Source organism: Heterodontus francisci, chromosome 4 (assembly GCF_036365525.1).
Source record: "Heterodontus francisci isolate sHetFra1 chromosome 4, sHetFra1.hap1, whole genome shotgun sequence".
Lineage (NCBI taxonomy): Eukaryota > Metazoa > Chordata > Chondrichthyes > Heterodontiformes > Heterodontidae > Heterodontus > Heterodontus francisci.
Window position 1 is genome coordinate 122,859,894 of NC_090374.1, and position 288,358 is coordinate 123,148,251.

Consider the following 288,358-nt stretch of genomic DNA (forward strand, 5'->3'; position numbering starts at 1 on the left):
GTCTGCATGTGTGTTTATCGCATATGCATGCTAGCGTGGTCGCGTCGCATATTCACAGTCATTAACTGGATTAGTGTTTAAGATTAATAAACCTCTACCTTTCTTGTTTAAATCTAAGGAAACCTGTCTGATTTCTTTGCCTTACAATTGGAGCAGTGAACAAGGATTCACCGAAGGGGGAGCTAAAAACACAGTGTTTCTAAAATTAAACCCTGTTATGGTTAAACCAGGCAAAGGCTGAGAGGAAACCCCTAGACCCCTTCTCACCTGGTCGTAACAACACATTAAGCTACTGCAGAGGAAAGCTACATCCTATCTAAAATATCACTGTCAAAACCTGAGAAACCCAATGCTCAGTTGTTTCAAATGTGGAACAAAGAAGGAAGCACTTCATCCTTTAATTATGTAGGTCAGTTTCACAGTAATATGAATAGAGGTCTGGAAGCAGGCCTGACAATCCACCTCCTTGGTCAACAATGGTATAAGGCAGTGAGACCCAAGAATGGACAATTGGAGAAATAGGGAATCCAATGATGCAAAGATAAAAAATTAACCTAATCTTGGAGTTCATTTATGAAACAAATCAGGCTAATGCAATATCAGGGTAGGGCTTAGGGTAACATTCCATTTTATGAGCCAGAAGTTGAAATATTTGAGCCCTATTCCAAACAACCCTGGTGAGTGGATCCTAGAACATGGTATCTAGGTGTTGGGTTAACATCCAGAGGATACTCACAACAGGCAGAGTGACCACTGGCTTGGTGGTAGTATTCCCATCTCTGAGTCAGAAAGGTTGCGTTTGGAGCCACTAAAGATAGCCCCAGCATGCAGAGATCATAAGATTGTAAGAAATAGGGGCAGGAGTAGGTCATTCAGCCCCTCAAGCCCAATAAGGTCATGGTGTGATGAAATATAGGCATACTAGGCTTAATTAGGTAGAATTTAGATATAATTAATACATTATACCTTTTAGAATTAAAGATTGAATAAGTGGTCAGTTTTCAAGGCTCACTGAAATTCCCTTTAAGGGCAAAGTTAAAAATCCATGAGCAAGACTCTGCTTCCACCCCCTTTTGAGGAAGAGAGTTCCAAAGACTCATGACACTGTAAGAAATAAATTCTCCTCATCTCTCTTAAATGGACGACCCCTTATTTTAAAATAGTGATCCCTAGTTCTAGATTCTCCCAAAAGAGGAAACATCCTTTCCACATCCATCGTGTCAAGACCCATCAGGATCTTATATGTTTCAATCAAGTCGCCTCTTACTCTTCTAAAAGCCAGCGGATACAAGCCTAGCCTGTCCAACCTTTTCTCATAAGACAACCCACCCATTCCGGGTATTAGTCTAGTAAACCTTCTCTGAACTGCTTCCAACGCATATGCATCCTTCCTTTAAATAAGCCGACTAATAGTGTACATAATACGTAGACCACATGTGATCTGACAAAGCCCTGTATAATTGAAGCATAACCTCCCTATTTTCATATTCAATTCCCCTCGCAATAAATGAAAATATTCTATTAGCTTTCTTAATTACTTGTTGTACCTGCATACTAACCTTATGTGATTCATGCACTAGGTCACCCAGATCCCTCTACATCTCAGAGCTCTGCAATCTCTCACCATTTAGATAATATGCTTCTTTTTTATTCTTCCTGCCAAAATGGACAATTTCACATTTTCCCTCATTATACTCCATTTGCCAGATCTTTGTCCACTCACATAACCTATCTATATCCCTTTGTAGCCTCCTTATGTCGTCTTCACAACTTGCTTTCCCAACTATCTTTGTGTCATCAGTAAATTTAGCAACCATACCTTCGATCCCTTCATCCAAGTCATTCATATAAATTGTAAGAACTTGAGGCCCCAGCACTGATCCCTGTGGCACACCACTTGTTATATTTTGCCAACCAGAAAATGACCAATTTATGTCTACTCTGTTTCCTGTTAGCTTGCCAATCTTTGAACCATGACTATATGTTACCCCCTACACCATGAGCTTTTATTTTCTGCAATAACCTTTTATGTGGCACCTTATCAAATGCCTTCTGGAAATCTGAGTACAGTATTTCCACCTACAGTTCCTCTTTATCCACAGCACATGTTACTACTTCAAAGTACTGCAGCATTCTGCAGTTTTCTCCATTTAAATAATGTTCTGCATTTCTATTCTTCCTGCCAAAGTGGACAATCATCTCACATTTTCTCACATTATACACCATCTGCTAAATCTTTGCCCACTCACAACCTATCTATATCTTTTTAGACACTTTGTGTCCTCCTCACAACTTAGTTTCCTACCCATCTTTAACCTCTACACCATGAGCTCTTATCTTGTGTAGTAACTTTTTATGTGGCACCTTATTGAATGCCTTTTGGAAATCCAAATACACTACATTTACCTTTTATCCACCCTGCTTGTTACATCCTCAAAAAAGTCTAATAAATTTGTCAAACACAATTTCCCTTTCATAATACCATGTTGACTCTGCCTGATTGCATTATTAGTTTTTAAATATCCTGCTACTACTTCCTTAATAATGGATTCCAGCATTTTCCCACTGACGGCTGTTAGGCTAACTGGCCTATAGTTTTCTGCTTTCTATTTCCCTCCTTTATTGAATAGAGGTGTTAAATTTGTGGTTTTCCAATCCGCTGGGACCTTCCCAGAATCTAGGGAATTTTGGAAGATGACAACCAATGCATCTATTATCTCTGCGGCCACTTCTTTTAAGACCCTAGGATGCAGGCCATCAGGTCCAGGAGACTTGTCAGACTTGACACGCTCACGCAAGGAGAAGTTATGAATTATAAAATGAACTGATGAATTGAACTCAAAACGGACACCTTTTGCTGCAAAACAAGATGGAGTAAGAGGTCTGGTGACCTCTGCTGCACTGTGAATACATGTGGTAACCGCTGGAACTCTGAACAAATCGTCATGTCTGGTCTAGTGTTGAAGAAAGCATTAGAAATGTAAATGGCCCGTTCAACGTTAATGGCTACCCCTCTTCAAAGAGTTGGGCTAACAATGACTTTTCAGACATGGAGACTCCAGACTCAAACTCAGGATAATGTGGAAAAACACCACTTTATCAAGATGGCTTAGAGATGAGCAACATCCAAACCCATTGTCTAACAATGGCCAGAGAATCAAACACCATTTATGAAAACAGAGCGAGAGAGAAACTTGGTCACCTGATAGAAGCCAAGTCTCTGAAAAGGAGTTTCAATAAGAGACATTTTCGGTGCAGAAAGCCAGAAGCCATAAAGAAGAGAGACCCATCCCAGCAAGAAGGACCCTGCCAGAATACCACTTTTAAACTACTTAGAGGCAGGGACGAGAGGTGACCTCGAATCTCTCTACCTGAGCAATTGTAGCAGGATATCTGCCATTGAACTATGACTGAGATCTAACCAAAGATGTCTGCAGCAAAGCATCCGCCCACCTGAAACCTTCCAAAGCTTGATGTCAGTGAACCAGGAAAAAGGAAAAACAGGTCTGCACAGTTATTAAATCTTCCTCCCAGGGAAACAATCAAGGTTTCACAATGAACTCTTCATTAACACCATCAGACCTAAATACATATTATCTTTTAGTTTCTATCTTTTCATGTGTGTGTGTGTGAATGGGTGACATTGCGAATATTTCCTGTATTGTTTAATAAACATTTGTCTTTCTTTAAACTCACAAGAAAACCTGTCATCTGCTTGTGTATTGAACATTAAAATACTCAAGGGTTAAAACACAGTCTTCAGTCAGTTGAGAGGTGAAAAGTGGAAACCATCCCTATTATTTCCCACCTGTTCGTAACAGCCTTTCGTCCCATTAGTTTTTCCAGTCCTTTTTCTCTAGTGATAGTGATTGTTTTAAGTTCCTCCCTCCCTTTTGCCTGTTGACTTTCTACTATTCTTGGGATGCATTTGTGTCTTCTACTGTGAAGACAGAAACAAGATACTTGTTCAATGTCTGTGCCATTTCTTTGTTTCCCATTAATAATTCCCCAGTCTCATCCTCTAAGGGACTAATGCTTACTTTAGCTGCTCTTTTCTTTTTTATATATATGTAGAAGCTTTTACTGTCTATTTTTATATTTCTTGCTAGTTTACTCTCATACTCTAATTTGTCCCTCTTTTTTTTAGTTACCCTCTGCTGGTCTTTAACATTTTCCCAATCTTCTTGCCAACCACTAATCTTTGCCTCATTGTACGCCTTTTCTTCCTCTTTCAATTTTATACATCCTTAGTTAGCCAAGGATGGTGCATCCTTCATTCTTCTCATAGAATCTTTCTTTCTGAATGGAATATATCTTGGTTGAGAGTTATGAAATGTCTCCTGAAATGTCTGCCATTGCTTCTCTGTGGTGCAGTGGTTAGCACTGCAGCCTCACAGCTCCAGGGACCCGGGTTCGATTCTGGGCACTGCCTGTGTGGAGTTTGCAAGTTCTCCCTGTGTCTGCGTGGGTTTTCTCCGGGTGCTCCGGTTTCCTCCCACAAGCCAAAAGACTTGCAGGTTGATAGGTAAATTGGCCATTATAAATTGTCACTAGTATAGGTAGGTGGTAGGGAAATATAGGGACAGGTGGGGATGTTTGGTAGGAATATGGGATTAGTGTAGGATTAGTATAAATGGGTGGTTAATGGTCGGCACAGACTCGGTGGGCCGAAGGGCCTGTTTCAGTGCTGTATCTCTAATCTAATCTAATCTTACCTTTTAACTTATTTTCCCAGTCCACTTTAGCCAACTTTGTCTTCATACCCTTGTAATTGACTTTGTTTAATTTTAAGACAACAGTTTCAGACTCAAATTTCTCACCCTCAAACTGAATGTGAAATTCTATCATGTTATAGAATCATAGAATGGTTACAGCACAGAAAATGGCCATTCAGCCTGTGCCACCTCTCTGCAAGAGCAACTCACCTTGTCCCACTCCCCTGCCTTTTCTCCGTAGCCCTGCAAATTTTTTCTCTTCAGATAATTATCCAGTTCTCTTTTGAAGGCCTTGATTGAATCTGCCTCCACCACACTCTCAGGTAGTGCATTCCAAATCCTAACCATTTGCTGAGTAAAAATGGTTGCTTCTTTTGTCAATTACCTTAACTCAGTGTCCTCTGGTTCTGGATCCTCCTCCTAGACCCCTCATGATTTTGAACACCTCTAACAAATCTCCTCTTAAGCTCCTCTTCTCCAAGGGAAACACCCAGCTTCTCCAACCTATTCACATAACTGAAGTTCCTCATCCCTGGAACCATCCTCGTGAATCTTTTCTGCACCCTCTCTAATGCCTTAACATCCATCCTAAACTGTGGTGCCCAGAACTGGACACAATGCGCTGGATTTTACAAGCTCACCGGCAATCTCGACGGCAAGCTTCAAAAATGGCGGTCCGCCTGCGCGGATCGAATGTCATGGAGTTGCCGTGATATTTAGCATGTGGCTCATATAAATGGCCAGTGTGGTCCGCCCCCACCCCCCCCCACAATGATGTGGAGGGATGGGTGGTCCATTCCTGGCAAGAGCATCAGGCGCCACTGCATAGGCGTCGACGCTATTTCTAAAGGGTTTTGAGCCCGAAATTACAATTTAAAGTTTTAAATCAATAGTGAATTAAAAAATTAAATACATGTTTCTAGCCCCTCTCCCACCCCCCAACAACCATACACTCATTCCTTGCTGTTTCCCCCACCAAAATACTTACCTTTCCCCCACCGAAAGATTTACCTTTCCCCCACACCAAAGTTTAAAAACTATGCACTTTACCCCTTCCCATCATCCCCTAAACCAATCAGAGGAGTCTTATTCTGCTCCTCACTCCCACACAGAGAAACTTAACTGCTCCCCCCCCCCTCCCACCACCAGTGTTCCACCTCGGATTTCCAGACGGCTGTGCTGGCCACTGGCGCCAATATCTGAGGCAGACGGACAGCGGGAAGGGGTAGTTCATTTATTCAGTAATTAACATTTATTTAAATAGTTAGATTTGGTTTCCAAGCGGCGGGGGTGCCGCCAAGAGGCTTCGCCACCTCCGGCAATATAGAGCTGGGCTTTCCCAGCATTGAGGCCCGTGGCGGGCCTCTGCCGGAGTCATTTTCTGGACCGCCCCACCATGACCCCCGATGTTGGGGGGACTATAAAATTCAGCTCAATACTCCATTTGAGGCCGAACCAGTGTTTTATACAAGTTTATTGTAACTTCCTTATTTTTGTACTGTTGGCCCCTATTTATAAAGCCCAAGGTCCCATATGCTTTATTAACTGTTTTCTCACCAGCCTGCAACCTTCAATGATTTGTGCACATATATCCTCTGCTCCTGTACCCCCTTTAGAATTGTACCCTATAATTTATATTTTTTGTTCTTCCTACTAAAATGACTCAATTCATAATTCTCAGCATTAATTTCATCTGCCACTTGTCTGCTCATTTCACCAGTCTGTCTATATCCTCTTGATGTTTAGCACTATCCTCCTCACAGTTCACAATACTTCCAAGTATCATCTGCAAATTTTATGATCACTCTTGCCTAGAGGACCCTTTACTATGAGGTCATTAATTAATCCTGTCTCATTACATGTTACCACGTCTAAAATATCTACTCCCTGGTTGGTTCCATAACATATTGTTTTAAGAAACTGACCCTAATGCACTCAATGAACTCATCCTCCAGGCTATATTTGCCAATTTGATTAGTCCAATCTATATGAAGTTTAAAATTACTCACAATTATTGCAGTACCTTTCCTACAAGCCCCCTTTATTTCTTGATTTATACCCTGTCCTACAGTGTAGCTACTGTTGGGGGGCCTAGAAGCTACTCCCACCAGTGATTTCTTTCCCTTGCTATTTCTTATCTTCACCCAAACTGATTCTACATCTTGATCTTACAAGGGCAAGATCATTTCTCACTACTGTACTGATCTCCTCCTTTATTAACAGAACTATGCTACTTCCTTTCCCTTTCTTCCTATCCTTCCGAAATGTAAAATATCCTTGAATATTCAGTTCCCAGCTTTGCCACCACATCTCTGTAAAGACTATCATATACTCATTTATTTCTATTTGTGCTATCAATTCATCCATCTTGTTATGAATGCTGCTTGCATATTGATAAAGAGCCTTTAATTTTGGCTCTTTTTACCATTTTTCCCTATTCTGATCTTATTTGCTGGTACACTCTTATGTTTGTATGATCCAGGTCAAAATCCTGGAACTCCCTTCCGAACAGCACTATGGGTGTACCTACCCCATATGGACTGCAGTGGTTCAAGAAGGCAGCTCACCACCACCTTTTCAAGGGCAATTAGGGATGGGCAATAAATGCTGGCCTGGCCAGCAACGTTCACATCCCATGAATGAATAAAAAAAAAATCTGTTCCTTCCTGTCACACTCTGGTTAACATTACTCGTATCACTACTCTGCACAATTGCCTTGTCCTTTCGCGTTAACTTTCTAAATTTCCCCTCACCTGAATCCTCCCCCCACAACTTAGTTTAAAGCCTTCTCTACAGCTTTGGTTATTCAATTCACCAGGACACTGGTTCCAGCACGGTTCAGGTGAAGGCCGTCCCAATGGTACAGCTCCCTCTTTCCCCAGTACTATTGCCAGCATCCATTGAATCGAAATTCATTTCTCCCATACCAATCTTTGAGCCATGCATTCAACTCGCTGATCATATTTACCCTAAGCCAATTTGCTCATGGCTCAGGTCATAATCCAAAGATTATTACCATTGTGGTTCCACTTTTTAATTTAGCATCAGCTCTGAATACTGGACGACATCCAGTCAGTATACTTGCATCCTTCATAAAGGGTTAATGGGTTATTTAGCCTTGGTTGCTACCCATCGAGAGGAAAATACTCTAAAGGTAAAAACCACGAGGAAGGCATTAGAAAAGCACTTCAAATACTCTTTCCTATCGAATGACTAAAGAATTTTATGTGTGGCAAGAGTAATAACCTGCTCAAAGGCAGAACAGGACAAACACATGGAATGTGATGTCCATATGAAGAAAGGGCAACTAATCAGACAGGCAACTACAGAGACATTAGTCTTACTTCAATATCATGTAAAATAATAGACAAGTGACTAATGGTCCCTCCAACTTCTGTTTGCACTGTGCTGCTGACTTATTGCACTGCATGGTCATTTTAAGATTGACAGGCAGCCATGTACGCGCGCATCTTAAAAGGAATGCTGCTTGTGCATGTGCCTGTTTGTTCCCTGTGCAGCACATTCCCCATTGCTGCATGACCACGCACCCACACAACTTAGAGGGAACAGTGCAAGTGACCCCTTGTCAATGATAGTATTCCCTCAAAACTTGATGATATTGGGGCCAGAATTTCATTCTGTCCCCAGGCTCATCTATGGCTTAATGGCTCTCTGTATATGATGTTATCTGATACTCTTGTCTAAATTGCTGTGTTATAATTGACTAGGATGTACACAGTATATGTTGAAAACAACAGAAAATTCCAATCCTTTATATATTCAAACACCATGCACAAACAAGTTTTGAAGGAATAAAGTATATTTCCACTTTTTGTACAATTTGTTTTTGCTATATCACCACTATAACTTGGAGACTGCTGTAGTTATTTTTTTTGAGACGTTCACATATACTCGTGAAAACAGTCAACACAACTTTATAATGTCATGTCTGGCATGAAAAATGAAGGGAAGTTGTTAGGAAGCAAGTAATTATATCAGTAATTATAGAACAATGTTTAATTAAAAGTTCCTAAATAATGTTGATTATAATATAAAGCAGGGAGTCAATTGCCCTGTCGCCTGGTATCTCAGTACAAATAAATAATCTTGTACCTCCCTTTCATTGATCACATATTAATCATCTATCACATGTCCTAGTAATGTGCACTCAGTGATGTCACTCTACAGTGAACTAAGGCAGCTTTACCACTGGGTCTCCAGGAACTTTAATCCTGCACCAAAAATCAACAGTTATGCTGGGACTGCACTTGTCAATGTCCTCTAGTGCTGCCCCTGGTTGAGTTTATGGAGTCAGTGGGAGGGCATTTTATTTGCATGGGCTGGCCAATGCCCAGCTCATTACAGGCATCTTTCGAGTACATCCCTGCGGCTGCAAAGTTTTGTGCCCAGCCGCAACCGAGGAGATTCCTTTCTGTCCTCCATTCAGCTGCTACTATTTTTTTTAAGTTTCCATCTTACACTTCCCTGCCATGCACCTCAATTCATCATCTTGCTATTCATACTGCAAGATCATGATAACATGCATTTTTTAAGGGTGTTTACAATTCTCTGTCCTCCTTAACTGGTGGTGCTGATTCTTACTGCAATTACAGTTCTACGAGTGCCAAGACCCCTCTCTCAAATAGCCCTCTTCATGTTCTAAGCCTAGACAGTGGGTGTCAGTGATTTATTTGATCATGAAGGTCAGTACACCCAAAGTTGGTTCTGTCCCAAAAAACACATGCTTGTGCATGCATGCACGCGCACACACACAAACACACACACGCACACACACTTGATAGTTATTAGGGGCAGAAATGCTGTCTGATTTCTTCCCTCTAAGAACAGGGGTGCCAAGGCCAGCTGTAGTGTCCTGGCTGAGATTAAGTAATTCAATATATACATGGAATTAAACCTGTGACTTTCTAATCTGTGCAGTTTAGTATCATACCAAATGGTGAATTTTCACGCAAGTTTATCAAAGAGCTCTAAGTGCCTTGCTTCTAGAAGCTTCCACCTTGTGGCATGCCTATCCCTGTACAATGTTTTCTCAGTGAGATAGATAACATTTTGGGATTCAATACATGAGTAAATTGAGACATGACATGTGGTTAGTGTAGCTTGCTTGGGAAGAACAGGTGACTGGACCTATGGCTCTCAAAGCTCTCCACTGGGTTTTTCTTGTGTAGTGTCTGATCCTGTTGTAAACTAATTGATACAGAATGATTACTGTGATTAGTCAACAACTCCAACAACTTCGAAATGCTTTTAAGCTATTATAACTTTTTTAAAGTTTTGTCTTAATTTTAAAGAAATGCATTTTGCTTAACATTGTAGACTGGTTAAGCTTCAGGCATTTAACCATTGGTACGCAGGCTTTACAGTAGCCTTAAATGACCACTGGAGGCCATGGCAGAGGCCTATTAGTCAGTTTTTTAAAACATATTTTAATGTGGAGCCAGGGCAGCAGGAGTGATCCTGCACATTACTTTTGTAGTGGCTGCCTGTCTGCCCCCTCTATTTTGCCTTTCCTAGCTGGCCTAATATGTGGGCCTCGGCCAGCTTGCAAGCCAATTGAAATTCGAAGGGCCCAGAATGGGGTGCTGCATCAGGGCGCCTGCAGTTTGTCGCAATTATGATTATATTATCATCACATATTTGTCCATGGCCTTACCCCTTCTGATATCACACTCAATTTTGGACGGTAATGTATTTAGGCCCCTATGTCTTCTTTTGTAAAAACAACCTCTAAACACATTTCTCAAAGATAAAAATCAAACAAAATCCAAAACACTTCAGAACACTGGACTTCATGTCACAAAGAGACTGTGCTATGATATCTTGAGACTCTTGATATAAAAATGCTCTTTGCCTCAGAGAAAACATCTCAGCAGGTTGTGGCAACATTACATGTGCATCAACAACTTGGTTCTGTATCCTGATGTCAATACTAACAGACACCTGAGGGGGAATAGCTGACAAATTAATGAGCTATCATTAGGAGAGAGAATGGTATCATGGAGGAAGATTTTCTAGATATCCCACCACTTGTGTTTAGTCCTGGATCCAAGTGCCCACTGATCAGTGGGAGGAGAGACTAGATGATATGAGTTCAATCTGCAAACCTTAAGAAATATAACCATGAGGTTCTTGGGTGCCAGCTTCCATCATTCTCTCCAAATGGTGCCTCAAGGCCTCAAGCACGGACTGACTGACCAGGAGGCCTCTCTGTAAATGTTCATGTTGTCACTACTTGTCCCAGGTAGAGGCGCGTTGTATCAAATGCTTCTGGGGTATTGACACTGAACCCCATTGATACAATATCATAGATGTACAAAAAATGGTGATTGCGGATCAGGAAAGAAACCAAAAAGAAACAAGAAAAATTATTCAGATACAGGCTCAAATACTGCTAGAAATCTTACTACAGGATTTTTAAAATACACAGAATCACAGAATCGTTACAGTGCAGAAGGAGGCCATTCGACTGATCGTGTCTGCACCGGCTCTCCGAAAGAGCAATTTACTCAGTTCCATTCCTCCGACTTCTCCCCATAACCCTGCACATTCTACCATTTCATATAACTGTCTAATTCCCTTTTGAATGCTTTAATTGAACCTGCATCCACCACACTCTCAGGCAGCGCATTCCAGAACTTAACCACTCGCTGCGTGAAAAAATGTTTCCTCATGTCACTTTTGCATCTCTTACCAAATACTCTAAATCTGTGCCCTCTTGTTCTTGATCCTTTCACGAGTTTCCTTTCTCTATCTACTCTGTCCAGACCCCTCATGATTTTGAATGCCTCTATCAAATCACCTCTCAGCCTTCTCTTCTCCAAGGAAAACAACCCTAACTTCTCCAAACTATCTTCAAAACTGAAGTTTCTCATCCCTGGAACCATTCTTGTGAATCATTTCTGTGCTCTCTCCAATGCCCTCACATCCTTCCTAAAGTGTGGTGCCCAAAACTAGATGCAATACTCCAGCTGAGGTCGAACTAGTGTCTTATACAAATTCAGCATAATTTCCTTGCTCTTATACTCTATGCCCCTATTAATAAAGCCTTTTAATAAACAGCACATGCTAGTACCCCTGGCAACCTATTTTATATAGGTGAGTAGATGGCTTAGTCCAATATCAATGTTACCTTGCAGGAAATTACATGGACATCTAAATGATGTAATCAGAGTACAATTTTAATATAATTGACTGCAACCCGATGAGTGTTACTGGTGACAAAACCCAGTGGGAAAATTGGATGTTGCAATAAATCCTCAATGAATCTCCTCCCATCTTTCTGATTGGCCACACCCATTAATTGGGTATAACTAATTGGAACATTTATCCTTACTAGTTTGTATTTCTATATATTGTATTTATTAATATCACTGAACTGTGGATTTATTCTTTCTGTCTGTAATTCCTGCCTTCAAAGCTTTATTTATCTCATTTTTGTCACACATGGGCCAATTTTTTCCAATATATGTCTTTATGTCTACATTTATAATAAGAACTACTGATGTAAACTTGACGTGTTGACAATTCTCTGTCCAGTGGTAGTGCTGCACCATCTTAACGTTTGCATTTCTTAGCTCCTCAGTTTACTGTACGGGGAATTTACTATTCTTCAACAGACTCTATTTCCCTGCTTTCCAAACTGCTACAACATTTGCTAACTCACTATAAAGAATATAACAATGAAAATATGCATGACTTCAAAATGGGCATTGTATTATGTCGCCATATTTTGTGTAATTATTCCCACCTGCTAATCTTGCATATCATTAAGATTGGTCACTGCATGCAATTCCACAGGAGATCAAATGCATAAGAAATGTGTGAAAAAATACTCCACAATTCATTCTTTAATAGTCTCCTTTACATATCATGCTTCAGAAATAATCATCTCAGTGCATGTTTCTCTCAATTTTTTTTCTTTCCCCCTCTTCCTTTCTCTAACTTGCATACAATAATTGCCATAAATTTACAACAAAATTGACAAGAATGTATAAAAGCTAAACATTCCTTCCAAGGGTCATATTGTACAAACAATATTTAACCTGCATGGGGAGCTTTGCTCTTGGTTGCACTGTGTGATATGACCTCTGGCGCACGTCAACAATCTGTGCTGATGCAGAGAAACTAATGCTGGTTATAATTAAAGAGAAGAAGCCTGGTATATTTTTCAACGTTATAAACCATGCAAAATGTTGTAGACTTTAATATGTCATATTTGGCAGGGGTTGAATTAGTTTTGGCTCCTTCTACCCAATGACTCATGGGAGAATTCCTTTCTACTGGTAAAAACAGATGTATCATTTCCTGTTCTCTGGGTGATGATAGCACTGTCACATGCCTATAAAGTCAAAGAATTTGCCAGTTAATGTTATTTGTTTAATGTTTCCCATTCACAACTTGGGAGAGCAGTCAGTGTTGCAAAGCTGAACCAAGAAAATTTGACCAGACTGAGGTGCAGCTGAAACTTGCCATTAAAATCTTTGAGCCAAAAGTCTATGGTCCATCTGGCATGCTCCGCTATAACTTCAAGGGATTTTATGCCAAAAGGAACCTCACTTGGCATCCATGCATACTCTTGCAGTAATTTGATAAAAGAACCATCAATACAGGGGTGAACTGCCTCCAATTATTATCACAAAATAATGTTTCTATATATTATTATCTTAAGAAGTATTTTGTTTCTTGAAAAGCTCTGTTATATGAGATTTATTCAGTCTGCTGCACATTTTTCACAGTATAGGTATAGGAAGGTGGTACATGGTATTCATACATCAAGTGATTTAGATGACACCACAAACAAAAGGGTTGGCTGATCATTCCACTGTCTGAACTCTACAATATGTTAACGCCTTCGACCAGGCATTCCAAGATCTATAGTTGGCGTTCATAGATCAAATTTATTCACATTTTATTTTGCTGGCAATGGATGCCATATAGACTCTTATGGATTCAATGACATGACCTGAATGATGAAATATTGTACCACCTGATTTGAACTGTAATGATAATTTTCCTTTGCGTTGTGCAAGATATGTGACTATTGACAAGGTGCAATGCAGAGTAAAAAGGGTTGGAAACCCACTACACTATGTTTTCATTTTTTTGTGCTTCACGCACACAGTCACAGGTTAGATGAGGTCAAGAGTTGTCATTAGAATGTAAATTTCAATGCAATGACCTGGAAGTGATGTCACTGGCAGAATGCACATCCACTTCTTTTGCTGTGGTTGGCAGGCTACTCATGTAAACTGCGAGTTGTGGAAAATGTACTTTTTTGCTAGGGTTGCACAGTGGCCACTTTTCAGGAGAACAAGGGAGCTCTTTGTCCCCTTCATTTCACATAGTAAAATGGGTGTCCCATTTGTATGTCAATTATACGGCTGGGATTTTGTGTGGCTCCCTGAGGCGGGATCAGAAGTGGGGGTGCATGGAGTATCACGACAGGTGGCGGGGGTGATGGAGGGGCAGAGGGCCTGTCACCTCCCCAGGGGAGGGATATGCCCAATAATCTCCCTGGGGGAGGGATATGCCAACAACAGCCTTCCTGCCCAGAAGTCAATTGAGGCCCTTAAGTGGCTATTAATGGCCAATTAGGGGCCTCTTCCAGCCACCTCTGGGATCTTACCAGTGGCGGAGTGTGGGGGGGTGGTTGCCTTGGCCATGCGAGGAGGACGTCTTGTAAAATGAGTCACCTTCCCTGCGGGCTTGTGGGGGCGTCTCTCCTCCATGGGCAATTTGTGGCTCACAGAGGGCCTTCACTGGGAACAACATTAGCCCCCATGCCCCTCTCCCCCTGGACTGCAAGACTACTCCGTTACCCCCATTCGCAGGCCCTTCCGGACTGGACCCGGCGACCCTGCCTCACCTACCTCTGTTCCGGGGTTCCACTGCTGGGTCTGGGTCCAAGGCTTCTACAGTACCGGCATTGACTACCACTCCTGGTGGCACTGCTGATACTGTTGAGGTGCCGGCCCTTTGATTGGCCAGCAGCTCTTGGAGGCAGGATCCTGCCACCTAAAACTTTGATTCAAAAAGACTGGAGGATTGCTTGGGGGAGGTTGGGGGAGGGTGGGTGGGCATGAAAAGGCAGAGGTGGTGTTCTGCCTGCCCTTACGGCCTGGCAACAGGAGGCCTGCCTCCTGCACAAAATCCAGCTCCAATGTACGACTTGGAGGAATCAAAAGAGGGACACTTGAATAGCAAAGGTGAGGATTTAGTCCAAGAGGAGGGCACAAATGAATTATTCGGACCCATTCCTGTCACTGTGCAAGTATTGGAAGCCTGTTTCATGCAGATGTACACTATAATGAGAATATTTTCACTCAGAGTTGCATACTTGGAGGTGGAATGCTCTACCTGAAAGGTGGTCAAAGCTCATACCATAATTAATTTAAAAGGAAGTTGGACAGGTACTTGAAGATGAGGAACTTACAAGGTTATAGACAAAAAGCAGGGACATAGGACTAAGCACAACTGCTCTTTCAAAGAGCCAGCACATGCACAACAGGCCGAATGGCCTCCTTCTGTGCTGTAAGCTTCTATGATTCTATGAAAGTGAAGACCAAATCTAATTATTATCAATCTCTGCAGCTTTCTCATCCAACAAAACCTCTGAAACAGGGTTGCTTATGTGGGAGAGGCAGACTGCTAGACAAGAGGACCCTGATATTTACTTGGGACTGTGAGGAGGAAGATACCTGGACGGGAAACCCAGAAGAATGGGTTTACCAGATGTCCTGCAAAAATGAACCACAGGACAGCTTTTAAATTTTTTCAGCGGGTTTCCAGCCCAGATCGGGGGGAGGGGTGCAAGCACAGGTAGAGTGTGTAGAAGATTGTGGGGTTTGGGGATAGTCAGAGATCGGATTAGCTCTGGGGTGAGGGGGTTTCAGCTGATTACTGGTCTGTAAAGAGGATCAGTGCTTGGGCCCCAGCTATTCACAATATATATTAATGACTTGGGTGAGGGAATTAAATGTAACATTTCCAAGTTTGCAGACAACACAAAGCTGGGGGGGAATGTGAGCTGTGAGGAGGATGCAAAGAGGCTCCAATGTGATTTGGACAAGTTGAGTGAGTGGGCAAATGCATAGCAGATGCAGTATAACGTGGATAAATGTGAGGTTATCCACTTTGGTTGTAAAAACAGAAAGGCAGATTATTATCTGATTGGGAAAGGGGGAGGTGCAATGAGACCTGGGTGTCCTTGTGCAACATTTGCTGAAAGCAAGCATTCAGGTGCAGCAAGCAGTTAGGAAGGCAAATGTGGGCCTTCATTGCAAGAGGATTTGAGTACAGGAGCAAGGATGTCTTACTGCAGTTATACAGGGCCTTGGTGAGACCACATCCGTAGTTTTATGTGCAATTTTGATCCCCTTATCTGAGGAAGGATGTTCCTGCCATGGAGGGAGTGCACAGAAGATTTACTAGGCTGATCCCTGAGATGGCAGGATTGACATATGAGAAGAGATTGGGTCGACTAGGCCTATATTCACTAGAGTTTAGAAAAATGAGAGGGGATCTCATAGAAACCTATAAAAAATTTTATTTATTTATTTTTAATTTAGAGATACAGCACTGAAACAGGCCCTTCGGCCCACCGAGTCTGTGCCGACCATCAACCACCCATTTATACTAATCCTACACTAATTCCATATTCCTACCACATCCCCACCTATCCCTATATTTTCCCTACCATCTACCTAAACTAGGGGCAATTTATAATGGCCAATTTACCTATCAACCTGCAAGTCCTTGGCATGTGGGAGGAAACTGGAGCACCCGGAGGAAACCCACGCAGACACAGGGAGAACTTGCAAACTCCACACAGGCAGTACCCAGAATTGAACTCGGGTCGCTGGAGCTGTGAGGCTGCGGTGCTAACCACTGTGCCACTGTGCCGCCCTTTTATAACAGGACTAGACAGGCCAGATGCAGGGAGGATGTTCCCGATGGCTGGGGAGTCCAGAACCAGTGGTCACAGTCTCAGGATACGGGGTATGTCATTTAGAACCGAGATGACGAGAAATTTCTTCACTCAGAGGGTGGTGAACCTGTGGAATTTGCGACCGCAGAAGGCAGAGGAGTCCAAGTCACTAAATATATTCAAGAAGATATATATATTTCTTAATGCCAAAGGGATCAAGGGATATGGGGAAAAAGCAGGAACAGGGTACTGAATTAAACGATCAGCCATGATCTTTTTTGAATGTGGAGCAGGCCCGAAGGGCTGAATGGCCTACTGCTTCTCCTATTTTCTATGCTTCTATGTTAAATTTGTAGGGCCTGGAGTAAAATCTCTTCTTCCTCCTGGCCCTCAAGCAGTGATGTAAATGCACTTACCTTATAAAATTGGAAGCGGAAGAGTTGAAGTCGGTTTGAGATTTAAAAATTTTAACCCACTCATCCTTGAGGGCTAAAATTCCCTTCCACCAATGTATCTGAAAATCCAGATGTATCTTTGATGTGATATAATTCTTGATTTACATTCATTAACTGTTGTGGGCCGTGGCTTCATAAATGATACTTTAAAAGTAAATCTTATTAAAAAATTGATTCAGAGACGAAAATAAAGGTAAATAAGTGATTTAAATTGCAGAAATGTGCTGTCATGATCCTTATGCTTTTGTAAGAGTCTCTTTTGTAATTCCCTTTTTAAATTTTCATGCTTGTCAAATTAATACCTTACCTACTGAGGTATTTGCAAAACATCGTCCTTAATATACACTTCTGAAATAAGGTCAGGTATGACATGGTGCAGCAGTCCAGGGGTCTATTTTCCATGAAATCTGCTCAGTTTTGTGAACACAGCTATAGGTCACTTGCACTACTGCCTTTTTAAAATGTATACATTTCAGTCTTATTAAATTGCTACACTGAAACATTTCATTCACCACGGAGGTTTGATGTTGCTGTCACAGTAAAATTTAGCCCTGGAGATGTGGTTAGGCAAGACCATGCTTTTGTGGCAGCTGCAATAAGTCAAATCAAAGGAAGCGTGAAATGGTTGTTTTGTGCAGAGTTGTTCTTCTTGGTTAGATCCCAGTTGAGAGCTGAAACTTTGCTTTGGTTAAACATAAAGATTTAATTTTGTTTTAATATTGACACAAATACTTCAGCGTTGTGGCAGAGTTTCATTATTGGTTATTCTGAACAGGAACCCTTTTGTTACCATTTTACAAAAAGTACCTGAAATCAACTCTACACAAGATTCTGCTTTGATTCTTAGTTTAAAAAAAAAATTAGGTTCAAGGGAACATTAATACAATCCATGACATGCAAATATATTGCCACATAAATAAGTCATCACTCTATTGCTTTGAATAATATTCTGTGGAGTTATAGCAGATATCAATCCAACTCAGTTCTGATGAAAGGTCATCGACCTGAAATGTTAACTCTCTTTCTTTCACCACAGATGCTGCCAGACCTGCTGAGCATTTCCCCCACTCAATCCGAAAACATGACCTCGAGCTTCTGTCACTTGCCATTTCAACACACACCCCTGCTCTCATGCCCACATCTCTGTCCTGGGCTTGCTGCAGTGTTCCAGTGAACATCAATGCAAGCTCGAAGAACAGCACCTCATTTACCGATTAGGTACACTACAGCCAACCAGACTGAACATTGAGTTCAATCATTTCAGATCATAACTGGCCCACATTTTTATTTTTATTTTTACTTTTATTTTATTTTAGTTTGTTTCATCATTCAATTTTTTTTACCATGTGCCTGCCCACTTTTTTTTCATGTTTGTGCTTTTGGCTAGGGCTTTCATTATTCTGTCATTTAACACCCTCTCTGTATTAACGCTTTGTCTTTCACTACACCATTAACACAGTCTTTGCCTTTGCCTCATGACCTCCTTGTCAGTTATTCTCTGTGACCCTCTGTCCTATCAACACCTTCCCTTTTGTTCTCTTTTGCCCCACCCCCACTTTATTTGCTTAAAAGCTATTACATTTCTAACCTTTGCCAGTTCTGATGAAAGGTCATTGACCTGAAACATTAACTCCGCTTTTCTCTCCACAGATGCTGCCAGCCCTGCTGAGTATTTCCAGCACTTTCTGTTTTTATTTCAGATTTCCAGCATCCGCAGTATTTTGCTTTTATTTTATTTAATCCACTGTCACTTCTCTTCCAGCAATGCCGACCTTGAAGAAGTTCTGCTCTTCTCTCCGACGGGATTTTCGTTTGTCTCTTTTACCTTGTTCACCTTCATGGCTTTCTATTTCCCTCCTGGCGTTTGATAAAGTCTCTACCAAAACTCATTTTCACAGCCACATCTCCTTCCGTTGTGACTGTCTCCGGCTCCGATTTATTCCACGTGGATTCCAACTGAAGTTTCACCATTCATGTTTTGAATCCATCCAGATTACAGGTATTTCCGACAAATACAATGTTCCTCGGACTGCTGTTCTTGCCACTTCCTGAGATCCACACTCAGTGCCATGCGTCGGCACATGTACACACTGAACCTCTCTCTCCAGAAGCACTGCCTCACTTTATCTCAAAGCTGTTCTGCTACGCAGTTTCGTTTCATCCTTCGTTTTATCTGACACATTAACAGAAATTTTTTTTTCTTCCTTTCAGGTGTTAAGGAACACAAGCTCCAGCAGCTGATGGGGACTAATGCCCCTCCAGATCCTTCTTCCCCTTCACTTCCCTTTGACCACAGCCTTTCTGATCTGACCCCTTGACGTGTATTCACTATACCCTCTGAACTTCCCCTCTCTGATGCCAACGATCTGTACTCAGCAAAAGACTCAGTTTTATCCTCTTACGCCCCCACCTCAATGAATTTTGCGCTCGGCCTGATGTTGAGCTCTTCTTCTGTTGCCTTTGCCTCTGGGCTCACTTCTTTCACCACAAGTCCTTCTCCCGACCAGCAGACCCATTCACCTGCCTCCAGCGTTCTCCCTCCACCTGGACCCCTCCCTCTGGCCTCTTACCCGCTCTTTATCTTTTCATTGAAAACTGTCGGTGAGACATCGGTCATCTCAATTTCTCTGCTCCCCTCACTCACACTAACCTCTCTCCCTCTGAATTTGCTGCATTCCGTTCTCTCAGGTCTAACCCCGACACTGTGATCAAACATGCTGACAAGGGTGGTGCTCTAATTGTCTGGCGTACCGGCCTCTACCTTGCAGAGGCTGAGCGCCAACACTCAGACACTTCTTCCTGCCTCCCCTTGGATCATGACCCTGCCACCGAACATAAAGCCACTGTCTCCAGGATTGTCACTGACCTCATCTCCTCTGGAGATCTTCCCTCCTCTATAGCTTCCAACCTCATAGTCCCACAACCCCGGACAGCTCGCTTCTACCTCCTTCCCAAAATCCACAAACAGGACTGTCCTGGCAGGCCCACTGTTTCAGCCTGTTCCTGCCCCACTGAACTTATTTTTTCCTATCTTGACTCTATCTTTTCTCCCTTGGTCCAGTCTCTTCCCATCTACATCTGTGACTCTTCTGATGCCCTGCGTCATTTTGACAATTTCCAGTTTCCTGACCCTAACCGCCTCCTCTTCACTATGGACATCCAATCTCTCGACACCTCCATCCCCTACCAGGACAGTTTGAGGGCTCTCCGCTTCTTCCTTGAACAAAGGCCCAACCAATCCCCATCCACCACCACCCTCCTCCGCCTGGCTGAACTTGTTCTCACATTGAACAACTTCTCCTTCAACTCCATTCACTTCCTTCAAGTAAAATGTATTGCTATGGGTACCCGCATGGATCCTAGTCTGCCTGTCTTTTTGTGGTATATATCGAACATTCCTTCTTCCAGTCCTACTCAGGCCCCCTCCCCCAACTCTTTTTCCGGTGCATCGATGACTGTATCGGTGCCATTTCTGCTCCCGCCCCGAACTGCAAAACTTTATCAACATTGCTTCCAATTTTCACCTCTCTCTCACCTTTACATGTTCCATCTCCAACACTTCCCTTCCCTTCCTCGACTTCTCTGTCTCTATCTCTGGGGGATAGGCTGTCAATTAATATTCATTATAAGCCCACCGACTCCCACAGCTACCTCGACTACACTTCTTCACACCCTGCCCCCTATAAGGACTCCATTCCATTCTCCCAGTTTCTCTATCTCTGACACATCTGCAACCTTCCACAACAGCGCTTCTGATATGTCTTCCTTTTTCCTCAACCAAGGATTCCCCCACACTGTGGTGGACAGGGCCCACCACTGTGTCCGGCCTCTTTCCTGCACCTGTGCCCTCACCCCTTCCTCTCCCTCCCAGAACTGCAACAGGGTTCCCTTTGTCCTCACTTTCCACCCCACCAGCCTTCACATCCAAAGGATCATCCTCTGCCATTTCCGCCACTTCCAGTGTGATGCCACTACCAAACGCATCTTCCCCTCCCCTCTCCTTTCAGCATTCCGAAGGGATCGTTCCTTCTGCAACACCCTGGGCAACTCCTCCATTAACTCCGACACCTCATCCCCTTCCCATGGCACCTTCCCATGCAATTGTGGGAGGTGTAATACCTGCCCTTTTACCTCCTCTTTCCTCACTATCCAAGGCCCCAAACACTCCTTTCAGGTGAAGCAACGATTTACTTGTACTTCTTTCAATTTAGTATACTGTATTTGCTGCTCACAATGCGGTTTCCTCTATATGGGGAGACCAAACACAGATTGGGTGGCCGCTTTCCGGAATACCTCCGCTCAGTACGAAAACATGACCCCCAGCTTCCTGTCACTTGCCATTTCAACACACACCCCTGCTCTCATGCCCACATCTCTGTCCTGGGCTTGCTGAAGTGTTCCAGTGAACATCAACGCAAGCTCGAGGAACAGCATCTCATTTACCGATTAGGCACGCTACAGCCTACCAAACTACACATTGAGTTCAATCATTTCAGAGCATGACTGGCCCCCTTTTTTATTTTTATTTTTATTTTATTTTAGTTTGTTTCATCATTCAATTTTTTTTACTATGTGCCTGCCCACTTTTTTTTTCATGTTTGTGCTTTTGGCTAGGGCTTTCATTATTCTGTCATTTAACACCCTCTCTGCACCATTAACACACTCTTTGCCTTTGCCCCATGACTTCCTTGTCTGTGACCCTCTGTCCTATCAACACCTTCCCTTTTGTTCTCTTTTGCCCCCACCCTGCTTTATTTGCTTAAAAGCTATTACATTTCTAACCTTTGCTAGTTCTGATGAAAGGTCACTGACCTGAAACATTAACTTTGCTTCTCTCTCCACAGATGCTGCCAGACCTGCTCAGTATTTCCAGCACTTTCTGTTTTTATTCCAGGATTTTCTGTTTAGATTATATTAGTAGTGGCCAGGATTGTTTTACAAACTTGAAGAAAAATGTTAAAATATAAACTTCTTTTCTTTAAAGATTTCTGTTGATGGTACTTAGTCACTTTCATAGATAATTTAATTCCTAATTAATATAAATTAATAGAATCATTATCCAATTAAATATGTATTATTGCATAACAACAATTACTTATTAGTTAAGGTCTTTCTGATAAATGTTGTAAAAAGAATGCTTGTAATACAATACTGGTAAAGGTATTAGCTATATTTGCCTGATTACTGGTACGAATAACGAGTGGTCATCGTAACCTGACATGATAACTTGTTCCAGTGTGACCATACGGATCATATTTAGAACACTGATCAACTCATTTCTGTATATGGATAGTGAATGATGCATGATGGAGGCATGTCTGCCATCCACAGAAATTTGTACCAAGTTATACATAACTTCTCACTCGACTAGCTTTGGCAGCGTGATGCACTCTGTCCCTAGTGCAATTTGCTCTTTCTCTGTTGAACTGTTTATAAATCACTCCTTCTAAAAACAGAAGAAATTGTTGATGTTTATCCTTTCTAACTATAAGGACGTGGGAACTGACATAATTTGCTAAAGGAATGAAAGATATAAACTGAACCAGGGAATGAGATCAACAAAAGCCATATTGGAGACAGACTGAACAAATCTCTGCAGCTGACTGATGCTACTTTATACACAGTTATGTTATCTTGTATTAACCCTTGCAGGAGGACATCTGAGTTTACTTATTTTTTGTCTGAAATACTGCACTGTATTTTTAATAGTTGACCGGCCAGCCTGGCTCATTACTGGGGCTTGTCATTAAAGACCAGTGGGTAGAGTAATCTGGGTGCAAATTGCACTCCAAATAGTGCTAGTTTTAAGAAGTGTTTTCTTTCCCCTCAAGTTTCTGCTCAAAATCATTTTCATATAACTGAATGTAAAATCTGCCATGAATCAACACAATTTGACAGCACTTTAGAACTTGACTTTTTTTTAAAATTGCTTTACAATATATTCTTTGATATATTTAAAATTGGTAACTTTGTGCATTTTGATTAATACAGCTGAAAATGAGTTTATCACAAAAAAAAATAAGGATTTCTAATCAGTGTCTGGTCCACCACTTGTGAGTAACCCAATTTTAAATAACTGAAAATGACTTTAAAAAACAACCCACTATCATTTGCTAGTTATATTGGTGTGCAGTAGTCAGTTTCTGTAAATTTGAATAAAATTATATTCTAAAGCTTTCAACATGCCCCTTAGAGTCCTTGTGCCCAAAAGAACCACCTTAATTTCAAGATCCTCCTCGAAGGTCCGTAAAAAGGCACAATTAGCAAAACTCGCAATGGTGATTAATTCGATACAGGGTATGGCCAATTTTGTGGGTGGGGCCAGCTTCTAGCACAATGTTTTTTAAACTAACACAAAAGATTCCTTCACTGTCGCTGGGTCAAAATCCTGGAACTCCCTTCCTAACAGCACTGTGGGTATACCTAGCCAGCGACGCCCACATCCCATGAATGAATTAAAAAAAAGATTACGAAATCTCAATTTGCACTGGATGTAATTTTCGCTTGAAATTCCGCTATCTTTTGCACTGGTTTAGCCGATTTCAGAGGAATTGCACAGAAAAAAATGCAACTTAATGGAAAATATATGACTTCTCGCTCAGCTCGAATGAGCCTATAAACCAATGCTTTAGCATGTTGGAGTGATTTTGGTGTGATGTGTAGCAAGAAGTTTGCAGGTGTTTTCTACTAATAATTTTATTATTCATTCTTGGGATGTAGATGATGAAGGCAAGGGCATTTATTGTCTACTCATGGTTGCTCTGAGAAGGTGGTAGTAAGGCTTCTTCTTGAAGCAGTTGGATACAACTGCAAGGCTTACAACACACCGCAGGGCAGTCAAAAGTCAGCCATGCTGGCGTGGACTGGAGTTCTTTAAGTGAACCAGTTGTGTGACAGCCATTGCTCAGTGGGTATCCCTGATGTTCTGGCTAATACTTAGTCCTCAATCAGCATGATAAAAACAGATTATCTGGTCATTATCACATTGCTGTTTGTGGGAGCTTGCTTTGTGCAAATTAGCTGCCATGTTTCCTAGATTACAATAGTGACTACACTTCAACAGTACTTCATGTCCTGTGGGCATGAAAGGTGCTATATAAATGCAAGTTTTTCTATTTTGGGGTTTTTACAACAAATGTGGCTTCATGGTCACATTTACTGATATCAGTTTTTTTATTTTTAAATTAAATTGCTCAATCAGTCATGGCACAATTTAAGCTCATATTCTCCAGACTAATAGTCCAGTCTTCTGAATTACTAGCCCAGTTACATAACCACTAATAACTACTATGCTATCATACCCTGTGTAAGCTGTGTGGTTTTAGCTGGTTAAACTGCAGCAGTACCCCTACACACATTTGACACTCCTTCTGCTTTGGCTTTGCCAATTCTATATAGCTCTCTGGATTTAGGTATATGGATGTGTCCTTATAGGGTGAGATAGTGCACTTTGTGTTGAAGAAATAGAAACTTTTACCTATGTTGAGTTCTCAGTAGCCTTGTGTGTGCCAATCAACAGGCTGACCAAAAAATGTATACTGACAATGGTAGTCTCTAGGGTCAGCCAATAAGGATACTTATTCAGCAGAGTTGCTTCCTATATTGATGTATTTTTACACATCATAGATTAATCTGGTTAATCACATCACAGAATCACAGAATAATACAGTACAGAAGAGGCCCTTTGGTCCATCAAGTCTGCACTGATATCAGTGAGATGACCAAGTCAGTCTTAAGAATTAGGGATTTCAATTAGCTTTTTAGGCTCATGTTGAGGCAATTAAAACCAAATTGTTTGGCAGTTGTTTCTACTTTCAAAATAGGCACTGTAAGTAAAACTATTTTTTAATATTATTTTTGAAGTTAGAAAAGGGTTTAGAATAGAAAAATTGGGCTGAATTTTACCAGCCCTCCGACGTTGGGGGTTGTGGCTGGGGTGCCCGGAATATTCTTCCAGGAGAGGCCTGCCACATCCCCCAACGCCAGGTATGTCCCACCCCATTTTGCCAGCGGCGGTGGGATCTCGGTTCGGCCCCCCCTCTACTTGGCGGCTGCACCCAATTACCATATGTAAAGCATTACTTGCCTTGCCTGATTATGCACCCACTGACTCTTGCTCCACAGTTCCGCATTTTCCGTTCAACAGGCGGCCGTCATGTGCCGTCCCATTCACGAGTGAGAACAGCAGAAGTAGGAGAGATCGAACACGGTGCAGGTAAGTCTGGGTATACCGGGTTCTTAACTCTGGATACTTGTAGGGAGGTGGGAGGGTGGATGGGATTATCGGAGTTTCCACTCTGCATACTTGAAGGGAGGTGGGAGGGGGATGGTATTACAGGGGGCACAAGTCTGCAGACGTGTAGAGAGCTACTGCATTTCCGCCCTCCGTAAAGATTGTCCACTCTGTGCCATTGATTGCCTCTGTCAGTGTAGGAACAATAGCACTTCCGTCACCCTGTATGTGGGAGAGTGCCAGAAACAGTAGGCGTGTAAAGGTTATATGGCTGGTGGGCCAATCGATGCAGCTTTATGTGGTCATGCTGTACCACTCTTAGTGGGAGCTAAGATGGGCAATGCCATGCCACGCCACATAGTTAATGTAAGAAAGCACCTGATGTACCAATCAACATCAATCTCTGCCCTGTTAGGTGCCTTCGAAGAAGTGAAAGAACCGAGTTTAATTGCAATTTAGTGATGGAGATGATTCACCTTATATGTATTTTCCTGCTTCTCTTGAGGATCCATATGCGCTGCAGGCAAAACCAGCAGGCAGGTGCAGCGCACGTAGAGGCCTCCAGTCATGAGCAGCAGCAATCCCCAAAGAGAGCTCTCCACTACAGATTGCCGTGCATCTACAGGTCCCACATGACATATCTGCAGATGTCTGAGTGCCAGTGTCAGAGGTAACTGCAGATGTCTGCGAGGCGATGACTCATCTCTGTGTCCTGCTCAACAATGACCTGCAGCCCATGGGCTTCGGTGGACATCCTGCGCCTGTGGCCCTCAAAGTGACAGCAGATCTTAATTTTTTATGCCTTTGCATTATTTCAGGGGCACACCGGAGACCTTTTTGGGGTCACACTGTCAGCAGTGCACCGCTGCAACAGGGAGGGCACTAATGTCCTGGACCGGATGATCGGTGATTATGTCCGCTTCACGACGGACCCTGAGAACCAGACCCAGAGGAACATCAGTTTCGGCTACATTGCAGGATTCCCACAAGTGCAAGGGGTCATAGGTTGCACCCATGTTGCCATCAAGGCTCCCGCTGGGCAACCAGCTGCATACATAAGCAGTAAGGGCTTTCACTCAATCAACATACAGCTAGTATATACACCGGAAACACTTCATGCAAATCTGTGCCTGCCCTCCAGGCAGCTGTCATAATGCCTTCATCCTGCGCTAGACCCGGCTGCCAATGCTGTTCACTGAACTGACTCTGATGGAGGAGTAGCTTCTTGGAGACAAGGGCTACCCCTTACAGACATGGCTCCTGACACCAGTGAGACACCCCACCACTGCTGCAGAGGAGAGATACAATGCCAGCCAGGGAGCTACAAGAGCCAACATTGAGCAGGCAATTGGCATGCTGAAAATGTGCTTCCACTGCCTGCATAGATCAGGGAGTGCCCTGCAGTACGAGCCGGAAAGCTCTCGTATTGTTGCTGTTTGCTGTGCTCTGCACAACTACGCACTCAATAGGGCGGAGGCCTTGCAGGATGAGGACAGACATGAGCAGGACTCCTCTTTGGACGATGAGTATGATGAAGATTTACTGCAGGAAAGGCACATGGGAGAACAGAGAGCACCCAGGCACCGCACGCAGGGTGAGCAGTTAGCTGGGGATGCACGACAGCACCTTATTGATCAAAGGTTCTTCACGCCATAGTAACCACCATGTGCTCTGCAAGCCACATTGCACCCTCGTTCACCTGTTGTGCAGCAGTCCGCATTTGCAACATCTTTGCGTCCACCATTACTGGCAGCAGCAGACTGAGCCATTGTCCATGTTACTGCATCCATGGAGACGCACATGAGTAATACTGACATGGCAATGGTGTTATTCCATACATTGGCAGTCCTGAAAGGCCAATGATGTAATGGGAAGGGACACGATCGATACATGATGGCACACTTCATCCACACAGTAAAAGCAACACAGATGTTAGTGAAGAAGATTTTGATTTCAACCTTTTTACATTGTTGTGTCAGCCCTGCAGACCCATTTGTGTCATGATGTTTTTTGGAAACGCTTGCGGATGCTCCTTTGCGGTGCCACTTCTGCACTAGCAGCGTGAATGGAGGAAAGCTGCTGATGAGATTGCCCTTTGGCTGCGGATGACTTTGGCCTGGAGGGCCGCGGCTGGCTGGGGGAATCCTGTGTCACTGCACCACTCTCCTCAGACATTGTGGCTGCTGGGCTTGACTCACCAGCGGAGGGGCGGAGGGGCCGGTGGCCAGAATGGAGGCACCTTGAGTGTGGACCCCAGATATGGCGCCTCCTCCAGCTCAAGTCTCGTTTGAACCTCTCTGCTCGCCCAGGAATGACCAGGGCAGGGACAGTCTCCATGCCCCTGGTCCCTTTCTCGCCTTGCTACTGATTTGTGGATCTGATGGCCTCGATGAGGGATTGCAGGTCAGCATGGATTAATGGAATGTGGATCATCAGGGCCACTGCCCTCTCCATGTATGATGTCATGTTCTCAAATGCATGGGACATGGCAGCTGTCATGGCCTGCATGGACTCCCCCATCATCCGCTCAAGGCTGCGCATGGCCTGTGGCATCTCCAACAGATGTTGCCAATGACTGCTGCTGCAGCTCCAGCATGCCCTGTGCTGTCGACAACAGAGGATCAGCAGCAGCCTGGGGCTCAGCATGGGCCTGGCCACCTACAGCCCTCCGATTATCAGGGGCCTCAGCCTTCTCAGCCTTGGTCAGCTGCTTGGGCGCGTGTGCAATGCTCTCACCAGCTTGCGAACACGACTGTAAGCCCGACCGGATTCCCACTGAAGTGACTGCATCTGCTTTGTTGGAAGGTGTGGGTGTGTCATGGGATGCTGCATCCTCTGAGGATGTCTCTTCCTCTGATGTGCGGGAGGTGTACTGGGCCGCCATTGCTGACTCAGAGCGTTGACCTGCAAGATACAATGAGAAGAATACACTGTCAGTCTTTATTGTGAGCATGTAACGACTGTGACAGCATTGTGTCAAACAGCATGATTTTCACAATGATCATTGTGTATATCAATTGAATGCATGATCGCCCAGGAGCCTAAACTCAAAGGCACTAAATGCATAGTCCACATGTGTCGCAGTCAGTGTGAGGGCCTCCTCCTCAGCCTGTGTCAGCGTCCGCATATCTGGCACTCCTCCATCAGTCTGACTTGCCTCACAAGCATTGTGGGCCCTCTTTGCCTGGAGAAGCAAGGAGGCAGAGATTAAGGATGGCAAGGCAACAACCCGAAACATGTTACAAGCGGGGTGCTGGGCCCAAAGATGGGGAAGACTTGATGTCCACTATTGAGTGAGCCACTCATGTAGGTGCCTTATTCTGTGCTGCAGACAAGGGTGAGTTCTGTCATACTTTAATCCATTCATGTCACATCATTCATCCCTGCCCAATCTCCCTGTATTTGGCATGGCAGAGGTACACATGTGCCACTCTGTGTGGGGTCCATGATACAAAGTGCCACTTACTTTTGCAGTGCAAAGCAGATTCTTCATCCTCTTCTGGCAATGGACCCAATTATGCCGGATGGCCTCACGGCTACTTACCTCCTCTGCCACCTCCAGCCAGACTGCCTTGTTCAGGCGGGAGGGCGTCTTCTTACCATCACTGGGGAAAAGGACCTCCCTCTTTGCCTGCATAGACTGGAGGAGAGTGAGCAGGGAGGCATCGCTGAACCGTGAGGCCACCCTGGAGTGCCCCTCTGCCATCTTCGGTTTTTGGTCTGGTCCTTTAAATACAAAGGTGATTCCACAGTGTAACTGCTCTAACTTCTGGCTGCAAGTTTTGTTTTGCACATACTTGAAAACTAATGCATGGCTAGTGAGGAAATCTGTGCTGTTGTCCTGATTTTTCATCTATGACAGATCGACGCAGATATACATGTTCACGCACACTTTGCTTCTGCAGCAGTTGATCATAATTATTGATGCAATATTTCTGGTTTGCAATGCAGCTAGAATATAAATATATTTTCCTGGTTCGTTAAGAAGTACTTTTAATTCAGTTACATGGCTTTTCACATAACAGTTAGCAACAAAATGAAGACAGATGCCAAATGCATATTAGTCTGCGGCTTTTCACATTCAGGAAATTAAAAGCCCACAGTACGTAGATATCATTACATGATGGTTTTATTTCTGAGAGCGTATTTGCCTTTTATGATACAATTCAGTCTCACGTTCTGGTATGCGCAAAATTACGATTAATCAACTAGGTGCAGCAAGCCTACAAGAAGGAAGGTTACAATTGAGTGGAAGAAGAGGATCTCAACTGCACAGGACACTGGGACAAAGCAGCATAAGTATGCAGCAGCAAAGCAGAAAGTGCTGGCGAAACTCAGCAGGTCTGGCAGCATCTGTGGAGAGAGAAGCAGAGTTAACTTTCAGGTCTGTGACTTCTGCTTTGCTGCCAGGTTGCCAGCATCCCCAGTCTTCTATAGTGAGGTAAGTATTTAATTGGCAGCTCTCAGGAAGCAGGTACTAAGACGCTTTAAATAGGGCCCCAGCACCTGCTACACAGCTGAGCCAACGTCCATCATGGATCCGGATATCCTGCCTCCCACTATGTAATTTGGGGGGGCGGGGGTGGGGACGGCGCGTCGCTGTGATGCTAATGAGCCGCCATGCTAAATATAGCAGGGCCTCAGCGACGGGCGATCCGCGTGGGCAGACCGCCATCTTAAAAGCGCGCCACTGCAATTGCGGCAGCATATTCATAAAATTCAGCCCAGTAGGTGAGAAAGGACAGAAATAAAATTAAAATGAGAGAAATAAAAATGGGAAAAAAGTGAGCAAAAGTGAAAATGGAGGAAAAGGAAAACAGGGTGAACAAGATTAATGGGCCTGAAATAAAAAGAGAAAGTGCTGGAAATACTCAGCAGGTCTGACAGCATCTGTGAAGAGGGAAGCAGAGTTAATGTTTCAGGTCTATGACCTTTCCTTAGAACTGGCAAAGGTTAGAAATGTAATAGGTTTTAAGCAAGTAAAGCAGGGGTGGTGGAAAAGAGAACAAAAGGGAAGGTGTGTGATTGGACAGAGGACAGGAGAGATTAACTGAAAAGGAGGTCGTGGGGCAAAGGCAAAGAGAGTGTGCTAATGGTATGGGGAAAGACAAAGCATTAGAGCAGAGAGAGTGTTAATGACAGAATAATGAACAGCCCTAGCCAAATGCACAAACATGAAAAATCCAGTTTAAAGGAAGGCACTTGGTAAAAGAAAATGATAAAATAAAATAATAATAAAAAAGGGGCCAGTCATGCTCTGAAAAATTATGCCAGATTTCCAGCATCCATAGTATTGTGCTTTTATTAAGATTAGTGGGCTCCTCTTTTAACTCACTGAAAACCCATTCACTTACACAAAGTTAAAATAGGAGCCAATAATTTGTTTAAAACTGTTTATTTTTATTTAAAGTTGTGTTTTAGGTATTTCTTGTTGTAGTTCAATGCTAATACTGATTACTGATTTTTGAGTAACTATTATTGGCCATGTGAGCCGCATGGAAGATGACAGGATCCCCAAGGACACATTGTACAGCGAGCTCGTCACTGGTACCAGACCCACCGGCAGTCCATGGCTCCGCTTTAAAGACGTCTGCAAACGCGACATGACGTCCTGTGACATTGATCACAAGTCGTGGGAGTCAGTTGCCAGTGATCGCCAGAGCTGGCGGGCAACCATAAAGGCGGGGCTAAAGCGTGGGGAGTTGAAGAGACTTAGCAGTTGGCAGGAAAAAAGACAGAAGCGCAAGGAGAGAGCCAACTGTGTAACAGCCCCGACAACCAATTTTATCTGCAGCACCTGTGGAAGAATCTGTCACTCTAGAATTGGCCTTTATAGCCACTCCAGGCGCTGCTGCACAAACCACTGACCACCTCCAGGCGCTTAGCCATTGTCTCTCGAGACAAGGAGGCCAAAGAAGAAGAAATTGTTATATTATTAACACAAGGTAAAGATTTTCTTAAATATACATTTATGATTAGCTATACATGGAATACAAGAATTTTTCTTCCATACTGTGTAGTGTGGAACTTAATAAACAATCATTTTGTGAAGGTAGTCATTTCTTTGTGTTTAAAAGATACTGCCATCAATAATTGGTGAAAAGAAACAAGAAATTTGTTCATAAAATCCATCTGTGAATCTTATACAAGAGCTTGTGAAGGAAGGTTAGCTTTTTTAAAGGGAAATTGTCTTCATATTAACATAATTGGTAAACCATGTCTCATTTGGAGAGAGAGAACAATCAGAAAAGCCAAAGGTGTTTGTAACCTGTGCATGTGATGCATCTTGTGATGTATTTTCTGCAAGTCATTTATGACTGAAATGGCATGATAATTTGCAATGTAAAGGTTTATCTCATTTTGGCATGTGTTTTAAAAACACTATCAGAAAGACTACCTTCTTTTAATATACTTCAGTATCAGCACCATTGGGAAGTCTGAGGCAGATCCACTGCCACTATCTTCAATGCATCATTCCCACTGATAACAGAGAATGTTTTAAGTCATCAGTATAATCACTTATCTCTTAATTGTGCCCTCTACCAATTAAAAAGCAATAATTTCAATACAATTCATTGTGTAATACACAAGGAGTCAAAAGCATTGATTTACATCGTCCTGCTGATACTTTTTTTTACAAAAGACAATAATGTAAATCACATCACAAATGTAATGACTCATAATGTGATCTTTTGTCATATCTTTTTATTTTTCTTATCGTTTTTGGATACTAAGAGAATTAAGGGAAATGGGGATAATGCGGGAAGGTGGAGTTGAGGGAGAAGACTAGCCATGATTATATTGAATGGCAGAGTAGGTTTGAAGGCCCAAATGGCCTACTCCTGCTCCTATTTCTTGGGTTCTTATTTTCTTGTAAACGGAATATACATCCAGGACTGGTAACTTATGAAAAAATATACCATTTGTGATGCTTTGGTGTTTATGACCTGTGCAGTTGGTGCCGCTTGTGATGTATTTTCTGTAAGTCAACAGTCTATGACATTTTTCCTATATTTATTATAGTACGAGAGTGACTCCAAAGGGTATTATCCAGTATGTAAGGATGAGTGGGATGTGTTTCACGAATCAATGAAAAATGGACCGGCGATATGTGCCAAAACAAATTCCAAACAGGAACTTACCCAAATGTCAATAGGGGAACATTTAGAGGATAGGTTCTGTTTGGCTATTGAAAAGCTCAAGGAGCAATCCAGAGTAAAAATAATTGATTGAGGGAGGGCTAACTTCAATGGGTTGAGAACGGATCTGGCCCAGGTAAATTGGAATCAAAGATTGGCAGGCAAAACTGTGACGGAACAATGGGCTGCGGCACAGTGGCGCAGTGGTTAGCACCGCAGCCTCACAGCTCCAGGGACCCGGGTTCGATTCCGGGTACTGCCTGTGTGGAGTTTGCTAGTTCTCCCTGTGTCTGTGTGGGTTTTCTCCGGGTGCTCCGGTTTCCTCCCACAAGCCAAAAGACTTGCAGGTTGGTAGGTAAATTGGCCATTATAAATTGTCACTAGTATAGGTAGGTGGTAGGGAAATATAGGGACAGGTGGGGATGTTTGGTAGGAATATGGGATTAGTGTAGGATTAGTATAAATGGGTGGTTGATGTTCGGCACAGACTCGGTGGGCCGAAGGGCCTGTTTCAGTGCTGTATCTCTAATCTAATCTAATCTAATCTTTAAAGAGGAGATAGTTCGGGTACAGTCAAGGTACATTCCCACATGGGGGAAAGGTAGGATAAACAAATCCAGAGCTCCCTGGATGGCAAAAGAGATAGAGTGTAAACTGAAGCTGAAAAAGAGTGCATATGACAAATGTCAGGTAGATAATACAATTGAGAACTAGGCTGAAGGTTCAGAGGGGAAGTGAAAAAAAATAATGAAAAGCAAAGAGCGAGCATGAGAAGAGACTGGCAGCTAACATAAAAGGGAATCCAAAAGTCATCTATAGGCAAATAAATAGTAAAAGGGTGGTAAAAGAGGGAGGGATTAGAGACCTAAAAAGGGATTTACGCATGGAGACAGGGGCATGGCTGAGGTATTAAATGTGTACTTTGCATCTGTCTTCACCAAGAAACACGATGTCGCCCAAGACATAGTGCAAGAGGATGCAGCTGAGACTCTGGATGGGCTAAAAATTGATGAAGAGGGGGTATCAAATACGATGGCTGTATTCAAAGTTGCTGAGTCACCAGGACTGGATGAGATGCATCCAGGGATATTGAGGGAAGTAAGGCTGGAAATTGTGGAGACACTGACCATAATCTTCGAAATCTCCTTAGATACAGTGGTGAGGCCAGAGGACTGGAGAATTGCAAATGTTACACCCTTGTTCAAAGAAGGGTGTAAAGGACAAGCCTAGCAACTACAGGCCAGTCAATTTAACCTTGGTGGTGGGAAAACTTTTAGAAACGATAATTAGGGACAAAACTGATAGTTGCTTGGACAAATGTGGATTAATTAAGGAAAGCCATCACGGATTTGTTAAGGGCAAATCATGTTTAACTAATTTGGTTGAGTTCTTTTGATGAAGTAACAGAGAGCGTTGATGAAGATAATCCAGTTGATGTGGTGTACATGGACTTCCAAAAGGCATTTGATAAAGTGCCACACAACAGTCTTGTCAGCAAACCTGGACTCCATCGAATAAAAGGTACAGTAGCAGCATGGATACGAAATTGGCTGAGTGACAGGAAGCAGAGAGTAGTGGTGAACAATTGTTTTTCAGACTGGAGGAAGGTATATAGTGGGGTTCCCCAGGGTCGGTGTTAGGACCCCTGCTTTTCTTAATATATATTAATGACCTAGACTTGGGTGTACAGGGCACAATTTCAAAATTTGTGGATGACACAAAACTTAGAAGCGTTGTTAACCGTGAGGAGGATAGTGATAAACTTCAAGAGAACATAAACAGACTGGTGAAATGAGCAGACAAGTGGCAGATGAAATTTAATGCAGAGAAGTGTGAATTGAATCTTTTTAATAGAATGAGAAGAGACAACGTAAATTAAAGGGTACAATTCTAAAGGGAGTCTAGGAGTAGAGCCACCTGATGATGGTATATGTGCACAAATCATTGAAGGTAGCAGGGCAGGTTGACAAAGTGGTCAATAAAGCATACGGGATCCTGGGCTTTTATAAATAGGGGCATAGAGTACAAAAGCAAGGACGTTTAAACCCGTATAAAACACTGATCTGGCTTCAACTAGAGTATTTTGTCCAGGTCTGGGCACCACACTTTAGGAAGGATGTGTAGGCATTAGAGAGGTTGCAGGAAATATTCACAAGAATGGTTCCAGGGATGAGGAACTTCAGTTACCTGGATAGATTGGAGAAGCTGGGGCTATTATCCTTGGAGAAGAGAAGATTAAGAGGAGATTTATGAGGTTTTCCAAATCATGAGGGGTCTGGACAGAGTAGATAGGAAGGAACTGTTCCCATTGGTGGAAGGATCAAGAACAAGAGGACATCATTTTAAGGCGATTGGCAAAAGAAGCAACAGCAACATAAGGAAAATCTTTTTTACGCAGTGAGTGGTTAGGATCTGGAATGCACTGCCTGAGAGTGCAGTGGAGGCAGATTCAATCGAGGCCATTGAAAGGGAATTGGATAGTTATCTGAAGGGAAAAAACCTGCAGGGCTACGGGGAAAAAGTGGAGGAGTGGGACTAGGTGAGTTGCTCTTGCAGAGAGCTGCCATAGACACGACGGGCCAAATGGCCTCCTTCTGTGCTGTATCCATTCTATCACTAAGTTTCTAAGTTTAATCTGACTTAGACAAATACCTGAATTAGTTGAATTTGGACACTGGAGTCAGGATGGTTTATTCTTATGAGAATAGTGAAAAAATGTACTGCTGCAAACATATGAATTCTGCTATTTTTCCTATCCTGCTGGTTGCCTCACTGCTGTTATGGTCGATGATGAATGTATGGCTGCCATCTTGTTGGATTTTACAGTAGGACATTAAACAGGAGAAATAATAACTAGAACAAACAAAGTCAAATTAATTTCAGTTTAGTCATAGAACACAGCATTGATCTTGTAAATTCTTTTTAGAAAAATATATGGTCAGTAACAGACAGTAATAACCCAAGGAAGCAGAGAATGCATGTCCTTATTTGGATATCTTAGGATCTAGTCAAAGAATGCCTTAAGTTTTGGTTAATCTGATCACCTGCTATACCCTAGCTTGAATTTATTGCTTATTCCACGTGACCAAACTATCAGTCAGCCATTCTCAAACATTCAGCTCCTAATGCAGTGAAACTGGAGTTGTGTTGACACTTTACCAAGGTAAATGAGATTCACAGTAAATAGATTCTGCTGCAGTAGAAATCTCAGGTAAAGGACTTTTTTTTTCTATTGTAAACCTCTTACAGTGCACAGACGAAATATAATTATCATTTGAATATTGTGATAGTACTGCTAAATTCTATGCCTAAAAATAAAGTTCAGACTTTCTATTTTCTTTGGAATGTGTTCTAAGAGCATATACCATGCATTTTATACTTTCCTCTAATTGTGTTCAGTCTTGTGTTACAGCCTAATTAGCTGAAGAACCTTTAGTATTCGCCTCACATGGAAATGAATAGAACCCAATTTGATTCAAAGCCAGAAGGGATTTAGAGGAACAAAATGGCACAGCTCACAACAATTGGACAACTATTTCCAGTCCTGAAAAAATAGTAAACAGCAGCTAAATTGCTGATAACACAGACTCTTGTGTCACAGCTAGAGATGTTTTCCCTGCATAAAAAACCTCATACGTCATTAATTTGCCTACTACTTGCTGTGTTTTAAACTGGAAGTAGCAGTCTAACATCTAAGAAAACAGCACTCTTTAACCCCTTTCTGATGGTATTTTTCTCGACTTGAAGGGAACTCTAATGAGACTGGAAATGTATTCAAAATGCTTTGTTCCCATGCAAGTAATCTCTTGCCTCGCAGAGCAAATAGATTATGAAAAGGAATGTTGAACTCTACACACATTGCTGCCGAAATATCTATAAAACTTCAAAAGAAGTTTTGTTATTTTCTTACATTCTCATATCTTTTCTACGTTGAAATGTAATTGAGTGGAAAATTCCCGCCTTAATGTTTGTTGAGTTATGTGGTATATAAATGAAAACTTCAATACATTTTGAATTCAAAATATTTATCCCCATAGCTCTTGATGTTAATTTTATTGACCACTGAATTGTTGAAGCACAACACCAATGAATGGAAATGGTAATTCACTGCAGTGACTTATTAACAGAATCATTATTACAGTCAATAAGTAGAGATGAAAAGAAAAACTTGCTAATATAGGAAATTTGAACCCCACCCCCACCCCTGAGAAAACACTGGAAAATATACAGCACATTCTGCTCACCAAGACTTAATGGCAACATTTGAGCGCTGAAGACAGTTCAGAGAAGAGCCAGGAGACTGTATCCTAGCATCAGAGCATTGAGTTACAAGGAGAGACAGGAGGGACTTTATAAAGGTATATAAGATAGTAACTAGTACAAAAAAGGTGCAGCTGCAACATTACTTCAAATTAAACGGTGACAGTAGGACAAAGGAGCTTAGGTTCAAACTGGTGAAAGGCAAATTTAGGGCTGACATCAGGAAGCTACTTTTCATACAAAGAGGAATCAGCACATAAAATGGACCTCTGAGTATGCAAGTAGAGGGGGAGAAAACAGAATCATTAGAAATAGCTAGGTGCTATGATGGCAGTTGCGTAGGGTCTTTTTGGGTGGATGCAGTAGGATGGGCTAATTAGCTTCCCTCATTTACATCTATCTTTTGATCTAAAAAAAGTAAGTTCATATTTCAGGTAGATACTCTGTCATAATTATACTATATTTCTAGTATTTACTGTGGATTTTTTTATATGCAATCAATCTGATTGCTAAGGAAGTAGAGCTAACTCATGCTAAAATCTGTATTCTTAGTAACCCACCTAAGTTCTTCTAACTATCAATTCTGGTTCCAAATTTGGTGTCCCTATCCACTAACGGTTATACTAAGCACTCCAGCTCCTTTAGAAGTAGCTGTATCCCCATCCAGTGATTTTTCTGTTTCTTAACAGTTTTTTGCCATTCACTACTGAAACTATGCACACCTCCTTAAAGTTGTATCCACACTCCCATCTATAGGTGTCTGCAATTTTGGGTCACCCACTGGATATCTCCCTTTATCTGCAGGTTCTGGAGGTGGAAGAGGAGGATCAGTGCAGGCAAGCAAGCCATGTCAAAATTGAGCAACCAAATGCTGACATCTGTGTCTGCACCCAAGACATTCTTATCTGCACATGTCAAAATAGATGTCCATACAATGAGTATGATTTACCAGAAAGGCTGTGACAGAATATTCTGCAAGTGGATTCTGAAACTATTTTGAGGACAGGGATTGTTCTGTTATTGGCCATCAATTTTACCACTGGCCCAATTTTTATGTGGCATTGCATGTAACGGCTGCAAACATGTGGCAGATCTCCACAAGCATTGGGGTAGAAATTGCTACATGTTCTGCCCTTTTTCTGAGTGTAAAATGCATGCATGATCAGGAGCTCCAAGCTGAAAGGGAATGTCAGATAGCATACAAGCCCAGGCAACCATACCTAGGTACCTGCAGTTGCTGGGCCATTTTGTGACCAGCTCTATGTTTAGAGGCAGCCATTAAAATGCAGTGGTAAATTATCTCACTTCCTTCTCCAACTTGGAAACACTTTGGAGAAGCACACAGTTAAGAAACAGAAGCCACAAACAGTAAACTGTCAAAAAGGAAAGCACTAAGAAAAAAGCACAGAGAGCATACCGCCAACATACACTGTTAGTCTGAGCACAATTTCAGTTAATTTATACTGGAGCTTGCTGGTCCTTATTTACATATATTATAATTAGGTGTCCAGGCACTTCGCAGGCAGATGGTGGAAAGGATCAAATCTCATTAGAGATCAATTTCTGGGAGGAAAACTAGTTGAAAAATGCTTCCACTCCAATCTGCTGCCCAGAAAAGTACTTGCAATACAGTCTGTCACTGCTTTCACTTATCTATGACCATAAAAATAGCAACAGTCTCTAACTTGCATCCAATTGTTTTTTAAAAGGTCATATTGAAGCTAATTTTGACCTGTTCCAAGGGCATATACAGGGCAATAACGTAGTTAAAATGATGGCACAGTACTTACCACTCTGTACTTACCAAATCCTGACTTAAGTTAGGAATTGGGTGGTCCAGTCACCTATAAAAAAAAACAAAATACTGCATATACTGGAAATCTGAAATAAAAAAATAAAAGTTCTGATGAAAGGTCATTGACCAGAAATGTTGGGAGGAATCTTCTGGACTCAATCCCTGTCGGAATGGCAGGACATTTTTTGGGTTGGGAACACAATTTCCTAATGGGCGGGTTTTGCCAAGGCTCCTTCCCAGGGCAATAGCATGAGTATCCTGCCTCCAGGCCCCACAAACAATTAGGCAGGGTGGGCGGGATGATGTGTCCATTCAGTGAAAAGGAGGATTTCTAATGAAAGGGACCATGGCATGTGTCAGAGAAGCTCACCAGCACTTGGATTTTTGAGGGTGCAACAACCACAGGAATGGAGAGGAGACCTGGGAAAGCTGCTCCCCGGGTCTCTCACTCTTACCTGGAGGCCCTGCTGTTGGATCTGAGGGACTGCAGAAAGGTGAGCTGTCCCACAGATGGGAGGAAGGGGACCACCTCTTCAACCAAGCAGGTGTGGATGGAAGTGACTGAGGAATTCAGGAGCACTAATGTAGTCCCTCCAACCTGGAGAGATTGCATCAAGAGGATTCAGGACCTCAAGAGGGCAGGAAAGGTAGTTGCCATAACACTTTCAGGTGCCAAGATCTACACTCTGACTTTCCCGACTTATATTTTTATAATATATGTAAATAAGGGCCAGCAAGCTCCAGTATAAATTAACCAAAATCCTACACAGCACTCCTCAGGTCAATACACCTTGCAGCTTCACTCATTCCTTTCCCTACAGACAACTCACATTCCCATTTGAACAGCCAATACTCAAAATCACCCTTAGCCTATTGCCCTTTCGCACCCATGCCTCACAGTCACCCCACACAAATGGTGTCATAGAACATAGAACATAGAACATTACAGCGCAGTACAGGCCCTCCAACCCTCTGATTATCTTATATGTCTCTATTAAGTCACCTCTTCTCCTCCTTCTCTCTAACGAAAACAACCTCAAGTCCCTCAGCCTTTCCTCGTAAGACCTTCCCTCCATACCAGGCAACATCTTAGTAAATCTCCTCTGCACCTTTTCCAAAGCTTCCACATCCTTCCTGTAATGCGGTGACCAGAACTTCACGCAATACTCCAGGTGCGGCCGCACAAGAGTTCTGTACAGCTGCAGCATGACCTCGTGGCTCCTAAACTCGATCCCCCTACTAATAAAAGCTAACACACCATATGCCTTCTTAACAGCTCTATTAACCTGAGTGGCAACTTTCAGGGATTTATGTACCTGGACACCAAGATCTCTCTGCTCATCTACACTACCAAGAATCTTCCCATTAGCCCAGTATTCTGCAATCCTGTTACTCCTTCCGAAGTGAATCACCTCACACTTTTCCGCATTAAACTCCATTTGCCATCTCTCAGCCCAGCTCTGCAGCCTATCTATGTCCCTCTGTAACCTACAACATCCTTCGGCACTATCCACAACTCCACCGACGTTAGTGTCATCCGCAAATTTACTAACCCACCCTTCTACACCCTCATCCAGGTCATTTATAAAAATGACAAACAGCAGTGGCCCCAAAACAGATCCTTGCAGTACACCACTAGAAACTATACTCCAGGATGAACATTTACCATCAACCATGGGATGTCGTTCCCTCATCTCCACACAAGACATTACAAACACTCACTCCTCTCTGGTTTCTCTTCTTGCAGGAGAAGAGAGTGTACAATTTGGTGAGAGACAGAGATCCAGTGGGGTGGCCCTCCAGTGACAGGCACCTTGTCGGACCCAGGCAATGCATTTCTACCTGCTCCAGTGGGAAGGAAGTCTTGTTCTGGAAGGCTGCAAATATCAGCAACAACCTGCCATGAGAGCCTGAGCCTCTTGAGGCACTGGTACTCATGCTGAGACAGCTGATTCTTCAACTGTAGACCTACTGTTGGGTGTCTCACCTCCTTCCAGTTGGATCTCCGTGTCCATCCCATCTGTCCTGTGGAGGGGCATGTGGCTGAGGAGAAGGCTGGTGCTGCTGCTGGTGTTGCTCTTGCTGTTGCTTGAGGTGATGGCGGTGGTGTGGCCTCTGCTCTTGCCCCGCAGCAGAGATGGAAGGTAGAGCTGCATATGCTACTCCCATGCTGTGAAGGTCGGCAGCAGGGAAGTGCAACTGAAGGTGACTGAAGTGCTAGACAGGTGAAGTGCCTTCCAAGAAGATGGCAATCACCTGGCAAGTAGTGAAAGCACTGTCTGAGAGAAGAAGTGCTTTGAACAGCAGTCTCACAATGGGCATGGTTGGAGCTCTGCAGTTTAACTGATTAAGGGCTGGAATTTGTGCAGGAGGCAGGGCTCCCGGCACTGGGCCGAAAAGGCATGGGGGAACCCCGGCTCTGCATTTTATCAGCCCCCTGGATCAATCCTCCGGTCCTTTGGGGTGAAAGTTTAAGGAGGTGGGATCACCGTCCCTTTAAAGACTTAATAGGGAAGGGGATCCTGCTCCCAAGAGCTGCCAGCCAATCACAGGGCTGGCAGCTCAGCAGTATCGGCAGTGCCACTGGGGGCGGCGGCCACTGCAGGTATTACAGAGACTCGGACCCAGGCCCAGTAGTGGAACCCCGGAGAAGAGGTAGGTGAAGCGGGGCCACCGGGGCCAGTCCAGATGCCCTGGCGAGGGGACGGGGGGAGGGGTTGGGAGATGGGCGTTCAGTCCAGGAGGAGGGGATCCCAGGGGTGGGGGGGGGAGGTGAATTGGTTCCTGGTGGGGGTTCTCTGTGGGCCACAAATTACTCATGAAGCGGGGGACTCCCTGCCAAGCCCACAGGGTGTTTCCCTTGCTTTCCAAGGCATCCTCCCCGTGCGGTGGAGGCACACCCCCGCCACAGGTAAGATCCCAGCAGCAGCAGGAAGAAGCCCTTAAGTGGCCATTAATAGGCAATTTAAGGGCTTTAATTGGCCTCTGGGCAGGAAGGCCGTCGTCGGCCTATCCCGCCCCTGGGAGAATCGGAATCAGGATTCCTGGCGTAGGGTTCTGTGGTGGGCTATTCTGCCCCGATTCTCCGGCCACCCTGGCCAAGAAACCCACCGTCAGTATGAGAACAAGATCTGGCCCAAAGCATGGAACCTGTGTGCAGTTGGGAAAGAAGGAATCCATACAGTTAAAGAGGTCTTAATTGTCTGTTTAAATGGTTCAATTGCTTTTCCGTCAGACCCAAGTGGGTTCCCTGCTGGTCTCGGAACCCACTCCGGGGAAAGGTTGAAGAGGGCGGGATGACGCTGGGACCCCAAACCAACATCAGTTTCAGAGGATTTAACTTCCCGCACACACTGAAATCCACCTCCTCTTGCCTGGGAAAATTCTCCCCTGTTATCTCTGTTCCTTTCTGTACAGATGCTGCCAGACATGCTGAGTATTTGCAGCATTTTCTGTTTGTATTTTAAAAATAGCTTTAATCGTTCATGGGATGTGCATGTACTGGCTAGTCCAGCATTTATTGCCCATCTGCCTTCTTGAACCACTGTTCATAAATCTGGAATTAAAAGCTAGTCTAATGGTGAGCATGAAACCATTGTCGATTGTTGTAAAAACCTATCTGGTTCAATAATGTCCTTTAGTGAAGGAAATCTGCCGTCCTTACCTAGACTGGCCAACATGTGACTCCAGACTCACAGCAATGTGGTTGACTCTTAAAATGCCCTCTGAAATGGCCTAGCAAGCCACTCCATTCAAGGGCAATTAGGGATGGGCAATAAATGCTGGTATAGCCAGCAATGACCACATCCCACAAAAACGAATAATAAAAAGTCCCTGTAGGGTAGGTACATCCATAGTGCTATTAGGAAAGGAGTTCCAGGATTTTGACCCAGTGACAGTGAAGGAATGGCAATACAGTTCCAAGTCAGGATGGTGTGTGGCTTGAAGAGGAACTTGCAGGTGGTGCTGCCGTGCATCTGCTACCCTTGTCCTTCTAGGTGGTAGATGTCGCAGGTTTGGAAGGTGCTGCCGAAGGAGACTTGGTGAGTTGCTGCAGTGCATCTTGTAGATGGTACAAACTGCTACCACTGTGCACTGGTAGTGGAGGGAGTGAATGTTTGTAGATGGGGTGCCAATCGAGCGGACTGCTTTGTCCTGGATGATGTTGAGCTTCTTGAGTGTTGTTGCTGCTGCACCTATCCAGGCAAGTGGAGAGTATTCCATCACACTCTTGACTTGTGCCTTGTAGATGGTGGACAGACTTTGGGAAGTCAGGAGGTGAGTTACTTGCCACAAGGTTCTGAGCGGCTCTTGTAGCCACGGTATTTATATGGCTACTCCAGTACAGTTTCTGGTCAATGGTAACCCCTAGGATGTTGATAGTGGGGGATTCAGCGATCATAATGCCATTAAGGGGAGATGGTTAGGTTCTCTCTTGTTGAAGATGGTCATTGCCTGGCACTTGTGTGGCGTGAATGTTACTTGCCACTTATCAGCCCAAGCCTGGATAGTGTCCAGATCTTGCTACATTTCTACATGGAATGCTTCAGTATCAGGAGTCACGAATGGTGAACATTGTGCAATCATGAGCAAACATCCCCACTTCTGACCTTATGATTGAAGGAAGGTTATTGATGAAGTAGCTGGAGACGGTTGGGCCTAGGACACTACCCTGATGAACTCCTGCAGTGATGTCCTGGAGCTGAAGTAATTGACCTCCAACAACAACAACCATCTTCCTTTGCGCTAGGTATGACTCCAACCAGCAGAGATTTTTCCCCTTGATTCCCATTGACTCCAGTTTTGCTAGGGCTCCTTGATGCCATACTCGGTCAAATGCGGTCTTGATGTCAAGGGCAGTCACTCTCACCTCACCTCTTGAGTTCAGTTCTTTTGTCCATGTTTGAACCAAGGCTGTAATGGCGGAACCCAAACTGAGCATCACTGAGCAGGTTATTGCTAAGCAAGTGCCGCTTGATAGCACTGTCGATGACACCTTCCATCACTTTACTGATGATCGAGAGTAGAATGATGGGGCGGTAATTGGCCGGGTTGGATTTGTCCTGCTTTTTGTGTACAAGACATACCTGGGCAATTTTCCACATTGCTGGGTAGATGCCAGTGTTGTAGCTGTACTGGAACATCTTCGCTAGGGGCGCGGCAAGTTCTGGAGCACAGGTCTTCAGTAGCATTGCTGGAATATTGTCAGGGCCCGTAGCCTTTGCAGTATCCAGTGCCTTCAGTCGTTTCTTGATATCACATGGAGTGAATCGAATGGCTGAAGTCTGGTATCTGTGATGCTGGGGACTTCAGGAGGAGGCCGAAATGGATCATCAACTCGGCACTTCTGGCTGAAGATTGTTGCAAATGCACCAGCCTTATTTTATGCACTGATGTGCTGGGCTCCCCCATCATTGAGGATGGGGATATTTGTGGAGCCACCTCCTCCAGTTAGCTGTTTAATTGTCCACCACCATTCACGACTGGATGTGGCAGGACTGCAGAGCTTAGATCTGATCCATTGGTTATGTGATCGCTTAGCTCTGTCTATCGCATGCTGCTTAAGATGTTTAGCACGCAAATAGTCCTGTGTTGTAGCTTCACCAGGTTGACACCTCATTTTGAGGTAAACCTGGTGTTGCCCCTGGCATGCCCTCCTGCACTCTTCATTGAACTAGGGTTGATCCCCTGGCTTGATGGTAACGGTAGAGTGGAGGATATGCTGGTCCATGAGGTTACAGATTGTGGTTGAGTACAATTCTGCTGCTGATGGCCCACAGCATATCATGAAAGCCCAGTTTTGCATTGCTAGATCTGTTCGAAATTTATCCCACTTAGCACCATGGTAGTGCCACACAACACGATGGGAGAGTATCCTCAATGTGAAGACATGACTTTGTCTCCATAAGGACTGTGCGATACTCACTCCTACCAATACTGTCATGGACAGATGCATCTACGGCAAGCAGATTGGTGAGGACGAGGTCAAGTATGTTTTTCCCTTTTGTTGGTTCCCTCACCACCTGCCACAGACCCAGTCTACTAGCAGCTATGTCCTTTAGGACGTGGCCAGTAGTGGTGCTACCGAGCCACTCTTGGTGATGGGTATTGAAGTCCCCCACCCAGGGTACATTCTGTACCTTTGCCACCCTCAGTGCTTCCTCCAAATGGTGTTCAACGTGGAGGAGTACTGATTCATCTGCTGGCGGGGGGGTGGGGGGGGCGTGGTGGAACGGTATGTGATAATCAGCAGGAGGTTTCCTTGCCCATGTTTGACCTGATGCCATGAGACTTCATGGGGTCCAGAGTCGATGTTGAGGACTCCCAGGGCAACTCCCTCCCAGCTGCATACCACTGTGCCACCCCCTCTGCTGGGTCTGTCCTGCTGGTGGACAGGACATACCCAGGGATGGTGATGGCAGTGTCTGGGACATTGTAAGGTATGATTCGGTGAGTATGACTATGTCAGGCTGTTGCTTGACTAGTCTGTGGGACAGCTCTCCCAACTTTAGCACAAGCTTCCAGATGTTAGTAAGGAGGACTTTGCAGTGTCGACAGGGCTGTGTTTGCCGTTGTCATTTCCGGTGCCTAAGTCGATGTCGGGTGGTCCATCTGGTTTCATTCCTTATCGACCTTGCAGTGGTTAGATACAACTGAGTGGCTTGCTAGGCCATTTCAGAGGGAATTTTCGAGTTAACCACATTGCTGTGGGTCTGGAGTCACCTGTAGGCCAGACCAGGTAAGGAAAGCATATTTCCTTCCCTAATGGACCGTAGTGAACCAGATGTTTTTTTTTACAACAATAGACAATGGTTTCATGGCCATCATTAGACTAGTTTTTAATTCCAAATTTTTATTAATTGAATTCAGATTCCCCCTTCTGCTATGGTGGGATTCAAACCCATGTCCCCAGAGCAATACCTTGGGTCTCTGGGTTACTAGTCCAGTGACTAGTACTATGCCACCTTGGTCCAAGCACCTGCCTGAATCTGGTGCCTGCATTATTTAAATACTTAGGTAGGAGTCTACCATGCAGATGGGGCCTCTGCTGTGATATTGAAGATAAATAGTGGTAATGCTGCTGAGAGCAGGACCTGCCGAGTAAAGTAGGCCATTTGTAGTGTTCAATGAACCAGACAGGCCATTTGGAGCACTATTTAAAGGGGAACACACATAAAACTTGATTTAGCTAGAAGCAAGCTGAGCTTATTCCACAGCAATGTACTTTGCTAGTGGAAAGGTTTTTTTGGAATTTTGCAAGAATCATGCAGCTCCTACAACATATGAGTCTTCCTGAGAATGGGAGCTTTCTTAGCAACAACAATCTGGTTGGTGGAGGAAGAAGAACAGAAGTAGAAGCAAAGAGACAAAGAAGCTGCATGGGAGGGTAATGGAAGCCTGCCAAGGGGTGAAACAACACCACATAGGGCAGTAAGTACTTTGCAGTCATTTTAACTCTGTTACCACACAGTTTGTGCTCTTGGCACTAAAGCACTGCAATGCCTTGTTGGACAGCCTTATATGTGAGATAAAGGTCTGCAAAAGAAACCCGACCGAGCCTGAATGCCAGACCCAGAAGTGTGACCCGACCCGATCTGAAACCGACACATTTTGTTGGGTCCCGTCGGGGTCGGGTCGGGTAGCAGGCCTTTACCCATGTACTGATGTACAGACCTGCTACCCTACCCAACCCCGACGGGACCCGATGACATGTGTCGGGCTCGGGTCGGGTCAGGTTGCACTTCCGGTCCGGCTTTCGGACTCGGTCGGGTTTCCTTTGCAGACCTTTACTTGGAACTGGTCAAAGTGAGTTTCAATACGACAGCTCAAGGTAATTGGCAAAAGAGCCAAAGGTAAAATGGGAAATGTTTTACAGAATCACAGAATTGTTATAGCACAGAAGGAGGCCATTCATCCCATTATGTCAGCATGGCTGTCTGAAAGAGCAATTCATTTAGTGACATCCCCCCGCCTTCTCCCCGTAACCCTGCTCATTCTTCCTTTTCATATAACAGCATTCCCTTTTGAATGCTTCAATTGAACCTGCCTCCATCACACTTTCAGGCAGTGCATTCCAGACCTTTTCCTCATGTCCCTTTTGCTTACCAATTACTTTAAGCCTGTGCCCTCTTGTTCTCGATCCTTTCATGAGTGGGAACAGTTTCCCTCTATCTACTCTGTCCAAACCCCTCATGATTTTGAATACCTCTATCAAATCATCTCTCAGCCTTCTCTTCTCCAAGAAAATTAGTCCTAACTTCTCCAATCTATCTTCATAACTGAAATTCCTCATCCCTGGAACTATTCTCGTGAATCTTTTATGTACTCTCTCCAAAGCCCTCACATCTTTCCTAAAGTGCAGTGCTCAGAACTGAATGCAATACTTCAGCTGAGGCTGAACTAGTGTCTTATACAAGTTCAACATTACTTCCTTGCTCTTGTACTCTGTGCCCCTATTAATAAAGCCCAGGATACTATATGCTTTATTAACCGTACTCTCAACCTGTCTTGCCAACTTCAATGACTTATGCATTTATATACCCAGGTCCCTCTGTTCCTGCACCCCCTTTAGAATTATACTCTTTATTTTATATTGTCTCTCCATGTTCTTCCTACCAAAATGAATCACTTCATATTTCTCGGCATTGAACTTCATCTGCCACCTGTTCGCCCATTCCACCAACTTGTCTATGTCCTTTTGAAGTTCTACACTATCCTCCTCACAGTTCACAATGCTTCCAAGTTTCGTATCATCTGCAAACTTTGAAATTGTGCCCTGTACACCAAGATCTAAGTCATTAATATAAGGGTCCTAACACTGACATCTGGGGAATTCTACTACAAACCTTCCTCCAGCCCGAAAAACATCCATTAACCACTACTCTGTGTTTCCTGTCACTCAGCCATGTTGCTACCTTCTCTTTTATTCCATGAGCTATAAATTTGCTCACAAGACTGTTGTCTGGCACTGTATCAAACGCCTTTTGAAATTCCATGTACACCACATCAACTGCATTTCCCTCATCAACCCTCTCTGTTACCGTCTCAAAAAACTCCAGAAAGTTAAACACAATTTTCCCTTAAGAAATCCATGCTGGCTTAATTAACCCGCATTTGTCCATGTGACTATTAATTTTGTCCCAAATTATTCTTCCCAGAAGTTTCCCCACCATCTAAGTTAAACTGACTGGCTTGTAGTTGCTGGACATACCTTTACACCCTTTTTTCAACAAAGGTGTAACATTTGCAATTCTCCAGTCCTCTGGCACCACCCCGAGTCTAAGGAAAACTGAAAAATTATGGCCAGTGCCTCCTCAATTTCCACCCTCACTTCCCTCAGTATCCTTGGATGCATCTCTTCTGGTCCTGGTGTCTTATCCACTTTAAGTACAGACAGCCTATCTAATACATTCTCCTTATCAATTTTAAACCCTTCTAGTGTCCGAATTACCTCCTCCTTCACCATTGTCTGGGTTGCATCTTCTTCCTTGGTAAAGACAGATGCAAAGTATTCATTTAACACCTCAGCTATGCCCTCTGCCTCCACGCATAAATCCCTTTTATGGTTCCTAATCAACCCCACTCCTCCTTTTACCACCCTTTTAATATTTATATAGCTATAGAAAATGTTGGGATTCCCTTTAATGCTTGCTGCCAATCTCTTTTCATGCTCTCTTTTTGTTTCTCTTATTTGCTTTTTCACTTCCCCTCTGGACCTTCCATATTCCGTCTGGTTTTCAATAGTATTTTCGACCTGGCATCTGTCATAAGCACACTTTTTCTTCTTTATCTTAATCTCTACCTCTTTTGTCATCCAGGGAGCTCTGGATGGTTTTACCCTATCTTTCCCCTTCTAGGGAACATAACTTGACTGTTCCCAAACTATCTCTTCTTTGAAGGTAGCTCATTGCTCAGCTACCATTTTTCCTGCCAACCTTTGACTCCAATTTATTTGCCCCAGCTCCGTTTTTACCCCATTGAAGTTGGCTTTCCCCCAGTTAATTATTCTTACTCTGGATTGTTCTTTGTCCTTTTCCATAGTCAGCCTAAATCTTATGATACAATGATCACTGTCCCCTAAATGATCTCCTATTGTTACTTGATCTACTTGATCCACCTCATTCCCAAGAACCAGGTCTAGTAGTGCCTCCTTTCTCATTGGACTAGAAACATATTGTTGTGGAAAAATTTTTGGAACACACTCTAGGAACACTTGCCCCTCACTGCCCTTTACACTACTACTGTCTCAGTCTATATTTGGATAAGTAAAGCCCCCTTTATAACTACCCTATAATTTTTGCACCTCTCTGTAATTTCCTTGCAAATTTGTTCCTCAACGTCCTTCCCACTAATGGGTGGCCTATAGATAATACCGAGCAATTTAACTGTACCTTTTTGTTCCTTAGCTCTAGCCAAATTGATTCTGTCCTCGACCCCTCTGGGACATCCTTTTTCTCCAGCATTGCAATGCTTTCCTTAATCAATACTGCCACTCCTCCCTATTTTTTCCTTTTCCTATCTTTCCTGAACACCTTGTATCCAGGGATATTTAAAACCCAGTCCTGCCCTTCTTTGAGCCAGGTCTCTACTATAGCCACAACATCATATTTCCACATGGCAATCTGCGCCTGTACCTCACCAATCTTATTAACCACACTGTGCATTCACATACATGCACCTTAACTCTGATTTAGACTTTAATACTTTCTCTCTTACTCTAACCCCACGTAATAACTTATTATTCCCTACTCTAGTGCTATCTCTCTCTCTCACTATTCTGTGCACCTTGGTATTCCTCTCTGATATTTCCTCCTGGTTCCCATACCCCTGAAAGTTAGTTTAAACCCTCCCCAATAGCACTAACCAATCGCCCTGCAAGAAACGCAGTCCTGGCTCTATTTAGGTGCAACCCGTCCAGCCTGTACAGGTCCCGTCTCCCTCAGAGCCTGTCCCAATATCCCAAGAATCTAAAGCCCTCCCTCCTGCACCATCTTTCCCCCCACGTATTCACTTGCTTTATCCTCCTATTTCTATACTCACTTGCGCGTGGCACTGAGAATAATACGGAGGTTACTACTTTTGAGGGCCTGCTTGCTAATTTTCTACCTAGCTCCCTAAATTCTGACTACAAGACCACATCCTTCTTCCTACCTATACGCAGTAAGATATTATGATCTGGAATGCACTGCCTGAAAGTGTAGTGGAAGAAGATTCAATAATAACTTTCAAAAGGGAATTCCTGAAGAGGAGGAAATTGCAGGGTTATGGGGGAAGAACAGAGGAATGGAACTAATAGGATAGCTCTTTCACAGGTATAGTGGGCTGAATGGCCTCCTTTTGTTCTATAAGATTGTATGTTGGAAGTGGGCTCCTTCAAAATCTCAGTGATGATGCAGCATCAACATGGCAGTCTGTCCAATGCATCTACTATTGCTGGTGCAATTCCAATATCCTTCTTTTAAAGGTGGGGGGCTGATGTCTATATTTCTGCCTTCTTCACCAGTGCTTGGACCTGAGCTCCCTCCTCGGACAGTGTCCTCTGTTCTCCCTTCCACCGCTGCCAGCTGCTTTTCCCTGGTGATGCACACTTCACCATATGAAAACTCAGCTGCCCTCCAGATTGTGGTGGTTTATAAAAGAAGGAGGGGTTGATGGTGTAGGTTATCTTGTCTTGTCTTCATCTACAGCAGAGATCTGCAAATAAGAGAAAGGAGTACTAGGCAGATTGAGGAGTCTCAGAAATGCAAAGCAGCATCATTTTGGCCAGTGCACATTGAGGACATATTGAAGAAAAGGGAAAAAGGCAGAGACCCTGCCACTCCCATCCTCCTACCTCTCCATCCACAACCTTCTGAGGGAAGCCTCATATCTGCAGGGCCCGATGGAAGTGTTGACCTGAAGGGAGGCTGGCTCTCCTCCTGTTCTCATTTGTTTGCGGCTATTGTGTGACAACTTGTCTTGCAGAAAGAAGATGAACTTCTTAATGTATGAGGTATGTTGTGTGTATATGATGAATGTGGCAGCAAGCAGTGTGCAGCATGAGGAGGTATCATAGAACAGGAAAACAACAGGACAGTGACATTTGTATTTCAAATACAAGAAGAATGCAGCATTTTTCTTGTTAATCTGGTGACAGCAATATACTGCAGCATTTACTATGAGAGGATTAGCAGTTGCTGATTGTATAGCTGAAACTAAGAGGACAGTAGGCTAAGTATACATTACTAATTACAGTAGAAGCAAGTGGAGAGTGGGTTGGGAATGCACAGCATGGTGTTCGATTAAGTGGAAGGGATGTACTGTGGCCTAGTGTGATGCAGAGAAGCAGACATCACAAGCAAATCATACCTTGACCAAGCATGTCACATCATTAAACTTCTGGGGGTGGGGAGTGCAGTGGTGGTGAAGCTGACTGCTCAGATAGCTCACTCTAGGTCTGTCTTGAGATTTTAGTCCTACTGGAGGGGATGAGCATATACCAAACAAGCTCTAACAAAATCTCTGTGTGAAAATCTTGCCTTCCTTATCTGTGTCCAAGGAATCTTTCACTTTCTCCTCTCTCTGTAGACAAAAATAAGAATATCCTTGGGCTGGATTTTACCCATATGGCTGGGGTCCTGGCGACGAGCCGGAAGATTGGGAGGGGAGTGACCCCGTTTCGGCCCTGTTTCGGACCCCTGGCCAAATTCCACGGCAGGCAGTCAATTAACACATGGGGTGCCATGCATTTAAGAGACAAACTCCCACCTCCAGAACTGCTGGCCAATTGGAGTGCTGGCGGCTCAACAGTGCAAGCAGTGGGACCAGGAGTGGTGGCCACTGCTGGTACCGCAGGAGGCCTGCACTAGCGAACATGGAGGAGATCCCGGAATCTAGGTAAGTGGGGTGTTGCTGCAGGGGCAGCCACCGCCACTGGGGTGGGGGTCCTCTGTGTACCATGGATTGCCCCAGGAGGAGGAACCCCCCCTTCCCCACCCTCCAAGCCCACTAGGAGGCCTCCAGATCTCTGGTGGCGTCTCCAAGCAGCGGCAGTCCCAGCCAACGTTAGTAAAATGGGAGTGGAGGTGGGAAGCTGCCCTTAATTGGCAATTTAAGTGGTTCAATTGGTTTTGGGCAGGAGGGCCAAACTCCAACTTCCCCACCATGGACAAAATGGCGTGGGGGCAGGACAACGCAGGCACGCTGCCCGACGCCACCCCACACCATTTTGTGTGCTCCCTCGCCTCCACTCCTGTCTCCAAGGGCAGGATAAAATCCAGCTCCTTCTTTCAACAGGTTGTGTGTCACTTTAAGAGATGTAGCCACTCTTTATATAAACTCCAGAGCCCCTCATCATCACCACATAGTGCCAAATAATGATATCCCTTAAAGTACTTCACAGAGTTTCAATAACATAGGTTATATAGGAATCATTTTCACTTTGGGTCATAGCAGTAAACTAGTGGTTGTGGATTGGCCACCCATTTTACAACCTGCCCAATTTGTCTTTCCATTATAACAGGCAAACAATCCTCAACTGCTAGTTCTCCACCCACTCAAATGAATATTACCTTCAAATAATTCATCATGGAAATCTTTATTTCCAGAATGTCTGTCCCCCAACATTGGTTCTCATGATGTTGCTGCTCCATTCCCCTGATAACTGAATATGTCTCCCCTCTAAAATCTGATAGAATATTGTGATAATCTTATGTTCCAGATGCTATGCTTTCTACAGCAGGAACCATTGATTTGTGTCTTAGATTTTACTCCAATTATATAAAAATGTTAGTTATAGGCATTACTGGTGACTTAAAATACCATTGCATCCCCAATCATTTCAATGCATGATTTTTCATTTCCAAACCTGGTCTTCCAACACTCTTTAACAGATACAACCATACATAATACATAAACAAAACATGTAACTCAGGAGAAGATGACATATGTGGGTTATTTGTGTCAACATTTAGGGATGTCTTTTTAATCTACATTTTTCCAAATCTGTGTTCTCTATTTGACCATTGGGTGTATTATCTCCAGTGCTGAGGGAAACGGGTCCATGCCACTGGTTACACAATTATGCACGATACTGCACACGCATCTCAAACTATGCTAACATATGAAAAAATGTTAAAGACAGTTATGCTTGTCAATCAGTAAACTATGCAACCTCAGACATGAACATCCATCTCCTAGTACAGCTGTCTTCTGGAAGAGGCAAATACCACAGAGAAAAAAAAAATCTGTGGTCAATTCAGGAAAATCTCTCCAAAATTCATCTCCAACTCCCTAAGGCATCAAGCTCTGGGACACCACAGTTTTCGATGATACATCACAACCTAAACTAGCTAACCACTTACTCCCTATAGCTGGTAATTTCCTGACCTCTCAAATAAACAAATTAGATAATTCCTACTTCTCTATCAGCTTTTCCAAAGATGGCTAGAAAAGCTGGTAAAAGAGCAGGAATCCTCATAAAAGTTCGGCCTTGCTTGTCACCATTGACAACTTCAGTATTGTAGCAAACCCCATATGTGCACAAACCACAAAGAAAATTTAGAGTAGATTTTCCTCTGAAGTCCAGGACTGGAGCAGGACAAAATGGAATGTCAATAGGAAATTTCATAATGGAACTGACATACTGAAAATACAAATATAGTCAAATGACGCAGTAATAATAGACTGATGTCACACATCACATCTTTCATTACCACCAGCACTCAAACTAATAAAACTCCTATGCTACAGGCACCCACCATTGCTAAGGCCAGGCCACAACAATTTCCCTCACATGATGCCAAGCTTTTCAGGTAAGTGGAGGCTTAAGGCCTGTACGGCAGCAGTCTGAGGATTATGGGGGGATGCTGGAACTAGTATACTGACCTCTGTCGTAAAGGACTGCACTGTAGATGGTCTTGGAACTGCCTTCCATTGCAATGTTGGCAAAATGCTTTTGATGTGCTGTGTATGAGAACCTCACACATGCAGAATCCTCCACACTTGCCAAAATGCGTCAGAAGCTGTTCAGCACATCTCTCAATGACTCTAATGTGTTCCCAAAGCATTCATTTTTTAAAAGCTGGGAGGATCTTTAGTCTTAGCAGCTGTAATTAGAGGTGTCCTGACCTTCTGCCTGCGTGCTTCCTGCTCCTTTTGACCACTGCCACCTGCTCCTGCTCATTTTTCTCTGTGCTGCACCCAACAACCTGCCCTCAAACTGACTGTCTTAACACATCCTCCCCCACACCCTGGATTGGATGGAGCTGTGCTGTTATTTGCAAGGGTAAGATGGAGTGCTAAGGTGGTAGGTGAGGTGTTGGGTGATCCCTGGTTTAATAGAGGAAATATAGCACTTATATCTTCCTATCCTGAAACAAGTGGCAATTTGGAGAAGAATCCAGACACAGTGAAAATAGATCCAACATCAACATACATTTATATAGCACATTTAACATTATTATGATCAGGTGAGGATGGGTCACAAGGCTCCCCTCTTGTCTTTCTCCTTGTTTGACCGCAACAGGGTTAATTCCTTTTAAAGCAGTGGATGTGCTTACCATTTCGGTGAGTGTTTTACCTTTCACCTTTGTTGTGATCATAAAAGAACCAATCGGGCTGGTTTTCTTGAGTTTAAGCAAGAAAGAGGTGAGTTTATTGTACTTAAAAAAAAACTAAACCCGATCTAAATAAAATAATAAAACTATGCTACACTTTCACTCACACACGCACATGAGAATCACACACAGAGAGTACAGAGTGATAAGAAATAGTTTGGTTTAGATTAGAGTCCAGAACTAGTAAAAAATAGCATACAATCTGTGGGGTTAGGTAATTCTGTTGTCTTCTGGCTGAAGTTGTGATCTTGAAGTCTTTGTCTGGTAGAAGTGCACTTTGTGGTTGACCCACATGGTTTAGGTTTTTCTTGTAGACAGAGTTGGAGGTGGCTTTCCTCCCCAGGGTCTCTGTCTGTAGCAATGTTAGACTTGGGGATTCACAGTCGCAGACAGGTTTCAAACTTGCAATGTTTTCTGGAGAGAGAGCGACAGCCCCACTGGGGTCTGGTCTGGTTGGCACTCAAAGCTTGTCTGCTTCAAAGTTTCAGGAGCTTGTCCTTTTGCAAAAGATTTAGTTTTTCCACAGATGGGAGGGCGGTCACATGATTGCCCAGTGTCCTCATTTGCAAGTTAATTAGATTCGAGTCTAGGTATCTTCAATCACTCTCTCGAGTCTCATTGCTTCAATGTTCACTCCCTGGAGGTATGACTTCACTGTTAATGTTCTAAGATGGCTTTGAATATTTTGCCATTAGAAGCGAAGCTGTTAGCTGTTTCCAAATTCATGAGGCATTGTCCGGTTGCAACCTTGTTAGACATGCGTCTCCGATTCAATGTCCTGGAATGTGAGGTATTTCAATGCAAATTATGGTGGCCATCTTTGCTGCCAGCTTTTTAAAAGTTAACTGTAGGATCCCAGCTCCTTTTTAAAAGTTTAATGTGGGTTTCCAACCAATGACATAAAAATAATTATTTGGTATAGCATCTTTTCTTGATACCACCACACCATGCGGAATGAAATGTGACGACAGGAACATTTCATTATAAGGCCATAGGGAGAAAAAAAAAACACATTCATTCCCAAACACTCAATTCTCAAACTCACACTGCCCTAGCTTGGCTCTGGGTTAATTTTTTTTGGAGCTTTGCCATCATCCTCCCTACGGATAAGGTACCATTTAAAAATTTCACTTCTTTGAGTCACGTGTTGTCAAATTAGGTTAGAGATTCTCTAGCATCAACCTATAGTACTTGGGGAATATTCATCTCAATAAACATGTTGTTGTTGGTGAAGCTTGTAGTATGCAAATTTCCATTACTGCAGATGGCAAGGTTTCGTGTCTGTACACGCTTTAACCCTTGACCGCTGTTTCCACAACACATGGCATTAACCATTAGGGTTCCGGCACATTGATAATTCTTATCTCTAAACTGATAGTGGGTGATAAATTGTGTTTTAGCCCCTGTGAAGTGTTTGAGATTTTCTCCTGGCCCTTGTTCTTGCTGAGTTCTGAATCTATATTGTTGGGTTTGATTAGCTTTGGATTTGGGACCTGATCATTGGATTCTTCAATGGATTGATCCCCACTGACCTCACTTTTTGTTCTCTGGTGATATACACAAGTGCTATTTACTTTCAAGCATTTTTTCTTCCTTTGCCCCTTTACTTTGGGGAGGGTTTTTTTCCTAGTCTGCCCTATTTCCTCTGGGACATTACTGCTTGCAGGTGCCTGTTCCACCTTCACTGCACTCCCCTCTGGCACTTCAACTAGGTGAGGCATCTACCTCACTTTTGGCTTGCCCTTTTGGGAACTTTCCTTGTCCCTGTAGATTTCTGTAAATGCTGTGAGCAGGGAGGGCTCCTCTTTGCTCTGCCTTAAAGTAGGAGAGAGGGGTGTCTAATTTTTCTAACATTTTAGTGTTGGCTGACCAGACAGTAGGGAGTTCCATTGGGAATCCTCCCAGTCTTCCTCTAACATGGAATGCTCATCTCTGTCCCAAAAGCCTCTCCTTGATTAGTTTAAGAGGACCTCTCACCTCGTGTCCATAAACTAATTCAAAGGGACTAAAGCCAGTGGACTCATTGGCTGAATCTTTGGTGGCAAACAGGAGAAATCTCAGCCCTTTGTCCCAGTCATTGGGGTATTCGTAGCTGTATGCCCTGATCATTGTCTTTAGGGTCTGGTGGTACCGTTCCAAAACCCCTTGTGACTGTGGGTGGTAGACTGAGAACTTTAGCTGGATTATGCCCAGATTACCCATGACTTTTTGAAAGATCCCAGACATGAAATTCTTACCCTGATCCATCTGGATCTTGGCAGGCAGTCCATATCAGGTAAAGAGCTGGGTTAGCCCCTCCAGCACTATCTTGGCAGAGATAGTTCTTAAGGGTATGGCCTCTGGGAATCAAGTAGCCATATCCATAACGAGGAGAAGATACTGGTAGCCCCCTTTTGTTTTCAGCAGGGGTAACACAAAATCCACCAGCACTCTGCTGAAGGGTTCCCCAAAAGCCGGTATGGGAATTAAGGGTGCAGGTTTTACTGCAGGTTGGGGCTTCCCCATAACAGTGCACATATGGAAAGTTTTACAGAACTCCATCACATCTGTGTGGAATTTTGGCCAGTTAAAATGTTGTCTTATGCAGGCTTGGGTTTTTCGTACACTCACATGTCTAGCCATTAAGGTTCGTGGGATATTCTTAGTATTTCCTTTCGATATCTTGGCAGCACCACTATCTGCTAAACCATTGTCCACTCTTCGTCTGCAGGTCTGTGAGGAGATCTCCACTTCCTTATCAGCATCTCATTCTTTAAATAGTGGCACTCTGGGACTCCCTCTGTTTGGGCAGTCTGTGCTAACTTTTTTAATACTGGGTGGGCTTGCTGAGCCTCGACCAAGGAAGACCTGCTTAACGCTTCCTTTGGGTCCTCTAACTTCCCAAAGAAGGTTTCAGATAACCAGACAGTAGGGTCATCTATCTTGCAGTGCCAGTTCAGCCTCCTCTGATGGAGCTTGTTTGGCCTTGGGCCAGTTACCACACAGTCAGGGAAAATTCTAGGGACCTTCTCCTGCAACTGCTCTGTCTCCCTGACCACTTTCGGTCTCTCTAAAACCATTGAGGAAGCTACCACCATTGCCCCCGCCAGATCATTACCCAGGAGCAGGTCGGCCCCATCCACAGGTAAACAAGGGACAATCCCCATGGTTACTGGTCCTGAAACAAGGTCGCATTCCAGGTGCACCCGGTATAAAGGTATGGGCATATACCTCCCTCCGATACCATTCACTAGCACTTTAGCATTCAGTGCACTCTCTGGGGGAAAGGTCATGCCTTTTCCCAGCAGAAGGGATTGGGTGGCCCCTGTATCCTTAAATATGACTATGGGCTTGCTTGTCTCACTTGAGGAGTATTGGGTCACTTTTCCTTGGGGCACAAAATCCTGGTAACTTTCAGTGATTTTTTAAAGATTTCCCGCACTCACAGGTTTCCTGGGTCTTACTGCCACAGTTAAAGCTACAGCCTGCTCTGTTGTGCTTTCCATCAGGGCCCCTTTTTCTGTACTTTCAGCAGTCAGCTTGACGGTGACCTGCCTTGCTACAATGGAAACACACAGGTTTTCAGGTGTCGCTCCTGCTGTCAGCACCGTCCTTTTTGGCCTGAGGAGGGCCCCCTGTGTGTTCAGCTTTCCCTTCTCACCCATAGCTGTTCAGGTTCCTATCACCCTCCCACCTTTAATCCTTTTTGGGTTTTTGGGGGTGACTAGGAAAGGGTTTCCCTTGGGGCAAGGGCTTGTGGGAAAACATAAATTCATCAGCCAGGATTGCAGCCTGTCTGGCTCTTGGAACCATTTGTTCCTCTATGTGGGTTTTAATGGAAAGGAGGAGCGAGTTTTTGAACCTTTCTGAGGTTTTCATATGTGGGCTGTATCTTGAGTGCCTGTAACCACTGGTTAAATGCTTAATTCTTTCAAACTTGAGGTATGTTTGTTCAGGCTGCTTTTGGAGGATTCAGAATTTTTGGTGGTACGCCTCCGGTACTAGCTCATATGCGCCCAGGATAGCATTTTTAGTCATCTCATAGTCTGATGAACTTTCATCTGGCAACAGTGAATAAACCTCATGGGCTTTACCAGTTTGTTTGATTTGCAATAACAGTGTCCAGCTCTCTGCCAGCCACTTTAGCTGTTTTGCAAGCTTTTCAAAAGTGATGAAAAATGCTTTCACATCCCCCTCATTGAACTTTGGTATCAACTGGGAGATGTTTAAGAGATCAGCACTCAGTGCTGAGCCAGTGGTAGCTCCCTCACTAGCTGTGCCTTCACTGGGTGTATTGGGTCTTCCCCTAGTTAGTTCGAGCCATCTTAACTCCCTTTTCTCCTTCTCCTTCTGGAAAGCTCTTTCTTTTTCTCTTTCCTGGAACTCTCTCTGCTCTTTCTCGCTCTGGAATTCTATTTCTAGTCTCCTCTGTTCTAGTTGTATCTTGTTGAACATTACACTGTCTGTTTCTGACTCCAAACCTGTTTCTGAGTCTTCAGGTTCAAGTGAAAAATAGTTGGCCACATGTTTTAGGATTTCGGGTTTCCTAGTTTTTGGACGGAGCTACATTCCTCATTTCTTCAATAGAAAGGGCATTTAACCTGTCCCAAGTTACTTCACACTGGTGTAGGAAGATACTGGCCTCAAACGAGGACATGTTAGTACGCTAGCAGCGAAAACCACACAAAAACCTGTATTGAGGTTTTAAAAATAATTTTGATAGGGATCAATTTGGTTTCCCACTTCCAATTTCTCATTTGTCTCTGGGTAACGATCACAGACCTGAGCCCCCAAATTTATGTTGGTGAGGAAGGGTCACAAAGCTCCCCTCTTGTCCTTCTCTTTGTTAGATCACAACAGGATTTATTCTTTTTAAAAAAGTGGATGTGCTTACTACTCAGTGAGTATTTTACCTTTTACCTTTGCTCTGATTGTAAAAATCTGACAGGTTTTCTTGAGTTTAACAAGAAAGAGGTGAGTTTGTTGTACTTAAAAAAAACTAAATTCATCTAATGAAAATAATAAAACTACACTACTCTTTCACTCACATGCACACGAGACTCATACACACACAAATAGAGTACAGAGTGATAAGAAATAGTTTGGTTTGGATTAGAATCCAGAACAAATAAAAAAATATATACAGTCTGTGGGGTGGGTAATTCCGTTGTCTTCCAGCTGAAGTTGTGATCTTGACGTCTTTGGCTGGTAGAAGTGCACTTTGTGGCTGGCCCACCTGGTTTAGGTTTTTCTTGGAGAAAGAGTTGTAGGTGGCTTTCCTCCCCGGGGACTCTGTCTGTAGCAATGGTAGACTTGGGGATTCCATAGTCACAGACAGGTTTCAAACTTGCAATGTTTTCTGGAGAGAGAGAGAGAGAGAGAGAGAGATGGACAGCCCCACTGGGGTCTGGTCTGGTTGGCACTCAAAACTTGTCTGCTTCAAAGTCTCAGGAGCTTGTCCTTTTGCAAAAGACTTAGTTTTTCCACAGATGGGAGGGCGGTCACATGATTGTCCAGTGTCCTCATTTGCAAGTTAATTAGATTCGAGTCTAGGTATTTTCAATCGCTCTCTTGAGTCTCATCGTTTCAATGTTCATCCCCTGGAGGTATGACTCCACTGTTAATGTTCCAAGATGACATTGAATATTTTGCCATTAGAAGCGAAGCTGTTAGCTGTTTCCAAATTCATGAGGCATTGTCCTAGATGCAACATCATTAGACATGCGTCTCCGATTCAATGTCCTGGAATGTATTTCAATGCAAATTGTGATGGCCATCTTGGCTACCAGCTTTTTAAAAGTTAACTGTAGGATCCCAGCTCCTTTTTAAAAGTTTAATGTGGGTTTCCAATCTGTTACGACCAGGTGAGGAAGGAGTCTCAGGCTCCCCTCTCGCCCCTTCTCTGGTTTGGCCGAAACAAAGTTTATCTTTTAAACACAGTGATTTTAGCTTGCCACCTCAATGAGCCCTTGCTCACTGCACTCTAATAACAATTGTAAATTAACAATCAGACAGGTTTTCTTGGGTTTAAACAAGAAAGATGTAAGTTGATTAACCTTATCATTCTAAACCGATTAAAATTGCTAAAATACGCAACTCATCCACGCTCACATGTATATGAGAGGCACACACACACAGATAGATACAGAGGGGAAGAAAGAATTGGGAGGTTCAAGTACAATTGGTAATAAATGGAATACAGTTACTGTCCTTAATGTCCTTGATGTAATGTCCTTGATTGAAGTTAAAGTCTTGGAGTCCTCACTGGGGCCACATGCACAATTTCAGGCTTACTTCTCTGGTGCCACATGCTTTGTCTGTAGTCTTGAAATGTAGAAGCTGCCACCATGGTTTTCCTGGGACTTTGCTGGAGAGAGAGACAGAGAGAGATGTCTTCCTCTTGAAGTTCAGAATTGCAGTCTCCTTTCTTTCTCTGAGGCACAATTCTAAAACCTCAGTGTTACCAGCAGATAGGTCATGTGGCCATCTCTTTGTTTGAAACAGCAGTTCTTGGAGGGTTGTTGGATTTCAGTCTTTCAGACATACTCGGTGGATGGTGGAGTTTGGGTCTTACAAAGTCAAAGGGTGTTGATCACCACTATTGCCAAGACCAATTTTGCTAACTGAATCAGAAAGCAGCCCCATTATTCCAGCTAGACTGGTACTTTACTCCTGTCTGTCAGCTAGCCTTTGTCTTCTCAAAATGCAGAAGTGCTTGGCCATTTTTTAACTGTTCAGTTCTGCTTTTTAAAAAGTTATTTGCAATGTCCAGTAAAAGTTTTAAGCAGTGTTCCATATGATAAAATTAATATGTTTCCATTTGGAAGGTGTGATGTCCATCAAAAAGCTATGAATTAAAAATCCTCATTTGGTATAGCATGTTTTCTTAACAACGTAGTAAATTGTCCTCAGGCGCTTAACAACAACGATATCAATAAAAATGTTTTTGACATTTTTTGATGCTGAGACATAGAAGGAGAAATCAGGAAATTTATCCAATACTTAATCAAACAGGTATGGTTTTTAGGAGAATCTTAAATGAGGAAAGAGGGTTAGAGAGATGTAGGGAGGAATTCCAAGACTGAGGGCCGAGGCAGCTGTTAGAATAGCCGCCAGTGGTGAGCAATTAAAAGCGGGGATCCACAGGAGCTCAGAATTGGAGTTCGCAGAGATCTTGAAGGCTTGTAGGGCTTTAGGAGATTAGGGAGGGGCGAGGTCATAGACAAATTTTAAAGCAAGGATGAGGATTTTAAAATTGAGGCATTGTCATGCGGGGAGCCAATGAAGTTCAGCAGAACACAGGGTGATGGATGAATCAGATTTTGAGCAAGGTAAGATGCAGGCAACCGTGTTTTGGATGAGGGCAAGTTTATGTAGGGTGGGAAGATAGGAAGCTGGCCAGCAGAGCATTGGAATAGTGAAGTCTAGAGGTAACAAAGGCATAGATGAGGGTTTCAGCAGCAGATGAGTTGAGGGAGGGTTAGAGACAAACGTTATTATGGAGGTGTAAGTGGGAAGTCTTAGTGATGGTGTGGGCATGTGATCAGAAACTCAACCCGGGAACAAACACAGCATTGAGGTTGCAAATAGTCTTGCTCATCTTAAGATGGTTTCCACGGATGAAAATAGTGGACAGGTAATGGAGTTTGTGGTGAGACTGAAGACAATAGCTTCAGTCTTCCCAATATTTAGTTGAAACAATACAATTCTGATCATTCAACACTGGATGTCAGACAAGGGCGGGAATTAGTCTGGGCGACGAGGCCACGACCACCAGCAAAAATGCCGGCAAGAGCCCCGTATGGCCTCATCTGGGGAAGGCCCACCAGATCAACTGTCAATTAAGCACTTAAGTGAACAGTGGCGGGCCTTCCCCGGGATCGAGGACCCCAGCGATGGAAGTCCCACCTATTAAGAGCTGTCAGTCAGAGACCAGCAGCTCTTTAACTCAGCAGCGCCACCGCACAGGCAGTGGCTGCTGCTGGTACTTGACTCACCCAAGGCCCTGGACCCAGGTCACAGGTAGGTCACAGCAGAGGAATTTCGCCGGATGGGAGTCGCAGGGGAGGGGGGTTCAGCAGCAAGGGTGGGGCATGGTTCTCAGCATGCCACCGCCCCCCACTTCCCAATGCCGCATTCCTCGTTCAGGCACTAAGTAACTTTGAATGAGGGACCCCCACCCCACCCTCAGAGCCAGCAAGCAATCTGCAGAGGTTTGCTTGGCATGCTGTCCGCCGCTCAGCTAATTCTGGCAGCAGTGGGATGAGGCTGTTAATTAGGCATTAATTGCCCACTTAAGGGCCTCAACTGGCAGATGGGCAGGAAGGCCACGCACAGGCCTTCCCGCCCCAGACTTAATTTGAGTGAAGGCGGGAAGGTGGTGGGGTACCCTCCCCCGCCCACCACCATCCCACCCGATTATATGCTTTCTCCACCTCCAAACCTGATGAATGGGAGAGCATAAAATTTCTCCAAAGCAGTGTGACAAATCAGAGACAGTTGAGGAATCCAAGGAGGTGGTAGAAAGATACAGCTGTGTGTTGTTTGCATACATGTGGAACCTAAAGTGTTTTCAGATGATATAATAACATTTGAACATAAGAAATAGGAGCAGGAGTAGACCATACACCTACATATACCTGCACCACATGGACTGCAGTCATTCAAGAAGGTGGCTCATCACCACCTTCTCAAGGGCAATTAAGGATGGGCAATAAATGCTGGCTTAGCCAGCGATGCCCACATCCTGTGAAAGAATTTTTTTTAAAAACGGCCCGTCAAGCTTGCTCCACCATTCAATACAATCATGGCTGACCTTCGGCTTCAACTCCACTTTCCCGCCTGCTCCCCAGATCCCTTGATTCCCTGAGAGACAAAAACTCTGTCTAGCTCAGCCTTAAATATATTCAACGATGGAGCATTCATAACGCTCTGGGATAGAGAATTCCAAAGATTCACAACCCTCTGAGTAAAGAAATTTCTCCTCATCTCAGTCCTAAATGATCAACCCATTATCTTGAGACTGTGCCCCCATGTTCTAGATTCCCCAGCCTGCAGAAACAATCTCTCAGTGTCCACCCTATCAAGCCCCTTCAGAATCTTGTATGTTTCAATGAGCTCACCTCTCATTCTTCTAAACTCCAGAGAATATAGGCCCAATTTACTCAGCCTCTCATCATAGGACAACCTTCTCATTCTAGGACCAATCTAGTGAACCTTCACTGTACCACCTCCAAGGCAAGTATATTCTTCCTTAAAAATGGAGACCTAACACTGCACAGTATTCCAGGTATGGTCTTACCAAAGCCCTGTACAATTGTAGCAAGACTTCCTTATTCTTGTACTCCAATTTCCTTGCAATAAAGGCTGACATGCCATTTGCCTTCCTAATTGCTTGCTATACCTGCATACTTTCTGTGTTCCTTGTACGTAGACACCCAGTCATTCTGAACATCGACATTTACAAGTTTCATGCCTTTTAAAAAATATTTTGCTTTTTTATCCTGTTATGACCAGGTGAGAAAGAGGTCTAGGGGTTCCCTCTCAGCCTTTGCCTGATTTAACCGTAACAGGGTTTAATTTTAAAAACACTGTGTTTTTAACACCCCCTCAGTGAATCCTTGTTCACTGCTTTCCAATTGTAAGGCAAAGAAATCAATCAGACAGGTTTTCTTAGATTTAAACAAGGTAGAAGTTTAATAATCTTAAACTCTAATTCGGTTAACAACTTCGAATACGCGACACGACCATGCTAGCGTTCGTACGCGATAAACACACACAGATAGAAACAGAAAAAGTAGAAAGAATAAAGGGGAAAAGTTTGAGGCAATAGCTGGGTTTCTATTTTCGGTCCTTTGAGTTTGATGCACGAGTCTTTGGTTGCTGGTAAGTCTTGCTATTTCGTTGGAGCCCAGTGCACGCTTTAAAACCTGTTTCGATGTAGGAGTCTTTTCTCTCGAGGTTTAAATGACTTCAGTGGATCTGGAGATTAGTGAAAGAGAGCGAGCAAGACATGACAGAGGCTCTTGTTCCAAGTTCAGTTGCAATCTGCAGTCTGACCCAAGCTGTCCTGTGAGCAGTTCAAAACCAGACCTGGGCCAGCAGGTTAGTCATATGACTTGCTTTTTTAACAAATGCCTGCGACTGTGGATTCCAAAGCTCTCGGTGGGGGGGTTTAGTGCTGTCTCTTACACTGACAAGATGTGAATCACCATTACCCAGACCAATCTCTGTTAATTGGATCAGTGAGCAGTTCCCATTATTTTTTCCTGGGAGACTGTCTCTTAGAATGCAATTTTTTTGCCAGCCACTGCTGATTTCTTTAAACAAGTCATCTTTCCACTCCAGCAACAGTTTAAAATTAATGTTCATGTGACAAAATTAATATGCCTCATTCTTGGCAGGTGCGGGTCTTCATGACAATCCTTACTACCAAAGTGAATAACCTCACACTTCCCCACATTATAATTCATCTGCCACCTTGTTGCCCACTCATTTAACCTGTCTATATCTCTTTGCAGCCTCTTTGTGTCCACCTCACAGCTCACATTCCCACCTAGCTTTGTATCATAAGTAAACTTAGATATATTACTCTCTGTCTCTTTATCTAAGTCATTTATATAAATTGTAAATAGCTGAGGCCCCAGCATCGATTCTTGCAGCACTCCACTAGCCTGCTAACTTGAAAATGCCCTGTTTATTCCTACTCTTTGCTTTCTTTCCATTAACCAATCCTCTATCCATGGTAATATATTACCCCCAAATCCATGAGCTCTTATCCTGTATAATAATAGATTCCAGCACTTTCTGACAACTGAGGTCAGGCTAACTGGCCTGTAGTTTCTTGTTTTCTCTCTCCCTCCTTTCTTCAATAAAGGTGTTACATTTGCTAACTTCCCATCTGCTGGGGCCATTCTAGAATCTAGGGAATTTTGGAAAATCATAACCAGTGCATTCACTATCTCTGCAGCTACTTCTTTTCAAACTCTAGGATGTAGGTCATCAGGTCTTGGAGATTTGTCAAATTTTAGTCCCTTAAGTTTCTCCAGTGCTTTTTCTCTGCTAATATCAATTACCTTAATTTCCTCACTCTTATTAGCCCCTAGGTTACCCTCTATTTCTGTAATGTAACTTGTATCTTCTACTGTGAAGACAGACACAAAATATTTGTTCAGTGTCTCTGCTATTTCCTCATCATATAGCCAAGGAGTAGCAGGTACATGAGAATTAGAAGGGGGCCAAGAATAGATCTTGGAGAACTCCTGAGGTAACAGAACAAGAGTTGGAATTTCCATCTCTATCAGCACCCACCCATCCCAATAACACCCCCACTCCAAAGATAGTCAAGACCCATTACAGCCTCTTCTGCAATATCTACAGAAACAAAAAGAGGTAACGTGTTAGGCATATGTTCTCAGAACAATTTGTTGTAGAGCAATCTTCTCCAAATAACTAGTATGGAGCTGCTGATGTATGCAAGCTTGTTTTTCCTTGCTTGTGTGAATTAATAGAATGGAATGCAAAGGAAGGATCAATATTGCACAAACCCTGAGCTGGGGCCATGCCTCCTGAATTCTATCTCTTCCTCCAAATCCTGGCCCTAAACGTGCAAGGAACTGCATTTCAGATGCTGCCGATCCCTTTCCAAGTGCAGCATCTGCATCTTGGTGTGAGTTGCCTTCTTCTACAAAAACAGAAGCACATATTAATTATCTGGCCATTGTTACATGAAATCTCCCTAGCCTCATGAGTGAAGGTGATTTCCACAGGATCTGTGGACAGAATTGTGTAACATGTATGTCCTAGTCAAGGAAGGAGTTGGCTATGGATTGTCTTTGGAAAATATTGTATTAATATAGGAATGGCAGTAGGCCATTCAGTCCCTTGAGCCTGTTCCACCATTCAATAGGGTCCTGGCTGATCTAGAACTTAACTCCATTTACCCACCTTGGCTCCATTTCACTTAATATCCTTGGTTAGCAAAGATCTATCAAGATCAGATTTAAAATTTTAATTGCGCTAGCACCTACTGCTTTTTGTGGGATAGATTTCCACACTCCTACCACCTTTAGTGTGAGGAAGTGCTTCCTAACTTCTCTGCTGAATGAATTGGCTCTGATTTTAATGTTAGGACCCCATGTCCAAGCCACCCCCACCAGCAGAAAACATTTATTTCTATCTACCCTATCAATTCCTTTGAAAACCCTAAAAATCTCAATCAAGTCACTTTCTCCATTGGGCATCTTTGTATGGCAGAAGGTAGTGTGAGGCAAGTGATGTGCTGGAAGTGCACTGTGTAGCTGCAAAGCAAGTGGGAGAGAAAGTGAAGGAATGCATGGGTAAAATGGAAGAGATTATGCTGGTATTAGTTGGCACAGTGGCACATATGAGCTAATATGTGTGCCTTACACCTTTCAATGAAGTCATTGTTTTTTTTTCAGCCATGTCTTCTGTACAGTGCCACCAGCATTTTTCATTTCAGCAATATACTGCCACAGCCATTGCACCACTCTGTTCGGCACCCTGTGGCTGTGGCTATTCCTGGAACAAGATTTCTGTCCTTTTCTCATATAAGCAGGACACTCTGTTTCTCACACCAATATTGCCAGAGATCTAACCCAATTAAGAAAGTTTGCAGTGATTTGTATTTCAACAACAGCAAATTTCATTTATATAGCACCTTTAAGGTAGCTAAACATCCCAAGGTGCTTTCAGTGGCATGTTACCTCCCGAAGACAGTGCTGTGCCCAATTGTACCTGTTAGGCAAGCACAGCGGATGCCCAAGATTGCCTTAACACAGCAATAAGAGGGTTCAGGTCTGTTCAGGTGTGTCACAGGAAGAGGAAGGAAAATTGTCCACATTTTAGGTGTCTGGAGGCACCCCCCACCCCACCCCGCCCCACCCCCCACTGACTTACAGGTCAGCCTGTGGCTGCTGCAGTACCCAAACAGGCAGGGAAGGCCACTAGGCCTGCCTGGAGCGATAAACCCCCAGGTCTGCCACTGGGAGACTGCCTCCAGACACCTAAACCTATGAGAGCCTGGAGGCCAGCTGGAAAATCCCAGTCGGCTTCCCTTAATTGAACTTAAGTAGCCCTTAATGAGCCATTTCGGCTACCCGCTGCATGCAGGCGGGTAGCCCTGCAGCCCCCTCATTCCACCTCCACAATATTGGACCGGAGGACAGATGGAGCCGGGGAACTGGCACACCAGTCTGCGGGGCTCAAAATCCTGCCCACTAACTCTGTTTCTCTCTCCACAGATATTGCCTATCCTGCTGAATATTTCCATCATTTTCTGTCTACTCTTTCTAACATTGAAACTTGTCTGTCAGTCCTCTACACTGGAATTATACTGTGAAGATTGCCTAGTATTTAGGACAATCATGGGCAAGGAAACTTTCTGCTGATTATCACTTACCACCCTCCCTCAGCTGATAAATCAGTGCTCTGTCATGTTAAACAATACTCGGAAGAAGCACTGAGAGTAGCAAGGGCACCGAATGTACTCTGGTTGGGGATTTCAATATCCATCACCAAGAGTGGCTCGGTAGCATCACCACTGACCAAGCTGACGGTGTCCTGAAGGACATATCTGCCAGACTGAGCTTGCAGCAGGTGGTGAGAGAACCAAGACAGGGCAAAAACCTACTTGGTCTCATCCTCACCAATCTATCTGTTGCAGATGCACATATCCATGACAGTTTTGGTCGGAGTGACCACCGCACAGTACTTGTGGAGATGAGGTCCTGTCTTCACATTGAGGACACCCTCCATGTGTTGTGTGGCACTATCACCGTGCTAAATGGGATAGATTCAGAACAGATCTAGTAGTCCAGAACTGGACATCCATGGTACTGTGGGCCATCAGCAGTAGCAGAATTTAATTCCGCCACAGTCTGTAACCTCATGGTCTGGCATACCCCTCACTCTACCATTACCATGAAGCCAGGGGACCAACCTAGTTCGATGAGAGTGTAGGAGAACATGCCAGGAGCAGCATCAGGCACACCTAAAAATATGGTGCTAACTTGGTGAAGTTACAACACAGGACTACATGCATGTTAAACAGCAGAAGGAGCGCCCTACAGACAGTGCTAAGTAATCCCACAACCAATGGATCAGATCAAAGCTCCACAATCCTGCCCCATCCAGTCATGAATGGTGGTGGACAATTAGATAACTAATAGGAGGAGGAGGAGGCTGCACGAACATCCCCATCTCAATGACGGAAGAGCATAGCACATGACTGTGAAAGGCAAGGCTGAAGCATTTGCAATCATCTTCAGCCAGACGTGCCAAGTAAATGATCTATCTCAGCATCCTCCTGAGATCCCCAGCATCACAACTGCCAACCTTTAACTAATTCATTTCACTCTGCGTAATATCAAGAAACAGCTGAGCGCACTGTCCTTCACTATCACTGGGTTAAAATCCTGGAAATTTCTCCCTAACAGCACTATGGGTGTACCTACACATTGACAGCAGCAGTTCAAGAAGGCGGCTAATCACCACCTTCTCAAGGACAATTAGTGATAAGCAATATCTGTTGGCCTTGCCAGCAATGCCCACATCCCATAAACAAATTTTTTGAAAAATTGCAACTGAAAGTTTTTCTCCTGCCCAGAGGGAACCTAGCCACCTGACTGCCCTACCACGGTGGGGTGATGGTACATCCTGAGACATCATAGGAAATTCCATTGATAGCCATGTTGGAGAGAATAGGCCTGGTAGTAGCCATCTGTCCCTTTTATCTGCCCCCATACCTGCACCAGAAGATGCTGAAGAGGCTGCAACTCATAGACAGCCTTTTAAAAATCTTGTTTAGAAAATCCTCAGGATGCTTCTGTTCCCTTTAATTGTCCTTCCTCCTCTACCATATGGTAATGTAGCTTGACTAAGTTTTGCTGGCTGGCAGTGTGGGGCTCTATGTGGTGGAAAAACCCCCAGGGGCCCGCCCTGCATATTTACTGACACCAAACCCAGGAAAATGGGCTTGCACACTGAGGTTAGGCTGGTGGGAGAAAGCCCTGCCTTGACATACCCCTGGTGGCAAAATTCCTGGAAAGAAATCTAGATGAAAAAGTCCACATCAAAAACTATTGGTGAAACTTCATGTGCCACTTTTGTCTGTGGAATCCTTTTCCAGATGGCCCTATCGCTTGGAACTTCATCCGTTCTATGTAAATGTTTCAATCCAGTTAACCATCACTTACTGAACCAGGGTTATTGGAATATCTGTTGCCTGTGTGGCCAGACCCATTGTTTTGCTACCCTGTTACTTACATAAATAAAATGACAAAAAATTGCCGTGGGCATTAGTGTACGTGCTTAGGTAAGAAGCATGAAGGTAAAGTTTTAGAGAATGAAGAACATTATAAAACCATCAGTTAGATTTTTTTTTACCTGACCTGAGATATTATCAGGCACACTAATATATTTCTGTCAAAACCCACTCTTTTAACTTCTGCTGGTCACTGTGCATTAAATAAATGTAATCTGATTACATAAGTGAAAGATGGTGGATTTCCAACAGGTGCTTTTGATCAGTAAACGGAGTCAAGCTGTGTAAAGGGAAATAAGAGGACTTTATACATTCTGTCTTGAACAAATTAATCCTTTGCATTTTGTAAGGTCTGTCAGTGGAAATAAAAAAGAATTCTTAACATCTGTTATACATTTGTACAGTACTACTCTCAATAGCAATAGTAAACTGAGAAATAAACTTAGCTCTCATTGATAAATTACATTCTTATCTATAATTTCTGAAGCTAAAAATATAGTTTTGTTGCATCCATGTGTGGAGTCTTCATTACTGAGACCTTTGGAGACCTGAGGAAAGTGTACAGTGCCAACAAAACAGCTTCCTGCTATTAAACTGGCTATTTTGGATATCAATGTGATTTGGTAGGAAGACAAAAAAAAAGCACTGAAGATTTTCATTCTGTTTCTCTGCATATGTGTTGCTTTGGGTCAATTCTGAACAGAACAATTTTCCTCTTTTCATCTCATGACAACTCTCCTAGGTCAGCTAGAGCATGGATGTGATGCAGTTTAGAGCACCCTCTAGCCTGCTCCAGGAAATAAGGAGCAATATAGCTCACCGTGTCTTGGCCACAGCCTTAAGAGACATGTGCTAATGTGGCATTTCCATTTATCACACCAGTAATTTTTCTAGCCTTCTGTATGAAATTTCCAAATTATTAAGTGTTTTATGTCATGACGTCTCTTAAACTAATCGAATAGCCATCAGAGATACGGACGATTCATCCAAACACTTTGGATTCAAACTCATGTCCTGTGTGTGTGATTTTTCCCCTTCGTCTTCTGAAAGCATTGAGTCTTGATACAGCACAGTTCTATAGAGAAAGGTAGTTCTCTGATACCTCAATTAAGAGACCAGCTACCATAACTATCCGGATCTCGGACTATTTCACAGGCCTTCCAGTCCAAGGCTCATGCATTTTCAGGGCCATGGAGTCAAACAGTACTTCAAAGTGGTTGCAAGTAAAAGCAAAAATCTTTGAATTTGACCTGCTCTTATAAATTAAACAAGTAACTTCTTATTCAAATTCGCCAGTTCAAAGAAACATACAACTCAGAAGGAGGCCATTCTGTAGAATTCGGTTGACCCACAGAGGCTTCAATTTTCATTAATTATGGAAGAGATCTTTTTGTTTCCTATGTCAACAAGGTACAGGTTTTCATCAGTCTTTTTGGACACAAGACCACTGACAGCCCTTTCATGAAGCCACACATCTCCAAAAGCTCCTCCACTTTGGTAACATCACTGTGTTTGGTCCAGTTCTTGTTTTTGTTCTTGTTGAACCACCTGCACTGCTATCTAATTAGTTGCACTCCTGTGCTCTTTCCCTATAGCCCTGAAAATCTTTCCTTTTCAAGTGTATATCTAATTTCCTATAAAAGTTACCGTTGAATCTGTTTTCACCACCCTTTCAGGCAGTGCAAATCAGATTATAACAACTCAAGTAAAAAAAAAAATTCTCCTTACCTCCTGTCTGGTTCTTTTGCCAGATACCTTATATCTTTGTCCTCTAATTATGGAGCCTCCTCCCAGTGGAAACAGTTTCTCTTTATTTACTTTCATAGGGTTAGAATAAGAATAACAACCTATTACACACCTGGTTTGTAATCAGTGTCATGAAGACCCCACCTGCCACGAATGAGGCATATTCATTTCGTCATATGATCATTAATTTTAAACTGCTGCTGGAATGAAGAAATGACTTGTTTAAAGAGATCAGCAGTGGCTGAAAAACATTTGCATCCTAAGAGACAGTGCCTGGAGACAATAGAACGGCTCCCTGATCCAATGAACCCAAATGGATTTTGATCACCAGATATTGAATGTGTAAGAAAGCCAGCATTCCAGGGTGTCTGCTAAGATGGAGAATCTACAAATGCAGGAGTTTGGTTCAAACAGCTAGTCACATGACTAACATGCTGGCCCAGCAATTTGGGTCAGATTGCAACTGAACTTGGAAGCCTCTCTCCTGGCTAGTTCTCTCTCTCTCTCATGAATTTCCAGATCCACTGAAGACACTTAAATCTTAAGAGAGAAGGCTCCTACATCGAAACAAGTTTGAAAGCGTCCACTGGGCCCAAATGAAATGGCAAGATTTACCTGCAATCAAAGACTCTACATTGAACTCAAATAAATAAACAGTAAATAAACCCCAGCTATTGCTTCAAACTTTTCCCCTTTATTCTTTCTACTTTTCTGTCTCGATCTACATGTGTGTTTATCGCTTATGAATGCCAGCATGGTTGCGTCGCATATTCGTAGTCGGTTTAACCGAATTAAAGTTTTAAGGTTAATAAATTTCCACCTTTCTTGTTAAAATCTATGGAAACCTGTCTGATTGATTTTTTTTGCCTTACAATTGGAGAGCAGTGAACAAGGATTCACTGAGGGGGAGCTAAAAACAGTGTTTTTAAAAATTAAATCATTTTACTGTTAAACCAGACAAAGGCTAAAAGAGAACCTCTAGACCCCTTTCTCACCTGGTCATAACATCAGCAATAAACAAACATATAAAGAGGCTTCCATTCTTGCACAACATAAATCACAAAATAAAAAAAACCTCTCCTTTAAACATATTTTTTCACAATCTACCAATACATCATAAAACTAGAAAGTAGCATTCAGCATAGTGTAAAACCTCCAGCTGAATGTGACTTATACAGTGCAGTGTTGTAAAATTCTACATCTTTGGTGTAGAAATCCCTCTAGCTGGGTTTAGCTGTCTAGTGCAAGAATATGATGGCATTTCTCAAATAGTATATTTGGGAGGAGGCATTGACTTCTTGCTACAGCATGGTTTCGCAATTCCGCACATGCTCCCGTACCTTGCTCAAGTGGCCATTATTCACATATGAGCCATGCAGTGACATGCATCAGGCTATTCAGCTACAGGACATCAGACAGAATGATCCTGTCCTCACTCAATGTTTACACACAATCAGTGCCAGCAAAGGGTTACTGGATGTCAGTCAGCAGTAGGAGCCTTAGCAATTAATACTTTAACACAGTAAATGGAAGGCAATTGTAGTGCTTCTATTGTCAACCTGGTTGTGATGGACCATATCAACACAGACCATGGTTCAAACTGGGGGCTCTTCCATCCAATGATTCAGCTACTTACAGGATAAACTTGTGACATGATCACAGGAGCTCATAAAGTCTGTTTTTAACAGCAATGTGAGTGAGCATTAGTTATATTGTTTATTGACACCAATTTGAGATAGGTAAAAGCTCTCCACATGCATTGCGTAGAACTCTACTCATAGGTCTCCAACTGGTGGTAACATTCGAATGATGACAGGATGAGTTCAAGTGTACCACTCCCATTGTTGTTTCAACTAGTACAACACAGACCAGGGATCAAACCTGAGAACTTCCTGGTCTGTGTGGCTTAGTGCTCCAGCACTAATACATTTACCTTCTGAGACACAGAGAAGTCCATTTTGGAGCTTCTATAGTGAGAAACAAATCACTTGGACTCTTTGTACACTGTTTACTGGCTTTAATACACAACATTCACCTAGACTCAACCACTTCTAAAATATTAAACTACCTGCTCTTTTCAATTTACAGATCATGTAAAATGGAAAACTCTCTCCAAAATTCAGTAGCTTTGAGGCCAGTGGGCTACAATACAATCATATGTTGTACAATTCACTCTGCTTAGCATAGTATAAGTTCTCCTTTAGGAGCACTATGCAACTATAAAAACCAACAACTACAAGTTAATAAAACCTCTGCTTTGAATTATGATCTGCTGTTTGTTCCAGTGTATACAAATATTATTACTTTCCCCTTGCTTTGTTCTTTAAATCAATATGGTAACATATCAGTAAAGTAAAAATTTGTTCTTACTTGTCTGTTCTTCTTGAATGTTAAGAATAGGGGTCTGGATTTTCCTCTGAGTTACTGCCTGTTTTACTGTCATAAACGAAGGAAAATGAGTTCTAAGAGGCTACTGCCTCAAATCACTAAAAAGTGCTCTCAAAATATCCTCCCCCAAAAAAGTTTCTTTTAAAAGATAAAATAAAAGCAAAATACTGCAGATGCTGGATATCTAATAAAAACAAGAAATGCTGGAAATACTCAGCAGCTCTGGCAGCATCTATGGAGAAGCAGAGTTAACGTTATCTCTGCTTCTCTCACCACAGATGCTGTCAGACCTACTGAGTATGTCCAGCATTTCTTGTTTTTATTTCTTTTAAAAGATCTGCCTCAAGACTGCTACATTAGATTAAAATGGCTCTAGATAGGTGTGGCTAACCCTTCTGCCCCATTCACCTCTACATCCGTGTTGGTCAGACCATCTGCTAGGTATAAATATCTTCTTAGTACTTTAAGGGTTGAGTCCAGGTTCAAGACTATTGCTGCTACTTTTATTCAGCTCTGGTCAAAGTACTGCTTTGCATTTTAAGCATGGTGTCACATGGACAAGAAGTGTGACGATGCAAAATTATGGACAAAAACTGAAGTGTTATAAAAACTGACTTTGTCTTTTTAAAAATGGACCTTTCTTTTAAAAAGTAAACAATGTGCTCTTAAATCGCCACCAAAGGAAAAGGACTTGGCCTTTGTATATTCAAACTGTCTGACAGGGACAAAGGAAAATCTTCAAAGCTAAAAAGTGTCAATTGCACCCATCCTAAAATATTCCCGAATTGAATGGGTTCTTCTGAAACAAGTAAGGTGTGAAGTGGAAACATCAGGCTGAATTTTATAAGCCCACGAAAAAAATGGCGGCCCGCCCAATGAGACCACAAGCCAAAGAACCGCCATAATTCCAAGCATGACGGCTCATTTAAATAGCCATGGTGGGCCACCACCACCCCCCACCCCCCCAATCATGAAGAGGAGTGGGCTGTCTGACCTTGGCAATGGCATTAGCTGCCTATACGCAGGTGCTGACAACATTTTTAAAGGGCTGTCAGCTCTACTGCGAAATTTGAATATTTAAAGTGAAATAGAATTTTAAAAAGTAAATACATCTCATTTGCCCCTTCCCACTCCCCCAAAAACAATTACATTATTTTCCCTTTCTCCCCCAACACTTACCTTTACCATCTGACCTTCCCCCCCCCCACCCCCACCCCAATACTGCACAAACTTTCACCTCCAACCCTTCCCACCATCCCATATACCTATGACACTAATTTGACTCTGTTCCCTCCCACCCTGCACTAATAAAATTACCTCCCCCCCCCACAAGTGTTCCACCTCGTTTACCCCAACGGGGATCCGGAGGCGTGGCAGTGCTGGCCGCCGGCATGAAGATCGCGGCAGGACATCAGATGGCGACGTGATATTAATTAATTCAGGTATTTTAAAATTTTAAATATTTAAATTGTGGTCCCGTCGTCAAGCGGTGGGGTGGGGTGGGGGGGGGGGGTGGTGGGCCGACATGAGGCCATGCCGCCACTGGTAATATCGGGTCGGGTCCTATCGGCGTCAAGGTCTGTGGTGTGCCTCACCTGGGGCCATCTTCAGGCCCCCCCTGCCATGGATCCCAACATTGAGGGCTCCTTAAAATCCAGCTCATCCTATCCAGATTATTCTCATCCTGAACCCATCAAGCGACCCTTTCGAATTGAATGAGTTCTTCTGAAACAAAGAAGGTGTGAAGTAGCCATATCCTGAGCCATTGTGCAATCACCATGGGGAGAGACCAAAGTGTCTCCTACCAGGAGACAGAATGTAACACATCTTTCCCTTAAAAGGCAGCTAAGAGAGTGAGAGAGACACCCAGAAAGCAGCATCCAAGAAGCTTGTTTCCAGCAAATCAAAAGGGACGCACCCTGCTATAGAATTCCACATCTACATTTTATACAGCAGTGAACCAGAAGTGATCCACTGTCTTCATTGGAACTTTCAACCAAAAGAGAAATCTACAAACGCCTCAGGCCTGCAACCAACGAGAACTTGACTTCCAAGAGAATTCAACAGGTTTTCTGTGACAACCCCCCTGAAACGTACACCTCACTTATAATCGCTTACCCCTTTTTCCTCTCTATCTGTCTCTTGTGTGTGTGTGTGTGCGGCAAGCGAGTGCGTGAGTGGATGCGGTTGCAACAATTTTGGGAATGGGCATATTGATCAATAAATAATTGATTTTCTGTTTTAAACCTACAAGAAAACCTGCCACTGTCTGTTTATTTGACAACTAAAACACCTACCGGGAGCGGAGCGGAGAGGACCGGAGCGAACCTGTGTGAGAGCAGTTGAACCTCTTCCAGAGCGCCGGAGTTTTGAAAAAAAAAAGGCAAACAGTGATGTCAGAGGAGAGCTGCAAGGTGATTGGTTGGTGAGTAGCAGTTGTTAGAATATCTTTAAAAAAATAAGGGGTAAGTTTCTTTTTGTTGGAAAAAAAATCTCTGGTGATAAGGTGAGTACTACTAAAGTGTTTTTTTTAATGACTTTGGATTGAAGTGGGTAGAACAAGGCCCCTAGTGTAATTAGTATTTTTTAATTAAGGGAGTAACTAATTAATCTAAGAGTAAGTCCTGACAGGAGAGCTCAGCCCCGTGATCTGCTCCTCCTGCGTTATGTGGGAAATCAGGGACGCTTCCAGTGCCCCTGGTGACCATGTGTGCAGAAAGTGTATCTATCTGCAGCTACTAGCTACCCACATTATGGAGCTGGAGCTGTGGGTGGATTCACTGTGGAGCATCCGCGATGCTGAGGACGTCGTGGATAGCACGTTTAGTGAGGTGGTCACACCGCAGGTAATGGCTGCACAGGCAGAAAAGAGATGGGTGACCACCAGACGGAGTAGTAGGCACAGGCAGGTAGTGCAGGAGTCCCCTGTGGCCATCCCCCTCTCAAACAGATACTGTTGGGGGGGGGGGGGAATGACCTCCCAGGGAAAGCAGCAACGGCCAAGTTCGTGGCACCACGGAGGGCTCTGCTGCACAGCAGGGGAGGAAAAGGGTTGGAAGAGCTATAGTGACAGGGGATTCTATCGTAAGGAGTGCAGATAGGCATTTCTGTGGCCACAAACGAGACTCCAGGATGGTATGTTGCCTCCCTGGTGCTCGGGTCAAGGATGTCTCAGAGCGGCTGCAGGACATTCTGAAAGGGGAGGGTGAGCAGCCAGAGGTTGTGGTCCATATTGGTACTAATGACATAGGCAGGAAGAGAGATGAAGTCCTGCAAAGTGAATATAGGGAGTTAGGCAGAAGGTTAAAAAGCAGGACCTCCAGGGTTGTAATCTCAGGATTACTCCCTGTGCCACGTGCTAGTGAGGGTAAGAATTGGAGGATAAGGCACATGAATGCGTGGCTGAAAGCGGGAGGGCTTCAGCTACTTGGATCATTGGGATCTCTTCTGGTGCAGAGGTGATCTGTACAAGAAGGACAGGTTGCATCTAAACTGGAGGGAGACCAATATCCTTGCTGGGAGGTTTGCTAGTACTACTCGGGAGGGTTTAAACTAGTCTTGCAGGGGGGTGGGACCCAAAGTAGTAGTCTCTCCGATGTGATAGTTGAGGCAAATGTAGAGGTTAAAGCAAGCAAGTCCAGTAAGCAGGCCGGGTAGGGGCAGGACAGGGAGCGTGGAAGGTCTGGTAGGCTAAACTGCATTTACTTTAATGCAAGAAGCCTTATAGGTAAGACAGATGAACTCAGAGCATGGATCGGTACATGGGATTGTGATATTCTAGCTATTACGGAAACATGGTTGAGGGATGGGCAGGACTGACAGTTCAATGTTCCGGGGTACCGATCCTTCCGGCGTGACAGAGGTGGAGGTAAGAGAGGAGGGGGAGTTGCACTATTGATTAGGGAGGACATCACGGCAGTACTTAGAGAGGATATCCTGAGGGGAATGTCCAGCGAGGCCATATGGGTAGAACTTAGAAATAAGAAAGGGGTGATCACTTTGATGGGATTATACTATAGGCCCCCCAATAGTCAGAGGGAATTGTAGGAGCATATATGTAGGGAAATCACAGATAGGTGTAGGAATTATAGGGTTGTAATAGTAGGTGATTTTAACTTCCCTAATATTGACTGGGACTGCCTTACTGCTAAGGGATCAGATGGGGAAGAATTTGTTAAGTGTGTCCAGGATAGTTTTCTGAAGCAGTATGTGGATGGTCCTACTAGAGAAGAGTCTCCTCTTAGAAAATGAGGATGGGCAGGTGGTTGATGTGTCAGTGGGGGAGCACTTTGGTACCAGTGACCATAACTCTATTAGCTTCAAGATAGTTATGGAAAAGGATAGGACTGGTCCTCAGGTTGAAGTCCTAAATTGGGGGAAGGCTAATTTTGATGGCATCAGACAGGAACTCTCAAAAGTTGAATGGGAGAGGCTGTTTACAGGTAAAGGGACGTCTGGCAAGTGGGAGGCTTTTAAAAGTGAGATAGGAAGAGTTCAGGGCCGGCATGTTCCTGTTAGATGGAAGGGCAAGGCTGGCAAGTTTAGGGAACCTTGGTTGACGAGGGAAATTGAGGGTCTGGTCAGGACAAAGAAGGAGACATATGTCAGGTATAGGCAGCTGGGATCGAGCGAGTCCCTCGAGGAGTATGGGGGATGTAGGACTACACTTAAGAAGGAAATTAGGAGGGCGAAAAGGGGCTACGAGATTTCCCTGGCAGATAAGATAAAGGAGAATCCTAAAAGATTCGATAAGTATATTAAGAGTAAAAGGGTAGCTAGGGAGAGAGTAGATCCCCTTAAGGATCAGTGTGGCAATCTATGTGTGGAGCCATGGGAAATGGGCGAGATCTTAAATGAATATTTCTCGTCCATATTTACCATGGAGAAGGTCATGGAAGCTAATGAGTTCGAGGGAGGGAACAGCGATATCCTGGAGCATATCAACATAACAAATGAGGAGGTGTTGGAGGTTTTGAAGCGCATTAAAGTGGATAAATCCCCAGGGCCTGACCAGGTGTATCCTAGGATGCTATGGGAAGCAAGGGAGGAGATTGCTGGGGCCCTGGCAGTGATTTTTGTATCATCGTTAGCCAAGGGTGAGGTACCGGAAGACTGGAGGATAGCTAATGTTGTGCCTTTATTTAAGAAGGGCAGCAGGGATAAGCCAGGGAACTACAGGCCAGTGAGCCTTACATCAGTTGTGGGAAAGTTATTGGAAGGGATTCTGAGAGACAGAATTTATATGCATCTGGAAAGGCATGGTCTGATTAGGGATAGTCAGCATGGCTTTGTGCGTGGGAAATCATGTCTCATAAGTTTTTCGAGGAGGTGACCAAGAGGATTGACGAGGGCAGGGCAATGGACGTTGTCTACATGGAATTTAGCAAGGCCTTTGACAAGGTCCCGCATGGTAGGCTGGTCCAGAAGGTTTGAACAGATGGGATCCAGGGTGAGCTAGCAAATTGGATACAAAATTGGCTTGGTGACAGGAGGCAGAGGGTGGTAGTGGAGGGTTGTTTTTCAGATTGGAGGCCGGTGACCAGTGGTGTGCCGCAGGGATCGGTGCTGGGCCCTCTGTTGTTTGTCATATATATTAATAACTTGGATGTGAATGTAAAGGGCATGATTAGTAAGTTTGCAGATGACACCAAAACTGGTGGTATAGTGGACAATGAAGAAGGTTGTCTAAGGTTACAACAGAATATAGATCAACTGGGAAAGTGGGCAAGGGAGTAGCAAATGGAATTTAACACAGAGAAGTGTGAAGTGATGCATTTTGGGAGGTTAAACCAGGGCAGGACATATACAGTGAATGGCAGGGCCCTGGGGAGTGTTGTTGAGCAGGGAGACCTTGGGCAGCAAGTACATAGTTCCCTGAAAGTCGCAACACAGGTAGACAGGGTGGTGAAGAAGGTGTATGGCATGCCTGCCTTCATCGGCCGAGGCATTGAGTACAAGAGTTGGGACGTCATGTTACAGTTGTACATAACGTTGGTTAGGCCGCATTTGGAGTAGTGTGTGCAGTTCTGGTCGTCGCACTACAGGAAAGATGTGATTAAGCTAGAGAGGGTGCAGAAAAGATTCACAAGGATGTTGCCTGGTTTGGAGGGCTTGAATTATAAAGAGATATTGGATAGGCTGGGTCTGTTTTCCCTGGAGCGAAGGAGGCTGAGAGGGGACATGATAGAGGTATATAAAATTATGAGAGGCATAGATAGCGTAGATAGCCAGAGTCTGTTTCCCATGGTAGGGGTGACTAAAACTAGAGGGCATAGAGTTAAGGTGAGAGGGAGGAGGTTTAAAGGGGATCAAAGGGGTAAATTTTTCACACAAAGAATAGTGGGTATCTGGATTGAGCTGCCAGAGGAGGTGGTGGAGGCAGGAACAGTAGCAACATTTAAGAGGCATCTGGACAGGTACTTGAATAGCAAGGCATAGAGGGATATGGAATTAATGCAGGCAGGTGGGATTAGTATAGATAGGCATTATGGTCAGCATGGACGCGGTGGGCCGAAGGGCCTGTTTCTATGCTGTACGACTCTATGACTCTATTACACTAGATGTTAAATCCTAATAACAAAACACACTTGCTGCTGTTAGGTGGGAGTTAAACATTGGGGAACCACCCAAATCTCACCATGTAGCCATAACAATGGATTTCTCAATGGGAATATCTTTATTTTGATGTTATGAAGAGGAGGAGGATGAACATATAGGTTACAAGCTCTTAGGATGAACTTTTTATTGGGAGTGTCCAATATCTTGGGGGATAAACTTACTGCCCTGTTCTTGTTCCCAATCTAGTCAACACCAACCTGAAAGGCATCTACTGCTGGGCAGCCCGATCACTTGGCGCTTCAGGCAGTAGGCCACTTTAATATGAAAATTGGCATCCTATGATGCATTAAAATAAAAGCAAAATACTGCAGATGCTGGAAATCTGGAACACAAACAAGAAATGAGGGAAATGCTCAGCAGGTCTGGCAGCATCTGTGGAGAGAGAAGCGGAGTTAACGTTTCAGGTCAGTGACCCTTCATCAGAACTGGGGCACAGTCCCAGGATAAGGGACCGATCATTTAGGACTGAGATGAGGAGAAATTACTTCACTCAAAGGGTTGTGAATCTTTGGAATTCTCTACCCCAGAGGGTTGTGGATGTTCCATCGTTGAATACATTTAAGGCTGGGATAGACAGTTTTTTGGTCTATCAGAGATTCAAGGGATATGGCAAGGGGCGGGAAAGTGGAATTGAAGCCAAAAATCAGCCATGATCGTATTGAATGGCGGAGCAGGCTCGATGGGCCATATGGTCTGCTTCTGCTCCTAATTGTGCTCTTGAAAAGAGTCAGGAACTGCCCATGTTCCTCAACTGGGGCCTTACATTAGTTTGGTGCCCAGTTTGCCAAGTTAGCGGAGGCATACTGGCCTCCTCAATGGCATATATGTGGGTCCCGCTGATGCAATCCTGGCCAGGTGGCGGCCTGCACATCCATTGATTTAAATAATCTTTTTTTAAAAATCAAGCCTTATTGGCCTATTTGCTCAGGGGATCAATAGGATGGTTGGTGGACTACCTCTTGCAGGAAAATTACTATTGCTGGGCTGGTGGGTCACATAGCTTATGTTGATTAAACTACAGGAGTACACCTGCACACACTTAAGGATCAGTAACACTTGGCACTGCCAACGTGGACCTAAGTTCTGTACTTTATATAGATTTTCAAAGAACATCGTGATAAGGTCCTGCAAAAGAGACTTATGGGAAAAATAAAAGCACATGAAATTAAGGGGAATATGGCATTTGAAGAGAGATGGCTGGAAGGCAGAAAGCAAATTCTTGTTGAGGCCACCCTTAATTGTGGCATACAGTATACATAAATGATCTGGACTTAGGAATTGAAATTATATTATTGAAATTTGCTGATGGTATAAAACTGAAGGCCATGGCAAACTGTGAAGAAGATTATGAAAGACTGCAGGAAGCCATAGATGGGCCGCTATAAAAAGGAAAGTTTAATTTTTTTTTAATTTACGTGGAGCCAGGAGGAGCAGGACTGCTGTTCTCCCTTCTGGTGTCTTCGTCCCCCGCCAAACCCCAAACTTACCTGAGCACCAAAATTTGTTTTGTGATATGGGCAAGGCAGCGGTGGAGGCACAACAGACGCCAGCAATTCACCACTCATTGAAATGAAGCTTGCAGTTGGCACTCAGATTCTGCATTGTGCCCAGAATATTTTTTACCCACAGAATATAAAGTTAGAGGATTCAGTTTGAAACACCCCATTATTGGATATAAAAGCACTGGAATAGGTCCAGCATCGTTTCAATGGGATGTTACCAGGGATAGGAGTTGATTTATGAAGAGAGGCTTCAAAAATTAGAATGTTTTCACTACAGCAGAGGAAGTTACGTGGTAATCTAATAGAGATCTTCAAGATTATGAAGAATTCAGATAAGGTAAATAGTGATAAATTATTTCCACTGGTAAAGAAAAACAGCAACTAGAGGCCACTAACCTAGGACAGTTACAAAATAAACTTTACAGAGGATGGTTAGAATGTGGCATTCTCTGCCACAAACACCTGCTGAAGTAGAATCTATAAATCCTTTTAAAAAGGAATTAGCTGCTTGAAATAGAAGAATATTAGAGGGTACATGGAATAAGCAGGAAGGTAGGACCAGATAGCTTATCATAGAATCACAGAATCATAGAACGGTTCCAGCACAGAAGGAAGCTATTCGGCCCATCATGTCCATGTTGGCTCTCCGAAAGAGCAACTCAGCCATTCCCACTCCCCCACCCTTTCCCCATAGCCCTGCATTCTTTTTCTCTTCAGGTGCTTATCCAATTCCCTTTTGAAAGCCTCCACCACACTGTCAGGCAGCGCATACCAGATCCTAACCACTCACTGCGCAAAGAGGTTTCCCCTCATGTCGCCTTTGGTTCTTTTGCCAATCACCTCAAATCAGTGTTCTCTGGTTCTCGGCTTTTCATCAATGGGAACGGTTTGTCTCTATATACTCTGTCTAGACCCCTCATGAGTTTGAACACTTCTATCAAATCTCCTCTTAAACTTCTCTTACGTGGAGTAAAAGGCCACAAACTTTGGCTCTGTAGTGCCTGTATTTTTGACGTTATGAGTGCTGTTTCACATCTAAAACAGCATGCATTCCAAGTGCACACACTTCTGGTTAGGGCTGTCGAAGGCCATTTTGTTGATGTCAGTAGTGCCAGCGCTAGGAACATGCACTGGAAGTAGGCAGAGTTGGCAGATCGTGACGTCAGTCAGCGTAAAATACTGGTTTGACTTCAGTTCTGCCATTTTGGAGCCCAACGCTCCAGCTAACACCCTCTCTCAACCTCGGACAGCTGAACATACATTCAGCAGCAGGTAGAATCCTATACCAGCGTTACTTAAAAGGGTCATCGACCACTCTCAGGTTAGTTGCTTTTTGATTTCTACTGGCAGCTGCTTAGATCATAGAAGTGTTTCATGTTTTGTACTGTCATTTAACATTGGTGAAGTCTAAAGGGAGTGTGTTGCACATGGTGCCTTGGTTTTCACTTCAAGGGTTCTGCTCAGACCACTTGCTGGGTGCAGTAGTTTCCATCCCCTTTGTGCCTGGAGCATGACAGGGAGAAATAGCAGAGGAAACACTGAGGACGGCAAGCTGTTAAAGAGAGAGGAGAAGGAGGGAGAGAAGGGCTCAGAAGGTGGCCATATCCACCCAAGGTCTTCTATCTCAACAGTAGCAAAGAACAGTGCATTAGACTCCTCTGTTTCACTAAGGAGGTGCTCACTGAAATCTGCCACCTGTTGCAGGCTGATCTTCACCCTGAGCAGGGTGAGGACGGCACAGTCAGTGGCTGTGGAAGTGACTGTGGCCATGAACATCTTTAAGATAGACTCCTATAAGCTGGAACTGGGGCCATCTCCAATGCCTCACAGTTTGCCGTCTAGTGAACTGTTGTATAAGGGAGGCACTGTATTCAGAGAGAAACATGCGGAGTGTGCACCTGGTGTTGCCAGGATAGTGGACTTCCTCATGATGCAGGGTGCTATTGACTGCACACGTTGCTTTGTGGGTGCAGCACATAAATTCAGAGATGTACCTCAACCACAAAGGGTTCCATTCCCTCAATGTGCAGCTGGTGTGCAACCATACTCAGCACATCGTGCAGTACATTGCCAGTTATTCTAGTAGCAAAGATGTTGCCTTTATTTTATTTTAGTTTAGTTTAGAGATACAGCACTGAAACAGGCCCTTCGGCCCACCGAGTCTGTGCCGACCATCAACCACCCATTTATACTAATCCTACACTAATTCCATATTCCTACCTCATCCCCACCTGTCCCTATATTTCCCTACCACCAACCTATACTAGGGGCAATTGCTAATGGCCAATTTACCTATCAACCTGCAAGTCTTTGGCATGTGGGAGGAAACCGGAGCACCCGGAGGAAAGCCACGCAGACAGAGGGAGAACTTGCAAACTCCACACAGGCAGTACCCAGACTTGAACCCGGGTCGATGGAGCTGTGAGGCTGCGGTGCTAACCACTGCGCCACTATGCCGCCCCTGCGCCAGTCCATTGTACCATCAGCATTTAAGCCACCATGTCAAACCAGAGGGTGGCTACTGGGCAACAAGTGCTATCCACTGACCACCTGGCTCACGACTCTGATGAACAATCCAGACACACATACAACGAGATCCATGATGCTACAGAGAACGTCAATGAGCAGACCATTGGGGTGTTTAAGCATCGCTTCCGCTGTCTGGACCGCACAGAGGAGCCTATAGTATTCTCCAGAGTGGGTGTCGATATTCATCATGGTGTGATGCATCCTGCACAACATCGCCATCATGAGGCATGAGGGCACAGCCCTTGCTATCAGGAGGAGGAGTAAAAATGAGGAAAGGAGGAGGAAAAATGAGGAAAGGAGGAGGGAACCAACTCAATGCCTTTCTGACCAGGCTGTCTGTGATCACCTCATCGACTATAGTACCAGTGAATGGAACCCCAATTCCCATTCAACAACAGTCCCACACCTTACCTTCCCTCTCTTACGACCATTACAGTGACCTAAAAGCAACCACAAAAAACAACCCACACTAACTTTAGCAGACAAACCATTGAATATTCCACACAAACATCAATTAATCACCACCATGCATTGCTTTAGTCCCTGTCTTCTGTGTGCCTTTGCCTGTCCTAGTGCTCCTGCTCAATTCTACATAAGTGGCTGCAGCATGGCTGAGAGAAGGCTGCTGCCTTTCAATGGAGCAGACTGCAGATGGCCGAGCAAGACAATCTTGCACAGCTCTGGTCTGAGAAGGCTCAGCTTTGGACTGCACTATCTTGGCATTAGAGGCAGCAGTCTGGGTTGGCAACGGCACTGGCAGAGTGGGAGGACAATGCTGTTTTCCTGAGAGAGGAGCCACTGCCAATCCCCCAGGACAACACCTCAGCAATCCTAGTAATCACTGGATCACAAGTTACTGGACTGCTGTGAGAAACTGCAAGCCCCTTTGAGCACTAGTATCCGCAGCCATAATGGCAGCAGTGCGAGCATGCATGGAAGCAAGCTGAGCTTCCACTGCAGCACTCAGACACTGCACAGCATTTGCTTGTGCTGCAATTGAAACTGAGATACTGGCCATCAGACGCTGTCTCATGGTCAGGTCCGCAACTGTTCTCATGGATTTGGCCACTACATCCACTCAGGAAAGGATGGACTCCTAGCTCTGTGCAAAGCTCTAGAACCAGGTTGGTGCCAGAATCATCCATGCTTGATGGTGACTGCAGGCTGTCTGGCAGGTCTACTGATGCACCAAACATTTCTGTGTGAATGCTCATCAGCCTTTTTATCCGCCCCAGCGACATCCTTATCTGAGTTCTCTGCAGCAGAACTCTTGTGTGACCTGGCTTTTTGGAGAGCTGACATCTGTGCTACCCTTTCCCCCTGCTCTGGCTGCAGCCCACTCATACCTGATGTCTCACCACATGCAGATCCCACCTCTAAGCTATCCTCTAAGTTACAGTGCAGTATCAGTATCTAAGCTGGTGGCTGTGAGTGTCAGAGTGAGTGACAGTGTTTCTCCATAATCAGCCACTTGTCCCTCCGCCACTTTTTGCTTCTGCGCCACTGCCTGGGGAGGTTCCAGTTCTTGGTACCTGAAAAGAGAAAGGCACAAGGGTGGGGTTGTACTGAGGGGAGGGGTAAAGCAAGGGGTGCATCCTTAAACCATCTGCAGCTTGTAAATCAGAAGATATTGTGGGATAAGAGGGAATTGGGATGTAAGAAGGAAGATTAAGTATGTGCATACCATCATCTTCATTGTTTCAGTCCTGCCATTGACCACGGCCTCAGTCATGACTGCTCCAATGATGGTGAGCACCGTCTCTTCCATCAGAGTGAGGACATGCAGCTGCACCTATCCTCTGCCAGTTAGCTCATACTGCCTGGGGGTTGTGTGCTATCTTGTACTGCATGAAAGGGGGAAGTGTGTCAGTGAGTGTGGTGACTTTTTTTTGAGTGATGTTTAGTTTAGTTTAGTTTAGTTTAGTTTAGAGATACAGCACTGAAACAGGCCCTTTGGCCCACCGAGTCTGTGCCGACCACCAACCACCCATTTATACTCATCCTACACTAATCCCATATTCCTACCACATCCCCACCTGTCCCTATATTTTTCCCTACCAACTACCTATACTAGGGGCAATTGCTAATGGCCGATGTGGTTGGCATGGATGAATAGCTGGTAAGCTGTGAGATATGGATGCATGGGTGTCAGGCTTACAGCAATGATCAGTGTGTGAAGGTGTGGTGAAACTATGAATGTGAGCTATGAGTCATGATTGATAGAGATTGTTGGTAGGTGAGTGAGGGGGATGTGGTGAATTGACCAGTGTGTGAGACTAATGGTTCAGTTGTAAGGATATGGCATTTGGATATGAATTCAATTACTTTGACTATTCATGTGAGGTCATTACACTTCTTCTGGCATTCAAGTCCTTGGGGCTACATTGTTTGCATTGACACCAATGGCTATCTGCTCCCCCTGCCTTTCGAAAGTTTGGCTGGAGAGTCTCTTGCCCCCTGTGGATAGAAGACCTCTCTTTTCCTGTCCTCCTCCTGCATCAAGGCCTCCAGTACTATGTTGAAGTATCTTGGTACATGCTCTCTGCTCTGTAGAGCCATATTCACTCTTCTTCCTGCTCAGAATATGTTCCCCACCCCAGCCACTTCCAGCATCTGCTGCAGACAGAATGCATCTCACCCTAAGAGGTGCAGGCTGGCTCTAACGCGTGCAGGCAAGCTTTAAGTGATAGTCTTACACCAAATTGGGCCCCTGCTGAAGCATGCAGCCACTCAACAGCACGCTTAGCATGGGCTGCATTCTACTATCATTTAAATTAGCAGGCAGCACAAAGTTTGCGTGCTTTCCGCATCAGAAGCAATGGGCGCAGGTTAATTGCGCATGACGATCCTGTGCCGATTTTCAGGGGGCCCCCAAACACTAGTGCAGACTTGAAGCGTGAGTGGTCTGTTTCTGTACAATGACATACAATGATTTTATGACCCAGGGTAATATGGTGTGCCCCAGTGGAGTAGAATTGGAATTTCACTTCAGAAAAACAGAAACTCTTCCTCTGTAGATTTCTCGATAGTTCAGGTTTAGAGATCCTTAAACCAAGAGATGAGTGTCGATTGTGTCAAGACAGCGCCTGACCAAAATGAACATATAATCATGTCCAAAGAACAGAGAACACATCCTGACGTTAGATGCAAAAAGTACTTTTTGTTGTATTTTAACATTAGGAATCTGCTAATTGTTTTGAATGTAAAGTATTTTTCTAATGGTTTTTAAACTTTACAACTTCATTGTTTGTCAGCTTTGGTTCAGTTGGTTGCACTCTTACCTCTGAGTCAGATGGTTGTGGGTTCAAATTCCACTCCAGGACTTGAGTACAAAATCTAGGCCGACGCTCCATTGTAGTACTGAAGGAGTGCTGTCTTTCAGATAAGATGTTAAACTGAGGCCCTGGGTAGGATCTTCCCAGAAAGGCGGGGTGGGGGGGGCGGTGGAATCCTGATGGCGGGGAATTTTTAGGGTGGCCAGCACGCTCAGGTGGGAGGCCAGACTTTCCCCATGACTTTGTCAGGACAAGTCAATCAAGACCCAGCAGACAAGGAAGACAGCCAAATAAGGAAGGCGAGCGGGCCTTCCAGGCTGCCTACCCAATCAGAGGGCTGGCAGCTCTGCAGCCTTGGCAGCAGAGAGAGGTGGCAACTATTAGGCAGTGAGAGAAACACGTGGGCATCTTCAATTTGAGGCACCTGTTTTTTTTGCCGGGACGAAGCAGGAAAGCCCCAGTGATAGGAGGGGAAACCCCTCCAGCAGCAGCTTCAGGGGTGGCTTTTGCCGCTGGCCGCCCCCTTCTTGGACCATGGAGCCTCCGGTTCTGATGGAGCCCCCACCCCTGGGAAGCCACAGGGAGGACGCCTCCTTGCAGCTGATGGCCTCCCCACACAAACTGGGTGCTGCTCTTCCACAAAATGCCAACAGACCAGGAAAACAGCCCTTAATTCAGTCTTTAATTGTCTAAATTGGTCACCCACCTCCGGTCAGCAGGCAACTGATCGGCTTCTATTCCTACCACTAGAAAACATCCCCGGCAGTGGGACTGCATCAGGGAGCCGTCCCAACATGACTCTCCGGCATTTTATTGGCCATCCTGCCTCCCAGCCCATCGCCCCAGGGCCGGTAAAATCTCAGCCTCCTTTCAGGTGGATGTAACGATTCCTCTGGCACTATTTCAAAGAAAAGTAGGGGTGTTATCCCTGGCATCCTGGCCAATATTCATCGCTATCAACATCACAAAAACAGATTATCTGGTCATAATCACATTACTGTTTGTGGGAGCTTGCTATGCGCAAATTGGCTCCCGTGTTTCCTATGTTACAATAGTTGCTACACTTCAAAAGTACTTAAGCCACTATGTAAATTTGTTTCCTTTTTATAAGATCCTAATATAGAACTCGTGGCGGTCCTGTGTTTGCTGAGACTTGCCCAAGTGTGTTGGCCTTGCCTCCCCCTTTCAGCAGACACAACACACTCCTTGAAGTCAGCCGCACTGCTTTTGGTTGTAACTGAAATGTTGAAGAATGAAATGCAACAGTTAAACTGATGACCCCTCTGGAATGTCTTCCACTTTTCAACAACAACTTGCATTTATACAGCACCTTTAACGTAATAAAATGTCGCAAGGTGCTTTACAGGGGAAAATGGAACAAAATTTGACATCAAGCCACAAAAGGAGAAATTAGGTCAGATGACCAAAAGCTTGGTTAAAGAGGTAGATTTTAAGGAGTGTCATAAAGAAGGAAAGTGAGGTGGAGAGGTGTAGGGAGGGAATTCCAGAGCTTGGGACCTGGGCAACTGAAGGCATGGCCACCAATGGCGGAGTGATTAAAATCAGGGATGCACAAGAGGCTGGAATTAGAGTGCAGATATCGTCAAGGATTGTGGGGCTGGAGGAGATTACAGTGATAGGGAGGGGCGAGGCCATGATGGGATTTGAAAACAAGAATGAGAATTTTAAAATCAAGATGCTGCTTGACTGGAAGCCGATGTAGATCAGCAAGCACAGGGAACTGGACTTGGTGCAATTTAAGCCACAGGCAGCAGAGCTTTGGATGACCTCAAGTTTACGGAGAGTAGAATGTGGGAGACCAGCCAGGAGTATGTTGGAATGGTCAAGTCTAGAGGTAACAAAGGCAAGAATGAGGGTTTCAGCAGCAGATGAGCTGAGATGGGTGAAGTCGGGCGATGTTACAGAGGTGGAAATAGGCAGTCTTAGTGATGGTGTGAATATAAGGTTTGAAGCTCATCTCGGGGTTAAATGTGACACCAAGCTTGCGAACAGACTGGCTTAATCTCAGGCTGTTGCCAGGGAGAGGGACGGAATCAGTAGCTAGAGAATGGAGTTTACAGCAAGGACAGAAAACAATGGCTTCCGTCTTCTCAATATTTGATTGGAGGAATTTTCTGTCATCCAATACTGGATGTCAGATAAGCAGTCTGATAATTTAGCAACAGTGAAGGAGTTGAGAGAAGTGGTGGTGAGATAGCGCTGAGTGTCATTAGCATACATGTACTTTTGGATGATATCACTGAGGGGCAGCATGAAGATGAGAAATAGGTGAGGGCCAAGGTAGATCCTGGGGCTCACCAGATGTAACTGTATGAGAGCAGGAAGAGAGGCCATTGCAAGTGATTCTCTGGCTCCGATTAGGTAGATAAGAATGGAACCAGGTGAGAGCAGTCCCACCCATCTGGACGACATTGGAGAGGCATTGGAGGAGGATGGTGTGGTCAACTGTGTCAAAGGCTGCAAAGAGGTTGGGAAAGCGGGCAGCACAGTGGTGCATTGGTTAGCACCGCAGCCTCACAGCTCCAGGGACCCGGGTTCAATTCTGGGTACTGCCTGTGCGGAGTTTTCAAGTTCTCCCTGTGTCTGCGTGGGTTTTCGCCGGGTACTCCGGTTTCCTCCCACTGCCAAAGACTTGCAGGTGATAGGTAAATTGGCCATGGTAAATTGCCCCTAGTGTAGGTAGGGAATATGGGATTACTGAAGGGTTAGTATAAATGGGTGGTTCTTGGTCGGCACAGACTCGGTGGGCTGAAGGGTCTGTTTCAGTGCTGTATCTCTAAATAAATAAATAAAGCCGAGGAGGGAAAGTTTACCTTTGTTACAGTCACAGAGGATGTCAGTTTCAGTATTGTGGCAGGGGCAAAAACCTGATTAAAGGGATTCAACCACGGAGTTCCAGGAAAGATGGGAAAGAATTTGGAAGGCGACAACACATTCAAGGACTTTGGAGAGGAAAGGGAAGTTGGAGATGGGATGGTAGTTTGCAAGGGCAGTGGGATCAAGGGCTTTTTTTAAGAGGGGTGATGACGGCAGATTTAACGGAGAGAGGGATAATACCTGAATGAGAGAACCATTTACAATATCGACTAACATGGGAACCAGAAGGGAAGTTGGGTGATCAGCAGTTTAGTGGGAATAAGAGGGAACAGGACGTGGGTCTCATAGACAAGGTGAGCTCAGAGAGGGGATGAGCGGAGATAGGAGAGGAACAAGAGAAAGATGCGAGTTCAGGAGTGGAGCATTATAGGAAGTTTGGCCCAATGGGCTAGTGGAAGGGAGGGACGCTGCATAGGCAGCTGATCGGATGGTCTTGATCTTAGTGAGAAAGAAGTCCATGAGCTCCTCACATTTATTGTTGGAGGTGAGGGTGGAGGGGACATGGGAGGGGGGTTTAAGAAGACAGTTTTCAGTAGAGAAAAGAAGCTGGTGATTATCTTTGCAATCCAGGATGATTTTGGAATATTGAGCAAATTTAGCTGACAACAGCAGGACCCGATAGTGTTTTATGTGGTCCAGCCAGATCTGGCAGTGGATAGCTAAACCAGTTGTCCGCCATATCCTTTAAATTCTGTGTCCCTTGGACTTAAGGGACCTGACATGAGGAGCGTACAGCCAGGGTGAGAGACTGATCTTTTTATTGGGGACGAGGGCATCAAAGGTGGAGGTGAGGGTGTGGTTGAGTAGCTGCAGAAATGTTGTGGTAAATGGAGGGCCAAAGGCTAGATAGCTGAGATTTTGAAAGAGCTGCTGTAAGTGAATAGAGGGATAGATTTTTTTCCTAGGGACAGATACAGAGTGAGGTCTTCTTTGAAATAGTGTCATAGGATCTTTTACATCCACCCGTGCAGGCAGATGGGGCCTCAGTTTAATATCTCAACTGAAAGATTGCCCGCAGCACTGCACTGGAGTGCTCATGTAGATTTTTGTACTCAAGCCCTGGAGTAGGACTTGAACACAGAAACCTGGTAAATCAGGGGCAAGAGATTGATCAACTGAGCTGCAAGTAACTCAATAAGGTCAGCGAGCACAGGGGTGATAAATGAACAGGACTTGGTGTGGGAACACAAGCAGTAGAACCTTGGATGACCTCAAAGTTACAGAGGGTAGAGCCAAGAGTGTGTTGGAATAGTCAAGTCTAGAGGTAACAAAGGCATGAATGAGGGTTTCAGCAGCATGTCAGCTGAGGCAAGGGCAAAGGCGGGTGATGCTGCGGAGGTGAAAATAGGTGATCTTACTGATGATGCAGATATGTGTTTGGATGAATCTTGGGATCAAATATGACACCATGAACGCAAACAGTGCAGTTTTGATTTTTAAATTCTCATCCTAATTTTCAAAACCCTCCACAGCCTCACCCCTCCCTACCTCTGTAATCCCCTCCTGCCCTACAGCTGCCGAGGTATCTGCATTCATCTAAATTTTGGTCTCTTGACCATCCCCGATTTTAATCACTCCACTACTGGTGGAGCCTTCAGCTGTGTATGCCATACACAGTGGAATTGCCCCCCACCCATCCCTCCACCTGTCCTTCCGGATGCCCCTTAAAACCTATCTCTTAGACCAAACTTCTGGTCATCTGACCTATATCCCTTACATGGCTTATCATATTTTGTTTTATAATAGTTCTGTGAAGCACCTTGGGTGTCTTATTACATTAAAGGTGCTATTATAAATATAAGTTGTTGTTGGTTCAGTCTCAAACAGTTGCCAGGAGACGGAATAAGAACCAGGGGGCTAGGGAATGGAGTTTGTGCCAGGGACCAAAATCAATGACTTTGGTTTTCTCAATATTTAATCGGAAGAAATTTCTGCCTGTCCACTACTGGATGTTGAAACAACAGTCTGATAATTTCAAGACAGAGGGAGGGGGTCGAAGGAACTGGTGCTTTAATACAGCTGTGTTAGCTCAGCGTAAATAGGGAGGTAGCTTAAAACCGTTTAAAAGACAAGGAGTAAAGCCTGCCCACTCTGCTCTTCCATACACCGGCTGATGCCCAGACTACTTTCACCCTCACCATATTGCACCCTCTGAGTTACCACTCTGAGAACCAGCTCAGCACGCCTTGCTGTAAATCAAACATGCAGTCACATGATCCTAAGATAAAAATATTTCCGGGTCAAAGGCGGCGAATTGTGCGGGTAGAATCAGAACGGGTTTGAATCGTTGAGAAACGAGCGCGAGGATTGTGGGTGAGCCGCCGTTTGTGGGAATTGAAACCGGGGCTGTTGACAGGGCCCGAGTAATATTGGTTTTTGTCTAAAGGGGCGGTGTATAAACCCTGACTTACTCATTGGTAGTGATTTCCGGGTAGTTGAATCCTGCGATTGGGACCGCTATTTACCCAATGCTGGCTAAACAATTTAGTCATCATCTTGTTCCGAAGAAGGGTCACTGACCCGAAACGTTAACTCTGCTTCTCTTTACACAGATGCTGCCAGACCTGCTGAGTGGTTCCAGCATTTCTCGTTTTTATTTCATCATCTTATTCCATTGCCTCCAGGGAAGTTTCCCACTGTGTTGGGGGATTGCATTCTGTGATTGAGTCCACTTTTCCCACTGTGTTGGGGGATTGCATTCTGTGATTGAGTCCACTTTTCCTATTGTGTTGGGGGATTGCATTCTGTGATTGAGTCCACTTTTCCCACTGTGTTGGGGGATTGCATTCTGTGATTGAGTCCACTTTTCCTATTGTGTTGGGGGATTGCATTCTGTGATTGAGTCCACTTTTCCCACTGTGTTGGGGGATTGCATTCTGTGATTGAGTCCACTTTTCCCACTGTGTTGGGGGATTGCATTCTGTGATTGAGTCCACTTTTCCTATTGTGTTGGGGGATTGCATTCTGTGATTGAGTCCACTTTTCCTATTGTGTTGGGGGATTGCATTCTGTGATTGAGTCCACTTTTCCTATTGTGTTGGGGGATTGCATTCTGTGATTGAGTCCACTTTTCCCACTGTGTTGGGGGATTGCATTCTGTGATTGAGTCCACTTTTCCCACTGTGTTGGGGGATTGCATTCTGTGATCGAGTCCACTTTTCCCACTGTGTTGGGGGATTGCATTCTGTGATTGAGTCCAATTTTCCTATTGTGTTGGGGGATTGCATTCTGTGATTGAGTCCAGTTTTCCCACTGTGTTAGGGGATTGCACTCTGTGATCGAGTCCACTTTTCCCACTGTGTTGGGGGATTGCACTCTGATTGAGTCCACTTTTCCCACTGTGTTGGGGGATTGCACTCTGATTGAGTCCACTTTTCCCACTGTGTTGGGGGATTGCATTCTGTGATCGAGTCCACTTTTCCCACTGTGTTGGGGGATTGCATTCTGTGATTGAGTCCACTTTTCCCACTGTGTTGGGGGATTGCATTCTGTGATCGAGTCCACTTTTCCTATTGTGTTGGGGGATTGCATTCTGTGATCGAGTCCACTTTTCCTATTGTGTTGGGGGATTGCATTCTGTGATCGAGTCCACTTTTCCCATTGTGTTGGGGGATTGCATTCTGTGATCGAGTCCACTTTTCCCACTGTGTTGGGGGATTGCATTCTGTGATGTTCTCCACTTTTCCCACTGTGTTGGGGGTTGCATGCTGTGGGTTAGGTTTCATGGGCCCCCCTGAGGCTGGATCAAGGGTGGGGGGCGCAGAGAATCGTGATGGTGGCAGAGGGCCCATCGCCTCCCTGTTGTCAAGCATCTTACCGGGGCGGGATAGGCCGATGACGGCCTATTAATGGCCAATTAAGGGTTTCTTCCTACTGCTGCTGGGATCTTATCAGTCGTGGGCAGTGCCTCCGCCACATGGGGAAGGTGCCTTGTAACACTCCCTGGGGGGTGGGGGCTGGGGGCTGGTGGTTCCCTCCTCCGTGTGTAATCTGTGCCCCACGGAGGACCCCCGTCGTGAACCACTTTACCCACTGAGACCACCCTCTCCCTGGACTGCATATCCACCCTCACCGCTGCACCCCACCCCGCTAGGGTTTTCCGGAGTGGCCCTGACGACCCCACCTCACTTACCTGAGGTCTGGGGTTCCTGTGTTGGGCCTGGGCCCAAGGTCTATGTAGTACTGGCAGTGGCCACTGCTCCCAGTGGCACAGTCGATATTACTGAGCTGCCAGCCCTGATTGGCCGGCAGCTCTTTGAGGCGGATACCCGTCTTTAAAGGGACGGTGTGTCGGGTGGCACGAAAAGGCAGAGGCAGGCTTTTCCCTGCCTTTTTGGCCCAGTGCTGGGAGCCCTCCCACAAACACAAAATCCTGGCCTGTGATTCTGTCCACTTTTGTGAAAGTTAGTTTTGATTTGGAAATGAAGCTGAAATAACGATTATTTTGTATTGCTGAGTTGCTGTTTTACAAAATTAGGGAAGATGTGTGAAAGAAGAATAAAGTGGCTAAGAGGATGAGGAGATGCTGGGGTGAAATAATGAGAGAGAAGGCAGGAAGAGGAAGGCAGAGGAACGTAATGGGAGGGCGATTAGGAGGAGAAGAGGACAAGAAGAGGGGAGAGAAGAGAACAAAATAAAAGGAGAACATGAGAATGATCAGGAGGAGAAAGTGGGGCTGTGTTGCAAGTTAAGGGAGAGATTTAGTAAACAAGGTGCGGAAGGATGTGGGGGAATGAGAATGGTTTACTGGCCCTATAAGGACAGCAAGTACAAAACCTGTGGCAACGTTCTGATTCCATACTAGTGGTAAGTGTTTCATATCTAGTGCCCATTTGTCAATGTTTGCTGAGAGAAGTCAGCGTGTGATTTAAGTGGAGATGTGGGACTAAGCGAGACTGCTCTTTCAAAGAATGGCAAAATCATGACGGCCAGAATAGCCTCCTTCTGTGCTGTAAGGTTCTATGATTTTATTCTGAAAGGCTTTTAAAGTCAGCTCGCTCTGAATTATATCTTTTTGTTCTTACTATTGAGTATTTGTGAAATCGAGGATTCTGGTTGTTTGTCATTTTCTATCATTTCCATTGTATTCTATTCCAATTCATCTTTGAACAAAGAAGAATGTACTGAGAGAAAATATAATTTTCTGGGATCAGTGCTCTGGCTGTTGCTTTAATAATGTACATAAATGACTTAGAATGAGAACAAAACAAAATTACAGAAGGAGGCCATTCAGCCCATCTTGTCTATACCGGTTCTCCAAATGAGCAATTCACCTGATGCTATTCTCCTATCTTCTCCCCATAACTCTGCACATTCTTCCTTTTCAGATAACAGTCAAATTCGCTTTTGAACCTGCCTGCACCACACTCTCAAGCAGTGTGTTCCCAACCATAACCATTCGCTGCGTGAAAAGTTTTTCCTCATGTCGCTTTTGCTTCTTTTGCCAATTTCTTTGAATCTGTGCCCCCTCGTTCTTGATCCTTTCACGAGTGGAAACATTTTTTCTCTATCTACTCTGTCCAGTCCCCTCATGATTTTGAATACCTCTATCAAATCACCTCTTGGCCTTCTCTAAGGAAAACAGTCCCAGCTTCTCCAATCTGTCTTCATGACTGAAGTTCCTCATCCCTGGAACCATTCTCATAAATCTTTTCTGCACTCTCTCCATTGCTTTCACATCTTTCCTAAGGTGTGGTGCCCAGAATTGGATGTAATACTCCAACTGAGGCAGAAATAATGTCTTATACAGATTCAACATAACCTCCTTGCTCTTGTACTCAATGCAACTATAAAGCCTAGGATACTGTATGATTTGTTAACCACTGTCAACTGTCCTGCCACCTTCAATGACTTTTGCACATATACACCCTGGTCCCTCTGTTCCTGCATGCCCTTTAGCATTGTACTCTTTATATTGTCTCTTCATGTCCTTCCTACCAAAATTAATCACTTCACATTTCTCCATATTAAACTTCATCTGTCACTTGTCTGTGTCCTTTTGAAGTTCTACACTATCCTCCTCACAATTCACAATGCTTCCAAGTTTTGAATCATCCCCAAATTTTGAAATTGTGCCCTGTACACCAAGGTCTATGTCATTAATATATCAAGAAGAGCAAGGTCCCAACACTGACCCCTAAAGAATTCTACTATTGCCAACCCGAAAAACATTCATTAATCACTACTCTGTTTTCTGTCACACAGCCAATTTCGTATCCATGTTGCTACTGCCCCTTTTATTCCATGAGCTATAACTTTGCTCACAGGTCTGTTGTGCAGCACTGTATCAAATGTCTTCTGGAAGTCCATGTACACCACATCAACAGCATTGCCCTCATCAACCCTCTCTGTTACCTCTTCAAAAACTCCAGCAAGTTAGTCACACATGATTTTTCCTTAACTAATCTCCAAGTTTGCAGATGATACCTAAGTAGGCGGGGCTGCAAATAACAGAACAGACTGATCAAAATTATAAGAGCTTGGATAGACTGGGGAGTTGGGCTGATAATATCAGATGTTGTTCAATGTGGTCAAATGCAAAGTAATGAATTGAGGAAAAGCTAATCAACAGTGACAACCTGAGGAAAATTGTATTATTCAAGAGGACACAGCACAGTTGATGAATTTGTGGGCACTGGTGCATAGAACATTGAAACTATTGGCACTGTTTGTGGCAACAGTAATGACAGCAAATAGGATCTTAGTCTGTACAGTCAAAAAATGGTGATTAGTAAACTTTGACTTGTGCTTTATTTTTCCAAAGCTCTAGAAAACCATGCATTGAAAAGTTCTTCCACAAATGGAGCAAAATGCCTCAGCCTCTGAATCAAGCATCGATACCAGAGCAGGTATGCGTGGCAACTCTTGGATGATAGAAAAATAATTTTGTTTGCAATCTGCATTTTACTATTGCTCTGGCAGCTGCTTCCATATGGCTGACATTTTGATTTCATTTGCTTACTTTCTGGATTTCTTTGTTTTCAGAAAACTGGTTTGTTGGTGATCGGGTTTTTGCCCCCTTTTCTGGAGATGGTAAGCTGTACGAGGCCACAATAAAGTCCTTTTCTGCGGATGAAGATGGAAAAACTGTGGCAGTTGTAATGTTTTCCTACTTCAATGAAGAGACTGTGGCAGTGAGCACACTAAAAAGGAGCAGTGAACGTTGGAAAGGTTTCATATTTGATGATGAAGATCTGGAGAAGCCCTTCTTCCATGACAAAAAGATACTAGGCCCCAAAGTCTCTTTCAAATTGTCTGAGGGCAGTGTGTGTGTACCACATACTATTAACAGATACTTGCGAGACTACCAAAGAGATGGAGTTCAGTTCATTTGCAGACATTATTTTTGTGGCAGAGGATGTATCCTTGGTGATGACATGGGACTTGGAAAAACTGTACAGGTAATTAACTTTACTAAATGTGACTTGCCAGCTTAGTGGTGCTGGAGCATGGGCTCTAGTAGGAGCTATGAGATGCCGTCAGTCCATTCCAGTATGCCCCAAAATTGGGTTGTTTTCTTGGCTTGTTTGCCACTGGGTCATGGTCATCAGGGCTCTATTGCAGTATTTCTACATCAAAAGCGAACTGAAATTACCTTTTTTTTCGGAGGTTCAGTTTAGTGATCACTAAAATAAGACTTTCCTTAGTTATTTCTGTTCTTTGAAATCTGTTTTATGGCATGAAGAGTGGGGTAGAAGGAGGTTTGCACCACAATGAAAGAAGAAAAGTACATGGCATTTCAAATGTTGAGCTCGTTTTTTGATAATAAAGGAGTAAAACCAGCATAGAGAAATCAATAAATGGCAAACCTAATGAATTCTGGCGTAGGATATATACCTCGCAATTATGAAGCCTCCTCTGAGGCTGCTGCATAGAAATTAACCGCTGGGCCTCCAGGATGCCCTTCCCCATCTGATATTCCTGATCAGCATAATTTCAGCACAATGCCTTTGGAGCAAAAGATTTGATACTTCCTTGAGGATTCGACATTTGACAGTTCTTAGCTTCCCTGAAATGTATAGTATTTCTCACAATCCAATTGGATTTTTTCCTTGCCCTTCTCTCCTGAAAATGCTGTCTTTTGGAGAATGCAAGGCAGACAAGAAGGAATGGTGGACCATGATTGCAGCCACAAAGGATAGATATCATTGGTGACCTTTACAAGCGTAATTTTGGTGCTGTGGGCAGGGTGAAAGCAGGATTGAAGAGATTCACAGAGGGACTGATTGCAGAGGTGGATGCAGAGCTAGTTTGCAACAAGACATTCAAAGGCCTTACAGAGGAGAGGGAGATTAGCGATAGGACAGTACTTGGCGAGGATAAAGAGAGGGATTTTGAGGGGAGGAGTGAAGACCACCATTTTGAAAAGTGGAGAAACAGAGCCTGGAAATAGGAGGCATTGACAATGCCCAAGAGCATTTAGCCAGCAGAAGTAGTTCTGTCAATATTTGAGTTGGAGGGGATCCAAGGGCACAAAAACTGAGACATATCTGAGATCAGCTTGGTAAGGGTCTGACAGAAGCTATGAAGTGATCAGAGATGGGGGTAAAAGTTTATACTGGGGTAGGAGGCAGCTGAGGCAGTCAAATGGATGGTCATCATATTTGAGATGAAAATAATCCATGAGTTTTTTGCATTTGGTATTTGAGATGAAAATGGGAAGTGTAGAGTAAGGGGATCAGAGGGTGAAGTTATTCATTGGGAAGAGAAGCCAAGGGCTGTTCTTACCCCATAGGATAATTCTGGAGAAATAGAAAAATTTGGATGAGGAATGGGAGGCATGATTTTGCTTTAGATAATCAACACTCCAGTGTATGGTCCTCCTACTTTGAGTGCAGAAATGAGATTTGTACCATGGAACAGTGAGCAAGCAAGATAGTTGAGGAAAGTTGAGCAACAGGAGCTATTGAGTAAGTTGACTGTGACAGTTGGGTGGAAGGTCAGAGTTACATGGATGTTTTAGGTTGAAGAGGATTTTTGAAAGGGAACAGGGTGATAGTTTTCTCCAAAGGTACAGGGTGTGTGTAGAGGGTTTTGGAGAAGGCCGAGCAATGTTGTTATTGAGGGAAATGAGGATCAGAGATGAATTTATTGAAGTGGCAAGACATCTTGAAGACAAGGTCTGAGAAGTCTGGAACTGAAGTGAAGGGACAAAGGAGAGGTGAAATCAGCCAAAAGAAGACTACGGAATGTACTAAAGGTTGTAATCATTCAGAATAAGAAATCATTTGGTGTAGAGCCAGGGAGAGGAGCATTTCTGTTATTAAGTTGTCATGAGATTAGGGAGACTGATAGACAAAGGATTTTGATGAAGAAATGGAGATGCGGTAAGAGCATGTGGTCCTCAAAGGAAGTGAAGATTCCCGCGGAATAAAGGGACAGCTCAAGATTGGATGTGGCAATGAGAGCCATACGGCCATAACAGTTAGAGAGTTATGTGATGGAGTGAATAGCTGGGTGGCAAGGTCTTGATAAGAGGAAGGAGTCACCAGCTGTAACATCTAGAATATTGGTTGACTCATCTAAGATGAGATTGTGAATGGTAAGAACCTTGTTTATAATGAAACTGACATTTTGGAGGACATTTCTTTGTGGAAGGGCAGTAGGATCCTAGCAGAGGTGGTTGAAGGGGAGCCAGAGTAGAGGAGACTAGTCTCCAATGATTGAAATCAATGGGCTTTGCATTGAGAGATGATAAGTTCGCGTAGATTACTGTTCTGGGAAAGCCAGTATCTAGGCCATGATGCGTGCATGGGAGGATACCAATAGTGGAACAAATTGAAGCAACTATTCTACCCTGGAGATCTTCCATTTTGTGGCATCAGCAGGAGAATAGAAGCCAGTGAGTTAGGTCAAGCGGTGGTATGTGTGAAATTGAAAGTAATTGATAAACAAGGATCAAAAAGTAGGAGTAGGCCATTCAGCTTATCGAGCCTGCTCCGCCATTCAATACGATCATGGCTGATCATCCACTTCAATGCCTTTTTCCCACAATATCTTCATATCCCCTTGTGCCATTTGTTTTTAGAAATCTGTCAATCTCTGCTTTAAACATACTCAATGACTGAGCTTTCACAGCACTCTGGGGTAGAGAATTCCAAAGAGTAAAGAAATTTCTCTTTATCTCTGTCCTCGGTGGCTTCCCCTTTATTTTGAAATTTGTCGTGGAATAAAAAAGAAAGGGAATCTAAGCAGGTTGGGAAGGTAAAATTTAATAACCCTGTTCCTCACAAGGGTTAAATTACAAAATTTACAATGACGGTAATTAGTGGTTGATTCCAAATCCAGCTAGTCCACTTTTGTGCAGCCTGCCTGCAGGTCAGGTGCAGAGTCAATTATATCTGTCTTTGAACCATATACTCTAGGTCTGGCTGATTACATTAAAAACAAGTAGGATGGAGAGAGTTCCACTCCACTGGGAATGAACTCAACATTGAGATATTGCCAGATTTTGTTTTTAATGGAAGCACTGATATATCAACAATATTCATCTTTTGTAAAAGAGGAATTTAGTGGGAATAGCTGTATTATTCATTTAAAATATAATCTTGATCGACTTGATAAACTAACATTTTTTCCCATAGGTTATTTCCTTTCTAGCAGCTGTGCTTCATAAAACAGGGACCCGAGAGGATATTGAAAATAACATGCCCAAGTTTGTACTGAAGACAATGAAGAAGGAATCAAAAGCACACAGTGACAAAGTAATCCTTTATAGCTTGTATCTTGTTGCAACTGCAAAGAAAGTTCTTTATTAAATCTTAAAATGAGTGGCCATTAATGATGATATAAGTTGCATAATATTTTTGCAGAGTCTTTGATTAAACTCTACAAATCTTAAATGGTAAACCCAATAGAAAATTTACATTTGATCCAGCTCCTACCTTATCTGTAAGATCTCCCAGTTAAAGCAATATTCCAAAAGAGTTGCATCATTGTGGAGGTGGATATTCTGTACCTTATCTAGAAGATGAGGTATAGTATATGTAACAAAGGAATGAAACCGGACGGACCACCCGGCATCGACCTAGGCACCGGAAACGACAATGGCAAACCCAGCCCTGTCGACCCTGCAAAGTCCTCCTTACTAACATCTGGGGGCTTGTGCCAAAGTTGGGAGAGCTGTTCCACAGACTAGTTAAGCAACAGCCTGACATAGTCATACTCACGGAATCATACCTGACAAACAATGTCCCAGACACTGCCATCACCATTCCCGGGTATGTCCCGTCCCACCGGCAGGACAGACCCAGCAGAGGTGGCGGCACAGTGGTATACAGTAGGGAGGGAGTTGCCCTGGGAGTTCTCAACATCGACTCTGGACCCCATGAAGTCTCATGGCATCAGGTCAAACATGGACAAGGTAACTTCCTACTGATTACCACCTACTGCCCTCCCTCAGCTGATGAGTCAGTACTCCTCCATGTTGAACAGCACTTGGAGGAAGCACTGAAAGTGGCAAGGGCACAGAATGTACTCTGGGTGGGGGACTTTAATGTCCATCACCAAAAGTGGCTCGGTAGCATCACTACTGACTGAGCTGGCCAAGTCCTAAAGGACATATCTGCTAGACTGGGTATGCGGCAGGTGGTGAGGGAACCCTTCACATTGAGGATACCCTCCAACGTGTTGTGTGGCAGGCACTACCACCATTCTAAATGGAATAGATTTCGAACAGATCGAGCAATGCAAAACTGGGCATCCATGAGGCGCTGTGGGCCATCAGCATCAGCAGAATTATACTCAACCACAATCTGTAACCTCATGGCCCGGCATATCCCCCACTCTACCATTGCCATCACGCCAGGAGACCAACCCTGGTTCAATGAAGAGTGCAGGAGGGCATGCCAAGAGCAGCACCAGGCATATCTCAAAATGAGGTGTCAACCTGGTGAAGCTACAACACAGGAATATCTGCGTGCCAAACTGCGTAAGCAGCATGCGATAGACAGAGCTAAACGATCCCATAACCAACGGATCAGATCGAAGCTCTGCAGTCCTGCCACATCCAGCCATGAATGATGGTGGACAATTAAACAACGAACTGGAGGAGGTGGCTCCACAAATATCCCCATCCTCAAAGATGGGGGAGCCCAGCACATCAGTGCGAAAGACAAGGCTGAAGCATTTGCAACAATCTTCAGCCAGAAGTGCCGAGTTGATGATCCATCTCGGCCTCCTCCTGAAGTCCCCAGCATCACAGATGCCAAACTTCAGCCAATTCGATTCACTCCGCGTGATATCAAGAAACGACTGAAGGCACTGGATACTGCAAAGGCAATGGGCCCTGACAATATTCTGGCAATAGTGCTGAAGACCTGTGCTCCAGAGCTTGCCACGCCCCTAGCCAAGCTGTTCCAGTACAGCTACAACACTGGCATCTACCTGGCAATGTGGAAAATTGCCCAGTATGTCCTGTACACAAAAAGCAGGACAAATCCAACCCGGCCAATTACCACCCCATCAACCTACTCTCAATCATCAGTAAAGTGATGGAAGGTGTCATCAACAGTGCCATCAAGCAGCACTTGCTTAGCAATAACCTGCTCAGTGATGCTCAGTTTGGGTTGCGCTAGGGCCACTTAGCTCCTGACCTCATTACAGCCTTGGTTCAAATGTGGACAAAAGAGCTGAGCTCAAGAGGTGAGGTGAGAGTGACTGCCCTTGACATCAAGGCAGCATTTGACCGAGTATGGCATCAAGGAGCCCCAGCAAAACTAAGGTCAATGGGAATCAGGGGGAAAACCCTCCGCTGGTTGGAGTCATACCTAGCGCAAAGGAAGATGATTGTGGTTGTTGGAGGTCAATCATCTTGGCTCCAGGACATCACTGCAGGAGTTCCTCAGGGTAGTGTACTAGGCCCAACGATCTTCAGCTGCTTCATCAATGACCTTCCTTCAATCATAAAGTCAGAAGTGGGATGTTCGCTGATGATTGCACAATGTTCAGGACCATTCGTGACTCCTCAGATACTGAAGCAGTCCGTGTAGAAATGCAGTAAGACCTGGACAATATCCAGGCTTGGGCTGATAAGTGGCAAGTAACATTCACGCCACACAAGTGCCAGGCAATGACTATCTCCAACAAGAGAGAATCTAACGATCTCCCCTTGACATTCAATGGCATTACCATCGCTGAATCCCCCACTATCAACATCCTAGGGGCTACCATTGACCAGAAACTGAACTGGAGTAGCCATATAAATACCGTGGTTACAAGAGCAGTCAGAGGCTAGGAATCCTGCAGCGAGTAACTCACCTCCTGACTCCCCAAAGCCTGTCCACTATCTACAAGGCACAAGGCAGGAGTGTGAAGGAATACTCTCCACTTGCCTGGATGGGTGCAGCTCCAACAACACTCAAGAAGCTCGACACCATCCAGGACAAAGCAGCTCGCTTGATTGGCACCCCATCTACAAACATTTACTCCCTCCACCACCGATGCACAGTGGCAGCAGTGTGTACCATCTACAAGATGCACTGCAGCAACGCACCAAGGCCCCTTAGACCGCACCTTCCAAACCCGTGACCTCTACCAACTAGAAGGACAAGGGCAGCAAATGTATGGGAACACCACCACCTGCAAGTTCCCCTCCAAGTCACACACCATCCTGACTTGGAACTATATCACCGTTCCTTCACTGTCGCTGGGTCAAAATCCTGGAACTCCCTTCCTAACAGCACTGTGGGTATACCTACCCCAAATGGACTGCCGCAGTTCAAGAAGGCAGCTCACCACCACCTTCTCAAGGGCAATTAGGGATGGGCAATAAATGCTGGCCTGACCAGCGATGCCCACATCCCATGAATGAATAAAAAAAACTAGAAAATATTCCTTAAACATGCAACTAGGATTACAAATTCCAGCCGTTTACATGGGTAAACATACTGGGGTAGTGTGCAACTGCATTCTAATAGCACCTCGACTGAATAAGTTTCCCCTAGATTTTCTTTTAATTGGCTTAGCGTAAGATAACGGGGGGAGTTTTAACAGGAATTAGCACATGAGATTGGGATAAAATTCAGAGTGCATCAGGAACCCATCTGCAACTTCCCACTTCCATGTTTAATGGAGGTGAGACAAGGGGTAGGCAGCCAATCCATTCCCAGGAGGCAGGTTGTCAATTTACATATTTTAATGAGACTGGCAGCCTCTAATTTAACCTATTTTGCAGGTTTCACTTCATAGTGAGCGCTGGGTTTCCCAGGCCTTGGGAAGCCCAACAGCTGATGTGAGGCGAGGATTGCTTTGGGGATAAGATAAGTGCCTTCCAAGCACTACTTGTGGGCTAGGAGGAGCAGGCGTGCTTCCCCCCCCCCCCGGACCACCAAGCTTGCCCACAGTGAACCCCATTGGACCCCACCCCTGCCATACCTGACCCTACAGCCTGATCCAAAATGCTCCCTGACCAACTGGAAGCCAAGCTTGTCAAGCTAGCTTGATTCTCTGAGTGACCAAAAATCTGTCTATCTCAGCCTTAAATATATTTCGATCATGGAGCATCCACACCCTCTGGGGTAGAGCATTCCAAAGATTCACAACTGTGAGTGAAGAAATTCCTCTTCACCTCAGTCCTAGATGATCGGCCCCTTATCCTGAGACTGTACCCCCATGCTCTAGATTCCCTAGCCAGGGTAAACAACGTCTTGGTGTCAATCCCCTTCAGAATCTTCTGATGAAGGGTCACTGACCTAAAAAGTTAACTCTGCTTCTCTCTCCACAGATGCTGCCAGACCTGCTGTGTATTTCCAGCATTTCTTGTTTTTATTTCAGATTTCCAGCATCTGCAGCATTTTGCTTTTATTATCCCTTCAGAATCTTGCATATTTCAACTCCAAACCTGCATATGTTCTTCTTGTATTCCCAAATCTAGGTCTCTGTATATGGAGTGAGAAGCGAGGGTACAACCAGCACTGATTTCTGGGGATCACTGTCAAACTAAAAATGTCTTTTGTCCAATCTCTATCTCTGTCTCCCAATTAGTTTCCTATCCATGCCATAAAGTTGCCTCCAATTCCGCATGCCTTAATTTTAAATAGAAATCGCTTGTGCAGAACCTTATCACATACTTTCCATAAAATCTGTGTATGTTTCTCTGATTATCCTCTGTCCATGAAATTGGTGAGTCTGTCAAAGAACTCCATTAGGGTAGTTAGACAGAACCTCCTTTCCATGATACCATGACGATTCTCCCTAATCAGCCTTTAGTTTTCTAAGTGCTCACTTGCTTTACCCCAACCATGGATCTAAACTTGGTCACTTTCTTCTTTTGAAGGTTTTCCTAATAATTGCTCCTCTGTCTGTGCTATATAACTGGAAAGATGAACTGGACACCTGGGGTTATTTTAGAGTCTATATCTTGCATGGCAACCAAAAAGACCATACTCTCAGTTGCATTCGACGGAGGAAGTGTGAGATTGCCCTGACAACCTATGAAACAGTCCGCCTCTGTTTGGATGATATCAATAGGTAATTGGTTCATATTACAATTTATTTAATGGGTTGCATCGTAAGAAATTATAGGTCGTATTTTGTTGTTGGATTTGGTGCACATTAAATGTAAGCTGGTCTGGGAGACCCCATCTGTTTGGTGGAAGCATTATCTTGTTCGCAAATTAGCTGCCTGGTACACTGCTTCAAGATGATGATATACTGGCTGATCCACACAAGATCCAATTTGCCCATGTACAAGTCACTTTTCCCTTGGTTGTTAAGTGGGATTAAAACCCTGATAAAAGCAAGTTATTCTTCTGATATGCAAATGCTTTCTTTAATTCCAATGCAAAAGCTGTGATACAGAAACCGGCACCAGTTTTGCATTGTGAAAACATGTCCAACATAATTTCCATTCCACAAGTGATAGGTACCGCAATAGGCATGGGGTCGCACTCGCATCTGCCAAGTCTTTATGATGCATTCTGTTTATGGGATAAGTTAAAGTGAATAAAGAACAGAGTTGTAAAAGGTGGGATAAAAACAGAAAATGCTGGAAATACTCAGCAGGTCATGCAGCATCTGTGGAGAGAGAAACAGAGTTAACTTTTCAGGTCAAAAACCTTTGATCAGAACGAGGAAAAGTTAGAAATGTAATAGAATCATAGAAAATCTATGACAAAAGGAAGCCATTCAGCCCATCGTGTCCATGCCAGTTGATGAAGAGCTACTCAGCCTAATCCCACCTTCCTGCACTTGGTCCATAGCTCTGCAGGTCATGGCTCTTCAAGTAGACATTCAAGTACTTTTTTAAATGTGCTGAGATTTTCTGCCTCTACCACCCTTTCAGACAGTGAGTTCCAGGTTCCTACCACCCTCTGCATGAAAAAATGTTTCCTCATCTCCCCTCTAATCCTTCTACCAGTTACTTTAAACTTATGCCCTCCTGGTTTTTGACCCCCTTTGCTAACCACCACCTTTTCAAGGGCAATTAGGGATGGACAAGAAATTCTGGTCTTGCCAGCAATGCCCACGTCACAAATTCTATTTTTGTTTTTAAAAAGGTAAATAAGTCAGCCGCTGGCTAGGTTGCAAGCAAGTAAAAAGGGGAGGGTGGAAAAAGAACAAAACGGAAGGCCTATGATAGGGTGGAAGACAGGAGAGCTTAAATGCCAGAAAAGTTGGTGGTGCAGGGACAAAGGGAAGGGTAATGGGACAAGTAAAGAAACAAAAGATGTGTCTAGGGGAGGTGTGAATGACAGAATGATGAACAACTACCGTCTGAAAGAAAAAAATAACAGAAAAACAGAAGTAAAACCAAAACTGGAAAAAGGAAGCAAAATGGGGGCAGGGATTACGGTCTGAAATTGTTGAATTTGGGTGAGGCTGGAAGACAGTGAAGTGCCTAATTGAAAGATGAAGTGCTGTTCTTCGAGCTTACGTTGAGCTTTATTGGAACACTGCAGGAGGCCAAGGGCACAGAGGTCAGTGTGAGAACAAGGTGGGGCATTAAAATGGCAGGTGACTAGAAGCTTAGGGCCATGCCTGCAGACTGAACGGAAGCGTTCTAGTTGAGTACTGATGAACTTTGTACAATCGAGATAGCTGAGTTTGAGTGACAAGAAAATCCCCAGGACACTCAACTTTGGTTGGAAGTCAAACTTTTAACAGCAATGGGTTGACTGGGTGTTTTCAGTTAATGTTCAATGGATTCTTTTAAAATTCAATCTTTATCTTGGAAGTAAGAATGTGTATTAAAAAGTTAGTAATTTGCTGTGACAGCTGCAACATTTCTGAAGTTTATTGGCAATAGAACCAAAAAATCTTTGAGAAAGATTGTTGCCTGCCAAAGTGATATATTGAGTTAATTATCTGGAGTCATTATGATTTACAATTTTATGTAAATTGGACAGAGTTACAGAATGCAGTCTCCAAAACGGCAGTTGAAATCTGATAATCTCGTAATAATCATGGAATTTAATTTAGACAGTGACTGTAAATTAGTGATCTTAGTTGTACAAACTTGGTTTGAGTACATTAGGAGCTCAAAGAATGTAGCTGATTAAAGACGCTTGCATTTCCAGAAAGGGTTTTTTTTTATACCCCAAAACAAGTGGATTATTTTAGTTTCCTTCCTGCCTCCCAAAATGTTTTGCTTTTTTTCTCCCCCTTTTGTTGTTGCTCTCACCATATAACACTTTTGTGTTATGAGAGTGTAGGCAAATATCATGCCCCCAAACCTCTGCCACTTGGACCTGTACATGACTGATGCAGCTTGCACAGGATTCCCCTGTGATTTGGAACTTGCTTTATAAGTATTTTGCAAATTAAACTATGTGGTATTTTACAGTGCTCTTAGAGTGCCAGATATTTTTGTATGTTTTTAAACAATTTGCCTAAAATTTTTAGTTCATTTACTAGTGTTCTGGAATATTTTCATATACCTTGTATGCGATATACCAAAGGGCCTAATAATGTAATCCCAGTTTAGGTGATGCAAACATAAATCTTGGTGTTATTACACACTTTTAAGGAGTCAATGTAATTTTTTTTATAAAAGTAACCCATTGTAGTAGAGTAATAACAGTAGAACTGATTCAAAATCTCTAGATCACAGGTATAGAGAAAAACAATAGAGAATAATGAGAACAGGGCTCCACAGAGCAAGTTGTACTGTTACAGGCTAAAGCAGTTCTACTTGGATGCATTGGTGGTTATCTTTCAAAATTCTATAGAATCTGTAAAGGTTCCTGCAGACTGGAAAGTAGCAAATGTAACCCCACCATTTAAGGAAAGGAGGGAGAGAGAAAACAGACCTGTTAGTTTGAAGTTAGTAGTAGGGAAAATGTTAGAATCTGTTATAAAGGATGTGATAACTAGAAACTTAAAAAATAATGATATGATTGGGCAGAGCCAACATGGATTTTTGAGAGAGAAATCATGTTTGACAAACCTATTTGAGTTTTAATGAGGATGTTACTTGTAGCATAGAGAAAGGAGAACCAGTAGATGTGGTGCATTGGGGTTTACAGAAGGCTTTTGATAAGGTCCCACTCAGGAGGCTAATAAACAAAATTAGAGCACATAGGAGTGGGATAATATACTGATATATATTGAGAATTGGTTAACAGACGGAAAACAGAGAGTAAGAATAAATGGGCCATTCTCAGGATGGGGTACCACAAGGATCAGTGCTGGGGCCACAACTGTTCACAATCTAAATAAATGATTTGGATGTGGGGACCAAATGTAATATTTCCAAATTTGCTGATGACACAAAACTAGGTGGGAACGTAAGTTGTGAGGAGGATGCAAGGAGGCTTCAAGGGGATTTGGACAGGCTAAGTGATTGGGCAAGAACATGGCAGATGGAATATAATGTGAATAAGTGTGAAGTGATCCACTTTGGTAGAAAAAACAGAAAGGCAGAGTATTTTTTAAATGGAGAGAGGTTGGGAATTGTTGATGTCCAAAGGGACCTGGGCATCCTTGTTCATGAGTCACTAAAAGCTAGCATGCAGGTGCAGCAAGCAATTAGGAAGACAAATGGTATGTTGGCCTTCATCGCAAGGAGTTTTAAGTACAAGAGTAAAGAAGTCTTGCTGTAGTTGTATAGAGCCTTGGTGAGTCCACACCTGGAGTATTGTGTACAGTTTTGGTCTCCTCAACTAAGGAAGGATATACTTGCCATAGAGGGAATGCAATGGTGGTTCACCAGACTAATCCCTGGGATGGTGGGATTGTCTTATGAGCAGAAATTGAGGAACCTGCGCCTGTATTCTCAATAGTTTCAAAGAATGAGAGGCAATCTCATTGAAACGTACAAAATTCTTACAGGGCGTGTCAGGGTGGATGTAGATAGGATGTCTCCCTGGGCTGGTAAGTCTAGAACCAAGGGACAGAATAAGGGGTAGGCCATTTGAGGAGGAATTTCTTTACTCAGAGGGTGGTGAATTTTTGGAATTCTCCACCCCAGAGGGCTGTGGAAGCTCAATCATTGAGCATGTTCAAGACAGAAATCGATAGATACCTGGATACTGATGACATTAGTGAATATGGGGATAGCGCACGAAAGTGGCGTTGAGGTAATGATCAGCCATGATCTAATTGAATGGTGGGGCAGGCTCGACAGGCTGAATGGCCTACTCCTACTCCTATGTTCCTATCTAACTTATTTAGAGTGTAGAGTCATAGAGTTATACAGCACAGAAACAGGCCCTTTGGCCCATCGTGTCTGTGCTGGCCATCAAGCAGCTAACTATTCTAATCCCATTTTCCAGCACTTGGCCCGTAGCCTTGTATGCTGTGGTGTTTCAAGTGCTTATCTAACTACTTCTTAAATGTTGTGAGAGTTCCTGCCTCTACCAGCTCTTCAGGCAGTGCGTTCCAGATTCCCACCACCCTCTGGGTGAAAAGATTTTTTTCTCAAATCCCCTCTAAACCTCCTGCCCCTTACCTTAAATCTATGCCCCCTGGTTATTGACCCCTCTGCTAAGGGAAAAAAAATTTCTTCCTATCTAACCTATCAATGCCCTCATAATTTTGTATACCTCAATCATGTCCCTCCTCAGCCTTCTCTGGTCTAAGGAAAACAACCCTAGCCTTTTCAGTCTCTCTTCATAGCTGAAATGCTCCAGCCCAGGCAACATCCTGGTGAATCTCCTCTGCACCCTCTCCAGTGCAATCACATCATTTCTATAGTGTGGTGCCCAGAACTGTACACAGTACTCCAGCTGTTGCCTAACTAGCATTTTATACAGCTCCATGATAACCTCCCTGCTCTTATATTCTATGCCTCGGCTGATCAAGGCAAGTATCCCATATGCCTTTCTAACCACCTTATCTACCTGTGCTGCTGCCTTCAGTGATCTATGGACAAGTACATCAAGATCCCTCTGACCTTCTGTACTTCCTAGGGTCCTACCATCCATTGTATATTCCCATGCCTTGTTCGTCCTCCCAAAATGCATCACCTAAATCATCATGTAAAGTATGTTTGTGTATACCCTCCATTTGGAAAAAGTTGGTATCTTCCAATGATAGTATGTTCAGAGTACTGGTATTACCGCTAGAAGATAGGAAATTATTTAACAATTTATTAGTTTGGACTTCAGTTGTGATGGAGTTTTCTCCAGTAACAGCTGTCGAATTGTGTTGTTACTGTTCTGGGATATCTTTATCCACAATTTCCTGAATCTATTGTGCTGTCAGAGGTCAAGAAAACCTCAAGGATTACAGTATTTTCTTATATATGATTCATTTTCCATTTCTTGAACAGTATTGAGTGGTCTGCAGTGTTTGTAGATGAAGCCCATAAGATAAAGAATCCTAAAGCTCAGATCACACAGGCTTTGAAGGCCTTGACGTGCAAGGTTAGAATTGGACTAACTGGAACCATTTTGCAGAACAACATGGATGAGCTATGGTGTGTCATGGACTGGTAAGCTGTGTGATTATACTTATTTTAAGCGTGGCAAATATTTCAGGTTAAACTTATAAAATGTCTAAATGGAAAGTAGGTGTGAGAAACTTGCCAGTTAAGTCATTGACAGAGCAGATGACCAGTCTAGTTGCAGCAATTGGGAAGAAAATTAATACACTAAGTGTCAATGGGTCACAGCAAAAGGCAACTGTTAGGATAAATGACTCCAGAATTTGACCCTGTTGGTCACCAGGTGCACAAAAATGTGAGAAAATTGTACTGACATTTCCAGGATTAAAACTGAGCACCTGTATGCATTTCCAGTTGCCAACAGTTGTAAGTAAATTCCCATAGCCTAAAGAATACTGTAACAACCCTGGTTCAAGAAGTGATAGTCAAACCTCTGTGTACAAGAGACAGAGTTTCAGGTGTCTTATGAGTCACTTGTATTCTGTGCGTGCACTTTTGAACTGACATTGAATATTGAACTGCAGCTGCAGCAGCTCCAGATTAACTAGCGACTGATCTCATTACTGTTTGTGTAATGTTGCTGATGCAGAATGGTTGCTGTATGTATGTACATAAAGGTGATTGCTAATGAAGTGGTGTGTAGAACAACATGATAAGGCACCACATAAACCCCCCAATAATCCTGGTTAAAACATGAAGTTGCAGTTTACATGCTTACTGTGCCCCTCTGGACATTACTTAGCCACCATCTGTGGATAACTAGGGAAGTTAAGGGTGATATCAAATTGAAAGAAAAAACATATAGTGCTGCGAAGATTAGTGGTAGGCCAAAAGATTGGGAAAATTTTAGAAACCAGCAAAGGATGACTAAAAGTAATAGAGGGAGAAATTGGAGTTTAAGCGAAAATGAGCAAGAAATATAAAAATAGAGAGTAAAAGCTTCTACAAATAAAACGGAAAAGAGTAGCTATAGTGAGCATTGGTCCCTTAGTGGGTGAGACTGAGGAATTAATAATTGGGAAACAAGGAAACGGCAGAGGCTTTGAACAAGTATTTTATATCTGTCTTGACAGGAGAAGACACAAAAAGCATCCCAAGAACAGTAGAAAATCAGGAGGCAAAAGGGAGGGTGAAACTTGAAAAAGTAATGGGAATACCAATGGAAATATAGGCTGACAAGGCCCCGAGACCTGATGGCCTGCATCCGTGGGTCTTAAAGAAAGGGGCTGCAGAGATAGTGAATGCATTGGTTGTAATCTTCTAAAATTCCCTAGATTCTGGAAATGTCCCAGTGGATTGCTAAACCTCAAATGTAACACCTCTGCTCAAGAAAGGAGGGAGACGGAAAGCAGGAAACGATGGCCAGTTAGCCTGACATCTGTTGTTGGGAAAATGCTAGAATCTATTATTAAAGTGTTAGTAGCAGGACATCTAGAAAATCGCAATAAATCGGACCGAATCAACATGGTTTTGTGAAAGGGAAATCGTGTTTGACAAATTTATTAGAGTTCTTTGAGGATGTAACAAACAGAATGGATAAAGGGGAACCAGTAGATGTAGTGTATTTGGATTTCCAAAAGGCATTTGATAAGTTGCCACACAAAAGGTTACTACACAAGCTAAGAGCTTATGGTGTTGGGGGGGTGATAGTTAGCTAGTCCTCTATCCATGCTAACATAACAGGAAACAGAGAGTTGGGATATTTGGGTCATTTTCAGGTTGACAGACTAACTAGTGGAGTGCCACAGGGATCAGCGCTGGGGCCTCAACTATTTACAATCTATATTAATGACTTGGATGAAGGGACTGACTGTATTGTAGCCAAATTTGCTGACGATCTGAAGATCGGTAGGAAAGCCAGTTGTGAGGAGGATACAAAGAGTCTGCAAAGGAATATATATAGGATGCGAGTGGGCAAAAATTTCGCAGATGGAGTATAATGTGTGGAGTACAATGTGGGAAAATATGAGCATGAAGTATAGAAAAGCAGAATATTATTTAAATGGAGAAATGGCAGAATGCTGCGGTACAGAGGGACCTGGGTGTCCTTGTACATGAATCCCAAAAAGTCAGCACGCAGGTACAGCAAGTAATTAAAAAGACAAATGGAATGGTGGCATTTACTGCAAAGGGCGATGGAGTATAAAAGTAAGGAAGTTTTGCTACAACTGTACAGGGCATTGGGGAGACTGCATCTAGTGTACTGTGTACAGTTTTGGTCTCCTTATTTAAGGAGGGGCATAATAGCATTGGAAGTACTTCAGAGAAGGTTCACTAGGCTGATTCCTGGGATGAGAGGTTTGTCTTATGAGGAAAGGTTGAGCAGGTTGGGACTGTACTCATTGGAGTTTAGAAGATTGAGAGGTGATCTTATTGAAATGTATAAGATTCTGAGGGGGCCTGACCGGGTAGATGCTGAGAGGATATTTCCCCTTGTGGGGGAATCTAGAACTAGGGGGTACAGTTTCAAATTAAGGGGTCTCCCTTTTAAGATGGAGATGAGGAGGAATTTCTTCTCTGAGGGTCGTTAGTGTTTAGAATTCTCTTCCCCAGAGAGCAGTGGAGCCTGGGTCATTGTCTAGCTCAGCCTTGAATATATTCAGTTTTTTGATCTACAAGGGAGGCAAGAGTTATGGGGGGGGAGGGGGATGGAGCGGTGGCGGCAGGAAAGTGGAATTAAGGCCACAAACAGATCGGCCATGAACTTATTAAATGGCGGAGCAGGCTCAAGGGGCTGAATGGCCTACTCCTGTTCCTATTTCTTATTAGCCAATAAGAACATAAGAATCTAAAATGCAGTATATGCAGAAATGCATTTATAATAAATACTAATGAATCTCTTGTGGTTATTGCCCATGGTAGTCATCAACCTCTCCAAGTCATTCAGCCAACCTGTCACAGGCTGACTCTCTCTAAAGTAAAAATAAGTGGCATGAAATTGGGATCGATAATGCCCATTATTTGGTGCAGCGGGTGCTGTTTGGAGTCCAGAATGATATTCACAGCATGTGTGCACATGTTTGGGGTGAGGCACGCTGGATATTATATTGGTGAGGATGTTAGTGTGTGTGCAGCGAATGGCCACCGGAAGTATGATGGCAATCTGTGTGCAATACTGACGATGCCAGCGGTGTCATTTTGGAGCTCCAGCTAGCACCCCCTCTTAACCTTGCACAGCTGAACACGTGTTCCAGAGCAGGAAGGACCACTTACTAGTGCTATTTAAAGGGATCATCAACTACTTCCATGTTAATTGCTGGTGGATTTCTTCTGGCTGTTGCTTCAATTCTACATTTATTTGGTCCTTTCAAAAGTTGCTTAAAGTTGCAGAAGTCTACAAGGAGTAGTGCGGCAGGTGCTCAAAGAGTTTTTGCTGAGTTCAAGGCTTCTGCACAGATTAGTTGCTCCCAGACATGGGTACACTACTAGACATTCCCCTTGGAATACAGCATGACTTAGAGAATGAAGAGAGTTCACACAGTAGTACAGACTGCTGGAAAAGAAGAAGAAGAAGAGGAGGAGGAGGAGTTGGAGAAGGGCTCTCATCAAGAGACTGTGTCTGCCCAGGGTCTTCAGAGAGCAATTTTCCTACCTAAACTATGGGAACAGGAGTAGGCTATTTAGCCTCTAGAGCCTGTTCCACCATTCAATGAGATCGTGGCTGATCTGCGACCTGATTCCATAGTGGGTGACCTACATTGAAATCCATTTGTCACAGTTTTTCCCATTCACTTCACTTAATCTATTAATATCTCTTTGTAATTTTATGCTTCCATCTACACTGCTTACAATGCCACCTATCATTGTGCCGTCAGCAAATTTGGATATGTGGCTTTCTCTTGAGCTGTTGGGGTAGAGGAAGAATATTACCTCAAACTCTAGGATTCTCAGAGGCTGAGGCCTCCAAGTAAAAATTTTAATAAAGGTAGCAAAACATTTAACATTGTGTTTGTAAATTATTGCTTGGTGTGGTTATTATTTGACTGAAGGTGATACTGAAATGATTCTGAATTCTTTGTACTTGTAGGGCCATACCAGGTTGCCTGGGCAACAGAGCTCGTTTTAAGGAAGAGTTTTGCAATCCAATTGAATTTGGCCAGAGGCACACAGCAACCAAAAGAGAACTAGCTGTTGGGCGAAAGTCTATGAGACGTTTGGCAAAATGCATGTCCTTTTGGTTTCTGAGACGTACCAAGACTCTTATCAGCGATCAGCTACCAAAGAAAGATGACCGGGTAATTAAGTTCTGCTTGGTGGCGTTTATGTATCGCTGAATGAAAGCACAAGGCTAACTCTGCCTACTCAGAATTATAGAATATTAAGTCAGGTCAGCTGCACGAAACTTCATTGTGAACTAGACTTGGCTCAAGACCCCTTACTTAACTTTGTGATGGTTCACTGCTGACCTTCCACAGCGTCCTTCTGGCTATAGTATAGGGGTGTTCAAACAATAGCACAGTCGTCCTTTGAATTTGGCTATCATATTTCTATAAGAAGCTGGCCAATGATACATTTACACTGACATGGGGGCATAGTACAAACCTAATCAAATACACACTTTTCCTCAGAGACTTTAGTAGAAACTTATCAGAGTAATTGATCTTGGGTTTCCATATCTTTGTGGTTCAGTGGTGATTGTGTAGAAATAAAATGTGCTCTCCTCATATAATTTATTGACATGTAAGATTAGTTGCCGAAAATGGTTACTGGTCGCCTGACTGGGCGGCACAGTGGCGCAGTGGTTAGCACCGCAGCCTCACAGCTCCAGGGACCCGGGTTCAATTCTGGGTACTGCCTGTGCGGAGTTTGCAAGTTCTCCCTGTGTCTGCGTGGGTTTCCTCCGGGTGCTCCGGTTTCCTCCCACATGCCAAAGACTTGCAGGTTCGATAGGTTAATTGGCCATTATAAATTGCCCCTAGTATAGGTAGGTGGTAGGGAAATATATAGAGACAGGTGGGGATGTGCTAGGAATATGGGATTAGTGTAGGATTAGTATAAATGGGTGGTTGATGGTCGGCACAGACTCGGTGGGCCGAAGGGCCTGTTTCAGTGCTGTATCTCTAAACTAAACTAAACTAAACTAGATGGGGAACACAGCCCTGAATTCCCCATTTTGAAATCTGTTGTTGTTCTCAGGTGATATACTGCTCTTTGACAGAGTTCCAGAAGGCAGTATATAAGGCAGTGCTGGAGACAGAGGACATAAAGTTGGTGCTGTGTGGCTGGGATCCATGTGATTGCAACAGTGGCAGAAAAAGGAAAAACTGCTGTTATAAGGTCAGCTTTACGACAACACGTGTAGAGTTTCTTATTGGAGAATAGTTAAGAGTTAGATGCTGTGTTCAGTAAAATTGAGTTAGTTATGATAAATATTTTTTAAATCTAAATTTTCAAGTCATTTCTGTGTTAGCTTAATTTATATGTTCACATTCCGTTTGTTTTGAAAACTCGGAGCTTGATTTTAACCCAGAGTTCAAATTGAACCCTTAGTGTCTGAAATCAGCTCACGTGTAAGCACAAGGTTAATGCAAATACTCATGCCTGTTGTGTATTTAGATTGAGGGGTGACCTGGTTCTGCAATCGTAGCAGTAAACATTAAAAAAAATACATACAGCAGCACATATTCTATCAAGCTGCTGCACTGGATTTCGAACCATTCATTTATATCTTTTAGGAGATGAAAAATAGTGGATGTTCTTGAAGGTGATCCCTTCTTGGCAATTCCTCAATATTCTGCCTTTGCTCGGTTTTTTATAAGTAGATAAACACTGCTGGTTTTGAAATGTATATTTTTGCCCTAGTTTTTCTGCTTGTCAAGGCGAGGGCAGTCAGTACTATTGAATGGAACACTTTTTGACTTTTAGCAACCAGTGTCAGAATTAAATCTGGGTCAGGAATAACACAAATTTGTTTGAGTGAGTAAAGTTCCCTCTGTTCTACTTCAGTAATATGTTTTAACCCCCTACTAAAGCATTATGACATTTCCATTCCCTGCCCATTATTGTGACCTCTTCAGTGCAATTTGTAGTGGAGAATTGTGAGCATTTTGGTGATGTGGACCTCGTCCTGACAGGAACATGATTGAGACTGTCCAGACTCATTTCTTCATATGGGAGCCTTACAGCCGACAGGGAAGATACTACTTATCAGTTTGGGCTGTGTTCAGACTCCAGTACTACAGGTGAAAGGGCAGTTTAGTAACCTGCTACATTCTTCCTCATCTTCCATAAAGCTACTGTAGATCATCTTAGCTCAGTTGTTATTGCTGTCAGAGTTAGAAGCTTGTTGGTGCAAGCCCCACTCCAGGAACTGAGCACATAATCTAGGCACGTCAGTGCTGTACTGAGGGAATGCTGTTGGAAGTGGCATCCTTTGGATGAGATGATAACCACCAAGACAGACAGACAGCTTCAGGTGAGCAACTAACAATCCCATGGAATTATTTAAAGCTCAGAAGTTCTGGTGACCTGCTCAAAGTTCTTCCCTCAATCAATCCCATCAAAAACCAGATTTTCTGGTCCTTCGATTATGGGACCGTGTGATGCGGAAAACCACTGCTACATTAGTCTGCGTCACCTCACTTCAGAGTAGTTTCCTTTTTATGTGAAGTTTAGTTTAGTTTAGTTTAGAGATACAGCACTGAAACAGGCCCTTCGGCCCACCGAGTCTGTGCCGACCATCAACCACCCATTTATACTAATCCTACACTAATTCCATATTCCTACCACATCCCCACCTGTCCCTATATTTCCCTACCACCTACCTATACTAGGGGCAATTGCTACTGGCCAATTTACCTATCAACCTGCAAGTCTTTGGGAGGAAACCAGAGCACCCGGAGGAAACCCACGCAGACACAGGGAGAACTTGCAAGTGTCTTGCGATGTAACAGTCAAGTCTTTTTCTTATTTGTGGGGACATCTGTCAAACCTGAGCGATGTTGCATTACCTTATTTGGAGTAGCAAAGATGGTCAAACGTCAAAGCCAAGTGCAGATGTGGAATGAAAATTGCAGCTCTGTAGTGAGGCTGCCACACATGGGCAAAACCTTTTAGAAAAAAGTTTAAAATATATTTTTTCAGGAGTGGGAGTCTCCAGGACAAATTCTAATCATATATTTTCAGATTCTAAGTTGAGCTCCCAGATATTTTTAAATTGAGAACTGAAATCTATTTGCTTTCAAAAAATACTGATCATATTTTAATTTTTTTTTTAGAAAAATCAAGGTGGCTCTACAGTACGACAAATCTATTTTAGTTACTTGGCCATCCTCCGTAAGATATCCAATCATGTTGCACTCCTGCAGCCTGATGAGAACACTAGCAAGATGCAGGTAATTCTTTTTCTCTATTCAATAACTAGATTCATCGATTTTCTTTAATGCTAACTTGCTTCCTGAGTCAAGGTTGTGGGTTAAAGCCCCACACCAGACACTTGAGCACATAATCGAGGTTGACATTTCACGGCAGTACTAATGGAGTGCTGTACTGTCTGAGATGCCATCTTTCAGATGAGATGTTAAGCCGAGGTCATATCTTCACTCTTGAGTGGATGTAAAAGATCCACTGCACTATTAAAGGAGCAGCAGGGGAGTTCTGGTATCCTGGACAATTCATTCCTCAATCAATACCTTTTTTTATTTAAATGCTCTGGGCAAGTTAAAGAAATAGACAGAGGAATGGCAGGTGAATTTTGATGTGGATGAAAGGGAGACCATGTACATTGGAACACAATTGGTGAAACGTGTTATATTTTAATTAAGCTAGTAAATTGCAAGATGGGACAGAGATATATCAAGAAGAGCTTCCCCTTACAGAAGAGATACGCAAAGGTTTCTTTCAAATTGGTGCATCCTCATTAATTGGGGGGGAGGGGAATGCAATTAATGGGTTCTATTTTGAAATGGGCTAGTGATTTGGGGAAAGCCCATTTTCTTGTCGGGTAAGTGTTTTCAAGGGGTCAATTCCTACTTTGTGTAGGTCAGTACTAACTTTGAGCCAGGGGAGCCTGGCCATTCTTTTACAATCAGGTGCTTCCCACCACCACCACCTGTCCACCTCCCCAGCCTCCATAAAGGCTGATGCCACTTAGAAAATAAATCTTTCTTTTTTTTAAACAAAACAAGGTACCTCTTTGCATAAGTAGAAAAGGAATAGATTTTTTGTTATGAACCAATCAATAAGACTAGTTGAGTAGGAGTGTATAAGACAAATAAGTGAATTTGATGCAAGATATTTTGACTCTAACTTATTTAGAATGTTGTGTACAAATTTGAGAATCCTAGCTTTAGAAAAATGCTGGTGAGGGTTTAGGAAAGAGAAATTTTTGGACATAGTTATGAAAAGAGACCAACGCAATTGAAATCAATATTGGAAAAGAGAAGATTGTGAGATGACATGATCTAATTCTCCAGAAGATCATAGACGTAGAACATGTAAATGTAACCAATTATGTAACTTAGATTGTTGATATTTTTCCTTATGAGTAGTGAATATGTGGAATAGATTCATAAAGGAGTTACTATAACATCAGTTAATTAACTCCATTTTAAAAGCAAGAAGCTGGATAATTAACTGGTTAGGAACATGACTGAAGGTTATGAAGATAAGAATATGTACTGATGTTTTTTTTCTCTTCAGCGTGACAACTGCTGTATTGGGCTGTGAAAACATTGCCTAAAAATAATTGTTTTGAATATTGTTTGTTATAGCATTACACTAACTTCCAGGAGTTCTACTTGAATGTGTTCTGGAGTCTGGCATGAATTTCAGAGTATTTTATCTTGGAGACTTTTCTGTGATTAGTTGCCTTCCCAGGAGATTATATAGGAGTTGACTTCATGGGTCATCCCATACTTGTGTTAATGCTATGTGATGTATAATGAGGTTTTGATCACCAAGTTTAGTTGATGTTTACGATTTTTGTCTTTGTTGAAGGCATCCACTGTCAGAAGAGTCTGTGAATATGTATTTTGCAAGTTTCCAGAGTTTGTACAGCAGAGCAAAGAAGCTGCTTTTATGACCATTTCTGATCCTAAATACAGTGGGAAAATGAAGGTAAGAATAAGGGCAAATATTGCATAAATAGGCCCAATGATTCAATATTTGTTGTGAAAATGCAAATATTCCTAATTTTCAATCTTAATGACAAATTACCTTTTAATGTAAAGTGCTTCATAGAGAGGAAAATAATGAGAAACTAGGAAATGCAGCAAAAGGTTTTGGAGTGGTGATCAAAGAGGTAAGTCTTTAGGTGACTTTTGAAGGAGAGGAGAGAGATAGCAAGGCAGAGGGGTTTAAGGAGAATGAGTGTAAGGCTGAAAAACTTGAAGGCTGTGGAACTAAAAGTGGATTGAAGAAAAAGGGAATATAAAGTGAAAGAGAAGACAGTGCATACAGAAACATAGGGCTGAATGATCTTGCAGAAGTAAGAAACAGCAATGCCATGGAGGGAGTTGCAGATGATCACAAAGATCTTGAAATTGTGACATAGGCAGATAGAGAGGTAGTGATGTTGGTTGAATGTGAATATGTTTTAGATAAGTTGAAATTGTAAAGGGGAGAATCTGTGAGGCCAGCAAGGAGAGCATTGGAGTAATGAAGTCTGGAGAGGTACTTTTTCTTAATCCAGGATGTTAGCCCCAAATTTAACTTGCTATGTGAGTTTGGCATGAGGGCGGCAAGGCAAGGCAAGCTGGAGTGAAGCCTGAACCGTTGTAACTTCCTGGTCTCATTTTCATCTCCCAGAAATGTCTCCTGTCCAAACCCAGCAGAAATCAGTATCTGGCTGGCAGGCAGAGTGGGATTTGGGCAGCAGAACTGGCATACTGCCAGTTAAGTGGAAAAAAACCCCTAAAATCCCAGTGGCCATTGCGGAAAATGGCAGAAAGCAAGTTTAAATTGTCAGGGTATGATTACCTTCCATTTAAGTTACTGGATTGTGCTAAGGTGTCTCATTTGTTTAGTTTTAGTTTAGTTTAGAGATACAGCACTGAAACAGGCCCTTCGGCCCGCCGAGTCTGTGCCGACCATCACCCACCCATTTATACTAATCCTACACTATTCCCATATCCCTACCTGTCCCTATATTTCCCTACCTATACTAGGGGCAATTTATAATGGCCAATTAACCTATCAACCTGCAAGTCTTTGGCATGTGGGAGGAAACCGGAGCACCCGGAGTAAACCCACGCAGACAGAGGGACAACTTGCAAACTCCACACAGGCAGTACCCAGAATTGAACCCGGGTCGCTGGAGCTGTGAGGCTGCGGTGCTAACCACTGCGCCACTACACCACCAGGTAACTGGTTCTAACTGGTGTTTGGCTCTCCGAGAAAGAGTCTGTGTTGGATTAGATGTCTGCTGCCTTGAAATAAATCTGTGGAAATCGTCATTTCCTTCAGCCTTCATGGAACAAATGAGATATTCTGCTGTGATACAAAGAATAGAAGACTCAATGACAACTGGATTTCAAAGTAGTCCAGATACTGGATGCAGGCGTCAATACAGTGGAGGGATTAAAGACAGACATAATGAGGATGAAAGCACCTTTAGTAGATCTGGCTGTTAGAGCAGAAGACAAAGTTGAAATAACAATGGGTGAATGAATCCGAGGAATGCCCAAGGAACAGTTAATAAGTGCTTCAGGTATTGTTCCAAGTATCATGTGGTGAACTGTCCAAATGAAGAGGTGGGATCCTCAAAAGGACACGGATGAAGATAATGATGAATCCTAACAAATTATACTAGTTGCAAGGAGTTTTAGTCCTGTGATGAATGTATTAGTCGTAGACTCCTTTAAATATGCAGTATTAGATGGTGCTTGTACTTCATCAGTATGTGGGACAGATTGTTTAAAATGCTATCTTGTTGCACTAAGTATTGAGGATCAATGCAAGGTTAAGGTTTGGCAATGCCAACACATTGAGGTCAGTAAAGAGAGTTGTAAAGAAAGCAGATCAGAGCTGGGAATTCTACGGTGAGCAACCTACCTCCTGACTCTCTAAAGCCTGTCTACCATCTACAAAACACAGGTCAGGAGTGTGATGGAATACTCTCCACTTGCTTGGATGAGTGCAACTCCAACGACACTCTGGAAGCTCAACACCATCCAGGACAAAGCAAATCACTTGATCAGCACCCCATCCACCACCTTAAAAGTTCACTCCTTCTACCACTCACGCTCAGTAGCAGCACTGTGTACTATATACAAGATGCACTGCAGCAACTCACCACTCCTCCTTCGACAGCACCTTCCAAACCCACGAACGCTTCCATCTAGAAGGACAAGGACAGCAGAATCATGGGAGCACCACCACAACCTGAAAGTTCCCCTCCCAAGTCACACCTCATCCTGACTTGGAAGTATATGGCTGTTCCTTTCCTGTCACTGGATCAAAATTCTGGAACTCACTCTCTAACGGCACTGTGGATGTACCCACACTAGATGGACTGCAGTGGTTCAAGAAGGCAGCTCACCATCACCTTCTCAAGGGCAATTAGAAATGGGTAACAAATGCTGGTCTTGCCAGTGATGCCGTCACCACATGAAATGAGTAAAAAAAAAATTATGTAAAATAGCTTACTTCAGCTATTTTACATGTACTGATTTCTCTCTAGTGAGATACCTGTGCTGTTGAGTAAACCTTCTATGAAAAAGACACAAATAAAACTCGACATGAAGCATAAGGCATTTATTCTTGGAAAATGGGTCACCTGCAGTTTACCCAGTCAGGACTTTATTGTATCCCTTTAGCAAAACCTGATGTTTCTCATCAAAGTGTTAAGTGTAATGGCATCGGTGATGGAAATAATAGATGAAAATAAAAGTCTTAAAGTTACACAGGTAATTTGCTCACCCTAATTGTAAAAGGTTAAAAATCTGCTGAAAGATGCAGGTTTAGTTGAGGAGTATACAAGGCAATAGAAGAGATTAATGAGAATTGTGAAATATGTAAAAAGTATTGTAGGATGCCGCATGTCCTCTTGTAAGCCTTCCACTGGCACATTGCTTTAAATTAGTTAGTTGCCATGGATCTAAAGGTAATGGGGTAAAGACAAATATTTACATCCTATATTTTATTGACCTGGTTATGAGATTTTGTATTTCTTAGTAACACTTAACCCTCTTGTCCTTCCTAGATAGTATAGACAGAATTTTGAAGAAATGCATAGGGACTGGACTTGGGTTGCCAGCAAAGTTCTGACTGATAGCAGGAACGGTAGTATAGTGGTAATGTTTCTGGATTATTAATCCCAGAAGCCTGAACTAATGTTCCAGAGACATGGCGTAGGATTCTTAGGTCCAGCCAGGGATGGGAATGGAGATGGGCAGGTGATAAAAGTAGTGTTGCCAGCTGACATGCCAGTTTCCCATAGCCAGTGAGTTTAGTTAAGTTAAGCCCCGTCAACCCACCCAATTCTACAATGAGGCTGATTAAGGTCGTTTAGAGGTTCATTGACGACCAGTTTGGGGGCAGATGGGTTGCATGCTGGGTATGGGGAGACCAGGTGCATCAAGGCAACAGCACAGCAGGGGGCCAGTCATAGCCATCCCATGTTATTGGGTGGGCCCATAAAAGGGAGCACAGCTGAGAGGGGCACATAGGTGCCACGGGTGTATATAGCTTACAGGGAGAGTGTTCAGTGAGTGCTGAGGCATTGAATGGGGTTGTCACCCTCTGTGCATGACTTGGGCATAAGAGGAGCGGGTAAGGCTTCCAGACACAATTGGGAGTCTACCTGAGCGCAAGCAAGGCAGTAGCTGGTAATGGGAGCATGACTTTCAGATTTTAGGTCTAGTGGTGATGAGGAACAGCATCCTCCACAGGGGAGGCAGAGCCCCGGGCATCAGGAGGACAGTGAAGAGGGACGTTAATGGAAGCTCACACATCTGGTGTTACGTGTCAATATTTACATTGTGCACTTTTTCTTTTTCAACACATTAACAGGTGAGGCAAACCCTAGTGAACCACTCAGTGCTGTGCCAGACACGCTGCTCTCTGCCACTTCTGTGCAATGCTCCTCTTATGGCCTCAGATGAGGTGCAGGCAGCCTGCAAACTTGTTTCTGCTTGCAGCTGAGATGCTAGTGCTGTTTGTCCTTGTCGTGGAGGTTCCAGTGGGGGCACCACCAGAGGCTGCTGCACCTGTGCAAATGCAAAGGCAGCATCCGTCACTGGTCCCTGCTATACAGATGCCCACTGAGTCACAGGGGCCAAGGAGACCGATGCTGATGATGGTGGCCTGTGAGTGCTGTCACCCTCGTCCTCCTCGGTGACTGCCTCAGCTTTTGTCTGGTGTTTGGGATGGCTGGAGGGGAGCACCAACTAGGATGCCACTGCTATCCACTTCAGATATCTCAGCATTATCAGTGCCACAGACTGATCAATGCTGCAGAGCATTCTGTGCATGTCAGTGTGCTGTTCCTGCATCCACTCCGAGTGCTGCCTGTCACGCACTAATGGCAAGTGCTGTGATGGAAATACAAAAATAAAGGGGAGTTATAAAAAAAAAAAAAGAACAATTTAAAAAGCCTGGTACACTTGCCTTCAAGATGGAGGACAAAGTCACATGACACATGCACTCCTGCACTGAAAAACTCATTATCCCTGTCTGCAATGAAATTAAACAGCTCATCACACATGGATGTAAGCTATCTGCAAAGTGAGCTAAAAAAGTGAGCTAAAAAAAAAACTCTGTCTCCAGCTACAATCACTACAATAAAGTGTGACCATCCCTCATCTTATCAAAATGAAAGCTATTGTATAGCTCCTTAGGAACCGAAAGCCTAAAGTCACGTGAGCGAAATTAACACTTAATGAATTTACTTTTAAAGGTAACCTTTTTTCGAGAACAAAGGGAGTTATCAGTCTGAGATGTATAGTCACAGAGAGAACATCGAAAGCCATCTTGAATTTCAGCACAAGGCTGAGAGAGAGATCAATTCCAGCTAAGATAGCTGAACCCTGCTGAGAAGAGTTGGCAACCAACTGCAGCAGAGAAATGAGAGAGTGCCTTTTGACCAACTCCTCCACCTGTGAAAATTGAACTAAGAAACACCAGCAGTGTCTTCAAACTGAAGTGTTGACTGCCAGGAGACTTCAGCAACCCAGCAAGGGCAAGACGGCCAGTAAGCAGGCCTGCAACTTTAAAAACTTAGCTTCCAAGAGAATCCCACAGATTTTTTCCTGAAACAGCAGCCACTTACAGCTTGAACTCTTAACGCCTCTTACCCATTAACTTCTATCTGTCTTTTCTTGAGTGTGCATGTGAGAGTGAATGTGGTGTGAGTGGTGTTGCAAACCTTTTGGATGATTATTGTTCAATAAATATTTAATCTTCTGTTTTAAAGCTGTCACTGTCTGTTTATTGGCCAACAAAACATGAGCTGCAACAGTATAAACAAACACTATCTTTGGTCAGTTGTGAGGTGGCCAGTGGAAACCAGCCATGCCATTTTCCACGTGTCTATAACAAATTGTGGGTTGGGGGGAGGGGGGTGGGTGGTGGTGGAGGGGAGCCGAAGACGAGGTTCTGGACAATCAGATTTGGGAGATTTGGAAACTGGAGGAAAATTGACCTCAAAAACTGTGCGGAAAATTAAACAAACAGGTTTTCATGTATTTTTTTCTTCTCTATGGCGCTAGAAACAAAAGACATGACCGCATTTAATGCTAAGGAGTTTGTAGAGCAGGGAGACATATCCCATGATAAATTAAATCAATTAAGTATTGAAGATTTAAAAACCCTAGCTGAAATAGTGAAGAGTCCAGCTAACTTTTTTTTTTAGAATTAGAACATTACAGCGCAGTACAGGCCCTTCGGCCCTCGATGTTGCGCCGACCTGTGAAACCATCTGACCCACACTATTCCATTTTCATCCATATGTCTATCCAATGACCACTTAAATGCCCTTAAAGTTGGCGAGTCTACTACTGTTGCAGGCAGGGCGTTCCACGCCCCTACTACTCTCTGAGTAAAGAAACTACCTCTGACATCTGTCCTATATCTATCACCCCTCAACTTAAAGCTATGTCCCCTCGTGTTTGCCATCACCATCCGAGGAAAAAGACTCTCACTATCCACCCTATCTAACCCTCTGATTATCTTATATGTCTCTATTAAGTCACCTCTCCTCCTCCTTCTCTCCAACGAAAACAACCTCAAGTCCCTCAGCCTTTCCTCGTAAGACCTTCCCTCCATACCAGGCAACATCCTAGTAAATCTCCTCTGCACCCTTTCCATAGCTTCCAAATCCTTCCTATAATGCGGTGACCAGAACTGCACGCAATACTCCAGGTGCGGTCTCACCAGAGTTTTGTACAGCTGCAGCATGACATCGTGGCTCCGAAACTCGATCCCCCTACTAATAAAAGCTAACACACCATATGCCTTCTTAACAGCCCTATTAACCTGGGTAGCAACCTTCAGGGATTTATGTACCTGGACACCAAGATCTCTCTGTTCATCTACACTACCAAGAATCTTCCCATTAGCCCAGTACTCTGCATTCCTGTTACTCCTTCCAAAGTGAATCACCTCGCACTTTTCCGCATTAAACTCCATTTGCCATCTCTCAGCCCAGCTCTGCAGCCTATCTATGTCCCTCTGTACCCTACAACATCCTTCAGCACTATCCACAACTCCACCGACCTTAGTGTCATCCGCAAATTTACTAACCCACCCTTCTACACCCTCTTCCAGGTCATTTATAAAAATGACAAACAGCAGTGGCCCCAAAACAGATCCTTGCGGTACACCACTAGTAACTAAACTCCAGGATGAACATTTGCCATCAACCACCACCCTCTGTCTTCTTTCAGCTAGCCAATTTCTGATCCAAAGCTCTAAATCACCTTCAACCCCATACTTCTGTATTTTCTGCAATAGCCTACCATGGGGAACCTTATCAAACGCCTTACTGAAATCCATATACACCACATCCACGGCTTTACCCTCATCCACCTGTTTGGTCACCTTCTCGAAAAACTCAATAAGGTTTGTGAGGCACGACCTACCCGTCACAAAACCGTGCTGACTATCGCTAATGAACTTATTCTTTTCAAGATGATTATACATCCTGTCTCTTATAACCTTTTCCAACATTTTACCCACAACCGAAGTAAGGCTCACAGGTCTATAATTACCAGGGCTGTCTCTACTCCCCTTCTTGAACAAGGGGACAACATTTGCTATCCTCCAGTCTTCCGGCACTATTCCTGTCGACAATGACGACATAAAGATCAAGGACAAAGGCTCTGCAATCTCCTCCCTGGCTTCCCAGAGAATCCTAGGATAAATCCCATCTGGCCCAGAGGACTTATCTATTTTCACACTTTCCAAAATTGCTAACACCTCCTCCTTGTGAACCTCAATCCCATCTAGCCTAGTAGCCTGAATCTCAGTATTCTCCTTGACAACATTTTCTTTCTCTACTGTAAATACTGACGCATAATATTCATTTAACACTTCCCCTATCTCCTCTGATTCCACACACAACTTCCCACTACTATCCTTGATTGGCCCTAATCTAACTCTAGTCATTCTTTTATTCCTGATATACCTATAGAAAGCCTTAGGGTTTTCCCTGATCCTATCCGCCAATGACTTCTCGTGTCCTCTCCTTGCTCTTCTTAGCTCTCCCTTTAGATCCTTCCTGGCTAGCTTGTAACTCTCAAGCGCCCTAACTGAGCCTTCACGTCTCATCCTAACATAAGCCGCCTTCTTCCTCTTGACAAGCGCTTCAACTTCTTTAGTAAACCACGGCTCCCTCGCTCGACAACTTCCTCCCTGCCTCACAGGTACATACTTATCAAGGACACGCAGTAGCTGCTCTTTGAATAAGCTCCACATTTCGATTGTTCCCATCCCCTGCAGTTTCCTTCCCCATCCTACGCATCCAAAAAACATTGGGCTATCCTCCTGCAAGGTGAATTGGTAGGTAGGGCTCACAAAGTGTTTTTGTTGTCAGAAGAGAGTTCTTCTGATTAAGAATAAACTAAAATGTCAATTCTAAATGTGTATGAGTTGGTATTCGAAACCTAGTGACAGAAAATTAGAAACACTTGGAAAAGATTTCCCAGTCTTTTATTGAATTTGAAAGAATTAAACATGGATTTTGATTGCTGGGTATGATCTCTAAAGTTAGACCTCATATGAAAATTTGAGAGAGGTAGTTCTATCAGAAGAACTTAAAAATAGCATCCCAATCGAGCAAAGAATTACAAGGGTGAGAGAATGGCAGACGACTATGCGCTTACTCATAAATCCTTTTCGCAGGGAACATCCTTTCATAATAATAATTCCCAGAGGTTCGGAAAGCATAGAAAGTAAGAAAGTGATAATAGTTGGGGTGTTAGTGACAGGGAAACTAAGGGTGAGAATGCAAGAAGCTTTCCTCCAGTAAGGAAAGAAAATGCAGAGGGCAGGAATGTTTTCCACAGACCTGTGTGTTCCCATTGCAGTAAAGCAGGGCATGTGAAAGCTGACTGCTGGAAGTTAAAGGGAAGGCCAATTAATTTTGTAGGAGTGCCTAAGGCTAGCCAAGGAAAGGGTGCCCAAGCAGGTAGCAAGACAGACCCGCTTGTAACCCTAACCGTGGTAAGGAACCCTGTAAAGAATACCTCATAGGTATGGCAGAAGTAGAGAAAATTCCTCAAAGCTATCAGGATTTGGTTTTTAAGGGAATGATGTTCCCAAGCTCCTCTAGAAAAACAAGCAAACCCAATATCCTACTTCAAGACATAGGAGCAGGAGTAGGCCATTCAGCCCATCGCCATTCAATACGATCATGGCTGATCATCCACTTCAATGTCTTTTTCACACGCTATCCCCAAAACCCTTTATATCATTGGTATTTAGAAATCTGTCAATCTCTGCTTTAAACATACGCAATGACAGCTTCCACAGCCCTCTGGGGTAGAGAATTCCAAAGATTCACAACCCTCTGTGTAAAGACATTTCTCCTCATCTCGGTCCTAAAGTGGCTTCCCCCTTATTTTGAAATTGTGTCCCCTGGTTCTAGACTCCCCATCCAGGGGAAACATCTTACCTGCCTCGACCCTGTCTGTCCCTTTAAGTGTTTTGTAGGTTTCAGTGCGATCACCTCTCATTCTTTGAAACTCTAGAGAATACAGGCCCTGTTTCCCCAAACTCACTTCATAGGACAGTCCCGCCATCCCGGGAATAAGTCTTGTTAACCTTCGTTGCTCTCCCTCTATGGCAATACTATCCTTCTTAAGGTAAGGGGACCGTAGCTGAGATGGGGCATCTCAGTCCCTCATGCTGGATAAAGGAATGACCTTCCCACCACAGCTTGCTAAAAGCGAAGGTTCTGGTAAAAGGGATTGAGGGAGGATACATGCATGTACCATTGTATTGGATCCACTTGCAGTGCAACCTAGTTTCTGGACTGTAGGGACTGTCCCTAGTCTACCTGTGGCCAGAATAGACCTACTACTGGTAGTGATTTGGCTGGGGGTAAGGTCGAAGCAGCCCCAGTTGTCTTAGACCAGCAAATGAGGCCAGCGAGACAGATCAAATATAGGAGGAAGTCCCTGGAATCTTTCCTGCCTGTGTACTAACCAGGGCCATGGCCAAGCAAGCTCCCCCAGAGAAAACTGAGCCAGTAAATCAGTCAGATGATCCAGTGGTCTGGGTGGTTGAGACACTTTTTGGAAATTTAGAGTAAGAAAAGGAAGCCCAGCAGGCAGACCCTGATTTAAAAAAGGATAGCACAGACAGCCTATTCTGAGGCAGAGGCATATAAAAACTGCCCGAGTGTTGCTATTTTAAAAATGAAATCTAATGAGGAAGTGGAGAACCCCGCAGTGACCCACAGAGGAGGAGTGGACCGTAGTTCACCAAATTGTAGTTCCCCCTAACTATCGCAGGGCGCTTCTGCAAATTGCTCATGAAATCCCTATGACTGGGCACGTGGGTATCCGAAAGACCCAGGCCTAGATTAGCCGGCACTTTTACTGGTCACAAATCCACAAAGGTGTGGTTAAATTTTGTCAGACTTGCCAGGTTTTTGGGAAACCACAACCTACAATCAAACCTGTTCTACTTCTCCCCATTCCTACTTTTGAGGAAACTTTGAATAGAGTTCTAATCAATTGCGTGGTATCCCCTACCCAAAACCAGATTCCCAAAAGCCATACCCTTGAGGAAAATTACTGCCAAAGCCGTAGTTGAGGATTAGCCCAGTTTTTCATCTGATATGGACTCCCCAGAGAAATACAGTCCGAGTAGGGAACAAATTTCATGTCCCAAATGTTCCAGGAGGTCATACAGAACCTTGGTATTGACCAGCTGAAATTTGCAGCGTATCACCCACAATCATAAGGGGCCTTGGAATGGTGCCATCAGACCCTAAAAGCTATGCTCTCAGCATATTGTTCTGAATACCCCTACAACTGGGACAAAGGAGTAATTTTCTTGCTGTTTGCTACCAGGGATTCCCCCAATGAATCCACAGGTTTTAGCCCCTTAGAATTGATTTTTGGACATGAGGTGAGAGGCCCCCTAAAATTAATCAAAGAAAAGTTCCTGGATCTAAGGGTGGAGACCTCATTACTAAATTAGTCGTCCACCTTCTGGAAAAGACTTTACCAAGCCTGTGCAATAGCAAAGGACACCTCAAAACCTCTCAGGAAAAAAAGAAAAGGCAGGCAGATAAGAAAGCCGCAGTCCGTGAGCTTAAACAAGGAGACCTCGTTCTGGTGCTGTTACCCTTGTAAGACGAACCTCTAAAAGCCAGGTTTAGTGGCTCGTACAGTGTAGGATAAAGGATGAATTAGTAAACTACTTAATTAATATACTGGATAGGAGAAAAAAAATGACTATGTGCCATGTTAACATGTTAAAAAGACAACACAGTCACACGAACCAGACAGGCCACTAAATGTGTGCCAGGCAGTAAAAGCATTAGAGGAGCAGAGCAATAGTGAGGATAAACTAGATGAGGAAGAGAACCCTGATAATTCTAAAATTGAACCCCCTACTGCTGAATTGGAAAACACTAAAATTCTAAGGAAATTAGACACAATACCTTGACTTTCTCTCTCAACAGCAAAGACAGGACCTAACCATATTAACAAAAGGAGTTTGTTGGGACAAACTGCGTTGCACACCCTAAACAATACACAATGTAGATATAGGAGAGACCCTCCAATAAAGCAGAACCCCTATAGATTGAATTGATAAGCTAGCCAGGTCCAAAAGGAGATCCAGTACATGCTGGAGAATGATTTAATTGAACCCAGCCAAAGTAGCTGGAGCTCTCCTCTAGTGCTAGTTCTGCATTGATTACTGCAAGAACCAACTCATATCCAATCCCCTGTATTGAAGACTGCATAAGCCAAATAGGAAATTCCACCGACAGCAGTAAAATAGATTTATTAAAAGGATACTGACACGTTCCAATAACGCAGCAGGCAAAGGAAATCTCAGCTTTTGTTAATCCCGATGGCTTATTTCAGTGCAAAGTAATGTCATACAGTCTGAAAACCTCCTAGCCGATGCGCTGTCCAGAATGTGAAAAACACTATTAACAAAAGCTTGTACCAGAATAAGGATTGAAAGCCTGAGGAATGCATGGAATGAATGTGCGTAGTGGTGTGACCCTATATCTTCTTCCTTACTTTCTAAACCACAAGAAACAAACAAAAATGAAATTCAAGGCATTTCATTTTTTTTCCCTTTTTGGGGGCAGTGTCACGTTCACGTGAAGTGCTGCAAGAGAAATACAAAAATAAGCTGAAGAGCTATATACCAAAAGAACAATTTAAAAAGCCTGGTACACTTGCCTTCAACAAGATGGAGGACAAAGTCACATGACAAATACCCACTCCTGCACTGAAATAGATATTCATGTCTGCTACAACTGAAACTCATTAACCTCGTCTGCATCGAAATTAAACAGCTCATCACACATGGATGTGAGCTATCTGCAAAGTGAGCTAAAACAAAAGCACCGGCAGGAGCTCTGTCTCCAGCTACAATAACAGCAATAAATTGTGAATATCCCTCATCTTATCAAAATTGGCTGAAATCAGAAGCTATTGTATAGCTCCTTAGGCATCAAAAGCCTAAAGTCATATGGGCGAAACTAACATGTTATGAATTTACTTTTAAAGGTAACCTTTTTGGAGAACAAAGGGAGTCATTATGAGATCTCCAGCCACAGAGAACATCGAAAGCCATCTTGAATTCGAGCACAAGGCTGAAAGATCGATTCTAGCTAAGATAGTTGAACCCCGCTGTGACGAGTTGGCAACCAGCTGCAGCAGAGAAATGCTTTTGAACAACTCCTCCACCTGTGAAAATTGAACTAAAAAATACCAGTACCATCTTCAAACTGAAGTGTTGGCTGCCAGGAGACTTCAGCAACCCAGCAAGGGCAAGACAGACAGTAAACAGGCCTGCAACTTTAAAAACTTACCTTCCAAGAGGATCCCACACGTTTTTCCTAAAAACAGCAGCCATTTACACCTTGAACTCTTAACGCCTCTTACCCTTTTCCTACTATCTATCTTTTCTTGAGTGTGCACGTGAGAGTGAGTGCATGCATGGGTGATGTTGCGAACATTTCGTGTGATTATTGTTCAATAAATATTTAATCTTCTGTTTTAAACTTACCAGAAAACCTGTCATTGTCTGTTTATTGGCCAACTAAACGCAGGGACTGAAACACTAGTTTAAACAAAAACACTATCTGGTCAGTTGGGAGGTGACAATTGAAAACCAGTCTCGCCATTTCCCACTTGTCTATAACATGCTATATATGGTTGTTACGAGGTTGACCACTCTCACTGGAGGAGCTGTTGCATAAAAAGCCCTGAGAAAGGTTGCGCAGATGAGCTGATCGGACTCCTCCATTCTCAGCCCATGACCCCGCACTGTTGTTGGTCTAAGTAGAGCCTCCTTTCTTGACTCCTGAGGCCCTCCATCTATGCCCAGCTGAGCATGGCTGTGTCTGTACTTACAGCTGCCTCTGCCTCTCTCATCTCCTGCTCACTTGTGACTGCTCTTCACCCAGTGCCACCCTATCTAATTAAAAGTGATGACCCACCGATGTGAGTGTATCTGCGCTGGTGGAGGCTGCGCTTGAAAGATGTGATGGTGCTTGCTCTGATGTCTCTGCTTCCAGTGCTTCCCTGTTGCCATCCAAGTCCTTCCCCCTCCAAGTCACAACCTGTGGGAGATGCAAGAAGAGACCATGAGAACTAGCCTTGGAGAGCAGAAGCCTCTGCAGTGCTGAGGCTTCCCAATGCAGCTGAGTCTTTGCAATGCTGTCAGACGGGCAGGACTGCACTTCACCCCTTCATCTACAGATTGCAATATATTTTCACCCTCTCCACAAGAATGCCCATCTCGCCTCTCTGGACTTGCTCCAGGGGACTCACCCTGGCAATCTCAGTGTCTCCCTCCTCCATGCCTGTCTCCCTCCATGGCTGTAACGATGTGCAGATGGGGCACTCCTCCTCATGTGAGTGCCCTTTCTTGGGCATTATGTGCCCTTTTCTCCTGCAGGGACAAAAGAGAGATAAGGCACTGCTGGCCTGTGTGACCAATGCCAGTGGCTCATTGAATTAGCAAGCTATATGTATCAGTTCTGGCATGTCCTCTTCTGCGCGATGGTTCTGAGCCTTGCATAGGGGTCAGTAGGTACTCAGGGCACACACTCCTCCCATGTTTAGTTTGACATAGTCATACTACAAAATTATGCCTTACATTCAGTGTCCCAGACTCCTGCATCACCATCCCTGGGTATGTCCTATCGCAATAGCAGAACAAACCCACCGCAGTGGCGCATAGTGGTATGCAGTCAGGAGGGAGTGACCCTGGGAGTCTCACAGCACCAGGTTAAACATGGGCAAGGAAACCTCCTGCTGATTACCACCTACCGCCCTCCTTCAGCTAATGAGCTTGTACTCCTCCATATTGAACAGCACTTGGAGGACACACTGAGGATAGCCAGGGCACAGAATGTACTCTGGGTGGGGGACTTCAATGTCTGTCACCAAGAGTGGCTGGGTAGCACTACTACTAATTGAGCTGTTTGGGGTCCTGAAGGACATACCGCCAGACTGGGCCTGTGACAGGTGGTGAGAGAACCAACAAGACGGAAAAACCTCACCAAACTACCTGTTGTAGATGCTTCTGCCCATGACAGAATTGGTAGGAGTGACCACTGTGCTAAATGGGATGGATTCAGAACAGTTCTAGCAGCTCAAAACTAGACATCCGTGACACACTGTGGACCATTAGTGGCAGCAGCAGCAGAATTGTATTCAACCACAATCTGTAACCTCATGGCTCAGCATATCACTCATTCTGCCATTATCATCAAGCCAGTGGATCAAACCGGGTTCAGTGAAGACTGCAGGAGAGCATGCTGGGAGAATGAAGGAGGAGCATGGCATGTCAATGCAAAACATCAGGCTGAAGTACTTGCAGCCATCTTCTGTCAGAAGTCAATGATGCATTTCGGCCTCCTCTTGAGGTCCTTAGCATCACAGATGCCAGTCTTTAGCCAATTCAATTCACTCCACTCCACTTGAACACAAGAAACAGTTGAATGCACTAGATGGGCTATGGGCCCAGACAATATCTCAGCTGTAGTACTGAAGACTTATGTAACTCAACTCCTGAGTCCCCAACGCCTGTCCACCATCTACAAGGCACAAGTTAGGAATGTGATGAAATACTCCCCTTGCCTGAATGAGTGTATCTCCAACAGCACTCAGGAAGCTCGATACCATCGAGGACAAACCAGCCCGCTTGATCAGCACCCCATCCACCACCTTAAACATTCACTCCCTCGACCACCGATGCACAGTGGCAGCAGTTGTACCATATACAAGATGCAGTGCAACAACTCGTCAAGGTTCCTTCGACAGCACTAAACCCACGACCTCTGCCATCTAGAAGGACAAAGGCAGCAGAACCATGGGAACACCACTAGCTGTAAGTTCCCCTCCAGGTCATGCAGCATTATATTGCTGTTCCTTCGCTGTCACTGGGTAAAAATCCTGGAATTCCCTCCCTAACAGCACTGTGGGTGTACCTACACCTCATGGACTGGAGCGATTTAAGAAAGCGGCTCACCGTCACCTTCTCGAGGGCAGTGAATGCTGGCCTAGCCAGTGATGCCCACATTCCATGAACGAATATAAAAAAAAGCTGAATTTGCTAATAACGAGTTCAGGCATATGTGTGGAAACATGAATGTCATTGTCATGAATACAGCAGCTGAGATTCTTTTCAGCAATGCTCTTTTAAAGCAATAAGTTGTGATCAATGAAATGATGCATAAAATGTTAACTGATCAACCAAACTGTAAATTGACAATCTCGCTGGCATGGGCAACTCGTGAAGAATTTTCTCCAGATGGTGGAGGATATAGTCCTTATCAAATAGTTTATGGACGAAATTCCAAATTGCCTTCTGTTCATTGTGATAGTCCTCCTGCTCTAGAAGGTTCTACAGTTAATTGCAATTTTTCTGCACATGTGAATGCTTTACATGCAGGGAGAGAAGCTTTTATCAAGGCTGAAGTCTTGGAGAAAATTTATAGAGCAATGAGGCATTATATCAGATTATCTGAAACAGAGTTTAATTCAGGAGATATGGTGTGTTGTAAAAGAGGTCAGAGGGAATGGACAAGCCCTGGTAAGGTAATAGGTCATGATGGTAAGAAAGTACTTATCAAACATGGCAATCAAACTGTTAAGGTTTAATCCTCATGATCAATCATGTTACGAGAGTGCGTTTTTTTGTAAAATACATTTTTAAGGGCTTTTTGTTGAATTATGGACATGGATTCATCTGGAACCTTGAAGAGATGCTGAACTTTTTTTTTAAAAAGAGGTCACCAGAAGGCTCCCTGGACTTGGCTTATAAAAATCTCCTACTGGAAAGCACTTGTTTTCAGATAAAATACCAGCATAGAGCTTGTTGTTTTGACTTGGAGATGATGTTTACAGAGAAGTGACAAGTCAAGATTTATAGGGGTCAGGAGGCTTGAATCTTGTGACATTGTTTTGGTTTCATTTTGGACAGTGAGTTGGAGAGTAAACTGCTTGAAAGACGATTGGTTTTTGCCTGCCAAGGAAACCCAGCTCATCTGTTTCTCTCCCTTTGAATCAAACCCTGCAGATCCAGTGTGTCAGTCTCCTCTTTCCTCCTGTATTTGAAGAAACCCTGCGTATTGAATGTGCGGGAACTGAAACCCCTATTGCCACATTTCTGCTGTAAGGCCTTTCTGAAACCTCTGTTGCTGCATTTATTGGAAAACCTACTCAAGTGATCTTCAACATCACCTGGAAAGAACTGTTCTAGGAAGATCCCAATGACAGTTGTCTAGACATTTGGGACACCAAACTAAAACAAAATCTTTCCATATCTTCTCTTTCTTCTTCAAGAATTAGCAAGTATTTAACCTGTGTTTTTTTTTTGTCCGTTTTGTTTGTAATAGAGCTCTAAAACGCAAATCCCTTTATTTTTCTGGTTAACTGGTTGTGTGTGTGCGTGTGTGTGTTTGTGTGTGGCTAAGGTAAAAAGGAACTTTTTAATATTTCAATCTGTTGATTATCTTTTACTTCATTATTGGTTAAGACTTGTTTTATAATAAACTGATAATTTTGTTGTTTAGTAAAGGAACCTTGTTAGTGTGTTTTATTCTGGGATAAAAATAGAATCTATGATTGACCATATCGGTAAGTGGGAAAAAAATTTAAGTACATGTTGTGACCCGTGGAGAAGTGGAACTAGAATAAACAGTGTACTCCTCCCGCGTTGGTCGTAACAATTAGAATTAATTATGAAATCTCAGACTCTGAGCAGCTGATAGAAGTAAATGAGGCACCTTGGGCTGAATTTTATTCAGATGGCAGGGGTCCCGACACTGGGCCAAAAAGGCGAAAGGAACACTGCCTTGGCTGTTCTGGTGTCCCCTGCCTGCTTTTTATGGTTCTCAGGCAATTAACTGCACGTCGCCGGGATCCCCGTCCCTTTCCTGCCTCCAGGACCTGCTAGCTAATCAGAGAGCTGGCGTCTCAGCAGCTCCACAGGACTCTGGACCAGGAGCAGCACTGGAGCCCCAGACTGCTGGTAAGTGGGGTGGACTCGCCGGAGCCAGTTAGGCAGGCCCTGGTGGGGGGTGGTGTTGGCCAGGGGCAGCCTTTGCCACCGGGGGGCTCTTCATGGACCACAGATTTTTCAGGCAGGAGAGCCGCTTGGTTCTACTGGGGCTCCCACCAGCCGCTAGTAAAATACCAGAGGCAGTGGGAGTAGGTCCTTAGGTGTTCATAATTGTGGTTGGTGACAAGAACACAATAGGAGCAGAAGTAGACTATATGGCCCACCGCGTCTTCTCCGCCATTCAGTACGATCATGGCTGATCTTGGGCTTCAATTCCAATTTCTTACCCGCTTCCCACATCTCTTTATTCCCTGCAAAACCAAAAATCTATCTACCTCAGCCTTAAATGTATTCAACGATGGAGCATCCACAACCCTCTGGGGTAGAGAATTCCAAAGATTCACAACCCTTTGAGTGAAGTAGTTTCTGCTCATCTCAGTCCTGAATGATTGACCCCTTATCCTGAGACTGGGTCCCCGTGTTCTAGATTCCCTGACCAGTGGGAACAATCTCTCAGCTTCAATCCTATCAAGCCCTTTCAGAATCTTGTATGTCTCAATTAGATCACCTCTCATTATTCTAAACTCCAGAGAATATAGGCCCAATTTACTCAGCGTCTCATCATAGGACAACCCTCTCATCCCAGAGACCAATTTAGTAAATCTTCGCTGCACTGTCTCCAGTGCAAGTATATCCTTTCTTAAATGTGGAGACCAAAACTGCACACAGTATTCCAGGTGCGTTCTCACCAAAGCCCTGTTCAATTTTAGTAAGACGTCTTTATTCCTGTACCCCAATCCCCTTTGCAATAAAGGCCAACATGCCATTTGCCTTCTTAATAGCCTGCTGCACCTGCATGTTAACTTTGTGCAGTCCTTGTACGAACACCCCCAAATCAACACTTACCAGCTTCACACCTTTTAAAAAATATTCTGCTTTTCTATTGTTATGTCCAAAGTGAACAATTTCGCACTTCCCTACATTATACTCCATTTTCCGTCTTGTTGCCCACTCACTTAACCTGTCTATATCTCTTTGCAGCCTCTCTACATCCTCCCTGCAGCTTACCTTTCCACCAAGCTTTGTATCATCAGCAAACTTAGATACATTACTCTCTGTCTCTTCATCCAAGCCATTAATATAGAGTGTAAATAGCTGAGGCCCCAGCACTGATCCTTGCGGCACCCCACTATTCACTGCCTGCCAACTTGAAAATTCCCCATTTATGCCCACTCTCTGCTTCCTGTCTGTTGACCAATCCTCTATCCATGCTAATATATTATCCCCAACACCATGAGCCCTTATCTTGCCTATTAATCTTTTATGTGGCACCTTATCAAATGCCTTTTGAAAATCCATGTATACTACATCTACTGGTTCTTCATTATCTACCCTACTAGTTACATCCTCAAAGAACTAATAAATTTGTCAAACAGGATCTCCCTTTCGTAAAGCTATGCTGACTTGTTCAAATCACACTATACTTTTCCAAGTACATTGTTAATGGTCAGATTTTTAAAATATTGCATTGTCATTTTCACAGCTGACTGGTGTTCAGAGCGGGAACAGCGGTTTCTGAACTTCGGATAGTTTCGGGGTTTTACAGCAGGCTTTTAAAACAAGTTGGAACCCACCGGAAAACCCCGAATCTGTCTGAAGTTCAGAAACTACTGTTACTGCTCTCATGCAGCATCTGTCAGCTGTGAAACTTACATCGATTTTTTTTTAAAAGGCGGTCTGAAAGAAGAAGACAATGGAAACTTTCCCATCTCTGAAATACATCTGCGGCTGGATGCAAATCTTTGGCGGGCCAGATCCAAACCTTTGGCGGGCCAGATTCTGGTCCGCGGGCCGTATGTTGGACAACCCTGGATTAAACAATGCAATAAGGATCACAGAACAGTCTTGTAACAGAACTGGAAGCAGAAGTCCTCATGATTGTGAAGCTTTGGTAACTGCCAATAAACTTGAGGATAAACTAATGAGAGGCAAAACAAAGGGAGTTAGGTAGTTTGAGAAAGTTTGGAGTTTATTCTGAGGTACCAGATAAAGGTGAACCAGCTTTATCACATTTGTACTGAAAAAAATCCTTGAAGATGGGACTTATAAGGACAAAGCAAGGCTAGTTGCTAGCAGTTTTGAAGAGTGACTGGGTGATACAGATGTTAGTGTGGACTGTCCCATAGCTAGAAAAGTAACCTTAAAAATCTTTTTAGATCTCTTGCCTACAAATTCATTGGATTGTAGGTCAATCGCCATAAAAGCTGCATTTCCGCAGGTTGATACTTTTCAAAGAGAAGTGTTTCTGAAACTGCCTAAAGAGGCAGCAGATGCAGAAGGAAAACTATATGGAAACAAATTAAATGTGTCTATGACCTGAATGGTACTTTCAGTGTGTGTTTTTTTTTGGTGAGATCTGTTTTGCTGAAACTAGATTATGTTCAGCTAAAATCAAATTCCACAATTTGTATTACTGGTACCATGAAGGAAAACTTTCAGGGATCTTCATGATGCATGTTGATGATTTCTTACAGAGTAGTGTGGAATGTGTTAATAAGATTAGAGTAGAATTTAAAATTGGGTTTCGGGCTTCTATGGCTTTTAAATATTTTGGTTTAGATATTAAGCAAAGTAGGTCCGGAATAACTTTAAATCAACAATCCTATTAAGAGAGTGTCACTGCCTGATCCCAGTTAATCGTACTAGGTTATCACAGAAATGTGCTGTTATATCTAAAGAGGAGGCAGAGCAATTGCAAAGCTTGATTGATCGGTTGAACTGGTTGTACACTCAAACTAGACCAGATGGTAGTTCTGATGTGCTGGAGTTAAGTACTATGATGAAACATTCTAAGTTAGTGAATTGTTACGGCCAAGGTGAGGAGAGGGTCACAGTCACCCCTCTTGCCCTTCTCCTTATTTGACCGCAACAGGGTTTATTCTTTTTTAAACAGTGGTTGTGCTTGCCACCTCAGTGAGCGTATTACCTTTTACCTTTAATGTGATCGTGAAAGAACCAATGGGACAAGTTTTCTTGCGCTTAACCAAGAAAAAGGTAAGTTTATTATACTCAACAAGCTAAACCCGATCTAAAATAAATACAAAAATATACGCTACACATTCACATGGGGATCACACATGTGCAAATAGATTGCAAAGTGGAAAGTAGGTTTTTTGGTTGGATTAAAGCCCAGAATAAATAAAAGTTAAATACACAGTCTGAAGTTGGACGATTTGGTGGTCTTCTGGCTGGAGTTGTATTCTGCAAGTCATTGGCTGGTCAAAATGCACTTTGTGGTAGGCTCACTTTTCTCAATGTTTTCTTGAAGGCAGAATTGTAGTTGGGTCTCTGGCTGTAGCAGTCTGTAAGCTTGGAGGATCAACAGTTGCATATGATTTTCAAGCTTGATGTTTTCTGGAGGGAGAGAGAGAGAAAGAAAGTGAGGCACACAGCCTTCTCTGCTGCTGCACACTCAGTTACTGCTTGTCTTTTTGTGTGTAACAAAACCCCAGATTTTCACGGCCTGAGGAGACAGTCACATGCTTCTCTCAATCCTCTTTTGTTTTTTTATGAGGTCCAAAGTCTAAAACCCAAAACCTTTCTCAGGTGATATTGTCAGTGTTTACCCCCTGGAGGGACGTCACCATTCATGAATGCCTCAAGGTGACTTTGAATGTCCCGCTAGTGAGTATGATCTGGATAATCTACTCAGTTAGCCGAAGCATTGTCCTGGCTGGGCTTCTTGTTAGACTTCTGGCTCTGGTTGGGCCTTGGAATATGCAAAGATGTTTTGGATGCAAATTGCAGTGGTCATCTTGGCTGCCAGTTTTTTAAAAAGTTAACTGTAGGAGTTTCCTCATTCAAAGTATAATGTAAGTTTTCAACCGATGAATTCATATTTCTCATGTTGCATATAGTGTTTTCTTTTCAGAATGTTTTAAGGGCAAATAAACCATTACGGAAATTAAATCTGGATAAATGCATACTTAAGTGACTCAAAGAACATGAAGCCTATCATTTTTAGCAATGTTTCAAATGATAATCTTCCTGATGTGTATTCTAATACAGCTGGTTTCATAATATTTCTTATGGGCGAGAGTGGGAAATGTTGTTCTGTAGCTTGAGAAGCCAGGAATATAAGGTTGTTAAAAGTACTCTGGCTGCCAAAACACTGGCTTTTGTGGAGGAAGTGGATATGGGATTATATTTGTTAAATATTTTGAGTGAGATTCTGTACAATGGGAGTACTGAAGATAGGATACCCATTGAATGTTAAGTAGATAATCATTCCTTGTGAGATAATGCACACTCTATGAAAAGCGTGAGTGAGAAAAGTAGAGGGATTGACCTTACTGGCTTGAAATAAATACTGGAGAGAAAGGAAATCTCTAAAATTAAGTGGGTGGATTGCTTTACAAAGAGAAATGCATGTACAGAGAAATTGTTAGGGGTCATAGCGGAGGGGCGTCTTGCAATTTAATGCTTTGTACAGAATATGGAAGCCCTTGATTTAATTTTTAAAGTTTTGTTTGTACATACCAACTCAGAGAAGGGAATCTGTTAATTATATTGTGTAATTGTATAGTCATTGAGTGTTTAATTGTGTTCAAGTGGTGGGCATTAATTGGAGATTCACTTGTACTCCTGTAAAGGAGTTGTACCGGAGCAGACTAAAACTGGGGTTGTTGGGTTAGGCGGTGCATGTTTGTAATATGCATCTTTGTAAATGAAAGCTTAATAAATTGTGTAAAGATTAGGCTCTAGTTCAATGACTGACTTTTTGGAATAGAACAATTGGTTTCGAGGCGATCGTGGTAAGGGGAAGGGGTAGAAGCTGGGAGGGCAGGGGAGGCTCAATATTTCCGTATGAGGGCGGGAGGCGTACTTCTGCCTCTTCTGGACCACAGGGAAACCATAATTTTTTAAATCTTACCTTCTCTGCCTTTTACTGGCCCTGCTCCTGCCTGCTGCCAGCTTTCTTTGGCAAACTCTGTGCCGATCATGGGATCCCAACCTTTGCACATTTATGATGCCCTCTACATACCTGTGGTAAGGACCTCACAAACTGACAGAAACATAGCTGTTAAACCTGTGGTGGGTGTGAGTGTGGCTCCATCTCGAAGGGCGGACATTGGCTCCATTTTAACACCCAAAAGCCCCATTTTAGTTTAGAGATACAGCACTGAAACAGGCCCTTCGGCCCACCGAGTCTGTGCCGACCATCAACCACCCATTTATACTAATCCTACACTAATCCCATATTCCTACCATTTTCATTGGATGCGGTATAGGAGGGGTATTGACATGGCCCTGTTCTATTTACTAAACAGTCAAATGGCACAGTTTGGGGTTGAGAATACTGGCAGAGACATGAAATTGGGAGTTGTCAGTATACAGTATGTGTAGGCATGGTGTCGGCTTTCATAAATGTGTCCCAAGGGGGCGGCAGCATATAGATGAAGAGAAGACGGGCACTAAGGACTTGTGTCACTCCCAAAGTGACCTATGGGAGTGGGATGAAAAGCCATTACAGGAGATGTGCTGCTTAACTGGATCAGATTGGAATGCAGCCAAGCTAGGACAGGTATCACGGAGGGTGGCCACAGAGCTGCAATGATGAGGTAGTATGGATTGGTGAACTGTGTGAAATGCCGCAGACAGGTCAAAGACCGTGAGGAGGGATAATGGACTGGTCAGACTCGTAGAGGATGTCACTGGTGCATCTGGAAGCTGTTTTTTAGCTATGGCTAGGGCAGAAACCAGACTGAATGGATTTTTGAAGGGGTAATGGGAAAGGTGGATGTAAAGCTGCATGACAACACACTTGAGGATTTAGAAAGGATGGGGAGGTTGGAAATGGGACGGTTGTTGTAGAGGACAGAAGGATGAAGGATGGGTTTTTTGAGAATGGTGATGATGACAGTCTTAAAAAGTTGGGTGGCATAGCCTAAAGAAAGATCGTTGGCAATGTCAGAGAGTAATGGACAGAGCAATAGTTGTGTGATGAGGAATTTAATCAGCGGGTCAGAGGTGCCAAAACATTTTGAGGTGACATAAGAAATGTAGTGAAATCAGAGGAGTACAGACTGAAATCACTTGAGGATGAGTCATTGTTCAGTACAGAAACATAGTGAAGAGATGAGATTTCAGCTAAAAGTTGCGAGAGAACTTGGGAGGGCAGTTGTCATGGATTGTGAAAGAGAAATAGGAATTTGGAGGTGCTCAAAGGAAGAGTGCCAGAGAATTTAAGGGCACAGATGAAGATAGGACCTGACAATGATAGCCACATCGCTATGGTTTTGGCAAGTGACATGGAATGAATGTCCTCTGGTCCAGCCTAGCTCCCCCTCAATCCCTTCTTTTCCTCCCTCCTTGTTGCAATTACACACACAGGCCTCCTTCTTTCTTCCAGATCTTCCAGTATTGTTTCTAGCTCAAGCTGGTCTTCTTAGAGTGCTCCACCTATGGACCCAACCTGAGTGCTGGTTCCACATCCAGTCCAAGCAAATCTTTGCCCTGCTCCCCATCGCTCTGGCATTCCAGACCCTTCCTCAGTGCTGCAGTGTTCACTGCCATTTCCACCGTACCGTCTCACCAGTCTCAGTCTACATGACTCAACCTCCTCCAACTCCAGAGGCACGAACTGAAGACAGAGACAGTTGTACCCTGTTGGGTGAGCGGGAAGTAGAAAACAAAGAGAAATAGCTATAATCAGAAGCAAGTGGAAGAGCTTCCTTGGAGGAACTGTCTTCAGTTACAGTCACATTATTGCTTCACCCTGGGTACTTCATTCATGTAAGGTCCTGACTTTGTAGCTTAGAGAGCCTGACTCCACAAATCATAGAATTAGGTCCTGCCCCAGGATTTAACCCTGCAAATAGTGATGTGGGAAATAACTTATTTGGCATTAAATTGCTGACAGGGACGAGGACAGGCCGTCAGTGGCATGCAGTATTTTTGCAGGGCCTAAAGGAGCGCTCCTACTCCTGGCCCCACAGTAATGATGTGAAACGTTGCCATAGGCAGCCTGAAGGTAATCCTGGGAGTGGAGGTAGGGGGGTTGTGGGGTAAGAGGCAAGGAAGATGAGGAATGGAGGGGGAATCAATCACGTAGAATTCCTGGCTCCACAGCAATGTTTTTGGTGGCAGTTAAAGCTTAGCCCCCAGCAGTCACTGAGAAAATCCTGAGTAGAGCAGGCCTGGCTTCTGCTCCACTCATCACAGAACAATTTCCTAAAGAGGTCCTAAACCAGTCCTTAAGCTCCTCATTACCATATGCAAGGGGCCTAATGTCTCCTTTAGTTGCTGCGCAGGACACCTTAAAAAAATGGCACAGTGAATTTAGCAGTGGTCCAAACACACACACTGTTAAATTTGTAATCTTTACACATGTTTTACACCCCAGAAAAGGTGCTGCCTCTATAAGTAAGTAGACCATGGATTTCAGAATGTAGCACACCAGTACATTTTCAAAACTTACTTTCACAGCATTAATTCTTGAATTAGAATTCTAAACATTTTGAATGATTGGTTATGGGGTTTGATGAGCAGTAAGAACTTTATTTAAAGGCTTTTATTTTCAAACTAAAATCACCCCTGGATTTTTAGTTGAGATCCAACTCACTCCAATTTTCTCCCCCTCTCTTGAAAGTGTTCACTGTGTCTGGGGTACTATTCCAAGCCACAGACAATCCTTTTGTTTCTCATCAAGTGATCATCTCCATGTTGGAGACCAGCCAGCAGGTTATTTGGCCAGGAGAAGGGGTTCCCAGGGAAGGGCAGGGTCAAAGTTGAGTTCAGTCCTGCCCTTCCCCAGTATTCATATACATTCACTTTCCAGCAGGGATCAATGGATAGATGGCGAGAGCTGGAACCCTGGCTGATTCATCCTACGATAGTCCATCCCCTGCCACTCTAGCCCAGGAGTGCTGGGGGCACTGGACTGCTCGCACTGAAGAGTCCAAGATAGCACAGACTAAGGATCAAACTTGGGATTTGCTTGGTCTCTATGGCTGAGAATTACATTTGTTGCATTTGCTAACTGAGCCACCGGTGAGCCCTGTGTAGAAGTTCAATTGGGAAAGTAGCTTTTCCAAAGATTGGCCTGTCATTCTCCAAATGAACACCTGTGGATGACATCACCAGGGTAAAAGTGAAGATATATCACTAAATAAATATTTTAAAGTGCTTTAAATCATGTGCGTAGTTTGTATCTTTCTACTGTAGCAGACTGGAATTTATTTATGTGTTAAGTTAGTGACTGCATGTATTTTTATTGCTCGTTCTGCTTGTCTAAATGCATACAACTTGTCACTACATTTTTAGCAGTAAATTTGAACCTGCAGCTAAGTTGATGTTTATAGGCAGATTCCAGCCTAGCTGATTTGAAAAGCTCTGTAAATATTGAAGTACATATCAGTAGTTGTAATATTTTATTACTGAATGAATGAAAGCAGTGGACATGGTGCAGAAAATTCCTCCGTTCTCCTTGATGCATTTCATCTTCTGTGTAGTCCATTCAGTCTGCCACTGCCAGATGTGGACATGCTTCCCTTGAAAATAACAGTCCAGCCATTGTACACAAGGCACCAGTTATTTGCTTCCCCAAACCGTGGAACATCTTGCAAGTGAGATTATCGGCAGGTCCACATCTGTACACATTCTGGGAAGCCAGGCCCTACTGTAAACAGAGCAACACGGGAGCACCCCTGGGCATCTGACTGATTATTTAGAAAAGAAAGTTCCAAGAAGATATTGAGTAAAGTCCTTGCTTTAGAAATATTCAGATAAGACAAGCTCTGTGCAGACCCATTCTAACAAGAATTTATTGATTTTTGTTTCACTGAATGACTTTATTGAACTCCTGATGTGTTCCCTAAATCTGCATAGAAATGTGCAGTGTGGGCTTAAAGTAAAGCGTGTATTTTTATACACTAGCCTATCCAACATTCCAGCAATGTGCTTCTGTGCACTTCTATGCACTTGTTAAAAGTATGACGAATAAAGTTCGATTACAACAAGAAGGTTGCTCCCTGCAGTTTTTCCCTGCCAAATTTTCCTCTTGGTTGAAAGGAAAAGGACTTTAATAGATGGTTTCAGTTCTGAAAAACAGATACTTTGAATAGATAGGAAACTGTCAATTATTTGGCAATTGTATTTTTGGGGAAATGTTAAAAGTTTTACTTGCAGGTATTTAGATTTTAAAATGCACATAGGAATAATAGAACATGTTTAGGTTTTAACAGAGCAGTGACTAACTTCGCCAGTAAATTGAGAGAAATCAAGTTCGAACTGCATGATTACTAAGAGGAGGGTGGGTGGATGCTTGACTTAGCCATTACTCCCCAGAATAGACATTAAAGTCTCACTAATTGGCTATCAAAAGTGACGATTAAATGCAATGCTGATACCTTAAATGCAATCTCCAGCAAGATGAGTCTCACAGGGAAGGACAGAACCAAATGTCATCACTCTACTCAAATGCTGGGTTTTAAGAACAGTAGCGAGGATCAGGATATCTAGTTCGGCTTGGTTATGTGACACAGCATGGCCCAGCTGAGAAACCTAGCAATTTTGAGTGTTGTGAATAGCTGTAAAAGGGGAAACTGTTCTGCATTGTGCTGCTATTCCACATTGGTAATATTAAAAACATTTTTAAAAATCATTTAATATGATAATATTATAATAATGACTATATTTCAAAGGTACTGCAGTTGGCTATTAAGCACTTTGTGACAACCCGATGATATGAAAGGTGCTATACATTTGCAAGTTTCTTTCATTTTACATTTGGGAAGCTGTGGTAAATCAGAGTAGAGACAAGGCAAGGGAGAAAAGTATAAATATGGGAACTGATAAACAGACCGTGACAGGAAGGGACAGAGAGTATAAATCTAAGAGTAAACCAGCAGTCAAGGCTAGACATTACGAAAACAATAAAAGGACAAAATTAAAGGCTCTGTATCTGAATGCGCATAGCATTCGAAACAAAACGTGAACTGAAAGTACAAATAAAAGTAAGTAAGTATGATCTGATAGTCATTACAGAGACGTGGCTGCAGGATAACGTAGATTGGGACCTGAATATTGAAGGATACATGACATTTAGGAGGGACAGGAAATGAGAGATAAGAAATGATAAAGGCAAGAAGTCACTCTTAGGAGTGGTGTACAGGCTCCCCAACAGTAACCACACAGTAGAACAGAGTAAAAAGGAAGAAATAATGGAAGCTTGTCAGAAAGGTACAGTGATAATCATGGGGGATTTTAATCAACATATAGATTGGAAGAATCAGATGGGCAAAGGTAGCCTAGATGAGGAGTTCATTGAATGTTTTCGGGATAGTTTCTTAGAACAGCACATTGTGGAGCCAACCAGAGAGCAGGCTATACTAGGTCTGGTATTGTGCAACGAGATAGGTTTAATTGATTACCTCATAGTGAAGGCGCCCCTAGGTAGCAGCAATCATAATGTGATTGAATTTTGAAGGAGCGAAGAATGGGTCCAAGACTAGTATTTAAACTTAAATAAGGGCAATTATGAGGGCATGAAAGTCGAGCTAGCTAAAGTAAACCAGCAAATCAGGTTAAGGGATAGGTCACTAGAGATGTAGTGACAGACATTTAAGGGATATTTCAGAATACATAGAATAGATATGTTCCAAGGAGAAAGAAAAATTCCAAGGGGAGGACTCACTATACATGGTTAACGAAAAAAGTTAATGGTAGTATCCAACTTAAAGAAAAAGCATATAATTATGCAAAGATGTGTGTCAGGTCAGAAGATTAGACAGAATATAAAAAACAGCAAAGAATGACTAAAAGATTGATACGGAAGGAAAAAATAGAGAATGAGAGAAAGCTAGCTAGAAATATAAAGACAGATAGTAAAAGTTTCTATAGATATTTAAAAAAGAAAAGTTAACAAAGTGAGTGTTGGTCCTATAGAAAGTGAGTCTGGGGAATTAATAATGGAAAATAAGGAGATGGCACATGAATTGTACAGGTATTTTGCATCGGTCTTCACTATAGAGGATACAAGTAACATCCCAGAAATAGTGGTAAATCAGGAAATGGAAGGGAGGGAGGAACTCAAGAAAATTACAATGACCAGGGAAGTGATAACTGAGCAAATTGTTGATGCTATGCACTGACAAGTCCCTGGGTCCTGATGGACTTCATCCTAGGGTCCTAAAAGAAGAGGCTAGTGAGATAGTTGATGCATTGGTTTTAATTTTCCAAAATTCCCTAGATTCGGGGAAGATTAGAAAATAGCGAATGTAACTCCTTTATTCAAAAAGGGAGGGAGACAGAAAGCAAGGAACTACAGGCCAGTTAGCTTAATATCTGTCTTAGGGAAAATGTTAGAAGCTATTATTGAAGACCCTATAGCAGGGGACTTAGAAAAATTCAAGGTAGTCAGGCAGAATCAACATGGTTTTGTGAAAGGGAAATCATGTTTAACCAATTTATTGGAGTTCTTCAAAGAAGTAACATGTGCTGTGGATAAAGGGGAACCAGTGGATGTACTGTACTTCCGTGCCACATCAAAGGTTATTGCACAAAATAAAAGCTCATGGTGTAGGGGGTAGCATATTGGCATGGAAAGAAGATTGGTTAGCTAACGGGAAACAGAGAGTAGCGATAAATGGATCATTTTCTGGTCGGCAAGAGGTAACAAGTGGTGTGCAACAGGGATCAGTGCTGGGGCCTCAACTTTTTACAATTTATATATATTTACTTTAGGGGGAGATACTGGCGTAGTGGTATTGTCACAAGACTAATAATCCAGAGACCCAGGGTATTGTGCTGGGGCTATGGGTTCGATTCCCACCACGGCAGAAAGTGGAATTTGAGTTCAATTAATACATTTGGAATTAAAAGCTAGTCTAATGATAGCCATGAAACCATTATCGATTGTTGCAGTTCACTAATGTTCTTTGGGGAAGGAAATCTGCTGTCCTTACCTGGTCTGGCCTACATGTGACTCTCAAATGCCCTCTGAAATGGCCTAGCAAGCCACTAAGTTGTATCTACCTGCTACGAAGTCAATAGGAATGAAATTGAACGGACCACCCGGCATCGACCTGTGCACTGGAAACAATAACGGCAAACCCTGCCCCGTAATGTCCTTCTTACTAACATATGGGAGATGTACCAAAGTTGGGAGAGCTGTCCCACAGACCAGTCAAGCAACACCCTGACATAGTCATACTCACCGAATCATACCTTACAGACAATGTCCCAGACACTGCCATCACCATCCCCGGGTATGTCCTGTCCCTCAGGCAGGACAGACCCAGCAGAGGTGGTGGCACAGTGGTATATAGTGGGGGGGGGGGGGGGGAATTTCTCTGAGAGTCCTCAACATCGACTCCAGACCTCATGAAGTCTCATGACATCAGGCCAAACATGGGCAAGGAAACCTCCTGCTGATTACCACTTACCGACCCCCCCCCCACCCCCACTTAGCTGATGAATCAGTAGTGCTCCATGTTGAAAAGCACTTGGAGGAAGCACTGAGGGTGGCAAGGGCACAGAATGTACTCTGGGGAGGAGACTTCAATGGCCATCACCAAGAGTGGCTCGGTAGCACCACTACTGACTGAGCTGGCCAAGTCCTAAAGGACATAGCTGCTAGACTGGGTCTGCAACAGGTGTGAGGGAACCAACAAGAGGGAAAAATATACTTGACTTCGTCCTCACCAATCTGCCTGCCGCCGATACATCGGTCCATGATAATATTGGTAGGAGTGACCACCGCACAGTCCTTGTGGAGACGAAGTCCCGCCTTCACATTGAGGATACCCTCCATCGTGTTGTGTGGCAGGGCACTACCACCATGCTAAATGGAATAGATTTCGAACAGATCGAGCAATGCAAAACTGGGCATCCATGAGGCGCTGTGGACCATCAGCAGCAGCAGAATTGTACTCAACCACAATCTGTAACCTCATGTCCTGGCATATTCCCCATTCTACCATTACCATCAATCCAGGGACCAACCCTGGTTTAATGAAGAGTACAGGAGGGCATGCCAGGAGCAGCACCAGACATACCTCAAAATGAGGTGCCAACCTAGTGAAGCTACAACCCAGGACTACCTGTGTGCCAAACAGCGCAAGCAGCATGCGATAGACAGGGCTAAGCGATCCCATAACCAACGGATCAGATCTAAGCTCTGCAGTCCTGCCACATCCATTCATGAATGGTGGTGGACAATTAAACAACTAACAGGATTGGTGACTCTACAAATATCCCCATCCTCAATGATGGGGGAGCCCAGCACATTAGGGCAAAAGATAACGCTGAAGCATTTTCAACAATCTTCAGCCAGAAGTGTGGAGTTGATGATCCATCTTGGCCTCCTCCTGACGTCCCCAGCATCACAGATGCCAGTCTTCAGCCAATTTGATTCACTTCACGTGATAACAAGAAATGGCTGAAGGCACTGGATACTGCAAAGCCTATGGGCCCTGACAACATTCTGGCAAAAGAACTGAAGACCTGTGCTCCAGACCTACCGCACCCCTAGCCAAGCTGTTCCAGTACAGCTACAGCACTGACATCTACCCGCCAATGTGGAAAATTGCCCAGGTATGTCCGGTACACAAAAAGCAGGAAAAGTCCAACCCGGCCAATTACTGCCCGTCAGTTTACTCTCAATCATTAGTAAAGTGATGGAAGGTGCTGTCGACAGTGCAATCAAGTGGCACTTGCTTATCAATAACCTGCTCAGTGACGCTCAGTTTGGTTTCTGCCAGGGCCACTCGGTTCCTGACCTCATTACAGCCTTGATTCAAACATGGACAAAAGAGCTGAACTCAAGAGGTGAGGTGAGAGTTACTGCCCTTGACATCAATGCAGCATTTGACTGAGTATGGCATCAAGGAGCCCTAGCAAAACTGAAGTTAATGGGAATCAGGGGGAAAATTCTCCGCTGGTTGGAGTCATACCTAGCGCAAAGGAAGATGGTTGTGGTAGTTGGAGGTCAATCATCTGAGCTCCAGGACATCACTGCAGCAGTTCCTCAGGGTAGTGTCTGAGGCCCAACTATCTTCATCTGCTTCATCAATGACCTTCCTTCAATCATAAGGTCAGAAGTGGGGATGTTCGCTGATGATTGCACGATGTTCAGCACCATTCGTGACTCCTCAGATACAGAAGCAGTCTGTGTAGAAATGCATCAAGACCTAGACAATATCCAGGCTTGGACTGATAAGTGGCAAGTAACATTCGTGCCACGCAAGTGCTAAGCAAGGTCCATCTCCAACAAGAGAGAATCTAACCATCTCCCCTTGACATTCAATGGCATTACCATTGCTGAATCCCCCACTATCAACATCCTGGGATTACCATTGACCAGAAACTGAACTGGAGTAGCCATATAAATACCGTGGCTACAAGAGCAGGTGAGAAGGCTGCGAATCCTGCAGCAAGTAACTCACCTCCAAAGCCTGCTCACCATCTACAAGGCACAGGTTAGGAGTGTGATGGAATACTCTCCACTTGCCTGGATGGGTACAGCTCCAACAACACGCAAGAAGCTCAACACCATCCAGGACAAAGCAACCCGCTTGATTGGCACCCCATCTACAAACATTCATTCCCTCCACCACCGACGCACAGTGGCAGCAGTGTGTAGGATCTACAAGATGCACTGCAGCGACACACCTTAGGCTCCTTAGACACCACCTTCCAAACCCACGACCTCTACAACTAGAAGGACAAGGGCAGCAAATGTATGGGAACACCACCACCTGCAAGTTCCCCTCCAAGTCACACACCATCCTGACTTGGAACTATATCGCCATTCCTTCACTGTCGCTGGGTCAAATCCTGGAACTCCCTTCCTAACAGCACTGTGGGTATACCTGCCCCACATGGATTGTAGCAGTTCAAGAAGGCAGCTCACCACCACCTTCTCAAGGACAATTAGGGATGGGCAATAAATGCTGGCCTAACTAGCAACGCCCACATCCCATGAATGAATTTAAAAGAACGCACGGGTTATGGTCGAGGGGTGTTTTTGTAATTGGAAGACTGTTTCCAGTGGGGTTCTGCAGGGCTCAGTACTGGGTCATTGCTGTTCATGGTATATAACAATGATTTAGAATTAAATGTCGGGGACATGATTACGAGGTTTGCAGAGGATACAAAAATTGGCCATGTTGTTGACAGTGAGGGCGAAAGGTGTAGATTGCAGGAAGATATCGATGGACTGACTGGTCAGTTGGGCAGAAAAGTAGCAAATGAAATTCAGTTCGGAGAAGTGTGAGGTAATGCATTTGGGAAGGTCAAGCAAAGCAAGAGGGTACACTGTAAATAGTATTCTGAAAAGTAGAGGAACAGGGGTACCTTGGAGTGTTTGTCTACAGATCCCTGAAGGTAGCAGTACAGGTGGATAAGATGGTCAAAAAGGCATACAGGATACTTTCTTTCATTAGCCAAGGCCTAGAGTATAAGAGCAAGGAAGTTATGCTAGAGTGGTATAAAACACTAATTTGACCAGAGCTGGAGTGCTGTGTACAGCTCTGGTCACCGCATTAGAGGAAGGATGTGATCACACTGGAGAGGCTGTAGAAGCAATTTCCAAGATGTTGCCAGGAATACAGAATTTTAATTATGAGGAATTATCAGGGGTGGCACAGTGGCGCAGTGGTTAGCACTGCAGCCTCACAGCTCCAGCGACCCGGGTTCGGTTCAGGGTACTGCCTGTGCGGAGTTTGCAAGTTCTCCCTGTGACCGCGTGGGTTTCCGCCGGGTGCTCCGGTTTCCTCCCACAGCCAAAGACTTGCAGGTTGATAGGTAAATTGGCTATTGTAAATTGCCCCTAGTCTCGGTAGGTGGTAGGAGAATTGGGGATGTGGTGGGTGGGGATGTGGTAGGGAATATGGGATTAATGTAGGATTAGTATAAATGGGTGGTTGATGGTCAGCACAGATTTAGTGGGCCGAAAGGCCTGTTTCAGTGCTGTATCTCTCTATGACTATGACTAGGAATGATTGGATAGGCTGGATTTGGTTTCTTTGGACCAGAGGAAGAATCTATTTCTGTTAGCAGAGAGGCTCATGATGGTGGATAACCGGTTTAAAGTAATTAGTGGAAGGAAGAGTGGGGAGTTGAGTAATCTTTTCTACCTGGAGCACGGTGGGGATCGGGAACTCACTGCCTAAAAGGATGGTAGAGGCAGAAACCCTCAGCGCAGTTAAAAAAAAATCTTGGATATGCACTTTAGGTGCTGTAACCTACAAGGCTACAGACCAGGAACTGGAAGGTGGGATTAGACTAGATAACTTTTTTTCCAACCAGCACAGACATGATGGGCCAAATGGCCTCCTTCTGTGCTGTAATTCTATGTTTCCAAAGTAATATCCCCTGAGAGGGAGTAAGCCCTGTGGGAGGGACAACAGGAATAACAAGAAAAGTCAAAGGAAAGTATAGTATCTGAGCAAAGCGGAGAGGGTTATTGTTACGACCGACCGGTCCTGTCAAAGCCCCCAATCAAAATATACGATTCTGATTGTGGTGGGACCAACGCACTGTTAATTCAATCCCGTCGTTCCACAGATCGGCTAACATATCATTTAGAACTTTCCAAATTAAAGAAAGACCCACCAAATTGTACCGTCTATTAACCCCCGAATGAGCCTAACCAAACCAGGTGTCTTTAAATCAATAAATTAACTCTTTAATTAGAAGAACTAAATTCTTAAACACTATGAAAATATAAACAATATTTAAAATAGAAAAATTAGAGTCCTTGCAAATTTGCAGTCCAGTGTTGTTTGAAGTCCTCGCAGGATGTTGCTCAAAGTTCTCCAGCGAATTTCAACAGTTAATGACTTGTAAACACTTTCAACAGAATCAATCTGACTTTAGAGTTTTGAGGAATAAAAGATTGTCACAGTCTAACGTCCCTTCCTTCAGTTTAAATTATCAGAGATCTCTGTTTTAGCTTGATGTTTTAGAATTTTGAGAGATAATAATTAAACAGACTAAATTCCTGTTCCTTCAGTTTAAATTGTTGAGAGCTCTTTTTCCAGGCTCTGACACCACAGCTGTGTCATTTGTGTCTGTTAGAACAAACTCTCTCACTAAAAGCCAGTTCAAACTGACTTGAAACAAATGTATTGCATCAGGATCACTCCCAGTGGCTGTTACCATGGTATCGAGAATGCACCCTTTGAATCGCAGTCTCCAAATGGCTGTTTCTAAGGCAACGAAAATGCACCTTCCTATAACTCCTGAGGCTTGCTGTTTCTTAAAGATATATTGATCCTTTGCAAGCCTTAAAGGCAAACAGCATATTCTGAAAAAAACTACAGGACCATGACACCTCCGCCCTGAGCGGAATGAAACACCATTCCTGAAATGCATTTCATTACAATGGGTAAAAAAAATACAAATTGCAAAAAATGCTAACTTTTTCTCACGCCTATACACATTTCTAAAAAAAAATGTTTAGACTGCAGCAACAAGTTCCACCAGAACATTTCGGCTTTAAATTTTCAAAAGGTTGTTCCAGTTAACCCATTTCAAATTTACAAGCATAGTCTCCAATTGTTTTGTGTTTTCCTTCCAAGTGCCCCTATTGTCCATCACCTCAGCCAGGTGAGCTGCACAGCTATGAGCATTGACCACTACTGGGTTCACTATTCTCTGAGAAGTTTCTCAAGTACCCGTTAATCTATGTGGCATCACTTGGCACTGGAAAACCCTATCCGGTGTAACAGAAGCTGATTTTATTTATTTAAGAGATACAGCACTGAAACAGGCCCTTCGGGCCACCGAGTCTGTGAGGACCATCAACCACCCATTTATACTAATCCAACATTAATCCCATATTCCCTACCACATCCCCTCAATTCCCCTACCACCTACCGACAATTTTTGGCCAATTTACCTATCAACCTGCAAGTCTTTGGCTGTGGGAGGAAACCGGAGCACCCGGTTTTTTTTTTCTTACCCTGGGGTGTCAAAGGAATTTTACATTATCCTTCCAAATCTGTCTCTTTAGGACACCTTGTGTTGCTCATTCTGTCCTTACAGTCCTTTAAATGAGAATTTGGCAGGAGTCTGCCTTCTTTACCATAGTGACTTTTCCAGAGTCTATGCAAGTTTGAGCCGTCCCACCAGGCTTAGTCATCAAGACCATCTGCGAATTCCAGCTGTCCTGACTAGGTTCAACTAAATTGCCCTTCAGCATACATTGTACCTCTGCTTCCACTTGGGCCTGTCTGTCTGGACCTAAGCATGTCGTCTTAAAGGAATGGCTCCCCCTATACCCACATCATGTGTGGCTATGGTTGTACATCCTGGCTTATCCCGACAAACTTTTTGAAACATTGTCCAAACCCTGGTTAGGACTGCACGCTGTTTTGCCTCTAAGTGTAAAAGCCTATTGTTTAATTTTCCTAGCCATTCTGCATTCGCTGATTGGATAGTTGGAGGTTCAATCTGAGGATTTCCTAGGCCTAGTTCTGCCTCCTCCTCAATATCCTTTTCCTTCTCCACAGTCCCGATTACCTGACATACCTGCAGTGGCTTATCCTCCTCCCTGCAGTAATATGGTTTGAGCATATTAATGTGACACAACTGGTTCTTCTTCCAGCTATCAGGGATACCAATCAAGTAATCTGCCTTACCCACTCTTTTGATCACTATATGGGCCACTGAACCATGCTTTCACTGGTTCTCCCTGTGATAGTAACAACACTGTTCCTTTTTGAACAGCAGTAGCAGTGAGAGTGCGAGCCAGGGGGCAGCTGGGAAGGTAAGTTTCAGTATAAAGTACTTACCTAGCGATTCGGCAGCTTCGGCAGGGTGGGAAAAAAAAACTGAAAAAGTGACGTCACAGGAAAACTGTGACCTGATTGGCTGGTAGGGAATCTATACCGAATTTGAAAATAAAACTGATAAAAATTGATTAAAACACTAATTAACTAATTAATAAGTAGAGTAACTAAACCAGAGGAAGGAGATTACTGTATTTAGACAGCATTTAATATTTATTGTAGAAATCTAGCACTAGGGACCACATAGTTAAGTGTATCATAATTTAGTAAGGATTTAATAAGTATTTATTTATTTTATATCAATTAACTAATTAGTGATAGAAAAGACAGTTAGAGGGGTGAAGTGCTTCACCTGTGAGATGTGGGAAGTCCGTGACGCTTCCAGTGTTCCGGGCGACTACATCTGCAGGAAGTGTACCCAGTTGCAGCTCCTCACAGACCGCATGGATCGGTTGGAGCGGCAACTGGATGCACTGAAGAGCATGCAGGTGGCGGAAAGCGTCATAGACAGGAGTTTTAGAGAAGTGGTTACACCCAAAATGCAGGCAGATAGATGGGTGACCACTAGAAGGGGCAGGCAGACAGTGCAGGAATCTCCTGTGGCTATCCCCCTCTCTAACAAGTATACCTTTTTGGATACTGTTGGGGGGGATGGCCTATCAGGGGAAAACAGCAGCAGCCAGAGCAGTGGCATCACGGTTGGCACTGTTGTTCAGCAGGGAGGGACAAAGCGCAGAAGAGCAATAGTTATAGGGGACTCTATAGTCAGGGGCACAGATAGGCCCTTCTGTGGACGTGAAAGAGACTCCAGGAAGGTATGTTGCCTCCCTGGTGCCAGGGTCAAGGATGTCTCTGAACGGACAGAGGGCATTCTGAAGGGGGAGGGTGAACAGCCAGAGGTTGTGGTACACATCGGTACCAACGACATAGGCGGGAAGAGTGATGAGGTCCTGCAGGGGGAGTTTAGGGAGTTAGGTAGTAAGTTAAAAAACAGGACCTCTAGGGTTGTAATCTCTGGATTGCTCCCTGTTCCACGTGCCAGTGAGGCTAGAAATAGGAAGATAGTGCAGCTAAACATGTGGCTGAGCAGCTGGTGTAGAAGGGAGTGTTTCAGATATCTGGACCATTGGGCTCTCTTCAGGGACAGATGGGACCTGTACAAGAAGGACGGGTTGCATCTAATCTGGAAGGGCACTAATATCCTGGCTGCAAGGTTTACTAGCGTCACTCGGGAGGGTTTAAACTAGTGTGGCAGGGGGGTGGGAACCAGAGCAGTAGGACCGCTGGTGAAGTAAATGAGGAGGACATAGTAAATAAGGCCTGTAGGACTAAGAGGAAGAGCAGGCAGGGAGATGTTGCTGAGCACAGCGGGACTGGTAGTCTGAAGTGCATTTGTTTCAATGCGAGAAGTATAACAGGTATGGCAGATGAACTTAGAGCTTGGATTAGTATTTGGAACTATGATGTTGTTGCTATTACAGAGACTTGGTTGAGGGAAGGGCAGGATTGGCAGCTAAATGTTCCAGGCTTAAGAAGCTTCAGGCGGGATAAAGGGGGATGTAAAAGGGGTGGGGGAGTTGCATTACTGGTTAAGGAGAATATCACAGCTGTACTGCGGGAGGACACCTCAGAGGGGTCATGCAGTGAGGCAATATGGGTGGAGCTCAGGAATAGGAAGGGTGCAGTCTCGATGTTGGGGGTTTACTACAGGCCTCCCAACAGCCAGCGGGAGGTAGAGGAGCAGATATGTAGACAGATTTTGGAAAGATGTAAAGGTAACAGGGTTGTAGTGGTGGGTGATTTTAACTTCCCCAATATTGACTGGGACTCACTTAGTGCTAGGGGCTTGGATGGGGCAGAATTTGTGAGGAGCATCCAGGAGGGCTTCTTGAAACAGTATGTAGATAGTCCAACTAGGGATGGGGCCATTCTGGACCTGGTATTGGGGAATGAGCCCGGCCAGGTGGTCGAAGTTTCAGTGGGGGAGCATTTCGGGAGCAGTGACCATAATTCCATAAATTTTAAGGTACTTGTGGATAAGGATAAGAGTAGGCCTTGGGTGAAGGTGCTAAATTGGGGCAAGGCTAATTATAACAATATTAGGCAGGAACTGAAGAATTTAGATTGGGGGCGGCTGTTTGAGGGTAAATCAACATCTGACGTGGAAGTCTTTCAAACGTCAGCTGATTAGAATCCAGGACCAGCATGTTCCTGTGAGGAAGAAAGACAAGTTTGGCAAGTTTCGGGAAGCTTGGATAACACGGGATATTGTGAGCCTAGTCAAAAAGAAAAAGGAAGCATTTGTAAGGGCTGGAAGGCTAGGAACAGATGAAGCACTTGAGGAATATAAAGACAGTAGGAAGGAACTTAAGCAAGGAGTTAGGAGGGCTAAAAGGGGTCATGAAAAGTCATTGGCAAACAGGATTAAGGAAAATCCCAAGGCTTTTTATACGTATATAAAGAGCAAGAGGGTAACAAGGGAAAGGGTTGGCCCACTCAAGGACAGAGATGGGAATCTATGCGTGGAGCCAGAGGAAATGGGTGAGGTGCTAAATGAGTACTTTGCATCAGTATTCACCAAGGAGAAGGACTTGGTGGATGATGAGCCAAGGGAAGGCAGTGCAGATAGTCTCAGTCATCTCATTATCAAAAAGGAGGAAGTGTTGGGTGTCTTGCAAAGCATTAAGGTAGATAAGTCCCCAGGGCCTGATGGGATCTACCCCAGAATACTGAGGGAGGCAAGGGAAGAAATTGCTGGGGCCTTGACAGAAATCTTTGCATCCTCATTGGCTACAGGTGAGGTCCCAGAGGACTGGAGAATAGCCAATGTTGTTCCTTTGTTTAAGAAGGGTGGCAAGGATAATCCAGGAAATTATAGGCCGGTGAGCCTTACGTCAATGGTAGGGAAATTATTAGAGAGGATTCTTCGGGACAGGATTTACTCCCATTTGGAAACAAACGAACTTATTAGCGAGAGACAGCATGGTCTTGTGAAGGGGAGGTCGTGTCTTACTAATTTGAATGAGTTTTTTGAGGAAGTGACGAAGATGATTGATGAGGGAAGGGCGGTGGATGTTGTCTATATGGACTTTAGTAAAGCCTTTGACAAGGTCCCGCATGGCAGACTGGTGCAAAAGGTGAAGTCACACGGGATCAGGGGTGAGCTGGCAAGATGGATACAGAACTGGCTCGGTCACAGAAGACAGAGGGTAACAGTGGATGGGTGTTTTTCTGAATGGAGGGATGTGACTAGTGGTGTTCCACAGGCATCAGTGCTGGGACCTTTGCTGTTTGTAGTATATATAAATGATTTGGAGGAAAATGTAGCTGGTCTGATTCGTAAGTTTGCGGACGACACAAAGGTTGGTGGAGTTGCGGATAATGATGAGGATTGTCAGAGGATACAGCAGGATATCGATCGGTTGGAGACTTGGGCGGAGAAATGGCAGATGGAGTTTAATCCAGACAAATGTGAGGTAATGCATTTTGGAAGATCTAATGCAGGTGGGAAGTATACAGTAAATGGCAGAACCCTTAGGATTATTGACAGGCAGAGAGATCTGGGCGTACAGGTCCACAGGTCACGGAAAGTGGCAACGCAGGTGGATAAGGTAGTCAAGAAGGCATTTGGCATGCTTGCCTTCATCGGTCGGGGCATAGAGTATAAAAATTGGCAAGTCATGTTGCAGCTGTACAGAACCTTAGTTAGGCCACACTTAGAATATTGCGTGCAATTCTGGTCGCCACACTACCAGAAGGACGTGGAGACTTTGGAGAGGGTACAGAGGAGGTTTACCAGGATGTTGCCTGGTCTGGAGGGCATTAGCTATGAGGAGAGGTTGGAAAAACTCGGATTGTTTTCACTGGAACGACGGAGGTGGAGGGGCGACATGATAGAGGTTTACAAAGTTATGAGCGGCATGGACAGAGTGGATAGTCAGAAGCTTTTTCCCAGGGTGGAAGAGTCAGTTACTAGGGGACATAGGTTTAAGGTGCGAGGGGCAAAGTTTAGAGGGGATGTGCGAGGCAAGTTTTTTGCACAGAGGGTGGTGAGTGCCTGGAACTTGCTGCCAGGGGAGGTGGTGGAAGCAGATACAATAGCGACGTTTAAGAGACATCTTGACAAATATATGAATAGGAAGGGAATAGAGGGATATGGGCCCCAGAAGTGCAGAAGGTGTTAGTTTCGGCAGGCATCAAGATCGGCGCAGGCTTGGACGGCTGAATGGCCTGTTCCTGTGCTGTACTGTTCTTTGTTCTTTGTTGTTCTTTGTAATACCTCATCCCCTGGTTTTATGGTAGGTTGTGGTTTCCCCACCACTTAACAGGTATGGCATGCCCTACAAAATTGTCTCACATCCTTGCCAGACCTGGCCAGTAATAAAATTTGCTTGTGTGTGGTTTGGTCTTCCGAATTCCCCTATGACCTGAAAAAGGAATGTCGTGTGCGAACCTTAATAATCCTTAGCGATATTTGGGTGGTACCACTATCTGTTCAACAACTGTCCAGTCTTCGTCAACAGGTCTATGAGGCGGTCTGCATTTCCTCCTCAAAACCCCATTTGCCATATAATAGCCTTCCGGAACTCCTTTCACCTCATCTTCTGACAGAGCCGTCTGCGCTATTTGGTAGATCTCTGGATCAGTTTGCTGTGCTGCAATGATAGATGATCTGTTAAACATCTCATTTGGATTATCTAAATCCCCAAATAAGGTTTCAGCTGCCTGACTGTCTATTTGTGGTGCCCCCTTTAGCTCCAATAGTGGATCCTGTTTAGCCATTGCTCGGGTAACTACACACACAGGAAATATTCTCGGAACTTGCTCCTGTAATTGTTTTGTTTCCTTAACTTCACATTGTTCCTCTGTAACCATAGGAGAAACTGATATTTTTGATCCTGCCAAATCATTTCCTCGGAGCAGATCAATTCCCTTGACTGGTAAACTGTGGACAACACTTACAATTACTACCCCAGTTATTAAGTCACTCTCTAGGCATACTCTATTCAAAGGTACGGGTCTATACACCCCGCCAATTCCATTTACTAAAACCCTAGCATTCAAGGCGCTCCCTCTTGGAAACCTCATATCTTTCCCCAGCAAGCGTGTTAGGGTTGCTTCTGTATCCCTGAATATAATGATAGGTTTTCCTGCCTCACTTACAGGATACGGAGTTACTCTCCCCTTTGACAAAAAATCATTTTAACTCTCAGGTAATTTATTCTTAACCTCTACACTCCTCTTAGTTTTAGTATCTGGTTTCACATTCACAGCTGTCATTAAAGCTATAGCCTGGTCTGCTATGCTCTCAGTCAGAGTCTTTTCCTCTGCACTAACTTTGCGTACCCCAACAAGTCCTATGGGTTTACCTCGCAATTTCCAGCACTCTGAGCAAAGATGACCCGTTTTGTTGCAATGATAACACTTTGGCTTGTGAACCTCACTTCTACCCTCAGCACCTTCCTTTCTGACCTGAGGAGGTGATCCTGGGGCATTCCCAGCCGTTCCTTCTTGTCCCGGCTACTTGCCTTCCTTTCACTCTCCCACTTTCTATCCTTCTTAGGTTTATGGGGGTGACGGACAAAATAGGTTGGCTTATTCACAAGCTCAAAATCATCAGCAATCTCTGCTGCTTGCCTAGCTTTCCAAACTTTCAAGTTATCTATATGAGTTCTCACTACTGAAAGAATGGAGTTTTTAAACTCTTCTAAGAGAATCAATTCTCGAAGCTTCCCATATGGGGTTTCTATCCTTAATGCCCATATCCAATGGTCAAAATTCATTTGCTTCACCCTCTCAAATCCTAAATATGTCTGCCCACTCAATCTCTGTAAGTTCCTAAACTTCTGACGGTAAGCTTCAGGGACTAACTCATATGCAGCGAGAATAGCCTTTTTTGCCATCTGCAGAAACCTCTTCTGAGAGGATGGCAGAAGCTTCATGAGCTCTGCCTACCAGTCTACCCTGCATGAGCAATGTCCAGCTTTCTTTCGGCCATTTCATCTGTTTGGCTATTTTTTCAAAAGATATGAAAAATGCCTCTACGTCCCTTTGCTCGAACTTCGGAAGAGCCTGTATAAATTTAAACAACTTCTCGCTGGGTCCTGATCTAAATTCAGATTCTTCCTGACCCTGGATTTAAGACTACCCCAATGTCTTCGTTCCATTTCTTTTAACCTAAATTCCCTCTCTTCTCTTTCACTCTCTCTCTGAAATGCACTCTTTTTCTCCCTTTCCTCCAATTCAAGTTTTCTTATTGCTATTTCTTTTTCCCTTTCCTCTTCTTCCAATTCACGTTTTCTTAATTCTTTTTCTGCCTTAATTTTTTTTGTTTCTTTTTCCTGCTGAAGCTCCAGTTTTTTCATTTCTAACTGAATCCTAGCCAATTCCACTGCATCACTCTCGGACCTACTACCTTCATGTCTTTCGTATGCACTTTTTCCTCGTATTGCCCTTCATCTGTATTATCATCGTCGTCTTCTACCAATTCCAGATGTTCAGCTATTATGTCAATTACCTCTGCATTTTTGGCACCTGATTTCAATTCCAACCCCAATTTCGCTGCCAATTCTTTTAATTTGCTCTTAGTTAAAATTACCAAGTCACTCAGGGAAACATTCTGCTTTCCCAAAAGCTCTGCTACAACCACTAATGCCATAATAATGGTATAGAGTGTACCTTATTATACAAGAGACCTGGTTCTTTTAATTTCTTTGTAATTGGTGTCAGATTTAGATACCAACAATCAAGTTTCTAATTGATAAGATCCTAGACTCGATAGCAATTAATCTAATGTCAAACGCAAGACCCCAATTTAAATATATTTTCCCAGAGATGAGTAATTACTACAATTCCAAATGTGAGCCCTCCAGATTAGTCTGATTCTGATCCCAGACATGAGTCACCAAATTAAATATGATTTAACTGCGAGCGAGCCCCCAATTAAGATATGATTCAAATACAAAAACCCAATTAATATGTGATTCAAAACTTGAGCGAGCCGCCAATTAATATGTTATTCAAATCCCAAACGAGTCCCCAATAAATATGTGATTCAAATCTTGAGCGAGCCCCCAATTAATATGTTATTCAAGTCGCGGACAAGCCCCCAATAAATATATTACGACCGACCGCTCCTGTCTAAGCCCCCAATCAAAATATACAATTCTGATTGTGGTGGGACCAACGCACTGTTAATTCAATCCCGTTGTTCCACATTTCGGATAACACATCATTTAAAACTTTCCAAATTAAAGAAACACCCACCAAATTGTACCATCTATTAACCCCCGAATGAGACTTACCAAACCAGGTGTCTTTAAATCAATAACTTAACTCTTTAATTAGAAGAACTAAATTCTTAAACACTATGAAGATGTAAACAACATTTAAAATAGAAAAATAGAGTCCTTGCAAATTTACAGTCCAGTGTTGTTTGAAGTCCTTGCAGGATGTTGCTCAAAGTCCTCACAGGATGTTGCTTTCCTTCTCCAGCGAATTTCAACAGTTAACGACTTGCAAACACTTTCAACAGAATCAATCTGACTTTTAGAGTTTTGAGGAATAAAAGATTGTCACAGTCTAACTTCCCTTCCTTCAGTTTAAATTATCAGAGATCTCTGTTTTAGCTTGATGTTTTAGAATTTTGAGAGATAATAATTAAACAGACTAAATTCCTGTTCCTTCAGTTTAAATTGTTGAGAGCTCTTTTTCCAGGCTCTGACACCACAGCTGTGTCATCTGTGTCTGTTAGAACAAACTCTCTCACTAAAAGCCAGGTCAAATTGAATTAAAACAAATGTTTTGCATCAGGATCACTCCCAGTGGCTGTTACCATGGAATCGAGAATGCACCCTTTGAATCGCAGTCTCCAAATGGCTGTTTCTAAGGCAACAAAAATGCACCTTCCTATAACTCCTGAGGCTTGCTGGTTCTTAAAGCAATACTAATCCCTTGCAAGCCTTAAAGGCAAACCGCATATTCTGAAAAAAACTACAGGACCATGACATGATGGGCCAAATGGCCTCCTTCTGTGCTGTAAATCTATGTTTCTAAAGTAATATCCCAGGAGAGGGAATAAGCTCCGTGGGAGGAACAACAGGAATAACAAGAAAAGTCAAAGGAAAGTATAGCAGCTGAGCAAAGTGGAGAGCATTACCAGTCAGGAGCAAAGCACGGACCTTATGTATCTCAACCCCAGGGAAACCAACTGCAGAAAGCCCTGCAATCCAAGACTACTAGCTACATTCTGTGAATGATGATACCAAACAGATCAATTTTGCCTGGGTTTCACCAGCAATTGCTTTACTGAGTAGATAATTCTTCCTGATTAAACTTTGCTCCAAGCTGATCAGCCCAGGCAGATTGGAGTTAAAAGCATCTGGCATCAGATGATTGGAATCCAGGAATGACCTGCAAACTTATAGGAGGTCAATGAGTAGGCCAAAATATGAATACAATGAATTTTCTATGAAGAATCACAATGAAGTGCATTAGGTCCTTCTGCAACACCTGCCATGATTAAAATCCTTAAATAAAATCCTAGCCTAATAACTCTGTACCAGTAGGCAAGGCCGCATGATTTGAAGATACTGCTGAATTTGCCACATCCCTTCCATCTGAAATCCAAAGTTAAGTTTGGTTAGAGTGTAGATTTCATTTTCTTATTCACTTCAATTTCTCTGGGAAGCCAAAGTTTCCCTTTTTTTGGAGTTAAAAGCAATGAATTCCCTATGCAAACCTGCCTTGGCAATCTTTCAAATTAAAATAAGCAAAGGTTAACCTGGCGGAAGGAGAGCAAACACTGAAGTGCTATCTGCTTAATTTCTTACGACTTCTGGGCAACAAACAAGTTTCTGATCTGATATATCAATAGAACCCATATGTACTGGCCCAGACTGCAGTATATAATAAATCAAAAATCAAACTTTAATTCGGAATAAAGTTTTTGCAGGCAAGAGCACAAAATGTAATACAGTTGTATAATCTAAAGTCAAGGACTGACCAAGGCCAGGTCCTCATACCCATTATGTAGGAAATGAGACACACTTCCTATCTTAATTTTCAGGTGTCACAAATTTTGTTAACATTTTTATGTTGACACTTCGAATCGAAACTGCCTGTGTAAACATTTATAAAGGGAATTTGCCATGTAAACACTTATCTGTCATTGGTGTGGTTGCAAGCTTCCCACTACTGATGGCACTGTAGCACATTCTCACTCCCATATCTCACACTGCCCCAATCCAATCCTTAGCCCAATCATTGGTCAGCAAGATATATGTTTTTCCACTACAGATGAGAATTAATACATACCTGCCTTAGAATTCCCTCCATGATCCAGTAAAAAAAAAAATTGGTAATATTCCACGGACAAATTACTGCAGGGGGTTGAGGCGGTTAGGTGTGATATGCACATTTGATTGAAAAGCTCTTGGATTAGAGTTTGTGTGAAGTTTATTACGGAGTCGCCCTCAAAAATTTGAACATGGTTGAGGTCACTGTTATTATCCAAGTCTGCCGCTTGTTCCTTGAGGGTGGTGATCCACAAAGCATTATCACAGGTCTGATACTCAGCTTCCTCTATGGACTTGTCAATTCTTTGTGCAGCTGATTTCAGGCTGTCAAACTTGTGTCCAGTGTTCCAAAAGGAATATTGCTGAAGTAGTAAGCTGAGGATCTGAGAAAGAGATGGAGCTCAGCAGGTTGAGAGATGGCAGAACCTACAAGGCATCAATTTTGAAGCTGATAGTAAGGGGGGGTACCTTGAGCAAGATTAACTCAACTTTTTGGTACTTGTCATGATTTAGAAAAAATACCAAATTGAGGCAAAGCAGGTGAGTTAAAAGGTGTTAAAAACAGAATTAAATAACTCCTAAATGAGAGTGTTTCACAGCATTACAATCATGTTGACAATTATATCATTGGCCCTTTAATAAAGTTTTTCTAAGTACAAAGGAATGGCAGAGAACATTTCAGCAGCACTTCTCAAGGAGCCATTGTCCTCCAGATCCTTCCACCAGAGTATGCCGAACTGACTTGACAAGGCAGACAGTCAGGTTCAGAGATTCCTCTATAGGTGAACAAGGAACTTTGTTCCTCTGTAATTCTATGAATGATAGCATTAATTTTTCCTAAGCACCAAGCTATATAATCAGGTCAGGTATATCTTTATCTTAAGTGAAGATAATTATTTCTTAAAATTGCTTTACTTTTCAATTCACCCTCTGAATTTCCTCTAATCCTCAATCAGTATAGAAATGTTAGGAATAACAGCACAGTACGTTTTGTGATCTGCAAACCCCATAACCAGAATGTTGAAATATCAATGTCTCCATCTGTGCTTTCAGGTTCTTCAGCGGCTTTTGGACCACTGTAGAAGAAACCAGGAAAAAATGTTGCTCTTCTCCCTCTCTACCAAGGTGGGTAACCATGTTCAAACATGGTTTGCTGATGAACTAACCAGACCATTTTGTATGAGTGTATGGAAAAAAACTGAGATACACTGGTTGGAATTCAGATACAAGTCCCCCATTTAGGAGTTAGTTTGCATTTTTGACAGCAAGAAGTTTTAAAATACTTGTTTATTGTCTCCCCCCCTCCCACTGACTGAAAACCCTTTTCAGTTCGCTTTTACAGGGAGCATGAGCAATGGAGATGATGATTTATGAAAAATAAAGCATGAAGTGGGTGTGAATGTTACATCTGGTGTGCTTTATTTTTTCATAAATGCCAGGGGGTGATATTCGGCTTGTAGTGCCTATTTTTGGGGCACTATGAGATCCCTTAGGTTTCCAAAATGTTGTCCGTGACATGTGCGCACACTTTTGGCACAAATCATACTGGATGCCATCTTCATAAAGGGGTTAAAGCCGCAGACATGCACTTAACATCCACTAGATGTATGCAGTACAGGAAGATCATGATGTCAATCAGTGTGCAATGCTGATTTGATGCCAATGCTGCCATTTTGGAGCTCCAAGGTCCAGTCCAAATTTTCTTAACTTCACACAGATGAATCTGCATTAAGCAGCATGAAGGACCCACTGCCAGCTATATTTAAAGGGATTATTAACTACTTACAGGTTAGTTCCAAGTTGATTTATTCTGGCTGTTGCTGCAATTCTACATGTTTTTGGTATTTTCCCATCGTTGTTTCAAGTTTTAAAAGTATACAGGGAGTGTTGTGGCAAGTGCGGCAATACTTTCGCTGACTTCAAGACTTCTGCACAAACCAGTGTCTCCCAGACATGGGTGCAATAGTAGGCAATCTCCTTGGAATCGATCATGACTGGGAATATGAGTAGAGGCCATGCAGAGCAGGACAAACTGCCACAAGAGGGAAGGGGGTGGTGGGGGGAAGGGCTTTCAGCACGAGGCCATATCTGGTTGGGGTGCAGATCTCCTATCTGAACCTCAGCGAGGAACAATGTGGTGAGGCGCTGATGCTTCAGTAAGGAGGCCGTCACTGAATCTGCCACCTGCTGCAGTCACAACTTGCAACCTCAGAGCAGGGCAAGAACTGCAATGCCAGTAGCTGTGAAGGTGAACATGGCCATGAATTTTTATGCATCTGGCTCCTTCAGGTTGATGCTGGAGATATTTGCAACATCTCACAGTTTGCTGTCCACTATTGCATAAGAGGCCACTAAGGCTCTCTATTCAAGGAAAGAAAGACTTGGCATTTATGTAGTGTCTTTCATGACACCGGACGCCCCAGGGCGCTTTACAGTCAGTGATGTACTTGTAAAGAGTAGTCACTGTTTTAATGTAGGAAACGTGGCAGTCAATTTGTGCACAACAAACTCCCACAAACAGCAATGTGATAATGACTAGATAATCTGTTCTTTGTGATATTGATTGAGGGATAAATATTGGCCAAAACACCAGGGGTAACTCCCCTGCTCTTCTTCAAAATAATGCCATGGTGTCATTTACATCCACCTGAGAGGGCAGACATTTAACGTTTAATCTGAAAGATGGCACCTCTGACAGCACAGCACTCTCTCAGTACTGCACTGGAGTGTCAGCCTAGATTGTTGTGCTTAAGTCCTGCACTGGAACTTAGAGGCAAGAGTGCTACCCACTGGCCATGGCTGGCGCATGTGAGAGATAACTTCCTTTCATTCCCTCTTGCCAGAGAGAAATAGGTGGAGTGTGCACCAGGATTTACAAGGATTGCAGAAATCCCCATGGTGGAAGATGTCATTGGCTGAACGCACATTGCTTTGCGGGCAACGTATGACAACTCTGCCTTATACCAGAACTGAAAGAGATTCCAGTCCCTCAGCGTTTAACTGGTGTGTGGCCATAGGCAGTGAATCATGCAAGTCAGTGCCCAGTATCCTGCTAGCAGGCACATTGCATTCATTCTGTGGCAGTCGGACGTGCTGGCTGTATTTCAGCTACCACAGCAAACCAAAGGGTGGCTACTGGGTGACAAGGGCTATCTGCTGACAACATGGCTGATGAATCCCTTACAACCCACATACATGGGTGCAGCATGCATATAATGAGAGCCTTGCAGCCAAAAGAAATGTGATAGAAATGTGATGGCCATTGGTGTGCTGAAACAACAATTTGGCTGGCTGGAATGCTGTGGAGGAACCCCTGCAGTACATGGCTAAGTGGGTGTCAAAATTTGTTGCGGTATGCTGTATGCTACACAACCTTACCTTCATAAGGGAACAGCCCTTGCCACCACCTATCAGGCGACAAGCTGAGGAGGAGGATGCAGAAGAGGAGGAGGAGGGGAGGCTGCAACCTAAACAGCCTGTTTGTGCCATGGCTATACATGAAGAACTGAGGGAAGTAAGGGAGGAAATTGTTGAGGTACTGGTCATAATCTTCCAATGATACAGGGTGGTGGCGGCGGAAGACTGGAGAATTGCAATTGCAAATAGTCAGTTGGACAAGCGTGGATTAATTAAGGAAAGCCAGCATGGATTTGTTGAAGGCAAATCATGTTTAACTAACTTGATTGAGTTTTTTGATGAGGTAACAGAGAAGGTTGATGAGGGTAATGCGGTTGATACAGTGTACATGGACTTCCAAAAGGCATTGGGTAAAGTGCCACATATAGACGTGCCAGCAAAGTTGAAGCTCATGGATTCAAAGGGACAGTGGAAGAATGGACATAAAGTTGGCTGAGTGACACGATACAGAGCGTACTGGTGAATGGTTATTTTTCAGCATGGAGGAAGACATAGAGTGGGGTTCCCCAGGTCTTGGTTCTAGAACCACTGCTTTTCTTGATATATAATTAATGACCAAGGCTTGGGTGTACAGGGAACAATTTCAAAATTTGCAGATGACATAAAACTTGTGTGTACTGTGAGGAGGAGAGTGATAGATTTCAAGAGGACATTGACAGGCTGGTTGAATGGGCAGACACATGGCCAATGAAATTTAATGCAGAGATATGTGAAGTGATACATTTTAGTAGAAAGAGCAAGAAGAGGCAATAAAAAGAGTGCAATTCTAAAGGGGTGTAGAAACAAAGAAACCTGGCGGTATATGTGCACAAGTCATTGAAGGTAGCAGGGCTGGTTGAGAAAGTGGTTAAAAAGGCATTCGGGAGCTTGGGTTTTATAAATAGAGGCATAGAGTACAAAGAACAGTACAGCACAGTAATAGGCCATTCGGCCCTCCAAGCCTGCGCCGATCTTGATGCCTGCCAAGACTAAAACCTTCTGCACTTCCTGGCACCGTATCCCTCTATTCCCATCCTATTCATGTATTTGTCAAGATGCCTCTTAAACGTCGCTATCGTGCCTGCTTCCACCACCTCCCCCGGCAGCAAGTTCCAGGTACTCACCACCCTCTGTGTAAAGAACTTGCCTCGCACATCCCCTCTAATCTTTGCCCCTCTCACCTTAAACCTATGTCCCCCAGTAACTGACTCTTTCACCCTGGGAAAAAGCTTCTGACTATCCACTCTGTCCATGCCGCTCATAACTTTGTAAACCTCTATCATGTCGCCCCTCCACCTCCGTCGTTCCAGTGAAAACAATCCGAGTTTATCCAACCTCTCCTCATAGCTAGTGCCCTCCAGACCAGGCAACATCCTGGTAAACCTCTTCTGTACCCTCTCCAAAGCCTCCACGTCCTTCTGGTAGTGTGGCGACCAGAATAGCACGCAATATTCTAAGTGTGGCCTAACTAAAGTTCTGTACAGCTGCAACATGACTTGCCAATTTTTATACTCTATGCCCCGACCGATGAAGGCAAGCATGCCGAATGCCTTCTTGACTACCTTATCCACCTGCGTTGCCACTTTCAGTGACCTGTGGACTTGTACGCCCAGATCTCTCTGCCTGTCAATACTCCGAAGGGTTCTGCCATTTACTGTATACTTCCCACCTGCATTTGACCTTCTAAAATGCATTACCTCACATTTGTCCGGATTAAACTCCATCTGCCATTTCTCTGCCCAAGTCTCCAACCGATCGATATCCTGCTGTATCCTCTGCCAATCCTGTGCTTCCCTCAACCAAGTCTCTGTAATAGCAACAACATCATAGTTCCAAGTACTAATCCAAGCTCTAAGTTCATCTGCCTTACCTGTTATACTTCTCGCATTGAAACAAATGCACTTCAGACCACCAGTCCCGCTGTGCTCCGCAACATCTCCCTGCCTGCTCTTCCTCTTAGTCTTACTGGCCTGATTTACTAGTTCCCCCTCATTTATTTCACTTGCTGTCCTACTGCTCTGGTTCCCACCCCTCTGCCACACTAGTTTAAACCCTCCCGGGTGACACCAGCAAACCTCGCAGCCAGGATATTTGTGCCCCTCCAGTTTAGATGCAACCCGTCCTTCTTGTACAGGTCCCATCTGTCCCTGAAGAGATCCCAATGGTCCAGATATCTGAAACCCTCCCTTCTACACCAGCTGTTCAGCCACGTGGTTAGCTGCACTATCTTCCTATTTCTAGCCTCACTGGCACGTGGCACAGGGAGTAATCCCGAGATTACAACCCTAGAGGTCCTGACTTTTAACTTTCTACCTAACTCCCTAAACTCCCCCTGCAGGACCTCGTCACTCTTCCTGCCTATGTCGATGGTACCGATGTGTACCACAACCTCTAGCTGTTCACCCTCCCCCTTCAGAGTGCCCCTGTCCATTCAGAGACATCCTTGACTCTGGCACCAGGGAGGCAACATACCATCCTGGAGTCTCTTTCACGCATATCTGTGCCCCTGACTATAGAGTCTCCTATAACTATTGCTCTTCTGTGCTTTCTCCCTCCCTGCTGAACACCAGTGCCAGCCGTGGTGCCACTGCTCTGGCTGCTGCTGTTTTCCCCTGATAGGCCATCCCCCCCAACAGTATCCAAAACGGTATATTTGTTAGAGAGGGGGATAGCCACAGGGGATTCCTGCACTGACTGCCTGTCCCTTCTAGTGGTCACCCATCTATCTGCCTGCACCTTGGGTGTAACCACTTCTCTAAAACTCCTGTCTATGACGCTTTCTCCACCTGCATGCTCCTAAGTGCATCCAGTTGCCGCTCCAACCGATCCATGCGGTCTGTGAGGAGCTGTGAGGTACAACAGCAAAGAAGTTATGATGGATCTTTAGAAAACACTGGTTCGGCCTCAACTGGAGTATTGTGCCCAATTCTGTGCGTCACTCTTTAGCAAGGATGTGAAGGCTTTAGAGAGGGTGCAGAAAAGATTTACGAGAATGGTCCCAGGGACTTCAGTTATGTGGATAGATTGGAGAAGCTGGGGCTATTCTTAGAGAGAGCAGGTTGAAAGGAAATTTGATAGTGGTGTTCAAAATCATGAGGGATTTACACAGAGTAAATAGAGAGAAACTTCCCATTGGCGGAAAACCAGAGGACACCAATGAATGACGATATGAGGCAAATCTTTCTTACGCAGCGAGTAGTTAGGATCTGGAATACGCTGCCTGCGAGTGTGGTGGAGGCGGATTCGATTTAACTAGTTCAAAGTTAGACCACTGCACAGTTCTTGTTGAGATGTAGTCTTGTCTTCACTCTGAGAACACACTCCATCATGTTGTGTGGCACTACCACTGTGCAAAATGGGATAGATTCAGGATAGAACTAGAAGCTCAAAACTGGGCATCTTTGAGCAGCTGTGGGCCATCAGCAGCAGCAGAATTGTATTCAACCACAATCTGTAACCTCATGTCCTGGCATATCCCTCAATTTACCATTACCATCTAGACAGGTGACCAACCCTGGTTTAATGAGGAGTGCAGGAGACGTGCTAGGAGCAGCACCAGGCATACCTAGAAATGAGGTGTCAGCCTAGTGAAGCTATGACACAGGACTCTGTGCCTGCTAAACAGAAGAAACAGAAGGCAATAGACAGAGATAAGCAAACCAATGGGTCAGATTAAAGCTCTGCAGTCCTGCCACATCCTGTCATGAATGTTAGTGGACAAGTAAACAACTAAATGGAGGAGGAAGCTCCACAAACATTCTTCAATGAAGGTGGAGCCCAGCACATCAGTGTAAAAGACAAAGGTGAAGTATTTGCAACCATCTTCAGCCAGAAGTGCCGAGTGGATGATCCATCTCGACTGCCTCCTAAGGTCCCCAACATCTCACTTGCCAGTCTTCAGCCAATTCAATTCACTCCACGTGAAATCAAGAAACCACTCAAAGCACTGTATACAGCAAAGGCTATGGACCCTGATCACATCCTGGCTGTAGTACCTAAAACTTGTGCTTCAGAACTAGCCGCTGCCCTAGCCAAGCTGCTGCAGTACACCTACAACACTGGCATCTACCTGACAATGTAGAAAATTGCCCAGGTATGTCATGTCCACAAAAAGCAAGACAAATCGTATTCAGCCAATTACCGCCCCGTCAGTCTACTCTCGATCATCAACAAAGTGATATAAGGTGTATTTGGCAATGCTATCAAGCGGACTTACTCAGCGATAACCTGCTCACCGATGCCACTGGGTTACACACCTTATTACAGCTTTGGGCCAAACATGGACATAAGAGCTGAATTCAAGAGCTGAAATGAGAGTGACTGCCCTTGACACCAAGGCAGCATTTGACCGAGTGTGGCATCGAGGAGCCTTCGCAAAATTGAAATCAATGGAAATCAAGGGGAAACTCTCCACTGGTAAGCGTCATACCTAGCACAAAGGAAGATGATTGTGGTTGTTGGAGGTCAATCATTTCACCCACAGGACATCACTACAGGTATTCCACAAGGAAGTGTCCTAGGTCCAACCATCTGCAGCTGCTTCATCAATGTCTTTCCCTCCATCATAAGGTCATAATTGGGGATGCACGCTGATTTTTGCTCCGTGTTCCTCAGGTACTGAAAACGTCCGTATCCATATGCAGCAAGACCTAGACAATATTCAAAGTTGAGCTGATAAGTGGCAAGAGAGAATCTAACCATCTTCCCTTGACATTCAACAGCATTACCATCGCTGAATCTGCCACCATCAACATCCCGGCAGCTACCATTGACCAGAAATTTAACTGGACCAGTCATATAAATACTGCCACAACAAGAACAGGTCAGAGGCTGGGAATTCTGTAGCGAGTAATACATCTCCTGACTCCCCAAAGCCTGTCCACCATCTACCTGGCACAAGTCAGGAGTGTAATGGAATACTCTACACTTGCCTGGATGAGTGCAGCTCCAACAACACTCAACAAGCTCAACACCATCCAGGACAAAGTAACTCGCTTGATTGACACCCCTTCCACCACCTTAAACATACATTCCTTCCACCACAGTGGCAACCATCGACAAGATGCACTACAGAAATCAGCAACCTCTACCACGTAGAAGAAAAAAGGCAGCAGATACATTGGGACACCACACTTGCAGGCTCCCCTCCAAGTCACATGTCATCTAGACTTGGAACTATATTGCTGCTCATTCACTGTCACTGGGTCAAAATCCTGGAACTCCCTCCCTAACAGCACTGTGGATGTACCTACACCACATGGACTGCTGCAGTTCAGGAAGATGGCTTACTACCCCTTTCTTAAGGATAATTAGGGATGGGCAATAAGTACTGGCCTTGCCAGCGATGCTCACATCCCACAAATAAATTTTTAAAAACATGACTTTCAAAAGGGAATTGGTTAGCACCTGAAAAAAAATATGCTGGTCTACAGGAAAAGGGCTGGGGAGTGGGACTAGTTGATATGCTGTAGCAGAAAGCCAGCATGAACATCATGGGCCAAATAGCCTCCTTCTATGCTGTAATCATTCTATGATTCTATGAAAGGAGAAAGCGACAAAGGTAAGGATTTGGGAATGAGAGGGGGCAGAAGTAAGAGTTACATGTTTACACCATCTGCAACCTTTAAGTCAGAAGAGATTGTGGGATGGGAGGAAGTGGGATGTGAGAAGGAGGATTAAGTCGGAGGATACTGTCATCCTCAATGGATTCAGCCCTACTGCTGGCCACAGCCTCAGCAATGGCACTTCTGATAATGGCAGCATCATCTCTTCCATGGATGTTAGAACATGCAGGCAGGCCTGTCCCCTTCTGCTTAGTTGCTGCTGCTTTGGGTTGTATGCAACCTACTGTAAGAGAGGAAAGTGATGCAATATGATTGGGTGATATAGCTGTCATGATTGAATAGCTGGCTTTGTGTGCAGCCTGTGAGATGTGGGTGTGAGGCTTGTAGCAGTGCTAAGTATATTAGGGTGAGATGAAGCGTGTGAATATTTGGTATGAGTCCTAATTGATAGAGATGAATTTTGCTGTGGTTGAAGCTAATGGTGCAATTGTTAAGATATGTCATTTGCAGATGCATTAAACTTCTTGCAGCACTGCATCTAGGTCTTTGGGGCTAAACCCCCAGCATTTAGCTCCACCGCTATCTTTTCCCGCTGCCTTCTCATTGGGTGCCTGGAGGGCCTCCTGACATGCCCCCTCTACCTCGCCCTGCGGATAAAGGACATCTCTCCTCCTTTCCACCTTCTCCACTAAGACCTCCAGTGGAGCGTTGGAAAACCTGGGTGCACGCTGTTTCCCATGTTCAGCCATTGTTGTTTGCTGCACAGCTTTATTCCAACTGGTGTTAGCACTTCAGAAGCCACAGTGCACCTTCTGTTCAAGAAGTGAAGGCTAACTTTTAAGCAGTGCAAGAAAGAAATGATATTGGGCCCCCTGCTAATGTGTGCAGCCAATGAAAGTGCGGTTAGTGCTGGATGCACGCAGCAATCATGATAATGAGCAGGCAGCACGAAGATGGCGTGCAGCTGCATTACATTAAAGGGCACGAGGTAACCGCACATCATAATCACTGTGTCTGTTTTTGGGGATATCTAATTTACTCCACCAACCCCCTCCCTCCCTCCCCCCCCCCCCCCGCCATGTCTAGAATCTATTGTCAAATATGCCATTGTTACCAAGATTCTGTAATTCTTTTCAAAAGGGTTTTTGAGGCTATCTTAGTGACCTGCTGAATGCTAAGACAACTACTGTCCCGAGAAGTGTTGTCAGGTCATGTTGTTCTAAGAACATGGCTGTCACTCAATTTAGTTTTAGTTTTAGAAAATACAGGCAATTAATTGCCTGCTGGTATTTGAATTTCTCCATATTTTCTACCCTTTGTGTTAGTCCGTAAGAGGACTACTTCATGTAACCTGGAATTGCATTACGCGTAGAATGATTTAGGTGGAATGTTAAATTTATTCAGTCCCTTTGGGATCAATGATATGGTTCTGTGAGTAGATTCAAGAAACAAATGTGTGTGATTTACTATGGAAAATATTGGTGTGAAATTAATTCTATTCTTGGTGGGACTGTGGGTTGAAGAAAATGTTCCGTTTAACAGTGGAAAGTACAGACAAGGTACAGTGATTTCAAAAGTTAGTTAAATGCAGGGTGATCAAAGAATAGTTGAGGCCAAAAAGTATATAGTTCTTGTTATGAGTTACCATCTTCAAGTTTCCACTTATCTGAAGGAATTCAAGCAAAACAGTATCGAAAAGAAACAATTCCAGATTCACCTGTTGGCCAAAACTCTCAGAATTTAAGTTTGCTTCTGGACTGCTGTTTCTTTTGGGCCTCCTTATCTCGAGAGACAATGGATACGCGCCTGGAGGTGGTCAGTGGTTTGTGAAGCAGCGCCTGGAGTGGCTATAAAGGCCAATTCTGGAGTGACAGGCTCTTCCACAGGTGCTGCAGAGAAATTTGTTTGTTGGGGCTGTTGCACAGTTGGCTCTCCCCTTGCGCCTCTGTCTTTTTTCCTGCCAACTACTAAGTCTCTTCGACTCGCCACAATTTAGCCCTGTCTTTATGGCTGCCCGCCAGCTCTGGCGAATGCTGGCTGTTTACATTTTGCATTAAAGTTAGCACATGGCAGCAGGAGTCCACACTCTGGTTCCAGTGTTTGATTTCCAGCCTCTGCTCCTTGGGTTTCTGAAGTGCAGACTTGTTCTGCTATTTGTGCTCATCATCCATGTTGAGCATAATGACTCAAAGCTGGGTGTTATGTCGGTGTTAGGCGAGCACCACAAGGGCAGCTACTCTTGCTGGTGCGATAGTGAGGAATAGTTTGGGACCACCTATCGCCAATTTTTCATATTTCACGCCAAGCCCTACTAAGCATAATTGTATACAGCACTAAAAGCTCAACTACAACCTCCCTAAACTCCCAATTTACTGTCATAGATCTGGGTAAGCTATGAACTTGTATTGCCAAGTACAAGGTACATCCAACCCCATGAACAGAAATTGAATAGTCTCTGTCATCAGTTACACTGGGATTCCAGTCCCAAAGCGCTGTCACAGGTCATGCTATACCGAAGGACTATTCAGGAAGAGCTATAGACTGACTATTGTCTACTGCACCCCCAGGACCACTTTCAAAGAAAAGAGCTGTGCAATTATCTTCCCGCCCGGCAAAATTTTTATTTTTATTTCTGTTTGCCATTACATCAGATTTGCATCAGAAGTTGTGATTGTGTACAAGGCTTGACTAGAGTCAGTAAGTGGAAATTCCAGAATCTGGTTCTCACTGATGGGAATAAAAATGAACTGCTCAGACCTGAATAGGTTTTTTAATGGAAATACTGGCATTTTTACTTCATTAAGTAAAGCAACTTTGTGGTTAGGGTCTCAGAAAAAGTCTTGAAAACAGGTGAGAGCTTCATTATTCCATGCAAAATCATGTCCTTTGACATCTTTAAGACAACAATGCCAATTTCATCCACACCAGCGAGGCTCTTGCTCAGTGGTATAGGGCAGGAAACGGCCAGGTCTAGCCTGACTTAAGGGGAGGGGTTACTGGGAGAGTTCTGGCAACATTATTAATTTATAGATTTTGGGAGTTTTGATCCTTGAGGATCACCTGAATTGCTCTCCTTGCTATTTCTGCAAAGATCTCAGCCTCTTAAGTTATATTCTCTGTCTCTTCTCACCCTTGATCTGTCCTGCCCTCCCCTTTAAGATGCTACTGGTCTTTGCTCTGGGATTCCTGCCCTCCCAAAATGGTGAGCTGGCTGTCGGTGCTTAAAATATGTGGGCAGTTTACCAATTGTATTTAAATGAGCCCCAACCATATAAATAGTTTAGACCTCTTGCTGACAACATTGGGTGAGCATTGCAATTGCTCTGTCCACTTCCCGCCTCATATATGCCATCGACCAAAATTGAGGCCTATGTTTCTTTTCTAGCTCCTTACGCAAGTTTTGGAATCCAGGTTGCAAAAACTGGCATATATTCCTTTTGAAACTATGAATGATGTCCTGCAACGTTTATCATAGATAAAAAGTAATAGGTTTAGTTATTCAACATTGCTGCAATTTAATCCCAGATTTCTCTCATGGACTGCACACCCTCCTGATCGCACTTTTTCGGGACTATGATGGTATGTCTGCCATCAGTTTTATGTTGATGTTGGAATGTAGGTAGTTCTCACATATGTCACTTTGAGTACCAAGCACTACATTTCTATACTGGTGGGTCTGCTGCGCATACAGAGAACCAAGCTACAGTTCCTAGCCCTGGTAGTAAGTATGCATCTGGTATCCAGATTGAGACATAACCTTCTGGTCCTTCTCACTTACCATTTGGTAGCTGCACTAGTGCAGGGGTATAACTGCCATGATGCCCCCAAGGGCGCTAGCCTGCTGCAGTCAATCACACAACTGTGGCGTGGTTCATGTGCAAATTGTCTGTGTGTCTGCTTGCTGGCACTAATTCATGTCCCTTTTTTATCCATTCATGAGATATGGCATTGCTGGCAAGGCCAGCATTTGTTGCCAATCCGTAATGGCCCTCGAGAAGGTGGTGGTGGTGAGGCCATTAGGTATATATTTGCCTCTCCCTGTCACTTCTGCCAAAATGCATGACATCACACTTCTCCATTAAATTCCTTCTGTCACTTGTCTACCCATTCTGCTGGCCTATCTATGTCCTATTGCAGTTGATTAGTATCATCCTCACTGCCTGCCACACCTCCAAGTTTGGTATCATTGACAAATTTTGAAAGTAACGGTTCAATGTTACTTAAATTGGTATAAGTTTAGACTATAGTATTTCACTCTGAATTTAATGAACTGTAATATTTTTCTTATGAAACTAGTGAGTTTTCCATTTCTTTCGCAATGCCAAAATCAAGTATCAGTTTAGATATTTCATAAATATAAAGTTAGAAACCTGTTTTAAGTTAAATTATTTCCTTCCTTGGTAATTATGTAACTGCTGTTCACGATCACCAAGTTGAATATGCTTTATTTAACACATGACTGATTTGCATTTTGAGGGTGTACAGCAGGCTTTTTTAAAGCAATCATTTCTTATGGTCACATAGAATCATAGAATGGTTACAGCATAGAAGGAGGCCATTTCGCCCGTTGCGTGCATGCTGTCACTCTGCTAGAGCAGCTCACCTAGTCCTACTCCCACTCCTTTTCCCCATACCCTGAAAATGTTTCCTCTGCCAATAATAATCCAATTCTCTTTTGAAGGTCTCGATTGAATCTGCCTCCACTACACTTTTAGGCAGTGCATTCCAGATACTAACTACTCACTACGTAAAAAATATTTTCCTCATGTCATTCACATCCTTTGCAAGAATAAAAAGTACATAGTACTTCCACTGACTCAGCAGAAGCAGCAAAAAAAAAGTCAAAAGCACCTCACCTGTAAACTGAATGGTAATGCCTTTAAATAGCTGTGGCGGAGTGGCGGGGGGGGGGGGGGGGGGGTGGTGGGGGCGGTAGGGGGAGTTCCTCTCATTTTCTACAATGCTTGTTTAAGAGAGGGTATTAACAGGATTGGCAAGGTCCAAAGTGGCAGGTTGGGGGCCAAATCAGCATTAGATTCTGACTGATGATATGATCCGCCTGTTCTGCATGCTTCTGGTCCATGCACGGGATGCCGGGGCTACTGCCCTTCAAGACATGGTGATCGGCCACACCAGAAGCTGATCCCTCATCATATTTTTTGTCACCTGGCTCCCTGTTATTTGCTTTATACAGAATAATGAGTCTGATTGGTCTGTCCCATAAGCAGGACCCAATTCGGTGACAAAACCACACAGGGCTCCCTTTAAAGAGTCCAAATCAATCAGCTCCTCATTTCAGATTTCCAACCATAGGCTTTGTTCTTCAGCTTCAGCGATCATGTCTAGGCTCTCCATATTCTAAACACAGCATTTTTCATTTGTATTATTTACTTTTATTTCTATTTTAGCCTCCAGACTCTGTCTTGCTCCTTCAAAGTACTTCAGAACCTCAGTGATTAGTATGGCCTGAAAAGTTTACCATCTTCTGATGGTGCCTTGAGATGCTTTTCCTGATATATATTTATGACCTGGACTTGGTATACAGGGCACAATTTCAAAATTTGCAATTGACACAAAACTTGGAAATATTGTGAACTGTGAGGAGGATAGTGATAAACTTCAAGAGGACATAGACAGGCTGATGGAATGGGCAGAAAAGTGTGAAGTGATTCAATTTGGTTGGAAGAACAAGGAGAGGCAGTATAAATTAAAGTGTACAATTCTTAAGGGGGTGCAGGAGCAGAGGGGCCTGGGGGTATTTAGGCACAAATTATTGAAGGTGGCAGGGCAGGTTGAGAAAGCAGTTAATAAAGCATACGGGATGTTAGGCTTTATATATAGGGGCATAGAGTACAAAAACAAGAAGTCATGATAAATCTTTATAAAACACTGCTTCGGCCTCAACTGGTGTATTGTGTACAATTCTGGGCATCACACTTCTGGAAGGATGTGAAGGCTTTAGAGAGGATGCAGAAAAGATTCATGAGAATGTTTCTAAGGATGAGGGACTATGTGGATAGGCTGGATAAGCTGGAGCTGTTCTCCTTGGAGAAGATTAAAAGGAGATTTGATTGAGGCGTTCAAAATTATGAGTGTTCTGGACAGAGTAGATAGGGAGAAACTATTCCCAGTGCAGAAGGATCCAGAACCAGAGGAGACCGATTTAAGGTGACTGGTAAAAGAGGCATTGCTGGCAAGGCCAGTTTTTGTTGCCCATCCCTAATTGCCCATGAGAAGATAGTGGTGAGCCAACTTCTTGAACCGCTGCAATCTAGTGATGTAGGTACACCCACTGTGCTGTTAGGAAGGGAGTTCTGCAGTGCGTCCTGTGTACGGTACACAGTGCTGCCATTGCACTGGTGGTGGAAGGATTGAATCTTTAAGGTGTTGGATGGGGTGCCGATCAAGCAGGTTGCTTTGTCCTGGATGGTGTTGAGCTTGTTGAGTGTTGTTGGAGCTCCACTCATCCAGGCAAGTGTAGAGCATTCCATTACATTCCTGACTTGTGCCTTGTAGATGGTGGACAGGCATTGGGAAACCAGGAGATGTGTTACTCACTTCAGAATTTCCAGTCTCTGACATGCTCTTGTAGCAACAGCATTTATATGACTGGTCCAGTTATGTTTCTGGTCATTGGTAACCCCCAGGATGTTGATGGTGGTGGATTCAGCGATAGTATTGCAGTTGAACACCAAGGGAAGATGGTTAGATTCTCTCTTGTTGGAGATGGTCATTGTCTGGTACTTATGTGGCACAAATGTTACTTGCCACTTATCAGCCCAAGCCTGAATGTTGTGCAGCTCTTGCTGCATCTGGACACCGGCTGCTTCAGTATCTGAGGAGTTGAGAATGGTACTGAACATCAGCAAACAGCCCCACTTCTGACCTTATGATAGAGGGAAGATCTTTGATGAAGCAGCTGAAGATGGCTGGGCCTAGGACACACTCCTGAGGAACTTCTGCAGTGATGTCCTGGAGCTGAGATGATTGGCCTCCAACAACCACAACCAGCTTCCTTTGTGCTACGTATGACTCCAACCTGTGGAGAGTTTCCCCCTGTTTCCCATTGATTTCAATTTTGCTAAGGCTCCTTGATGCCACACTCAGTCAAATGCTGCCTTGATGTAAAGGGCAGCCTCCCTCCTCACCTCTTGAATTCAGCTATTTTGTCCATGTTTTGACCAAGGCTGTAATGACGTCTGGAGCCAAATGCCCCTGGTGGAACCCAAACTGAGCATCGGTAAACAGGTTGTTGCTGAGCAAGTGCCACTTGATAGCACTGTCGATGACACCTTCCATCACTTTGCTGATGATTGAGGGTAAACTGATGGGGCAGTAATTGGCTGGATTGGATTTGTCCTGCTTTGTGTGCAATTTTCCACATTGCCAGGTAGATGCCAGTGTTGCAGCTGTACTGGAACAGCTTGGCTAGGCTACGGCTAGTTCTGGAACACAAGTCTTCAGTACTATTGCCCGAATGTTGTCAGGGCCCATAGTCTTTGCAGCATCCAGTGCTTTTAGCTGTTTCTTGATATCATGTGGAGTGATTCAAATTGGCTGAAGACTGGCATTCGTGATGCCGGGAACCTCAGGAGGTGGCCAAGATGGATCATCAGTGTGAAGAGGGGACTTCGTCTCCACACAGACTGTGTATTGGTCACTCCTACCAATTCTATCATGGATAGCTGCCTCTGTGACAGTTAGATCAGTGAGGGCGAAGTCAAGTTGTTTTTTCCCTCTTGTTGGTTTTCTCAAGTCCTGCCGCAGTCCCAGTCTGGTATGTATGTCTTTCAGGACTCGGCCAGCTCGGTCAATAGTGGTGCTACTGAGCCACTGTGCTGTTGGAGGAGTTAACAGAAGTTCTTTTAGTCAGAAGGGAGTGGTACTTGACCTTTGGAAAGAGTGGTCTGGTTTTGAAAGGCCTCTAAAGTGCACAGTTTGCTCCCAATCACGGGGTTGCAGTAGTTGTTCCTCTTGGACTGCAGCATGACATGGAGATGGAGCAGAGGCAGCAGAGGAGTGACACTGCACAGAGGGAGGAGGAGGGCTGTCAGCAGGAGACTTTACCTACCTAGGGTCTTCTGAGAGTGCTTCTCTCACCTGCAGCTCAGCCTCCTCCAGGAGGTTAGAACATGCAACTATGCCTTTCCTCCTGCTGGTTCTTTGCTGCTGCCTCCTGTTATTAATTAATTAATTGTTGCAAGCCTCGCACAAATCTAGATCCCCTGCTGAGCATGCAACCACTCAGCAGCACGTTCAGCACCAGGCTGCATGCCACATGGAGCTGAACAAGCAGCATGAAGTTTGCGTGCTGCTTGCATCAGTTCCATCTTCTTCTTTGGCCTCCTTGGCTTGAGAGACAATTGGTAAGTACCTAGAGGTGCTTTGGTGGTTTGTGGAGCAGCGCCTGGAGTGGCTATAAAGGCCAATGCTACAGTGACAGACTCTTCCACAGGTGCTGCAAATAAAATTGGTTGTCGGGGCTATTACACAGTTGGCTCTCTCCTTGCACTTCTGTCTTTTTTCCTGCCAACTGCTAAGTCTCTTTGACGCGCCACTCTTTAGCTCCGCCTTTATGGATGTCCGCCAGCTCTGGCGATCACTGGCAACTGACTCCCACGACTTATGGTCAATGTCATAGGACTTCATGTCGCGTTTGCAGACGTATTTAAAGCAGAGACATGGACAGCTGGTGGGTCTGATACCAGTGACTAGCTCGCTGTACAATGCATCCTTGGGGATCCTGCCATCTTCCATGCGGCTCACATGGCCAAGCCATCTCAAGCGCCGCTGGCTCAGTAGGGTGTGTATGCTGAGGATGTTGGCCGCCTCGAGGACTTCTGCGTTGGAGATATGGTCCTGCCGCCTGATGCCAAGGATTCTCCGGAGGCAGCGAAGATAGAATGAATTGAGACGTTGCTCTTGGCTGATCTACGTTGTCCAGGCTTTGCTGCCATAGAGCAAGGTGGACACAGGCTTGAAACACTCGGACTTTTGTGTTCCGTGTCAGTGCGCCATTTTCCCACACCCTCTTGGCCAGTCTGGACATAGCAGCGGACGCCTTTCCCATGCGCTTGTTGATTTCTGCATCGAGAGACAGGTTACTGGTGATAGTTGAGCCTAGGTAGGTGAACTCTTCAACCACTTCCAGGGCGTGGTTGCTGATATTGAGGGATGGAGCATTTCTGATGTCCTGTCCCATGATGTTCATTTTCTTGAGGCTGATGGTTAGGCCAAATTCGATGCAGGCAGCCACAATCCTGTCGATGAGTCTCTGCAGACACTCTTCTGTGTGGGATGTTAATACAGCATCGTCAGCAAAGAAGAGTTCCTTGATGAGGACTTTGGTCTTTGCTCTAAGATGGGCAAGGTTGAACAACCTGCTATCTGATCTTGTGTGGAGGAAAATTCCTTCTTCTGAAGACTTTAACGCATGTAAGAGCAGCAGTGAGAAGAAGATCCCAAACAGTGTAGGTGTGAGAACACAACCCTGTTTCACGCCACTCAGGATAGGAAAGGGGTCTGATGAGGCACCTCTATGCTGAATTGTGCCTTTCTTATTGTCATGGAATGAGGTGATGATACTTAGTAGCTTTGGTGGACATCCGATCTTTTCTAGTAGTCTGAAGAGACCACGTCTGCTGACGAGGTCAAAGGCTTTGGTGAGATCTATGAAAGCAACATAGAGGGGCATCTGTTGTTCGCGGCATTTCTCCTGTAGCTGGCGAAGGGAGAACAGCATATCAATGGTGGATCTCTCTGCTCGAAAGCCGCACTGTGCCTCAGGGTAGACACGCTCAGCCAGCTTCTGGAGTCTGTTTAAAACTACTCGAGCGAAGACTTTCACCACTATGCTGAGCAGGGAGATTCCATGGTGGTTGTTGCAGTCACCGCGGTCACCCTTTTTCTTATGTGATGATATTGGCATCGCGCATGTTCTGTGGTACTGCTCCCTCATCCCAGCACAGGCAAAGCAGTTCATGGAGTGCTGTGAGTATAGCAGGCTTGGCACTCTTGATTATTTCAGGGGTAATGTCGTCCTTTCCAGGGGCTTTTCCACTGGCTAGAGAATCAATGGCATCACTGAGTTCCAGTTTTGTTGGCTGTTCGTCCAGCTCATCCATGACTGGCAGAGACTTTGAGGGCGGTTTCAGTGACAACATTTTCCCTGGAGGACAGTTCTAGGTAGTGCTCCATCCAGCGGTCCATTTGCTTGTGTTGGTCAGTGATCGTTTCCTCTGATTTAGACTTGAGGGGGCGATCTTCTTGATGGTTGGCCCAAATGCTCTCTTAATGCCATCATACATTCCTCTGATGTTTCCGGTGTCAGAGACCAGCTGAATATGACTGCATAGGTGTTGCCAGTAGTCATTTGCACAGTGCCTGGCTGTTCTTTGTGCAGCGCTTCTGGCTACTTTAAGTGCTATGGATGTTAACTCGCTGGGGGCTTTCTTGTAGTTTTCTTGTATCAGAGTAATCGTGCATCGTGATCCCCATGCCTACTGATGGATCTTATCGAATTTTTTCCTCGATAATCTAGAGGGAGCTTTAAATGAAATGGACATCCTTGACACCTAAATCAATCAGTACTTTGCTATCAGCCATAATGAATAGGGAACTTTGAGGGGAGGTTTATGCTATCCTCCGTGGCGGGTTTGGAAGCGGGGAGAGCATAAAATTGGGTGGGATGGTGGTGGTGGGTTCCCGCCACCATCCCCCATCTGCCAACATTTAATCCGGGGTGGGATGGCCTGTGAATGGCCTTCCCGCCCCACTGCCAATTGAGGCGCTTAACTGGCCAATGAACCCCAAATAAGGGCCTTTTCCTGCCATAGCTGCAATTAGCCATGCAGCGGGCGGCCCTGTCGCCGCACAGGAAGTACGGCGCGGAAAACTGTGAGGGCTGTTTCCTACTTGGGGGTGGGGGCAGGATGGGTCCCTCATTAAAGTGCCTGAACAAGGAACCCAGCATCGAGAAGGGGGGAGCCTGCTGGGAGTCACCCCCCTGCCCTTGCTGCCAACCCCTTACACCCTCCTCCCCACCCAGCAAGACCCTTCCTGGCCTGATCTTCCTGTGGCCTGGGTACAGCGACGTTCCTCAACCTCCGGTAGGTACTCCTCCTGCAGCAGCCCCACCGCCTCCGTGGTGGCACTGCTGCTGCCAGCCTCTGATTGGCCAGCAACTCTCCAAGGGTGGAACTTCCAGTGATGGGTTCCTTGATCCTGTGGAAGGCCTGCCACTGTCCACTTAAGTACCTGATTGGCAGTAGATTCGGTGGACCTCTGGAGAAAAGGCGACTTGGGGATCTTGGCGTCATTTTTTCCGTACATCGAGATCCCCACCGCCAGAATAAAATCCCGGCCTGTATGTTTCAGTTGCAAAATATCCTTAAGAGCCCAACCTCATTTTCTGCATAAGATTATGACTGGATTCCATCAGCTAAGAAAAAAACCATTGTGCAGGCCACATTTGTTTCAAATTTCATTGAAATATATACATTGGCCCATATAAGAATTTTTATTAATGTTAGTCAAAAAGTGTCAGAATATTGAGCCAGCTGTATCCTTTTGGGGAAATCTGCGATTATGGTTGGCAACGCTGACTCCATCAACTGGCTAGAAGAAACCTCCATCTTAAAGAGCTGTTTTGTCGTGGATGTTCTGTTTTAAATATTGTTTTAGAGGACATTCAAAGTGCAGTCAAGTAATATTCAGGCTTTCTCCAAAAGTTACGTTAGTTTTGTGAGCTGTTTTATCCTCAATCATTGTTTCTAAACCAACAATCTGTCAAAATTTAAAGAATATTATTGTTCACAGTTCACTGGTGTAAGGATTTGCACAGTAGTGGTATATCTGATGCTGCTACTATCAAGTTTTTGTCTAGTTAAACTACAGAATCTGGCCTGTGGCCAGTTGGTTTAATTTTGGTTGCTATTTTGAATAGACCATGGGCTTGATTTTCAATCCAGAGTTGGGAATCCAACGCCCAGATAATTTCTGGGTCCCAATCCTGTGCCGAATCTGCGGTGCTCATGCGATGCAATCTTCAAATGAAGATGCCCTAATTGGGCTGGCAGTGAGGTCAGCACCCTTTAGGGGCACCGAGCTCTGCTCTGAGGTGGGAGCTGCATGCTGAGCACAATTAGCAAAGGCATTACGGTAGCCATGACAGGGCCTGCTGCTCCCTTGCAGAAGAGAGAAGGCAGGAGATTGGAGGGCCAGTAGTCTCACTGCACAGAGAAGTGGTCAAATGTCAAACTAAAAGATACAGTGCCCAATCTCTCACAAAAACTGCTAATGGCAAAACCTTTTCCTCATTTAAAAAAAAATTACTTAATTGCTCCCCGCATTGAACCCGACAGCTGTGCACTAGCGTTCACCAGACTGTTTGGGTTTGCTGATTTGCAAATTCAAAATTGCCTTCTGGCCCTCCCCAGCCCGTTAACAAACTCCTCGAGAGCTTAACAGGCCGTAAATTGTAGGCAAGTGGGTTCCTGGCTCCCCCACTGCCCTCGCTTTGAAAACTTAAGTGCGTCCCAGAGGCTTCAGGACACTAACGCCATCTGGGAGCACTATTTTCAAAGCACGCCCTCTCCCCTTCTCGCCCCCACGGGCAATTGAAAATCCTGGCCCATGTCACTTTTGTTTGTTTCCCTACTGAAGCTATTGCATCAGTTCAGACTAAGGAAGGCTGCACCAAACAGTCCTGCTTTGTCAGAAAATCGTGTAGATTTGATAATATTTGGAAGAGTCCATCAAAAAGATTATCATTACAAGTGCTTTCTTTGAGTATATTAATTTTGAATAATACAAGAAAAATCAAAATAGATCTCAAATTTAAGTTTTGTCTCATCAAATTTCAGAAAAGGAATTGCATTTCAGAATAGGAATGTTTCTTAGAGTTTGAAGGGGTAAGGCCACCACATCTCTCACAAAGCTTAGTTTGTGCTTGAAGAGGAGCTTTTGTGAGTAAATGATTGCATTTGTGGAATGAAAATCATGGCATGCAAAAGCTGATTTTTGACCCCATCTGATTCTTGCTCCAGTTAAAGAAAATGGCAGCTGGGGAAACCTGAGCAGAAAATCTAACCTCACAATCCCAGTGTAAACAAGGGATCTGTAAAGTTTCTATGTCTGAATTTCTGTGGGGATTCTCTTGCTCGTCTGCTGTAACTCTGGAGAAGAGCAACAGAAACACCATTTTATCAGACTTTGCACCAAAGTCGTGGTAGACAAACAGGAGAAACCTCCCCTCCCCCAATGTTAATTTACATTCTCAGTATTTTTAGCAAAGAAGTATTTGTTGGCATTGGTAAGTATTTTGTTAAGTTAAGACCTCCATATACATTCAACTTTAGCTTTAGTACTAAACACCTGTATTTGACTTACAAATTATAAAAATTTAGCTTTCACTGAGCAAAGCATAATGGTCAATGGGAAAGGTGATTTATATTTTATAAAGAAGGTGCGGGGCATTTTGCGATTTAATTCTTCAGTTCAAAGTAAATGAAGTCATGCAGATGCAAGTCTGAACTAGGTGGTGATTTATGCAGCAGTACCTACAAATTTCCCTACTGTGAATCCGGTCTTAGAAGTAGCACTGAAGCTGGGAACAACTTGGCAGACATAGATTGAAGAATTAACTTGGGATTTTGAGGTTGGATTTTCTGGTGAAATCCATAATTGCCATTGTAAGTATGGCTTTAGTGACAGATTAAAGGGAAAAATTCTTAAATCTGATTTGGGATGTTGAATCATATAGAAATGATAGTTTTAATGTAAATTAAATTGGGCTTTATCTCTATGGTAAAAACTATTCAGCAAAATAATGCAATTTCCACTTTTTGTACTTGCCAATGAATTCTTGCCTGAGAATCCATAAAATGTAAATGCTGTATATTGCATCAAATTTGGTTAATCAAAATTACCTTTCCTTTCCAGTGTTGTGAGAACGTAATTTTGCTTATAAAATAGTTATATTTAGGGAACAAACTATATTAAAATTGGAGAATTGCTGGCAAGAATTGGTGTTCATGAGGGAAAGCATTGAGGGGGAGAACTGAAAATTATCCACAATAACTGGCTGTTTGTGTTATTAGTATGAAATTATTTTAGGCATGTGGCCATCCAATCATTTCTTTGAATCATTTAAAAAAAATCTCTGTTGCACTTCTCAAAAGTAATGTTTTTAAAGAGATAGCTTATACTTATGAGTATTTATTTCAGCAACTTCAGATATTACATCGGCAGAGAGGCTTCCAATATCTATATTTTTATTGCATTTCATAGCCAACAAACATTCAGTCTGCAGGTTAAAATCCTGTCTTATGTAGGGGTTTTATGTGCATCTGATACAGATAATCAACAACAGCATAGAAACAGGCTATTTGGCCCAACTGGTCAATGCTGGTGCTTGTCCACCACACAACTCCTCCTCCATCCCCCCCACTCTAATCACCTCATCCCATCCTGACCATATATTCCTCTATTCCCTTCCCTCGCATGTTTGTTTCAAACCGCCTCTTAATGCATCAAAGCTATATGCTTCAACCACTCCATGTGGCAGCGGGTTCCACATTCTCACCACTCTTTGTGCAAAGAAATTTCTCCTAATTTTTTATTTGATCAGCTAGTACATAACTTGTATTTATGCCCCCTTGTTCTGGACTCACCCACAAGTGGAAACAGTTTCTCCACATCCACACTATCAAACCCCTTCCCTTTCATTAATTCTCAGTCTTTGTATCTCCAGTTACAACTTGACAACTGGTCCTTGCAAAATGATCCTGGTTTGAAGGGAAACATACTCCCCATTGACCATTTTCCAAATCAGTCTATGCCCCAATGTGGATTAAGTAAAATGCAAGCTTTGCAAAGTAATTTGCTTGGTTGTGGCAAGCTTTAAGAGCTGATATTATATTCATCATAAGGGTTTCAGCTCCGGAAAGTTTTGTGCTTATTCTTTTAACTTTGTGGTTGCAATTTTTATTTTAAGATTTGCTGAATTCTCTGTAACTCCATTTCTTCAGTTAAAAGTTACCCATTTTGACTATTCCCATTACTGGTATCAAATGGTTTGCAACAACAAAAAATAGCAATAGATTGAATCCTCCCCAGGTGGGTGAAGTTGTCCCATTTTTATTCCAGGGATGTGTGATGATGTTTTACAAATACCTCATATCAAGAAGAAAATATAAACTTTATGACATGTCTGAGTCTATTATTTTCTAGTTTGTGGTTTTTACATATGCAGCATATTCAAGAGTAACTGTCTTTATTACATGTATTTCTTTTTTTCTACTGAATAATGTTTTCGTGCATAATCCAGACTATTAAATGTGATTTCTTTTATAACGTTAAACCTCCATCCATGAACATCAGTGAGAGATTGTTACAGTCGTCCAATCCATGTTAAAACAGCCATTTGGCTGCATATAAAAAACAGTGAAATAAGAGGTGGAGAAATCAGGGATAGTCAGCATGGCTTTGTCAGGGGAGATCATGTCTAACAAACTTGATTGAATTTTCGAGGAGGTGACTGGATGTGTAGATGAGGGTAAGGCAGTTAATGTAGTCTACATGGACTTCAGTCAGGCTTTTGATAAGATCCTGCATGGGAGATTGGTTAAGAAGGTAAGAGCCCATGGAATCCAGGGCAATTTGGCAAATTGGATCCAAAATTTGCTTAGTGGCAGGAATCAGAGGGTGATGGTCGAGGGTTGTTTTTGCAAGTGGAAGCCTGTGACCAGTGGTGTACCGCAGGGATCGGTGCTGGGACCCTTGCTGTTTGTAGTGTACATTAATGATTTAGACGTGAATATAAAATGTATGATCAGTAAGTTCGCAGATGTCACGAAAATTGGTGGTGTCATAAATAGTGATGAGGAAAGCCTTAGATTACAGGACGATATAGATGGGCTGGTGAGATGGACGGAGCAGTGTCAAATGGAATTTAATCCTGAGAAGTGTCAGGTGATGCATTTTGGGAGGACTAACAAGGCAAGGGAATATACAATGGATGGTAGGACCCTAGGAAGTACAGAAGGTCAGAGGGACCTTGGTGTACTTGTCCATAGATTACTAAAGGCAGCAGCACAGGTAGATAAGGTGGTTAGGGAGGCACATGGGATACTTGCCTTTATTAGCCGAGTCATAGAATATAAGAGCAGGAAAGTTATGATGGAGCTGTATAAAACGCTAGTTAGGCCACAGCTGGAGTACTGTGTGCAGTTCTGGTCACCGCACTATAGGAAGGATATGATTGCACTTGAGAGAGTGCAGAGGAGATTCACCAGGATGTTGCCTGGGCTGGAGCATTTTAGCTATGAAGAGAGACTGGATAGGCTAGGGTTGTTTTACTTAGAGCAGAGAAGGCTGAGGGGGGACATGATTGAGGTATACAAATTTGTGAGGGGCATTGATAGGATAGATAGGAAGAAACTTTTTCTGTTGGCGGAGGGATCAATAACCAGGGGGCTTAGATTTAAAGTAAGGGGCAGGAGGTTTAGAGAGGATTTGAGGGAAGAAAATTTCACCCAGAGGGTGGTTGGAATCTGGAACACACTGCCTGAAAGGGTGGTAGATGCAGGAACCCTGACAGCATTTAAGAAGTATTTAGATGAGCACTTGAAACGCCATAGCATACAAGGCTACAGGCCATGTGCTGGAAAATGGGATTAGAGTAGATAGGTGCTTGATGGCCAGCACAGACACGATGGTCCGAAGGGCCTGTTTCTGTGCTGTATAACTCTATGACTCTATGACTCTAAAGGGTCATTCAACCAATTAAATCTCATCCCTTAAGTACATTAACTCACCAGTCATGGTATCCAATTGTGTTTTGAATAATCCCCATTTTGTGCTTCTATCTTGTATAGTAGATTATTGCAAACATTTTTCACCCTTACTAATATATCTTTTCCTGGTTGCTAATTTTTAACAAAACAGTTGATGTAATTATAAAGCAAGAAAACATATTTCATCTCGCAGTGATTTTTAATGAATGATGGTAAACCTACCCCTTGAGTATAGATGGTTTTTCTCTAATATCTACTCTAAATTTTACTCAGCTGAAGCGGCACGAAATGAACCTACTGCCACTCACCCTGGTTTGCTTTTCCATCAGACCTGGGGCAGAAAAGCTCACAAATCTTTTAGCAAATGCAAAATTAATGAAGAAAATCGGTCACTGCCACTAGAGGAACAAGTGAAGTCAAGCCACTTACTTTCCAGAGTGAAGCTAAAGGCAGGAGAATGGGTGTTTACCGGTGATTGTAAAGACAAACTTGATTCAATGGGCTGCATTTTGTGTGGCGCCATGAGGCAGGATCGGAGACAGTGGGGGCACAGAGTATCGTGATGGATGGCGAGGCGGAGGGCCCGTCGCCAAGTGATCTTCCCAGGGGCAGGATAAGCTAACGATGGCCTTCCTACCCAGAGGCCAATTGAGGCCCTGAAATAGCCCATTAATGGCCAATTAAGGGCCTCTTCCCGCCACCACTGGCATCTTACCAGCGACAAGGGGGGTTTCCGCCATGCGGGGGGGTTGCCCTCCCTGCGGGTTTGGAGAGATGTCCTTCCTTCATGTGAAATTTGTGACCCATGGAGGACCCCCACCATGAACCAATTCATCCCCCCCGGGACACTTCTCCCCCTGGACTGCAAGACCACCCCTCTGCCCCCCCCTTGCCAGGGCCTTCCAGACTGGCCCTGGCAACCCTGCTTCCCATATCTCTTGTCCAGGGTTCCAGTGCTGGGTCTGGGTCTGATGCCTCTGCAGTACCGCCAGTGGCCACCGCTCCCGGTGGCGCTGCCAATAAGCTGCTAGCCCTCTGATTGGCTGGCAGCTCATGGATGTGGGATACCCATCTTTAAAGGGTTGGGGATCCCACCTCCTGAAACTTTGATTTAAAAAGACCAGAGGATCACTCTGGTCGGGGTAGTGGGGGGGCGCAAAAAGGCAGAGGCGGGGTTTCCCCGCCTTTTCGGCCTGGTGCCGGGAGCCCTGCCTCCAGCGCAAAATCCAGCCCAATATGGGGGAAAAATACAAAAACCTACACCATCACAACCAAAAACACATTGTGACGCAGTAAATTCAAGATGGTTGAAATAAAGAATTTAATTCTGTACCGAGTTTAAAGTAAGGCATTGAAGAGATACTTCACTGCCTGAGCAGGAAGTAGGCAATATGCAGAATTGACTGAGCTTGCTTTATGTTTGTGTAAAATGTTTGTACTCCATCAGCTTTTGGATGTGCTGGAGAGATACTGCATGGCAACTGGGTTGGATTACCGACGACTTGATGGGAAAACGAAAACGGAGGACAGGGTCAAGATAGTGAAGGAATTCAACAGCACACAAGACATCAACATTTGCTTGGTGTCCACAATGTAAGATGTGTAGAAATGCAATGATTTCAGTTATTTTTCTTGGAAAAGTATATTACTGTGTCCACAGAAGATCAATGCTGTTATATCTTCTTGTCGTTTCTTTTTTATATCTGGTTTTGTTTCATCACAGTGCTGGTGGCTTAGGACTAAATTTTGTTGGGGCAAGTATTGTTGTGATGTTTGATCCAACATGGAATCCAGCTAATGATCTGCAAGCTATTGACAGGTATGTGATAAAATTATTTGTTCCTTTTTTGGGTCCACCTATATTTTCCTAAGGGGCATGCTGCTCCCAGACCTCCTGAAGCTTGCATTCTGCCAGCTACTAGTGGCCACATAACTGTCGCCACGATGACAAGTCCTTGTCTCGTTCCCCCTCCTGTTTGGACAAGCTGACTTATTCCAGTCAGTAGCAACAACCAACCATGGGGCCTTGGCAATTTTATAACCAAAAGTTATGATCTCAGAGTTTGCAAATTATGTTGCCTTAGGCCAATGGTTTGTAAATTCTTCTGTGTGAGGACCTGCACCGCCACTGACCCCACCCCCCTCCGGAAATACTGACATGCTCAAATGAACCCTTCACGTTCGAAATACAGCATGAGCTGTTCAAAGCAAATCAGTGTTATTGGTACAGAAAATGTGTTTTATTGTACATAAGTAATGTGTTAGTAATTTAATAAATGCAATAAATTCAGAAATCTCATGATCTCGGTGTCTCCCTGAGATCCCCTTATGGACCTCCTAGGGTGCAGGAATCGTAGATTGAAAACAAATTTCATAGGGAGCAGTTTTAATCCACCATTCCTGGCTGGAACTGTGCAGCCGCCTAGTTAAAATTACCTCAGTAAACCTGCCGCTTGATTGCTGCCTGCTGCTACCTAAATTAGGTCCTTTATCCTGGATCAGGCAGAAGCCGCATTAATACATACAAATCGGGACCCTATTAACTGGCAACTAAGAAGGGCACTCATCATGCTGCCTGGCTCAGTAAAATCTGGTCTGCAAAAGGAAGAGCCTCTGCTGCCCCATCTCGACCCCTTTCCAACCCATGAGACCCTGCTGATCCCCCCTCTACTATTTACCCGAGCCTCCAAGCCACCCGATTTTCACCTCCTGGTAGTCCAACAGCTTCCTTTTCTGCCCGATTCAGGTAGGCAGCAGCTGGTGAGATGTAAATAAGGCCCTGTGCTTTTTGTATTTTATTTCAGTTTCCAGCATGTATTTTTTTCAATCAGGTCATTTTCACAATTTGCAGATTCACTTTGCCTCCAACTTTGATCAATTGGATATTGTCAACAACATTTGTATTGGTAATATTCACTGTTATAAAAAATATGTGAAACTCATTTACTGCCTTGTTAACCTATATCTGTCTATTCCTGACTGGTTACCAGTGGCAAGAACATGCTTCTGTTCTAAGTTCAACAAATAATTTCTCCCACCTCTGCAGAGCATATCGCATTGGTCAATGCAGAGATGTTAAAGTGTTCCGACTAATTTCATTGGGTACAGTTGAGGAAATCATGTATCTGCGCCAGCTTTATAAGCAGGTGAGAAATTAATGGTGCTCAATATTTCACAATAATAATTCATTCTTTTTGAGGCTTTTCTAAGCAGGCTTTTTTATATTGTAAACCAGGTGGGTATACTTATCCCTCAGATGTTGTAACGATATAAAAATGTACCAAAATGATCCCTGATAATCCTGAAAAAGCGAATCCTCCCTGTTGGATTTGTTGTGATAAGGGAAAGTTTTTCAATATTATTGTATTCTTTTTAGCAATACCATCTTCATACTGAATATTTTGCTTTTTTCCCTAACAATGCTATGGTATTATAAATAGCTTTTCTTTATACAAAAGTGATTGACAAAAAGGACTTATAACATGAATTTAACTTGCTAAGTACTGTATTGTGCAATTAATATTCATGCTTCTGTTAATTTGTGAAAGGACAACATGACACCAGTCTGATGCTGCACTTAACAGCACTGCTGCTGATGGCAACTCTGTATTCAGTAACAGTGCTCTCTAGCAAACAAGATGGCACTGTTGCTTTTGAAGACTACAGGACCCACTTAGAGATGAATTGCTCCCAGAAGCAGAAGCTGTCAGCATCCCTGGCTACCAACAGGGTTGAGTGACTTGGGAGAGATATCCTACTGAGCCTCTCCCTATCTCTGTAATCTACTCCAGCTCCATGACATAGGATTACATAGGGTATACAGTGCAGAAACAGGCCATTCGACCCAAACAGTCCATGCTGTCGTTTATGCTCCACTAGAGCCTTCTGCTATCTTTCTTCGCCTAAATCTATTGTCATAACCCTCTGATCCCTTCTCTCTCATATGCTTGTCTAGCTTCCCCTTAACTGCATCATTACTATTCAATTCAACCACTACCTGTGGTAGCGAGCTCCATATTCTCACCAGTCTTTGGGTAAAGAAGTTTCTTCTGAATTCCCTATTGGATTTCTTGGTGACTATCTTAAATTGATAGACTCAAGTTTTGCTCTTCCCACAAGTGAAAACATTCTCTCTCTATCCACTCCACCAAAAGCTTTCTTAATTTTAAAGTCCTGTAATAGGTTACCCTTCAGCCTTTTTTCAGAAGAAAAGAGACACAGCCTGTTCATCCTTTCCTGATATGTGTACCCACTCATTTCTGGTATCACCCTTGTAAATCTTCTCTGCAATCTATCCAGTGCCTTTATATCCTTTTGATAATATGATGACCAGAACTGTACGCATTACTCTTAAGTGTGGTCTAGCCAAGGTTTGATACAGGTTTAGCATGTAGGATAACTTCCCTACTTTTCAATTCTTTCCCTCTAGAAATAAAGCCTACTGCTTGCTTTGCTTTTTTATGACCTTGCTAACCTGTGGCACACCTTTTAATTATTTGTGTATTTGTACTTTGTGAATCTCATAAGGAAACTGGTGGGTACCACCTGGGACAGCAGAGCCAACACACTATGCACTGCTTCACTTGCCCTGGTGTACTCAACAGCAGAGTACTGCTGCTCAACCTGGCTCAGGAGCCGCCACACAAACATGGTAGATATCCACTTCTGGGAAATCATGAAGATTATTTCTGGAACGTTGAGACCAACACAGCTAAAGTGGCTTCCTGTGCTAGCACACATTGAACCTTCTGATGTCCACAGAGAAAACATTCTCCTCAAGCAACACAACCAGCTGACAACTAACGAAACACTCCCATTATTACAGCACCTGAAATCTCGTAGCCCCTACTGGAACACACTCCACACTCTACAAACTGATGACAGCCCCACCTTTGTGGTTGACTGCTAACATTATCAACCACAACCTGGTAACTGACCTGAGGGGTGAAGTCCCAGGTTTCAAGTTCCCACGGAAAATCTGGACAACCCTCAACCGTTTGAGGACAGGCCAGGGAAGATGTGACCACTTGCTCCACAAGTGGAACGTGAGGACCAGCTCAGATTGTGACTGTGGCTTTCCAAGTCAGACCATCCCTCACATATTGAACTCTTGCCCTGAGAGATCCATTCCTGGTGGCATCGCAACCATTCACACTGCATCAGCGGAAGCCGTTGAATGGATTGTTAACCTCGACATGGAACTATAACTGCTTCCCCACCCATATGAATATATACTTCAAGATCCGTTTGTTCCTACCCACCTAGACTCGCACCTTCCAATTAATAAGTGACCTCCCTATTCTTCCTACTAAAATGTACTAGCTCACATTTATCTGTGTTGAATTTCATTTGCCAATTATTTGCCCATTCTGCAAGTTTATTAATGTCCTCCTGTAATTTTTTGCAGTTCTCCTCAGTATTGACTATCTTTTTTTATTCATTCATGGGATATGGGCATCGCTGACATTTATTGTCCTTCAGAAGGTGGTGGTGAGCTGCCTTCTTGAACCGCTGCAATCCATGTGGGGTAGATACACCCACAGTGCTGTTAGGAAGGGAGTTCCAGGATTTTGACCCAAAGACAGTGAAGGAACGGCGATATAGTTCCAATTCAGGATGGTGTGTGGCTTGGAGGGGAGCTTGCAGGTGGTGGTGTTCCCATGCAATCCATAACTCCTGAAATCTCCTTATGTGGCTCGGTATCACAATTTGTTTTATAATTCCCCTGTGAAGCATGTTAAAGGCACTATATAAATACAAGTTGTTGTTGTTGTAAGGGTGAAATTAGCCAAAGTTGCTGGTTGCTGCAGCCAAGGGCCTGGAGCTGCTGTCGAGTGATTCCTGCTAGGAGTGGCTGGGGATGTGTGAATGGGGAGTGAGGATAGGGTGATCATCCACACTTGTCAAAACAGCCTGCTGCTGACACTCAATATCTACATTCACCTATACAACAGCAACAACTTATGTTTATATAGCGCCTTTAACATAATAAAGCATCCCAAGGTGCTTTACAGGAGCATTATAAAACAAAGTATGGCACCGAGCCAAAAAAGGAAATATTAGGTCAGATGACCAAAAGCTTGGTCAAAGAGGTAGGTTTTAAGGAGCGTCTTAAAGGAGGAAAGCGAGGTGGAGAGGTTTAGGGAGGGAATTCCAGAGCTTGGGGGCTAGACAACTGAAGGTGCCACCACCATGGTGGAGTGATTACAATCAGAGATGCACAAGAGGCCAGAATTAGAGGGTTGTGGTGCTGGAGGAGATTAGAAATAGGGAGGGGTGAGGCCATGAAAACAAGAATGTGAATTTTAAATCAAGATGTTGCTTGGCCAGGAGCCAGCGTAGGTCACCGAGCGGAACGGAACTTGGTGCGAATTAAGACACAGGCAGCAGAGTTTTAGATGATCTCAAGTTTACGCAGAGTAGAATGTGGGAGACGAGCCAGGAGTGCGTTGTACGAGTCAAATCTAGAGGTAACGAAGGCATGAATGAGGGTTTCAGCAGCAGACGAGCTGAGACAGGGGCGAAGTCGGGCAATTTTATCAAGTTGGAAATAGGTGGTCTTAATGATGGCACAAATATGAGTTCGGAAGCTCATTTTGGGATCAAATGTGACACCAAGGCTGTGTACAGGCTGGCTTAATCGCAAACCGTTGCCAGGAGAGGAATGGAATTGGTAGCTAGGGAGCAGAGTTTGGAGCGCGGACAAAAACAATGGCTTCAGTCTTCCCAATATTTAGTTGGAGGAAATTTTTGCTCAACCAGAACTGAATGTCAGATAAGCAGTCTGATATTTTAAGAAAAGCCACTTGGGCAAGGTGCTGGAAAACTGCTGTTGCCTGTAGCCACGGGTGAGGTACCGGAAGACTGGAGGATAGTTAATGTTGTGCCTTTATTTAAGAAGGGCAGCAGGGATAAGCCAGGGAACTACAGGCTAGTGAGCCTTACATCAGTGGTGAGAAGGTTATTGGAAGGGATTCTGAGAGACAGGATTTATATGCATCTGGAAAGGCATGGTCTGATTAGGGACGGTCAGCATGGCTTTGTGCGTGGGAAATCATGTCTCACGAATTTGATTGAGTTTTTCGAGGAGGTGACCAAGAGGATTGACGAGGGCAGGGCGATGGACGTTGTCTACATGGACTTTAGCAAGGCCTTTGACAAGGTCCCGCATGGTAGGCTGGTCCAGAAGGTTCGAACAGATGGGATCCAGGGTGAGCTAGCAAATTGGATACAAAATTGGCTTGGTGATAGGAGGCAGAGGGTGATAGTGGAGGGTTGTTTTTCAGATTGGAGGCCGGTGACCAGTGGTGTGCCGCAGGGATCAGTGCTGGGCCCTCTGTTGTTTGTCATATATATTAATGACTTGTAAGGGGCATGATTAGTAAGTTTGCAGATGACACCAAAATTGGTGGTATAGTGGACAGTGAAGAAGGTTGTCTAAGGTTACAACAGGATATAGATCAACTGGGAAAGTGGGCAAGGGATTGGCAAATGGAATTTAACACAGACAAGTGTGAAGTGATGCATTTTGGGAAGTTAAACCAGGGCAGGACATAGACAGTGAATGGCAGGGCCCTGGGGAGTATTGTTGAGCAGAGAGACCTTGGGGTGCAAGTACATAGTTCCCTGAAAGTGGCAACACAGGTAGACAGGGTGGTGAAGAAGGCCTATGGCATGCTTGCCTTCATCGGCCGAGGCATTGAATACAAGAGTTGGGACGTCATGTTACAGTTGTACATGACGTTGGTTAGGCCGCATTTGGAGTACTGTGTGCAGTTCTGGTCGTCGCACTACAGGAAAGATGTGATTAAGCTAGAGAGGGTGCAGAAAAGATTCACAAAGGATGTTGCCTGGTTTGGAGGGCTTGAGTTATAAAGAGAGATTGTATAGGCTGGGTCTGTTTTCCCTGGAGCGAAGGAGGCTGAGAGGGGACATGATAGAGGTATATAAAATTATGAGAGGCATAGATAGGGTAGATAACCAGAGTCTGTTTCCCATGGTAGGGGTGACTAAAACTAGAGGGCATAGATTTAAGGTGAGAGGGAGGAGGTTTAAAGGGGATCAAAGGATAGTGGGTATCTGGAATGAGCTGCCTGAGGAGGTGGTGGAGGCAGGAACAGTAGCAACATTTAAGAGGCATCTGGACAGGTACTTGAATGAGCAAGGCATAGAGGGATATGGAATTAATGCAGGCAGGTGGGATTAGTATAGATAGGCATTATGGTCAGCATGGACGCGGTGGGCCGAAGGGCCTGTTTCTATGCTGTACGACTCTATGACTCTATCCCAGCATGAGTCAAGGTGTTCAAGGAGGAATAAATAAGTATTTTGGGGGAGGGAATATGAAGAAAAATAAAATCTGAATTTGTGTGGTACAAGAATCCTGCCATTGTGAATAGCTCCTGTGTCTGAACCATCAAATTTCACCAAACTCATCAAGTAAGAAAAATGTAAAAATGCTTGTTCTATTAAATTGTCAGACATGTTTGAAAGGGAGTGATATTAGCATATGAATAATATTCAGATTCATAGCATTCTGAATTGATTGTAAAATGTTCTAAATATTAAATGGATCCAGGCAGACCAGTATTTAACCACAATGGCAACATCTATTTATGTGAGTCTGACAAACTCGGTACCCTAAGGAATTCCTGCTTGTATCATTTAAAACTGAGTGTGTACTTCCTGAAAGCCACAAAATGCTGATGCATTGTTGAATCTGATGTTTGTGAACTATATTCTTTCCATTGCATTAGCAACTGCACTGTGCTGTTGTTGCAAGTGAAAACGCAAAACGCTACTTCAATGCAGTGCAAGGATCAAAGGAGCACCACGGGGAGTTGTTTGGAGTCCAGAATCTTTTTGGCTTACGGACAGGAGGATCCTGCTTGACTCGGGATATCATTCAGGTGAGGAACGCTGCAACAAACCTGCAGAATGTGGTTAGAATTAGTTTATGTTTTGTTTTTTCAAATCATTTTCTCTCCCTCTATCTCACTTTCTCTTACTCCCCTTCCCCTTCCCAGTCACACAACCCCTCCCCCTGATCACGTTGTATCGCTACTCAGGTGTTGTGAACTCACACATCTGGTAATGGTTTTCCACAGAAGTCCAAATTTCATGTTATTCATAATGTTACTAAAAATGATTGCATAAAAGTGCTCCTTGCATAGCATTTCAGGATTTTGGCCACAGCTGTTTATATTAACAAAGATATATTTTGTGTAACATCTTATTTGAAAATGTTTGTATGGATGATCAAAAGCTCGAAGTTTGTGATCAAAATCCTGGCAATTTATATCTGCATATGAAATCTCCCACCTGCATTCTATGCTGCCAGTCACCCACTATGGCAGTGTATATCAGACAGCTGATAATGGAAAATAACTGGAAGGGCACCCCCCACCCACCCTCCACACACACTATTGCAGAAACTCTGCTCACCTTGTGCCCTCATCTTATTCTTGGGGAGATTGGACTAACAGTGGTGGATCTGCCTGTCTGAAACAGATGGACAATTTATTTAAAAGTCAATTTGTGGGCACGTAGTCCATTTCCCACCATTTAGGAATGCAGGACTTAAATAACATCCATCTAATATGGGTGTCCAGGGTTGCAAGGTAACAGTGATTAAATGGAAAGCCATGTATTAGAAGACAGTAATATTCAAGTATTTCAGCTAATTCTTAACGAATTTCCTTTATTTTTCTTGCTGGAACTTTGAATCTCTTTAGTCTTTATGCAGATTGTTGAAAGTTACATTTTACGCCCAGAGCCATTGCTGATACCAATGGAAAAGCAAAATAACGTGGATGCTGGACATCTGAAATAAAAATAGAAAATGTTGGAAATACTCAGCATATCAGGAAGCATCTGTGGAGAAAGAAACGGAGTTGGCATTTCAAAGACCTTTCATCAGAGCTGATACCAATGAGTTTGCCAAGGAGAAATTTCCTATCTCATGTGTTTGGAAAAATAAGAGGACCAGTGAAAGAATGCCAGGCAGGTCAGGCTGCACAAAAGGTGCTGTGCCTACTCGCTGATATCCAAACATGTACCTCTGCAGAGAGGGAACATGCTGCACTCTGACAGATTATTAATGCTTGCAAAGCCTCCTCTTCCCAAAGGAAGTTGAGACAGCACACCCAATGGCACCACTAGGAGATGTGCGCTCCTGACTAACCAATCTTTTAGATGCTAAACAACCAGTGTACTCAGATTGGCCGCATGCACCAAAATGTCACCAACCATGGGCTGAATTTTATGCAGGTGGCGGGCTGGAAAGGCGAAGGGAACCCTGCCTCGGCAATTTTGGGACCTTCTGGCTACATTTTATGGTACTCAGACAGTTAACTACCCAGTGCCAGGATGGACAGGGAACCAGCCTCCAAGGGCTGCCAGCCAATCAGAGGTGCCCACTGCTGGTACTGCAGCAGGCCCCGGTCCAGGAGCAGTACTGGAGACCTGGAGCAGAAAAGTGGGGGCGGGCTTGCTGAGGCCAGTCAGACAGGCCCGAATAAGAGATTGGAGGGGAGCATAGTGGTTGTTGAGGGTGGGAAGGTGGTGGGTGTTGGCAGAGGTGCAATCTTTGCTGCTGGGGGTCTTCAGTGGGCCATAGATTGGGCTGAATTTTATCAGCCCTCTAGGGATGGGCAATGAGGCATGGGGTCCCATAAAAGAGCGGGGAGGGGGGTCGCCTTCCCAACACCATTCAATTTTGCCAGGGGCAGGGATGGCTGAGGACGGCCTTCCCGCCCAGAGGCAGTTGAGGCCTTTAAGTGGCCAATTAAGGCCATTTGCTGCCACTGCTGGTATTTTACCAGTGGCTGGTGGGAGCCACACCATATGGAGAGCCCACCCAATAGAACCAGGCGGCCTCCCTGTGGGCGGGAGAGAGGGGGCCCTCTTTGGGCAATCTGTGTTCACGGAGTGCCCCTGTCAACAAAGGCTGCCCAAGTGCTTCCAACCCCTCCCCTGCTCTAAACAACCTGTCGACTGGCCTGGGTAATTTACAAAACATAAATTCAGTTGAAGCATAAGGGGAGATTTTCAGCCCTACCCTGCATCAGTCTTGCATGCGGTTAAAAATGGCTGGTTAACATGCCTGCCAATGCCCTGTACTAGTCCCACTGTCTAGAATTCTAACCTGATCTTGACAAAAGCCATCAAAGACTGAAGCCAGCGAGGTCCTTTTTTAACTATGTAGATTGGAATTCAATGGCATCGAGTACTGACTACAATTTGAACTGCTGGTCTGAGTGGGCAGTCTATTATGATGTTCCTGCCAGGTGAAGACAGAGGGGGTGCAGATCGGGGCCAGAAGGGGCCCAAACATGTAAGTTGTCTTTACAAAAACTCCTTCATGCCCAACACGGTAAGTTTAGGTCTCCTTTGTCCCACCTTCTCAAACACAAGATCGTCCTGAAATCCCCTCCCCACAACTCACCCGAGTGCGAGTGATCATTTTGTCAATACCAAGGCCTGAAATTCCGCTCCTGGCTATCAGCGGGTTGATCGAGGGCTTGTAAACTAAGCCTTGTATTAGTAATCACCTGGACCTCACAATGCTGAGGTTGGGGGAGGGGGTGGTGCTTCACTTGTCTCCTGCCCACAGGTGAAAATAAGTAGAATCAGTACAAGATACAAGCAGCAGGTAACAATTGAGAGGGCTATAATTGACTTTTATTCTTTTTTTTTATTCATTCATGGGATGTTGGTGTCGCTGGTTAGGCCAGCATTTATTGCCCATCCCTAATTGCCCCTGAGAAGGTGGTGTTGAACGGCTGCAGTTCATGTGAGGTAGGTACACCCATAGTGCTGTTAGGAAGGGAGTTCCAGGATTTTGAGCCAGTGACAGTGAAGGAACAGCGATATAGTTCCAAGTCAGGATGGTGCATGACTTGGAGGGGAACTTGCAGGTGGTGGTGTTCCCATGCATCTGCTGCCCTTGTCCTTCTAGTTGGTAGAGGTTGCGGGTTTGGAAGGTGTTGTCTAAGGAGCCTTGGTGCGTTGCTGCAGTGCATCTTGTAGATGGTACACACTGCTGCCACAGTGCGTCGGTGGTGGAGGGAGTAAATGTTTGTGGATGGGATGCTGAGCAAGCGGGCTGCTTTGTCCTGGATGGTGTCGAACTTCTTAAGTGTTGTTGCAACTGCACCCATCCAGGCAAGTGGAGAGTATTCCATCACACTCCTGACTTGTGCTTTGTAGATGGTGGACAGGCTTTGGGGAGTCAGGAGATGAGTTACTCGCAGCAGGATTCCTTGCCTCTGACCTGCTCTTGTAGCCACGGTATTTATATGGCTACTCCAGTTCAGTTTCTAGTCAATGGTAACCCCTAGGATGTTGATAGTGGGGATTTCAGCGAACGTAATGCCATTGAATGTCAAGGGGGAGATGGTTAGATTCTCTCTTGCTGGAGATGGTCATTGCCTGGTACTTGTGTGGCACGAATGTTACTTGCCACCTATCAGCCCAAGCCTGGATATTGTCCAGGTCTTGCTGCATTTCTACACGAACTGCTTCAGTATCTGAGGAGTTGCGAATGGTGCTGAACATTGTGCAATCATCAGTGAACATACCCACTTCTGACCTAATGATTGAAGGAAGGTCTTTGATGAAGCAGCTGAAGATGATTGGGCCTCGGACACTACCCTGAGGAACTCCTGCAGTGATGTCCTGGAGCTCAGACGATTGACCTCCAACAACCACAACCATTTTCCTTTGCGTTAGGTATGACTCCAACCAGCGCAGAGTTTTCCCCCTGATTCCCATTGACTTCAGTTTTGCTCGGGCTCCTTGATGCCGTACTCAGTCAAATGCTGCCTTGATGTCATTGGCAGTCACTCTCACCTCGCCTCTTGAGTTCACCTCTTTTGTCCATGTTTGAACCAAGGCTGTAATGAGGTCAGGAGCTGAGTGGCCCTGGCAGAACCCAAACTGAGTATTGCTTAGCAAGTGCTCCTTGATGGCACTGTTGATGACACCTTCCATCACTTTACTGATGATTGAGAGTAGACTGATGAGGTGGTAATTGTCCTGCTTTTTGTGTACAGGACATAGCTGGACAATGTTCCACATTGCCGGGTAGATGCCAGTATTGTAGCTGTACTGGAGCAGCTTGGCAAGTTCTGGAGCACAGGTCTTCAGTACTATTGCCAGAATATTGTCAGGGCCCATAGCTTTTGCAGGATCCAGTGCCTTCACTCGTTTCTTGATATCACACGGAGTGAATCAAAGTGGCTGAAGTCTGGCATCTGTAATGCTGGGGACGTCAGGAGGAGGCCGAGATGGATCATCAACTCGGCACTTCTGGCTGAAGATTATTGCAAATGCTTCAGCCTTATCTTTCGCACTGATATGCTGGGCTCCCCCATCATTGAGGATAGGGATATTTGTGGAGCCACCTCCTCCAGTTAGTTGTTTAATTGTCCACCACCATTCACGGCTGGATGTGGCAGGACTGCAGAGCTTAGATCTGATCTATTGGTTATGGGATCACTTAGTTCTTTCTGTCGCATGCTGCTTATGCAGTTTGGCACGCAAGTAGTCCTCTGTTGTAGCTGCACCAGGTTGACACCTCATTTTGAGGTATGTCTGCTGCTGCCCCTGGCATGCCCTCCTGCAATCTTCATTTGACCAGGGTTGGTCTCCTGTCTTGATGGTAATGGTAGAGTGGGGGACATGCGGTCACAGATTGTGGTTGAGTACAATTCTGCTGCTGCTGATGGCCCACAGCGTCTTATGGATGCCCAGTTTTGCACTGCTAGATTTGTTCGAAATCTATCCCATTTAGCACGGTGATAGTGCCACACAACACAACGGACGGTATCCTCAATGTAAAAGCAGGACTTTGTCTCCACAGGGACTGTGCGGTGGTAACTCCTACCAATACTGTCATGGACAGATGCAACTGAGGCAGGTAGATTGGTGAGGATGAGGTCAAATATGTTTTTCCCTCATGTTGGTTCCTTCACCACTTGCCACAGACCCAGTCTAGCAGCTATGTCCTTTAGGACTCAGCCAGCAGTGGTGCTACCGAGCCACTCTTGGTGATGGACAGTGACGTCCCCCACCCAGAATACATTCTGTGCCCTTTGCCACCCTCAGTGCTTCCTCCAAGTGCTGTTCAACATGGACGAGTACTGATTCATCAGCTGAGGGAGGGCAGTAGGTGGTAATCAGCAGGAGGTTTCCTTGCCCATGTTTGAGCTGATGCCATGCGACTTCATGGGTCTGGAGTTGATGTTGAGGACTCCCAGGGTAACTCCCTCCCTATTGTATAACACCTCTGCTGGCTCTGTCCTGCCAGTGGGACAGGACATACTCAGGGATAGTGATGGCAGTGTCTGGGACATTCTGTGAGTATGACTATGTTAGGCTGTTGCTTGACTAGTCTGTGGGACAGCTCTCCCAACTTTGGCACAAGCCCCCAGATGTTAGTAAGGAGGACTTTGCAGGTTGGGCAGGGCTGGGTTTGCCATAGTTGTTTCTGGTGCCTAGGTTAATGCCAGGTGGTCTGTCCTGTTTCATTCCTTTTTATTGATTTCGTAGTGGTTAGATACAACTGAGTGGTTTGTTAGGCCATTTCAGAGGGCATGTAAGAGTCAACCACATTGCTGTGGGTCTGGAGTCACATGTAGGCCAGACCAGGTAAGGACAGCAGATTTCCTTCCCTAAGGAGCATTAGTGAACCAGATGGGTTTTTACAACAATGGTTTCATGGCCATCATTAGACTAGCTTTTTAATTGCAGATGGTTTTTTTGATTAATTGAATTCAAATTCTATCTTCTGTTGTGGTGGGATTTGAACCCATGTCCCCAGAGCAATACGCTGGGTTTTTGGGTTATTAGTTTAGTGACAATACCACTACGCCACCGCCTTCCCGCCTCCCCAAGGAAGAAGAAATGTTCTGCGTTTCTCTAGTTGCTAAATGGTCTATTTTTATCCTTGACTTTACGGTTTTGTATTTCTTGGATTTTTACTTTTGTGATGTTCTGCCTTAGAAAATTATAGAAAATGTCTGCGAGTGTTGACATGATTTTAGGTGTCAGCCTTGCCTCAGTGGTAGCACTGCACCTTTGAGTCAGAAGATTGGGGGTTGAAGTCCCACTTCAGAGTTTTGGGCACATAATCTAGACTAACACCTCAATGCAGTACTGAGGGAGGTTGTATTGTTGAAGGTGCCAACTTTTGGATGAGACATTAAACCAAAGGTCTGTCAGGCCAGACAGACAGACATGAAAATTCCCATGGCACTTCTTGAAGAGCAGGGGAATCCTCCCTGTTTGCTGACCAACATTTATCCCTCATCCATCACCAGCAAAACAGATTACCTGGTCATTTATCTCACAGCTGTTTGTGGGACCTTGCTGTGTGTAAATTAGCTGCCAACTTTCCTACACTACGTGCTAAAAGTACTTAGTTGGCTGTGAAGCACTTTAGGACGTTCTGAGGTTGTGAAAAGTGTTATATAAATGCTCAATCTTTCTTTTCGTTAAATACTACAGAATTTTGAATAGCAACAAAGGATATTCTGTTCTCTAAGGATTAAATGGGAGCAACACATTGTGTAAATGTCAAAGAGTCACTTCCTGAACCTACTTAACTGGGTTCTCTTGGTTCATTATATGCTGGAAAGTAAAATGTTTAGAGAGGTGATTGTAAAAGAAATCAAATGGAATAGATTTACATTTCTGTGCCTTCTAGTTTCAATTCCCTTTTATCATAGAATTGCAAAAATTGTCAAAAATTACTTGTTAATAACTAAGAGCACGCCTCCTTTTAATATAACTAAAGCATGTGATTTCTTATATGTTTTGCTGCAGAGGGAAGGCCAAATAGAAGCAGGAGTGATGACAGCTGCTACACAGTTGAGAGAAGAACCTCCAGCACCAAGGCTGGAAACAGTGAGTTTTCCATCATATCATGTAGGCATGAAATACTACACCTGAAATTCATAGAGAGTGCAGGGAACATTAATGATCCCTAGTGGCTCCTCACCGCTCTGATATACTGGTACTTCCCAATGCCGTCTCTGGCTTAATAGCTCCCTTTCTCATAGATGAGCTCTGCTCAAGGTCTGGATTGGAGGCTCATCTGAAAACTGAGATAGCTTTTGATTACATAACCTTTTAAAACATTCTTTTCTCATGACAGTTACTGGTGTGTGCAGTGTACTGTGATGTATTCGTACAATCCAGGCACATCCAGATACCTCAACATGGCTGTTTCTAGCTGATCGGTTGACAGTTGTCATTAGTGCAGATTGTAGATGAGTAGATTGCTCCAGACTTTCTTTATATGTGAACAACTAAAATATCGCAGGAAATTTTGAACCGTCCATTCTGTTAGTGGTTTAAAAAAATAGTTTTAAATATACTTCAGCTGCAAAGAAGTAGCATTAGTGAACAAAATGTAGGAATAAGAAAGGTTCATGCAGTGCAACTCCTCCGATTATTTAGGTCCACATTCAAAACCCACTCAGGCTACCTTTTGCTTGTGGTCAACTGTGAATTGTGACTCACCAGATGAAAACCCAACTAACTTTCTAACTGGACCCGTTCAGGTATGTGTGCTGGTGCGTTCTGTACATCCTGTATGGGACACTCTCAGAAGGAGAGGTCTCCAGCAGCACTTTCTGTACAGATGTAGGCCCCGGAAGACTAAAAAAGGAATATAACTAGTCTGGGCAAAGTAACAATCTCGACAGTCACCATACGTCGTCTTCTCATAGTTCAGTCATTGATGAAATAAAGTTGGCATTTGTGTCAGGTATTTTTAATTCTGTCACCTGTGAGCTCCCAGTCTCTCCATCTCTAATTGTGAGGGACGCAGATGTGCCACATATATACATGGCACCCTTGTCTACTAAAAGTTCAGTGGGTGTGATGAACGATGTAATGGAGTATGCTTGGTAAGACAGAGTGAAATGTATATGTGTATTGGGGTGGGTGGTGAGGGGTTTATACCGCACAATTTTGGTGAATTAGCAAACTTTTCCTGACCTGCTTAAGTCATTAAATCGCTTCCTGCACTACATCCAATACCAGGGCACAATGCTACTGCTGCTCACCTCCTCACCTATCTTCATCCATGTCTTCTTGATGAGAACAGCAGGTTTCTTCGTCCCATTGCTGGGGAAAGGTATTTTCCTTCTGTTCCCGATTGCACCCCGTAGTAATTCAGGGGAAGCATCATTGAATCTGGGTGCTGCATTTACTGTTCGTGAATCCATCCTAAACATATCCAGGCTCCTCAATTTCATTTCTGCATTGGCCCTTTTAAATAGCAGACTGTGCAGCTTGGAGACTTAAAACTGGGAAAGAAAAATTTAATGATTTAATCGAGTCAGGTTCTTCAATTTTGACTTGCCAAGTTTACTTCTGCATTTCACCAATGCAGTTCCTCCCCCAGCTGGGAAACCATCTTTGCATTAATATCAGGTTCTTTGACTCTGCTTCTCTCTGCACAAATACTACATGACCTACTGAGTATTTCAAGCATTTTCTGTTTTTATTTTAATAATTTGATTGGTATATGCATACATGTAATATTCTCTTTAATATTTAGACCGTGGACACTGGAAAGATAATGAGAGAAGAGAATCGGGACTTGCTGGTGCAATCTGATAAAGGGAGCAAGCCATCTAAAAGAAAGTCAGAACAATTTTTTGACTTTAGCAGTGACAGTGAGACGGAGCCTTCAAGTATGACAAAAATGAAAAGTAGTAAAGGTGGTCTAGTAGAAACGAGTCACAATGCAGATACCCGGGGACAGCTCACATTGGTCCAGTGTGGGTTTTCCAAATTCCTTGACAGGAAAGCAGGCACTGGAGAGGAATTCAACGAGAGTGATGGCAGTTCTGATGATGAAATATTAGAGAACCCGTTCACAGAAGAAAGCACAAGCAATGATTCAGGTGCCCCTGTAGCAAAGGCAAAACACATGAGCAGCTACCTAGTCTCAAAGGCCCACTCAGATGCTCAGCCTATAAGAAGAAATCATGGGCTTGTTCAACAAGCAAGACAAAAGCTTTGTCAAAACTGGAGTACTTCTAGTGAATCTGAGGGAGATGCTGAATTAGGAAAGAAATGCATGTATCATGGTACTTTAGAAAATGTTGCTATTGCCATGGGAACTGACAACAGCACAGAAGAAAGTGATGATGTCATCCCTCCTTCAAAAGTGTTGGGACTAAAGAAAAAAGTGCATGCCAAGAAGAAATCTAAACCTAACTTCCTGTCAAAAGATTCTGAGGATTCGAATAACGAAAACTTCACAAGTATTTCCTGTAAAGAAAGGGTCTTGTTTCCCTGTAAGCACTCAGGGTTTCCTGGTGCAAAAGCAGGAATCAGTGGTGATTGCCCCAAGATAACAAAAGGGAAACCCTTGAGCCATTCTGCCAAATTGAAAGAACCAGGCAACCTCAGTGATGAGTCGGACGACATTGAAATATCTGCAGATTCACCAGAGATAACGTCCGATCAATCTGAACACGGAGCAAAAAGAGGCAAAAAAAGCTTTTACAGTAAATCACAAGTCCGTTTTAAAAAAGAAACAGGACAGTACAACATTGAGGAATTTTCATCCTCTGGAGATGATGTCCCCACCAAACGAATCCGGTTCAGTGCAACCAGAGAGAGGGGCAAAAGCAAAAGTAAACCAGAGTGCAGCAAAGTTCGGTTTTGGCCCAAGAATAGGCCGAGTGGAATTGCCAAAGGTGAAGATGTACCAGGGTACAAAAAGCAGAGCCAAAGTCAAGGGGAGCAGCTTGCATCAATGGACAGATTGCTAGGTAACTGCAAATCTTTCTTTTAGAGAGGGATGTAAAGTCAGGATGTTTGTTGCCTATTGTTCAGGCTTTGTAACTGTGAGGGTTAAAAGTATGTTGCATTCACATTTTACAAGACCAGTGTTGGGGTGGAGTTGATAACTTGTTTGCACTGACAAAAAACTTGAATGTAAATCATGTTTGAAGGCCCATACAGACTCCAAAGTGAAGCAGAATAAAATTCTGTCCTGAAGCGAGATAGGCTACATTTACACTATAGGGTTGAAATTAATATGCTTAGTGCCTGTTTTTACAAAGTAAAACGAGCACAAAGCATACCAATTTAGATGTGAGATGGCCTACACGCAGTCAGCATAGGTGCTGGCCCCACTGTTAAACTCGTGAGGCCACTTTTTAGGAACCCCAATTAGGACCTAACTCCTGTTAAAGGATCCCTGAGTATAGTTAGTTGCCAGTGAGCAGAGTAGACGTTGGGCCTGCCCAATTCACAATTCTTCAGCAGCCCTTCTGACTGCCAATTAAAAATACGTGTTTTTTTTTGCAACTTAAAGTACTTTGGAGCCAGGAGCAGCAGGAATTCTCCTCCCACCCCACATCCCCACTCCACCAACCATCTCCACACTCCTGGTGTTCGATGTGGTGACAAGTCATGGCACCAACAGCTCGCCCTGAGTAGTAATTGATTTTTTTTTTAATGCCATTATGATTTGTCTCCTGCATTGCTCGCAGCACTGCCCAGGAAATTAACCTTTCATTCCTGGTGATTCCTGGAGGGTATTAAATCCTAGCCACAAATATGTAGGTAAGGCTCAAGGACCAATTCCTGGCTATTCTTAGGCCTCTTAGTTCATGCATGCACTGTCTGGGCCTAAAATCTTCTCCTTTCATTGCAATGTCAGTCTAAAGCAAAACTATCACAGTTGCAGTGTAAATGCGCCAAAATGTCTACAGTGCTGAATTTGTATGGCATGCAAGCATCTTAGCTCGGATAAAAAAAAGTGGTTGCTGCTGCAAACTTTAAAATAAATTGATTCCTTAATTGGAGGTGCTGTGTGGCTCTTCAACTGCAGCTGATACTGGGAACCAGTCAAGGCATGTCTAAAACAGAATATGATAAGTCTGGTAAAGATTTAAAACAAAGTTTCCATTAAATTGTATTAAAGAAGCCATATCCTGGCAGAAATAAATAATGTGTATTGAATACAAATGGATTGGAGGCCTATTCTGAATAAATACAAGGATGTTAGCAGTCTGGTTTTATCACAGAGAGTGGGTTTCTTCAAGCCTCAGACATGTTGGGTGGAATTTTACATTGGCGGCGGGTATCTCGATGTCGGGAGAAACCAACACCAAGATCCAACACCAACACCAGTTAGACACTTAACTGGACAGCGGCAGGCCTTCCATAGGATTTAGGACCCCGTCGCAGGAAGTCCCAGAACTGCCGGCTAATCAGAGGTCGGCAGCTGCAGTGCCACTACAGAGGAGGTGGCTGCTGCTGTAGCTGCAGCGACCAGATACTGAGAAGTGGCGCTGGAACCAGGCTTAAGGTAGGTCAGGGCAGTAGGGGTTTCACAGGGTGGAGAGGGGAGGGGGCCGGCAGCAAGAGCAGGCGTTGGCCCTCAGCGGCCCCCCCACTTCCTGATTCCTGGTCTCTCATTCTGGCAATGTGCCTTTGAACAAGGGAACCCCTCCCCCAAAGCCAGGAAGCAGCCCGCACCATTTTTCATGCTGTGCTTCTTGAATGGTAACAGGACTGCCCACCACATGGGCAATTGGAAGTTAATTACACAGTTTTTTTTTTATTCGTTCCTGGGATGTGGGTGTCGCTGGCTGGGCCAGCATTTATTGCCCATCCCTAATTGCCCTTGAGAAGGTGGTGGTGAGCTGTCCATGTGGGGTAGGTACACCTCCAGTGCTGTTAGGAAGGGAGTTCCAGGATTTTGACCCAGCGACAGTGAAGGAACGGCGATATAGTTCCAAGTCAGGATGGTGTGTAGCTTTGGAGGGGAACCTGCAGGTGGTGGTGTTCCCATGCATCTGCTGCCCTTCTTCTCCTAGGTGGTAGAGGTCGCAGGTGTGGAAGGTGCTGTCTAAGGAGCCTTGGTGCATTACTGCAGTGCATCTTGTAGATGGTACACACTGCTGCCACTGTGCGTCGGTGGTGGAGGGCCTCAATTGGCGGCAGGGAGGGAAGGCTGTTCACAGGCCTGCCCGCCCCAGACTAAATTTCAGCGGAGGCAGAATGGTGGCGGGTTCCCCCCCACCCCCCACCACCACCTTTCCAACCGATTTTATGCTCTCCCCGCCTCCAAATCTGCCACAGGGGAGAGCATAATATTCCATCCGCTGTCTGGGAATTTAAGTGAGAACTGGCTGTCTGGGGTTCCATCACCAAAGTACATTTTGATTAACTGAGGAGCCCCATCGTGCATTTTAACTAATAATTCTTCATCAATGTGTTGATTTGAATTTAACCCAACTGGATGAAAGAAGTAAACCTAAACAAGTTACACTTTTATATGAAACTGTCATGCAAAACAAATGATTTGATTTCCTGAGGGATACTTTCTTCTTTGAAATAATTTAAAGGGTTGCTGCTAACTAATATTTCAATCATTAGGTGATGTACAGGAAGTGGCTTTCATTCATTCAAACCAACGTGTGATTGGATCCAGCAAGGCTGAAAATCAAATGAGTCATACTGCAATTCGTGACGTATTTAAGCTAAAACGATATTCCCAGACTCCTGCCAATATAGCAGTCCACACGAGACAGGTAAGATGACGACTGAACAGTATCATTTTTTATATATATAAAATAATAAATTACTTTATACCATTTAGCAATTTTATTTATTAGTTCATAAAATCTCATTAATAAAGCTGGTTATATGGCTTTCAGAATGATGCCAACTACTGCAGGAAGTTAACATTGGTTCTGAGATGATCTGACTAGCTTGTCACGGGTTTGGTATTCTCTACTGCCCTGAATTTTGCGGTCAGCAGTGAGCAAAGGGCACTTGCCACTGACCTTGAAGAAAGTCTCACTGAGAGATCTAGTGATCTCTGTGGCGAGAACTTCACCTCACTCGCCATGCTGTGGATTGCAGTATTCTTTAGTGGGGATTCCCAGCCTGGAGCTGCAGTGATGTTATCAAGCTGCCCAAGCAGGCAGTCACATTAAAGAATTCTCACAGACAGCCAACCAGGTAATGAAAAGCACTAAATAAAATCACTTTTTAAAAATTTTATATACAGTCAGATAAATATTGGGGCGTACACTTGGAGTGAAACTAGAAGGTGAAATATCATGAAAAAAGCTTTAAAAAGATTATTTTAAAAAACTCAGTTTAGAAAAAATCTAGTAATTAATCATAATGGTGACATTTAACAATACAGAATTATTTTTTTAGAGTCAGGTCTGTTGTTCAGAATTAGTTATTACTCCGATCGCTGTTAAATCCCCAATTACATTTGGTTAAACAAGGTGTAACTTTTTCATTGGATTTCTAACAGTGATGTGAGAGTGAGAAAGGGGAAATTCTCACCACATCAACTGATTTCAATGATTGCTGGCTTGTTGTGGTGGGCACAACGCTGACTGTGGCACAGCAATAAGTGACAGACCGCAGTTTCAGGATTTCTGTGTCAATCTGCAGTTGTGTTAAATCCTGAAGTTGCGGTCAGTTTCAGAGGGGTAATGATGGTAAACACTGACAGTTCACCGTCAAATCCCCGCACAAAATCTGTGTCATTATGTTTTCCAACATGCATTTCTTACTCTTGATGTGCATTTAAATGTGCTGAAGAATATGTCTTCTTAATATTTTTTTTATAAGGATTTTCCTTGTTTTAATAAAACTACAGTACTTGTGTAGAAAGGGATCAATTCAGTCGAGCAAACTTCCAGCTAGTATGAGCATGAGATGGGCAGCACAGAAGGAGGGCATTTGGCCCATCGAACCTGAGCCAGCTCTTTTGAAGAGCAATCCAGTTCATCCCACTCTCCTACTCTTTCCCATATCTTTCATTTTTTTTCTTCTATTCATCAATTATTTATCCAGTTTTCTTTTGAAGGCTGCTATTGAATCTGTTTCCACCACACTATCAGGTAGTACATTCCAAATCCTAACCACTCATTGCATAAAAAAAGTTTTTCTTTGTGCTACCTTTGGTTCTTTTTGACAATCACCTTAAAACTGCACCCTCTGGTTATTGACGCTCCAGCTATTGGAAACAGTTTCTTTTTATTTACTCTGTCGAAACCCTTCATGATTTTAAACACCTTGATCAAATCTCCTGCTAGTCTTCTGTGCTCTAAAGAGAAAAATCCCAGCTTCTCCAGTCTATCCACCCAACTTTATTCCCTCACCCCTGAACCCATTCTAGTAAATCCTAGTAATATGAGTAGCAGTTTGGCCAACTTGTTCATTTTAAATTTAAAAAACTGAGGAGTTATCTAAAGATTTAAGTGATATAGACCAGACATTTAAAAATCTTTCAAAGCTCCAAAAGTAGGTTGGTAGCAGCATGTTGGGGTCTATTTATAAATGCAACTGTGTTTTTGTTAGGCAGGGTATGAAAGGTTACAGAGCCAAGGTGGGTAGATGGAGTTAAGATACAGAGCAGGTATGATCTCATTGAATGCAGGAACAGGAACCACATGGTTCCGCACGGGAACCGGAGCCACGGATCAGTGGATGGGGTAGCTGTTGAACAGGCAGATACCGAGTGCAGAGAGTCTGTGAGGAAGGTTAGACAGTTGACAGGGCAAAGTTGCAGCCAGTATGATGGGTTGAAGTGTGTCTATTTTAACGCAAGAAGTGTCAGGAATAAGGGTGATGAACTTAGAGCATGGATCAGTACTTGGAGCTACGATGTTGTGGCCATTACGGAGACATGGATATCACAGGGGCAGGAATGGATGTTGGATGTTCCGGGGTTTAGATGTTTCAAAAGGAATAGGGAGGGAGGTAAAAGAGGTGGGGGAGTGGCATTGTTAATCAGGGATAGTATCACAGCTGCAGAAAGGGAGGTCGTCGAGGAGGGTTTGTCTACTGAGTCATTATGGGTGGAAGTCAGAAACAGGAAAGGAGCAGTCACTTTGTTGGGAGTTTTCTATAGACCCCCCAATAGCAACAGAGACATGGAGGAACAGATTGGGAGGCAGATTTTGGAAAGGTGCAGAAGTAACAGGGTTGTTGTCATGGGTGACTTCAACTTCCCTAATATTGATTGGAAGCTCCTTAGTGTAAATAGTTTGGATGAAGCAGTTTTTGTCAGGTGTGTCCAGGAAGGTTTCCTGACTCAATACGTAGATAGGCCGACTAGAGGGGAGACTATGTTGGACTTGGTGCTTGGCAACGAACCAGGCCAGGTGGCAGATCTCTCGGTGGGAGAGCATTTCGGTGATAGTGATCACAACTCCCTGACCTTTACTATAGTCATGGAGAGAGACAGGAGCAGACGGGATGGGAAAATATTTAATTAGGGGAGGGGGAATTACAATGCTGTTAGGCAGGAACTGGGGAGCATAAATTGGGAACAGATGTTCTCAGGGAAATGCACGACAGAAATGTGGAGGTTGTTTAGGGAGCACTTGCTGCGACTGCTGGATAGGTTTGTCCCGATGAGGCAGGGAAGGGATGGGAGGGTGAAGGAACCTTGGATGACAAGAGATGTGGAACAGCTAGTCAAGAGGAAGAAGGAAGCTTACTTAAGGTTGAGGAAGCAAGGATCAGACAGGGCTCTAGAGGGTTACAAGGTAGCCAGGAAGGAACTGAAGAATGGACTTAGGAGAGCTAGAAGGGGACATGAAAAAGTCTTGGCGGGTAGGATTAAGGAAAATCCCAAGGCGTTCTACACTTATGTGAGGAACAAGAGGATGGCCAGAGTGAGGGTAGGGCCGATCAGGGATAGTGGAGGGAACTTATGCCTGGAGTCGGAGGAGGTAGGGGATGTCCTAAATGAATACTTTGCTTCAGTATTCACTAGTGAGAGGGACCTGGTCGTTTGTGAGGACAGCGTGGAACAGGCTGATATGCTCAAACAGGTTGAGGTTAAGGGGGAGGATGTGCTGGAAATGTTGAATGATATGAGGACAGATAAGTCCCCAGGGCCAGACGGGATAAACAAAGAACAAAGAACAAAGAAAATTACAGCACAGGAACAGGCCCTTCGGCCCTCCAAGCCTGCGCCGATCCAGATCCTCTATCTAAACATGTCGCCTATTTTCTATGGGTCTGTATCTCTTTACTTCCTGCCCATTCATGTATCTGTCTAGATACATCTTAAAAGACGCTATCGTGCCCGCATCTACCACCTCCGCTGGCAACGCGTTCCAGGCACCCACCACCCTCTGTGTAAAGAACTTTCCACGCATATCCCCCCTAAACTTTTCCCCTTTCACTTTGAACTCGTGTCCCCTAGTAATTGAATCCCCCACTCTGGGAAAAAGCTTCTTGCTATCCACCCTGTCTATACCTCTCATAATTTTGTACACCTCAATCAGGTCCCCCCTCAACCTCCGTCTTTCTAATGAAAATAATCCTAATCTACTCAACCTCTCTTCATAGCTAGCGCCCTCCATACCAGGCAACATCCTGGTGAACCTCCTCTGCACCCTCTCCAAAGCATCCATATCCTTTTGGTAATGTGGCGACCAGAACTGCACGCAGTATTCCAAATGTGGCCGAACCAAAGTCCTATGCAACTGTAACATGACCTGCCAACTCTTGTACTCAATACCCCGTCCGATGAAGGAAAGCATGCCGTATGCCTTCCTGACCACTCTATTGACCTGCGTTGCCACCTTCAGGGAACAATGGATCTGAACACCCAAATCTCCCTGTACATCAATTTTCCCCAGGACTTTTCCATTTACTGTATAGTTCACTCTTGAATTGGATCTTCCAAAATGCATCACCTCGCATTTGCCCTGATTGAACTCCATCTGCCATTTCTCTGCCCAACTCTCCAATCTATCTATATTCTGCTGTATTCTCTGACAGTCCCCTTCACTATCTGCTACTCCACCAATCTTAGTGTCGTCTGCAAACTTGCTAATCAGACCACCTATACTTTCCTCCAAATCATTTATGTATGTCACAAACAACAGTGGTCCCAGCACGGATCCCTGTGGAACACCACTGGTCACACGTCTCCATTTTGAGAAACTCCCTTCCACTGCTACTCTCTGTCTCCTGTTGCCCAGCCAGTTCTTTATCCATCTAACTAGTACACCTTGGACCCCATGCGCCTTCACTTTCTCCATCAGCCTACCATGGGGAACCTTATCAAACGCCTTACTGAAGTCCATGTATATGACATCTACAGCCCTTCCCTCATCAATCAACTTTGTCACTTTCTCAAAGAATTCTATTAAGTTGGTAAGACATGACCTTCCCTGCACAAAACCATGTTGCCTATCACTGATAAGCCCATTTTCTTCCAAATGGGAATAGATCCTATCCCTCAGTATCTTCTCCAGCAGCTTCCCTACCACTGACGTCAGGCTCACCAGTCTATAATTACCTGGATTATCCCTGCTACCCTTCTTAAACAAGGGGACAACATTAGCAATTCTCCAGTCCTCCGGGACCTCACCCGTGTTTAAGGATGCTGCAAAGATATCTGTTAAGGCCCCAGCTATTTCCTCTCTCGCTTCCCTCAGTAACCTGGGATAGGTCTCTTCCGGACCTGGGGACTTGTCCACCTTAATGCCTTTTACAATATCCAACACTTCCTCCCTCCTTATGCCGACTTGACCTAGAGTAATCAAACATCTGTCCCTAACCTCAACATCCGTCATGTCCATCTCCTCGGTGAATACCGAGGCAAAGTACTCGTTTAGAATCTCACCCATTTTCTCTGACTCGACGCATAACTTTCCTCCTTTGTCCTTGAGTGGGCCAATCCTTTCTCTAGTTACCCTCTTTCTCCTTATATATGAATAAAAGGCTTTGGGATTTTCCTTAACCCTGTTTGCTAAAGATATTTCATGACCCCTTTTAGCCCTCTTAATTCCTCATTTCAGATTGGTCCTACATTCCCGATATTCTTTCAAAGCTTCGTCTATACCCAAGGATATTACGGGATGCGAGGGAAGAGATTGCTGGGCCTTTGGCAATGATCTTTGCGTCCTCACTGTCCACTGGAGTAGTACCGGATGATTGGAGGGTGGCAAATGTTGTTCCCTTGTTCAAGAAAGGGAATAGGGATAACCCTGGGAATTATAGACCAGTCAGTCTTACGTCGACAGTGGGCAAATTATTGGAGAGGATTCTGAGAGACAGGATTTATGATTATTTGGAAAAGCATGGTTTGATTAGAGACAGTCAGCATGGCTTTGTGAGGGGCAGGTCATGCCTCATAAGCCTTATTGAATTCTTTGAAGATGTGACAAAACACATTGATGAAGGAAGAGCAGTGGATGTGGTGTATATGGATTTTAGCAAGGCGTTTGATAAGGTTCCCCATGGTAGGCTCATTCAGAAAGTAAGGAGGCATGGGATTCAGGGAAAGTTGGCTGTCTGGATACAGAATTGGCTGGCCCATAGAAGTCAGAGGGTGGTAGTAGATGGAAAGTATTCAGCATGGAGCTCGGTGACCAGTGGTGTTCCACAAGGATCTGTTCTGGGACCTCTGCTCTTTGTGATTTTTATAAATGACTTGGATGAGGAAGTGGAAGGCTGGGTTAGCAAGTTTGCCAATGACACGAAGGTTGCTGGAGTTGTGGATAGTGTGGAAGGCTGTTGTAGGTTGCAACGGGACATTGACAGGATGCAGAGCTGGGCTGAGAAGTGGCAGATGGAGTTCAACCTGGAAAAGTGTGAAGTGATTCATTTTGGAAGGTCGAATTTGAATGCGGAATACAGGCTTAAAGACAGGATTCTTGGTAGTGTGGAGGAACAGAGGGATCTTGGGGTCCATGTCCATAGATCGCTCAAAGTTGCCACCCAAGTTGATAGGGTTGTTAAGAAGGCATATGATGTGTTGGCTTTCATTAACAGCGGGATTGAGTTTAAGAGCCACAAGGTTATGCTGCAGCTCTATAAGGCCCTGGTTCGACCACACTTGGAATATTGTGTTCAGTTCTGGTCGCCTCATTATAGGAAGGATGTGGAAGCTTTAGAGAGGGTGCAGAGGAGATTTACCAGGATGCTGCCTGGACTGGAGGGCATGTCCTACGAAGAAAGATTGAGGGAGCTAGGGCTTTTCTCATTGGAGCGAAGAAGGATGAGAGGTGACTTGATAGAGGGGTACAAGATGATGAGAGGCATAGATTGAGTGGATAGTCAGAGACTTTTTCCCAGGGTGGAAAGGGCTTTCACCAGGGAGCATAATTTTAAGGTGATTGGAGGAAGGTTTCGGGGAGATGTCAGAGGTAGGTTCTTTACACAGAGAGTGGTGGGTGCGTGGAATGCGCTGCCAGCGGTGGTAGTAGAAGCAGATACATTAGGGGCATTTAAGCGACTCTTGGATAGGTACATGGATGATATTAGAATGAAGGGTAGGTAGTTAGTTTGATCTTAGAGTAGGTTAAAGGTTCGGCACAACATCGTGGGCCGAAGGGCCTGTACTGTGCTGTACTGTTCTATGTTCTAACAGGCTCGAGGGCTAAATGGCCTGCTTCTGTTCCTATGTCCCCCAGAACATTTGTTTCCCTGTTTAGTAAAGGTTTTTTTTGGAGGCAAGCGCCACTGTTGTAATTGAATTACTTCATGCAAAATAAATAATTTATTTAGAAATAAGTACAGTGAATTACAAAGTTTGCAATTCTGCCCATGATTTTTTTTTATTCGTTTGTGGAATGTGGGCGTCACTGGCTAGGCCAGCATTTATTGCCCATCCCTCATTGCCCTTGAATTGAGTGGCTTGCTCGGCCATTTCAGAGGGCATTTCGGAGTCAAGCACATTGCTGTGGTTCTGGAGTCACTGCCAGACCAGGTAAGGATGGCAGATTTCCTTCCCTAAAGGACATTAGTGAACCAGATGGGTTTTTACAACAATCGACAATAGTTTCATGGCCACCATTAGACTAACTTTTAAATCCAGATTATTTTTATTAATTGAACTCAAATTTCACCATCTGCCATGGTGGGATTCGAACCCACGCCCCCAGAGCATTAGCCAGGGCCTCTGGATTATTAGCCCAGTCATATTACCACTACGTCACTGCCTCCCCCATGGCAATCGAAATGTAACAAGGGCTGGGATTTTACGGGCCCTCTGAGGTGGGGTCAGAACCCTAACCCTCCCATCATGTTACTTGTTGTTGAGGTGATGTGCGATAGAAAGCCACTATCTGTGGCAAACTTTCAGTCTGCAGACAGGAGATATTCTGAGCACTTTCTCACAGCTGTGTTAAGCGCATAAGTTTTATTTTTTTTAAAGAGCTTGCTCAAAGTATCTTTTAAAAAAAAAGACATTTTGAAAAAGAACTGTATTTAGTTTTAAGATTTTTTCATCCTGTCTGATTCTGTTTTTATTTTGATGACCGTGTTTAATATTTTTGTTTCAATAGTCAGGACTGGTAACATTGGTGGTGTGGAAATGACTCAGAGGAATTACTGAGCCTGATCTCAATACTTAGCTTCTAATACTTGTCTCAGTGCAAATCTTTAGTCAAACTCTTAAAAGGGTTCATTCTTATTCGACAATTAGAAGGTTCATTTAGGTGCTGAGAGTCTAGAACCCCCTTTTTTGTTGGTTATTTATGGAAGTGGATCCATTTTCCGATATCCATCAGATCTCAGGAGTTAATTTTCTTTCATCAGATTTTCATCATAAAACAAGAAAACAACAGCCAGTAAAAACTTGGTGCATACAATATCAGATTTTATTTTGTATTACCAATTTAACAAAATCCAGAAGAAATGTACTACTTTGCACACATATTTAATAGCTATACTCAATATAGCCCACAAACTTCCTTTAATGTGCAGATCGATTGTTAATCTTTATGGTAAATAAAACATTTGAAGTAGCTGCATATGCTACAAGTTGGGCTGCTTTTATTATAACCTTGTTTTAATTCTGATGCTGGCAGACTGATTTTCCATAGATAGACAAGTCTGGTGCAGGTCTTCCAGAATTTAATAGAAAGAAAGCCAATATGAAAGCAATTGGTGTGTATCCTGGTGGATGTGTAGTGTGTATTGCAGCATCAGAGCAATAGACTACATGATTGTAGGACAGCATATCACTTATTCCTGTTTTTTGTGCTCAGAATTAAGCTTGTCAACTTTTTAAAAAAATATTATTTTGGTGAACGAAATTCGCAGCAGTACTGTTGCCTCTATGTCTCCACATGGCTTTCTGGTGTTTTCTCTGAATGTTTTACTTGCATGCAACAAAAGTAATTGGGCTCACCAACTAAATAGGTTAGGTACCAGAATTGCCCTTTGTACAATCTCAGCAGGGTTCCATATTATCTTTATTCCCTACTAGCGCAGTGCTCCTGAAACACCAGGACCAAATATACTTCAGTTTCCTCCTCTTGTTCCACTGAATGGAATTGTTAGGTTGGTTAATAATTTTGCTGAACCATGTTTGTTTCTGAATCTTTTATTCCTTCTCTTGATGGTTTACTCTAATGACATAACCTGACTGGGGTACATTGTTAAAGTTTTCGACACTGAAGGAAGATTTCAGCCTTCAAAATAAAAAAAATGAATGGCCTTCTAATTCTAATAGGCTGCAAAGAAATACAACCTGATAGCTGCAGTGATGTAGAATTGACCCAGTGTCCCTGTCCTTCCAACTGATGGTATTCCAAATTATATGGATAGAAAGAGCACATTGCACATACAAAGCACAAACTCAGCAATATGTTTCACTTGCCCCTTAACTGGTAATTATGCTAATATCAATATCCTTAACTAGTCCTTCACTAACAGAATCCATCTCCTGCTGCCAGCAGCATGGATTGGAAGAGTCAATGATCAGGAACATGCACCAAGACCACTTTCTGATATTGCTGCTACTTCTTCCCCAATTACCACTGATGTATTTCCTTATGTCAACATTACTTTATGGAGTGAAGAGAAAATTTATAATGGCTATTGGCAAAGAGGATGATCCTTAGATGGACATATCATTTATAACAGTGAATATGTCTGCCAGAGTCAAAGAGTAAGATGATTCCATGATCTCTAAAAGAAAGAAAGAACTTGCATTTCTACAGCACTTTTCATGACCTCAGGATATCTCAAAGCACTTTACAACCAATGAAGTACTTTTTCAAGTGTAATCACTGTTATAATATAGGAGACTCTGCAACCAATTTACACGCAGCAAACTCCCACAAACAGCAATGTGATAATGACCAGATAACCTGTTTTTGAGATGTTAGTTGTGGGATAATATTGACCAGGAGACTGGGGAAACCTGCTGTTCTTCAAATAGTGCCACTGGATCTTTTACATCTACCTGAGATGGCAGACGGGGCCTCAATTTAATGTCTCATCTAGCGAGCTGTAGAGTTGTATTGAGGGACAAGTATCATGTGCTGGTTCGCATGTTTTTTTTCGATGGCCGTACAAGCCAACACTGGGGGTACTTGTCAGCATTTATACAAAGACCAAATTAAAAGACCCATGTAGCAAAGTGAGTGCTCCAAGATAGTAAGAATGAGGGTACTTTGCTCAAAGCATCAAGCCAATCATCCTGCGTGGTTAGTCACTCATTCAACAATTCAATCTGAAATAAATGGCAGAAAATCCTTAACTAAACCATATACTTTATACAACTGCAACTAGATTATGTAAAACACAGTCTCTAAGTAAACTGTATCGGTGGATTTATTTTTGTCTAATGTGCAGGTCATTAAGGAAAACTAAGTGGGTTAAATTTTATTTCAAGTTTTGCATTAAGGTGTTTTGCCTCAGTTAGGAATTATAAGCAAAGTAAGGTGAATGGAAAGAGATTTGGGAATTCTGTGCTTGGATCAATTAATTGTTTATCTGAAGTTGGCAGCACATTGAATTCTGTGTAACATTTTAAGATCATATTATTGAAAGCATTTAACATGTGCTTTTATTTTAGATGCTTCAAGAAGCTGATGATGTGCTTGGTTCCCCTCAAAAATCCTTCCAGCAACATCAAACAAATGAAAGTCAAAAGTTACCCCCCCTCTCACTTGTGCATCCTGTCACACAGACAGAAAGGAAGGTCCACCGAGCAGGTGGCACTACCTTCTTGATTGGACAAACACCCAAAGGAATCTGTAGGTGAGTGAACCAGAAGACACAGGTCAGAGGTCAAAAGGGCCCCACTTCCTCTTTGTTAAGGCAGCTGTAGACATTGCCTCCCTTGTTGGTTATGTGATACTATTACCTGAAGGTGTTACTTCAGGGGCTTCTTTTCCTTTTGTATGTGCAAGAAATTGGACACTCTGGTAATGTGATCATGTGAGTTCAGACCAATCTCAATAAGTGTACTGACCTAATGTATTTGCCGAATGATGGGACAGCTGCAGAATACATGTACAGGATATGCTTAACCAATTCTTCCACTGACCATTTTGTTTCCATTCAGGTTAGTAAAGCCTTTTTTCACAGTGGTAAAGATAGCAGCGTGCAGGGCCTGTCAAAGGCAGTTGCACCTGCAGAGCCAAGCAAGGAATGCAGACTGGGTAGCAAGTGCTTCATTTTGAGAAACAGACCAGTACTTTTCCAGAAACCATTGTGTTTCCTCTCATTTCTGATTACATTGTCGCATCACGTTCTCTTTGTACAGGATTTGGGGCTCTCACTCTCTAGATCACTGATTCAAGAAGCCTTGTTTTGACAGCCATCATCATAATACAATAATTGAGCAATAATGAATGAGAAAGCATGAATTGACAATATAGTAAATGACAATTGAGCCTTTATTTGTAATCATGGGTGAGCCGAAAGGCCATATATGTGTTCTGGTCAGTTTTTTGTTTGTGTTCAGTTGTTCAGTAGTGCTGTGCTGAATAATTCACACAGCCCACACAGGTTCTGAAGGCAGGGATGCAGGTCCAGCAGTCTCTGGTGCAGCTGTGCAAGCATTCCCCGGCACATACATTTTTTTTGTTCATCATCACAGAAGGAGCTTGCAAATAGGATTAGCCATGGATCTGAAAATAATACCAACACATGAAACTGGTAGTAAGTGACAGGAAACCTTTTTTTCTATTACTGTGGTTCTGTTACTAATCCGAGAGGTGATAGAGGAATTTTTAGACTTCCTGCGCCATTGCTAACTGGAATAAAAAGCACTGGATCTCATGTCTGAGTGACAGCTGAGCCAGTTGGAGAAACGAGGGCAAGAAGGGAGAGAGAGAGCGAGAGAGAGAAAATGGAGGTGCCAATAGAAGTCCAGCAATTTGTTATCACGGTATGCTAACTGGTAATAGAACGTCCTGCACCCTGGTTGGACAAACACAATCACTTGCTTAGAAACACATTGTGGCCCAACTCACCACGGAATTTTAATTTAATTCAGCGCAAGAGTAGAAAATATATAGAAATTACAGCACAGAGTCAGGTCATTCAGCCCAACTGGTCTGTTTCAGTGTTTATGCTTCACACGAGCCTCCTCCCACCTTACTTCATCTAACCTTCTATTCCTTTCATCCTCATGTAATTATCTAAAACATTGCCTAAAGCAAAACCCTGAATCTTGTTGAGGCATCTGGTCATGTCCTGTACATTCTGTATATAAAACCATGGCTGGTTAGAAGTAAATGATAAGATTGAAATATAATAAAAAGGGTTTGAGTGGGAATATAAATTACGAGCTTGAAGCTCAAATGGCTTCTGATTTGTTCCTTAAACAAGATTTCTTGTACAGCTTTCTTGCTCAGCTCTTGCTTATTATTTCTTTATAACACGTGTGTGTTATAACCTGTATAATAAACACTTCGAAGTTGCTTTGAAATGAAGATTAAACTGAGAGAGGCCATTATGATCTCATAATGATAGTCATCCTGAATAATGTCAAATTATTTACAGGGAACAAACGGAAATTATTTTTTTACATTTGGAAAGCAAAGTGATAGAAGTATTAGGATCATACATTTGTGCAGTAGGTGAAAGGGTGATATTAATGTAGGAAATGAAGAATATCACATGATCTCAATGACTTTCAGCTTCTCCAGTACAATGTAAGCGCTTTCCCTCACCCCGATGTCACCAGCAAAAAAAAACTTTAGGAAATAACTCACCTGGTAGGATAAATCTTTGTGTCAATCAGTTTGAAATACCCCACGGAAAACCCAATATGTAAGGTTAGGAAGGCATTGAAGTAATTTTCAGCTAGCACCCGGCACAGTTTGGTCAACAAGCACTTAGCCTCGATGTAAAATGAATCAAGGTGCTTTTTAATTCCCAAATTCCAACACAAATCAGCCAACCACTTTCTAGTTCATACCGGGTATGCACTTAGCAATACTCAACCTGTACTGAATTAGAAAATGTCTTGTGTCTTTGGAGCAGCATTCACAAATGAAAAGGATTGTGTTGATAGAGGCACTTGCTGATTTAAGCCATTGGCTGAAACATCTGAGTGGTACTTCAGAGTCTTAACAACTGGAAAAAAACTACTGTCTTTCTGTTACAGAAAACAACTCTTTGAAATGGCTGAGTATTTCAACATGGCCTCTGTGGAAGATTTGGCAGAGCATGTTTTAAGCAGCACCTCGCAGCACCGGCTGACCATGCTGAGGGACTTTTACACAGCCCAGTATCCAGAGCTGAGAGACATCTTGCCAGTTGGGCCCCCAGAATCTGCACTTGAGGGTGATGTCACAGTGGAAAGGTCAAGGGTCTGTACGGCCACAGACCATTCTGACAGTAGGGATAAAAAAACCATCAATTCTTCTTTGATTCAAGGAGTATCAAGTGGCAGAACAAAAGGTTTTAGTAAAAAACATCTAAAAGAAACAGCTGCTTGCTTTGAAACACAAAATGAAGTTATTTCAGAAAAACGTGACTATAAATCAAGACTGCCTCATAAAAAAATTAATAAAGTGTTGGCAGATAAATCCTTTTCTAGTGATTTTGCTGACGGTGTTGACAGTAGCATATATATGAATTATTCATCAACTACTGCACTCTCAAAGAGTAAACCAAACAGGAGTGAGATGAGCTCCAGTGGGGCTGTGAAATGTCAGCAACACCATGAAGAGATAGGGCCACCAGCAGAAAGGTCAAAGTGCAAGTCAGATAACGACCAAAAAATAACACAATCTAAAACTGGCTCAATCACAGAGTTGCTTGGTGACACCTCAATACTGGATGCATTTTTTGACACAAAGAAAAAACTTGCTACTCAGCCGACAAAGGCTTCTGGGCATGTGCCAAAAGGAAAAAGCAAGCCGAAAGACTTCTGGGATTTTCTCAGTAAAAGTAACACTGAGTATATCAACACACTAACAGATTTATCTGTGATAGAGAGGTTATGTGAAAGTGCATCTTTGAAATCAAAGAAAAGGGGAGAAGAATCAGATGACTCCCTTTGGAAAAAGAATGAGAAGTTTTTATGGAAAAAAGGTGATCCCAAGAATGACTCCAGTGCCTCAACATCTGACACATTTATGGCGAGTTAATTGTGGAAGTGGAACTCTCAAGCACTGGATGGGAACAGTGAGAAAAATTTGCAAATGAATAAGAGTTTAACTGATCTAACTACAATAATAGTAAAAATGAAAAATTCTTATACATAAATGTATATCTGCTTGTTTTTCAAAGCTAAGATTTTTGTATTTCAAAGGATGGCAGCAGTAATGGGTTATGTAAGGAGGCCCAATAACACTGTTTCATGCTGACCATTTGGGACAATTTTTCAGTGAATACTTCGTTTGACATTAGTTGACTTATCCCTCTCAGGATCTGACCATTTTTATCATTTAGGATTTTCAGTAAATGGATGCACAGTCTTAACATTATACAGAGAAGATCATGTCCTTTTAATTGTATTTATTTTAAGTATATATGGAATGTCACTTGCTGTTTTGCAGCATTGGTTGTTCTTAATTGTGAATCTGTCTAAAACAATAGAACTGTCAACAGGAGGGAGCATGGCATACTATTGTCTTGTACCTTTACAGTTTCTATCATTCTTTTTTCCTTGGTGACAGTAGTATACTTTCTGATGCCGTGCACTTTTTAATGAATTTGCATGAATGTAGCTGAAAATCCATTCATGTACATAAACTGTAAAACAGTAAACTCCTTTTCTGATTAAGTTCCAAAGATTTATTTCTGAAAAGTTATGATATACTTGTTTAAAGGTATTAGGATTTAAAGGTATTAGGAACATAGGAAGAAGAATAAGCTATTCAGGCCCTCAAGGCTGCATTAGATAATAGCTGATCTGGAGCTCAACTCCATTTACCCGCCTTTGCATAATGTCTTAAAAATTTCAGTTGACCCAGCCTCCACAGCATCTGGAGAGTGAGTTCCAGATTTTCACTCCCCTTTGTGTGAACAAATGATACCTGATTTCACACCTGGCTTTAATTTTAAGATTATGTCACCTTGTTCTGGATTTCTCCGCCAGAGGAAATGGTTTCTTTATATCTAAACCTATAATTTTATCGTTTTAAAGACTTTGATTAAATTATCCCTCAGCCTTCTAAATTTAAGGAAATACAACCTGCCCTCATAATTTAACCCTTTAAGTCCTTGTATCATTCTGGTGAATCTGTGCTGTACCCTCTCTAAAGCTAATAAATCTTTCTTTAGTCTTGGGTGCTCAAAACTGAATGCAGTACTCCAGATGGGTTCTGACCAAGGCTCTATACAACTGAAACATTACTTCCTCAATTTTGTATTGAACCCTCTTTCATTAGCCTTTTTGATTACCTTTTGTACTTGTGTGCTAGCTTTTAATGATATCCAATAATACAAAACTTTTTTCTAACAAGTTTTAACTTCCTATATTCAAATGATTAAGAAAAATATTCACCTAATAGTTTATGTCCCATGACGTTGGTCACGGACAAAAATATTTTGAGTATGTTTTACTGTTTTACATGTACTGTACTACATTATATTGTATTATCTATATATTTCCTGCAATGACAGCTTGGAATGCTTTTCCACGTTAAAGATGCTATATAAATGCCACTTGTTTATTCCTCAGCTGTTTGTGTGACATATTGCTATTAATTTATAATAATTGGAAGAACATTTTGAATTGTGCCCTCACAATTTAGGTTCTAGTTTTGAAAGCACAGCTTTGAAGGAAGGTTTTGTTTGTTGCTCAAAATAAACAGTTGAAAGTGCTTGATGCTGTCACATCAATGTGCTGCTATTTCCTGGTATGGTCTTGTGGTTAACAAGAACCAATAACTTAAGATTTTTATCAGCCTCATTTTTTTTCTACAAGCCAATCACAAGAATCAAAACCAGTAAGGAGTGACAGAAATGGCCACATGGTTGTCAGGGACCAATGGACTACTGTAAAGATTAAACCTTATAATACTACACCACAGAATCACAGAATTGTTACAGTGCAGAAGGAGGCCATTCGGCCCAGCATGTCTGCAACTGCTCTCCTAATGAGCATTTCACCTAGTGCCACTCCCCCGCCTTCTCCCCATAACCCTGCACATTCTTTTCATAAAACTGACTAATTCCCTTTTGAATGCCTCAATTGAACCTATCTCCACCAGCCTCTCAGGCAGTGCATTCCAGACCTTAACCACATGCTGTGTGAAAGAGTTTTTCCTCATGTCGCTTTTGCTTCTTTTACCAATTACATTAAAGCTGTGCCTTCTCATTCTCGATCCTTTCACACGTGGGAACAGTTTCTCCCTATTGCTCTGTCCAGACCCCTCATGATTTTGAATACTTCCATCAAATCTCCTCTCAGTCTTCTCTTCAAGGAAAACAGTCCCAACTTCTCCAATCTATCTTCATAACTGAAGTTCCTCGTCCCTGGAATCACCCTCATGAATCTTTTCTGCACCCTCTCTAACGCCTTCACATCCTTCCTAAGGCACGGCGCCTAGACCTGGACGCAATACTCCAGCTGAGGCCGAACTAGTGTCTTATACAAGTTCAACATAACCTCCTTGCGCTTGTACTCTACGCCCTATTAATAAAGCCCAGGATACTATATATTTTATTAACCGCTGTCTCAACCTGACCTGTCACCTTTAATGACTTATGCACATATACACCTAGGTCCCTCCACTCCTGCACCCCCTTTAGAATTGTACCCTTTATTTTATATTGTCTCTCCATGTTCTTTCTACCAAAATGTATCACTTCACATTTCTCCGCATTGAATTTCATCTGCCACCTGTTTTCCCATTCTACCAACTTGTCTATATTGAAGTTGTACACTATCTTCCCCACAGTTCACAATGCTTCCAAGTTTGATATTATCTGCAAATTTTGAAATTGTGCCCTGTACACCAAGGTCTAGGTCATTAATATATATCAGGAACTCTCATGCACTGCCTGAGAGGGTGGTGGAGACAGCTTCAATTGAGGCATTTGAAAGGGAGTTAGACAGTTCTATGAAAAGAATGTGCAGGGTTACGGGGAACTCCACTACAAACCCTCCTCCCCATTCTGAAAAACATCCATTAACCACAACTCTTTGTTTCCTGTCACTCAGCCAATTCCATATCCATGTTGCTACCATCAGTTTTATTCCATGAGCTATAATTTTGCTCACAAATCTGTTATGTGGCACTGTATCAAATGCCTTTTGAAAGTCCATGTACACCACATCAACTGCATTGCCCTCATCAACCTTCTCTGTTACCTCTTCAAAAAACTCCAAGTTAGTCAGACATGATTTTCCCTTAAGAAATCCATGCTGGCTTTCTTTAATTAACCCACATTTGTTCACGTGACTTTCCCCACCACCAAAGTTAAACTGACTGGCATATAGTTGCTGGGCTTATCTTTACACCCTTTTTTGAACAAAGGTGTAATGTTTGCAATTCTCCAGTCCTCTGGCACTAACCCAAAGTCTAAGAAAAACTGAAAAATTATGGACAGTGCCTCCTCAATTTCCATTCTCACTTCCTTCAATATCCTTGGATGCATCTCATCCAGTCCTGGTGCCTTATCCACTTTAAGTACAGACAGCCTATCCAATACCTCCTCCTTATCAATTTTAAACCCTTCTATTGTCAGAATTACCTCCTCTTTCACCATTGCCTGGGTTGCATCTTCTTCGTTAGTAAAGACAGATGCAAAGTACTCATTTAATATCTCAGCTATGCCCTTTGCCTCCATGCGTAAATCCCCTTTATGGTCCCTAATCGGCCCCACTCCTTTTACCACCCTTTTAATATTTATATGTCTATAGAAAATGTTGGAATTCCCTTTTATGTTAACTGCCAATCTCTTTTCATATTCTTTGCTTCTCTTATTTGCTTTTTTCACTTCCCTGTGAACCTTCTATATTCAGCCTGGTTCTCAATAGTATTTTCTATCTGGCATCTGCCATTAGCACACTTTTTCTTCTCTATCTTAATCTCTACCTCTTCTCATCCAGGGAGCTCTGGATTTGTTTACCCTACCTTTCACCTTTGAGGGAACATACCTTGACTGTGCCCAAACTATCTCTTCTTTGAAGGTAGCCATTGTTCAGCTACTGTTTTTCCTGCCAACCTTTGACTACAATTTATTTGTCCCAGATCCGTTCTTACCCCATTGAAGCTGGCTTTCCCCTAGCTAATTATTCTTACTCTGGATCGTTCTTTGTCCTTTTCCATAGTCAGCCTAAACCTTATGATACAATGAGCACTGTCCCCTAAATGTTCTCCTACTGACACTTGATCCACATGGCGCACCTCATTCCCAAGAACCAGGTCCAGCAGTGTCTCCTTTCTCGGACTAGAAACATACTGTTGTAGAAAATTTTCCTGAACTCACTGTAGGAACTCTTGCCCCTCACTGCCCTTTACACTACTATTATCCCAGTCTATGTTTGGATAATTAAAGTCCCCCATTATAACTATCCTATAATTTTTGCACTGTAATTTCCTTGTAAATTTGTTCCTTTACATCCTTCCTACTAGTTGGTGACCTATAGGCAACACCGAACAATGTAACTGCACCTTTTTTGTTCCTTAGCTCGAGCCAAATAGATTCTGTCCTAGACCCCTCTGGGACATCCTTTTTCTCCAGCAATGCGATGCTTTCCTTAATCAATACCGCCACCCCTCCCCCTTTTTTCTCTTTACTATCTTTCCTGAACACGTTGTATCCAGGAATATTTACAACCCAGACCTGCCCTTCTTTGAGCCATGTCTCCGTTATAGCCACATCATATTTCCACATGGCAATCTGGGCCTGTACCTAACCAATCTTATTAGCAACAAGCTGTGCTTTCATATACTTGCACATTAGCCCTGATTTAAACTTTATTACTTTCTCCCTTACTCTGACCCCCACCTAATAACTTCTTATTTCCTACTCGACTGCTATCTATCTCTCCCAGGATTCTGTGGATCTTAGTATTCCTCTCTGATATTTCCTCCTCGTTCCCAAACCCCTGTCAAGTTAGTTTAAACCCTCCCCAATAGCACTAGCAAATCGACCTGCAAGGAAATTTGTCTCAGCTCTGCTCAGGTGAAACCCGTCTGGCCTGTACGGTCCCACCTTCTCCAGAAATGATCCCAGTATCCCAGGAATTTAAAGCCCTCCGTCCTGCACCATCTTTGCAGCTAAGCATTTATCGCCACTATCCTCCTATTTCTATACTCACTTGTATGTGGTACTGGGAGTAATCCGGAGATTACTATTGAGGTCCTGCTTGTCAATTTCTTACCTATCTCACTAAACTCTTTCTGCAAGACCACATCCCTCTTCCTACCTATGTTGTTCATTCCAGTATGAACCACAACTGCTGGCTATTCACTCTTTCCCCTCAGAGTGCTTTACAGCCGTTCAGTGACATCCTTGACCCTGGCACCAGGGAGGCAACACACCATCCTGGATTGATGCATGCGGCCACAGAAACACCTGTCTGTTCCCCTGACTATAAAATCTCCTATCACTTCGCTCTTCCAGCCTTCCTTGCATCCCCCATGTGCAGCTGAACCACTTGTGGTGCCGTGGCCTTGGCTCTGGCTGCAAACCCCAGCTGAATCATCACTTTCCTCAGTATTCAGAACTGAATATCGGTTGGAGAGTGAGATGCACTCCTCCACTTCTGGCCTGTTTCTTCTTGACTGTCTGGCAGTCACCCGTTCCCTCTCTTCCTGCATACTCTTAAGCTGTGGGGTGACCACATCTATAAACGTGTTATCCACAAAGCTCTCAACCTCACGGATACACTGCGGTGACGTCAGCTGCTGCTCAAGTTCCAAAACCCGGAGCTCAAGCTGCTGCAACTGATGACACTTCCTGCACATATGGTTATCCAGGACCCGAGAAGTATCCTGGAGTTCCCACCTAGCACAGAATGTGCAACTTAGAGGTTGAAGCAATCCCCCATTCCTTTATCTGTTAAGTTAATAACCTTGCTACTGCTAATAAACCTTACCAATATGAATAAACCTTACTACAATTAATAAACCTTACTAATGTGAATAAACCTTATGAATAGAGAAAACCCTTACTAATGCCTAATAAAACTTACTAGCAGTCATAAACCTTACTTTAAAAAAGAAAGATAAGACACACCAGTTTATTCCCTAATTTAGAAAACTAGGATATGCACACCAGCCAATTCCCGACCTGCTTCCTTGTGATGTCACATCTTGATTTTTCTTTCTGAACACTCTGCTCCCGCTGTCTATCCCCACTCAGTTCCCACTGTTTATCCCCAGCACCTCTCCAGCTGTTTATCCGCACTCCGCTCCCACTGTTTATCGCCACACTGTTCCCGCTTTTTATCCCCACTCGGTTCCCGTTGTTTATCCCCACTCTGCTCCCTCTGTTTATCCCCACTCTGCTCCCACTGTTTATCCCCACTCTGTTCCCGCTGTTTATCCCCACTCTGCTCCCTCTGTTTATCCCCACTCTGCTCCCACTGTTTATCCCCACTCTGTTCCCGCTGTTTATCCCCACTCTGCTCCCACTGTTTATCCCCACTCTGTTCCCGCTGTTTATCCCTACTCTGCTCCCACTGTTTATCCCCACTCTGTTCCCGCTGTTTATCCCCACTCTGCTCCCACTGTTTATCCCCAGCTCTGTTCCCGCTGTTTATCCCCACTCTGCTGCCACTGTTTATCCCAACTCTGTTCCCGTTGTTTATCCCCACTCTGCTCCCACTGTTTATCCCCAGCTCTGATCCCGCTGTTTATCCCCACTCTGCTCCCGCTGTTTATCCCCACTCTGCTCCTGATGTTTATCCCCACTCTGCTCCCGCTGTTTATCCCCACTCCGCTTTTTATCCCCACTCTGTTCCCACTGTTTATCCCCAGCTCTGCTCCTGCTGTTTATCCCCACTCTGTTCCCGCTGTTTATCCCCACTCTGCTCCCACTGTTTATCCCCAGCTCTGTTCCCGCTGTTTATCCCCACTCTGTTCCCGCTGTTTATCCCCACTCTGCTCCCACTGTTTATCCCCAGCTCTGCTCCCGCTGTTTATCCCCACTCTGCTCCCGCTGTTTATCCCCAGCTCTGCTCCCGCTGTTTATCCTCACTCTGTTCCCGCTGTTTATCCCCACTCTGCTCCCGCTGTTTATCCCCACTCTGCTCCTGATGTTTGTCCCCACTCTGCTCCCGCTCTTTATCCCCACTCTGCTCCCGCTGTTTATCTCCACTCTGTTCCCGCTGTTTATCCCCTCTCTGCTCGTGATGTTTATCCCCACTCTGCTCCCGCTGTTTATCCCCACTCCGCTGTTTATCCCCACTCTATTCCCGCTGTTTATCTCCAGGTCTGCGCCCGCTGTTTATCTCCAGCTCTGCTCCCGCTATTTATCCCCACTCTTCTCCCGCTGCTTATCCCCACTCTGCTCCCGCTGTTTATCCCCACTCCGCTGTTTATCCCCATTCTATTCCCGCTGTTTATCTCCAGGTCTGCTCCCGCTGTTTATTCCCAGCACTGCTCCCGCTGTTTATCCCCACTGTGTGCCCGCTGTTTCTCCCGACTCTGTTCCCGCTGTTTATCCCCACCCTCTTCCCGCCGTTTATCCCCACTCTGCTCCGGCTGTTTATCTCCAGCTCTGCCCCCGCTATTTATCCCCACTCTGCTCCCGCTGTTTATCCCCAGCACTGCTCCCGCTGTTTATCCGCACTCTGCTCCCGCTGTTTATCCCCGGCACTGCTCCCGCTGTTTATCCCCGGCACTGCTCCCGCTGTTTATCCCCAGCTCTGCTCCCGCTGTTTATCGCCACACTGTTCCCTATTTTATCCCCACTCTGCTCCCGCTGTTTATCCCCACTCTGTTCCCACTGTTTATCCCCACTCTGCTCCCGCTGTTTATCCCCACTCTGGTCCCGCTGTTTATCCCCACTCTGCTCCCGCTGTTTATCCCCACTCTGTTCCCGCTGTTTATCCCCACTCTGCTCCCTCTGTTTCTGTCCAGCTCTGCTCCCGCTGTTTATCCCCACTCTGCTCCCGCTGTTTATCCCCACTCTGCTCCCTCTGTTTATCCCCACTCTGCTCCCTCTGTTTATCCCCACTCTGCTCCCGCTGTTTATCCCCAGCTCTGCTCCCGCTGTTTATCCCCACTCTGCTCCTGATGTTTATCCCCACTCCGCTGTTTATCCCCACTCTGCTCCCGCTGTTTATCCCCACTCTGCTCCTGATGTTTATCCCCACTCCGCTGTTTATCCCCACTCTGCTCCCGCTGTTTATCCCCAGCTCTGCTCCCGCTGTTTATCCCCACTCCGCTGTTTATCCCCACTCTGTTTCCGCTGTTTATCTCCAGGTCTGCTCCCGCTGTTTATCCCCACTCTGTTCCTGCTGTTTATTCCCAGCTCTGCTCCCGCTGTTTATCCCCACTCTGCTCCCTCTGTTTATCCCCACTCTGTTCCCGCTGTTTATCTCCAGGTCTGCTCCCGCTGTTTATCCCCACTCTGTTCCTGCTGTTTATTCCCAGCTCTGCTCCCGCTGTTTATCCCCACTCTGTTCCTGCTGTTTATTCCCAGCTCTGCTCCCGGTGTTTATCCCCACTCTGTTCCTGCTGTTTATTCCCAGCTCTGCTCCCTCTGTTTATCCCCACTCTGCTCCCTCTGTTTATCCCCACTCTGCTCCCGCTGTTTATCCCCACTGTGTTCCCGCTGTTTATCCCCACTCTGCTCCCGCTGTTTATCCCCACTCCGCTGTTTATCCCCACTCTGTTCCCGCTGTTTATCCCTACTCTGCTCCCACTGTTTATCCCCACTCTGTTCCCGCTGTTTATCCCCACTCTGCTCCCACTGTTTATCCCCAGCTCTGTTCCCGCTGTTTATCCCCACTCTGCTCCCACTGTTTATCCCAACTCTGTTCCCGTTGTTTATCCCCACTCTGCTCCCACTGTTTATCCCCAGCTCTGATCCCGCTGTTTATCCCCACTCTGCTCCCGCTGTTTATCCCTACTCTGCTCCTGATGTTTATCCCCACTCTGCTCCCGCTGTTTATCCCCACTCCGCTTTTTATCCCCACTCTGTTCCCACTGTTTATCCCCAGCTCTGCTCCTGCTGTTTATCCCCACTCTGTTCCCGCTGTTTATCCCCACTCTGCTCCCACTGTTTATCCCCAGCTCTGTTCCCGCTGTTTATCCCCACTCTGTTCCCGCTGTTTATCCCCACTCTGCTCCCACTGTTTATCCCCAGCTCTGCTCCCGCTGTTTATCCCCACTCTGCTCCCGCTGTTTATCCCCAGCTCTGCTCCCGCTGTTTATCCTCACTCTGTTCCCGCTGTTTATCCCCACTCTGCTCCCGCTGTTTATCCCCACTCTGCTCCTGATGTTTGTCCCCACTCTGCTCCCGCTCTTTATCCCCACTCTGCTCCCGCTGTTTATCTCCACTCTGTTCCCGCTGTTTATCCCCTCTCTGCTCGTGATGTTTATCCCCACTCTGCTCCCGCTGTTTATCCCCACTCCGCTGTTTATCCCCACTCTATTCCCGCTGTTTATCTCCAGGTCTGCGCCCGCTGTTTATCTCCAGCTCTGCTCCCGCTATTTATCCCCACTCTTCTCCCGCTGCTTATCCCCACTCTGCTCCCGCTGTTTATCCCCACTCTGCTGTTTATCCCCATTCTATTCCCGCTGTTTATCTCCAGGTCTGCTCCCGCTGTTTATTCCCAGCACTGCTCCCGCTGTTTATCCCCACTGTGTGCCCGCTGTTTCTCCCGACTCTGTTCCCGCTGTTTATCCCCACCCTCTTCCCGCCGTTTATCCCCACTCTGCTCCGGCTGTTTATCTCCAGCTCTGCCCCCGCTATTTATCCCCACTCTGCTCCCGCTGTTTATCCCCAGCACTGCTCCCGCTGTTTATCCCCACCCTCTTCCCGCCGTTTATCCCCACTCTGCTCCGGCTATTTATCCCCACTCTGCTCCCGCTGTTTATCCCCAGCACTGCTCCCGCTGTTTATCCGCACTCTGCTCCCGCTGTTTATCCCCGGCACTGCTCCCGCTGTTTATCCCCAGCTCTGCTCCTGCTGTTTATCGCCACACTGTTCCCTATTTTATCCCCACTCTGCTCCCGCTGTTTATCCCCACTCTGTTCCCACTGTTTATCCCCACTCTGCTCCCGCTGTTTATCCCCACTCTGGTCCCGCTGTTTATCCCCACTCTGGTCCCGCTGTTTATCCCCACTCTGCTCCCGCTGTTTATCCCCACTCTGTTCCCGCTGTTTATCCCCACTCTGCTCCCTCTGTTTCTGTCCAGCTCTGCTCCCGCTGTTTATCCCCACTCTGCTCCCGCTGTTTATCGCCACACTGTTCCCTATTTTATCCCCACTCTGCTCCCGCTGTTTATCCCCACTCTGTTCCCACTGTTTATCCCCACTTTGCTCCCGCTGTTTATCCCCACTCTGTTCCCGCTGTTTATCCCCACTCTGCTCCCGCTGTTTATCCCCACTCTGCTCCCTCTGTTTATCCCCACTCTGCTCCCTCTGTTTATCCCCACTCTGCTCCCGCTGTTTATCCCCAGCTCTGCTCCCGCTGTTTATCCCCACTCTGCTCCTGATGTTTATCCCCACTCCGCTGTTTATCCCCACTCTGCTCCCGCTGTTTATCCCCACTCTGCTCCTGATGTTTATCCCCACTCCGCTGTTTATCCCCACTCTGCTCCCGCTGTTTATCCCCAGCACTGCCTCTGCTGTTTATCCGCACTCTGTACCCACTGTTTATCCCCAGCTCTGCTCCCGCTGTTTATCCCCACTCCGCTGTTTATCCCCACTCTGTTTCCGCTGTTTATCTCCAGGTCTGCTCCCGCTGTTTATCCCCACTCTGTTCCTGCTGTTTATTCCCAGCTCTGCTCCCGCTGTTTATCCCCACTCTGCTCCCTCTGTTTATCCCCACTCTGTTCCCGCTGTTTATCTCCAGGTCTGCTCCCGCTGTTTATCCCCACTCTGTTCCTGCTGTTTATTCCCAGCTCTGCTCCCGCTGTTTATCCCCACTCTGTTCCTGCTGTTTATTCCCAGCTCTGCTCCCTGTGTTTATCCCCACTCTGTTCCTGCTGTTTATTCCCAGCTCTGCTCCCTCTGTTTATCCCCACTCTGCTCCCGCTGTTTATCCCCACTGTGTTCCCGCTGTTTATCCCCACTCTGCTCCCGCTGTTTATCCCCACTCCGCTGTTTATCCCCACTCTGCTCCCTCTGTTTATCCCCACTCTGTTCCTGCTGTTTATTCCCAGCTCTGCTCCCTGTGTTTATCCCCACTCTGTTCCTGCTGTTTATTCCCAGCTCTGCTCCCTCTGTTTATCCCCACTCTGCTCCCTCTGTTTATCCCCACTCTGCTCCCGCTGTTTATCCCCACTGTGTTCCCGCTGTTTATCCCCACTCTGCTCCCACTGTTTATCCCCACTCCGCTGTTTATCCCCACTCTGTTCCCGATGTTTATCTCCAGGTCTGCTCCCGCTGTTTATCCCCACTCTGTTCCTGCTGTTTATTCCCAGCTCTGCTCCCGCTGTTTATCCCCACCCTGTTCCCGCCGTTTATCCCCACTGTGTGCCCGCTGTTTTTCCCCACTCTGCTCCGGATGTTTATCTCCAGCTCTGCCCCCGCTATTTATCCGCACTCTGCTCCCGCTGTTTATCCCCACTCTGCTCCTGCTATTTATCTGCACTCTGCTCCCGCTGTTTATCCCCACTCTGCTCCGGCTGTTTATCCCCACTCTGCTCCCGCTGTTTATCCGCACTCTGCTCCCGCTGTTTATCCCCACTCTGCTCCCGCTGTTTATCCCCATTCTGCTCCGGCTATTTATCCCCACTCTGCTCCCGCTGTTTATCTCCAGCTCTGCTCCCGCTATTTATCCTCACTCTACTCCTGCTGTTTATCCCCACTCTGCTCCCACTGTTTATTCCCAGCTCTGTTCCCGCTGTTTATCCCCACTCTGCTCCCACTGTTTATCCCCACTCTGTTCCCGCTGTTTTTTCCCAGCTCTGCTCCCGCTGTTTATCCCCACTCTATTCCTGCTGTTTATCTCCAGCTCTGCTCCCGCTGTTTATCCCCACTCTGCTCCCGCTGTTTATCCCCATTCTGCTCCGGCTGTTTATCCCCACTCTGCTCCCGCTGTTTATCCCCACTCTGCTCCCGCTGTTTATCTCCAGCACTGTTCCCGCTGTTTATCCCCACTCTGCTCCCGCTGTTTATCCCCACTCTGCTCCCACTGTTTATCCCCACTCTGCTCCCACTGATTATCTCCACTCTGCTCCCGCTGTTTATCCCCACTCTGCTCCCGCTGTTTATCTCCAGCTCTGCTCCTGCTATTTATCCCCACTCTGCTCCCGCTGTTTATCTCCAGCTCTGCTCCTGCTATTTATCCCCACTCTGCTCCCGCTGCTTATCCCCACTCTGCTCCCGCTGTTTATCTCCAGCTCTGCTCCCGCTGTTTATTCCCAGCTCTGTTCCCGCTGTTTATCCCCACTCTGCTCCCGCTGTTTATCCCCACTCTGTTCCTGCTGTTTATCCACAGCTCTGCTCCCGCTATTTATCCCCACTCTTCTCCCGCTGCTTATCCCCACTCTGCTCCCGCTGTTTATTCCCATCTCTGCTCCCGCTGTTTATCCCCACTCTGTTCCCGCTGTTTTTTCCCAGCTCTGCTCCCGCTGTTTATCCCCACTCTGCTCCCGCTGTTTATCTCCAGCTCTGCTCCCGCTATTTATCCCCACTCTGCTCCCGCTTCTTATCCCCACTCTGCTCCCGCTGCTTATCCCCACACTGCTCCCGCTGCTTATCCCCACTCTGCTCCCGCTGTTTATCTCCAGCTCTGCTCCCGCTGTTTATTCCCAGCTCTGTTCCCGCTGTTTATCCCCACTCTGCTCCCGCTGTTTATCCCCACTCTGTTCCTGCTGTTTATCCCCACTCTGCTCCCGCTGTTTATTCCCATCTCTGCTCCCGCTGTTTATCCCCACTCTGTTCCCGCTGTTTTTTCCCAGCTCTGCTCCCGCTGTTTATCCCCACTCTGCTCCCACTGTTTATTCACAGCTCTGCGCCCGTTGTTTATCCCCACTCTGCTCCCACTGTTTATCCCCACTCTGCTCCCGCTGTTTATTCCCAGCTCTGCTCCGTCTGTTTATCCCCCGCTTTGCTCCGTCTGTTTATCACCTGCTCTGGGCGGTACAGTGGCGCAGTGGTTAGCACTGCAGTTTCACACCTCCAGTGACCCGGGTGCCGTTCTCGGTGCTGCCTGTATGGAGTTTGCAAGTTCTTCCTGTAACCACGTGGGTTTCCTCCAGGTTCTCTGGTTTCCTCCCACAGCCAGAGACTTGCAGGATGATAGGTAAATTGGCCATTGTAAATTGCCCCTAGTGTAGGTAGGTGGTAGGAGAATGGTGGAGATGTGGTAGGGAATATGGGATTAATGTCGGATTAGTATAAATGAGTGGTTGTTGGTTGGCACAGACTCGGTGGACCGAAGGGCCTGTTTCAGTGCTGTATCTCTCTGGCTCTGCTCCCGCTGTTTATCCCCAGCTTTGTTCCTGCTGTTTATCCCCACTCTCACTGTCTCTCTCCTCGGCTCTTTATGCCCTGCTCTGTTGTTTCCTGCTCCTAAGCAATGTTTTTGTGATAACTGCATATTCTGTTACCCAGTTTGACCTTCTGGCAAATCCCCAGTTTTATTCACTTCACTATTGGCATCCATTCCTTCAGCTGCCTGGACTCTAGGCCCTCAATTCACTCCCTAAGCCTCTCCACCTGTCCACCCATCTGTCCTTCAAGACACTCCTTAAAACCTACCTGATTGACTAAACCTTCTTAGAACACAACAAGGTTTGGAGAAATTATCTTAGTAACTCACAAATACGTGCTCAAGCAACACACTTCAGAAGTGATATATAAGGCTTAATTTGAAAATTCTGTGTACAAAGGGTGGAGGTCCTGACGACAGCACAGATTGGGTGAGAGTTTCAGAGGTTTCGGAAATGTTATGTGAAGCTTGGCAGTTTATATGTACGTTTTGGATTGATAAAGAATATTGAAGTGCAACTGCAGCATCTAATGTTTCTAGTACAAGCACCAGGAACCCTTCAGTTACAATCTTATAGAGAACTGACAGCCTGGCCACATTTCTGCTGACCACTGGAATAAAGGTTGCTAACCTTCCCAAGATTTCCTGGAGTCTTTGGGAATTAAAGAATAATCTCTTGGATACCACTGCAAGCAATAGAAAAGAAAAACCATTAAAACATTTTTTAAAAACATTTTCTTTGGACAGTTTTGATTATTTCTTAGAGAAATGTTGCAGATGGAGATAAATGGCTGTCTGACTGGGCAGGGCAATTAGAAGCGAGAGTTCATTTGTCCAGCTAGCGTTGGCAATCCTAACTAGAATTGCTTAGCTATCATCATTGTCCTACATTCTGTGTGACTGGCATGTACTAAGCCCAGGATCAAAAGATGGAAGGAAACCTTGTTTAAATGTTATCTTTAAGCATGCAAGGAAAATTAAGAGATAGTGAGTAAGAAGTTGGGGGTAAAAAATAGTCCTTCTTGTGCCTGTTACTGGGCAGAAAACGGAGGTTGAGGGGTGGTGGGAGTGGTGTGGGACATGGGTGTGGACGGCGGGAGGAACCAACTTCATGAGATTATCCTCCATGCTCCAAAGATGCCTGAAATACATCCCATCCCATATTGGGTCTCAAGCAATATCTTGGCATTTGTGCATATATTAATGAGGAGCCTCACACTTGTTTAGGATCCTTTCTTGAAAATAGGTTATCCTGCAAGCATTGTATTTTGGATGTGCCTTGGGCTTCCTGTTTGTACACTTCCAGCATGTGCCTGCAGTCTGTTATATGCTTGGAAATAGGTGATAACAAATTTCTATCCCTTTTGGCTTCTGATATGGACCAATATTTTGCAATAGGAGAATACCCTGCTCTTCCTTGAAGCATTGCTTTGGGATATCCACCTGAAAAGATAGATGAGAACTGAGTTTCACAATCCATTCTGAAAAGCAGCACCTCTGACTATGCAGCACATTCTCAGTAAAGAACAGGTATCAGCCTAGATTATGTACTCAGCTACTAGAATGTGGTTTGAACCCACTAACTTCTGACTCAAGAGGTGAGAGTGCTATCACCTGTTTGATACCTCTATGGATAGCACATTGGACCAGCCTGGTGATGTTCACTGTTCTAGTCTGGAAGTAGCCTGAATTATAATGATTGAAGCCATAGTCATTCTGACAACCACTAGCATTTTGCTGGCCTATGTTCGAGGCTGGTTGCCGATCTCCTAGAAGCGTCTCTGAAACTGTCCATCAGCCATTGGCAGCTAACTGTTTCATCTGTGGGTGTCATTGGAACATGCATGCCACTTTAATAATGGGCCTGTCTAAGACCCACACAGTCTCAAGCTCGCCAGTTGAAGCTGGAAATAGGCAGGATCCTGGCTACAGGAGGTGTAGGAAAAGTGCAATTTTTTAAAAATTTGTAATAGTTCCTGTGGGTCACAAGGATATCTTTGGCATTCCCTGTCCTAAGCTTACCACCCTCCCACTGCTCGTGGATTATACCAATGCCCCACCTTTCTCACTTAACTTGCCGCAGTCAATTTACCATTTCCATGGGTCCGCGGTGGCAGCCTGATCCTCCCTCACTCCTGATCGCTGACTCCTGCCCACCGGCTTTGAACAATAGTCAGTATCGGAATATGTTCATGAGACTCGGGAGTTAAAATCCCCCAGGGCCACATGCTTGAATCACCACCCGCTTCATTCCACAGAACCTCGATTCCTGCCCCATGTTAAAATCGGGGGTTTGGTTTTCCACTATCTAGCACAGTTCACCTTCTGACATCCATAGGTTCGAATATGGGCAGAGGCCAAAAATCCATCCTGCCTGCTGTATTACATTCATTAGTTTATCAGGAGTGTAACTGCGTTCATCTGTACTCCTCCCAGGACACTGCTGACTTTATGCCTTGTGTAAGCCAATATGCATGTACTAATCTGAACATGCTATGCTAGACAAACTGTTCTGACTTGAAATGCACCCATATGGCTGGGATACAGAAATCAAACTATTTTCAAGTAGCATGCATGTGAAAGTAGAGGTTTGAGGTCCTCAATTGAGTGAAATGGGTGCAACTCAGGGAAATGAAAATAATTCTTTACTGTTCCTAATTGTTGTTCTTTTTATAAGTAATTAAAATAACCCCAGATCTGATTGTGATCCCAGTTTTAAAAGGGAATTTAAATTTAAAACATGCACTTTTCCAGTACTTATGGTTATACAAGAAAACTGTAACCAAAGTGAGATATTGGCCCCAATATGCTGGCGTGGGGCATCTCACAGCATGCCATACTAGACTTGTTCCTGCACCCATCAGCTCAAAAATGTTTTGCACACAAAGTTGCTGGAAGTGGGAGGGCAACAGGGCATCTGGAACCTTGGTGAATGATGGGACAAACACGTTATCCTCTTTTACCAATGAGATTAAAGGGTTGAGAAATAAACAGAAGAAGGACTGAGAAGGAGGGTGAATTTAGTAAGTGAATTCAATGTCAAATCAGCTACAAAAAGAGAAATCAAGGGAGGAATTTTAACCTGAAGAAGTATGTGGGCTTGGGTGCTGGTCCCACAGACTAGTCAAGCAACAGCCTGACATAGTCATACACACGGAATCATACCTTACAGACAATGTTCCAGACACTGCAATCACTATCCCTGGGTATGTCCTGTCCCACTGGCAGGACAGACCCAGCAGAGGTGGTGGGACAGTGGTCTACAGTAGGGAGGGAGTTGCCCTGGGAGTCCTCAACATCGACTCCGGACCCCATGAAGTCTCATGGCATCAGGTCAAACATGGGCAAGGTAACCTCCTACTGATTACCACCTACCGCCCTCCCTCAGCTGATGAGTCAGTACTCCTCCATGTTGAACACCACTTGGAGGAAGCACTGAGGGTGGCAAGGGCACAAAATGCATTCTGGGTGGGGTACTTCAATGTCCATCACCAAGAGTGGCTCAGTAGCACCACTACTGACCGAGCTGGCCGAGTACGAAAGGACATAGCTGCTAGACTGGGTTTACGCCAGGTGGTGGGGGAACCAACAGGAAGGAAAAACATACTTGACCTTGTCCTCACCAATCTGCCTGCTGCAGATGCTTCTGTCCATGACTGTATTGGTAGGAGTGACCACCACACAGTCCTTGTGGAGACGAAGTCCCGCCTTCACATTGAGGATACCATCCATTGTGTTGTGTGGCACTATCACCGTGCTAAATGGGATAGATTTTGAACAGATCTAGCAATGCAAAAATGGGCATCCATGAGGTGCTGTGGGCCATCAGCAGCAGCAGAATTGTACTCAACCACAATCTGTAACCTCATGGCCCGGCATATCCCCCACTCTACCATTACCATCAAGCCAGGAGACCAACCCTGGTTCAATGAAGAGTGCAGGAGGGCATGCCAGGAGCAGCACCAGGCATACCTCAAAATGAGGTGTCAACCTGGTGAAGCTGCAACCCAGGACTACTTGCATGCCAAACTGCATAAGCAGCATGCGATAGACAGAGCTAAGTGATCCCATAACCAACGGATCAGATCTAAGCTCTGCAGTCCTGCCACATCCAGTCGTGAATGGTGGTGGACAATTAAACAACTAACTGGAGGAGGTGGCTTCACAAATATCCCCATCGTCAATGATGGGGGTGCCCAGCACATCAGTGCGAAAGATAAGGCTGAAGCATTTGCAACAATCTTCAGCCAGAAGTGCCGAGTTGATGATCCATCTCAGCCCCTTCCTGAAGTCCCCAGCATTACAGATGCCAGACTTCAGCCAATTCGATTCACTCCGCATGATATCAAGAAACGACTGAAGGCACTGGATACTGCAAAGGCTATGGGTCCTGACAATATTCCGGCAATAGTACTGAAGACCTGTGCTCCAGAACTTGTCGCACCCATAGCCAAGCTGTTCCAGTATAGCAACAACACTGGCATCTACCCAGCAATGTGGAAAATTGCCCAGGTATGTCCTGTACACAAAAAGCAGGACAAGTCCAACCCGGCCAATTAACGCCCCATCAGCCTACTCTCAATCATCAGTAAAGTGACGGAAGGTGTCATCAACAGTGCCATCAAGCAGCACTTGCTTAGCAATAACCTGCTCAGTGATGCTCAGTTTGGGTTCTGCCAGGGCCAATCAGCTCCTGACCTCATTACTGCCTTGGTTCAAAAATGGACAAAAGAGCTGAACTCAAGAGGTGAGGTGAGAGTGACCGCCCTTGACATTAAGGCAGCATTTGACCGAGTATGGCATCAAGCAGCCCTAGCAAAACTGGAGTCAATGGGAATCAGGGGGAAAACTCTGCTGGTTGGAGTCATACCTAGTGCAAAGGAAGATGGCTGTGGTTGTTGGAGGTCAATCATCTGAGCTCCAGGACATCACTGCAGTAGTTCCTCAGGGTAGTGTCCTAGGCCCAACCATCTTCAGCTGCTTCATCAATGACTTTCTTTCAGTCATAAGGTCAGATGTTCGCTGATGATTGCACAATGTTCAGCACCATTCACGACTCCTCAGATACTGAAGCAGTCCATGTCGAAATGCAGCAAGACCTGGACAATATCCAGGCTTGGGCTGATAAGTGGCAAGTAACATTTGCACCACACAAGTGCCAGGCAATGACCATCTCCAACAAGACAGAATCTAACCATCTCCCTTTGACATTCAATGGCATTACCATCACTGAATCCCCCACTATCAACATCCTAGGGGCTACCATTGACCAGAAACTGAACTGGAGTAGCCATATAAATACTGTGGCTACAAGAGCAGGTCAGAGGCTAGGAATCCTGCAGCGAGTAACTCACCTTCTGACTCCCTAAAGCCTGCCCACTATCTACAAGGCACAAGTCAGGAGTGTGATGGAATATTCTCCACTTGCCTGGATGGGTGCAGCTCCAACATCACTCAAGAAGCTCAACACCATCCAGAACAAAGCAGCCCGCTTGAGTGGCACCCCATCCACAAACATTCACTCCCACCACCACCGACGCACAGTGGCAGCAGTGTGTACCATCTACAAGATGCACTGCAGCAATGCACCAAGGCTCCTTAGACAGCACCTTCCAAACCCCTGTGACCTCTACCAACTAGAAGGACAAGAGCAGCAGATGCATGGGAACATCACCACCTGCAAGTTCCCTTCCAAGTCACACACCATCCTGACTTGGAACTATATCACTGTTCCTTCACTGTCGCTGGGTCAAAAATCCTAGAAATCCCTTCCTAACATCACTGTGGGTGTACCTACCTCACATGGACTGCAGTGGTTCAAGAAGGCAGCTCACCATCACCTTCTCAAGGGCAATCATGGATGAACAATAAATGCTGGCATAGCCAGTGATGCCCACATCCCATGAATGAATAAAAAAAAAAGGTCACGGAATGCTGAAGATGCGCTTCCACTGCCTGGATTGATCAGGTGGGGCCCTGCAGTACTCTCCAGAAAGGGTTGCACGCATTGTTGCTGTATGCTGTGCTCTGCACAACTTTGCAATACAGAGCGGGGAGCCCTTGCAGGATGATGAGAGACGGGAGCAGGAGACATCCTCTGATTATGAGGACACAAAGGGGTTGCAGCAGCATATGTGCATGGGAGGACGAAGATCATCGATGCAGCGCAGACATGGCGAGCAGCGAGCAAGGGACTCACAACCATGCCTAATTGCTGAACACTTCCACAATCCCTGAAGTACACCATATGCTCCCCATGTCACACACTACAATCCATCATCTAGTAGGCAGTTTTCTGCATCTGTGACATCTGTGTCTCCACCATTACTGATAGCAGATGGCTGAGCCATTGCCCATGTGACTGCATCCGTGCAGTGCTACATCATGCATACTGGAATGGCAATGACGATGTTCTGTACATTGACAGTTCTGCCAGATCAATGATGTAATGGGAGGAGACATGCTGGCATGCATCATTCACACAGTAAAAAGGAGACATGTTAGAAAAGCACATTTAGTGAGAATGAATTAATACATAGGCGTGTCACCTGTGAAAACCGATATGTGTCATGGTGTGCGGGTGCTCCTTCACAGTGCAACCTCTGCGCTAGCAGCTTGACTGGAGGCAGGCTGCTGATCAGGACCCCTTTGGCTTTGGATGACTTGGGCGGTCATCCTCTGGGCCCCTTAGGCCTGGAGGGCCCTGGCTGCCTGAGAGCCTCCTGCGCCAGTGCAGGACTGTCCTCAGGCATCGTGGCTACTGGAGCTGGACTCACCAGCAGAGAGGTTGAGGAGCTGCTGTCTACATTGGAATCACCCTGAGGGGGGTTCCCAGATATGGAGCGCTTGCTCGCTTCCAAGGCTCTCAAGGCTCATAGAAACCTAGCTGCTCTCCTGAGAAGACCAGTAGCAGACTCCTGGTCCCTCTCTCACCTAGCCACTGCTGCATCTGGCTCATGGCTGAGGCGAGGGTTTGCATTTCTGCACGCATCTGTGGAAGGTGGCTCTCCATGAGAACAAAGAACAGTACAGCACAGGAACAGGCCATTCGGCCCTCCAGGCCTGCGCCAATCTTGATGCCTGCCTAAACTAAAACCTTCTGCACTTCCGGGGTCCGTATCCCTCTATTCCCATCCTATTCATGTATTTGTCAAGATACTTCTTAAACGGCTCTATGGTACCTGCTTCCACCACCTCCCCCGGCAACAAGTTCCAGGCACTCACCACCCTCTGTGTAAAGAACTTGCCTTGCACATCCCCTCTAAACTTTGCCCCTCTCACCTTAAACCTATGTCCCCTAGTAACTGACTCTTCCAACCTGGGAAAAAGCTTCTGACTATCCACTTTGTCCATGCCGCTTATAACTTTGTAAACCTCTATCATGTCGCCCCTCCACCTCCGTCGTTCCAGTGAAAACAATCCGAGTTTATCCAACCTCTCCTCATAGCTAATGCCCTCCAGACCAGGCAACATCCTGGTAAACCTCTTCTGTACCCTCTCCAAAGCCTCCACGTCCTTCTGGTGGTGTGGTGACCAGAATTGCACGCAATATTCTAAGTGTGGCCTAACTAAAGTTCTGTACAGCTGCAGCATGACTTGCCTATTTTTATACTCTATGCCCCGACCGATGAAGGCAAGCATGCCGTATGCCTTCTTGCTTACCTTATCCACCTGCGTTGCCACTTTCAGTGACCTGTGGACTTGTACACCCAGATCTCTCTGCCTGTCAATACCCCTAAGGGTTCTGCCATTTACTGTATACTTCCCACCTGCATTAGACCTTCCAAAATGCATGACCTCACATTTGTCCGAATTAAACTCCATCTGCCATTTCTCCGCCCAAGTCTCCAACCGATCTATATCCTGCTGTATCCTCTGACAATCCTCATCACTGTCCGCAGCTCCACCAACCTTTGTGTCGTCCGCAAACTTACTAATCAGACCAGCTACATTTTCCTCCAAATCATTTATATATACTACAAACAGCAAAGGTCCCAGCACTGATCCCTGCGGAACACCACTAGTCACAACCCTCCATTCAGAAAAGCACCCTTCCACTGCTACCCTCTGTCTTCTATGACCAAGCCAGTTCTGTATCCATCTTGCCAGCTCCCCTCTGATCCCATGTGACTTCACCTTTTGTATCCGTCTGCCATGAGGGACCTTGTCAAAGGCTTTACTGAAGTCCATATAGATAACATCCACTGCCCTTCCTTCATCAATCATCTTTGTCACTTCCTCAAAAAATTCAATCAAATTAGTGAGACACGACCTCCCCTTCACAAAACCATGCTGCCTCTCACTAATAAGTCCATTTGTTTCCAAATGGGAGTAAATCCTGTCCCGAAGAATCCTCTCCAATAATTTCCCTACAACTGACGTAAGGCTCACCAGCCTATAATTTCCTGGATTATCCTTGCTACCCTTCTTAAACAAAGGAACAACATTGGCTATTCTCCAGTCCTCTGGGACCTCACCTGTAGCCAATGAGGATGCAAAGATTCCTGTCAAGGCCCCAGTAATTTCTTCCCTTGCCTCCCTCAGTATTCTGGGGTAGATCCCATCAGGCCCTGGGGACTTACCTACCTTAATGCTTTGCAAGACACCCAACACCTCCTCCTTTTTGATAATGAGATGACTGAGACTATCTACACTCCCTTCCCTAGGCTCATCATCCACCAAATCCTTCTCCTTGGTGACTACTGATACAAAGTACTCATTTAGCAACTCGCCCATTTCCTCTGGCTCCACATATAGATTCCCTTCTCTGTCCTTGAGTGGGCCAACCCTTTCCCTGGTTACCCTCTTGCTCTTTATATACATATAAAAAGCCTTGGGATTTTCCTTAATCCTGTTTGCCAATGACTTCTCATAACCCCTTTTAGCCCTTCTGACTCCTTGCTTCAGTTCCTTCCTACTCCTCAAGGGATTTGTCTGTTCCTAGCCTTCCAGCCCTTACGAATGCTTCCTTTTTCTTTTTGACGAGGCTCACAATATCCCGCGTTATCCAAGGTTCCCGAAACTTGCCAAACTTATCCTTCTTACTCACAGGAAGGCTGGTCCTGGATTCTAATCAACTGACGTTTGAAAGACTCCCACATGTCAGATGTTGATTTACCCTCAAACAGCCGCCCCCAATCTAAATTCTTCAGTTCCTGCCTAATATTGTTATAATTAGCCTTCCCCCAATTTAGCACCTTCACCCGAGGACTACTCTTATCCTTATCCAAAAGTACCTTAAAACTCATGGAATTATGTTCACTGTTCCCAAAATGCTCCCTACTGAAACTTCGACCACCTGGCCGGGCTCATTCCCCAATACCAGGTCCAGTACGGCCCCATCCCTAGTTGGACTATCTACATACTGTTTCAAGAAGACCTCCTGGATGCTCCTTACAAATTCTGTCCCATCCAAGCCCCTAGCACTAAGTGAGTCCCAGTCAATATAGGGGAAGTTAAAATCACCCACCACTACAACCCTGTTATCTTTACATCTTTCCAAAATCTGCTCCTCTACCTCCCGCTGGCTGTTGGGAGGCCTGTAGTAAACCCCCAACATCGAGACTGCACCCTTCCTATTCCTGAGCTCCACCCATATTGCCTCACTGCATGACCCCTCCGAGGTGTCCTCCTGCAGTAAAGCTGTGATATTCTCCGTAACCAGTAATGCAACGCCCCCACCCCTTTTACATCCCCCTCTATCCCGCCTGAAGCTTCTAAATCCTGGAACATTTAGCTGCCAATCCTGTCCTTCCCCCAACCAAGACTCTGTAATAGCAACAACATCATAGTTCCAAGTACTAATCCAAGCTCTAAGTTCATCTGCCTTACCTGTTATACTTCTTGCATTGAAACAAATGCACTTCAGACCACCAGTCCCGCTGTGCTCAGCAACATCTCCCTGCCTGCTCTTCCTCTTAGTCTTACTGGCCTTATTTACTATGTCCTCCTCATTTACTTCACTAGCTGTCCGACTGCTCTGGTTCCCACCCCCCTGCCACACTAGTTTAAACCCTCCCGAGTGACGCTAGCAAACCTCGCAGCCAGGATATTTGTGCCCCTCCAGTTTAGATGCAACCCGTCCTTCTTGTACAGGTCCCATCTGTCCCTGAAGAGATCCCAATGGTCCAGATATCTGAAACCCTCCCTTCTACACCAGCTGCTCAGCCACGTGTTCAGCTGCACTGTCTTCCTATTTCTAGCCTCACTGGCACATGGCACAGGGAGTAATCCGGAGATTACAACCCTAGAGGTCTTGTTTTTTAACTTACTACCTAACTCCCTAAACTCCCCCTGCAGGACCTCATCACTCTTCCTGCCTATGTCGCTGGTACCGATGTGTACCACAACCTCTGGCTGTTCACCCTTCCCCTTCAGAATGCCCTCTGTCCGTTCAGAGACATCCTTGACCCTGGCACCAGGGAGGCAACATACCTTCCTGGAGTCTCTTTCACGTCCACAGAAGGGCCTATCAGTGCCCCTGACTATAGAGTCCCCTATAACTATTGCTCTTCTGCGCTTTGTCCCTCCCTGCTGAACAACAGTGCCAGCCGTGGTGCCACTGCTCTGGCTGCTGCTGTTTTCCCCTAATAGGCCATCCCCCCCCACAGTATCCAAAATGGTATACTTGTTAGAGAGGGGGATAGCCACAGGGGATTCTTGCACAGACTGCCTGCCCCTTCTAGCGGTCACCCATCTATCTGCCTGCACCTTGGGTGTAACCACTTCTCTAAAACTCCTGTCTATGACACTTTCTGCTAGTTGCATGCTCCTCAGTGCATCCAGTTGCCGCTCCAACCGATCCATGCGGTCTGTGAGGAGCTGCAACTGGGTACACTTCCTGCAGATGTAGTCGCCCGGAATGCTGGAAGCGTCACGGACCTCCCACATCTCACAGGTGAAGCACTTTACCCCTCTAACTGTCATTTCTAGCACTAATTAGTTAATTGATATAAAATAAATAAATACTTATTAAATCCTTACTAAATTGTTACAATTAACTATTTGGTCCCTAGTGCTAGATTTCTACTATAAATACTAAATGTATCTCTAAACTAAACTAAACTAAACTAAATACAGTAATCTCCTCCCTCTGGTTTAGTTACTCTACTTATTAATTAGTTCATTAGGGTTTTAATCAATTTTTACCAATGTTTTATTTTCAAATTCAGTACAAATTCCCTACCAGCCAATCAAGTCACAGCTTTCCTGTGACGTCACTTTTCAGTTTTTTTACCAGAGGTAAGTTTTTTATACCTACCAGTCCGGAACTCCGCCCTCCGAGTCTTCTCCGTGAATGTAGGTCGCGAATCCCCGAGGTAAGTTTTTTATACTTACCAGTCCGGAACTCCGCCCTCCGAGTCTTCTCCGTGAATGTAAGCCGCGAATCCCCGAGGTAAGTTTTTTATACCTACCAGTCCGGAACTCCGCCCTCTGAGTCTTCTCCGTGAATGTAGGCCGCGAATCCCCGAGGTAAGTTTTTTATACTTACCAGTCCGGAACTCCGCCCTCCGAGTCTTCTCCGTGAATGTAAGCCGCGAATCCCCGAGGTAAGTTTTTTATACTTACCAGTCCGGAACTCCGCCCTCCGAGTCTTCTCCGTGAATGTAAGCCGCGAATCCCCGAGGTAAGTTTTTTATACCTACCAGTCCGGAACTCCGCCCTCTGAGTCTTCTCCGTGAATGTAGGCCGCGAATCCCCGAGGTAAGTTTTTTATACTTACCAGTCCGGAACTCCGCCCTCCGAGTCTTCTCCGTGAATGTAGGCCGCGAATCCCCGAGGTAAGTTTTTTATACTTACCAGTCCGGAACTCCGCCCTCCGAGTCTTCTCCGTGAATGTAGGCCGCGAATCCCCGAGGTAAGTTTTTTATACTTACCAGTCCGGAACTCCGCCCTCCGAGTCTTCTCCGTGAATGTAGGCCGCGAATCCCCGAGGTAAGTTTTTTATACCTACCAGTCCGGAACTCCGCCCTCCGAGTCTTCTCTGTGAATGTAGGCCGCGAATCCCCGAGGTAAGTTTTTTATACTTACCAGTCCAGAACTCCGCCTTCCGAGTCTTCTCCGTGAATGTAGGCCGCGAATTCCCGAGGTAAGTTTTTTATACTTACCAGTCCGGAACTCCGCCCTCCGAGTCTTCTCCGTGAATGTAGGCCGCGAATCCCCGAGGTAAGTTTTTTATACTTACCAGTCTGGAACTCCGCCCTCCGAGTCTTCTCTGAGAATGAGGGTCACCATCCTCTCCATAGAGGAAGCCATGCACTCATACGTCTAGGACATGGCAGCTGTCCTGGCTGGATGGACTCCCCCATCGTCCACTTAAGTCTGCGCATGGCCTGTGGCTTCTCTGCCAAATGTTACCTTACCTCTCCCTGCAACTCCAGCATACCTTGTGCTGTCGACACCAGAGGATCATCATCTGCCTGGGGCTCAGCATGACCCTGGCCACCCACAGTTCTCCGAATGTCAGAGGCATTGCCTTTCTCAGCCTCAGCCAGCTGTTGTGCAGGTAAGTGGGGTTGAGGCTGAGATGAGATCAACCATGATCGTATTGAATGGCGGAGCAGGCTCGAGGGGCTGAATTGCCTACTCCTGCTCCTGGTTCTTATGTTCTTATGTTTGGGCGCGTGTGTGGTGCTCTCACCGGCTTGTGACCCAGACTCTAAAGCCATACAGATTCCCACCAAGGTGAATGTATCTGAGCTGGTGGAAGGTGCAGGAATGTCATGGGATGCTGCGTCCTCTGAGGTTCTCTCTTCCTCAGTGGTGCTGGAAATCTCCAGGGCCTCCATTGCCGACTCTGAGCATCGCCCTGCAAGATACAATGTGAAGAGCACAGTTTTAGGTTTTATGGTGCACATGTCACAATTATGACAGCATAGTGTCCAAAAATAAAATGTTATGAGTAATCATTGTATTTGTCAAAGAGCTGTATGTTCATCTGGGACTCCAAGCTCCACGTCCAAAATGGCACGTCCTCCCTGGCTGCCACCTAGCTCAAGGGCCTCCACCTCAGCCTGTGATAGTGGTCTAATGTCTGGCATCCCTCTACTGGTCCTGGAGGACTCCCACACATTGTGGGCTCTCTTCGCTTGGAAGAGCAAGGATGTAGATGTTGAACATTGCCAAACAACAACATGATGCATTTCACAACAGGGGCACTGAAATAAAAGGTGGGGGAAGCTCAGTCTGTAATACAGTCTGTAAAACAGTAAACCACATCAATAGAAAGATCCAGAAACAACTTCAAAAACAGTCAGGGGGAGGGGCAATGGGAATTTGACTACCCATTAACATTGTTCTGGTGGGGACTAAACAGTCATGCAATGTAAAAGAGACCTGTGAATTGGATCAAGTGAATGAGCATGTGGGGAGCACAGACAGAAATCTGATTGCTCTGTTTTTGGTGACTTTTGTACTCAGTGACATCACGTACGTCAATACAGACACCACCAGTGTCCAATCAAACACTCCCAGGACAGGTACAACCTGTCATGGAGGTGCCATTCTCTGAGGTGCAAACGAGGGTGAGTTCTTTCACACATGCAGCCACTCATGTGGCATCAATCCTCCCTGCCCGACCTCCTTGTCTTTAACATGGTAGTGGCACCGATGTGCCACTCTGTGTGGGGACACACATCAAATGGAGCTGTAGAACTAAGTGCCACTTACCTTTGCCGAGCACCTGAGATCGTTCATCTTCCTGCGGCACTGGATCCAGTCTCGGCGGGTGACCCCACGGCAGCTTACCTCCTCTGCAATCTCCGTCCAGGTTTGCTTGGTCAGGTGGGAGGATCTCTGCTTACCATCGCTGGGGAAAAGGGGCTCCCGCCTTGCAGCCTGGGGGAGAGTGAGCATCGCTGAACTGTGGGGCCACCCTTCCTCGCTCTTCTGCCATCTCCGATGCCTTGCAGAGGCAGTTGTTTGGCAGCTGGGGCTCTTCACACTTCACTGCTGGTCTGCTGCAGCAGCAATAGCTTAATCATGAATGAGGATATATACAGGGCTGGCTGCCATTTAAATATGGAAGAGCATCTCTCTCCACCTCCTTACTGACTCTCGCAGCACATTAAGCAAGGCATCATTGAACTGTGGCACAGCCTTTGACCATGTGGAATCCATTCTCATAGTTTCTCTTCTCTTCTTCCCAACTCCAAACTCTTCCAAATTCCATCACTGGATCAGCCCTTTAAATGCTGGAGTTCTGATCATGTCATGTGGGTCCTCATCACACCCACTGCCATACATCGGATGCCAAACCGGCAAGTTTCCCATGCAAGATAAACACTCATCCCACCCCAACCCGCATCACCCCTTCTCCCAAGTGTTTATAACATAATATCAGAGACAAAGAGAGGGAAAGAAAGATTGGATTGAAAGACAGAAAAAAGTGACAGAAAGGAAAAGTAAGAAAAAAATTAATTATAAAATCATCGACAATTCACTATCTGAATTAATAGTACTCCATACTATTGATTTCTCAAAAGCAAAATACTGAGGATGCTGGAAATCTGAATTAAAACAGAAAATTGCTGGAAATATTCAGCAGCTCTGGCAGCATCTGTGGAGAGAGAAACAGAATTAACGTTTCAGGTCTGTGACCTTCACAGAACTGACAAAGGTTAGAAATGGAATCAGTTTTAAGTAAGTGAAAGGGGAAGAGGGTAAAAGAACAAAAGGGAAGGTCTGTGATAGAGTGGAAGGCAGGAGAGATTAAATGACAAAAGGGTTGGTGGTGCAAGGCCAAAGGAAATGGTAATGGGACAAGTAAAGAAACAAAGGATGTGATATTAATTATTCACTTTCTGGGAAAGAGGTTGATTGGCAGTCATTAACAATTGTCACAGTGTTAAAAGGCTACTTGTTGTTAATTACTCAATCTAACGTTCTGTGGCGCATTTACTGAGCAATTAATGTGCAAATCACAGGGAAGTTAAGCACAAGGTGCCATATTCACGAAACTAACAGCAGAATAGCACAAATTGTCAAGCAACTTGTGGCAATTCACAATTCATGGGGCATCTCTTCCATGCCACATGTTGCTGGTTAATAGACTTGCACATTGATAACAATGTGCATTGTTCACACACATTTTTTTCAATAAATTCTACTTATTTATGCCCATTTTTAAATATAAACAATGTTCCTTCAGTTATTGTTTATGCACTTACTCAGTACTGAGAGGCAGGGGGAAACAGACATAGACAGAGGGGCGAATTTTACAGATCCCCCGATGTCGTGGCTTGTGGCGGAGGGGGGCCAGAAAATGCTTCCAGGAGAGGCCCGCCATGGGCCGCAACACCGGGAAGGCCCAGCCCCATATTGCTGGCAGCGGCGAGGCCTTGTGGCAGCACCCCCATCACTCGGCAGTGGGGTCAAAATTTAAATACGCTAATGTATGAAAAGTACTGAATTAATGAGTTACCCGCTCCTGCTGTCAGTTCCGGTGCGATATTCGTGCCGGTGGCCAGCACTCCCGAGCTTTTGGATCTCCGTCCGGAGATCCGATGCAGGTCACTGGTGGCGGAGGGAGCAGGTAAGTATTTCAGTGCAGGGGGTGGTGGGGAGTGGGGAGTGGGGTCAAACATATCTGATTGGTCCTGGGGTGGTGGGGGAAGAGGTAAAGGTTAAAGTTTTTGAACTTTGGGGCGGAAGTTTGGGAGCACAAGTTAAGCTTTTGGAGCGGGGGAGAGGGCAAGTAATGAATCTGATAGTCATTGATGGAGGGGGGGAGAGGGTCAGGATAACTTTATTTGATTTTTCAAAGTCTTTTTTATTTAAATATTTAAATTGTAATGGAGGGCTGGAAGCCCTTTCAAAATGGCGTTTACGCCTGTGCAGTGGCACCTGACACTGTTGCCGAGAATGGAACGCCCGCCCCCTCCACATCATCAGGGGGGTGGAGGGGGGGGGGGGGGGTCTGCCCCGGCCATGTAAATGGGCCTCCATGTTCAATATCATGACGGCTCCACAGGGAGTAAAGCCCGCGCGTGCGGGCCGCCATTTATTACGGCCACCGTCATTTACGCCAGCAGCAACTTAAAATTCAGCCCAGGGAGTCCACTGATATATTATCCACAACTGAAAAGTACATTGTGACTAAATCTGATTGCAGCAAAAACTTTACCTAATAAGTTTTAGCAAAACAAAAGATGGTTGGTGCTCTGCAGTTCAAATAGTAAAGGCATAAATTTTTCTCTCACCTATTGACAGGTTTCTGCACAATTGTTTGCTAAACAAGCTAAACCTTAAAGCACTGAAGCAATCCATTTTGCTTTGTTTTGTTAGCGTGTTTTAGCATGACATACGGATTTCTTATAGAGTTCAACACATAAAAGAATGAATGTGAGTTTTCTGTGCTGATCTCTATGTTTTTTAACAAAACAAATACTCATCGTGGTGGGTCTGAGTTTCAATGAAGATTGTGCAATGTTGTTCCATACATGGTGTACTAATGTACACAGCTGACTTTGGCTTTTTGATAAGAATTGTCCAGTCTTTGATTGCCAGAAAAAACATTATGCTGCAAATCTGATTTTTCATTATTTCAGAGTGGGAATAAGATGAACTTGGCATCTCTGCTTTTCTTCATCCAATTAAGAAAATGCCCAAGTTAATTAAATTTGTTCAAGAAGTTTTAAGTGACAATATTATGATAGAGCATACCCTGATGAGGTTCACTTAACAGCCGGAGAAAAGCACATGGGGAGGTAATTCATTAATTTCAGTTGGGTCTTAACTTTTTTTTACGCATTCCACTGGATGTTTCAATAGAATGTGACAACAGTTCAGAGGTGAATTCTATTAGGTGCTGGTGAGCAGTGGAGGCTCCACAGAAGCTCTTAAGTTCATTATTTAGTGTTGCTGAAGTTACACATTTAAAACCTGATGCTTTAGAAGGAAAATTAAATTATCACTGCCTTGTAATGTTTGAGCTCAGCAAGGTTGAGAAATAATATGGGGATTTGTTGGATCAGTCTTCACAATGAGTTCTTCCATATGGGTGTGAACTCCAACAAGACAGATGAAGCCAAGAAAACTCATTAAAATGTTGCTCATGCAATTCCTTTCCAATTTAATTGAAAATGACAGCATTGTTCTCATTTGGTCTGTGTATAGAATGTTTTTGGGAACCATCGCCTCAAGTTTACAAAACGCTTATTCTGCTTTAGGTTGCTCAAATCACACACCATTCCTGACAAAAGAATGGGTAAGCGACCTTCTTCCAAGGCCTTTCCAATGTATTCTTCATCCAGCTGCTATGGGGTGAACGTGCCTTACTGACAAATATTTTGTTCAGTTTGGAGGGGAAGCATCTGGTTTCTTTATGGAGCTTCTACTGATGGCGCATCAATGTGGTAATGTCCATTGTTTGTATAAATCTATAGATTAGATGATCCTTTGAGTATTAAACATCCTATACTAGTCTTCGTTGTTAAAAATGCCAGCAGGCCAAGTAGGATACGGAGTGATAGCTTTACTCTCAACTGGATGAACCCCAGCACTATCTTCCACTTGTGCTTGTGACCTCTGTTGGATGAGTTTTGGCTATTGATCTGAATCAAGAGGGAAAATTGACATTTTCTGGCTCATTGCAATTTTCATTGGGCTTTGCGGTGAGCTGAAACCAAAGCACCATTGATATGAGCAATGGAGATAGCTATGACATAAAATTGCCTGCCCTCCTACCCGGAATCACATCTTTCTCCAGCTTCTCTCTCATCTCGCCTCATGCCCTCTCTGAGTTCATCTTGTCGATGAGGCCCACCTCCTGTTCCCTTGATCGTATTCCCACTAAACTGCTGATCACCCAACCTCCCTTCTTAGTCCCCATGTTAGCTCATATTGTAAACGGTTTTCGCTCTTCGGGTGTTGTCCCTCTCTCCTTTCAATCTGCCATCATCACCACTCTCCTCAAAAAAAACAACGCTTGACCTCACCGTCCTTGCAAACTACCATCCCATCTCCAACCTTCCTTTCCTCTCCAAAGTCCTTGAACATGTTGTTGCCTCCCAAATCTGTTTCCATCTTTCCCAGAACTGCATGTTGAATCTCTCCAATCAGATTTCCACCCCAGCCACAGTACCAAAAAAGCTCTTATCAAAGTCATTAATGGCATTCTATGTGACTGTGACAAAGATAAACTTTCCATCCTTGTCCTTCTTGACCTGTCTGCAGCCTCCTCCAATGACTCTCCACTGTTGTCCAGCTGGGTGGGACTGCTCTCACCCGGTTCCATTCTTATGTAACAAATTGTAGCCAGAGAATCACTTGCAATGGTTTCTCTTCCTGCTCCTGCATTTTTACCCCTGGTGTCCCCCAAGGATCTATCCTTGGCTCCCTCCTATTTCTCATCTACAAGCTGCCTCTCAGCATTATCCAAAAGCACAGCATTAGTTTTCACATGTACGCTGACAACACTCAGCTCTACCTCACTACTTCTCTCAACTGCTCTGTTGTATGATCACTTTGTGAGTGATGTCTCTTTAAGATCTCTGTATGTTAATGAGCTAAGTACCAAGCCATAGTCACTCTACAATTGTAACACCCAGACAAAGGTTCTGTAAATAGTTTGCTCTGTACTGTATATAATAGTGTAGTTGTTGATAAACCTGATTGAGATCTTCAACAAACTGGACTCCACTCCTCTCATTTACGTTGCATCAGACAACATAAAGTACTCATTTAATTGTTGCAGCTGTGGTGAAAAGAGAAAGTCTAAGTTTGAAGACCATGGGTAAAACAGCTGTGAAAACAACCCTTCCTGCAGCTAAAAGGGAGAAACTTCAAAAGAAATACTGGCCCAAACAGTGGAAAGAAAGAATAACTTACCTCCAACTGTAGAGGACAGAGCACAGAACGACAGGCTGAAAATAAATTCCTGCAATTGGATGGGTCATTGTGCCGACAGGTGAGGGATACTGGTTTAACAAAAAAGCTTTGACGTGCTTAAAAAGTAATTTTTTTTCAAAGGCTCCATACAAAAATAAAACAGGGAAGACATGATTCCTCTTCCAGGCTGATCGAGGTCGGCGCCATTACAGGAGACGTCCAGTAGCAAAAAGTGTGGGAAACCACTAAACACAGCAGACTCTCCATTCACATAGCCAAAGTTTTTTAAAAAAACATTAAACCAGTCGACCATGAAGAAGAGTCTCCATTCACAGAGTCACAGCTAAAAAATCATTAAACTATTCGAGCATGAAGAATGTAAACAAACTCTAGCAAAAAAAAACAATTGAACTGCCTATTGAACATCTGTGTAAGCAGAGAAGCTTAAGTACTGAAAGCAAGGTAAACAGAGAACACTATCAAACACCTGCCACTCTCCATTCAAGCAGTTGGACTAAACAACAGAGAATTTCTTAAAGGGGAAACAGCGCAGAGTGAATATAACAAAGTCAAATCTAGAGCAGAAAGCAGAAGAACAACAGAAAGATGGATACCAAATTTCCCAGCATGAACTGGAGTGCCATTGATATCCTATCCGAGTTCAAACTCTTCAAACCAAAAATGCAGTTATTCTTCACAGACCAAGCGACTGTTGAACCAGGGAAACAGGCTGTGAAAATACTAATAACAATTTGAAATGAGGGATTACACAGAATCAACACCTTTGGCTTATCTGAAGGGGACCAGAAAGATCCCGCAATGATATGTAAAGTGCTATTAGATCAGCTCTGATTAAGAGTGAATTTTAGAATTCACTGCCTGGAATTGATGTCCTACAGGCAACAGCCACAGCAATCAATAGATTCAGTAGATGCCATAGTAAGGGCAACAAATGCAATTTTTCTGAGCTGTCAGAGCGACTAATGGAGCTGGTGATTGTCTCTACACCTATTGAAGCATTTCAAAAAGACCTCTTGGGGAAAAAGAAAGGTCACAGCATTGATGTGCTGCTAGAATATGGCAGGAAATACAAAGCCATTTAGCTGGACCACAGCACCTGCAAGCACTAGGTAAAGCCAACAGTATCGGCACAATAACCAGGTCGAATAGAGCAAGCAAGCTGTATGGTTGGTCCCACTCACCGCAAAGTTGTCTTGCATTTCAAGACCTTTGCAAGGCATGTGGCGCAAAATGACACTGGGCTAGCCTATGCAAGAAATCTGGCTCCAAAGACGCGGCCAGAAGTTATGGTAAGACACAAGCAAACAGAAGACAGGCGCAGCAACAGGGCAACAACAGTAAGGTGCTTTGACCAGGTGAGGAGGGGGTCTAGGGCTCCCCGCTCAGCCTTTTCCTGGTTTGGCCGTAACAGGGTTTAACTTTTAAAACACAGTGTTTTAGCTTCCCTCAGTGAGTCCTTGCTCAATGCTCTCTAATTGTAATTGTTAAGAAATCAATCAGACATGTTTTCTCATATTTAAACAAGAAAGATATAAGTTTATTAACCTTAAAACTCTAACTCAGTTATAACTACTAAAAATACGGGACGTGACCAGGCTAGCATGCATACACGATAAACACACATGCAAATAGAGACAGAGGAGGAGAAAGAATTAAAGGGGAAAGGTTTGAACTAATAGATAGAGTTCAGTTACTGGTTTGGGGTTGGATGTAAAGTCTTTGATTGAAGTTAAGTTTTGCAGTTCTCAGGGCCCAGTGCACACTTTCAAACTTGTTTCGCTGGTCTTCTGTCTTGCGTCTTCTGTGGGTCCCTGAAAATGCATGAGAGAGACCTTCCTCCTTGAAGCTCAATTGGCGTCTCTTCCAAAAACTGATCTGTGAACACAATTCAATTAACTCCAGGTTGGCCAGCAGGTTAGTCATGTGACTAGCTTTTTGCTTGAGACAGCCTCACCTGCGAGATTTGTGGATTCCTTACAGCTTACCAGACACTCTCAGTGGGTGGGGGGTGGGGGGGTGGGATGGGGGTGATGGTGGAATACTGGCTCTTACACTCAGTGCCTGTCAATGTCTCTTGATCATCACTATTGACAAAACCCATCTGGCTAATTGAATCCTGGGGTATTCCCATTGTCTCTCCATGCCACTGTCATTTAGAATGCAAATGTGCTACCATGTTTTCAGTCACTGTTCTGTGGTCTTTTTAAAACAGGTTATGTTCAATGTCCAGTAAGTGTTCAAATAATGTTCCATATGATGAAATTAATATTTCTCATTTTGGCAGGTGTGGTTTCTGTCACAAAGGAAAGCGCCAGAAACCTGCACAAATGCATGCCGATACACAAAGTCCACAGCGAAACAGACCTGAGACAAGACTCAGAGTGGAGTGATTCTCAGCCAGAAGACCAGTAGGCATTTCACATTGTGAATCTAACACATTGTGTTGATGAAGTCAAACAACTGGAAGCTTTTGCTACCATTAACATCATGTGCCCAAAGAAAGTTGGCAAACAGACACTCAGGGTTAAGATTGACACTGGAGCTAGTGCAAATATCCTACCAATCCGAATCCTGAAGAATATGTACCAGAATCATTAGAAATTAATGATACAACCAACAACTGCAAAGCTATCTGCATACAATGGGTTACCCATCCTTTGCAGTGGCACACTAACAATGCAATGCAGCTATGGCAAGTCGGCATGGAAACCACAAATATTTTACCTGGTAGACACAAATGGACCAGCAGTGGCAGGACTACCAGCTTGTAAGGACTTCAACATCATAACTATCCATGAAATCACCAAGGTACCCATTACAGTGGAAGAGACCAAGGGTACCCACATTGAGACAGTCCAGGGCTTACAACAAATGTACCCAGACAGGTTCAACGCCATGGGAGATTTTAAAGGTGATGCCGTAGTGCACCTCATAGAGGATGCACTCCCTGTGTCCAACCCCTGCTATCTGAGATTGAGTCACAGTCCTTCCAGGATCTCAGTGCTTCTGGTTTGAAGAGTATCAGCCCCTTCTCAGACATGCCACACCAAGAGGATGAAGATTCAAACTCAGATGGTGAAAGTTCTTTGTCGACAAGCAGCGTTTCCTCGTGCTTCAGCGGCACAGTGGCGCAGTGGTTAGCACCGCAGCCTCACAGCTCCAGCTACCCGGGTTCAATTCTGGGTACTGCCTGTGTGGAGTTTGTAAGTTCTCCCTGTGTCTGCGTGGGTTTCCTCCGGGTGCTCCGGTTTCCTCCCACAGCCAAAAGACTTGCAGGTCGATAGGTAAATTGGCCATTATAAATTGCCCCTAGTATAGGTAGGTGGTAGGGGAATGTAGGGACAGGTGAGGATGTGGTAGGAATATGGGATTAGTGTAAGATTAGTATAAATGGGTGGTTAATGGTCGGCACAGACTCGGTGGGCTGAAGGGCCTGTTTCAGTGCTGTATCTCTGAATCTAAAAAAAAAAGAGATTGATGCTGTCACTACTGAGAAGCAAAGACTTGGCATTGCCAAGGGGAAATTTCCAAGGACTGGAACCTGCTTCCAGACTCTAGCCAGCATCAAACGGTGCAGTCTGGAAATCCAGCAACAGCACAGCTATGCGGTGCCCTCACTTCTGATATCCAGAAAACCGCCAGCACCACAACGAGCCAGAATGGACAGGCACCGCCATGAGGCCAAGTTCTCCTCCCTCAACAAGTCCTCAATCTTGAGCCCCAAGCCTTCAGACATAGAGGATGAGGAGAGGCGAAGGATACGCAATGTCCTGAAGAGGCAGAGGAGGAATGAGTTGAAGCATTGTCTATTGGCACTTCAAGATGAGGTGCCAGAGCTTTCCAAGAATGACAAGGCCTCAAAGGTGGTTATGCTGAAACATAGAAACATAGAAAATAGGAGCAGGAGTAGGCCATTCGGCCCTTAGAGCCTGCTCTGCCATTCATTATAATCATGGCTGATCATCCAATTCAGTAGCCTGTTCTGGCTTTCGCCCCATACCCTTTGATACCTTTAGACCCAAGAGCTATATCTAACTCCTTCTTGAAAACATATAATGTTTTGGCCTCAACTTCTTTCTGTGGTAGCGAATTCCACAGGCTCACCACTCGCTTGATGAAGAAATTTCTCCTCATCTCAGTCCTGAAAGGTTTGCCCCGTATCCTTAGACTATAGCCCCTGGTTCTGGACTCCCCCACCATCGGGAATATCCTTCCTGCATCTACCCTGTCAAGTCCTGTTAGAATTTTATAGGTTTCTATGAGATCCCCCCTCACTCTCTGAACTCCAACGAATATAATCCTAACCGACTCAATCTCTCCTCATATGTCAGTCTCACCATCCCAGGAATCAGTCTGATAAACCTTCACTGCACTCCCTCTATAGCAAGAACATCCTTCCTCAGATAAGGAGATCAAAACTGCACACAAGGTTTTTTGTGGCCTCATAATTGCAGCAAGACATCCCTGCTCCTGTACTCGAATCCTCTCGCTATGAAGGCCAACATACCATTTGGCTTTTTTACCGCCTGTTGCACCTGCATGCTTACCTTCAGCAACTGGTGTATGAGAACACCCAGGTCTCGCTGCCTATTCCCCTCGCTCAGTTTATAGCCATTCAGACAATAATCTGCCTTCCTGTTTTTGCTACCAAAGTGGATAACCTCACATTTATCCACATTATACTGCATCTGCTATGCATTAGCCCACTCACTCAACTTGTCCAAATCACCTTGAAGCCTTTCTGCATCCTCCTCACAACTCACCCTCCCACCCAGTTTTGTGTCATCTGCAAATTTGGAGATATTACATTTAGTTCTGTCATCTAAATCATTAATGTATATTGTGAATAGCTGGGGTCCTAGCACCGATTCCTGCAGTACCCCACAAGTCACTGCCTGCCATTTGGAAAAAGACCCATTTATCCCTACTCTTTGTTTCCTGTCTGCCAACTAATTTTCTATCCATCGCAATACATTACCCACTTTAATTTTACATGCTAATCTCTTATGTGGTACTTTGTCGAAAGCCTTCTGAAAGTCCAAATAAACCGCATCCACTGGCTCTCCCTCATCAACTCTACTAGTTACATCCTTGAAGAATTCTAGTAGATTTGTCAAGCATGATTTCCCTTTCATAAATCTATGCTGACTCTGTCCGATTCTGCAACTGCTCTGCTATAAAATCTTTGATAATGGACTCTAGAATTTTCCCCACTACCGATGTCAGGCTGACTGGTTTATAATTCCCTGCTTTCTCTCTACCTCCCTTTTTAAATAGTGGGGTTACATTAGTTACCTGCCAATCTGTAGGAACTGTTCCAGAGTCTATAGAATCTTGGAAGATGATCCATTATTTCTAGGGCCACTTCCTTAAGTACTCTGGGATGCATACCATCAGGCCCTGGGGATTTATCGGCCTTCAATCCCATCAATTTCCTCAACACGATTTCTCTACTAATACTGATTTCTTTCAGTTCCTCTCTCTCACTCAACCTTGTGTTCCCCAACATTTCTGGTATAACTCAGCAGGTCTGGCAGCATCTGTGGAGAGAGAAGCAAAGTTAACGTTTCAGGGCAGTGACCCTTCTTCGGAAGTTCCGAAGAAGGGTCACTGACCTGAAACGTTAACTGTGCTTCTCTCTCCACAGATGCTGCCAGACCTGCTGAGTATTTCCAGCATTTCTTGTTTTTATTTCAGATTTCCAGCATCCGCAGTATTTTGCTTTTATTTCTGGTATGATCTTTGTGTCCTCCTTTGTGAAGACAGAACCAAAATATGCATTTAGTTGGTCAGCCATTTCTTTATTCCCCATAATAAATTCCCCTGTTTCTGACTGTAAGATTTGTCTTCACCAATCTTTTTCTCTTCACATACCTATGGAAACTTTTACAGTCAGTTTTTATGTACCCCGCAAACTTGCTCTTGTACTCTATTTTCCCTTTCTTAATCAATCCCTTGGTCGTCCTTTGCTGAATTCTAAACTGCTCCCAATCCTCAGGTCTGTTGTTTTTCCTGGCAAATTTATATGCCTCTTCCTTGGATCTAATGCTATCTCTAATTTCCCTTGTAAGTCATGGTTTGGCTACCTTTCCCATTTTACTTTTGCTCCAGACTGGGATAAACAATTGCTGCAGTTCATCCATGCGCTCTTTAAATGTTTGCCATTGCCTATCCACCGTCATCCCTTTAAGTAACGTTTCCCAATCCATCATGGCCAACTCGCGCCTCATACCTTTGTAGTTTCCTTTACTAAGATTCAGGACCCTTGTCTCAGAATCAACTATGTCACTCTCCATCTTGATGAAGAATTCTATCATATTATGGTCGCTCGTCCCCAAGGGGTCTTGCTGAGAAAAGCAACAGAGTATATTAACAGGCTGAAGGCAGAGCAGCAGAAACTGAATACAGAGAGGGAGAAACTTCAGAAAAAGCAGCAACAGATGAGATGCCAATTCCCTGACCAAGAGTTGTCAAACCACCAAAACGATATATGGACTTTTAAGTCTCTGCACTTGTATATTTCACAATCCCTATCCTTATACCTGTCAATTTTATAGTTTCTACCCTGTATAATGAATTTTGATGTTATCTAATTTTACGTGTTCTTACTGTTAGCATATGAGACTTATCTTTGGAAAGAAAGGGGATGTTGTATGATCACTTTGAGAGTGATGTTTCTTTAAGATCTCAGTGTGCTAATTAGCTATGTACCAGGATGCAGTCATGTGACTGCAAGCCATAGTCTACAACTGTAACACCCAGACAAAGGTTCTGTAAATAGTTTGCTCTGTACTGTATATAATAGTGTAGATGTTAATAAACCTGTTTGAGATCTTCAGCAAACTGGACTCTACACATCTCATTTATGTTGCATAAGAAATTTCCTCCAATTTAATATTGGGGAGACTGAAGCCATTGTTTTAGCTCCCCACTCCAAACTCCATTCACTAGCTGCTGACTCCATCCCTCTCCCTGGCAACAATCTGAGTTTAAGCCAGTCTGTTCAAATCCTTGGTGTCACATTTAACCCTAAGATAAGCTACCAACCTCATATTCGTGCCATCACTAAGACCGTCTATTTCCACCTCCGTAACATCGCCCAACTTCACCCCTGTCTCAGCTCACCTGCTGCTGAAACCCTCATTCATGCCTTCGTTACCTCTAGACTTGGCCATTCCAACACACTCCTGGCTGGTCTCCCACATTCTACTCTCTGTAAACTTGAGGTCATTAAAAACTCTGCTGACAGTGTCTTAACTCACACCACATCCCATTCCTCTATCACCCCTGGTGCTCACTGACCTACATTGGCTCCCCGGTCAAGTAATGGTGTAATTTTAAAATTCTCTATCCTTGTTTTCAAATCCCTCCATGGCCTTGCTCCTCCCTATCTCTGTAATCTCCTCCAGCCCACAATCCTCCAAGATATCTGTGCTCCTCTAATTCTGGCTTCTTGTGCAACTCTGATTTTAATTGCTCCATCATTGGTGGTCGCACATTCAGTTGCCTGGGCCCCAAGCCCTGGAATTTCCTCTCTGCACCTCTCCCTCTCCACCTCACTTTCCTTCTTTAAAGCACTCCTTAAAACCTACCTCTTTGACCAAGCTTTTGGCCATCTAATCCAAAATCTCCTTTTGTGGCTCAGTGTCATACTTTGTTTTATAGGATAGAGGATTGGTTAGCTAACAGGAAACAGAGAGTAGGCATAAATGGGTCATTTTTGGATTGGCAAGATGTGACAAGTGGAGTGCCACAGGGATCAATGCTGGTACTTCAACTATTTACAATTTATATCAATGACGTGGATGAAGGGACCGAAGGTATGCTTGCTAAATTTACTGATGACACAAAGATAGGTAGGAAAGTAAATTGTGAAGAGGACATAAGGAGTGTACAAAGGGATATAGATAGGTTAAGTGAGTGGGCAAAGATCTGGCAAATGGAGTATAATGTGGGAAAATGTGAACTTATCCACTTTGGCAGGAAAAATAGTAAAGCAGTATATTATTTAAATGGAGAGAGAGTGCAGGACTGTGAGGTACAGAGCGATCTGGGTGTCCTGGTACTCTTTTTATATTCATTCATGGGATGTGGGCGTCGCTGGCTATGCCAGCATTTATTGTCCATCCCTAATTGCCCTTGAGAAGGTGGTGGTGAGCTGCCTTCTTGAACCACTGCAGTCCATGTGGGGTAGGTACACCCACAGTGCTGTTAGGAAGGGAGTTCCAGGATTTTGACCCAGCGATGGTGAAGGAACGCCGATATAGTTCCAAGTCAGGATGAATCACAAAAGGGTGATATGCAGATACTGCAAGTGATTAGGAAGGCAAATGGAATGATGTCATTTATTGCAAGGGAATGGAATATAAAAGTGGAGATGTTTTGCTCCAGTTGTATAGGGTATTGCTGAGACCGCATCTGGAGTACTGTGTACAGTTTTGGTCTCCTTATTTAAGGACATAAATGCGTTAGAGGCAGTTCAGAGAAGGTTCACTCAACTGATACCTGGGATGGGGGTTATCTTATGAAGAAATGTTGGACAAATTAGGTCTGTATCCATTGGAATTTAGAAGAATGAGAGGTGATCTTATTGAAACATGTAAGATCCTGAGAGAACTTGACAGGGTGGATGCTGAAAGGAGGTTTCCCCTTGTGAGAGAGACTAGAACTAGAGGTCACTGTTTAAAAATAAGGGGGCACCCATTTAAGATGGAGATGAGGAGAAATTTTTTCTCTCAGAGGGTTGTGAAACTTTGGAACTCTCTTCCCCAGAGAGCGGTGGAGGCAGGGTCATTGAATATTTTTAAGGCAGAGGTAGATAAATTCTTGACTAACAAGAGAGTCAAAGGGTATCGGGGCTAGGCGGGAAAGTGGAACTGAGGCCACAATCAGATCAGCCATGATCTTATTAAATGGCGGAGCAGGCTTGAAGGGGCTGAATAGCCTACTCCTGCTCCTAACTTGTATGTTCGTATAATGCTCCTGTAAAGTCCCTTGGGACGTTTTATTATATTAAAGGTGCTAAATAACTATAAGTTGTTGTTGTTGAATGGAAAGGTAAATTAGTAAGCAGCCAACAAAAGAAAAAAAACACTGGTTTAAAATTATTTAAAATATTTGACTTAAGGAAGGAAAATTAGATGTTGTTACATTCTTTTCCAACAATCTAAGCTGTGTGGCAATAATAAAACAGTTTATATTTTGCTCTATTGCTAACCTTAATGGAAAATGTTTGTGTTAGTTTAATGCAAGGAATATTGTTTTATACGCATGCCCACATTTTGCTGAAGTTAACAAGTGGAGAAAAATATACCTGTATGTTGCTTTTCAGTAATATTACCTTTATAAAATAAAGAGAAATAGCTTGTAATAAAATAGCACCTTTTGTGACATGCCAAAGCACTTCACAGCCAACAAAGTACCTTTGAAATGTAGTCTATGTGATGTAGGAAAACTCAGCAGTCAATTTGCAAACAGCAATTAAGTAATCACCAAATACTCTGTTTGAGTGGTGCTGGTTGAGGGATAACAATGTTGTCAATGACTTTGAATAGTGCCATGGGATCATTTGAATCTGCCTGAAAGATAGATGGGATCTCAGTTTAGCATCTCATCTAAAAGATGGCATCTCTGACAGTGCAGCACTAAGATATCAGTTTAGATCATGTGCTCACAGTTGCTAGTATGAAGCTTGAACCCATGACCTGCTGCCTTAGAGGCAAGAGTACAACCAAGGCTGACACTTATACTTATCATCAATAGGTTGTGTTTCGTATGCAACAGGATTATTAGTTAGTGAGATACATGTGGAGAATCACTTTGTTGAGAAGCACAGAACCAATCAGATTTGTGTTAGTTTGGCTGCACCTTTGCTTTCAGAGTCAAAAGGTTGTTGGTGCAGGAACAAATTTCAGGGTTTGAATATATACTCTGGACTAATACGCTAGTAGCATATTGACAGACTGCTGGAGTTGTCATCCTTCAGAGGACATGATAAACTGAAACCCATCTGCCTGTTCAGGTGAAAATTAAAGATCCATGGGACTACTCAAAGAAATATCTCATTCAAGAAATGTTCAGGGGGATGTGTAGGACCTATTGGGTAATACATATGAATTTGAGCAAATTTTTTTTAACGTTTTAAGAATGCTGATAGTGGTGCCTTTGCTCTAAAACCATTCAACATTTGCCAGCTGGGTGCTAAACTGCACAAGGATGCAATTGCAGCCAAGGGGTAGAGATTAGGCATAGCTGGCTATAAACCCATTCAGTCGCTACCGGTCTCAGACTTGTGTCACATTAGTTTTTACATTACATATTCGTATACGTAGCTGTGTCGGAAATTCAAGTACATTTACAAATTGAACACAGTCTGCTCTATGTTTCGACGCGACTTCATATATTAAGATCTGTTCAGCTTCCTGAAAAGACTTTGAGCTTTAAACAAATTGTGCAGATTTTATTTAATACATCTTTATAGACTTAAAGGGCTAGGTTTGGTGGAGGTGGGGCTCCTGGCGCTGGGCCAGAAAAGCAGGGAACCCTGCCTCCTCCTTTTCATGCCACCCCGGAACGATCTTCCGGTCTTTTTAAAGCAAAGAATCACGAGCTGGGATCCCCGTCCCTTTAAAGATGGAGATCCTGCCACCATGACCTGCCAGGCAATCAGAGGGCTGGCAGCCCATCAGTATCGACAGTCACCAGGAGCGGTAGCTACTGCCAGTACTGCAGAAGTCTTGGACACAACCCAGTGCTGGAAACCCGGACAAGAGGTAGGTGAGGCGGGGTCGCCGGGGCCAGTCCAGACTGGCCCCGGCGAGGTGGGGTGGGGTGGGGGGTGGTTGTGCAGTCCACAGGGAGGTGGGTCCCAAGGGGGTAAGGTTGTACCTGGTGGGGGTCCTCTGTGGGCCACAAATTGCCCGTGGAGGAGGTGCCATCCCCCTAGCCCACAGGGAGGGCACCTCGTGTTGCAAGGCATCTTCCCCACGCAGCGGCAGCACCTCCCGCCTCTGGCAAGATCCCAGCGGCAGCGGGAAGAGGCTCTTAATTCGCCATTAATAGGCCACTTAAGTGCCTCAATTGGCCACTGGGTGGGAAGGCCATCGTCGACCTATCCCGCCCCCAGGAAGATCGCTTGGCAACAGGGAGGCGACGGGCCCTCTGCTGCACTGCCTCCCCTGCCACTTGTCGCTATACTAAGTTCCCCCCCCCACACCCCGCCTCCAACCCCACCTCAGGGAACCTCACAAAATCCTGACCAAAGGGTGCGAACCTGGGCTCTGTAGTGCCGCTGATGCCAGTACTACGGAAACCCCAAGGCAAGAAAATGGTGCCGCCTATGCATCAGGCCGCTTCTGGGTCAGCCCGCCTGGTGCCTCATTCTGGGAAAGGTGCTAGTGTGAGTGTGCTGTGCATAAGGTGGAAGTGGCAGGGCTGGTGCTGTCTTGATGTCAAACAACCACTCCAGCTGATTTGATGTTAGTTTCAGGAACTTCGTCCTCACTTGTCCAAACAATGCCAGTGCTGATCACTCCCAGCTGATCAGGCATTCAGCAGCACGAGGGCATCCCTAAAGGGCCAGGCACCAACTTGCAGGTGAGATGCTTTTGACTTATTTCTGCTTATGCTGAAGTACTGTGCTGTAGTTCTGGAGATCTTTTGGAGAGGTGGAGCTGAAAATCAGGGAGGACACGGGATTTGGTGACCGAGGTGTGGGGGCTGTGGTTGCAATAGTTCTTGGTCTGCAAAATAACCATCAGATGGAGCAGAGGCTTCAGAGAGGGGAAGCTCTGCAAAGAGAGAGGACAGGGAGGACGAGGAGGGCCCTCCACAGAAGGCTCCACCCACCAAGGGATTTTCAGGAGCACCTCTCCTACCTCCACCTCACTCAGGAGCAGTGCCTGAGGCGACTCAGGTTCAACAAGGAGGTGGTGACAAAACTGTGCAACCTTTTACAACAAATTCTGGAACCTCACACCAGGATGATGACAATGCTGCTAGTGGCTGTAAAGGTCACCGTCGCATTCAACTTTTATGCATCTGGGTCCTTCTAGGCGGGGATGGGAGACATCTCCATATATCCCAGTATGCTATCCATCAGAGAATCCAGGAGGTCACAGAGGCCATCTACTCCAGAGGATCATCTTCTCCCTCAGCAAGCTTAAGCAGGGAATGTGGTTTCGTCAGGTTAGTGGGATTCCTGATGGTGCAGGGAGCCATTGACTGCACACATGTGGCTCTGCAGGCCCCCCATGACAATGGGCAGAGGTACAGGAATTGCATTCTTTCAACGTGCAGTTGGTATGCGACCAGGCCAACAACATCCCAGTGAATGCCCACTATTCTGGCAGCAGCCACGATGCATTCATCCTGTGCTAGTCAGCCATATCTACTGTTTTCGGACCTCTACGGAAAACCAGAGGGTGGCTTCTTGGGGACAAAGGCCACCTCCTTTACACGAAGCTGATAAGCCTCCTTCATCATCTGACCACATGAGGACAGCTGGTGTATACTGAGAGTCCGGAGATGTGAGAAACATTGTGAAGCAGACAATTGTCCTGCCCAAGCGAAGGTTCTGCTGCCTTGACAGCTCGGGGCAGGGAGCCCTACAGCACACGCTGGAGTGAGCTTCGAAGTTTGTGGTGGTCTGCTGTGCCCTCCATAACATCATGAGGGTGCAGCCACTGCGTCCAGGGATCTGGAAGCCACCTTGGGAGGAGGAAGAGCAGAAGGAAGAGGAGGAAGAGGAAGAGGAGGAGGAAGAAAAGGAGACAACAGGGAGGCTGTACCCTGGACCCTTTTACTCTGGATGGGCTGTCAGTGAGCACATTCTCAGACTCTATTTTCAATGAAACTGCTTCCGTTTACCACCATGAACCCCACCATCATATCCACCTGAGGTGCCCGACCACAGCGCCCCCTTGGCCATCATCCAACAATAAAGGCCACTCAGAAAAACCTTCTCATTAACATCTTTATCCAACAGCACATTTAATTATACAAACAAAAATGAACTATTCACCATTGTGACTTCCCTTTTTGCCTGTCTTGCAGGTGCCGTTGCCTATCCTAGTGCTCCTACACAGTGATACTCCAGTGGCTGCGGCATGATTGGTGGAAGGCTGCTGACTTTTACTGTAGGAAACTGTAGATGGCCTTGCTGGACACCCTCAAGCAGCTCTGGGCCTTGAGGGTCTGGCTTTGGGCTGCTCCACCTCTGCATGGGCAGTAGCAGTCTGGGTGGCCTGGCTGACAGGCAACAACAAGGACACTGATGGTGCAGTAGTGGTGATAGCACAAAAGTTGTCATCCTGAGAGAGGAAAGCAGATTTGTGCTCCACAAAGTCACTGCCACTCCCACAGGAGAGTGTCTCAGCAATTCTAGTAATCTGTTGGAGGACAGATTGCTGGAGTGCTGTCAGAGGCTGCATTCCCCTTTGAGCACTGAGATTCTAAGTGATGATGGCAGCAGTCTGAGTTTGCATGGCAGCAAGCATGGATTTAATGACATCCATCTGATCTTCCACTGCAGCACTGAAATGTTGTTGGCTTCTGCCTGTGCTTCAGGGAAGCTGAGACATCAGCCACCAGACATTCGATCACAGCTGGCTCCGCGAGTGTTGTCATGGAGTTGGCCACCACCTCTACACTGGAAAGGATACGCCTCAAGCTTTGTGTGATGCCCTGTGCTAAATTGGAGCCAGACTCCTCCTTACTCCTTGTCAGTGACAACAGGCTGTCTGGCAGGCCTGCCAATACACCAAGCATTTTGGTGTGTAAGCTCATCAGCCTTCTCCCATACGCTGCCCCATCAAAGTGTTCATTTGAGTCCCCTGCAGAAGAACCTATTGGCTGGCGAGCTGCCAGATGAACTATCCTTTCCCCAGCCTGGCTACAGCCCATTCATGTCCGGTAATTCACCATGTACAGATACCAATTCTATACTACCCTCTAAGGTACATACAGTGCCAGTTTCTGAGCTGGTAGCTGTGAGTGTCAGATTACGTGATGGTGCTTCCTCACCAGTGCTTGCTGTTGCTCTGTCTCTTCCTCCTGAGGTTACTGTGGCTGGGCAGGTGGCAGCTCGTGGGTATCTGAAAGCATAAGAGCAGAAGGTGAGGGTTGGGATGAGGCAGAGGGTGGAGTGGAAAACAAGAGATCCATGGTCACACCATCTGCAGCTTTCACATCATGCCAGATAGCAGGATGAGGGTAAGAAGGGAGTTGAGAAGGGGCAAAAGGCAGGAACATACCATCATGCTGGATGGTATCGGTGATACTGCATGCTACCAGCTCTGTTGTAGCTAACCCCATGATACTGAGACCCATCTCCCATATCGGCTTCAGGTGGTGGAGGCCTGCCTTAGGTTCTCTGCTGATCCCTCCTGTTGTGTCCCACCTTGTTCTGCAAGACAGGGCAGACTGTCAGTTAATGTGTTTGGGTGATGTGCCTCCTATAGATGAATATCTGGAATATGTGGGGGCAGCAGGAAGTGGGTGTGAGGCTAGCTGCATTGGAAGGTGTTTGAGGGTGATCTGGGTATGTGAATGTTAGGTGTGAGTTCTGATGCTAGGGACTGCTGCTGGGTTAGTGAGGGGGGTGTGGTATATCGAGCAGTGTGGGAGGCTGGTGCTTTGGTGGGTAGGAGATGTCAGGTGAAGATGCATTCACTGATCTTGACCTCAGGTATGAGGGATCATTGAGCTTCTTCTGGGACTGCTGCCAGGTCCTCAGGGCTCAATTACAGGTGCTGACCTCCCAGGCCACCTACTCTCATTCCCTTGAGAACTGCCTCCTGCCTCCAACCGCCCCCCCAACCTTGGAAACATGGCCTCCCTCTTTTTGTCCACCTCCACCTCCACCTCCATCGCTAATGCCTCCAGCACTGCACTGGTGAACCTGGGGGCCCTCTCTCTCACCTGGTATTCCATTTCCCTTGTTTAGAATTGCAGCCATAGAATTCACTAGCAGCCTCCTTTGATTCAGTGCAGCTTCTCTTTAAGAGGGACAGACGAGCTTCATACTGCTTTTGCGAGCTGGTAAGTGGCTGGAACCCCTGCTAGCCTCATGTTATTAAGTTCCCTGTTATGCATGCAGCCAGGAAGCAGTGCAGGTCACACTGGGCTAATGCCGAAATCATTCTAAAGAGGAGGCAACACCAAACGTGCGTGCTGCCTGTCTCCAAAGCAACTGTTGCGGGCAGGTTGCAAATCGTGACCCCATGCCCAAAAATGAGTTCACACCAATTTCTGGCACAAAGTGTTTAATTACTGCTTTTTCTTTAAAATGACTGTAATCACATTTTAAAGCAAGGAGTTCTTCTAACAGCATTGTTCTCTCAACCAACACTACCCATAATAAACAAACTGGTCATTTATCTAATTGCTCTTTGTGGGACCTTCACTGTGTATAAATGGTTGCTGCATTTGCCAACAGAAGAGCAATGACTGCACTTCAAAAGTCAATCATGTATATTTGAAGGGCTTTGGGGCATTCTGTGGGCATGAGAAACATTTTATAAATGCAAGAATATTTTTCTTTTGATAAAATTGCCTGAAAATAATTACCGCGAAAACCAGTTTTAAAGCTTTCTATTCCTTTTTGATAGAAACTCTCAGCTGTTTGTTTTTAAACTACTGCAAATAAAACTAGTGTTTTATTTTCATTGATAAACGGTGAGAGTGTTACAATCTTATATTTATTAAGACAGATGGTGTCCCTTCAGGAAGTCTGGATAGACTAGATTTAAATACTTCATATCTGCTCAGCATTCTTCATTATGTTCTCTAATTTAGATTCTGTGCCAAAACTATTTCAAACTGGTTTATTATGCTCAGATAGCAGTGAATTACTACAAAATCACTTATTTTAATGCCTACTTAAGGAAAATATTCCAATACATAATTTATTTTATTGCTTGAAAAAGGAATGAAATCTCTGAGCGGCCCATTCTTATCCCCAAATTTGCCTCAGTTGTAAAGTTCTTCTTTCTTCCTTTTAGGTGTCCTTGTGGCACGTATGTTTGTACAGCTGAGAGAAATGATTTACCACCACCTGCTCCCCACCCCACCCCCCATCAACCCCCAATCAGGCCTCTATCAATGCCATTCCTGAAATGATCTGTATAAAATGACAATGTGGGCTTTCAACTTTTCTTCCCTCTCTGTGATGGTATGCTTGGCATCCGTGATTCTTCCAAGATTGAAAAAAAAGCAACTAAAAATCTATGTCCATACCCCATGGTACAGCTGCTGGGACCAACTTGTACCAACTTGTACCAACTTTGCATCGGTATTCACCGAGGAGAGGGACATGACGGATGTTGAGGTTAGGAACAGATGTTTGATTACTCTAGGTCAAGTCGGCATAAGGAGGGAGGAAGTGTTGGGTATTCTAAAGGGCATTAAGGTGGACAAGTCCCCAGGTCCGGATGGGATCTATCCCAGGTTACTGAGGGAAGCGAGAGAGGAAATAGCTGGGGCCTTAACAGATATCTTTGCAGCATCCTTAAACACGGGTGAGGTCCCGGAGGACTGGAGAATTGCTAATGTTGTCCCCTTGTTTAAGAAGGGTAGCAGGGATAATCCAGGTAATTATAGACCGGTGAGCCTGACGTCAGTGGTAGGGAAGCTGCTGGAGAAGATACTGAGGGATAGGATCTATTCCCATTTGGAAGAAAATGGGCTCATCAGTGATAGGCAACATGGTTTTGTGCAGGGAAGGTCATGTCTTACCAACTTAATAGAATTCTTTGAGGAAGTGACAAAGTTGATTGATGAGGGAAGGGCTGTCGATGTCATATACATGGACTTCAGTAAGGCGTTTGATAAGGTTCCCCATGGCAGGCTGATGGAGAAAGTGAAGGCGCTTGGGGTCCAAGGTGTACTAGCTAGATGGATAAAGAACTGGCTGGGCAACAGGAGACAGAGAGTAGCAGTAGAAGGGAGTTTCTCAAAATGGAGACGTGTGACCAGTGGTGTTCCACAGGGATCCGTGCTGGGACCACTGTTGTTTGTGATATACATTAATGATTTGGAGGAAAGTATAGGTGGACTGATTAGCAAGTTTGCAGACGACACTAAGATTGGTGGAGTAGCAGATAGTGAAGGGGACTGTCAGAGAATACAGCAGAATATAGATAGATTAGAGAGTTGGGCAGAGAAATGGCAGATGGAGTTCAATCAGGGCAAATGCGAGGTGATGCATTTTGGAAGATCCAATTCAAGAGTGAACTATACAGTAAATGGAAAAGTCCTGGGGAAAATTGATGTCCAGAGAGATTTGGGTGTTCAGGTCCACTGTTCCCTGAAGGTGGCAACGCAGGTAAATAGAGTGGTCAAGAAGGCATACGGCATGCTTTCCTTCATCGGACGGGGCATTGAGTACAAGAGTTGGCAGGTCATGTTACAGTTGTATAGGACTTTGGTTCGGCCACATTTGGAATACTGCGTACAGTTCTGGTCGCCACATTATCAAAAGGATGTGGATGCTTTGCAGAGGGTGCAGAGGAGGTTCACCAGGATGTTGCCTGGTATGGAGGGCGCTAGCTATGAAGAGAGGTTGAGTAGATTAGGATTATTTTCATTAGAAAGACGGAGGTTGAGGGGGGACCTGATTGAGGTGTACAAAATCATGAGAGGTATAGACAGGGTGGACAGCAAGAGGCTTTTTCCCAGAGTGGGGGTTTCAATTACTAGAGGACACGAGTTCAAAGTGAAAGGGGAAATGTTTAGGGGGGATATGCGTGGAAAGTTCTTTACGCAGAGGGTGGTGGGCACCTGGAACGCGTTGCCAGCGGAGGTGGTAGACGCGGGCACGATAGAGTCTTTTAAGATGTATCTAGACAGATACATGAATGGGCAGGAAGAAAAGAGATACAGAACCTTAGAAAATAGGCGACATGTTTAGAGAGAGGATCTGGATCGGCGCAGGCTTGGAGGGCCGAAGGGCCTGTTCCTGTGCTGTAATTATCTTTGTTCTTTGTTCTTTGTTCATATCACAGTGCTACAATTTGCACCACTCCAATTAACTGTAATTCCCTTCTGCTAATGGTCACCCTGTGCCATAGGCACTTCCTGGCAAAGAGTGCAGACTGGCAGCCTGCTCACAGGCTTCTGTCTTCAAACATCTTGAGCAATTCATTCTTGGTCTTCAGTAGCACTGAGATCAGAGACTTGAAATGCAGGCAATGACAGCCACTCTTTTTTTTAACTCATTTTCAGGATAAGGGCATCACTAGTAAGACTGGAATAAAAACAGAAAGTGCTGGAAATACTCAGCAGGTCTGGCAGCATCTGTGGAGAGAGAAACTGAGTTAACGTTTCAGGTCAGTGACCTTTCATCAAAAATGTTTCTATTTCAAATTTCCAGCATTTGCAGTATTTTGCTTTTATACTAGTAAGCCTGGCATTTTTTTTTTATTTATTCATTCATGGGATGTGGGCGTCGCTGGCCAGGCCAGCATTTATTGCCCATCCCTAATTGAGTGGCTTGCTAGGCCATTTCAGAGGGCATGTAAGAGTCAACCACATTGCTGTGGGTCTGGAGTCACATATAGGCCAGACCAGGTAAGGACAGCAGATTTCCTTCCCTAAAGGTGAACCAGATGGGTTTTTACAACAATCGACAATGGTTTCATGGCCATCATTAGACTAGCTTTTTAATTCCAGATTTATTAATTGAATTCAAATTCCACCTTCTGCCATGGTGGGATTTGAACCCATGTCCCCAGAGCAATACCCCGGGTCTCTGGGTTATTAGTCCAGTGACAAGACCATTACGCCACCGCCTCCCCCTAGAGTTGTTACTCATTATCAGTCATTCTTGAGAAGGTGGTGCTGAACAGCTGCATTTCATGTGGTGAAGGTATACCCACAATGCTGCTAGGTAGGGAGTTGCAAGATTTTGACCTAGCAATGATGAAGGAAAGATGATGCATAAATTGGTATGGTGTGTGACTTGGAGGGAAATTTGGAGGTGCTGGTGTCCCCATGCACCCTTGTCCTTCTAGGTGGTACAGGTTTGTGAGGTCCTGTTGCAGAAGCCTTGGCGAGTTTTTTTTTAGATTAGATTAGAGATACAGCACTGAAACAGGCCCTTCGGCCCACCGAGTCTGTGCCGAACATCAACCACCCATTTATACTAATCCTACACTAATCCCATATTCCTACCAAACATCCCCACCTGTCCCTATATTTCCCTACCACCTACCTATACTAGTGACAATTTATAATGGCCAATTTACCTATCAACCTGCAAGTCTTTTGGCTTGTGGGAGGAAACCGGAGCACCCGGAGAAAACCCACGCAGACACAGGGAAAACTTGCAAACTCCACACAGGCAGTACCTGGAATCGAACCCGGGTCCCTGGAGCTGTGAGGCTGCGGTGCTAACCACTGCGCCACTATGCCGCCCCATAGGAGTTGCTGCAGTGCATCTTGTAGATAGTACATACTGCAGCCATAGTGCGTTGGTAGGGATGTTTAGGATGGACGATGGAGCTGCCAATTGAAGAGAATAATGCCACAGAATTCCCCACCAAGGAGAGTCATTCTTACTAAGCTGATTATTTTTTTCTCAAATTAATTACTAAATATTTCTCAGGGTTTCTTGGTTTATTTGGCTACAGCATTTTGTGCCCACTAATTAAGGTCACCTTGGTTCTCTGTCCTGCTAACTATTATTTATCACTGATATCTGTAACTCATGCTAGTCCTTTGATGTAATTTAACAGAACTGTCAACATTAGCAAAATGGTTGCAGTGAGATACCTGAACAAAAAGAGTGAAAGGAATCACAAATACATTTAATACACAGAAGAATACACACAAAATACACATTTTTAGGAATAAGATACATCAAAAATAGGCTGGTTTTTAAAACCAAAATAACTATGACTCGCTTCAAGTGAGTAAAACTTGTCAGGTCCTATTTATACTTAAAATGATGTTCCAGCAACCTGGGTGGCCTAAATCAGTTGGCACAGTAACCAGAAGCAGATAAATCTTCACAGTAATTGGAAAGAAGTACAAATAATATGACTTTAGCATTTGTACTTAGTTCTCCTTTAATAGATGAAGTCACAGTCATGCTGAACGCTTGTTTTGTTTACATCTGTTAAAGAGAAGCCAACTTCTTTCATGACTTTACTCTTCATTTTGTTTGCTTTATAACTCACTCAATCTAACTGTGTTTCTTATGCATAGTATATTGTGGAAAAGTTTAATAATGAGAAAGATCTTTTCCAAACCTTGGACTCCAAGCTTAGTTTCCACCTGGTGTGGAACTGAGCCACACAGAGCAGGCTGGTCTCAGGTTCTATTGCTACTCTTCGTTGAATCAGCTGATCTCCTGCAGGATTGGCCTCAGCTTACCCTGGGCTCGTGTGAAGTCCCAATTGCTGTTGAGAAACCTGTACTGGAAAGTGCACATGTGGGCACTGAGAGAGGGCAAGATCAGGCTCAGCTCTGATGCCTTAGGATCAAATAGCTGCTGAAATAAACTGTCTAGGCACACAACTGAAATTGAGCAAGGTACAGGAGGGAGGTTAACAATTCCGGGTCCATTTCCCAGCACTGGTTAGAATCTTATAGAGAGGAGAAGGAAAATGCTTTAAGGAGTCTGAGTTTTATCATGTGCACAAAAATCTAAGTTCTACATTTGCAGGTTAACAATTTCAGCTGAGTGATTGACTTGTGTGACGGAACAGTCTGAGAATGGCCTTCCTCCAGGTTTTGCTGAATCCAAAGTTAGGTGCATGATTGTGTGCTACTCCATGAAAGTTACCAGTTTATTCTGGGCAAGTGATCAAAAGCCACATGTCACATTCACCATACCAGATCACGAAAAGAAAAATGCAATTTCCTGTTCTATTCAGTACACAGGTTCAATATTTCCATGAACCTAGCTTGTAACGGGCTTGCCTTCCTTATTAGTGTTCACCTATAAAACTGACCGTGATTCAGAGTTCTGCAACATGTGCAGTTTGCTCTCAGGTAGCCACCCCCCCCCCCCCCCCCTTAAAAAGTAACTGTCTCTGCTAATGCTTCAGAAAATCAAAGAAACAAATTGTTGTGCTTACAAAAGTTTTAGCCTGTCATTCATTACCAGTTTGGTTTTAAGAAAATGACATCAATCAAGCAAAGAAATAGCTGTGTGTATGTGTGTGGCCCAGTGATTTAATTCTCTTTATGGAATACACCCACCTGAGCACTGCCCAAACTAGATCTGTGCTTGGATTAAGGAGAACAGAAGCTGTTATGCAAACAGACACAGGCAGTTGCATAATGTTTAATGGATTTTAAGTGTTCTGTAGTCACCCTTTATGCTCTATTATCTGCTAACTAAATAAGCTAAGTTTGTTCAACCAGCCAGACCTACAAGAGCAAGGATGTCTTGAAAGAAAATAGGAGTACCAGGAAACAAACTGCAAGCAGTAAAATATGCATTGCCATTCAATTCTGGGGAGTCTGGAAATGTTTTAAGCATTTGTTCATTGCAAGCAGGCCACATGGCTCTCTACTGGCCTCTAGAGCAAATATAGAAGAATTGTTAGTCACTGTGAGGTGCAGAATAATGTACCTACAACCAGGATCAATACAAACCGATGTAAAACACGAGGAGATTTTTTGCCATACATAACATTTTAAGGAACATTAATGTGTGCCTTTAGAATTTTTTAATATGTACCTTCAAGAACTGATCCGTTCATTGTCTGTTACTTCACCCAGCATTATTGAGCTCATATTATCACCGGTACAAAACTGACTGATTGATGGGCTTGAATACAGGTCAGTGTCAATGGAGGCTATGGTATCAACTAGGAATAACACAGCTATTTTGAGAATGTGACAGTTATTTATATAGTTTAGTAGTGCTGGTGAGATTTGTGACCACTTTAGTTTAGTTTAGAGATACAGCACTGAAACAGGCCCTTCGGCCCACCGAGTCTGTGCCGACCATCAACCACCCATTTATACTAATCCTACACTAATTCCATATTCCTACCACATCCCCACCTGTCCCTATATTTCCCTACCACCTACCTATACTAGTGACAATTTATAATGGCCAATTTACCTATCAACCTGCAAGTCTTTGGCATGTGGGAGGAAACCGGAGCACCCGGAGGAAACCCACGCAGACACAGGGAGAACTTGCAAACTCCACACAGGCAGTACCCAGAATTGAACCCGGGTCGCTGGAGCTGTGAGGCTGCGGTGCTAACCACTGTGCCACTGTGCCGCCCTTTCAGGGTAATCTGCATGAAAACACAGAACCCAATAGTAAACTACAGCAGTGCTTTTCTGTTGCATAGAATTTTACAGCACAGAAAGAGGCCATTCGGCTCAACTGGTCTATGCCTGTGTTTATGCTCTGCATGAGCTTTCTTCCAACTTACTTTGTCTAACCCTATCAACATTTCCTTCTATTCCTGTTGTAGTATAAGGATGTTAAGGGTTAATACTGAAGACAGTGACAGCGACCCTCCTGCTGTAAGTGATGATGTAACAATCACATGGTATGGTCTTGAGGAGAAGAGATAGCAGCACAGAGGATGCTAGCTTAGGAGGCTTATAGAGAATGTATATAGTAAATGTAAATAATAAATAGTTGTTAGCTGACTTTATCGAGAGTCTAAGACTTTCTCCAGAACACCCTAACAGCGCTACAAACACAACAACAGCAGACAATATGGTGGCAGTGGAAAAACTGTGGTGAACAACAGAGAAATTTAAAGATAAGTGCTGGCCTAGTACAGTAAGAAAACTACTTACCTGCAAAAGAGGCTGTGAAGAACTCTGGAGCTGTGGTGAGTCAGAGCACAGAAATACAGGCTGCACTACAGAAGCTTGGTGGTCTGCAAGTAGAATACAGTGATCGGTGAGTCACCATACTGATGGTCTTGGATCGGGTTAAAAGCCCTTTGAAAAGTTTGAAGTAATTCTATAAAAGCATTGTGCTCTGAAAGTGAAAAAAAATGGGGAAAAACCCAATCCTTCACTCAGGCTCTATGCGAGGGTGAAGAGCTGGAGACCCCCGAAAAGCACAGGAACTCCCAAACAGCACGGGAAACCCCTGAAAACACCAGGGACACATCCATTGAAGCAACCAAGCCAGAATAAAAAACAAATAAGCTGAATTATTCATAGAAAGGGGACACCCTAAAAAAGCCTATTAAAACAGCAGGGAACTCCCGATAACAGCAGGGACACCTCCATTAAAGCAAGCAAGCCCTGAAAAAAAAAACAAGCAAACAGAATTTCTTTAAGAAAGGGGAACACCCTAAAAAGTCTATTAAAGAAAGCAATATGCTTTCAAAATTTGGAATGCCTGAATGCTTCCACAATCAAGAAAGAGCCCATCAGGTACAAAATTGGTCCTTATGGAGGAAAAGGTTCCTAAGATTTAGGATTGCTTGTCAACTCCATACCAAATCAGAGGTGGAACATATGAACACCCTTTTATATTCAGTAGGTGCGATTGCAGACAATGAAATTGTCCGACACGGATCAATGAGGCTTCCGATAAATTTGAAGAGATACTTCAAGCCTTTGATAAATAGTTCAATCTTCACAGCAATAAAATCTTGGAAAGAGCCAAATTTAATAAGCAGCATAGAAGATTGTTGAATCAGTAGATTCCTATTTTAATGATCTGTAGAGATTGGCAGAAGGATGCGAATACGATGAATTAAAGGCTGAACTAATTAGAGACTGGATAGTCGTTGGCCTAGCTGATGAATCTTTATCAGACCTTTTGCAATCCAAGGAAGACCTTCCACTGGGAAAGGCCATTCAGATTGTAAGACAGGCTGAAGTTCGCAAACAGAATAGGGCCATTCTACAAGCAGTGGATGAGAAGAAGTCCAATGCCAGTACAGTTTGTGAGGCTCAAGTCAGAGAAACACTTCATGGAAAAGAAAACACATACAGGTGAGAAGGTGCATGACACAGGAAAACCATGCCAATGTTATGGAGCTAGGAAGACCCATAGATGGGAGCAGTGTCCAGTAAATAAAGCTGAGTGTTTTGATTTTAAAAATCTGGACATTATAGGAAAAGATGCCAGAACAAAATTTCTTTGCTTATCAGTGCAAAGCAGAAGACCTTCATGCAAAGAGCAGTGAATCAAGTACATCAATATCTGGGCGAGAAAGAACCAGGAGATTTCCTGGGAGAAATTAGTAACCTAGATCAAGGTTTCTAGATGGCAGACATCTGTGTGAATGGACACTTCATGAATTTTAAACTTGATATAGGGGCTAACGTCACAATACTGTCTAAAGAAGAGCCACGGGTGATGAGACATTGCCTACAACTGGCAGATATACAGTTACATGGTCCAGATGGGACACAATTGAGAGTAAAAGGCAAACTCCAAGCAACTCTTCAGCATTGAGGGAGACAACTGGTAGAGACCTTATATGTCTTGCATAATCAAGAATTTTCCTTACTGAGTAGGAATGCATGTTCAGAACTGCAGTTGATTAAGAAGATAGACAAAGTCAAGCCAACAAAGGTGAACAATTGCTTTCAAGCAGATTACCCAAAGCTTTTTACAGGGCTTGGAAGACGCAAGACTGAGTACAGGATCACACTGAAAGAAAGGCCCAGGCCAGTGTGTATCTTCACACCAAGAAGGAAATCTCATCCATTGTTGACCAAAGTCCAAGAATAATTGGAAGAGATGCCAAGAATGGTCATTATCTCTCCAGTAACACAACAAACAGATTGCCTATGGTTCCTGTCCCAAAGCAAAATGGAACTCTGCATATTTGTGTGGATTTAACACAGCTCAACAAAGCAGTAGCATGTGAGATTCACACAATGTCCACAGTTGATGACAGTTTAACAAAATTCTCTCAGAGCACCATGTTCATGAAACTCAATGCCAGTAGTGGATTGTGCCAGGTACCCCCCTAGATGAGACCTCAAGATTATTGACCACAATTATAGCACCTTTTGGGCAGTTTTGTTTCAATAGGTTGCTGTTTGGAATAACATCCGCACCAGAGATCTTTCAGCGGTCTATCTCCAACATCTTAGAAGGGCTCAAAGGAGCTATTTGTCACATGAATGACATCCTGATACATGGACAGTCAGTACAGGAACATGACCAAAGAGTTCGACAGGTTCTGCAGAGACTTCAAGAAGCAGGACTAACTCTGAACGAAAAGTGCAAATTTTCCAAGACTTCGATTTGTTTGTTGGGGCACATGGTGAACAGGGAAGGTATATTGGCAGATCCACAGAAGACAAGGGCCATAACAGAATTTCTTCCTCCTGCTACTGTTCAATGGTTCCAGAGAATCCTGGGAATGGTAAATCAATTAGCAAATTTTCTACCTCACTTAGCACAGATAACTGATCCACTGAGACAACGCCTCAGCAAACAGCAAGCATGGTGTTGGAATTCCTTTCAAGAACAAGCATTCCAGAAAATTAAAATGATGCTTATTTTTCCGGATGTCTTGGCACACTACAACCCTACACTACGTATGACGATAGTGGCTGTCGCTCCTCAGCTGGCTTGGATGCAGTTCATTTTCAGGAGCAACCTGATGGTTTCCGTAGACCAATATTCCAAGCATCAAGAGCTTTGTCAGAAACAGAGACGCCCTATGCTGTTATAGAGAAAGAAGCTCTAGCCGTCACATGGGCATGTGAAAAATTTTCAGACTACATCATTGGATTACATGTTATCATCAAGACAGACCATAAACCTTTGGTATCCTTGTTAGATGAACAGGAAATTGCAAAAATGCCTCCACGTATACAAAGATTTAGTCTAAGATTGATGAGATGTACGTATGAGACAGTCCAAGGGAAGTTGCAATTGCCAGCCGATGCATTACCAAGGGTGGTAGTAGACCATCCCACACAGGAAGACATGAATTTCATATGCGAAATAAAATCATATTCACAACATACAGCACAAAATTGGCCAGCAAACACACAGAAATTGCGAGAAATATGTCAAGCTCAAAAAAGCAATGAAGAGTGCATTCGCATTAGTCAGTATTGTACACAAGGGTGGCCACAAGGAAGTCCAGGGAGAAGAACAATGAAGACATTCCATGAGCATAGGAAATACTTTACCATAATCAATGACTTATTAGTTTACAATGACAGAATTGTTATTCCTAGTTCAATGAGATCCGATATCTTAGATCATCTACACCAAGGCCATTTGGGTATAACCAAGTGCAGAACGAGGGCACAATCTTCTGTATGGTGGCCTGGAATATCTAAAGACATCAAGACCATGATCCAGAACTGTCAGACATGCGCGATACAGAGGCCAGAACAGCGTGAACCTCTGTTCATTACCTAATATCCAACTAGACCTTGTCAAAGGCTGGGTATAGATATATTTATGTTTAGTGGGAATACATATATAATAATCATCGATTACTTTTCAAGGTGGATAGCAGTCTGAAGATTACATTCTATGATCACCAATGTTGTTATCAGGATTCTTCAAGACATCTTTGCGACACATAGGATTCCGGATGAAATATTATCAGACACATGACCACAGTTCACGAATGAATGTTTTACTTGGTTTGTGGTGAAGATGGGCTTTCAGCATCTCACAAGCTGATCGAGGTATCCATAGTCCAATGGTGAGGTGGAAAAAGATGTGAGAAACATAAAGTCTTTACTAAAGAAAAATGAAGATCTTCCAATCTCACTTCTAATTTATCATTCAACACTGTTATCGTGTGGATTATCACCAGCAGAATTACTGATGGGCAGCAAGTTAAGAACACAGCTTCCAGTGTTGCTTCAGAAACTGATTCCTGGGTTGAAGGCTCAAGACTATGAGAAAGTATGAGATAGGGAAAATTCATATAGAAGGAAACAAACTTGGAATTATAATAAAAGATTTTGAGTGAGAAGCTTACCCAAATTAAACAAAGAGCATGGATACGTGGCCTGGGAAGGGAAGGTACAGTATTCCATAAATACGAAGACTATCAGCAATCGTATGTGATACATACGACTGAAGGGAACATATGAAGAAATCGGAGGAATATCACTCCTATTCCCTAAAGCAACAACCAATAATTCATTTGGAGGACCCAGAGGAAGATGAACAAACCCAACTGAACAGAATGCTACACTCCATAGTAAAGTTCAACCAAGTCAGCAATCCAGACTTATAAAGAAGACTGCTTATCTTCCCAGACAGACTACAATCAGATAGGGGAGAGTTGTCAAACCTCCTATCAAACTAAATCTGAAGTCAGAGACTTGGGAGGAGGGAGGGTAGTAGATATGTCATGAATGCATATATGTTTGAGAAAATGTTGGATAAAGACCTGGGGGGTGATGCAGTATAAGGATGTTAATACTGAAGACAGTGAGAGAAACTCTTCCCACTATAAGAGTGATGATTTAACAGTGACATGAGGTTAGGCTTGAGGAGAAGAAGAGATAGCAGCACGAAGGATGCTAGCTTAGGCTGCCTGCGGAGAGTGTATATAGTAAATGTGGATAATAAAGAGTTATTAGCTGACTTTATCCAGAGTCTAAGACTTTCTCCAGAATGTCCTAGCAGCAAGACAAGTACAACAACACACGCCTTTCACCTCATCTACTTATCTAGCTTCCACTTATATGCATCTATGCTAATTACCTCAACTGCTACATGTGGTGACGAGTTTGAACTATCTGTACCCGTTCCTTGTATAAAATGAAATATCTGCAGAAAGACTATATTTTGGATGTAGAATATTTTCTAATTTTCAAAAGTACATTACAAATAGGAGGACCAGTGAGTCAGAAGAAACAACCTTGGAATACAGGGCTGATTGTAGATTTAGACTTAGCTTGTCAAATCATTGTGCAGCAGCTATAAACAAAGTGAATAAATGCTGAATTAGTTTGCTAACTGGGTACAGTATAAGGTGAAAGATGTCACAATCAAACAACAGTGTTCTTGACAGCCAAACCTAAGGAAAGAGTTCAAGTCATGAAGGAGTACAGAGAAGAGCACTGATTCCTGGTAGCAAATAATCTATCGTCCAAGCATCAATTTCAGGCTTAAAATTAATAGATTTATTTACAAGTAAGATAATGCACAGAAGATGTAAGACACAGTAAGAATATTTAGAAACAATTAAGATGGTCTTAATCTATATTTAAATGCCCTTTCTAAAAAATATTTCTTAAGCAATCTGGTAATAAGCGAGAATATTCAATGAAACAGACTTTTGTGGACTTAATGATGCACTGACATTTGCGGGTGATGTGATTCCAATGTTGACCCATGGGCTTCAAATGATCCTTTCAAAACTGAACTGAAGATATTAGGAGAAGCCTCCAGTACATCTTCCAGACTCAACAGCGCTGAAAAGGAACTGGCCCTCAATCAAATTCAGAGACACAGTGGAGCTTACTGTATTGAACAAGCAGCTGTTCTCACTGCATCCAGATTTCACATATCTATTAATCTGGGAAAAAGCCTCCTTTCTTGACTAATTTATAGATCAAACTCACAACTGGGTTTCAATCTCTATTTTGAAGTTTTGTACTGAAAGCCAGCATCCATTTTAACGCCTTGTTTCAAAATTCTGTTGTAAAATACAAAAATGTGTTTATTTAATCCAGGAAGACATCATTTTTTCATAATAGATGCAATAGTAAATCTAGAAAGTGGATTACTAAAACTGGGATAATTGTTAGCTTCTTGAGTGAGGAAGGAGTATAGAAAAGGGTACAGCTTCTACATCTTAGAGGAAAAGGTTCAAGTGGGAACTGCTGTTGGATCATTAAAAGAGATGACTGGTCAATAAAAACACCAGGTCTTAACAGCTTCCATGTGATGGCAGTACCATGGAAGCTTGCTAATTCCAGATTGGAGGTGGCATAAGGGAGTATGATGTTAATAGGGAAGTTACTACCCTGAGAAAAGCAATTCCACAGGTAACATGCGAAGAACAATTCCACAGGGAAATTCCTTGGCTCCAAAGTGATAAAAACAAAACAAACCTGTGCATGTTCGAGTTTATATACATGCTGCAGTTATCTTGGGCCTGAGGAAGAATAAGACCCTCAAACAACAGTCACAGACAGATCCTATCTACAGTACCCATTTAATGTTCCTAGTTAGAGGAGTCCAGGAACAGGGAAAACAGGAGAAGAGAGATATATGCAACTATCATAGTCTGTTTAACCACTGACTGCTATCTTATCCTTGGCATGACAAAAAGAAATGCAGCCACAATAAGCATCAAAGGGTTTTCCTAAGGACCATTCAGCAGGAAATAGTGGGTACGATAGCTTAGTGGTTATGCTACTGGACTCCAGATGCCTGGACTAATAATGCTGAGAACATGAGTTCAAATCCCAGTTTAAAGTTTGAGAACTTCAATTCAGTTTAAAAAAACTTGGAAATAAAATGCTGGTATCAGTAAAAAAAGGATGATCGTGAAGTTTATTGGATTATCATAACTGATTCATGCATATCCTTAAGGTAGTAGATCTGCTCTCCTCACCCAGTCTGGCCTATATATGACTCTA

The 288,358-nt window shown here is 44.2% G+C and overlaps 1 protein-coding gene across 6 annotated transcripts; it reads left to right on the plus strand.

The window, feature by feature from the left end:
- Positions 1 to 92,585: 92,585 nt before the first annotated feature.
- On the plus strand, positions 92,586 to 228,205 carry ercc6l2 (excision repair cross-complementation group 6-like 2). Of its 6 annotated transcripts, XM_068030093.1 has the most exons (21): positions 92,588 to 92,667; positions 94,836 to 95,164; positions 97,122 to 97,206; positions 97,343 to 97,758; positions 100,942 to 101,061; positions 105,633 to 105,826; positions 111,069 to 111,230; positions 115,210 to 115,417; positions 116,319 to 116,459; positions 118,400 to 118,516; positions 120,120 to 120,239; positions 166,477 to 166,548; positions 192,627 to 192,772; positions 192,903 to 192,998; positions 194,226 to 194,325; positions 199,936 to 200,088; positions 207,008 to 207,088; positions 208,752 to 209,976; positions 212,597 to 212,751; positions 223,023 to 223,207; positions 225,567 to 228,205. In XM_068030093.1, exons 3-21 carry the CDS (start codon positions 97,158 to 97,160, stop codon positions 226,552 to 226,554), a joined length of 4,728 nt encoding a protein of 1,575 aa, XP_067886194.1. In that variant the 5' UTR covers positions 92,588 to 92,667; positions 94,836 to 95,164; positions 97,122 to 97,157; the 3' UTR covers positions 226,555 to 228,205. The 6 variants fall into 6 exon arrangements, with proteins under 6 accessions (XP_067886193.1, XP_067886194.1, XP_067886195.1 ...); XM_068030092.1 differs by lacking the exon at positions 94,836 to 95,164 and having other exon boundaries at positions 92,586 to 92,671; XM_068030094.1 differs by lacking the exon at positions 94,836 to 95,164.
- The last annotated feature ends 60,153 nt before the right edge of the window (positions 228,206 to 288,358 follow it).

Excerpts from the sequence above, each read along its gene's own strand:
- ercc6l2 (XM_068030092.1), top strand. The coding sequence starts at position 97,158 with ATGGAGCAAAATGCCTCAGCCTCTGAATCAAGCATCGATACCAGAGCA. Across the intron at positions 105,827-111,068 it reads TGTTTGGATGATATCAATAG|TATTGAGTGGTCTGCAGTGT; the intron begins GTAATTGGTTCA and ends TTTCTTGAACAG. Across the intron at positions 118,517-120,119 it reads AGAACACTAGCAAGATGCAG|GCATCCACTGTCAGAAGAGT; the intron begins GTAATTCTTTTT and ends TCTTTGTTGAAG.